This window comes from Oncorhynchus mykiss, chromosome 9, assembly GCF_013265735.2.
Source record: "Oncorhynchus mykiss isolate Arlee chromosome 9, USDA_OmykA_1.1, whole genome shotgun sequence".
Classification (NCBI taxonomy): Eukaryota; Metazoa; Chordata; class Actinopteri; order Salmoniformes; family Salmonidae; genus Oncorhynchus; species Oncorhynchus mykiss.
This window is the reverse complement of record NC_048573.1, coordinates 34,352,584-34,596,231: the sequence shown is the minus strand read 5'-3', so window position 1 is coordinate 34,596,231 and position 243,648 is coordinate 34,352,584. Positions and strand designations below refer to the sequence as shown.

Genomic DNA, 243,648 nt, shown 5'->3' with positions numbered 1-243,648 from the left:
CGAACCAGGGTCTGTAGTGATGCCTTTAGCATTGAGGTGCAGTGCCTTAGACATTACACCACTCGGGAGCTCTGCTCAAAGACAGTGGATGTGTACAGTATATGTTCGATCTCTTCTCATTCAAATGATAATGGCCCAATGCATTGGCCTGTCAGAATGGGAATAACATCTCTATGTGGGTAATATCTGCTCTGCTGTTCCATCTCCACTGTGACATGACAGTAAGCACTTCAGACTAGAGGCAGGGGCTGGAAAGAGTAGACCATGGCACTCCATTACTGCAGTTGTCTGCACTAAGGGACTGTTTGTCTCTAGACAGTGTCTATTCTCTTTTCCCAATCCCTTTTGAAGTGATACTGAAGTGAAAATAAAAATCAGGCTCTGACTGGAATATGGCTTGAAATAGAACATTAATTAAATGAATGAGAACATTTTTCATAACTCTCTCTGATTCATTGTGAGTTTCTGGACATGTTGCCTCAGGGTAGAATATGCAGACGCACCCCTTTCTCTCCTCTCATGGCTGACTGAGTTTGGGGAGACAACATCCATCTGTGTATGTGTGTAGTGGTTCAGAATGAAGCACTGTTTCCCAGGCAGCATCCGTCTGCAACTGCCACTCCTAGTCCATCCGTCTGCCACTGCCATAACCTGTAGGCTATGATGTCAAAAGTAGTGCATTAAGGTATAGGGTGTAATTACAAACGGGTTGGTGCATGCCAAGGAACAATGTGCTGACGTTGGCAATGTATGACCTTCTAGAATCTAGAAGGCAGAATGAGCATTCTATTGTGTTTCCTGCTGAGAGACCATAGACCGTATGAGACAAGCAGGATAAGGCTACTGTGACTTGCCCATGAACCTGTTTCATTATTAGGTGTCACAGTTAAGTGATGTGCTTGGTGGAAGTTTAACTGTTTTCCGCCTTCAAGGGGTGAATTGCTATTACTCCAATGTGAAATTGGTTGTAGGCTAGAGTTGCATAATTAAGTTTAATGCTACATTTGTCCATTAAATTGATGACACAAATTCTTCCTGCTCATATCTAATCTTATCAGATTCCAACCTGGAATGCAAATATGTCTCCCTCTATTTATTATGATATGTTACATTTCATATGGTATGTATTAATTTGTGGATGTCCATTCCACTTTGTTGTGGCTAACATTAGCTACGTGGTCAACTTTAGCTAGGGGTTAGGGGAAGGGTTAGCTAACATGCTAAAGTTGTCTGTGATGTGATTCAAACATGCAACCTTTGGGTTGCCAGACATTCTCATCTGACACCTAGTCATCCTCCTTTCAATTTTTGGGGCTTAAGTTAGAGTTTGTGTGAGGATCGATGCTGGAGACAGGAAGCAGGCACAGGGAAAACATTTAATAGACAATGGACATGAAACAGGACAGGAACAGTGTCTGGACAGAGGACAAGATAACGACATGAATGCAGACACAGGGAACAGGGGAGCAGACAATTATATTCGGGGTGAGTCCAATGAGCGCTGCTGCACGTAATTATGGTGACAGGTGTGCGTAATAAAGGGTAGCCTGGTGCCCTCGAGCTCCAGAGAAGGAGAGCGGGAGCAGGCGTGACAGTTTGAGTTTATTTTTACAGGGACAGTACACATTAATTAACATTTCAGTAAAATGCCGGTTTTAGCAAGCCGGCAAATTTTCAACCGCAGTCCCTGTGCTGGTTATTAAAAATAATTACAATAACTATACAGACAACAATTGAGCACATGCAAAGCAACAAAACAAAATACATAAAAGCCACAAAGTGTTTACACAACTCACAAGCTACAGAAAACAGATCAAATGGAAAGTAACCTTTTGTCTTATGTAACCATACCAAACGTGATATTGTGCTAATTTGGGTGTCACGGATTTACATTTACTATGATACATCTATTCTTTGAGGCCAGGCTGCAGGTACAGATGAAGATGAAGTTTTATTGAATAATTTAGTGTACTGCTGAAGCTAGCCAACAGATGGCACTGTGTGGGTACTTTGGGTAGAGGATTCCTTTCCAACAGTTTGATATTTTGGAAGCTCACATTTTCTACACCACAAGCAAAGCACAATCTTACATGACATTTAGCTGGCCTAAAGACATCTCTGTGCAAAGGTTATACGCTGACAGTAGTTTACAATTTTTCCCATTATATTTCTTATTTATTTATTTTGTTTAACCTTTATTTAACTAGGCAAGTCAGTTAAAGAATACATTCTTAATTTACAATGATGGCCTACCAAAAGGCAAAAGGCCTCCTGCGGGGACGACAAGAGAGACACCACAATACTACATAAAAGAGACCTAAGATATAGATATAGATATAAGACATAGTATAGCAGCAACACATGACAACACAGCATGGTAGCAACACCACATGACAACATGGTAGCAACACAACATGGTAGCAGCACAGCATGGTAGCAGCACAAAACATGGTACAAACATTATTGGGCACAGACAACAGCACAAATGCAAGAAGGTAGAGACAATACATCATGCGAAGCAGCCACAACTGTCAGTAAGACTGTCCATGATTGAGTTTTTGAATGAAGAGATGGAGTGTAAGACTGTATCATCTGCATATAAATGCATGAGAGAGCTTCCTACTGCAAGAGCTATGTTGTTGATGCACATTTTGAAGAGCGTGGGGCCTAGGATCGAGCCTTGGGTTACTCCCTTGGTGACAGGCAGTGGCTGAGACAGCAGATGTTCTGACTTTATACATTGCACCCTTTGAGAGAGGTAGTCAGCAAACCAGGTGAAAGACCCCTCAGAGACACCAATACGGGAATGGTCTACCGTATCAAAAGCTTTGGCCAAGTCAACAAAAATAGCAGAACAACATTGCTTAGAATCAAAGGCAAGGGAGACATCATTTAGGACTTTTAAGGTTGCAGTGACACATCCATAACCTGAGAGGAAACAAGATTGCATACCAGTGAAAATACTATAAACATCAAGAAAGCCAGTAAGTTGATAATTGACAAGTTTTTCCAACACTTTTGATAAACAGGGCAAAATAGAAATTGGCCTAACAGTTAGGATCAACTTGATCTCCCCCTGTAAATATAGGATGCAACGTGGCTGCCTTCCAAGCAATGGGAACCTCCCCAGAGAGGAGAGACAGTGAATGCCTGCAGGGAGAAACTTTGTAGCGGGGCAGGGGAAAAATAGGGAGGAGCATCGGGGCTAGTCGCATTAGAAGGGGTGGGAGATGAGGAAATGTTGGACAGGCAATGAGATATAGCTGATAGGAATCTTAACTCAATTAAGTGGTGATTAAAGAGCTCAGCCACGTGCTCCTTGTCAGTAACAACCACATTATCTACATTAAGGGACATTGGCAGCTGTGAGGAGGAGGGTTTACTATCCAGGTCTTTAAAACGGTTTTACAGAACTTCTTGTGGTTAGACCCACAGAGAGTGAACTCCTCCTTAAAGTAACTAACTTTGGCCTTCCGGATAGCCTGAGTGGACTTATTTCTCAATTGCCTGAACGAGACCCAGTCAGACTGAGTATGCGTGTGCCGAGCCTTTCGCCAAATGGAATTCTTGAGGTGGAGTAATAACTCTGCCAGATCACGGTCGAACAAGGGGCTGAACCTGTTTTAATTCTCATTTTCTTTATGGTGGTGTGTTTATTAACAATACCGCTGAAAATATCAAGAAATACTGTCCACGTGTCTTTGACAGAGGGGATCAAGCTGATTCTATACCAATTTACAGAGGCCAGGTCATGAAGGAAGGCTTGCTCATTAAAGTTTTTTAGCAAGAGTCTATGACAAATCAGGACAGAGAGATTCACTGAGCAGCCGTTACGAACACAGGCTGTAAAACTGTGATCACTAAGGCCATTACAGAAAACACCAGACTGATGCCTATCAGGAATATTTGTGAGGATACATCAAGGAGAGTAGCCTTTTCTGGATGTTTGGAGTCATACCTTGTGAAATTGGTAATAATCTGAGAAAGATTTAGGGAGTCCCAATGCTTTACAACTTGGTCAGGTGGTTTAAGCATGTCCCAGTTTAGGTCAACTAGCAGGAAAAATTCAGACTTAGTGTAAGGGGCCAGGAGAGAGCTTAGGGCAGGTAGGGTACAGGCCGGTGCCCACGGTGGATGATAACACCCAGCAACAATCAACAAAGAGCTATTTGAAAGATTAATGCTTTAAACCAGCAAATCAAATTGTTTGGAGAACGGCTTGGTGGAGACAACCGAGCACTGAAGGTGTTCCTTGGTAAAGATTGCTACTCCACCACCTTTGGAAGATCTATCTTGCAGAAAAATAATACAAACAGAAAGGTTAACATCAGTGTTCAAAACACTCTTTCTTAACCATGTCTCAGTAATGACCAACACATCTGGATTGGAACTGTGAACCTACACTTTCAATTGATACATTTTAGGTAATAAGCTTCTAGTGTTAATGTGCAGATAACCCAGGCTTTTACGAGAGCAGAAATCAGTGAAGCAGATATCAGAGCACAAGTCAGAATTGGAGCTAGCAACTGTAGATGGGCCAGGGTGTACATGCACATATCTAGATATCAGCAGTAATACAATCAGGGCACGGAAGAGGACAGTGTTGATTTTTTATTTCATCAGGTAAAATGAATACAAAGCTGGAGAGAGGTGGTTAGAATAGGATGGGAGGCCAAGAGTGTTAACTTATAGAGAGTCAGATTCCCGAGTGTGGTAAGAAATATAGTCTGTGCAACGTTTGGGTAAACAAGCAAGTTCATAGTCAACAAAGCAGACAGGAGCCATGAGGCAAATAGCATAAAGCACCAGAATAAAAAATATAACGACTTGGGGCTAGCCATTGTAGGTTCAAGGAGTCACCCACCCCAACAAGATTAACTTGATAGAGTGACTCTCTAGGAGTCCAGTAGGCTATAAAAGTATGAGATAAAATAAATAAATAGTAGGCCTATACAGGTTAATTAAAGCGTTTCTGAGTAAGTTCACATAATAAGCTTGGCAAGTTAATTAGTTGTCAAAACGGTGGTTGTAGCTGATGCATGGAAGTCAGGCACAGGAGAGCAGAGATGAGTGGACAAAGCACTTTACTGAGGCGATATAATTAGAACAGAACGCAACCGCGTCACAAAAACAAATGCCCAAAGAACAAGTGAGGCATCACAAAGTACAACAACCCAGTACAAAGTACCGGCTGCCACAAAGCACGGGTACAAAACAAAACCCGGCGCAAACCAGCTGGAAGCGTGCCAACCTTGACAATAAACAATACCCCACACAGACATGGAGGGAACAGAGGGTGAAATACACATAGTAATTATGAGATGTAAACCAGGTGTGCAGGAAATCAAGACAAAACAAATGGAAAATGAAAGGTGGAGCGGCTATGGCTAGAAGACGGTGAACAAATCGCCAGGTGGAATCCAAGCAGATATGACTGAACCCAGGCAGTGAGTGATGGTATTTTGGGCACCAATGGGAACACAATGACAGTAATGACAATACTTCAAGGCTCAATTTATTAGGTAACAGGATCCAGTCCTGGGTTGCTTACCTGCTTGACATTTTGCAACGTACAACAGCATGCCAACCACACTGATTAGAGGTGTATAGAAAAGGATTTCTGCTGTTCATAAAACATGTTGAAAGCAGAGGGAAATTCCTTGGAGGAGGAGTGAACGAAACAGGCATGCCACTGATTGAATAGACATGAAGAGAGTAAGGGTTGGTTGGAATTAGAAAACAACAAAAACATTCTGGCACGTGTGCTGGTTGCTATATTAGAAGAGGAGTCTTGTTTCCAGGGAAACCAGGGTTCCGTGAAGAGGAATTGCTGTGGAGGATTCGACATCTGGGGTCATCTTGTACTTCACCCCCTGAGGGACAGGGAATCCATGATAATGAAAATGATGATAATGCCATTTAAGTACAAGAGCTGATTGAAAAGACAGCCTGAAATATCTGCCTGTTTTGGCCTGCCTGGTGACATCACCAGTTGATAAATTAGTTAATAGACCAACAAGAAAAATGATTTCAAACCTCTCTGCCAATACCATAGTTTTCAGTTTCCCCCTCCCCACTCCGACAGTAATATCAAAATTATTGCTTGAGCTATTTTTGTTTGTTTTTGACCATTTGAAAACAATCACAGTACGGTGCTTCATTGTTACCCATAAAATGATATGATATTGAGATAAAAACGCATTGGACCGTTAAAAATTTCTGTATTTGGCATCTGTTCAATCCCATTCAGTAGATGGTAATGGTGATGATAAAAGGGTACCATTCTGGTGTAACTGTTGAGGATGGTTTTACCTCCCAAACAGTGACGATTTCAGAATGTAAATCTTGGTGGGGCAAAACAATTAAAAGTGGGATGCATGCCAGCAAAGCCACTACACAACCCAACACTAAACAATACATTAATTTCATTATAACAGTGACAAACAGTGCCCACATAAAGCTGTCCCAACAGCAGTCCCAAATTCTTACCATTGCTACACCTGGCTATCAGCGGAGCCATGTCTGGCAGCGAAACAGGTCATTCAGCCTCATTTACTGCCTTTAAAAAAAACAAAGCTGGTATGACTGACTTTCTTAAACAAATGTGGTTTCTAATGACAATTGAGATGTACAAACTAATCAAATCAAATCAAATCAAATTTTATTTGTCACATACACAAGGTTAGCAGATGTTAATGCGAGTGTAGCGAAATGCTTGTGCTTCTAGTTCCGACAATGCAGTAATAACAAGTAATCTAACTAACAATTCCAAAACTACTGTCTTGTACACAGTGTAAGGGGATAAAGAATATGTACATAAGGATATATGAATGAGTGATGGTACAGAGCAGCATAGGCAAGATACAGTAGATGGTATCGAGTACAGTATGTACAAATGAGATGAGTATGTAAACCAAGTGGCATAGTTTAAAGTGGCTAGTGATACATGTATTACATAAGGATACAGTCGATGATATAGAGTACAGTATATACGTATGCATATGAGATGAATAATGTAGGATAAGTAACATTATATAAGGTAGCATTGTTTAACGTGGCTAGTGATATATTTACATCATTTCCCATCAATTCCCATTATTAAAGTGGCTGGAGTTGAGTCAGTGTCAGTGTGTTGGAAGCAGCCACTCAGTGTTAGTGGTGGCTGTTTAACAGTCTGATGGCCTTGAGATAGAAGCTGTTTTTCAGTCTCTCGGTCCCAGCTTTGATGCACCTGTACTGACCTCGCCTTCTGGATGATAGCGGGGTGAACAGGCAGTGGCTCGGGTGGTTGATGTCCTTGATGATCTTTATGGCCTTCCTGTGACATCAGGTGGTGTAGGTGTCCTGGAGGGCAGGTAGTTTGCCCCCGGTGATGCGTTGTGCAGACCTCACTACCCTCTGGAGAGCCTTACGGTTGAGGGCGGTGCAGTTGCCATACCAGGCGGTGATACAGCCCACCAGGATGCTCTCGATTGTGCATCTGTAGAAGTTTGTGAGTGCTTTTGGTGACAAGCCAAATTTCTTCAGCCTCCTGAGGTTGAAGAGGCGCTGCTGCGCCTTCTTCACGATGCTGTCTGTGTGAGTGGACCAATTCAGTTCAATTCACATCTGTGATGTGTATGCCGAGGAACTTAAAACTTGCTACCCTCTCCACTACTGTTCCATCGATGTGGATAGGGGGGTGTTCCCTCTGCTGTTTCCTGAAGTCCACAATCATCTCCTTAGTTTTGTTGACGTTGAGTGTGAGGTTATTTTCCTGACACCACACTCCAAGGGCCCTCACCTCCTCCCTGTAGGCCGTCTCGTCGTTGTTGGTAATCAAGCCTACCACTGTTGTGTCGTCCGCAAACTTGATGATTGAGTTGGAGGCGTGCTTGGCCACGCAGTCGTGGGTGAACAGGGAGTACAGGAGAGGGCTCAGAACGCACCCTTGTGGGGCCCCAGTGTTGAGCATCAGCGGGGAGGAGATGTTGTTGCCTACCCTCACCACCTGGGGGCGGCCCGTCAGGAAGTCCAGTACCCAGTTGCACAGGGCGGGGTCGAGACCCAGGGTCTCGAGCTTGATGACGAGCTTGGAGGGTACTATGGTGTTGAATGCCGAGCTGTAGTCGATGAACAGCATTCTCACATAGGTATTCCTCTTGTCCAGATGGGTAAGGGCAGTGTGCAGTGTGGTTGAGATTGCATCGTCTGTGGACCTATTTGGGCGGTAAGCAAATTGGAGTGGGTCTAGGGTGTCAGGTAGGGTGGAGGTGATATGGTCCTTGACTAGTCTCTCAAAGCACTTCATGATGACGGATGTGAGTGCTACGGGCCGGTAGCCGTTTAGCTCAGTTACCTTAGCTTTCTTGGGAATAGGAACAATGGTGGCCCTCTTGAAGCATGTGGGAACAGCAGACTGGTATAGGGATTGATTGAATATGTCCGTAAACACACCGGCCAGCTGGTCTGCGCATGCTCTGAGGGCGCGGCTGGGGATGCCGTCTGGGCCTGCAGCCTTGCGAGGGTTAACACGTTTAAATGTCTTACTCACCTCGGCTGCAGTGAAGGAGAGACCGCATGTTTTCGTTGCAGGCCGTGTCAGTGGCACTGTAATGTCCTCAAAGCGGGCAAAAAAGTTATTTAGTCTGCCTGGGAGCAAGACATCCTGGTCCGTGACTGGGCTGGATTTCTTCCTGTAGTCCGTGATTGACTGTAGACCCTGCCACATGCCTCTTGTGTCTGAGCCGTTGAATTGAGATTCTACTTTGTCTCTGTACTGGCGCTTAGCTTGTTTGATAGCCTTGCGGAGGGAATAGCTGCACTGTTTGTATTCGGTCATGTTACCAGACACCTTGCCCTGATTAAAAGCAGTGGTTCGCGCTTTCAGTTTCACACGAATGCTGCCATCAATCCACGGTTTCTGGTTAGGGAATATTTTAATCGTTGCTATGGGAACGACATCTTCAACGCACGTTCTAATGAACTTGCACACCGAATCAGCGTATTCGTCAATGCTGTTATCTGACGCAATACGAAACATCTCCCAGTCCACGTGATGGAAGCAGTCTTGGAGTGTGGAGTCAGCTTGGTCGGACCAGCGTTGGACAGACCTCAGCGTGGGAGCCTCTTGTTTTAGTTTCTGTCTGTAGGCAGGGATCAACAAAATGGAGTCGTGGTCAGCTTTTCCGAAAGGGGGGCGGGGCAGGGCTTTATATGCGTTGCGGAAGTTAGAGTAACAATGATCCAAGGTCTTTCCACCCCTGGTTGCGCAATCGATATGCTGATAAAATTTAGGGAGTCTTGTTTTCAGATTAGCCTTGTTAAAATCCCCAGCTACAATGAATGCAGCCTCCGGATAAATCGTTTCCAGTTTGCAGAGAGTTAACCAGTTAGAGCTCTAGGGGCGCTATTTCATTTTTGGATAAAAAACGTTCCCGTTTTAAGCGCGATATTTTGTCACGAAAAGATGCTCGACTATGCATATTCTTGACAGTTTTGGAAAGAAAACACTCTGAAGTTTCAGAATCTGCAAAGATTTTGTCTGTAAGTGCCCCAGAACTCATTCTACAGGCGAAACCAAGATGATGCATCACCCAGGAATTAGCAGAATTTCTGAAGCTCTGTTTTCCATTCTCTCCTTATATGGCTGTGATTGCGCAAGGAATGAGCCTACACTTTCTGTCGTTCGCCCAAGGTCTTAGCAGCATTGTGACGTATTTGTAGGCATATCATTGGAAGATTGGCCATAAGAGACTACATTTTCCAGAGGTCCGCCCGGTGTCCTTTGTCTAAATTTGTGCGTAATCTTCAGGTGCAGGCATTTTCTCCTGGGATTCAGGAGAGAAAGCATGTTTCCAAGAATGATGTATCAATGAAGAGATATGTGAAAAACACCTTGAGGATTGATTCTAAACAACGTTTGCCATGTTTTCAGTCGATATTATGGAGTTAATTTGGAAAAAAGTTTGCGTTTTGAGGACTGAATTTATGGATTTTTTTTGGTAGCCAAATGTGATGTATAAAACGGAGCTATTTCTAATACACAAGGAATCTTTTTGGAAAAACTGAGCATCTGCTATCTAACTGAGAGTATCCTCATTGAAAACATCAGAAGTTCTTCAAAGGTAAATGATTTTATTTGAAGGCTTTTATGTTTTTGTTAATGTTGCGTGCTGGATGCTAACGCTAATGGTAACGCTAAATGCTAACGCGAAATGCTAACTCTAGCTAGCTACTTTTACACAAATGATTGTTTTCCTATGGTTGAGAAGCATATTTTGAAAATCTGAGATGACAGTGTTGTTTACAAAAGGCTAAGCTTGAGAGATGGCATATTTATTTCATTTCATTTGCGATTTTCATAAATAGTTAACGTTGTGTTATGCTAATGAGCTTGCTGATAGATTTACACAATCCTGGATACAGGGGTTTTTTCATAGCTAAACGTGACGCAGAAAACGGAGCGATTTGTCCTAAACAAATAATCTTTCAGGAAAAACTGAACATTTGCTATCTGAGAGTCTCCTCAATGAAAACATCTGAAGTTCTTCAAAGGTAAATGATTTTTTTGAATGCTTTTCTGTTTTTTTGTGTAAATGTTGCCAGCTGAATGCTAATGCTAAATGCTACGTTAGCCATCAATACTGTTACACAAATGATTGTTTTGCAATGGTTGAGAAGCATATTTTGAAAATCTGAGATGACAGTGTTGTTAACAAAAGGCTAAGCTTGAGAGCTAGCATATTTATTTCATTTCATTTGCGATTTTCATGAATAGTTAACGTTGCGTTATGGTAATGAGCTTGAGTCTGTATTCACGAACCCGGATCCGGGATGGGGAGATCAGAAAGGTTAAATAAAGTTCGTTCAGAGCCATCGATGTGTCTGCTTGGGGGGGGATATATATACGGCTGTGATTATAATCGAAGAGAATTCTCTTGGTAGATAATGCGGTCTACATTTGATTGTGAGGAATTCTAAATCAGGTGAACAGAAGGATTTGAGTTCCTGTATGTTTCTTTCATCACACCATGTCACGTTGGCCATGAGGCATACGCCCCCGCCCCTCTTCTTACCAGAAAGATGTTTGTTTCTGTCAGCGCGATGCGTGGAGAAACCCATTGGCTGCACCGCTTCGGATAGAGTCTCTCCAGTGAGCCATGTTTCAGTGAAGCAAAGGACGTTACAGTCTCTGATGTGCCTCTGGAATGCTACCCTTGCTCGGATTTCATCAACCTTGTTGTCAAGAGACTGGACATTGGCAAGAAGAATGCTAGGGAGTGGTGCACGGTGTGCCCGTCTCCGGAGTCTGACCAGAAGACCGCCTCGTTTCCCTCTCTTTCAGAGTTTTTTTGGGTCGCTGCATAGGATCCACTCCGTTGTCCTGTTTGTAAGGCAGAACACAGGATCCGCGTCGCGAAAAACATATTCTTGGTCATACTGATGGTGAGTTGACGCTGATCTTATATTCAGTAGTTCTTCTCGACTATATGTAATGAAACCTAAGATGACCTGGGGTACTAATGTAAGAAATAACACGTAAAAAAACAAAAAACTGCATAGTTTCCTAGGAACGCGAAGCGAGGCGGCCATCTCTGTCGGCGACGGAAGTCCAACATAGTGTTGGACATAATGGGACGACAGGCAGAAAAGCGGAAATCTGTAATTTCGATTAAGACATTAATGAGTGAGCTAGGACGGACATAAGTTAGTCAATATAAATATTTGTTTAGCACTTTGAAATTTACAGCGACAGAATTCAGAAGATGGGCCATTCTTACAGTATACCAAGTCAGAACCGTGGGATAAAAAAAGGGGGCATATAAGCAGACAATGAAAGCTCTGACAATATTCGATGATTACATTTCTCTACAACAGTTTATAGGCCACATGTGCACCACCATAGACCAAATTATTAGGGTGAGACACATGGGTTACTAACATCTAACAACATACATTTAGTATTACTTTCTTAGCTACAGTATACATTTCTCCCTGGCATAGTACATAATTTATGCAGCAGCGTACAATACATTTTGTTGGCTCACCTTTTTGTCCTTCGAGGGCAAATTTTGTCATCAAAGTATGGCATTCTCTGGATTTATGGTGCTTTCAAAACAACTGGGAACTCGAGAAAAAAAAACAAGGTTGAATCATGATGACGTCATTGATCTTCAGGTTTTACCTCTAGAAAGAGGCCGGATTTAAAATTCTGAGTTGGATGACCGATCAAAACTTATTTTCCCAGTCAGAGCTTAATTATTCCCAGACTTCCCAGTTGTATTCAACTCACTGAAGTCAAGTTTTCGCAGATCCGAGTTAACAGTTGTTTTGAGCGCGGCACAAATCATGCTTCATTGACAGCTTGGTCAATGTTGAATGTTTATCATTTTAAACTTGGAAAAGAGCCTTTTAATCCCAGATTTGGGACCACATAGCCACTGTCACTGATTCCTTCCAAACCACTTTTTTTGCGATTTCCAACTTGTTGTGTAATGTTTATGGCCGATGAGCACTGTTAAGTTTTATCTATCAATTCCCTTCATTATTTCACTTCATATGACAAGGATGTAAAAGTATTTGCCAGTAAATTGTCGATTTATTCATGATGAAGAATGATAGCTAAGATTTTGAAAGTATGATGTTGAGATGATCAGTCCAATCAAAGCTACTGTACATAAATGTCAATTTTTCAGGACCCTGGCTTTCAAAGATAATTCGTAAAGATCCAAATAATTTCACAGATCTTCATTGTAAAGGGTTTAAACCTTTCTGATCTCCCCATCCCGGATCCGGGATCGTGAATACAGACTCAAGCTCATTACCATAACGCAATGTTAACTATTCATGAAAATCGCAAATGAAATGAAATAAATATGCCATCTCTCAAGCTTAGCTTTTTGTAAACAACACTGTCATCTCAGATTTTCAAAATATGCTTCTCAACCATAGGAAAACAATCATTTGTGTAAAAGTAGCTAGCTAGCGTAGCATTTAGCATTAGCATTAGCGTTAGCATCCAGCACGCAACATTTCAACAAAAACATAAAAGCCTTGAAATAAAATAATTTACCTTTGAAGAACTTCAGATGTTTTCAATGAGGAGACTCTCAGTTAGATAGCAGATGCTCAGTTTTTCCAAAAAGATTCTTTGTGTATTAGAAATAGCTCCGTTTTTTACATCACATTTGGCTATCAAAAAAAAACGAAAATTCAGTCCTCAAAAGGCGAACTTTTTTCCAAATTAACTCCATAATATCGACTGAAAACATGGCAAACGTTGTTTAGAATCAATCCTCAAGGTGTTTTTCACATATCTCTTCGATGATATATCGTTCGTGGAAGCATGGTTTCCCCTCTCAATCAAATGGAAAAATACTTGCACCTGGCTTTGCGCACCAGTTTCGACGCAGGACACCAGGCGGACACTTGGAAAATGTAGTCTCTTATGGTCAATCTTCCAATGATATGCCTACAAATACGTCACAATGCTGCCGACATCTTGGGGAAAAGGCAGAAGGTCTAAGCTTATTCCTGTCGCATTCACAGCCATATAAGGAGACATTAGAAAACAGAGCTTCAGAAATTCTGCTATTTCCTGTTTGACGTATCATCTTGGTTTCGCCTGTAGAATGAGTTCTGGGGCACTTACAGACAAAATCTTTGCAGATTCTGAAACTTCAGAGTGTTTTCTTTCCAAAACTGTCAAGAATATGCATAGTCGAGCATCTTTTCGTGACAAAATATCGCGCTTAAAACGGGAACGTTTTTTATCCAAAAAGGAAATAGCGCCCCTAGAGATGCAACTGCTACAGATGGTAGGCAATTAAGGTCACTGTTACGAAAACTTAGGACACTAAAGAGGCCTTTCAACTGACTCTGAAAAACACCCAAAGAAAGATGCCATGGTCCCTGCTCCTTTGCGTAAACGTGCCTTAGGCATGCTGCAAGGAGGCATGAGGACTGGAGATGTGGCCAGGGCAATAAATTGCAATGTCCGTACTGTGAGACGCCTAAGACAGTGCTACAGGGAGACAGGATGGACAGCTGATCAACCTCGCAGTGGCAGACCATGTGTAACAACACCTGCAGAGGATCGTTAAATCCTGTTGTTTGTGGGATCTTGATTTTGTATTGTTGCTTTTTAGCCCTACAAGGCTGTACATTTCGTTTGTTACTTTTTCTTGTTTTGTGCCGGTTATCATAAATAAAAATTATTAACCTACCCCACGCTGCATCTTGGTCCGACCATCCTTCCAACAACGATCGTTACACAAAGGTTGCGAAGAAAAAGGTCAAACGCTTCGTTAAAGCCAAGCCCACTCAAAATCTGAAAAGTCAATCGGCTTCCACTTTGAACAGAAATGACACATCATGTCGTTGCGAATGACCACTCCACTTTGTGGGGAATATGTCCACCAATCATGAATCTAAACGCCCATACCTGGAAATGGTCCTGGAGGACTGCTTGACTTGTCATGCGCTAATTGATTCGTGTGCAATATTATCACTCATCTCTCAAACATTGTTTGATGATTTCAAAAGGGCTGTGAAGCCAACTAAACGTTGGTTGAAAGTGGAACGATGCGACACTACACTTCGAGAGGTCACACAGACTACTTCGGCTCTCACATTGAGAGTCATGCTGAAACTACACTTCCAGGATGTATCGCTCGTTCACCCTGTGTATGTTACCAGACTTGAAACTGTACCCCTGCTACTTGGAGCAGACTTGCTCACCAATTCTGACTGACCTCCAGGCATTGACCTGAAAGTTACCTGACTGCGTCAGACTCATTCTGGACAAGTTGTAATCTGCCAGGATACTTGGTTTTCTTCCCTTGACATGTGCGCTTGTGTAAGCATAAACGCACATGCACAACGGAACATCCAATTAGGATTTATGCTGGGATCACTTAAGGGTCCGAGCAAAATACCAGCCTTAGTAAAGTTGAACATTTATTTTGAGGCCTTTGCCTCTACAGCTACAGTACTCACCAGTTTTCTTCCCAGAAGTCCATAGGTCATCCATGTAGACTGCCTCAAAACTAGTGCCTTACAGCTGTAGACTTATCATGTAGGTATCAACTTTGGATAGTACCCTAAGCAACACCCCGCAAATTAGGAAAGCTCTATATATGACATTAGACAAAGCCATGACAAGGTCATTTTGCCAAGACCATGGACGTACAGTGGGGCAAAAAAGTATTTAGTCAGCCACCAATTGTGCAAGTTCTCCCACTTAAAAAGATGAGAGAGTCCTATAATTTTCATCATAGGTACACTTCAACTATGACAGACAAAATTAGAAAAAAATCCAGAAAATCACATTGTAGGATTTTTGATGAATTTCTTTGCAAATTATGGTGGAAAATAAATATTGGTAAATGTAGTTTTGTTTATGCTTTCATTTAATATTGTTTCATTGTCTTCCGCACGTAGAAAGTGATAGAGCCATTAACAACTTCCCCATACAACCATCAGTTAGTGCCACAACGCCGCTCATTTGGGAGGAAATGCAATGGTATATTTCATGAGTGTGTGTGCGTTGTTAACATCTGCCTAAGTTACTGCCCAGATCTTTTCTCTCTCTCTCTCTACTTTATAGAGTTGACTCTTGTAAAGCCTTTGTAACATAGAGATTCTGGTAACATCAAAAGGTGGGAAACTGAACCATATTTCGGTAATCCAACAGGTTGAAAATATGCCTTGGTACTTGATGAATATGATCTAAGATCAGTTGTTGTCTGAGACATTACTACTAATGACAGGATGACATAAACTGTATCTTGGAAAGTCGACACATTCTAGTTATCAGATTCACATTGAATGCTTGTGCAATTTAAATGTTTAAATATGAAACTATTTGTGAAAAGATTAAATGTAATTTTAGCTTCTTAAATGAGAGAACAGTTTGTCATAGGGGGCGGCAGGGTAGCCTAGTGGTTAGAGCGTTGGACTAGTAACCGGAGGGTTGCAAGTTCAAACCCCCAAGCTGACAAGGTACAAATCTGTCATTCTACCACATGCAGTTAACCCACTGTTCTTAGGCCGTCATTGAAAATAAGAATTTGTTCTTAACTGACTTGCCTAGTTAAATAAAGGTTAAAAAAATAGAGAAACTCTGCTAACTCAGAGGCCCTGGCCAAGTGAACAGATATTGGTTGTAAACTATGAAACACGCCCTTCTTTCACCACTATATAAACCTGTTGATGAAAATGTCTCTTTCTGTGAGGGCGACGTTCAAAAGGCTCAGATAATAACCTAACGAAATTAGCATTGTGACGATCGACATGCTGAAAGGATGAATTTTGACTATATTAAGCACGAGCTTAAAAGTATGGCAACTTGGTATGAACTTTGAACTCTTATTCACTACAGAAGTGATACTTCCTAGCCGTTGAGTTAGCAGCAGCCGCTGTAAACGTGGGCTAGGATAGGACGGGTGACGTATCCAGTCTAACACACACAACGATGCTACAACGTATCCAGTTTACCACCAGAGACATTCTTCAGAGGACAAGAGATCCATGCTGGACAACCCGGCCTTCTATCTACGACCAATCTACCGAAGTGCAGCTCAGAGTAAATATTTATTGCATTTTCCTTTTTCAAAAGGGCGGGTATTTAGAATGCATAAGATACTGTATTTATGATAGCATAGCTGCCTACGGCCCGATAGAGACACAAAATCTTTTTGTTCTTCTGTCTTCCCGTGTCACGCCCTGACCTTAGTATTCTTTGTTTTCTTTATTATTTTGGCTAGGTCAGGGTGTGACATGGGTGATGTATGTGTTTTAACCCTGTCTAAGGGTTTTGTATGTCTATGTCTATGGGTGTTCACTAGTCTAGGTGTTATGTATGTCTATGGTTGCCTAGATTGGTTCTCAATTAGAGGCAGGTGTTTATCGTTGCCTCTGATTGGGAACCATATTTAGGCAGCCATATTCCTTGGGTATTTTGTGGGTTATTGTCTATGTGTTAGTTGCCTGAGTCTGCACTTATCATATATAGCTTCACGTTCATCTTGTAAGTTTGTTTAAGTATTCTTCGTGTCATTAAATAATAAGATGTATACATCTCACGCTGCGCCTTGGTCTCATCCATACAACGACGTGACATCCCGCTCTTTCATTCAAAACCCAACCCCCTTTCTTTGTGTAACCAGCCGTCATATCTGTTCCGTCCGCTAGGGACGTTTTCCTTTATGACAAAATTTGTAATCAATGTATGATCCATTCTGTGTAGATGTAATTCTGTGTGATTATTTAGTAAATAAATAATTAAACCAAATGTTGTATTGCTGATTCAACTTGTTAGCCAGGGTTTGTGAAGATAACCAATAATTTACAACTTTCAGATGAGACTGAATAAAGTGATTAAATATTGACTGCTACTCATGTAAAAGATTACTAGGTCTTTAAGAGTTTATTCGGAAGATAACAGCGCTATAAACATTCTTTCGTGGTGCCCCGACTTTCTAGTTAATTAGCTTAATCAGGTAATATTAATTACAGGGAAATTATTTTATAGAATAGCATGTCATATCACTTAATCCGGCATAGCCAAAGACACGACACAAGACATGGCGTTAACATTTCCATGGCTCGTTTGATAGTCCAGATTCTGTTGAATCTATAAGAATATTTTGAATATAAATACACAAAGCAGAGGATGAGAGGCCTAAAAACTAGAGTACTAATGGTCAATAGCGAATTGTAAATAGGAGTTGGGTTTCAGTTCAACATCTGTTAGAATCTGTGGAATGTCACTCCTGTACTCAGCACGATGTGTGCCACGCTTTAATTGGTCTGTACATTGAATCGGGATGCAGGAGACTGGTTATTTGGCCATTGGCCAAGTTCTACTGCAAGGACTTCTGATTGGTCAACCCTAGGCTAGGGTGGAGGGTTATAAATGGCATCCTGTTCCTTTGTTCAGGGGGAGAAAGCTGAGGACAGGGGAGACTGAACATCTGACTACCAGCACAACATCTTGATTTGTCCTCTCTGAATAAACCAATTTTTCTCCCCCTGATTTGCTTTGAAGTTTGTGTCATTGAAGAAAAACCTAAATTGCTAACATATCTGCACACTAACGTTATACACCACTTATTCTGCAATGCATTATTACATAGATGATATGATCTTATGTGGATATGGTGTATTGGTCCCCAGAAAATGATGGGGAATCAGGTTTGGAGCTCTTACCGTGATTAGGTTATAACCTGATCAAAGTGCAGTAGAAGGAGAGGAGTTATATGTGCACTTCTTCGTTGGTAGATTGTTGTACAAGTGAAGCCACAGACACCAGTTGAGCTGCTCTTCCATTACAAGGTGAACTGAGTGGGATCTCATCAAGCAGCTCTCTTGACTAGGACAGGTCTAGGACAGGTATTTTCCTGGCTGTCAAGATAATGCCTTTTCTGGATGGAAGTAAGGCTGGTTTGGGAATACTATATCCATTACAGACAGCATCGATCGTCTTCATCAGTTCATTACACACAGATAAAAAGGTCCCACAGGACCCTGGGTGGAAAGACTGGCACCTGTTAAGTGCAACATGTCACACTGTCATTGACTTCAACACAAGTCCATTACCTTGACCGTCTGCTGCGTTTCTGACGTGGTTGTGTGGTGCCTGGAGCCACAATCAGATAGAGAACTTGGCCATTACGGCTTGGAACAGACCAGCATTTTTATGTTTTAGATGACATTGGATTCCAGGGCAACCTCAATCAGTGGCAGCAACATGGCATCCTTATGTGATTCTGGTTGTGCTAAACTGTTAATAGACATATTATCAATAAACCAGAACAAAAACAAAGAGATCTCACAGATGCAGCAGACTTCCATGACTTTAACCATACCCATGATGACTAATTTTAGGGCCCAAGGTGTTGGGGTAATTAGGTCCCATGAGAGGAGACTTGTTTTGGGATGCTGCCTGGTGTTGGGGCCAGGTCCCTCCTGTTGTGATGGTTGTGTTATTATACTGACTCTATTTGCCCAGGGATGGAGCTCTGGGATACTGCTGGAGATAGCTACAGTACGCTGATGACTGCATTTTTGTTGTTTCACTGAGTTGACCCTGTATCCTGTAGAACTGTCTGTACTGCAAAGTCTGTTTTCCCTTTGATGGAAGGTTACTATTAAAATTGATCTGGTGAAAATAACTACTCGGATTACTATCTGATTGTTTAACCTCTCTCTCTACCTCTCTCTCTACCTCTCTCTCTACCTCTCTCTCTCTACCTCTCTCTCTCTACCTCTCTCTCTCTACCTCTCTCTCTACCTCTCTCTCTACCTCTCTCTCTCTACCTCTCTCTCTACCTCTCTCTCTCTACCTCTCTCTCTACCTCTCTCTCTACCTCTCTCTCTCTCTACCTCTCTCTCTCTCTACCTCTACCTCTCTCTACCTCTACCCCTCTCTACCTCTACCTCTCAAACCCCTACCTCTCTCTACCCCTACCTCTCTGTTTGTTTTATGAGACATGGAGTGAACTCTGGAGGTGCTACTCATTACTGATCCATGAACAGAATACTGCTGTCATGCTGAGAGGATTGGGGATCTAAAATGGATTAAACTGCTTGACATTTTTGATGACGGAGGCAGATCGGATTTTTGACCTCGATCCTGACCTCCTGGGACTGATGTGGTTGAATCAGAGATAGATGATGGGCAGCCGTATGCTGTATAATACAGTACAGCCGTATCTCCAGCCTGGTCTCAGAGCAAAACATATTATATTTTACTACACTTTCTTAACAGAAAAACAAAAGAAGGGTGGTTGGTCGGGGTGGATGGGTGGCCGTATAACGCAAACTTCTAGCTACCCAAAGGTTTTGTGTTTGAACCTCATCAACTTTGCAACTACTTACTACTTTTTAGCTACTTTGCATCTACTTAGCATGTTAGCTAACCCTTCCCTTAACCCTTTAACCTAAACCCTAACCTTAACCACTAACCTAAAAAAAAGTGATAGAGAAAGAGAAAGAGAAAGAGATAGATATGTTTTGTTGTATTTTTTTTCAGTTTCACTTACTTATCTAGAGAATGCAGCTAGTTTAGCCTACACAAACACCCAGCTCAAACAGAGAGGGATCCCATGTTAGCTGGCTATGGTTATCCATAAGTCAAGGTAAGCTTTAGGTTTAATTCATGTATTGTTACCGGGGCCAGCTGGTGTAACTGCTAAACTGCTTGATGACTGTACACTGTAATGCATGATTGTATCGGGTTTACTAAAGTGTTAGTTCTAGTAGCTATGTTGACTATGACGTTAACTAATATGGTGACAATGATGTAGGTTGTGTGTAGCGGTTATGATAGGAATATTTGGTTGGAAAGGTTTTTTCGCCTGGTCAAAGACAGCTAACGTATTGTGCACAGAAGTCCACAAGTGAATGGAAAAGGTGAGAGAAGGAGAATTTGTAGATGCGAGAAGGAATTAACGAGCAAAGTGATCCATCTGTTTTGTTTGGCAGCTATGAAAGTGAACTGTGTTTGCGTGTGATCAGGGGTGTATTCATTCAATTCGGTTGAAAAATGTTTCGCAAACGGAATGAAACGGGGATAACATACCTGAATTTGTCCAATTGAAACTTGTTTGCAACTGTTGAACTTACGTAAACTAGATTAACTATATGCGGGCAAGAGTGTGCAAGGCAGTATTGAAAGTGTCACTGTCTGTTGCCTTGATTATTCAAATGTTTCTCTCGACCTGTGCTCCCAAGTTGTATACTTTCATTCATAGGCGAGGTTGTAGGAACCTCATGATGGGTTTAGGGAAAAGTTAAACATCATGTAGTAACCTAAACCTATCGATGTTACATTGAGCTGGGTGAATGGAATATGAACGACAGTCATCCAATAAACTGTAATAGAAATAAGGCCATGCTCATGAAAAACAAATTGTGCTCGCTCACCTTAAACGACACAGACCGCAAACAATTCTGAAATATATTGAGACAAATTAAAGACAGTAGCCTACAAGTACCAAAATATAACTAAATTTATTGAACATAAAATCTACTACGTGACCAAAAGTATGTGGACACCTGCTTGTCGAACATCTCATTCCAAAATCAAGGGCATTAATATGGAGTTGGTCCCCCCTTGCTATAACAGCATCCACTCTTCTGGGAAGGCTTTCCAATAGATGTTGGAACATTGCTGCAGGGATTTGCTTCCATTCAGCCACAATAACATTAGTGAGGTCGGGCACTGATGTTGGGCGATTAGTCCTGGCTCGCAGTCTGTTTTTCCAATTCATCCCAAAAGTGTTCGATGGGTTTGAGGTGCAGGCCAGTCAAGTTCTTCCACACCAATCTCGACAAACCATTTTTGTATGGACCTCGCTTTGTGCATGGGGGCATTGTCATGCCGAAATAGGAAAGGGCCTTTCCCAAACATATTTTTACATGTTGCAATAAAGTTGACTCTTTTGTTTGTAGGTATTTTCACTTGGTAATGAGTAATAAGTACTGAACAAAAATATAACGCAACATGTAACAATTTCAATGATTTTACGGAGTTACAGTTCATATAAGGAATTTCACATGACTGGGCAGGGGTGCAGCCATGGGTGGGCATGGGAGGGCATAGGCAAACCCACTGGGGCACCAAGCCCACCCACTGGGGAGCCAGGCCCAGCCAATCAGAATGAGCTTTCCCCACTAAATGGCTTTATTACAGACAGAAATACTCTGTGATAAGCTGTCCAGGTGGCTGATCTCAGATGATCCCGCAGTTGAAGAAGCTGGATGTGGAGGTCCTTGGTTGGCGTGGTTACATGTGGTCTGCGGTTGTGAGGTGGTTGGATATACTGCCAAATTCTCTAAAGCAACGTTGGAGGCGGCTTATGGTAGAGACATTAACATTCAATTCTCTGGCAACATTCCTGCAGTCAGCATGCCAATTGTACACTAAAACTTGAGGCATCTGTGGCATTGTATTGTGTGACAAAACTGCACATTTTAGAGTGGTCTTTTATTGTCACTTTCACAAGGTGCACCTGTGTAATGATCATGCTTCTTGATATGCCACACCTGTCAGGTGGATGGATTATCTTGGCATAGGAGAAATGCCAACTAATCGGGATGTAAACAAATTTGTACACTAAATTTGAGAGAAATATGTATTTTGTTCATATGCAACATTTCTGGAATCTTTTATTTCAGCTTAAGAAACATGGGACCAAAACTTTACATGTTGCATTTATATTTTTGTTCAGTAAATATAGAAAGTGCTCATAGGTAAACTATAAGTTACTCTTAACTTGATATAGCTAAATCCTGTGTAAGAACAAGCGACGACCTTGTACTTATGCAGATATTACAGATATGCACTCTGTGGTTTACTGGTGTATTTATCTCTCACTTGATTGGCGCTTTCAGAAGCTGACGATTAGATTGTCAGAATGGGTAACACAATTTGTAGGTACACAATAATTACAAGTACACCTCAAGATACACTTAACTAGCTAAATCCCGTGTAACACCTAGTAATTACATTGTACTTGTGCATATATTTAATGTACTCTGTGTTGTACTAGTGTGTTTATCTTCTCACTTGGATGGTGCATCCGGAAGCCTTAACATAAGGGTCAGGATGGGTAATGTGCTACAGAAGTACATATTAATTACAAGTAAGTACCCATCAAGTTACACTCTGTGGTGTACGTGTGGGTTTATCTTCTCACTTGGATGGCAAGGGGATTCTGGATGTCATAATGGGTAACATACACATTCAATATCATAAAAAAAATACAATCAGGGATGACACCTGTATGGTAGACCCCAGTCAGTGAGGTTGACCAATATCTGATCTGTTTTTGTAAATTCAACGTGTCCCCAAAAAGGCACACCTTTTAGGGACAAGTGCTAGCGACAACATTGAGTGGAGATCTTGAAGATTGCGCATTTTAAGTAATTAGACTCTATAGCCTCCAACCTTCGTAATCTCTGACACCCAGTGTGTCTGTCCACAAAATGTTCCAATCTTGTGACCAGTTATTACCGAATCAGATGCAGCTGAGAAGAAACTAAACACTAAATTGGTGAATTTAGGAGAAACTTTCCCATTTGTATGGTAACAAACATTTGTTGTTACACATCTATAATTACAGACTGCAATTACCACCAGTTACATTTTGTTATTACAGTGTAACTATGAGTTATTACAATTAACTGCAATACTTGTTACAGTGTAAATACACATGTAATAATACTGTAATAAGGACCCCTTAAAATTAAATGTTACCAAAATGAACTATTCACTCTGAAAAATAAATCATGACTCTTGAGTCAGAAAAAAGAGCTGTTCAAAACTAACAAATTGTTTGCGAACTGCACATCAATATTTGGAGACGAACATGAAGCGAGGGACAGCCAACGAGAGCATAAAGGTCGTAGTGGTCGGTAGTATATGGGGCTTTGGTGACAAAACGGATGGCACTGTGATAGACTGCATCCAATTTGCCGAGTAGAGTGTTGGAGGCTATTTTGTAAATTACATCGCCAAAGTCAAGGATCGGTAGGATAGTCAGTTTTACGAGGGTATGTTTGGCAGCATGAGTGAAGGATGCTTTGTTGCAAAATAGGAAGCCGATTCTAGATTTCATTTTGGATTGGAGATGCTTAATGTGAGTCTGGAAGGAGAGTTTACAGTCTAACCAGACACCTAGGTATTTGTAGTTGTCCACATATTCTAAGTCAGAACCGTTCAGAGTAGTGATGCTAGACGGGCGGGCAGGTGCAGATAGCGATCGGTTGAAGAGCATACATTTAGTTTTGCTTGCATTTAAGAGCAGTTGAAGGCCACGAAAGGAGAGTTGTATGGCATTGAAGCTCGTCTGGAGGTTTGTTAAACTAGGGTATGTGGGACGCTAGCGTCCTACCTGGCCAACATCCAGTGAGATTGCAGAGTGCCAAATTCAAATACAGAAAAACTCATAAAAATTCAGAAAACATACAACTATTTCACATAGGTTTAAAGATTAACTTCTTGTGAATCCAACCACGGTGTCAGATTTCAAAACTTATTTACGGCGAAAGCATACATTACGATTATTTGAGAACATCGCCCAGCAGACAAATCATTACAAACAGTAACCAGCCAAGAAGAAGAGTCAGAAATAGAGATACAATTAATCACTTACCTTTGATGATCTTCATATGGTTGCACTCCGAAGACATTCATTTACTCAATAAATGTTCGTTTTGTTCGATAAAGTCTCTCTTTATATCCAAAAACCTTCGTTTTGTTCGCACGTTTTCTTCAGTAATCCACAGGCTCAAACGCAGTCACAACAGGCAGACAAAAAATCCAAATTGTATCCGTAATGTTCATAGAAACATGTTAAACGATGTTTATATTCAATCCTCAGGTTGTTTTTAGAGTAAATAATTGATAATATTTAAACCGGACAATAACGTCGTCAATACAAAAGGTAAACAAGAAATGCACTCTCTCGGTTGCGCGCATGAAAAAGCTCTATGACACGGCTGGGTCCATTCATTCAGACTGCTCTTACTCCCGAATTTTTCAGAATACAAGCCTGAAACAATTTCTAAAGACTGTTGACATCTAGTGGAAGGCAAATGAACTGCAATTTAAGTCCTAAGTGAATGGATACTGTAATGGCATTGAATAGAAAACTACAACAAACAAAAAAATCCTACTTCCTGGATGGATTTTTCTCAGATTTTCGCCTGCCAAATCAGTTCTGTTATACTCACAGACACTATTTGTTTTGGAAACTTTAGAGTGTTTTCTATCCAAATCTACCAATTATATGCATATCCTATCTTCTGGGCCCGAGTAGCAGGCAGTTTAATTTGAGCACGCTTTTCATCCAAAATCCCGAATGCTGCCCCCTACCTTAGAGAAGTTAACACAGTGTCCAAAGAAGGGCCAGAAGTATACAGAATGGTGTTGTCTGCGTAGAGGTGGATCAGAGAATCACCAGCAGCAAGAGCGTCATCATTGATGTATACAGAGAAAAAAGTCGGCCTGAGAATTGAACCCTGTGGCACCCCATAGAGACTGCCAGAGGTTGGGACAACAGGCCCTCCGATTTGACACACTGAACTCTGTCTGAGAAGTAGTTGGTGAACGAGGCGAGGCAGTCTCTATGGGGGTGCCACAGGGTTCAGTTCTCGCGCCGAGAATTAATCACTAACTAGCTGGAAGATTCTATCTATCATGAAAATATGGCTGTGTGGGAACCCTAACCCTATTTAAAAGGTTAGAATGTGCAGCTATGAACAGTTATGTAACAAATTACATTTTGCATGCATTCATCTTGTCAGTTGTATTACCAGTGCTGCTGTTATAAAGTATTTGCTACCCCCCCCCCCTCAAAAGGTGAATCCTGCTGTTTGCCCTGCGTGGAAAAGATGAGGGATCATAAAGTTGTAAGGAGAGTGAGAGGGAGAGAGAGTGTGTGTGTTTGCCTGCGAGCGTGCTGGTGTGTGTGCATGCGGGTGGTTGCTTGCACGCATGGTGCATGAGTGCGTGCACATTCTTGTGGTACAGTGCCTTGCGAAAGTATTCGGCCCCCTTGAACTTTGCGACCTTTTGCCACATTTCAGGCTTCAAACATAAAGATATAAAACTGTATTTTTTTGTGAAGAATCAACAACAAGTGGGACACAATCATGAAGTGGAACGACATCTATTGGATATTTCAAACTTTTTTAACAAATCAAAAACTGAAGAATTGGGCGTGCAAAATTATTCAGCCCCTTTACTTTCAGTGCAGCAAACTCTCTCCAGAAGTTCAGTGAGGATCTCTGAATGATCCAATGTTGACCTAAATGACTAATGATGATAAATACAATCCACCTGTGTATAATCAAGTCTCCGTATAAATGCACCTGCACTGTGATAGTCTCAGAGGTCCGTTAAAAGCGTAGAGAGCATCATGAAGAACAAGGAACACACCAGGCAGGTCCGAGATACTGTTGTGAAGAAGTTTAAAGCCGGATTTGGATACAAAAATATTTCCCAAGCTTTAAACATCCCAAGGAGCACTGTGCAAGCGATAATATTGAAATGGAAGGAGTATCAGACCACTGCAAATCTACCAAGACCTGGCCGTCCCTCTAAACGTTCAGCTCATACAAGGAGAAGACTGATCAGAGATGCAGCCAAGAGGCCCATGATCACTCTGGATGAACTGCAGAGATCTACAGCTGAGGTGGGAGACTCTGTCCATAGGACAACAATCAGTCGTATATTGCACAAATCTGTCCTTTATGGAAGAGTGGCAAGAAGAAAGCCATTTCTTAAAGATATCCATAAAAAGTGTTGTTTAAAGTTTGTCACAAGCCACCTGGGAGACACACCAAACATGTGGAAGAAGGTGCTCTGGTCAGATGAAACCAAAATTGAACTTTTTGGCAACAATGCAAAACGTTATGTTTGGCGTAAAAGAACACACCATCCCCACTGTCAAACATGGTGGTGGCAGCGTCATGGTTTGGGCCTGCTTTTCTTCAGCAGGGACAGGGAAGATGGTTAAAATTGATGGGAAGATGGATGGAGCCAAATACAGGATCATTCTGGAAGAAAACCTGATGGAGTCTGCAAAAGACCTGAGACTGGGACGGAGATTTGTCTTCCAACAAGACAATGATCCAAAACATAAAGCAAAATCTACAATGGAATGGTTCAAAAATAAACATATCCAGGTGTTAGAATGGCCAAGTCAAAGTCCAGACCTGAATCCAATCGAGAATCTATGGAAAGAACTGAAAACTGCTGTTCACAAATGCTCTCCATCCAACCTCACTGAGCTCGAGCTGTTTTTCAAGGAGGAATGGGAAAAAATTTCAGTCTTTCGATGTGCAAAACTGATAGAGACATACCCCAAGCGACTTACAGCTGTAATCGCAGCAAAAGGCGGCGCTACAAAGTATTAACATAAGGGGGCTGAATAATTTTGCACGCCCAATTTTTCAGTTTTTGATTTGTTCAAAAAGTTTGAAATATCCAATAAATGTCGTTCCACTTCATGATTGTGTCCCACTTGTTGTTGATTCTTCACAAAAAAATACAGTTTTATATCTTTATGTTTGAAGCCTGAAATGTGGCAAAAGGTCGCAAAGTTCAAGGGGGCCGAATACTTTCGCAAGGCACTGTAAGTGTGTGTGAGTATATAAAGTCAGTTGCATAATTATTGGCACCCTTGATAAAGATGAGCAAATGAATACTGTATAAAATAATACTGTATATAAATAAATATTGCATGCTAAAAAAAATAGGAAAATTATGTGATTTCATATTAACACAATTGCTCAGAGAATATTATCGGCACCCCTGTTTTCAGTACTCTAGCAGCCTACCCTTACAAGGATAATGACACTGAGCCTTTATCTAAAATGTTTTATGATATGGGAGAACACATTGGGAGGGATCTTAGACCATTCCTCCATACAGAATCTTTCCGGATCCTTGATATCGTTTGTCTGTGCTTATGAACTGCCCTCTTCAATTCAAACCACAGGTTTACAATGGGGTTCAGAAATCCATTCTTATCAATCATGTTTACGACTTCATAAATCTCACTGTCTGAGATTGTACGGCACCACAAACACAAAAAAACGAACATTAACAGCAAATCAAAAGTAATTACATCAAAGTATAATACATTGATTTTGGGTGAAGAGATGAGTGGGTACTTCACACAAAGATTTAGAAACTGAGAAAGTCACACCATTGATATAGAAATCAATATGAGTGGACCGAGATGGGAGCTCTTTTATATTAAAACACGGTTACCAGATTTCCGTGATAAGGCGAAAACACAATTTATCTTGAACAATTTAAACGTAAGGCCGAATATTCCAATAGTATAATATAATATTCAATTTGAGTTTTTCCAGGAAGACGGTTTTGATTGAACAGAGATTGTGTGTGTATCTGACCTAGGTAGCGTGGTCATCAGCAGCGCCCTTGTCGAGAGATTCCCAGTAAGCCTGTCTCCCTCAAACGCCACTGGGCTGTTAATGTGCGTAAGTGGAATGTGGACATAATTGTCATTCTGAATGTCTCTCACAGTCTGTTGCATAATTCATCAGCCGAGACTCCTTCCTACTCCCTTCTCTGGGCTATTTATAGCCCGGCCTCACTCTTAATTCATTTACAGACTTTTCCTACTTTCCATCTAGGCTGTTAAGACAGCACAACAGCACCTTTATATTTTCATCAAAAAGCTCTCTATCACTCTCTCTCTCTCTCTCTCTCTCTCTCTCTGGATTTCATTGTCTTTCCCTGTCTCCCGCTGACTCGCTTTCTCTCCATCTCTCTTGCTTCAAATCACTTTCTCCATCCCTTCTCTCTCTCTCTCTCTCCATCTCACTCATTCTCCATCTTTCTATCCTTCTCCCTCTCTCTTCTGCGTTCAGTCTCTTCCTATCCACTTCCTCTAGGCCTCGGAGGGAAAAAGTGGAAACCCTGGAGTTCCTTGAGAGATGGAGATACTGTATCTCGCTGTCAGATTTCCCTGTGACTATGGCAGAGTGAAGCAGGATTTCACATACAGTATGCATGCAGATTACACTCACTCAGTAGCCACCTATCATGACTGGAAAGGCTTGAAATGTCAGCATTCATAATTCATACTCCAGATTACGAGTGTCTTTAGACCCCTATTAATGCATTAACAATTATGAGCATCCACTCTTCCACAATGAGAAAGTAAAACTTTTTATAATTTGACAAATCTGGTTATCGGCATTTCTTCTCCGAACTGTCCTGGCTGAGAAGTGTGAGGTTAATCTTTAACACTTGACATTCTACAATGACATAGAACGAACAGTGATCTAGATCTGAGAGAATGAACAATGCCATTACATTGCTACACCTATATGGCCCCTCTGACTGCTGCCATGTCTCTGAGGTTTCTGAAATCAAACCCAGAGCCCCTGATTCCTATTCCTCTCTCTGCATCTCTTTCATTATGTGCAGCTCAGCTCATTACCACCCTACAAAAGCTCTGAGGTTTAATCTTACTCACTTTAATGTCATCAGGCTTGTAATATCACACTCGAACAAAATGCCTGCCTACTACATTTTGATTCATCTGATTCCTCCTACCTCTCTCTCTCTCTGTCTCTCTCTCTCTTTACACATCTATTTAATTTGCCCTTAACATGGTGTACTTTGGAAGCATCTCAAGGGCTTATATAAAGGCAGACATCACTTTAAAATGGAAAGGGCTTCAGAGTGGAAGGTAAATAAGTCAAGGTAAAGAGATGTGTTAACTAGAGAGCCAAACTCTTCAGAGATGTTCCTATTCTTCCAAGGCCTGGAGGATGACTCAGTCTGGGGGCTTGGTGCTGTCTCTGCTGTCTCACTACTGCCTTCTTGGAAGGCAGGAACCTAACCCTCCTCTCCTTTCAGCAAGGAGATGAGGGACCTGTAGTATATACAGGCGTTCTAGGTAGTCGTTGGTCGTAGACACAGATCTAGAATCAATTTACCCTTCCGATCTAGCCATTAGGGAGGATACATAAAACTGACCATAGATAAGTAGGGGCAAGTTCATCCAATTCCTAGACATACAGTGCCTTGCGAAAGTATTCGGCCCCCTTGAACTTTGCGACCTTTTGCCACATTTCAGGCTTCAAACATAAAGATATAAAACTGTATTTTTTTGTGAAGAATCAACAACAAGTGGGACACAATCATGAAGTGGAACGACATTTATTGGATATTTCAAACTTTTTTAACAAATCAAAAACTGAAAAATTGGGCGTGCAAAATTATTCAGCCCCTTTACTTTCAGTGCAGCAAACTCTCTCCAGAAGTTCAGTGAGGATCTCTGAATGATCCAATGTTGACCTAAATGACTAATGATGATAAATACAATCCACCTGTGTGTAATCAAGTCTCCGTATAAATGCACCTGCACTGTGATAGTCTCAGAGGTCCGTCAAAAGCGCAGAGAGCATCATGAAGAACAAGGAACACACCAGGCAGGTCCGAGATACTGTTGTGAAGAAGTTTAAAGCCGGATTTGGATACAAAAATATTTCCCAAGCTTTAAACATCCCAAGGAGCACTGTGCAAGCGATAATATTGAAATGGAAGGAGTATCAGACCACTGCAAATCTACCAAGACCTGGCCGTCCCTCTAAACTTTCAGCTCATACAAGGAGAAGACTGATCAGAGATCCAGCCAAGAGGCCCATGATCACTCTGGATGAACTGCAGAGATCTACAGTTGAGGTGGGAGACTCTGTCCATAGGACAACAATCAGTCGTATATTGCACAAATCTGGCCTTTATGGAAGAGTGGCAAGAAGAAAGCCATTTCTTAAAGATATCCATAAAAGTGTTGTTTAAAGTTTGCCACAAGCCACCTGGGACACACCAAACATGTGGAAGAAGGTGCTCTGGTCAGATGAAACCAAAATTGAACTTTTTGGCAACAATGCAAAACGTTATGTTTGGCGTAAAAGCAACACAGCTCATCACCCTGAACACACCATCCCCACTGTCAAACATGGTCGTGGCAGCATCATGGTTTGGGCCTGCTTTTCTTCAGCAGGGACAGGGAAGATGGTTAAAATTGATGGGAAGATTGATGGAGCCAAATACAGGACCATTCTGGAAGAAAACCTGATGGAGTCTGCAAAAGACCTGAGACTGGGACGGAGATTTGTCTTCCAACAAGACAATGATCCAAAACATAAAGCAAAATCTACAATGGAATGGTTCAAAAATAAACATATCCAGGTGTTAGAAGGGCCAAGTCAAAGTCCAGACCTGAATCCAATCGAGAATCTGTGGAAAGAACTGAAAACTGTTGTTCACAAATGCTCTCCATCCAACCTCACTGAGCTCGAGCTGTTTTGCAAGGAGGAATGGGAAAAAATGTCAGTCTCTAGATGTGCAAAACTGATAGAGACATACCCCAAGCGACTTACAGCTGTAATCGCAGCAAAAGGTGGCGCTACAAAGTATTAACTTAAGGGGGCTGAATAATTTTGCACTCCCAATTTTTCAGTTTTTGATTTGTTAAAAAAGTCTGAAATATCCAATAAATGTCGTTCCACTTCATGATTGTGTCCCACTTGTTGTTGATTCTTCACAAAAAATACAGTTTTATATCTTTATGTTTGAAGCCTGAAATGTGGCAAAAGGTCGCAAAGTTCAAGGAGGCCGAATACTTTCGCAAGGCACTGTACAGTCTGAAAATATGTCCTGAGATCACTCCATTTGCTCTTTATTGACTTTCCCATATTTCATCCTCATTGACGGTGGCAATACATTTTTTATCCAAGCATAATTGGAGAAATAATTATTTTTCTGTATGAATCTCCTGGGGCAGACGTTCCATAGGATTTCCATAATAATTATGACTATGTAAATGAAGGAAGTGCATGATTAATGTGTTATCATACATGCTTGATGATTTATCTAGATAATATACCATGATGTTGTGGAAATACTTGTTTGTGATTGGCTTGAAGGGCATTCTAGAGCATGTATTATTACCCTATAATGCACGGTACATTTGCAAGGTAGAATTCAATGGCTATAGTTAGTTACATATTAGTTAGCCTAGAGATATGACCAGGGATAGTCTCCATGGAGATGACATAATTATGATTTTCATGGTTATACATAATTTGAATATAAAAAGTAATATATACAGTATTTTATGGAACCAGGATTTACACATATAGAACATTAATAATTTAACATTATTCAATGCCCTTCCCAAATTGTGTGATGGCCCATAGTATGAGAAACAACAGACATTATGCTCATGGTATGTAGTAATATTAGCAGAGCATGACATTTAGATGATGTTTAGAAATCTGTCCAAAAAGACAAAAAAATACTATTCAAATACTATACATTTTTTATGCATTAATCTTTGCTACTTGACTATTGTGCTGTTTACGTGGGGATTCACTGACAACAGTGTAAACAACATACAGTTGCATCTCGCGGCTATCAACAAACCACGGCTGTTGTAGCTATGCCATCAAACACTGAATTACTAATGAGGATCAAATCCCTTTAAAGAGAGAGTGGACCTTTTGACCAGTCGGATCTCCTCATCGATGGGTGTCCCTCTCTACAGGCAAGGCCAAAGTGGAGGAGAGGTGATTAAGTAATGGATTAAAGATTTCCTTTTCACCTTCATCTATCAGTGTCAATGACCTTATGGAGTCATTCAACAAAGGTTTTAGTGAAGGCACTGATGGCCCAAGTACAGTATGTCTGTAAGAAATTATATATTTTATATTTTTATCCAACAAATGGATAACATTGAATTGACACGTGGGCCCTCCATTTCAATGGGGCTGACTTTTTTTGCATGACAGCCCCTTAGACAAGTAAAAGTATGGACTCAGCTGATATGGAAAAAGGGTAGATGAGTACAGGCCTGCTGTCTGTCTGGTGCAATAAAAGCTTAGTCCTCATGTTGACAGGGGGTACTCGACCCTTTAAAAGAAGTGCCATTGTTAAAAAGCTGCATTGGAATTCTGCAGATTGCTGTTTCCTACTCTGTATTCCACATGTTTCTCATATCTCTTGTTTTATTGTAAAATCTTCATTCAGATGGTAAAAAGTGGGTGGTAGCAATGGGTGTTCCAGATAATTCATTGTATAATTGTAATGGTGTTGCGTATGGCTATTTGACCAAGAAGGAGAGTGATGACGTGCTGCATCAGATGATCTGGCCTCCACAATCCCTCAAACTCAACACAATTGAGATGGTTTGGGAAGAGTTGGACCGCAGAGTGAAGGAAAAGCAGCCAACAATTCCTCAGTAAATGTTGGAACTCCTTCAAGACGGTTGGAAAAGCATTCCAGGTGAATCTGGTTGAGAGAATGCCAATAGTGTGCAAAGCTGTCATCAAAGCAAAGGGTGGCTACTTTGAAGAATCTGAAATATAAAATATGTTTTGATTTTTTTAACACTTTTTTGGTTACTACATGATTCCATGTGTATTATTACATAGTTTTGATGTCTTAACTATTCTTTTACAATGTAGAAAACAGTAAAAATTAAGAAAAACCCTTGAATGAGTAGATGTGTCCAAACTTTTGAATGGTTCTGTATATTTGATGGTTTCCAATTTCATAACATTTTTGTTACATGTAATTTTTGGGTTCAACCATAACGCATAATAAGCATAATCAACGGGGGGAACATATCGGTTGATAAGTTGTAGAAATAATATATTAATTTACAAGACTTGTTCAAAGGAAATATCATTGTTCATAAGAAGGGCCTGAAATCAAAGTCAATATTCAGACACTAGGGTTCAATGTTTTTTTAAACAAGATATCCTGTACGCCTCCCTCTGTAGTAGTAGGATCTCGATGTTACATCCTCTCCTTGGAAGAGCAACATCCTCAATGCCTGTGTATTTGAGGGAGGAGACGGGATGGTTAGTTTCAACAAAGTAAGCTTCTACTGGATAGTCAGTGTTCTCACACCTGATTGAGCTGCGGTGTTCAGCGATGCGTTGTTTTAATTGTCTTTTTGTTTGTCCTACGTAGGCTTTTCCACATGAACAGGTGATGAGATAGATTACTCTCTTGGTCTTGCATGAGATGATATCCCTGACAGAGATTTTTCGACCTGTATGTGGGTGTCGGAAGTAGGATGTTTTTGTAGTGCTTTTTCTTTTGGCTTTGAAAAAAGTCAGTTCACCTCATCAACTCACCGCGTGTTTTATTTTACCCATTTTTTAATGACAAACATACACCATATATGTGCTCCATCAAGCCTAGATAATGTGACTCAACCTCTGTACGGTTGCCACATCACTGTGTATGTGTGTGTCTGTTTGTGTGTGTGCGGTGGGTGGGGGCTGGGGGTGGCTCTCTCAGAAGTTTTATGAGAGCACTACAGCTGGCAGAAATATGGTTTGGAGGTCAGGGCAGCACAGCCCCAGAGCTCATATACCATCACTTCTGCCTTTGGTTGCCCTTGGAAAGCCCTGGGGACAGATTCAGGACAGCTCAATCTCTCACTCCTTTTTCACACTGCTCTCAGAGTCCCATATCAGTCGTAAATCTCAAAACCATATGGACTGCATTTCCAATAATGACAGAGTCGACCACATTGGCTTAAACGAATTTAGCACACCGCACTGTATCAACTTCAGCACTACACTGCTAGCATAAAACAGTTTCTGCTGGTAGAATAGGGAGAAAAAAAAACTTGAGAAACAACAGTATAGCAACTGACACGCTATACACATTTGTGGTATATCAATATATCACACAGAGAAAAATGCATGATATTGAAACCTACATTATATACTGTAAACAATGTTCAGTTAACATGCATTATTGAACAGAAACATAGAAATATGGCTAACAACATCTAACATAAAACGCACCGTGAAGCAACAAGTTGTTTGTGGGGCAGTTTGGAGAGATTTCAACTATACAGTGCTCTTAATAACAAGCCCCATTAAGATCTGACTGGGCCCAAGGTCTTCCCAAGGCAGGCCCCGAGCAGTCAGGGAAGACATGCCATCTGCAAATCAGCATCATCAGCAACTAGCCTAGAGGAAACCTTATGAGTTGGACATGGGTAGGACCTGGTCTGGTCAAGGCATCAGGGAAAACCTCCTGGCGTGAATTTTTTGGGGATTCACGCCCATGGCCAGGCGATATCCTGACCATGTGATCAGACTAGGAAAAACTGATCAGATCACTGGCATGTTAGGGAAGGAGATAAAAATAAAAAACACTATTTAAAAAGAGTGTGCCTGGAAAAGTTAATCAGCCAAACCCAGGGCTCTACGGCCTTAATCTGAGGGATTAGGGCATCAGAAATGCTCCTGTGACTGTGTGCGTGTGCACGTGTAAGTGCGTGTCTGTGTGCATGCATGCATGTGCACATGTGTATACTTGCGAGTGAATCCTTGTGTAAGTATGCTCGCGCGTGTATATGTGTGAGTGTGTGTATGGGCATGCGTATGTGTATACTTGTGCATGCATGTGTGTTTGTGTTTGTGAGATTGTGTTGCATGTGCATCAGACAGGCAGGGATGTGCCCACTGGTTCAAAACTAAAGCCGCTTGGCCCAGATGAATATGACTCTCAGGCTCCCGACCAATCCCACCACAGCCAGCAACCCACTCTCACTGATGGTGAGCTAGGACACACCCACACAGCAATGAATGGCAGACTTAAGCATTCGCTCTCTCAACCACTGTATTCACTTTCTTGCCCGATTGGTTGAATCAGATGTGTTAGTGTCAGGTGCGTGAATGAGGACCCAAAAGCGAATTAACAAAACAGAGTTTCTTTAATGACGAAACACACGTAGGCTCAGATGGACAGGCAGATTCCGACAGGACAGGACAAGGTTAGATGAACATGCAGATTCCGACAGGACAGGACAAGGTTGCAGCAAACACGACGATAGTCTGGTTCAGGCATGAGTAACACAAACGAGAATCCGACAAAGACAGAAGCAGAAACAGAGAGAGATATAGAGACCTAATCAGAGGGAAAAAGGGAACAGGTGGGAAAAGGGGTGAACGAGGTAGTTAGAGAAGACAAGGAACAGCTGGGGGAAAGAGGGGAAGAAAAGGTAACCTAATACGACCAGCAGAGGGAGACAGGGTGAAGAGTAAGAACAGGAACAGGACACAACATGACAATACATGACAGTACCCCCCCACTCACCGAGCGCCTCCTGGCGCACTCGAGGAGGAAACCTGGTGGCAACGGAGGAAATCATCGATCAGCGAACGGTCCAGCACGTCCCGAGAGGGAACCCAACTCCTCTCCTCAGGACCGTACCCCTCCCAATCCACTAGGTACTGATGACCACGGCCCCGAGGACGCATGTCCAAAATCTTACGGACCCTGTAGATAGGTGCGCCCTCGACAAGGATGGGGGGGGGGGGGGGGAGACGAGCGGGGGCGCAAAGAACGGGCTTAACACAGGAGACATGGAAGACCGGGTGGACGCGACGACGATATCGCGGAAGAAGAAGTCGCACTGCGACAGGATTAATGATCTGAGAAATACGGAACGGACCAATGAACCGCGGGGTCAACTTGCGAGAAGCTGTCTTAAGGGGAAGGTTCTGAGTGGAGAGCCAAACTCTCTGACCGCGACAATATCTAGGACTCTTAGTTCTACGCTTATTAGCAGCTCTCACAGTCTGCGCCCTATAACGGCAAAGTGCAGACCTGACCCTCTTCCAGGTGCGCTCGCAACGTTGGACAAAAGCCTGAGCGGAGGGGACGCTGGACTCGGCGAACTGAGATGAGAACAGCGGAGGCTGGTACCCGAGGCTACTCTGAAAAGGAGATAGCCCGGTCGCAGACGAAGGAAGCGAGTTGTGGGCGTATTCTGCCCAGGGGAGCTGTTCTGACCAAGACGCAGGGTTGCGAAAAGAAAGACTGCGTAAGATGCGACCAATAGTCTGATTGGCCCGTTCTGCTTGACCGTTAGACTGGGGGTGAAAGCCGGAAGAGAGACTGACGGAAGCCCCAATCAAACGGCAAAACTCCCTCCAAAATTGAGACGTGAATTGCGGACCTCTGTCCGAAACGACGTCTGACGGAAGGCCATGAATTCTGAAAACATTCTCGATGATGATTTGTGCCGTCTCTTTAGCAGAAGGAAGCTTAGCAAGGGGAATAAAATGAGCCGCCTTAGAGAACCTGTCGACAACCGTAAGAATAACAGTCTTCCCCGCTGACGAAGGCAGTCCGGTGACAAAATCTAAGGCGATGTGAGACCACGGTCGAGAGGGAATGGGAAGCGGCCTGAGACGGCCGGCAGGAGGGGAGTTACCGGACTTAGTCTGCGCGCAGACCGAACAAGCAGCCACGAAGCGACGCGTGTCATGCTCCCGGGTGGGCCACCAAAAACGCTGGCGAATGGAAGCAAGCGTACCCCGAACGCCAGGATGGCCGGCTAACTTGGCAGAGTGAGCCCACTGAAGAACGGCCAGACGAGTAGGAACGGGGACGAAAAGAAGGTTCCTAGGACAAGCGCGCGGCGACGGAGTTTGAGTGAGTGCTTGCTTTACCTGCCTCTCAATTCCCCAGACAGTCAACCCGACAACACGCCCCTCAGGGAGAATCCCCTCGGGGTCAGTGGAGGCTACTGAAGAACTGAAGAGACGAGATAAAGCATCAGGCTTGGTGTTCTTAGAGCCCGGACGATAAGAAATCACGAACTCGAAACGAGCGAAAAACAGCGCCCAGCGCGCCTGACGCGCATTAAGTCGTTTGGCAGAACGGATGTACTCAAGGTTCCTATGGTCAGTCCAAACGACAAAAGGAACGGTCGCCCCCTCCAACCACTGTCGCCATTCGCCTAGGGCTAAGCGGATGGCGAGCAGTTTGCGGTTTCCCACATCATAGTTACGTTCCGACGGCGACAGGCGATGAGAAAAATACGCGCAAGGGTGGACCTTGTCGTCAGAGAGGGAGCGCTGAGAAAGAATGGCTCCCACGCCCACCTCTGACGCGTCAACCTCGACAACGAACTGTCTAGTGACGTCAGGTGTAACAAGGATAGGTGCGGATGTAAAACGATTCTTGAGGAGATCAAAAGCTCCCTGGGCGGAAACGGACCACTTAAAGCACGTCTTGACAGAAGTAAGGGCTGTGAGAGGAGCTGCCACCTGACCGAAATTACGGATGAAACGACGATAGAAGTTCGCGAAGCCGAGAAAGCGCTGCAGCTCGACGCGTGACTTAGGGACGGGCCAATCAATGACAGCTTGGACCTTAGCGGGATCCATCTTAATGCCTTCAGCGGAAATAACAGAACCGAGAAATGTGACGGAGGAGGCATGAAAAGAGCACTTCTCAGCCTTCACAAAAAGACAATTCTCTAAAAGGCGCTGGAGGACACGTCGAACGTGCTGAACATGAATCTGGAGTGACGGTGAAAAAATCAGGATATCGTCAAGGTAAACGAAAACAAAGATGTTCAGCATGTCTCTCAGGACATCATTGACTAATGCCTGAAAGACAGCTGGAGCGTTAGCGAGGCCGAAAGGAAGAACCCGGTATTCAAAGTGCCCTAACGGAGTGTTAAACGCCGTCTTCCACTCGTCCCCCTCCCTGATGCGCACGAGATGGTAAGCGTTACGAAGGTCCAACTTAGTGAAAAACCTGGCTCCCTGCAGGATCTCGAAGGCTGAAGACATAAGAGGAAGCGGATAACGATTCTTCACTGTTATGTCATTCAGCCCTCGATAATCTATGCAGGGGCGCAGGGACCCGTCCTTCTTCTTAACAAAAAAAAACCCCGCTCCGGCGGGAGAGGAGGAGGGGACTATGGTACCGGCGGCAAGAGCTACAGACAAATAATCTTCGAGAGCCTTACGTTCGGGAGCCGACAGAGAGTATAGTCTACCCCGGGGGGGAGTGGTTCCCGGAAGGAGATCAATACTACAATCATACGACCGGTGTGGAGGAAGAGAGGTGGCCCTGGAACGACTGAACACCGTGCGCAGATCGTGATATTCCTCCGGCACCCCTGTCAAATCACCAGGCTCCTCCTGTGAAGAAGAGACAGAGGAAACAGGAGGGATAGCAGACATTAAACATTTCACATGACAAGAGACGTTCCAGGAGAGGATAGAATTACTAGACCAATTAATAGAAGGATTATGACAAACTAGCCAGGGATGGCCCAAAACAACAGGTGTAAAAGGTGAACGAAAAATTAAAAAAGAAATGGTTTCGCTATGATTACCAGAGACAGTGAGGGTTAAAGGTAGCGTCTCACGCTGAATCCTGGGGAGAGGACTACCATCCAAGGCGAACAAGGCCGTGGACTCCCTTAACTGTCTGAGAGGAATGTCATGTTCCCGAGCCCAGGTCTCGTCCATAAAACAGCCCTCCGCCCCAGAGTCTATCAAGGCACTGCAGGAAGCTGACGAACCGGTCCAGCGTAGATGGACCGACAAGGTAGTGCAGGATCTTGAAGGAGAGACAGGAGTAGTAGCGCTCACCAGTAGCCCTCCGCTTACTGATGAGCTCTGGCTTTTACTGGACATGAAGTGACAAAATGACCAGCGGAACCGCAATAGAGACAGAGGCGGTTGGTGATTCTCCGTTCCCTCTCTTTAGTCGAGATGCGGATACCTCCCAGCTGCATAGGCTCAGCACCCGAGCCGGCAGAGGAAGATGGTAGTGATGCGGAGAGGGGGGCAACGGAGAACGCGAGCTCCTTTCCACGAGCTCGGTGACGAAGATCAACCCGTCGCTCAATGCGAATAGCGAGTTCAATCAAGGAATCCACGCTGGAAGGAACCTCCCGGGAGAGAATCTCATCCTTTACCTCTGCGCGGAGACCCTCCAGAAAACGAGCGAGCAAAGCCGGCTCGTTCCAGCCACTGGAGGCAGCAAGAGTGCGAAACTCAATAGAGTAGTCTGTTATGGATCGATTACCTTGACATAGGGAAGACAGGACCCTGGAAGCCTCCTCCCCAAAAACAGATCGATCAAAAACCCGTATCATCTCCTCCTTAAAGTCCTGATACTGGTTAGTACACTCAGCCCTTGCCTCCCAGATTGCCGTGCCCCACTCACGAGCCCGTCCAGTAAGGAGAGATATGACGTAGGCGATACGAGCAGTGCTCCTGGAGTAAGTGTTGGGCTGGAGAGAAAACACAATATCACACTGGGTGAGGAACGAGCGGCATTCAGTGGGCTCCCCAGAGTAACACGGCGGGTTATTGATTCTGGGCTCCGGAGATTCGAAAGCCCTGGAAGTGGCCGGTGGATCGAGGCGGAGATGGTGAACCTGTTCTGTGAGGTTGGAGACTTGGGTGGCCAGGGTCTCAACGGCATGTCGAGCAGCAGACAATTCCTGCTCGTGTCTGCCTAGCATCGCTCCCTGGATCTCGACGGCTGAGTGGAGAGGATCCGAAGTCGCTGGGTCCATTCTTGGTCGGATTCTTCTGTCAGGTGCGTGAATGAGGACCCAAAAGCGAATTAACAAAACAGAGTTTCTTTAATGACGAAACACACGTAGGCTCAGATGGACAGGCAGATTCCGACAGGACAGGACAAGGTTGCAGCAAACACGACGATAGTCTGGTTCAGGCATGAGTAACACAAACGAGAATCCGACAAAGACAGAAGCAGAAACAGAGAGAGATATAGAGACCTAATCAGAGGGAAAAAGGGAACAGGTGGGAAAAGGGGTGAACGAGGTAGTTAGAGAAGACAAGGAACAGCTGGGGGAAAGAGGGGAAGAAAAGGTAACCTAATACGACCAGCAGAGGGAGACAGGGTGAAGAGTAAGAACAGGAACAGGACACAACATGACAATACATGACAGTTAGTGCTGGGCTGGTAGAAAAGCCTGCACACCCTGTGAGTCCCCAGGACCAGAATTGAAGAATACCATTTCAAATGTAATTACATTCAAACTCAACAGGCACTCCCACATCTGAGCTATCTTTTTTTGCAGGTGCTGGTAACGGTTGAATACAATGAAGAAACCCACACACCATTTAAAAAAATATTTAACCTTTATTTAACCAGGTAGGCCAGTTAAGAACAAGTTCTCATTTACAACTGTGACCTGGCCAAGATAAAGCAAAGCAGTGTGACACAAACAACAACACAGAGTTACACATGGAATAAACAAGCGTACAGTCAATAACACAATAGATAAAAGAAAGTCTATATACAGTGTGTGCAAATGGCGTGAGGAGGTAAGGCAATAAATAGGCCATAGTAGTGAAGTAATTACAATTTAGCAAATTAACACTGGAGTGATAGATATGCAGATAATGATGTGCAAGTAGAAATACTGGTGTGCAAAAGAGCAGAAAAGTAAATAAAAATAATATGGGGATGAGGTGGGTAGATTGGATGGGCTATTTACAGATGTGCTATGCACAGCTGCAGCAATCGGTTAGCTGCTCAGATAGTTGATGTTTAAATTTAGTGAGGGAAATATAAGTCTCCAGCTTCAGCAATTTTTGCAATTTGTTCCAGTCATTGGCAGCAGAGAACTGGAAGGAAAGGCGGTCAAAGTAGGTGTTGGCTTTGGGGATGACCAGTGCTCCAGAAGGTATATCTCAATGGTCATCCCCAAAGCCAACACCTACTTTGGCCGCCTTTCCTTCCAGTTCTCTGCTGCCTATGACTGGAACAAATGTCAAAAATTGCTGAAGAGGAGCTTTACCTAGCATAGACTTATAGATGACCTGGAGCCAGTGGGTCTGGCGACGAATAGGTAGCGAGGGCATTCTTGATAGTATCACTGTTCTTTAATAAGCTTTAAGTATCGGCCACACGGCCTTCATCAGAGCTTTTGTACATGTGCTTAAATTTAATCTTGCGAAAGAATTTAAAACAGAATTTATTTTGTATCAAATGGTTTGTCTGTACATGTAGGTACAAAAGAGAGGCCCTTAGATAAGACTGAGACTTGCACGTCAGTGAGCTTTATTTTGGAGAGTTTAGTTACCGAGTCCTGCTGTAGCTCCGTGTCCACACCCTGTGTTCACAGAGCTACGGAGCTACAGCAGAACGTGCAAATCTCAGTCTTTTCTAAGGGCCTCTCTTTGGTACCTACACTACCGTTCAAATGTTTGGGGTCACTTAGAAATGTCCTTGTTTTTTAAATAAAAGCACATTTTTTGTCCATTAAAATAACATCGAATTTATCATAAATACAGTGTAGACATTGTTAATGTGGTAAATGACTATTGTAGCTGGAAAAGGCAGATTTTTTATGGAATATCTATATAGGCGTACAGAGGCCCATTATCAGAAACCACCACTCCTGTGTTCCAGTGGAACGTTGTGTTAGCTAATCCAAGTTTATCATTTTAAAAGGCTAATTGATCATTAGAAAACCCTTTTGCAATTATTTCTAAGTGACCCCAAACTGTTGAACCGTAGTGTACATCAACAGACAAACAATTTAATAGGAAAGTAGATCTGTTTAAATTATTTCACAAGATTAAACTTAAGGACAGCAGGGTAGTTTAGTGGTTACAGCGTTGGACTTGTAAAAGAAAGGTTTCAAGATTGAATCCCCTAGCTGACAAGGTAAAAATGTGTCGTTCTGCCTCTGAACAAGGCAGTTAACCCACTGTTCCTAGGCCGTCATTGAAAATAAGAATTTGTTCTTAACTGACGTGCCTAGTAAAATAAAAAGGACATGTTTTTTCAAAACATTGTTTCAGGCCTAGAAACCCAACAAAGACTGTTACCCATTTTAAGCACAAAAGCTAATTCTGTCCTATAGCTAACATCTCATCGGTTATTACCCATTTGTTGGTTAGTTGAACAAGAAACCATGTCAGTATATAGGATAAAAACAAACCACATTCAGAAGAATCTCACAAGGACAGAACAACAGGCACTTAATGAATTAATGAAAGATTCATCTTTGGTTATTAAACCTGCAGACAATGGGGGTGCTGTGGTTGTTTTACACTATGAAAAATATAAAGAAGAAATTCAGAGACAACTCAGTAATGAAGTGTTTATCCCACACAGGTGTTCCAAAGGGATACAGTATATGCTCTAATCTGGAGCAAGCCCTATTAAATAACCTTATCACAAAACTTGAATATGAATATCTTTGCTGCAAATGTGCCATGTATGGATGCCTGTACATTCTGTTGAAATTACACAAACCTAAAACACAACAAGGCAATTATCCAGGCAGACCAGTGGTTGCAGGAATAGGCTCAATGCTAGTGCCGTTGCCAACCATCGTAGACTATTTTATTAAATGTGCAAAGAAATGTGCAAGCATTGCCATCATATGTAAAAGACTCTATAGACATCATTAACAAGATTTCACCAATAACAGAAGACTGCATTTTGATCACATTAGATGTCGGGAGTCTATATAACAGCCTTCCCCATGTGGGGGGGAAGAACGTTTTGTTAACAATGAAAACTACAATACATTTTTGAATAAAGTCCTGAAGTGGTATCGATATATTGACCAAAAAAATTGCATATGGGAAGGAACGGAAAAAGAGCTGTCAGACTTTATGGCACTACTCAATGACATTGACTCCAATCTCAAATTCACTATGAATGTGACATTCTACGTGTTCATCACATCGATATGTGGTTTTAGAAATCAAATGGAACCCTGTTTACAACTCTGTATAGAAAAGAAACGGACAGAAATACTCTATTACAGGGGGACAGCTTCCATCGTGAGCCATTAAAAAGAGGACTTCCAAGAAGTCCGTTTTTCAGACTGCACTGTATATGGGGCGGCAGGTAGCCTACTGGTTAGAGTCTTGGACTAGTAACCGAAAGGTTGCAAGATCAAATCCCAAGCTGACAAGACAAAAATCTGTTGTTCTGCCCCTGAACAGGGCAGTTAACCCACTGTTCCTACTAAGATTTTGTTCTTAACTGATTTGACTGGTAAAACAAGGACTATCTAGAAAAAGAAGCAGAGATGTGCAATAGGTTTCTAAGAAGAGGTTGTATGGATGAAGCTCTTATTTTGGCATTGGTGAAAACATGAGATGAACTGCTACAAAAAAGACCCATTAGATCTAAAGAACACTCTGTAATGTTCACCTCCACATATACTTTGAACTCACGAAAAGTGGGAGCTGCTGTCAAGAAACACTGGCATGTTTTATCATCAGAGCCAGTTTTGCCATCTGAATTTAAGAATTCACCACTTGTCGCAATTACCGTAATAAATTGGTCCATGCCAACTGCCAGCCACAAAAGAAAATCAGCCAGGCTCTTTCATGCCCTCTTCCAAATGGTAGCTATACATGCAGAGGTTGCACACAGTGCAACAATGTGATGAAGTGTGAATATTTCTGCCACCCACACACATTAAAACGGTTCCAAATAAATGACATTATTATGTGCTCCACCACCAATGTTATGTACATGATTAAATGTCCATGTGGGCTGTGTTATGAAGGTAAAACCTCTCGTTCTCTCAAACAGATAATTTGTGAACATAAAAGTTCAATCAGGAGAAACAACAGGGATTATCCAGTCGCAGTGCATTTTAATGACAGTTCTACCGTTTAGATTTTGTGGCATAGAGAAAGTTAAGATATCAGACAAGGGAGGTGATATAAATAATACTCTGAGCAAAATATAATGTTTTGGGATTTTCACACTCCAGAAATAATTTCCTTGATGTCTTAATGATGAAATGCCTATGTATGTTATGTTGTAAATGTGAACATTAATTATGCCCCCATTCCAAATTTTCTGACTTTTTTCTTGAGCTGATTTATGAAAACTTGCTTTGTAGGTCGATGTCCTCGTTGTGGTTTTACAGACATGTTTAATATATTTTATGTACACACACTATTCAAATATTTATGACATGCACATTGTTATATTTGGTAGCACTTATATGTTTTCCCTTGACTCCAACCCCATTCGTTGCTTGGAATGTGGGTGGGGCTATGTCTACATAAGGGTTCTAATTTTAAAAACTCACAAAAGCTCTGACGAAGGCCACGTGTCCGATACCGAAAGCTTATTAATTAAAGTGATACTATCAAGAGCGGTTTGGGAGTTTCTTATTTTTCTCAAATGCAATTACATTGCAATGTTTTTAAAACCACTTATATATCTTGCCATTTTGCGTTCAGGAATGGTTCACTGAATATGTCAGCGCAATCTTGCATGCTCTGTTACAAATATAGTGTTGTTGTTTCAAAGGCCTGCAATTTGTGCACTGTGACTTTAAGATACACTATATACAGTGCCTTGCGAAAGTATTCGCCCCCCTTGAACTTTGCGACCTTTTGCCACATTTCAGGCTTCAAACATAAAGATATAAAACGGTATTTTTTTGTGAAGAATCAACAACAAGTGGGACACAATCATGAAGTGGAACAACATTTATTGGATATTTCAAACTTTTTTAACAAATCAAAAACTGAAAAATTGGGCGTGCAAAATTATTAACGGAAGCAAGTCCTGAACGGAAGCAAGTCCCTGCAGGAATGTTCCAACATTCAGTGGAAAGCCCTCCCAGAAGAGTGGAGGCTGTTATAGCAGCAAAATGGGGACCAACTCCATATTAATGCCTGTGATTTTGGAATGAGACGTTCGACAAGCAAGTGTCCACATACTTCTGGTCATGTAGTGTATATTGAATTGAGGCAGTCCTGGTAAAGAGTAGATTGTTGTCTTCTTTGGATGAGACAGTGTATCACTGAATTGGTGGTCCTGTTATCTATAGGAGTGTAGAAAGGATGAATAAGCAATAGGAAAAAAAGCCATGATCAATTGTACTGAACAACATCCCGTGGGGTTTGAATTCATCTTCATTTGCTCAGTTTTACAAGAGCAATTTAGCCATATCAGGTTCTGTCATGCTGGATATGATTTAGCATGTCTCAAGTAAGCAAGTAGAAGCCTGAGCTTGGAGTAAGAGAAGGGAGAGTGCCTTCCCTTCCCTGACTCTATCTCTCCTTCCCTTCCCCTATGGGAGAATACATAGGATGGTTTGCTCTCAATCGCAGCTAAAAATAGTCAACATTAAACTCTCAAATGCTTTAAGGAGGAAACATAATTTTCCACTACCATTGCCAGGAAGAAACCCACCGTGACTGTTCGCCATTCATCTTCCACCAGCATTCTCTGAGGACAAATCAAATGCTATATCATCTTCCACCCCCCCCCCCCCCATCTGCACGAAGCTAAGAGTATCCTTATTGAAGTGGTTTTGATATTGGATCCATCTCCCTGACAACATACCTGCTACATAATGTAAACAAACATTTGATTTTGCAGAGGGGCCAATGCAGGGGGTCCCACTTCCACAACGGGTCAAAGGAGACAGAAGCATCTGGAGGATTTTATGATTTATGTTTGAAGCTTAATGGTCAGGAAGTTTCTCTCTGCTTGATTAGTGATGCTTTTAATTAGACTGCCGGTGAGTCTTCTCTAGCTCACAGCACAGCACAGCCATACAAAACACTGTCTGTATGACCCAGATTTCACTACTCCCTCAGAGATCCCAGTGTGCCATATATAGTGTACTGGATAAGTCATTTGCTGCTAAGATGCCAGGGAGTTTAAAGGTTTGAGGATAAAGTATCAAACATAAGAAACACTTAAATTGGAGGGGAGAGGGAGGTAAGGTGAGCCAAAAGGTTAGTTGGGCCACCCCTTGTTGTAACGGCAGATTTCCTCCTCTTCGTCTGAAGAGGAGTAAGGATCGGACCAAGATGCGGCGTGGTAAGTATTAATGACGATTTTAATAAGAAAAGCACTGAACACTATGAAATACAAAAGCAATAAACAAATACGTGAAATAACCAAACCGAAACAGTATCGTGTGGCGACAAACACTCACACGGAAACAAACACCCACAAACCAACAGTGAAACCCAGGCTACCTAAATATGGTTCTCAATCAGGGACAACGATAAACAACTGCCTCTGATTGAGAACCATATCAGGCCAAACATAGAAATGGAAAAACATAGAAAAACACACATAGGCTGCCCACCCCAACTCTGCCCTGACCATACTAAATAAAGACAAAACAAAGGAAATAAAGGTCAGAACGTGACACTTGTTTCTTGGAAACCATACATAAAATGAATCTTTGGAGCAAATATTTAGGAAGAGGTCATCATTTCATGGAGTCTTTGAAGGAAGAAACCACATGGCAAAAGTGGCAAGTTAGGTCCAAAAAATCTTCAACAAAATCGTCTTCTACAGGAACAAAATCATATGCTTCAGGAACAACTCGATTTAGCCAAAACTAAATACGATGATGTCCACGCCAAACTAGATAAATCTGACGAGTTATCTACAATCAGGCGTGCTCAACTTGATAACATGCATGCAGTTTTGTTGAACGTTACTCAAAGTAACATGGTTCTACTCAAAATGCTGCAGACCAAAGACGATCAGTTAATGAACACGATGGCTAAGTTCGATGACAGATCAGCAGAACTCATTGAAGTCGCTGACCAAATGAACGATGAGAGAACTCGGGTGATGAAGATGGAAATATTGATTTCTAACTAAGCGGAGGAAATCTCATCACTGAATCTCTCGCTCTGTACTCAAGACCTCTATCTGCAAACCATGACGTATAAGGTTCATACCGAAAGGAGCAAGTGCGAAACTCACGTGTCCAAAATCAGTACTCTAAGTGCTCAAGTGGACTCTGCAATGCAGCAGAATACCACCCATAGGTACCATCTGGAGGAAGTCCAGAATGGTCACGCTCTACAGCGTGACTACCCATCCAAGCAACCGGAGCCCTGTACTCAAAGGAGTAAAGACAATAGGTTTCAGTCTTTGCCTCCCTCATGTGTCCCTCAGTCTTCTCCTCTTGGCCTTTCGGAACTGAGTAATATGACGCATCTTGGCCAACAAAGCCAAAGCTTGGCTTATCCTCTTGGTCTTTCGGCCCCAGTTTCCCCTATAATTTCACCCAATTTCCCCTGTCTGCCATCCCTGAGAGACCCCAACCTCCCAGTACATTTTATCCTTTTAGTGGTGAGTTGGTACAGCCTACCCCACAAACCCTGCTTACTTCCTCTGGAGCAATATTCTGGAGATCCTGGTACTTGTCTGGGATTTCTTTCTCAGTGCTCGCTTATTTTTGAGCTACATGCTGTCATCTGGAGGAATTCATGGCAGAGGTGAGGAAGGTATTCGAGAGAGGGGCGGCCAGTAAACATCTTGATTTACGCCAAAACTCCCATAATGTGGCAGACTACGTGGTTAATTTTCGCACGTTGGCCGATGAGAGTGCTTGGAATCCGGAGTCTCTCTTCGATACTTTTCTTCATGGATTATCGAGGGGGTGAAGGATTTAGCTAGCTGCTCGAGAATTGCCGTTGGATCTCGACTCCCTCATCGCCATAACCATTCAAATTGATGGACTCTTAAGGGAACGCAGGAGTGAGAGGAAGTCTGGCCTCAGGCACACTCGTTCACCCGTTATGGCTCACTCACCTTCGAAGGAATCCAGAAGTTCATGAAGGCAGTTTTCCAGAGAGGGTCCGAAGCCACCCGAGCTTCCTCGTGAATTATCAATGATGGGTGAATTGGATTCTCCTGAGCCTATGCAATTGGGAAGAGCTAGGTCATCGGTTGGGGAACGCTCACGTAGGCTGAACTCCAACTGTTGTCTGTACTGTGGAGGGACAGGACATTACATAGCTACCTGCCCTGTTAGAAAACACTTGTCTCTGGTGGGTACAAGTACTTTGGTAAGTCAGACTGGGAGTTCCCTAATTCCCATCACCCGCACATCTTTCTTTGTGCTTGTGCTGTGGGGAGATCAATCTAAGTCTCTCTGAGTGCTTATTGACTCTGGGGCGATGTAAGTTTTATGGATGCTACTGTTGCTTCTGAGCTAGGTATTCCCATTCAACCTTTCTCCGTTCCTATGGATGCCAGGGCACTGGCTCAATAGGTAGAGTCGCCCATTGTACTGTGCCCATTCAACCAAAGATTTCCGGTAACCACAGTGAGACCATACAGTTTGTGCTCATTACATCTCCCTATGTTCCTGATGTTTTAGGGTTTTCCTGGCCCCAAAAACGTAACCCTGTTATTGACTGGACCACAAGCTCCATCATGAGTTGGAGCCCATTTTGCCATTCCCACTGTCTTCAAGCAGCACAGCCTTCTCCCAGACGTCTTCCTGAGGATGTCAGCAAGGCTTTGGATGTTTCTGGTCAATCCCACTGAGTACCATGACCTACTTGAAGTTTTCAGTAAGGCACGTGCAACTTCCCTACCCCCGCACCGTCCTTATGATGGTGCTATTGATCTTCTCCCAGGCACAACACCACCTTGGGGTCGGCTATATTCTCTATCCGAGCCGGAGGCCAAGGTTATGGAGGAATACATAGAGGAGTCTCCGGCTACTGAGGCTGTCCGTCAGTCCGTCTGCACAAGGTTTTTCTTTGTGGAGAAGAAGGACAAGACACTGCATCAGTGCATTGACTACCGGTGACTGAATGGCATTACTGTAAAAAATGACCAGTCCTCTCCTCAGCTTTGAAATTCTCCAGGGGGGCCACCATTTTATTCCAAGTTGGACATCCGGAATGACTACCACCTGGTTCGGCTACGTGAAGGGGATGAGTGGAAGACAGCCTTCAACACAGCCAGCGGATATTATGAGTATCAGGTCATGCCGTTTGGACTCACCAACGCCCCTGCTGTCTTCCAGGCTTTGGTAAACAATGTGCTCCAGGACATACTCAACCGTTTGTATTCGTCTACCTTGACAACATCCTGTTTTTTTCCCGGTCTGCCCAATAACATTTTCTTCACCTCAGGCAGGTCCTTCAGTGCCTCCTGGAGAACCAACTGTTCGTGAAAGCCGAGAAGTGTGAGTTCCACCGCTCTAAAATTGCTTTTCTGGGGATATGTCCAGATGGATCCTGGAACAGTGAAAGCTGTGTTGGATTGGCCTCAACCTACGTCCAGGGTGCAGTTGCAACGTTTCCTAGTATATGCAAACTTCTACCGCCGTTTCATTCGGGGTTACAGCACCCTGGCGGCCCACCTCTCGGCACTCACTTCTCCCAAAGTACCGCTCAAATAATCTCCTGCTGTCAACAAAGTCTTTGTGGACCTACAGCATTGGTTCACAACAGCACCCATCTTCATCCATCCGGACCTGTTGCGTCAATTTGTGGTTGAGGTGGATGCATCTGATGTTGGAGTGCGGGCCATCCTGTCCCAGCGATCTGCCCAGGAGCAAAAGCTTCATCCCTGTACCTTCCTGTCCCATCGTTTCAATTTTGCAGAGAGGAACTACGACGAAGGCAACCGAGAACTCCTGGCGGTCAAGATGGCATTGGAAGAGTGGAGGCACTGGCTGGAAGGAGCAGAACAGCCATTCTTGGTCTGGACCTACCATAAAAGTCTGGAATATCTCTGTACAGCCAAGCGCCTTTAACTTCAGGCAGTCCCGGTGGGCTCTGTTGTTTACAATATTTTTTCAACTTCACCATTTCCTACCTCCCAAGGTCCAAAAATGTGAAGTCTGATGCTCTCTATCGCCTACACAGTTCCCCTGCCACACACTCGGTCACCAAAACCATTCTCCCTACCTCATGCCTAGCAGGTTCCTGACGTCTCTGCCTTTGTCACTGCATGCACGGTGTGCGCCCAGAACAAGACTCCACGGCAAGCTCCTTCTGGCCTTCTTCAGCCACTACCGGTCCCTCATCGTCCCTGGTTCCATATCTCTCTGGACTTTGACACTGTCATCCCTCTACCTAAACTACCCTCTGCCAAGGAAACGGCCCAGCTCATGGTGCAGCATGTCTTCCGGATCCATGGTCTCCTGGTGGATATGGTTTCCGACCGGGGTCCTCAATTCTCATCTCAGTTTTGGAAGACGTTCTGCACCCTTATTGGGGCATTGGCCAGCCTCCAGATTCCATCACCAATCAAATGGCGAGCTAATCAAGATCTGGAGACCCCCCTAAGATGCCTGGTCCCAACCAACCCCACTACCTGGAGCCGTCAACTGCTCTGGGTGGAGTATGCCCGGAACACCCTTCCCTGTTCTGCCATGGGACTCTCCCCTTTCGAGTGCTCCAAAGGGTATCAGCCTCCGCTCTTCCCAGAACAAGAGCAGGGGTCAGCGTACCCTCGGCCCAGATGTTTGTCCGCCGCTGTCGACGTACCTGGAGAAGTGCCAGGGCGGCTATTATCAAGACCAACTCCAGGTATCGTTGACAAGCGGAACGTCGCCGGACCCCAGCTTCCTGCTACCGCATTGGGCAGATGGTATGGCTTTCCCCTTCGGGTGGAATCCCGCAAGCTGTCTTTTATTGGTCATTTTCCCGCAAGCTGTCTTTTATTGGTAATTTTCCCATCTCTAGAATCCTTAGGTCCACTGCTGTCTGTCTCTTTTTACCCCGTACCCTCTATTTTCGCCCAAAGTTCCATGTGTCTAGAATTAAGCCCGTGTCTCAGTCTTTTATCTTCCTTCCCCAGGCTCACCCCCCCCCCCCCCTCCCCGTGTCATTGAAGGCCATCCGGCATACACCGTGAAATGTCTCCTGGGTGTTCGACCATGGGGCAGGGGTTTCCAGTACCTGGTTGCCTGGGAGGGTTACGGCCCAGAGGAGAGGTGCCATATGTTCAACAGAAACTATATCCCACCTTCATTACCTACTACAGCCCACGTTGGCTTTCCTATCTTGCAAGCACATCTTAACCTCTCTGGGACATTCGGAACGGTAGCGTCCCACCTCAACAACAGCCAGTAAAAGTGCAGGGCGCCAAATTCAAAACAACAGAAATCCCATACTTAAAATTCCTAAAACATACAAGTATTGCACAGCATTTTAAAGATAAACTTGTTGTAAATCCAACCACAGTGTCCGATTTCAAAAAGGCTTTACGACAAAAGCACACCAAACGATTATGTTTGGTCAGTACCTAGTCACAGAAAAACACAGCCATTTTCCAGCCAAAGAGAGGAGTCACAAAAAGCAGAAATAGAGATACAATTAATCACTAACCTTTGATGATCTTCATGAGATGACACTCATAGGATTTCATGTTACACAATACATGTATGTTTTGTTCGATAAAATTAATATTTATATCCAAAAATCTCAGTTTACATTGGCGCGTTACATTTAGTAGTTCCAAAACATCCGGTGATTTTGCAGAGTGCCACATCAATTTACAGAAATCCTCATAGTAAACATTGCTAAAAGATACAAGTGTTAAGCATAGAATTTTAGATCCACTTCTCCTTAATGCAACCGCTGTGTCAGATTTCAAAAAAGCTTTACCGAAAAAGCACACCATGCAATAATCTGAGTACAGAACTCAGACAACAAAACAAGCCATACAGATATCCTCCATGTTGTGGAGTCAACAGAAGTCAGAAATAGCATTATAAATATTCACTTACCTTTGATGATCTTCATCAGAATGCACTCCCAGGAATCCCAGTTCCACAATAAATGTTTGATTTGTTCGATAAAGTCCATCATTTATGTCCAAATACCTCCTTTTTGTTTGCGCGTTTAGTACACAATCCAAACTTATGATGCGCGGGCAAGTCCAGGTGAAAGTTCAGACGAAAAGTCATATTACAGTTCGTAGAAACATGTCAAACAAAGTATAGAATCAATCTTTCGGATGTTTTTATCATAAATCTTCAATAATGTTCCAACCGGAGAATTCCTTTGTCTGTAGAAATGCGATGGAACGCAGCAACCTCTCACTTGAGCGCGCGTGATCAGCTCATGCCACTCTGGCAGACCTCTGACTCATTCAGCTCCCATTCCCCCCTCCTTTACAGTAGAAGCATCAAACAAGGTTCTAAAGACTGTTGACATCTAGTGGAAGCCTTAGGAAGTGCAATATGACCCCATAGACACTGTATATTCGATAGGCAATGATTTGAAAAACTACAAACCTCAGATTTCCCACTTCCTGTTTCGATTTTTTCTCAGGTTTTTTTCCTGCCATATGAGTTCTGTTATACTCACAGACATCATTCAAACAGTTTTAGAATCTTCAGAGTGTTTTCTATCCAAATATACATATAATATATATATAATATGCATATATTAGCAACTGGGCCTGAGGAGCAGGCAGTTTACTCTGGGCACCTTATTCATCCAAGCTACTCAATACTGCACCCCAGTCCCAAAGAAGTTGAAAAATGCTGCCATCGAAATGACTACCGCTACAAACTACCTGATCGCTACGCTCCTGCACCCAACCCACACAAAGTGTCAGAGCACAAGGGTAACAACGAGTTCAAGGACGATCAAAACATAGACCAATGTTCTCTAGAAGATCTACTACATGGAGAACTAAAGCGATAACAATTTGAGAAAAGGGAAAAAGATAAGTCACTAGGACTAGATGTGGAATTGCCGGACAACAGATCCGCCAGAATTAACACCCTTAACAAGAATGTTAATAATCAAATTACTCCCACTCTCAATCGAGACCCTGTCCAGGGCCCGCTCGATCAAGAAACAAGCCCAGAGGCCTTGTCTATAGACTCAGATACAAAGGTTGCAAAGAAAGGGTCAAAGGTTTGCAAAAGCCGAGCCCACTCAAAACCTGATAAGTCGGTCTGCTTTCACCATGAACAGAAACGACACATCACGTCGCTGTGAACAACCATTCCACTTTATGGGGAATATGTCCAGTACACGCCACTCAAAAAGGCCATATCTGGAAACAGTCCTGGAAGACTGCCTAACCTGTCATGCGCTAATTGTTTCGGGCTTGACATTATCTCTCCAACGTTGTTCAATGATCTCAAAAGGGCTTTGAAGCCAACTAAACGTCGATTGAAAGGCAACGATGCAACACTACACTTCAAAGTTTCACTCAGACTACCTCGCCTCTCACATTGAGACTCATGCTGAAACTACACTTACAGGACCTATTGCTTGTATGTTACTAGCCTCAAATCTGTAAACCTGCTACTCAGAGCAGACTTGATGGATCGTTTACTTCAACTGATTAATTGGAAAACCAACCACGTATGGTCACAGGTCACAGTGCCATCTCCACTGACCACACGGTCTCCTCCTAGCGCTAGCTGCAATGCAGTCATCCATGAGGGGTATCTGTTGACAGCACCCCTTGGGAAAAAGGCGTTTCAAATCCTTGTGATGCAAAATCTGACTCAAGGAGATATTATGATATCTCGTCACATTCAATCAACAAACCTGATTGACCATTATTTTAATGATTATGAGGCAGCAGTCTTTGTGAAGGAGCAGCTTCCCTCCTCCTTGGAGTCATGCAATACTGTATCTGAGATAAACTTTTCCTGTCCTATGGACACTTCCGCAAGCACTGTGGCTGTCTCAGCAATAAAACCATCGACGTGCAGAGTGTAATCTGCTTCCGATGATACATTTAACGCTTTGTGAGAGACTGAAACCCCTTACAATGACACTAACGGCGTCAGTCCCGCAACTGACCCAACTGACCCACACTTTGCGATATCACTGTCACGCCCTGAACTTGGAGATCCTTATTATTCTCTGTTTGGTTAGGTCAGGGTGTGACTCGGGTGGGAAATTCTATATCTTCTGTTTCTTTGTTTTTGGCCGGGTTGGCCGCTGTCTATCGTTGTCTCTGATTGGGGATCATACATAGGCAGCTCTTTTTCCCACCATTAGGTTGTGGGATCTTGTTTTCTGTTTAGTTTCTGTAGCCTGACAGAACTGTGCGCCTTCGTTTTTTTGACTTTGTTATTTTGTTTGGTGTCATCTTGCTTGGTTTCCTTCTACCAACGAGAGCCGTTACAATCACAAGCCGTTACAAAAAGATATCCCCGTCTCAATTCGCAGGTACTGAAGAGGTCTCGACTGCCGCTGATCGTTTTTAAACACCAGAAGATTTGGTAAAAGGTTTCAGCCAATCTAATAACGAACCGGCTGCCGACAACTCGGACAAAGGGTCCGACCTTTCATTTGTGCCTCGGACACCAACACCAACCGCTGGTGGAGGGGTCCTGAGACACAAACGGGGGAATACTAGCCCAGACCCATGATGAGCCTGGGGGGGTCAAGACTACTTGCAACACTGACGAGGCCACCAGACCAGAAAACAAATCTTGTTGTAAACTCCCCCATGAGAACAGTGAGGAGCAGACAGGCCCCTTGAAGGGGATAACCTTAGAACACATCTAAGATATCACTGAGGTGTACCCCACTGGTTGTAAAAGAAGTCCAGTGGACTTTCCTCCTCCAAAACAAATGGCAACAACAACAATTTCACCTTCAATGCAAATAGTAAAACGCTCTAATCATGTGTTCCGGTAGGATAATAAATCGGTAGGATAACTGGTTCCTTTGAGTACCAGTACCAATGCCAGCACAGTCCAGCCACAAGCAGTAAAAAGGTTAGAGACCTAACAAGTTCAATTGCGATTGATAACAGTGACAGAGGAGTTAGTAGTAATTGCAACACGTGTAAGGGAATCTCCAGAACACACTTCTGATGGTTAACACACATGCCAATAATACATAGAACCCTCAATTCAGGAGGAAAGTTATTAGAAGACAAGATCCATGATCACCATGCCTACGACTGGCTCAGTGCCTATGGACTATTTCCGTCGGGAGCTTTGCTCCTCCGTGGAACACCATGTCAACTCCAGTGGTAACTTTAAACCTTAATGCTTTAACCAAGACCGAGTAGACATGAGAGAGAGAAGGAACGCCTTCTAAAAATGAATGACAGAGATGGGGTGAATGTGATAAGGGTGCTCCTGAAAGAGCAAAAAAAGAGCCTTGGAAAAGAGCCTGAGTTTCCAGTGGAAATGTAGCCGACCGGGAGGGTAAAGCCACTCAACACAGAGGGAAAGAGAAGAGGGGAGTGGAGAAAGAGAGTGGAAGAGAGGAGAGAAGGGTAGAGATTGAAGGAAGGGAGAGAGTTGGGAAGAATAGGGGGGAGTGGTAATAAGGGGATGGGGGAATAGAGGAGGGGCTAGAGAGAGGGGTGGAAGTGAAGGGAGAGAGTCAAGGAGAAGGGGAATGTGGGTGAGTATGGGGGAGTGGAAGAGGAAAGCAAAGAGAAGAACAGTACAGTATGGGGAGAAAATGGGAAAGAAAGGGAAACTAGGAGAAGAGGGATGACAGAGGGAGAGTAGTGAACATGCAGCAGCTACTCTTCCTGGGGTGCACCTAAAACGTACAAATACTGTACATGAGACCAGGCACCAGAGAGAGAGTGAGATAGATGGAGAGAAACAATGAGACAATTAGCACTTTAGGGATGAACATGTAGTACACATGCTGTATGTTTGCCATTGTAGCCATAGTGCCATGTGCCTCTGTTAGGATGATTATGTTTCTTGGCAGCCATTCAGGAGTATGTTGTCCTCACAGAAAGCAACAGCGTCAGTGTCCACTCAAAACCACATCTTCACAGCTGGTTTGTTACGATCTACTAGGTGTGGTGGGTGGAATCAGGCGCAGAGAGCAGGGTTCAGTCGTTTCTTCAGATTTATTCCCCAGCGCAACAAAAACAGTCACGCCAACACACAGGGCGTAAATAAGTTGCCAGTCCAAAACAACAACAGGACTAAACAGTCCGGAGAATAAATACAAGAATAAATCACACCATCAAAACACAGAGTAACAAAAACAAGCCCCCACAAATACCCAGCGGGCCTAGTGCCCCTAAATACCCTACAAACAAACCCTAATACAAAACAGGTGTACCCAGTTAACCAATAACCCAAAACAAACGGAAAGGGAATCGATGGCAGCTAATAGGCCGGCGACGACGACCGCCGAGCACCGCCCGAACAGGAAGAGGCACCATCCTCGGCGAGGTTCGTGACATGGTTATTCTAACTGTCAGGGGATGCTTCACCCAACCACTTCAGATCAGTGGCTCAGAGAAATGTAACTAAACATCAAATTATATTACTCTGCCCCTGAGTTAAGTAAAGACAATGTCAGTGTGACATGACAATACAATGAACCGGCAGGAATGTATTTTCTAGAGCCCGTTGAAAAATACACCAACATGGATTATTTTTTACATTGTCCCTCTGTAAAAAAAAAAGAAGAAAAACATTAATTTGTACAAACTGTACAAATAACAGTTAAATTACAGTATTGGCTGTATATTGGCTTTTGAGATCCACACAGCCCCCAGTCAGAGAAATACTATTAGGTGAAATATTGTAACAATGACCCAGCAGTGAGGAGAATTCAATGAGGAGAATGCAATTACTACTTTCTGTATGAGATAGCCAACCCTGTAGGACCTCAGAGTCAGGAGAGAGGAGGGTGGTGGTTACTTTGCTGGTTGCTTTGCTGGTTAGTGGAGGAGGCATAGTGGGCCGTGGTCAGGGAGAAGATAGGGCGATAGATGGGAAGGTGTGGAGTTGGGTGTTAGATATGATAGGGTATATTGGTGAGAGGGCTAAAGTAAGCTAACGGAGAGCGAGTTAGATATAACGCCAGCCCACCCTTACAAAAAAAAAAACTTTAAAAAAATGACGTGAAAATACATGTAGTTTTCGGACACGTTTGAACACGGGCTCCCGAGTGGCGCAGCAGTCTAAGGCACTGCATCTCAATGCTAGAGGCGTCACTACATACCCAGGTTAGATTCCAGGCTGTATCACAACCGGCCGTGATTACAGCCTTGAGTCTTCTTGGGTGTGGAGCTACAAGATTGGCACACCTGTATTTGGGGAGCGTCTCACATTCTTCTCTGCATATCCTCTCAAGCTCTGTCAGGTTGAATGGTGAGTGTTGCTGCACAGAAATGTTCAGGTCTCTACAGAGATGTTTGATCAGGTTTAAATCAGGGCTCTGGCTGGGCCACTCAAGGACATTCAAAGACTTGTCCCGAAGCCTCTGGGGCAGGTTTACATCAAGGATCATTCTGTACCTTGCTCTGATCATCTTTCCCTCGATCCTGACTAGTTTCCCAGTCCCTGCCGCTGAATAACATCCCCACAGCATATGCTGCCACCACCATGCGTCACCGTAGGGATTGTATTGGCCAGGTGATGAGCGGTGCGTGGTTTCCTCCAGATGTGGCGCTTGGCATTCAGGCCAAATAGTTCAACTTGGTTTCATCAGATCAAAGAATATTGTTTCTCAAGGTCCTTTAGGTGCCTTAAGAAATCTCCAAGCGGGTTGTTATGTGCCTTTTTACTGAGGAGTGGCTTCCGTCTGGCCACTCTACCATAAAGGCCTGATTGGTGGAGTGTTGCAGAGCATTGCTGTCCTTCTGGATGGTTCTCCCATCTACACAGAGGAACTCTGGAGCTCTGTCAGAGAGACCATCGGCTTCTTGGTCACCTCTCTGTCCAAAGCCTTTCTCCCACGATTGCTCAGTTTTGTTGGCGGCCAGCTCTAGGAAGAGTCTTGCTGGTTCCAAACTTCTTCTATTTAAGAATGATGGAGGCCACTGTGTTCTTGGGGACCTTCAATGCTGCAGAAATGTTTTGGTACCCTTCCCCAGATCTGTGCCTCGAGCTCTACAGACCATTGCTTATACCTCATGGCTTGGTTTTTGCTCTGACATGCACTGTCAACTGTGGGACCTTATATAGACAGGTGTATGCCTTTCCAAATCATGTCCAATCAATTGAATTTACTACAGGTGGACTCCAATCAAGTTGTAGAAACATCTCAAGGATGATCAATGGAAACAGGATGCACCTGAGCTCAGTTTCGAGTCTCATTACAAAGGGTCTGAATGCTTACGTAAATAAGGTATTTGAGTTTTAGTTTTATATTTTTTGGCAAAAAAATATTTTTGCTTTGTCATTATCGGGTATTGTGTGTAGATTGATGAGGATTTTTTAAAATCCTTTTTAGAATAAGGTTGTAACGTAGCAAAATGTGGAGAAATGGAAGGGGTCTGAATTCTTACCGAATGCACTGTAAATGTTCCAAATGTGAACAAATCACATGTGAAAAATGTCACGTGGGAAAAGCAGACACGTGTGAAGATTCACGTACATTTTTCATATGACTCAGACATGTGGTTTCCCAACATTTCAAGCGATGTTATACGTCTCACGTGTGCTTTTGTAACCCGAGATTAGAACCTGAGTCTCCCACGGGAGAAATCAATGTCTTGACCATTTGGGCCAACAAATTTTGAAGCCAGTTGCACAACATCACGTGACCATTGGTGTGCAACTGACTTCAAAATATGCGCAACCATGACCGACTGATGTCCGCTACACTTTCAAGTGCATTTTCACAATTTAAGGTCAACTACGGGCTGTCAAATGATTCAAAAATGTAACTGAGTTTATCGTAGGATTTGTTGCATGTTATTTATCATGATTAATTGCAAATTCCTAATTTGCTCAAATTGAGCTGTAATTTAAGATTTTTCATATTCATGGTTTGCATGTTTTGTCACAATATTCTTTTGAACTTCCATTTTCGACTGATGCCCAACTGAGTATTCTACTCAATGCATCGTCAATGAGTGCTGATGAAGATTTCATCAAAAGTGCAATTAAAGTGGCCTGGAAATACAATGGCATTCAAAAGGAGGCAAATAATTAGTAGGAAAACCTTTTTGTCATAATTTTGAAGATTTACTTTAGATGCAGTATCATGTTATCTAGTTAGCTTAAGATTGTTGGGAGGACACTGGATTTTAGCTAGCTACTGTTAGCATTGCTAGCTATTTTGGACAAGGTTGTTTCCTACTAAACATTTGACAACGTCAGCGATGTCTTTGTATTTCCAGGCAGTATAGTGCAATTTAGACTAAACAGTCGTTAGCCTCCGTCCAGAATGACTCGGCTTATCATGACTTAAGGGCACCACTATGGTGCCGCCGATAGAGGGCGGCTTGAGAACGTTCATAACAATAGCATGATGCGACCGAGTGGCGGAGGTGCAATCTAGGAATAAAAATAATTTCAAGAATATGGTCATTTTCATTGTGTCCAAAGTAACGGTTAGCAAAATCAAGTAAATTGATAAATCAAAGTCAATTTCTTTTGACATCGCAATATGTTTCTATACTGTTTCCTTTTTACAGAATAGCATTACATAATCTGCAATTCCATATGTGGAATTGTAAACTCATTCATGGAACAGAGGTATGGTATGGGGGTGTGGCGGCAGGTAGCCTAGAAGTTAAGAACGTTTGGCCAGTAACCAAAAGTTTGCTGGTTTAAATCCCTGAACCGGCAAGGTGGAAAAATCTGCCATTCTGCCATTGAGCAAGGCAGTTAACCACCAACAACTGCTCCCTGGGCACCGATGACATGCATGTCGATTAAGGTAGCCCACCACACCTCACTGATACAGAGGGGTTGGGTTAAATGCGTAAGACACACTTCGGTTGAATGCATTCAGTTGTGCAACTTGTAGGTATCCCCTTTCCATGCTACACAACTTAGTTAGTTTCTTCTCCGCAATGAGTCTAGATCTGAGCACCTCCCCTATGATTCACTGAATGCGAACGCATTACGGGCTGTGATTGATCCAGAAACCGATGGGTTGGGCCAGAGCCAGAATATACTTGGGTAATACTCTGATTTGTTAGAGACAATCCAACCGCTGATGATTTTGTTTTGTACAACGCCCCTTGTGTCCCTCGTCAACAAAAACGACTTCAATGATGGCAGACTCAGACTAAAGTATGTAGCGAACAACAGAGCAGCAAAATAATTTAGTTTGAGTTGTCAGGCTAGGGGTGTGGCATATGGTATATCTTAATACATGTACAATTATATCTACATTTAGTTATAGATCTCTCTGTTCAATATCACTTACCCTTCCATTTATTAACCAGTTATCTAAAACAGGGATGTTGTTTCGATGTGCTAATTCATAGGCAAGTTCTCTGCATTGGAGGATACTAAGCCCATGAATCTGGTCTGCTAGATTCTTGATAATGTTTAGCAAGCCTCAGCCTCTGCTACTCTATCAAAGCCTCTCTTTCGCACAGGTACTACATGTTCATTTTCTTTTTTGTCAATGTACCTCCTCAGTGTCGTTCAGCAAATGTTTTCATTCCTTGCTGCTGCTGAAATGGACTTCCCTTCTCTCACCACATCTCTGCTTATTTTACTTTAGAAAACATGGTGTCGTGACCTGACTATCATTAATGTGATGACGGCTATTTTATCAAAACTATGTTTAAATATTTTGTGAATAAATTAATCATGTACCAATTAAGACATTAGCAATCTTGGTGCACCACGGGAAAAGTTTGTTTCATGAGTTACCATTTCCTGAATTAACTCAAGAATATATCAGAATATATCGTTATCATACCAGTCATTCATTCATCGTTATTACCTCATATAAGTCTCATTCTTCATAAATCTGCACGAACCCTAGTCTAAATGATGATTGAGTGATACACAAATTGGCTTAATTATATATTTACTAACTAACTAAATAATCACACAGAAATACATAAACACACACAGTATAGGCTGAATTGATTACTAACATAATGCAATGAAAAGTCCCTAGTGGACAAAACCGATATGACGGCTTGTTATAAAATGAAATGGTTGGGGAAAGAAAGAGCGGGAGAAGGAGAGACAAAGGAATTCAACTACGTGCATACAGTTGAATAATACGCTCACCGTAAATATGGATATTTAGCATCCTAACAACCGCTAATTCGGATTTAGAAATGCAACATCTATTTACACTTAGATGTCTTTGTATGTTGCCTTTCTGTTAAAACCACTCGATCTGTCTGTGACAAATAGTTTGACAGAATGTCTCTGGTTGTGTAAGCCTCTGGTTGTCCACCAGAGGTCACAATGTCCTCAGTTGTAGTAGGCTTCTTTGTATCTGAGTGTTTGTTAGACTGGGTACATCGGAAATGTACCAATGGTAATTTGCTGAAATGTTCCTTGTGTCTTTGGTCAAAGTTCTAGACTAATTTACATTACCCAGTTGCAGACTGAGAATGTTTGGTAAAGTCTTCGCCTTCTTCACTCGTCGAGTTTCAGAGGGTCTTACCATTTTGAAACATTCAGCTGACGCCGTCGGTCACGCTGGTCTGTATTTAAATTGCCACCATTTCAACGTGTAGCCACTGCTCCACGCTTTCTGGTCTGGAAGACTCTAGCCATTTGTGACGTCTGGTTCAACACCATCCACCTGCTTGGTCTAATGTACATTTCGTTAGCAATCCTTTTATGCACTCTGGTAAAAGGGGGTGTTCCATCCTGTTGGCATAATGCCTGTGCTCTTGTGGGCGTGGTTACTGACTGGGTAAAACTTTATTTGACAACTATTATCTCATTTAGAAGGCTAAAATCAGGTTGCTTACTTTTCACAAATAGTTTCATATTTTATCATGTAAGTTTTACAACATTTAGATGTAAATCTGATAACTTGGACAAATATATTTGTAGAGTTTCCGTTATCTTGTTATACCATCTTTAATGACATCACAAAACAACAACTGATTTGACATTATTATTGTTTGGAGCACCACCAACCATTTCCCACATTCTTCATGTTAGAAATATTGTTTCAATGTCCAATCGTTTGATATCAAAGTACAGCAAAGTCTCTTTCTGTTGTAACACTCATTCCATTCTCAATACTGCAAAAGCAAGAGAGAGAAAGTTTATCGACCGGTCATTAAGTCATACAACCGGCCCAACTTACCCCCCTTCATCTCTGGAGGGAGAGGGGGGGAGTGGGCTCTCTTTGATCCTCACCCAGGAGGGAAAGTCATGACAGTCCCCCTGTGGTGGGTTCAATCTTGGGATTATCCTGCACATTGCAACCCAGCATAAAAATGATCACAGGATGTCCTGGTTGTGGATCACTTTGTGGCCCCCTCTGGTGGTTTACTCTGGTAGGCTTCCTGAAAGCTGAAACACACCACATGAATGGCCAAGGGATGTCCTGGTTCGTGATCACCATTGCAGCCCCCCTCTGGTGGTTTACCCTGGTAGGCTTTCTGCCAACAGAGCAGTCCACCACAAGAATGGGCAGCGGCTGTCCGGGTTGGGGATCGGCGTTCTGGACCCGTCGTCTGGTCGCCCAGGCTGGTAGACCTGGGCTGTATATCTGGGCAGATGTTAACAACGCACACACACTCGCAAAATATATAATTACATTTCTTCCCAAATGAGCGGAATTGTGGCACTAACTTATGGTTGTATTGGGAACTTGTTTATGGCTCTATCACTTCCTAAGTATCAAATAAAATGAAACGAAAAGGTATAAAGGCATAAACAAAATATTTACATAATATAGTTACCACACCTTAATCATCTAATTTGACTGTATTCTATATACGTCCAAGGTCTTGGCAAATGACCCTGTCATGGCATTGTCTAATGTCATATCTAGGGTGTTCCTAATTCGCTGTATGTTGCTTCGGGCACTATCCTATATTGATAATTACATGATAAGTCTACAGCTGTTATGCACCAGCTTCGGGCAGTCTAAAGGGATGACTTATGGACCTCTGAGGAGAAACCGGTGAGTACTGTAGCTGTAGAGTCAAAAGACCTAAGAGTAATTTGGCTGAGGCTGGAATTTTGCTCGAACCCCCTCTCTGGGATATGTGGGACGATAGCGTCACACCTGGCCAAAAGCCAGTGAAAATGCAGAGCGCAAAATTCAAATAAATGACTATACAAAAATCTAACTTTCATGAAATCACACATGCAAGATACCAAATTAAAGCTACACTTGTTGTGAATCCAGCCAACATTTCAGATTTCAAAAAGGCTATTCTGCGAAAGCAAACAATGCTATTATCTGAGGATAGCACCATAGTAAACAAACACTGACACGCATATTTCAACTCTCCAGGCGCGACACAAAACGCAGAAATAAAGATATAATTCATGCCTTATCTTTGACAAGCTTCTTTTTTTGGCACTCCAATATGTCCCATAAACATCACAAATGGTCCTTTTGTTCGATTAATTCCATTGAAAATGTCCATTTATTTGGCACGTTTGATCCAGAAAAACACTGGTTCCAACTTGGTCAACGTGACTACAAAATATCTCAAATGTTACCTGTAAACTTTGCCAAAACATTTCAAACTACTTTGTAATACAACTTTAGGTATTTGTTTATGTAAATAATCGATAAAATTGAAGACGGGATGATCTGTGTTCAATACAGGAGGAAAACAAACTGTAGCAAGCTTTCTGGTCACTCGCCTCTATCTAACAGTACACTTCAAGTTACCCTCGTTTTGGATGGTCGTTCGTACTTCTTCATTACACAAAGTAAAAACCTCAACCAATTTCTAATGACTGGTGACATCCAGTGGAAGCGGTAGGAACTGCAAGAAGGTCCCTTAACAAATCTGGATTCCCAATGAAAACCATTGAAAAGAGAGTGACCTCAAAAAAAAACTGAATGGCTTGTCCTCTGGGTTTCGCCTGCTAAATAAGTTCTGTTATACTCACAGACATGATTCAAACAGTTTTAGAAACTTCAGAGTGGTCTCTATCCAAATCTACTAATAATATGCATATCTTATCTTCTGAGGATGAGTAGCAGAAAGTTGAATTTGGGCATGCTTTTCATCCAAAATTCCGAATGCTTCCCACTATCCTAGAGAAGTTAAGTGATCCTAGCATAAATCTTAATTTGCCAAGGGAAAGAAAACCAAGTATCCTGGTAGGCTGCAATCTGTTCAGAATGAGTCTGACGTCATCAGATAATTTCCAGGTCAATGCCTGGAGGTCAGTAAGAATTGATGTCGACCTCAAGACATATGTGAACCACATGTTTTCACATGGGAAATGTCACGTGTGAAGTGTTCCAAAAACCACATGTTTTCATCATGTGATTTTCCTCATGTGAAATCATGTGTTTTTTCTGTAAGGGCTAAGAGTTTCCCTCCATAGGTCATTTAGAATCTCAACTGTACAAAGTCATGACCCTTTGACTGAAGCTGCTGGTGAACCAGTGTAATCTTTCAACTTAACCTTGTCAGGCTATTAGCAGTTAGACCAGTGCATCCACAGCTTGGTGACGGTGAAAGCTTTCAGTTTCAAATGATTAGGTTCAGAGAATGCTATAACTGACAGTAACTATACAGGCATAAAATTAAAGTGCGAAGTAGAAATTTTTTATTAAAAGAGGGATAAATAATCAATAATGAAATTAAATATTGTCTTGCATTTGAAAATAACATAAAAAGAGAGGCTTAATCTCAGAAGGCAGAACTCCTTTTGATGTGCTCTCTCTCTCTCTCTCGTGATGAGATGGTGGATGGTGATGAGTGTGTGTGCGAGAGAATGAGAGAGAGATAATGTGTTTTGAATGCACGAGGAATTTAGTCAACAGCTTAGGCCGACTGGGGGGCGATCGTAGTTGTGCAGTGCACGGAGCGTGCGTGCAAGTGAGAGACCGGCACTCCATCATCAGCTATACCCTACAGCCTGTCTCACTCTCCTTATCCTCCTCCTGAAAAGAGAGAGATCACGCAACACGCCAGGGAAAAGACGACAAGAAGTGTAGGAGAGAAAAAAATCTGCAGAGGCAAAGACTCTCCTCTCTACACTGCTCTTTTTCTGAGCGTGAGAGGGAAGGGAAGAGGGAGAGACAGGAAGGCAGTGAGCCGCAGAAATAAAAAAGGTGCTTCTTGTCATTCGTGCTGCTTTCCCTGCTGTGGCTCCAACCCACAGAGCTCTGGTTGTCAGCCAGCAAAGAGCAGAGCGCTAGCGCAGTAGCAGTGTCTCTCTCTCCACAGAAAGCAGCCTGAGGAAGAGAGGATGCTAAACAACTTGACAGACACCGAGGAGGGAGAGGGGGGACCCAACTGCCAGGGTGAGTGATGAAATCTATCACAGAGATGTGAGGGGGTGTGAGGGGGTGTGTGGGGTGACTGTGTTTGTGTTGGAAGGTGGGAGGGGAGGGAGGATAATAAGTGTGTTTGTGAGGGGGAGTACAAGGTGTTTATGGCAATAGTATTTTGGGGGGGTGTGCTCATGAATGTGTGCATGTGAGTACAATGCGTGTCTGCAAGTTACAGTATACTGTTTGTGGGAGTGAGTGTGTGTCTGTTTTCAGGGATATGTGGGGGTGTGCAAACACTCATGTGAATGTCACTCCACGACAGAGACAGACAGAGAGAGAGAGAGACACAGAGAGAGAGGGAGAGAGAGGGAGAGAGAGAGAGAGACAGAGTGAGAGAGAGTGAGAGAGAGAGAGAGAGACAGAGAGAGAGAGTGAGAGAGAGAGAGAGAGACAGAAAGAGAGAGAGAGAGAGGGAGACAGAAAGAGAGAGAGAGAAAGGGATGGACAGAGGAATGTATCTGTATCTCTGCACTCCTCTTCCTCCACTGGCATTTACAGTTTTCAGCTGTAGCTGTTACTGCAAGGCTGCAGTGACAGGAATAATAATGGTGTTTCAGTGGGAAGAAGAGGAAAGGAGAGGAGCAGCAGATTATTGTATTCCTGTAGCCAGAGGACCAGTCTGCTTCATGGCACTGTCACTTGGCTCCCAGGCAGAGTCATGTTTGGGTGAAGGGACTGCCTGGGGATGCATATGTCAACCACAGTCCGTTTGCCAAGCATTCAGAACATTTCCTTTTTTCCTTGACTATAATCCCTCAGTTTTCTTCTGAAGTTGAGTAAATACATTGGCAGGAAGGACGTTCCTCGACCCCTGCGTCTTTGCGCCAGAGCGGTGCAGTAACGTTTCTGTGTACCTGCAGAGAAACTTGTTTCCTTCAGATGTGGCTTGCAGTGCTTTCAACCTCTGCTTGTAGATTATTGTATTCTTGTCATAGCCATTTTCTCTGCTCTATGATAAGGCTTAGAGTGAGCAGAGCAGAAAGTCAGCCCCTACAGAGCGTCTGGGGAATCCTGTCTTTAGATTCAACTCCAGGGATCTACAGAACTCATTCATGCTGATGGCTCACCCCATCAAAGATATTGTCTCAAGGGGGCATGATGAGAATTACGATAGCCCCTGTTAGTGTGTGTGTGTGTGTGTGTGTGTGTGTACACATTGTGTGTTCACATTGAGCTCACACTTCAGTCATCTTGGATCATATTGAAAAGCCTTTTGATGGAGGTTGACAGTATGCATATGTGGGCAAAAACAGACTTTCCATGACAGGCATCTGTGTATGCATGTGCATGCGTGTGTTTTTGCATGTACACGCACACGTATTTGTGTGTGCTCTACAGCTCACCACTGCTGTAAAGGCAGGATTAATTAAGTGCTGATAAGACAAATTAATTATGAATCACAGGGATTTCCCAAAATGTATTAAGCTGATGTTATTTCTGAACACTTCAATTATGCTTTTGAACTACTTACGTTTAAAAATGTGAAGCAACACTTTCAAAGCCACTGCAGTCTTACCTCCATGGTGCAAGCATTAATCTTGGTATTCACACAGTCGCTGTCCTTGGTTCTGAATACTGTTGTTCTCTGGAACTATGCAATGCTGTTCCAGTCTACTGCATTTGTTAATACAGTGGACTGCACACATTGCTGGGATTAGACTCTGTCCATGGTGCTGAAATGAGGCTGTGCGGAAATCTCTCTCTCTACTCCTGCCCCCAGTCTGCTGCAAATGCTCAAACTCTGCGTCATGTTCAATGCCCAGCTGTATGGGATTTTAGGATCTCACGTTACCAAGGAATAGTCAAATTCCTGCTAAACTATCTTTCCTAGAGTGTGTGCATTTCTGTGCACATTCTTGCATCAATGTGTTTTTGTTTGTGTGTGTGTAGGAGTGTGTGCACATTTTAAACTCATTCTGAATTCTCCTGGGTTTCTCATTGAACTCTTGTGGCCCTGGCTGGTTTTTGGCTTGTCATTGGTCATTGTCTGAAGTTAAATTATTACCCGGTGTTGCATAGAATGGGCAGAGAGCCCGAATGTGTGCTGCACAGGGAATAAAACATTAGGCAATTAAAACTACTGCAGCAACATGCATATATCAGCATATGAGCCTTCTGCATTATAAACGTTGATGTATTTCTAAAGGATTTTTTGTTTTATAATGCATAATGCTATGTGATGCAATATGAATGCTTATAGCAAGTCTTATAATGCACCATGTGTGATAGAGGGAACAATAAATTAATTCATAATGCATTATACAGGTGGGTTATAAAAAAAAGTGTTGCCGTAATCCCTGTCCAACTCATGTATTTTTTAATGGAGGGTTGATCTGGTCTGTAATATTTTGGATTGACTGCCTGACTTGGCATTTGTCACAAGGCCTGCAGTTTGCAAATAGTCTGGGTAGCTATTTGACTAGATGTCCAGGAGTCTTATGGCTTGGGGATAGAAGCTGTTTAGAAGCCTCTAGGACCTAGACTTGGCGCTCTGGTACCGCTTGCTGTGCGGTAGCAGAGAGAACAGTCTATGAATAGGGTGGCTGGAGTCTTTGACAATTTTTAGGGCCTTCCTCTGACACCACCTGGTTTAGAGGTGCTAGATGGCAGGAAGCTTGGCCCCGGTGATGAACTGGGACTTACGCACTACCCTTTGTAGTGCCTTGCGGTCGGAGGCCGAGCAGTTGCCATACAAGGCAGTGATGCAACCCGTCAGGATGATCTCGATGTGCCAGTAGATGAGAGGGCACATGAGACATGGCTTAAGTTCATGTCAGGAGAAAGTTGACGCTGGTAGTAGAGTCGAGTGGTCATCACCTCTTAATCAGGAACAGGAGGGGACTACAAATAGCAGAAACATTCCATTACAGTGGCATCATCATAGGTTAATAACCAGATAAAACATTGGACCCTATAGGGTATGACAGTGATTAATCAGTTGTAAAAAGGTTTTATAACGGCTATGGGACCAGTTTTTCCTAATCAGGTCACATGGTTTAAAAAAAAACTCCTGGCCCTGGGCAGGATGAAAACCCTGTCAAACTGCACCGACCTTAAGTACTTATATTTAGACTAGACTAAAAGGGTGGTTTCCTTTAAACAGACACAACAATTGATTGACAATAGAAATTACAGGGCTGAGATTGCTTTATGCATGTTTGCATCATGTAGGCCTATGCAACTGTAGGCCTAATAAAGAATTCACTCACAGTCTATGTCATCACTATTGTGTTGATGGATTAATTCCAGTTAATCATTTTTTATTGAAAATGTCTAGGCAGCATAGCCAGCCCAATTTGGAATATAAACCAAATTTGATCACATTCGCATTTTCTCCTGATACAAACAAATGGACTACAGTATAAATAATGTTACCAATTAGTTTACCCTGACCAGGTGGACAGGGCGCATAGGCTGAACGCAGCTGCTGTTGTTAGCATCATACAGTTGATCCAAATGTTGTTTTCATCCCATACAGCATGTCAGATTGCTAATGTTTAGTTGTAGCCTAGACTGCTGCAACAGTTATATATTTCAAATTTACATTTGAACCTTTATTTAACTAGTCAAGTCAGTTAAGAACAAATTCGTATTTAAAATGACGGCCTATGGGGGAATAGTTTGTTAACTGTCTTGTTCAGGGGCAGAATGACAGATTTTTAGCTTGTCAGCTCAGGGATTCAATCAAGCAACCTTTCGGTTACCCCCCCCCCCCCCCCCCCCCCCCGAAAATGTTTGCTTGTGTCGGTCATGTAATCGGGTTTGCTAAATAAATATCAGAGGAAAGTGCACTTGAGCACGTGTTGGGCCAAAAAACATGCTGCATCAACCTGTCTTTTAATCTCACTTTTGATGGATGATGCGATGGAAGCTATGAAATCATTCAGAATTGATTTCTACATCCCAGAGAAGACAGTAGAAACGGCCACATGTAGAAACTTGCTGAGTCTCTAGACAGTAGAAACTCGGCAAGTAAAGCATTGTAACATGCAATTACCTCTGCAAGCTCTTTGTAGTTGCCCTTGTTAGCAAAACTTCCCCTCTCATCATGCCCCTAAGTAAAAGCCACTCTTGCATGCCCAAAAATGCAGTAGTGTCGATAAGCTGCTTGAGAAAACATCCCTGTTCCTTCCTAACTTCTCCTTGTGTTGCGCAGTTTGAATACACAGACCTTTGTCCATTACATGAACTATACAGCTTTTTCCCAGAAGCTGGAATCTGAGGTCAATGAATGAAAGGGCTTCTTCAACATAAAATCCACTACATTGTTAGAGTTAGCCATTCTGGCACTCTGGTAGCTATCTATCTACTTGCTACTGAAGTTAGTGTAATTTATTTCAAAATGCTTTGCTAACACAACACAAAAATAAAAACAAGCAAGAAATATATAATCCATCTCCTGTAGATTGAAGAAACTAATTTGAATGTAATAACATCCTAAAAATTATCAACTGTCATTATTCACGATCTCAATTTCAATCTTAATCTATCCAACAATGTCACCAAATCACCAGGCTTCTAAATCATAAATGTGTAGTACTAGGCTCATTTGCTGATCTTTTGATTGGATGGACAACATGTTAGTTCATACTGCAACATCTTTGATTTGTAGGACTTCCTCCAGAAGTCATCATAATTACCATGTACAGTAGGTCCATGGAAAGGGGTGAGGAGCATGACCTCTTAGGTTTTGTGTTGAAATCAATGTAGCCAGAGGAGGATGGAAAATAGCTGTCCTCTGGCTACACCATGGTGCTACCCTAGAAGGTGATGCTGAGGCTACTGTGGACCTTTATTGCATAACAGTTTGTTTTAATCAGGTTTAGTGATTTAGTGATGTGAATGTATTTAGTATAGTTTTATCTAAAAAGGATTTAAAAAATGTATGATTTATTATTTATGGTTCTCCGCATGGTCCTCTGCTTCCTCCTCCTCTGAGGAGTTGCCACTGGCTGTAATGCTGAACTTCCACGATATGGATGGAATAGAGCCCTAAAATTTAAATTGGATTAACAGCGAAGATGTGCTGTCTCTTTATTGACTTGAAACTCAGTGAGCATTGACCCTGCTGCGGTCTCCTGGAGTTGCTGAACACACATACACACCTCTGATGAGTTAAGAGGTTATGGTCAATAGTCTGAGTTATGGGACTGACACAGCATAAGATTAATGTTCCAAGAGAAGGTGCTAATTTGCACCGCTGTGACACAAAGACAGGACGACAAATCAAACTGTTAATAGCCAGCATATATACTAAACACCCACCTCAGTAGAGCAAACATCATATTCAAACAGACTTCAAATAGATCTTCATGGCAAATTTGGCCCATTAACACCTACTGCCATAGGTGTCATGCAATATTATCACCTGTTTGCATGCAATGTTGTTGGAAAGGTTTATTCACAATTGAATGTTGGCACCTGCTATTATCAGAAAATAACAACAGGCATCACAATCATAAAAACTGTGAAAAGAGCAGGTGCAAACTTTGCACTGACGCAAATATTTAATTCAATCTGCCCCATAGTATATTGCCAATAAAAGGTGGAAAATGGAGGGAATATATATAGAAAAACATCTTAATTATACAGCAGGCTCTGCCATCTACTTCATTGTAATTGCTTGGTGACTGTTTAAAAATATAACTAGTCATTACTTCGGTTCCAACCTGTACTTATTCTATTTGACGGAAACGGCTGACGCAAGTCCCTCCCTGGTAAAAGAGTGACATGTATTTGTTTTTATTTAGCAGTGATTAAACATGTTTTTGTAGCTCTGAGCTTAATACTAATGGAAGGTGAGGGACTGTGACTAGAGAGGTCCCGATCCTTGTTTCTGAGGTTTATTTCTCCCAATCAGCTCTGAAATACGTTTCAGAGCGACACAGAGAGAGAGATAGAGAGAGAGGCAAAATCTGATGACACGGGTTTAATTTGACACGTTTGTTAAAATGACTAGGGAGTAAGTGGACAGCCACAGAGGAGTGTAATGGCAAGACAAATGGAAATTGATACACTTGATAAATAAGCCTTGGCCCGCTGTCAGACCAGCAGACAGATTGTTATCTCTGGGGGTAAAGGATTGTTCAGCTGCGTCTCACCAGCTTTCAGGGTCCTGTGGAGAAATACACATGAATCTCATATCAGGAGTGATTTGTGCCACTGTAATATGGTAATGGTAATGTACTTGAGGCCATTGAAGAACATACAGACATAGCTCAGATTGTTCAGTTAGTATTTTATGCATCTTCTCATAGAGATGGAGAGAAACAGGTATAGAATAAGAGGGAGACAGACAGGCAGATGACATAACACAGAAACAGAAATGGGAGATGGGAGGGAGGGAGAGAGAGAGAGAGTAGCCTGAGTCACTCCTTTCTTCACCTACCTTCTCCTCCTGTACTCTGATCTATGCTTTGGTTATATCACAGCCTGACTGCATGTGGCTCCATTTGTCCCCTGCGTGTGATCCCAGATAATTACTTATCTATTATTATTATATCAGCACAAACAGTTCTGGGAAAGACACAGCTAGCTGGCTGATACACAATCTAGAAGGGCAACTGTGAAATTGAAAGTTGAAATACCCCTCAAAGGTCCTCCCCCCACTTGAGGATAGGTCTTCAAGTTTCTGTCTCAACACTTATGTCTCAACATTTAGAGCACAGAATATGCATTTGAATGTACAATGCAGAAGATATATGTGCATCACATCCTACACCCACAATATACAGTGAAACAAAGTCAGTACAGGACATAGTCATTGAATCCACGTTTCACTGCCCATCCAAACCAGAATTGTCCATTGTTTCCTGTGTAGATACGAGACTGGGAAATGCACCAACCTCTAGTTGTTTGGGTGTCAGACACGGCTCACAGGTGGAGCGTGACCTTTTGTTTTCAATCCAACATTTGAGATACATCATTATGCCAAACAGTGGGATAATGAGGCAGTTTGCAGTCTTAACACAAACACACACACACACACAGGAGAGTGATCATTGGCCCCATAGAGGCAGACAGAACGGGAACATAATAATGAAATAGGCCTTGGAACATACTCTGATCCTTTTCAAAGACAAACTACATAAAACAAAAGTCAGAATGTGAAAAAAATGGCCCATTCCAAGGGACACTGAGGCTACAGAGTCCCCAGAGCCTCAGCTCACTGCCTGCCAAGCAGCAATACAAATTGACACGTTGGGGGCTAATCAATAGTCTATCAATGGGACTGGCGCTAAGGTGAGGAGAGGAGAGAGGACGGGAGGCTCTCTTCTGGAATGTGTTCGCACATCAGAAACACTTTAATTCACTCCATTTCTGTATCGACTGCTCTAGTACATGATCTTCCCTCTCCCATCCCACGCAACAGAGTTCTGATGTACCTAATCCCCCAAGCTAGCTGATACGTGCATAATGCAGCAACACTCGTCATTGGCTAATTAAACAGCATTGTGTTACATGTTTGCAAATTTGAATTTATGAGAGTATGCATTACTAAAGAACTCAATAGATTATTTTATACTGGCGCAGTGAACCACATAGCAAAACATCCAATCAGGTTTTTAAGGACCCTATTGCCTATCTCTACAGAATAAATTATGTAAACTCATAAATCCAAGCTAAGTGCATCCATCTGAAGGCCAAGTGTATTTTTTTGTTTATCAATCTCACTTCTTGTAAACTCAGATTTAATTCCCTTAAACATCTTTCGGTCTTGATACACATTGATTTTCACCAATTACAGTCAGATGGAAAGGTCATTATCCTCTCCTCGCTTACTCTCCCTCTTTTTCAAAAAATGTCTCCCTTTTACTCTGATTCAGGATACGGAATGTGAACTATATGTTCTTCACAGTATACATCACCTTTCTGTCTGCAGTGATCTAAATATTACTGCATATGCCCCAGAACACTGTATTCTACCTGGTTAACCTCACCCGCAAACACACACGCACACACACAGGATGTGACTTGGAGTCCCCAGGCAGAGCCCAGTCTGAGGCCCCCATGTCTATTGAAAGAGTGACTGCCCCTAAAAAGCAACTTTTCATTTCTAAAATGGCCCATGTGGCGTCAATATGAGTCAAAGACATTTATTAAATTGACGACAATGTGTAAAAAGATGTGTAAAAATTGCGCCATGATGTCAGTCTCGTCCAAAACTGAGATTTGCGAGATGGTAGGAAAAAAGGGTGTGTGGGTTGGCAGCACCCAGGCAATCATCAGTTCGGAGCTCAGCTGCATGTGACACAATCAACATGCCATGGTGAATTTAGTTTGACATTCGATATCCCTATGGGGCTAGATGGAGACCATCAGTAAATTCTACAAAATACCTGGGGCAATATTTAAAAATATCACTATCTCCAAATGTCACTGACTTAACCTTTCTGATCTCCCCATCCCGGATCCGGGATCGTGAATACAGACTCAAGCTCATTACCATAACGCAACGTTAACTATTCATGAAAATCGCAAATGAAATGAAATAAATATGCTAGCTCTCAAGCTTAGCCTTTTGTTAACAACACTGTCATCTCAGATTTTCAAAATATGCTTCTCAACCATTGCAAAACAAGCATTTGTGTAACAGTATTGATGGCTAACGTAGCATTTAGCATTAGCATTCAGCTGGCAACATTTACACAAAAAAAACAGAAAAGCATTCAAATAAAATCATTTACCTTTGAAGAACTTCAGATGTTTTCAATGAGGAGACTCTCAGATAGCAAATGTTCAGTTTTTCCTGAAAGATTATTTGTTTAGGACAAATCGCTCCGTTTTCTGCGTCACGTTTAGCTATGAAAAAACCCCTGTATCCAGGATTGTGTAAATCTATCAGCAAGCTCATTAGCATAACACAACGTTAACTATTTATGAAAATCGCAAATGAAATGAAATAAATATGCCATCTCTCAAGCTTAGCCTTTTGTAAACAACACTGTCATCTCAGATTTTCAAAATATGCTTCTCAACCATAGGAAAACAATCATTTGTGTAAAAGTAGCTAGCTAGCGTTAGCATTTCGCGTTAGCATTTAGCGTTAGCATTAGCGTTAGCATCCAGCACGCAACATTAACAAAAACATAAAAGCCTTCAAATAAAATCATTTACCTTTGAAGAACTTCTGATGTTTTCAATGAGGATACTCTCAGTTAGATAGCAGATGAATCTTTTTGGAAAAACTGAGCCTTGTGTATTAGAAATAGCTCCGTTTTATACATCACATTTGGCTACCAAAAAAAATCTGAAAATTCAGTCCTCAAAACGCGAACTTTTTTCCAAATTAACTCCATAATATCGACTGAAAACATGGCAAACGTTGTTTAGAATCAATCATCAAGGTGTTTTTCACATATCTCTTCATTGATACATCGTTCTTGGACACATGCTTTCTCCCCTGAATCAAATGGTAAAGTAGAAGCAGCTGGCAATTGCGCACCGAATTCGACGCAGGACACCAGGCGGACACTTGGAAAATGTAGTCTCTTATGGTCAATCTTCCAATGATATGCCTACAAATACGTCACAATGCTGCTAAGACCTTGGGCGAACGACAGAAAGTGTAGGCTCATTCGTTGCGCAATCACAGCCATATAAGGAGAGAATGGAAAACAGAGCTTCAGAAATTCTGCTAATTCCTGGGTGATGCATCATCTTGGTTTTGCCTGTAGAATGAGTTCTGGGGCACTTACAGACAAAATCTTTGCAGATTCTGAAACTTCAGAGTGTTTTCTTTCCAAAACTGTCAATATGCATAGTCGAGCATCTTTTCGTGACAAAATATCGCGCTTAAAACAGGAACGTTTTTTATCCAAAAATGAAATAGCGCCCCTAGAGCTCTAACAGGTTAAAAACCCCAAACCAACTATAAATTGTAGAAATCCAGATACAATACTTAAAGCATTTAAACACCTGCTGCGCCCTGCGCTTGAAACCAGCTCTCTGTCTCCCTCGTGTTCATCACAACATGGACCACTCAAAAAGACAGCCAAAAATGTGTTGAATTTCCAATGTGCTATCACTATGATCTAAAAGAAAATGAGATGGGTGAAGAACATCCAATGTTCTTTTGACGAAGAGAAGTAATAGGAAGGATCGGAGGACCAATGCGCAGCGTGGTAAGTGTCCATTTTAATATGTAAAACTGAACACTACCAAAATAACAACGTGCATGAACAAACGAAAATCGAAACAGTCCCGTGTGGTACAGACACGGGAAACATAATCACCCACAACTCAAAAGTGAAACCAGGCTACCTAAGTATGGTTCTCAATCAGGGACAACGAATGACAGCTGCCTCTGATTGAGAACCATACCAGGCCAAACACAGAAATCCCAAATCATAGAAAAAGGAACATAGACAACCCACCCAACTCACGCCCTGACCATACTAAAAAAAAGACATAACAAAAGAACTAAGGTCAGAACGTGACAATTCTCTAACTTAGATTTTTGGTTGAGTTGGAGACGTGAATCCAACATATTATTTACTCATTTGTAAACAAACTGGAATTAAACCCAGACTAAGTTAGTGGCACAGATGGAACTATCCAATCAGAAGATACCACTCCTTCAAATGTTGATATTTGATTGTGTTGCCACCAAACACAGTTAAATACTGTATCACAAAAGATGATTTGAAATCAACCAGACATTCAAACCCTAGGCCTGTTGTCTATTTATTTGCTGATCTCTGGGTTGAATTGAAACAATGGCAGTTTATGACTTTCCAAATGGTATATAGGCCTAAATAGCAGAATTGATTATGGATTAATTATTATTTTTCCATGTTAAAACTACCATTTGGAATGACTTTGATTGCAACAGTGAATATATTTAGTTTTTAGGTGTAGTTCTCTCAATCATTCTCATGATAGCACAGTGACAAATATCATAGCTACTGTATGCAGGGCTGGGCTTGATTAAACCCTGGATAGTAGACCAAATGGATAGCTGTAGATATATCATCTCTCCAGTAAGAGGTGCTGCCCAGCCTATAGTTTATTTTCTGATAGTGGATTTAACGTTGAAGATCTGACGTTTTAAATTCAACATAGACAAACCTTGTATAAAGTATGTTGACATTTGGTTACCATGGTGACATAATCCTGTGGTTGAAATTTCACCCTCAGAACAACAGTTGATTCTACATCACAATAGGTTAACAAATTACGTTTAACAACGTAACCAGTTTGTTCCCAGTGGGATACGTCCTCCAAAATATACAGTACTATCAATGACAATCCAATTCGCATGCTATTGCACAACCGGGTAAGATGTGTGATACTATACTCAAATTCGCATGATAAGCCATTCATAATGTAACATTTGACAGGGGCATACTAAATGGAGTGTCACACATTGACAACACTGATGCCATGGTCACACTGCCACATTGCTTACGAGGGAGACTCAACATTAGGAGGGTGAATGAATGCTAGCCCATAGCGTGTTGTTATCTACATTCCATGTGACATGGTTCCATGGTTCCAGCCCCTGTTTAATCTGTCAGTTCCAACAGACCCAACAACAGGTGTGTACCACCTGGTGATCATTCTGACCCACTCCACTTAGACAAGGACAGGCAGACAGGAGACTAGTGACACCTGCAACACAACTGTGATAGCATCTGTCTGTCACCAGCTCCCAAAATACAATTTTGAGGGCATTCCATAATTGCAAATATATGAACGTTTGGCATTTAAAATATGTATAAACATGTATACCTACAAATACATGTAAGACCATAAGTAAGGTAGCGAGGCTTGATGTCATCTATTATACATGTTGATAAACTTAGATTAACCTACAGTTGAAGTCAGAAGTTTACATACACCTCAGCCAAATACATTAACTCAGTTTTTCACCATTCCTGTCTTGGGTCAGTTAGAATGACCACTATTTTAAGAATGTGAAATGTCAGAATAATAGAAGAGAGAATGATTTATTTCAGCTTTTATTTCTTTCATCACATTCCCAGTGGGTCAGAAGTTTACATACACTAAATTAGAATTTGATAGCATTGCCATTAAATTGTTAAACTTGGGTCAAACGTTTAGAGTAGCCTTCCACAAGCTTCCCACAATAAGTTGGGTGAATTTTGACCCATTCCTCCTGACAGAGCTGGTGTAACTGAGTCAGGTTTGTAGGCCTCCTTCCTTTCACACGCTTCTTCGGTTCTACCCATACATTTACTATAGGATTGAGGTCAGGGCTTTGTGATGGCCACTCCAATACCTTGACTTTGTTGTCCTTAACCTCTCTAGGGTATGGGGCAGCATTCGGAATTTTGGATGAAAAGCATGCCCAAATTAAATGGCCTGCTACTCGGGCCCAGAAGATATGATATGCATATAACTGGTAGATTTGGATATAAAACACTAACGTTTCCAAAACTGTTAAAATAGTGTCTGTGAGTTTAACAGAACTGATTTGGCAGGCGAAATCCTGAGAAAAATCCATTCAGGAAGTATTTTTGTTTTTGTAATTTTCTATTCAATGCAATTACAGTATCCATTGACTTAGGACTCGATTTGCAGTTCCTATGCCTTCCACTAGACGTCAACAGTCTTTAGAAATTGTTTCAGGCTTGTATTCTTATAAATGAGGGAGTAAGAGCAGTCTGAATGAGTGGACCCTGACGTGTCACAGAGCTTTTTGCAATCCCGAGAGAGTGCATTTCTTGTTTACTTTTTATTTTGACGACGTTATTGTCAGGTTGAAATATTATAGATCATATAGGCTAAAAACAACCTGAGGATTGAATATAAACATTGTTTGACATGTTTCTATGAACTTTACGGATAGAATTAGGATTGGTTTTGTCTGCCTGTTTTGACTGCATTTGAGCCTGTGGATTATTGAAGAAAACACTCGAACAAAACTGAGGTTTTTTGGATATAAAGAGACTTTATTGAACAAAAGGAACATTTGAGTAAATGAAGGTCTTCTGAGTGCCACCATATGAAGATCATCAACGGTAAGGGATTAATTTTCTCTATTTCTGAGTTTTGTAACGCTTCTGCTTGGCTGGTTACTGTTTGTAATAATTTTTCAACTGGGCTATGTTCTCAAATAATCGTAAGGTATGCTTTCGCCATAAAGCATTTTAGAAATCTGACACTGTGGTTGGATTCAGAAGAAGTTCATCTTAAACCTATGTAAAATATGTTTTGTTTTCTTAATTTTTATAAATGAGTATTTCTGTATTTGAATTTGGCACTCTGCAATCTCACTGGATGTTGGCCAGCTAGCGTCTCACATACCCTAGAGGTTAACCTTTCTGATCTCCCCATCCCGGATCCGGGATCGTGAATACAGACTCAAGCTCATTACCATAACGCAACGTTAACTATTCATGAAAATCGCAAATGAAATGAAATAAATATGCTAGCTCTCAAGCTTGGCCTTTTGTTAACAACACTGTCATCTCAGATTTTCAAAATATGCTTCTCAACCATTGCAAAACAAGCATTTGTGTAACAGTATTGATGGCTAACGTAGCATTTAGCGTAGCATTTAGCATTAGCATTCAGCTGGCAACATTTACACAAAAAAACAGAAAAGCATTCAAATAAAATCATTTACCTTTGAAGAACTTCAGATGTTTTCAATGAGGAGACTCTCAGATAGCAAATGTTCAGTTTTTCCTGAAAGATTATTTGTTTAGGACAAATCGCTCCGTTTTCTGCGTCACGTTTAGCTACAAAAAAAACCCTGTATCCAGGATTGTGTAAATCTATCAGCAAGCTCATTAGCATAACACAACGTTAACTATTCATGAAAATGGCTAATGAAATTAAATTAATCTATTTGCTCTCGAGCTTAGCCTTTTGTTAACAACACTGTCATCTCAGATTTTCAAAATATGCTTTTGAACCATAGCTAAACAAGCATTTGTGTAAGAGTATTGATAGCCTAGCATTGCATTAAGCCTAGCATTTAGCATGCAACATTTTCCACAAAAACCATAAAAGCATTCAAATAAAATAATTTACCTTTGAAGAACTTCAGATGTTTTCAATGAGGAGACTCTGTTAGATAGCAAATGTTCCGTTTTTACAAAAAATATTATTTGTGTCTACTAATCACTCCGTTTTGTTCATCACGTTTGGGTAAGAAAAAAAAAAAGTAATTAAAACGAACTTTTTTCCAAATTAACTCCATAATATCGACAGAAACATGGCAAACGATGTTTAGAATCAATCCTCAAGGTGTTTTTCACATATCTATCGACGATAAAATCCATCGTGGCAGTTTACTTTCAATTCTGAATAAATGGAACGCGCATGGACTTACTGATTACGCACACAGGACACTGGGCGGGACACCAGGTAAATGTAGTCTCTTATGGTCAATCTTCCAATGATATGCCTACAAACACGTCACAATGCTGCAGACACCTCGGGGAATATACAGAAAGCGCAGGCTCATTCCTGGCGCATTCACAGCCATATAAGGAGACATTGGAACACAGCGCCTTCAGAATCCGGGGCATTTCCTGTATGAAACATCATCTTGGTTTCGCCTGTTGCATTAGTTCTGGGGCACGCACAGATAATATCTTTGCAGTTTTGGAGACGTCAGAGTTGTGTCTTTCCAAGGCTGTCAATTCCATGCATAGTCGAGCATCTTTTCGTGACAAAATATTGCGCTTAAAACGGGCACGTCTTTTTATCCAATAATGACACAGCGCCCCTATAGGTTCAAGAGGTTAAGCCATTTTGACACAACTTTGGAAGTGTGCTTGGGGTCATTGTCCATTTGGAAGACACATTTGCGACCAAGCTTTAACTTCCTGACTGATGTCTTGAGATGTTGCTTCAATATATCCACATAATTGTCCTACCTCATGATGCCATCTTTTTTTTGTGAAGTGCACCAGTCCCTCCTGCAGCAAAGCACCCCCACAACATGATGCTGCCACCCCCGTGCTTCACGGTTGGGATGGTGTCCTTTGGCTTGCAAGCCTCCCCCTTTTAACCTCCAAACAAAACGACGGTCATTATGGCCAAACAATTCTATTTCTGTTTCATCAGACCAGAAAGGACATTTCTCCAAAAAGTACCATCTTTGTCCCCATGTGCAGTTGCAAACCGTAGTCTGGATTTTTATGGCAGTTTTGGAGCAGTGGCTTCTTCCTTGATGAGTTGCCTTTCAGGTTATGTCGATATAGGTCTTATTTACTGTGGATATATTTACTTTTGTACCTGTTTCCTCCAGCATCTTCACAAGGTCCTTTGCTGTTGTTCTGGGATTGATTTGCATGTTTCACACCAAAGTACGTTCATCTCTAGGAGACAGAACGCGTCTCCTTGATGAGTGGTATGACGGCTGCGTGGTCCCATGGTGTTTATACTTGCATACTATTGTTTGTACAATGAACGTGGCACCTTCAGGCGTTTGGACGATGCTCCCAAGTATGAACCAGACTTGTGAAGGTCTCCACATTTTTTTCTGAGGTCTTGGCTGATTTCTTTTGATTTTCCCATGATGTCAAGCAGAGGCACTGAGTTTGAAGGTAGGCCTTGAAATACATCCACAGGTACACCTCCAATTGACTCAAATTATGTCAATTAGCCTATCAGAAGCTTCTAAAGCCGTGACATAATTTTCTGGAATTTTCCAAGCTGTTTAAAGGCACAGTCAACTTAGTGTATGTAAACTTCTGACCCACTGGAATTGTGATACAGTGAAATAATCTGTCTGTAAACAATTGTTAGAAAAATGACTGTGGCATGCCGACTTGCCAAAACTATAGTTTGTCAACAAAAAAATTAGTGGAGTGGTTGAAAAGGGAGTTTTGATGACTCCAACCTAAGTTTATGTAATCATCCGGCTTCAACTGTATGTTCTGTAACTACTTACTGTTTCTGCAGAGAAGAATGATGCAGCCTTGAACTCAGAACTTGAAAATCACATCTACATTTTCAAGACAACTGGTCTTTCCTGTGTAATCTTCTTTGGATAATAATATTCCGTCTTTATCAACAACAAAAATGCATTGCACAGCGTTTGAAGTAATGTGGTATTCTGCATGCTTAATGTAAAGTACCACAGGAGGAGGCAGGTAGCTGGTTCCAGGGGCAGACAGGTTATACACAGGGGGTCCAAAAGGCAACAGTACTGGTAGGGAAAAGGCTAGTAACGTTGTCCGGGAGATCAGGCAATAGGTGAGTAACAAGATATCTGACAGGCTAAGGTACAGGCAGGGAATAGGCAAAAGGTGTCAATAGTGAGGAAGGCAAAAACTATCATGCACGGGAGGCATAAATCACAGGGAAAACAAAGCTCAGAAGAGAAGTGTGTCAAAAACAAACAATACCTCACAAAGATGGGGTGCCAAGAACGGAACTAAATAGTGTGATAATGACATACAGGTGTGTGAACAGGTGATCAGAATTTGGGTGATTGGGATCTGGAGAGTGCGCTGCGTTCAGGGGATCTATGTGTTTATTTATTTATTTCACCTTTATTTAACCAGGTACGCCAGTTCTCATTTACAACTGCGACCTGGCCAAGATAAAGCAAAGCAGTGCAACAAAAACAACACAGAGTTACACATGAAAAAACATACAGTCAATAACACAAAAGAAAAGAAAAATAGAAAAATATATGCACAGTGTGTGCAAATGTAGAAAAGTAGGGAGGTGAGGCAATAAATAGGCCCTAGAGGTGAAAATAATTACAATTTAGCATTAACACTGAAGTGATAGATGTGCATATGATGAATGTGCAAGCAGAGATACTGGGGTGCAAAAGAGCAAGAGGGTAAGTAATAATATGGGGATGAGGTAGTTGGGTGTGCTGTTTACAGATTGGCTGTACAGGTACCACGATCGGTAGGCTGCTCAGACAGCTGATGCTTAAAGTTAGGGAGGGAGATATAAGACTCCAGCTTCAGAGATTTTTGCAATTCGTTCCAGTCATTGGCAGCAGAAAACTGGAAGGAAAGGCGGCCAAAGGAAGTGTAAGCTTTGGGGATGACCAGTGCAATATACCTGTTGGAGCGCGTGCTACGGGTGGGTGTTGCTATGGTGACCAGTGAGCTAAGGCGGGGCTTTACCTAACAACACTTATAGATGACCTGGATCCAGTGGGTTTGGCAACGGATATGTAGTGAGGGCCAGCAAAAAAGAGCATACAGGTCGCATTGGTGGGTAGTATATGGGGCTTTGGTGATAAAACAGATGGCACTGTGATAGACTGCATCCAATTTGCTGAGTAGAGTGTTGGGGGCTATTTTATAAATGACATCGTCGAAGTCAAGGATCGGTAGGATAGTCAGTTTTACGAGGGTATGTTTGGCAGCATGAGTGACGGAGGCTTTGTTGCGAAATAGGAAGCTAATTCTAGATTTAATTTTGGATTGGAGATGCTTAATGTGAGCCTGGAAGGAGAGTTTACAGTCTAACCAGACACCTAGCTATTTGTAATAGTCCACATATTCTAGGTCAGAATCGTCCAGCGTAGTGATGCTAGTCGGATGGGAGGGTGCGGGCAGCAATCGGTTGAAGAGCATGAACTTAGCTTTACTAGCATTAAGAGCAGTTCCAGGACACGGAAGGAGTGTTGTATGGCGTTGAAGCTCGATTTGGAGGTTTGTTAGCACAGTGTCCAAAGATGGGCCAGATTTATACAGAATGGTATCGTCTGCGTAGAATTGGATCAGAGAATTACCCGCAGCAAGAGCGACATCATTGATATATACACAGAAAAGAGTTGACCTGAGAATTGAACCCTGTGACACCCCCATAGAGACTGCCAGAGGTCCGGACAACAGGCCATCCGATTTGACACACTGAACTCTAGCTGAGAGGTAGTTCGTGAACCAGGTGAGGCAGTCAATTGAGAAACCAAGGCTATTGAGTCTACTGATAAGAGTGAGGTGATTCACAGAGTTGATAGTCTTGGCCAGGTTGATGAAGACGGCTGCACAGTACTGTCTTTTATCGATGGTGGTTATGATATCGTTTACGACCTTGAGCGTGGCTGAGGTGCACCCATGATCAGCTCGGAAACCAGATTGCATAGCGGAGAAGGTACGGTGGGATTCAAAATGGTTGGTGATGTGTTTATTAACTTGGCTTTCTGAGATTTTAGAAAGGCAGGAGAGGATGATATGGGTCTATAACAGTTTGGGTCTAGAGTGTCTCCACTTTGAAGAGGGGGATGACCGCGGCAGCTTTCCAATCTTTGGGGACCTCAGACGATACGAAAGAGAGTTTGAACAGGCTAGTAATAGTGGTTGCCACAATTTTGGCTGACAATTTTAGAAAGAGAGGGTCCAGATGTGTGTGAGAGTGTGAGCTGGAAAGTTAGCTGGAAAGTGAACTGCGTTCAGGGGATCTACATGCATGAAAGTATGAGTTGGAAGCAGACGTTACACATATAAATTGTAATCTCAATGATCAACATCTCAACCAAATATTACCCAATTATCCACATTGAAATTATGGGTTGTGACCAGTGGGATAGTATTGTGCTTCATTATCTGAGACCAAGTTTCTTGTTTTGCCGTAACAACAAAGATAATTTATGTTAATGGTTAATGGTTAGGAGAATTAACCACAAAAGGTTAAGAGAACTAAAACAACAAATGTTGAATTTAGGTAGCAGGTTAGTTGAATTGGGTTAGGTTTAGAATAAGGGTTAGCTAAATGCTACAGTTGACCCCGATGCTACTTGCACGTGCAACCTTTGGATTGCTAGACTGTCATGAATTACACCCACCCATCCTCCCCGAACAACCTAACTACCTTCACTTCTGTCTCAAGTAAGTAGACCATTAGTAGGTATCATTCATCTTAGAGGTGCTCAGAAACACGTAAATTATGTTTTGTATGGCTCTAGGATGTTCAAGCGGATTGCTTTAATGAAATTGCTGAAAAGAGGGTAGCTGCATCACAATATGGCGACCGGCGTATGGGTGAGTGGGTGTGCCAAAAGGAAAGTAGTGGGTGTGTGGAAAGGAGTGGGTGTGACAAAAGGAAAGTAGTGGGTGTGTTGAAAGGAGTGGGTGTGTCAAGTGCTCTGCTATAGGTTCTTCTGTTTCTTACCAGGAAACTACTGCACATTGAGATACCGTAACACGAGAGTTTGGACTTCTGTTTTTAAGCCAGAGAATGAGTCTGAGTTGTTTTTCAAAGTTAGTTTTACACAAATAATTTTCAATTATTAAACTGATTATTGTTTGTGTACTGTTGGCTACGAAGGTAGCTACTTCCCATGGCGTTGCCAGATCGTAGTACTTGTCAAGCTGGAGCGAAGGGTACTGTGTCCCTGTGTTCTTGCCTTTCCTGTCCTCCCCATTGGGTAGTAGACTGTATGTACACTACATATACAGAAGTATGTGGACACACCTTCAAATTAGTGGATTCGGCTATTTCAGCCACACCTGTTGCTGACAGGTGCATAAACTTGAGCATACAGCAATGCAATCACCACAGACAAACATTGGCAGCAGAATGGCCTTACTGAAGAGCTCAGTGACTTTCAACGTGGCGCCGTCATGAGATGCCACCTTTCCAACAATCAGTTCGTCAAGTTTCTGCACTGCTAGAACGGTCAACTGTAAATGCTGTTAAGTGGAAACATCTAGGAGCAACAACTGCTCAGCCACTAAATGGTAGTTCACACAAGCTCACAGAATGGGACCGCTGAGTGCTGAAGTGCGTAGAGTGTTAAAATCGCCTGTCCTCGGTTGGAATACTCACTACCGAGTTCCAAACTGCTTCTGGAAGCAACATCAGCACAAGAACTGTTCGTCGGGAGCTTCATGAAATGGGTTTCCGTGGCCGAGCAGCCGCACACAAGTCTGAGATCACCATGTGCAATGCCAAGCATTGGCTGGAGGGGTGTAAAGCTTGCTGCCATTAGACTCTGGAGCAGTGGAAACGCGTTCTTTGGGGTGATGAATCATGCTTCACCATCTGGCAGTCTGACGGACGAATCTGGGTTTAGCGGATACCAGGAAAATGCTACCTGCTGCATTACATAGTGCCAACTGTTAAGTTTGGTGGAGGAGGAATAATAGTCTGTGGCTGTTTTTTATGGTTCATGCTAGGCACCTTAGTTCCAGTGAAGATAAATATTAATTCTACAGCATACAATTACATTCTAGATGATTCTGTGCTTCCAACTTTGTGGCAACAGTTTGGGGAAGGCCCTTTCCTGTTTCAGCATGACAATGGCCCCGTACACAAAGCGAGGTTCATAAAGAAATGGTTTGTTGAGATCGGTGTGGAAGAACTTGACTGACCTGCACAGAGACCTGACCTCAACTCCATCGAACACCTTTGGGATGAATTGGACTGGGAGCCATGCTTAATCGCCTAACATCAGTGCCCGAACTCATTAATGCTCTTGTGACTGAGTGGAAGAAAGCCTCTGCAGCAATGTTCCAACATCTAGTGGAAAGCCTTCCCAGAAGAATGGAGGGTGTTATAGCAGCAAAGGGGGGACCACCACCATATTTAACCTCCATATTAATGCCCATGATTTTGGAATGAGATGTTCGACGAGCAGGTGTCCACATACTTTTAGTTGACATCCAGTGGACAAATTAGGAACATCTATTGACAGACAATGGGTGACTGGAAAGGTAGATGGAAATGGCAAGCAATTTCTGTCCATACCCATCTAGGTTTTTAATGTACGCTATGTAGTGTATATAGAGGTGACATCTAGATGGTTATCAATGTTAGTATTTTCTTGTGTAGGCTGCTATCCTACATGAATAAAAAGTCTGTGAGATAAAAAAAAAAATCCACATCCGCGCTACCGCTGGTGACACGACTGTGACACCCAGTAAGAAGCAAGTCGGCAGATAGGTCGATACACCAGTGCACTTATCATCTCGTCGTGCAGACCACTTAGCCATGCAAAGTCCAGTCCCCTTATTGGGCTGCAGCAACCCATACCTGAAGTTGCTCCCCAACACGTCATCTCTGCACACTCCAAGGTAAATGATGAACGGTGGCATCATTAGGTATTAGAGTATTAGGTTGAATAATGAAAATAAATGAAACATTTCCATCCCAAGGTTTGTGGGCCTGACCAGAGGCATCATCTGCCTGTCCTTCTCTGTCTCTCAGACTCTCTCCCTGACTCTTTACCTTTGTCCCTGTCTGTCTATCTGTGTCTCTGTCTTTGTTTGTGTCTTTGTCTTTGCCTCTCTCTCTCTCGCTCTCTCTCTCTCTCCCTCTTTCCCCCATCGCTCTCTCTCTGAATTGGCGTAATCTGCTTGCCAGATGTCACCAGCCCATCACAGTGTTTTGGATCTGAATCAATGTGCGTGATTGCCCATACACTAATGCAGAATGACCCCACTGCAATTATAGTAATAGAGAGAGAGAGAGAGAGAGAGAGAGAGAGAGAGAGAGAGAGAGAGAGAGAGAGAGAGAGAGAGAGAGAGAGAGAGAGAGAGAGAGAGAGAGAGAGAGAGAGAGAGAGAGAGAGAGAGAGAGAGAGAGAGAGAGAGAGAGAGAGAGAGAGAGAGAGAGAGAGAGAGAGAGAGAGAGAGAGAGAGAGAGAGAGAGAGAGAGAGAGAGAGAGAGAGAGAGAGAGAGAGAGAGAGAGAGAGAGAGAGAGAGATGGCCGGGTGTCTTCAGACTCATCTGGTCCTGATGTCTTTTACTCTGTCATTCCACTGCAATGCAGGCAGAATTTCATTGTCTATGGCAGCATCTCATTGGCCAACCTGGCAGAGGTCAACTCTGGTCAGGTGCTCTCCCACAGTCACCAGTCAGTTTACCCCATCCCAATCCTCACCTCAACCAGCAGGGAGGCAGAAATTAAACAGATTTCAGGTCTGTGCTTCATGGTGCTGCTTCAACCAATATCATAATGTACAGTGGGTTCCATTACCCACCAGATTCTTCAGGTTCTCACAGTCTGTTCCTTGCCTATTGTTTCCAAGGTGAATATTGTATGGAAATATTGTGTTGGAAAACAAGACATGAAGAGTGGTGATGTGGTTTGCTTGAATAAACAGGTTCACAGTAGATGTGGGAGAACATTATATTTATTCGGTGGAGGGAAGGAACACAGTGCATGCAGTGCAGTAATGTTTGTGAATGTCCTGTCTTCCTTCTTTACAATGTCTACTCATTTAACTATCTATTCAGTAGTGTGTTCATTCATTCACTAATTTGCGTATTTTTCGGCAGGTTTTAGTGAGAGAGCGGAGCAGTCATTATATAATTGTGGAGTGTGTTGGGTATTATGTCATTGCAGTAGAGTGATGCATTATGTAAGGTATTTCTCCTCGTATTACCATATACAGGGTTTTAATATCGCTGCTGCTTCCTGGTAATTCCACTGGTGTCTCAGTTGATTTACGGCTTTTGGAAATTGCCAGCTGTTTCTGGCTGGTTTGGATGATAGGATACTAGACAACTATCTGTATCATAACGATGGTGGTGGTAGTTAAATATCTCAGACCTGCTCCTACATCCCAGCAGGTGAAGGACGGCCAACTGATCTGATCTTGGAAGAACTGGAATATCAATAGGGAGGTTGAGGGTTGCTTAGTTTAGCAGTGCTTGTGCCCAGTCTCATACTTGGGTGTCAGAAGCTGTCATTAATCGATAGCGAGTGAAAAGGTCATATTATCTTGTTCAGATATAAAAAAATGCTTGAACATCTTGTACTCAATAATGTAGATGCAGTGATCAGATTTAAAAAAATGTGATTGATGTAGATCCACTCCAAAACAAACATTGCCTTGCCATCTCCTCTAGTTCTAGTGTTATACTGCATTTAGTATTATTCATTAGTATATTGCAGCATTGTATTACACATAAGTGTCATCAAATAGCACCAGCACTTCAAACGATCACACAATATTGATAGAAAAATCCAGGGAGATCGTTCAAGATTGACTTTGAAATTGGACATCTCCCAATGTCCTGAGTATATTGGGAAATGCCTTCAAAACCGACCCCTAGGGGCAACAGTAAGCACTGTTACCATCAAGTAGGCTTTAGTTTTGCAAGGGCATTGTGGATGGGTCTGGCGGATCTGCATAATCCCATGACCCTAGATTGGAATGTCACACAGTCCCAGTGGTAGACACTTGTTTGACATTTTTGGGGTTTTGACCCTTAACTTAAAAACATTTAGAAATTGGATATTTGGAGAAACGTGGAGAAATGTCAGAATCTATAGTTAAATTGGTAAACCGGGAGATCTTGTTGGAAAGTCACACTTATCTATTGATGCAATCAAGAGGCTTGTTGCCTCTCCTGCTGCTGATTGGAGCTGTATTAAATCCCTGTTCTTTAACTTTGATCGCAGGGATCATCAGAATGCCAGAAGTGCAGTGCTGGAGCTTTAAATGGGCTTCTGTTTTCATCGGTAAGAGAAACCTCTAACAGATATTGCACAACTAGGGCCTGCCTGCCTAAATAATGGGTAGTAGTGCTCTGCCACTTGTCTCGGGTAGAAAGGCATATGGGTGCCATACTCGCAAACTTTTGCTTAGAACCAAGGTTTATACCTGTGTCTAAAATGGCTAGCTGCTAGCTTTTCTCATAGGCCAACCTGGCACAATTAGCCATGATGCTGAGGACGACCAAAGGGTTGCGAGTGAGGCCCCTTAGTCTTTAGTGTTTACTCCTCTGTTTTATTTTGTTTTGACAGCACTTTGCACAGCGCAGAAAAATCGAGGAAGGAGGGAGAGAACGAAAGCGGGGAGGGGGAGAGAAAGGGAGAGAGACACAACACTAATCCTCGAGCTAAAATAATACATCTGAAACTTTATCTCCACCCTGTCTTTTTAGATTGGAGATTATCAAATATCGTTCTCATCTAATCCCCTTCTCCTCCTGTTTGTCTTCCTCGTCATTTCTTCTCTCGCAACCAGCTCACACTGTTCCACATTAGCTGCTTACCAACTCCATCATATACATTTTAATCTGCTTATTGACAATGCTCTCTCTCCACAGGAAATAGCTGCACAATGTATCTAGTTGTAGTTATTCAGCATATTCTGTATATTTTAGCATTTCTAGATCCTTGCGATGGGAAAGAGGATACTGAGATGAAGTTCTTTAGGCATGCACAGTAAGTAGGGAGAAGAAGAGAGAGAGGAATAAACAGGCTCCATAGAATACAGAAGAAATATCTGATCATTATTCACTATTTCATGTTCATTGGCAGGCAGCCCTCCCCATAGCCGACCATAATGTTGTATACAATTGGAATAACTTTGACTATTGTTGCCATGCCATTGATTGAGTAGTTGGCTAAAGTACATAGAGATCTGGTACCAGGCTAAACACTCTGAATTTCCATACTTAAGGTAGCTGGCTAAATATTTACCTGATAGCTGTTACTATTGGCATGTGTCTATCTGTGAGTGAACATGTCAGTCTCACAGCTAGCCCTTAAAGGGGTCCCGGTGAGAAGTGGAACATTAAATAAGTGGAACAATGCTTCAGTCCTGCTGCAGCGTACCGTGGAATTGCCTTACTGTGGCGTTCCGTACCGTATCGGAGCCTTCTTTGCTGATTAGCTGTGCCTGTCAGCAGCGCAGGTTGATGATACGCAGGCAAGGTGTGATCACAGCGGCTGGTTAAATGTTTCCAGTGGGTAATGAAGTTCGGGAGCTGGCTTAGGTTTGATCATAAACATGGAGGGAAGGGAGGGTGACACCAGGCAGCTGTGTCCAGGGGAGACAGTGGGCCCATGTGTAGCGGCCCATGTGAAGTCCCATTACTGGGAGCATACACAGCAGGGTATCTGTCTCCTCCATACATACAATAACATTATGATTTCTAGTAGGATAAACCCTCTACTCAAGCAACACAAATGTGCGAAGGAGTCGTGCTTCGAAATCGGATCCATTTCAAAACAGCTAATAGAAGATTAGATGACAACAGTCTTTTTGAGTAATGAAAATAGTAGTGGATGTTGTCCTTAATTGGATGGATGTGAGTGTACTTCCCTGGGTGATCGGTCAGGGCCAACCCTGGTTGAGTTATTACGTGACTGCACTGAGGCTGGTGTTCTGATTGAGACTAGAGGCCTACTCATTCTCATCTCACTTGTTGTATCTCTCCCTGTTGTTTTTTTTCTTTTGCTCTCATTCTCCTTCTCTCTCTGCATCTATCTCACTCTCACTATTCTCCACCACAGCATTGAAGCAAACACCAGAGGTAATTAGCTTAGAAGTGTTCGGAAGAAGCCAACGTTCCCTTAAGGGAAGTTGCACAACAGAATGCATTCAACAAAACCACTCTGAATCACAGAGGTGTGGGGGGACTTCCATAATCAACATAATCTGCACCCAGGGAGCAGTTGGTTTGAGTTGACTGCCTTGCTCAAGGGCAGTACAATAGATTTTTCCACCTTGCCAGCTCAGGGATTCAAACCAACGACCTTTCAGTTACTGGCCCAACGCTAGGCCGCCTGCATCCTAATACCCACCTTAGAGGCTATGTCACACAACTTTGAAGATATCAAGCAATGGGTGCACCTGAGAAAAGGTTGATGGGCTTTGGAGGGCTGTTTGCATGATAGCGAGTCTGGCCTTGGGGTGCAACTTGTTTTCTTCAAAAAGCCTATCTGATTCATCATCACACAGCCTCGGCTGGTGCTGGGTAGAGGTAGCTTTTTTCAACATTTGTGCAAAACAAATGAAGGCACAGTTATTGTCAGCAGGTTGAATTAAGCACATCTGAGGTCTGCTTGCTATTGTAGACACGTTTCCTCTACAGTGTCTCACTAGCTAGCTCAGCTCCCCCTACTCTCTGATACTTTACACTCTTAGAAAAAGGGTTCCCAAAAGGGTTCTTCGGCTGTCCCCATAGAACCCTCTGTGGAAAGGGTTCTACATGGAACGCAAAAAGGTTTTACCTTGAACCAAAAGGGTGCTTCTCCTATGGGGCCCGCTGAAGAACAATTTTATGTTCTATATGGCATCTTTTCTAAGAGTGTACTGCTCTGGAACACTCTGGAACAGTCAATAAATGGTTTAAGGTTCGGTGTTGAGATTCAATTTTGAAGGCGTATAGTGGCATCCAAATTTGAAAGCAGGCCTCGGGCCTGTAAACAAATACTGAATAACCACTTTCATCTTGAGCTCCAGCCAAAAAATTATAATTAAATATACTATTGTCCTCAATTAGGGGTAAACCATATAGTCAATTTGGTTTGTGCTGAATGCTGCCTCTGCTTGCAAACAGTAAAGATACTCTAAGTCTCTAGCACTAGGCTAGGCTTCCAGTTATTTGATTTTGGAAAAAGCATTTGAAACTGTCTTTATTGTTAACTGGAAGCAAGAACCGGCAAATTTTGAATCCATTATTAGAGTAAACTGGGATTTTTAAGAGGTGTGGTTTGGCCAAGGATTGCATGGATGAAAATCACTCTCAGTTTAACTTTACCTTTACCTTGTACAGAAGCCAAAGCATTGTCTCCCCCCCTCCCCTACTTTTCCCCTGCTAACGATCATCTCTCTTATGCAGGCAGGAACTAGCCTTAGACCCTCATGGGATCCAATCAGTCATTTAAGTCCTGTTGGTGGTTGGTGGCCAATTCCCCCTAGTGGTTCTGTCTCATTCCTCCCTAGTGGAAAATGAAAACTGCCTCTCTCTGCAGAACAGTCTTGTTTTACAGAATTAACAGGCTGCCTCCAAAGTGTTTTTGTTCATTCACAGACAGTGAAAAGTCTCATCCCTGCTTCATGGCGTAGAGTTGAGGTTATATTTCTGTTCAATTTCAGTTGAATTCCATTTCCAGGAAAGCAGGTGGACATTAATATTCTGAAATGGAACTGACCCCCAACCCTGCTTATGGAAATGAAGCTGGGATGCAGAGATGTTACACAATACTATAAAGCAAAGTGCCATGCCAAGTACAACATCTCTGCATTTTTTCTTGGTCAGAATGGTTCTCCTTGTCTCCAGTGTGAGCAGTACCTGCTAACTGCCCAGTAACATGGCTCTGAACCACTGTCATGCTGTCTCACCGCCCTGCCTTCCTGCTGTCCTGCTGTGCTCTTGTTGTTAGGCCTGACTAAGCCCAAACAGGAAGGACACTAATCTTTTTTAACATAGTGCTCTGGGGACTAGAGGGCCGGGATTAGGACTAGCAAACAGAGGATTACTATCAGCACAGCAAAAAAGGTAGCTAGCCTCTCTTTTCAAGGGAAGAGGCCCTTGACATTTTGTTGCACAACAAAAGGATGTTCTTTTGAACATCTCCACCCACAGTCACAGGGCCAATTGTCCTAGCAGGGATTGGAGGAGCCCTGTGTAATTTGGCTGCCGTGAACACGTCCCATAGGGTGAGTTCCGGAATGGCAGTAGGGTTCTGAATGACATCACGGTTGCTTGGTCGCTTGTGTAAACAGCAGGCCCATGTGGCTGCCTTGCGGTTGACTGAGCAATAGCAGAAGGGCTGGACAGCAGTCTTAGACATATGCCAGCCTCAGATCAGGCCTTTCTGTCTCACACAGCTGGGGATGGCACGTGTCATGGTCTGAAGCCCACTATAAGCCAAGTGTCTAGAGGACTCATCTTAGCCTCAGCCCCGGGCACTACCTTACCTCCCTATTCGGTGTGTGTGTGTGTGCGTGTGCGTGTGCGTGCGTGTGCGTGTGTGCGTGTGTGTGTGTGTGTGCGTGTGTGTGTGTGTGTGCGTGTGCGTGTGCGTGTGTGTGTGTGTGTGTGTGTGCGTGTGTGTGTGTGTGCGCTTTTGTGGGTGTATGTGTTCAACTGTATTGACCTGTATCTGTACACTGTATTCCCCTGCAGTGTGAGCTCATTCCGTTGCACAGAGACACAATCTGTAGCAGGGCTGACTGTGCAGCTGCCTGACCCATCGGACTCTCTCTGTCACTGTCTACACTCAACTACTGTATATAGGTCAAACTGCAGGCAGGCAGAGGGAGAGAGATGAAGAGAGAGAAAGAACGTGAGAGAGGGAACAGAGAGCGAGTGAGGGTGACAATGAGAGGCAGAGAAAGAGAGAGGGACTGCTTCCACAGGTCCATGACTGTCATGGTCCCTTCATTCCCTCACCCTCTCCATCGGCTGCTAACGTGCCAACAAACAGCGGAACAGAGTGCGCTCATTTTTGCCTGTGCTCCACAGAAATCCATCTCCCCAGAGTATTGTCACCAGGAGCTCAGCGGCTCACTGCCACCCTCAGGGGACAGTCATGTTGCAAGCTGCAGCACCACAAGCTTATGGAGGTGTTGGGCTTTTTTTGTAAGGTGATTTCATGGATGTAAGAGATTATGCTGAAAAGATGCCTCGGTGGTGAGAACAGTGTTTTTTAGAAGTGAGAAAAGCTGGGATTTGTATTCCTTATTAGTTGGTTTTCTTATACTATACAGCTATGGACATATACTTTGTACTGTTACTATAGATAATATGTACTGTGCTCTTATATAAGGTATTATATGTGCTTCTGAGATCTCAGTTTTTCTTTTCTGTCACAAGCTTGGTTAGGTGAAGAGCTGGTTAATGAGAATCTCTGACTGGTAGCTATGCCCTAGGTGTAATCGTTGACATGCTGGTGATGTGGATTCACCTGTAGACAGTAGGCAGTGATTTTGAACAGTCTCTATCTAGGTCATATCACGTTCCCCTCCGCACACACAAACATGGCCGCTTCTACCCAGGATCCATCTCCGTGCTCTCTTCTCACAGTCTCATTTTGAAGACACTCTGCAGATTTATTTATAACCCCATCCACAGGCAGATACCTGGGCTGCGTGAGAATAAAGAGAAAGTCACAGTTATATAACCATCAACCACAAGAACCACTGCTCTCTCTCTCTCATGGGAAACATATGTTAACATTGCCAAAGCAAGTAAAGTAGATTATTTCTCTACATCTTTATGTCTTCCTCTTTCTCTCCCTATACATCCAGTCCATAACATCATCTCCTACAGTCAGGCCCGTCCGAAGCCTCTTCATGATGTCACTGATATGTACCCATTAGCCAAGGTGCACACACAGAGACAGAGACAGAGAGAGAGCGAGAGAGAGAGAGCGAGAGAGCGAGAGAGAGAGAGAGAGAGAGAGAGAGAGTGGTAGTGAAGGAGAGAGAGAGAGAGAAAGACTGGTAGAGGGAGAGAGAGAAAGACTGGTAGAGAGAGAGAGAGAAAGACTGGTAGAGACAGAGAGAGAGAGAGAGAGAGAGAGAGAAAGACTGGTAGAGAGAGAGATTGGTAGTGAAGTAGAGAGAAAGACTGGTAGAGAGAGATTGGTAGTGAAGTAGAGAGAAAGACTGGTAGAGAGAGAAAGAAATAGAGAGGAAGGGAGAGTGGGGGAGAAAGAGAGAAAAATAGATAGAGAGTGCATGTAATAAGAGAGAGAGGGAGAAAGAGAGGAAGGGAGAGAGAGAGATCCCGTGCCAGGCAGAGCATTAATCTGAATTAAAAGCAGGGCCTGGACAATGGATGACCCCTTTCAGTACCCATCTCAGCCCTGTCAGCCGCAGCCAGCCTGCATACCAAACAGCCTTCTATTTCATTAATATCTGGAACCCTGTAAATAGCTGTAGATGGCAACAGGGATGTAATTTCATTTGGACAGATCGGGCCAACTCAATGCTCTGTAACCCTCTCTCTCTTATCTTATCATCCCCACGCCATCTTATCTCTCTAGCTCACAGCAGCCACCACTGCCTCGCCGAGGGTGACAGAGGAAAGAGGGGGAGGGGAGGAAAGAAAAGTGGGGATTACTAAGGATCTGACGCCTGTGTGTCTTAAGTGCAGTTAAATTGTGGTGTGGACACAGTTAAATAATCTCACTCAACAATCTCACTCTACAATCTCCCTTATTAACATTCTCATGCTGGCTGTTTATGTGGAAGGAGGAGTGGGTTTAATGATGTTATCCACAATGTAGAGCAGCTCAGTTGGCAGTTTTGACTGACAGGTTTACAAGGCACTATACCTGTCGGTAGAAACAATGCACTGCATTTTATTAGAATAACACTGCATGGGGCGTCTTTAATCAGAAACCCAATGATGCATGCTACTTTCATTTACTGACATTTTGCAATATTCACCTGTCTCCCTTGTTACATGAACAAGACAGAGAGTTAACTTTAGTAAAGGGCATCAGGATTCAGGAGTATGCAATAGTTAAGCATCACTGTTACAGAGTGCCAGGTGCCCCAGCTTCTATCAAGGACACATAGCTATGGCACGCCATCAGTTGGCACAATGGGCTGCCTGCCATAAGCAAGTAAGCAATATGATACCCTGTTCAGTTAATTCAACTTGACCATACTGTAATTCACCCCATATTTACCCTGCCTGCCAAGGGCAGATCTCAACTGTGTGACATTGAGTTCCCACCATCCCATAAAATGTCATTCCTCCATTTGTTATTTCCTCCACACTGCTGCCAGGGGTCGTCACTTTTTAACACAGCAACACATCTGTTTTGATGACAAGTGGCAATGAAATGCACAATGAATTGACATTTAAAGTGGATGCGTTGTTGGCAGATTGAGCCACATTTCATAGGGTTGGGGATGTGAGCAGCACTGCAGATGGACCGACAGGTCGGCAGGCAATGCTGTCACTCAGAGACAAAAACACTATCCTAAAACAAAACAGAGATAGGTGTCTTATTAGCAGCAGACCTAGAGCAATGACCTTTACCTTCTCGGATAGATTTGTGCATGTGTGTGTGTGTGTTCTGGTGCGCGTATGTGCGTGTGTGTGACATGTGTGTATGTGTGCCTGCGTCAGATGGACAGAGAGTGACAGAGAGAGATCTCTCTCTCACATGCAGAGGTTCATGTCTTCCCTCCACTGTGGCCTCCAGCAGCTGTTGGATAATCCCCTTGAGCCAGCCTTCTATTAAGCTTTTAAAAGCCGGTATAATCTGTCCATTTTGTAATATCCATGTCACATCAAAGATACAATATGCACCACCTGCAGCTTTTCAACTCCACTGAAGCAGCGGTTGGTAGCAGCCAGAGGCTCCTGCAGTTTCTGTGGCACCGTTTTATGACATCAGCTTACAGACGGTCTCTTACTCTTTATGAGTGTTTGTTAATGCCTGATGATGGCAAACCCATCACTACATCAGGCCTTTTTAATTCTCATGGTTCTATGGGGATGATGTCTGCTGTGTTGTGTGGCTGAATGGTTGGGAAATGCACATGGTCATCAGGAGACGACCAAACAGCGCGGAACACGAATCACATCACTGTTATGAAAAAGTGTCTTTACTGTACGTCACTGTTAACCCATATCTAAGCTGTTCAAAAGAGAGAGAGAGAGTTTGTTCTCTACAAAAAAGGAGGCATGATTCATTTTGCTCATTTTATTTTTTTGACAGATAATTATCTTGACAAGCCTCAGCGTCACTGAGACATGATAATGCTGTTGCCTCCAAATGTGCCACCAGCATGACAAGTACATTTTTTTACATTTGTAAATGGGGCTGCTGTGGCAATTAGGCCTGGTAGAGAATGGCAGCTTATCTGCTTTTCAGCACCCCTCTCTCCTAAATGTCAAGGCTGGACTGGGCCACAGAGGCACAGGGATTTATCCCGTCAGCTAATGAACTCTGAGAGTCGTGCGCACACTACACTCCTGGGGGTTAACAGTGTGCTCTGACAGGCCATGTCCAATTTTAGATTCGGAGTTTAACAACCTTTGTCTGCATTTTTAAGCCCTTAACCTCTAGCCCTGCATATCGAAATACATAAGCCGAGTCATTGAGTCACTGGAGTGTGGTTATTATTCTCCCTCTTTTTGACTGTGGATGATATGCTAGTGCGGACAGAGGTATGTGGAGGCTCACTGTTTTGGCGCTCTGTGCATGCATGCAAGTGCGGGCATGTAGGTCTTTGTGCACTAACTTGTGTGTTTCTTCACTTAAGTCTGTGCTGTAAGCGATAGTGTTTGTATGTGTGTGTACGACACCCATCTTTGACCAGCGTTTCACCATGGGCAGGGCAAAATGGGTCAGACGAAGCTACTCTTCTTCCTCGTGATGTCTGACCTACAAAATGAGGGATAGCAGGGATTACTGTAGCTCTGTGCTCCTACACATGTCCATATTACCCCCACAAACGTGGCAGGCTCAGTCAGCCAATGAAAGCTAATCCCCAGGTGAGACTGGTCTTTCTGCATTGGCTCTGCACTCTAGACCTCCACCTTGGATGAGGACCATTAGTGAATACATTAGGTTGGTTTAGTGCTATGTTATTATTTAATAGATTGTAAAACATATAGAGCAATTACATGATCTAGTTATTATATTACATTCTAGGGAAGGAATTTTTATTTTTTTTCAGAATCCTTGATGATTAAAGCAGAAACTTTCCTCTGCCATGCCTATTAGTGTCGTTATGTTTTATGATTGGCAGTTTGTTTGCTACTTAATTATATGTAACTCTTACCCAGATACAAATACGTTGACTAGTGGCGAGTGCTAGAGAGCATACACTGCATCTTAAAAAAACGAGATCAGTTTTTAAGTGTTTGAACTTTCAATGTTTGAGCTTTCGCAACACACCAGCTAAGATCCTCTTTCTGTGAATGTAACAGCCCAAGCATTGTTTTTACACTAATATAACAAAATCCATTTTCTGTGGTTATTTTACAATTCCTCTCGTGATTTTTGCCTCAAACAGTAACAGGTCTAGTGCCCAGTGAGTCTGCACATCCAGCCATTGCTTGACATACAGTACCAGTTAAAAGCTTGGACACACCTACTCCTACTAAAGTGTTAAACAAATCAAAATATATCTTATATTTGAGATTCTGCAAAGTAGCCACCCTTTGTGCATTGATGACAGCTTTGCACACTCTTGGCATTCTCTCAACCAGCTTCATGAGGAATACATTTCAATTAACAGGTGTGCCTTGTTAAAAGTATATTTGTGGAATTTATTTCCTTCTTAATGAGTTTAAGCCAATCAGTTGGGTTGTGACAAGGTGGGGTTGGTATACAGAAGTGCTCAAATAAGCAAAGAGAAGGAAAGTGCTCAACTGCTCAAATAAGCAAAGAGAAGGAAAGTGCTCAGCTGCTCAAATAAGCAAAGAGAAATGACAGTCCATAAGACATGAAGATCAGTCAATACAAAACAATTGAACTTTGCAACTTTCTTCAGTTGTAGCCGCAAAAAAACATCACCAAACTGGCTCTCCACAGGAAAGGAAGACCTAAAGCTACCTCTGCTGCAGAGGATAAGTTCATTAGAGTTATCAGCCTCAGAAATTGCAGCCCAAATAAATGCTTCACGGAGTTCAAGTAACAGACACATCAACTGTTTAGCGGAGACCTTGTGAATCAGGCCTTCATGCGGAATTGCTGCAAAGAAACCACTACTAAAGGACACCAATAAGAAGAAGAGACTTGCTTGGTCCAAGAAACATGAGAAATGGACATTAGAATGGTGGAAATCTGTCGTTTGGTCTGATGAGTCGAAATTTGAGATTTGTGGTTCCAACTGCCGTGTGACCCCCGCATGTGTGGTTCCCACCGTGAAGCATGGAGGAGGAGGTGTGATGGTGTGGGGGTGCGTTGCTGTTGACGCTGTCAGTGATTTATTTAGAATTCAAGGCACACTTAACCAGCATGGCTACCACAGCATTCTGCAGCGATACGCCATCCCATCTCATTTGCGCTTAGTGGGACTATCATTTGTTTTTCAACAGGACAATGACCCAACACACCTCCGGGCTGTGTATGGGCTATTTGACCAAGAAGGAGAGTGGATTGAGTGCTGCATCAGATGACCTGGCTTCCACAATCACCCGACCTCAAACCAATTGAGATGGTTTGGGATGAGTTGGAAAACATGTTATTTTATAGTTTTTATTTACTGAATCAGTAGGTGTGACCAAACTGTTGACTGGTACTGTATGCCCATGTGAAAACTGGCCCATTCATTCAGACCCCCCCCCCCAAGCCACTGCACTGCTCAACCTTTCACAGCATAGCAGGTACTGGATAATGAGAGGAGAAATGTTTTGAAAGAAAACAGAGGATTACAGAGGAGTGATAAAGTTGACCAAACATTTCTTATCATTAATTATTCAACATTACTTGCACTTTTTATTTACTTGCACTGTCTTGGCACAAGTTCAACCTTGAGGCTTGGATGTATATAATTAGTGTGTAAATGAATAATTCACAGCATTAACCACACAGCCATAAGTAATCAATAAGTCACCATTTGCATTGGCATTGTTCACTCTATAACTAATGGCACTAGGTTAACACAGGAATATCAGATGGTTCTGATTGACAGCATGTCAATGGTGAGATCAATACAGGGTCTGTTTGAACAGACCATAATTTATCCCTAAGGGAGGAAAGGAATTCAACGTGTCACAGGGTAGGGCGAGAGAGAGTGGGTATGGCAGAGAAGAAGAAGAAGAAGGGTCAATTTAGAGATTTCAGTTGCAGGTGAGGGACTGAAGAGGAGAGAGCAACCCCAAAGCTTCACACATCTGATCCCCTCCTCAAACGAGCAGCAGAGCAGCAGGTAGCCTTAACCTCAACCCTCTGGACAGGTAAGCCAACTGAGAGAAAAAACACAGAACAAGTCTAATTGGGTGGAACTCACTGGGAGATGGACAAGTTTGATTGGAGCAGACTCCGAAGCTGACCTTGTGGCACTGAGCAGACTGTTACATTGCTTGTTCTCTCTCTGTTCCTTTCTTGTTGTTCAGGGAGGCTTGCTGCTATTGCAGCCTTTCACGTCATTGCCAGGGCAGTCTAAATGTGAGGCTATATTGTAGCTGTTTGATTTAAAGGTTGTGGGGAAGGAAGGGAATACAAGAGGTAATGGCCCCAATAGCAATAACCCATCTACTGTAGGTATAGACGGGACTGGGCCTATTATAGCAGCTTGGCATGGAGCAAGGGAAATTGTTTGGATGCCTTGTACTTTAACAACAAGCTTTGACGGCTATGGTAGGATTTTACACTAGTATAATAGCTGCACATTTCAGAATCCATGATAGGTGTCGAAAACATTTTACATATTGTAAAAGTTCAGATTTCAATAGAAAATAGTGAGGGAGGAATTCAGAGTGATGTCAGAACAAGATCAATGGTGAGGGTTCATTGGTAAAGCTAATTTGGTAGATTGGAATGAAATACAGGTACAGTATGGAGGGATGTACATGCAGCTAAAACCCTGTGGATTATGGTCAGTGTCACGCCCTGGCCTTATTTTTTTGTGTTTTCTTTATTATTGTGGTTAGGCCAGGGTGTGACATGGGTGATTATGTGTTTGTCTTGTCTAGGGGTTTTGTAGATTGATGGGGTTGTGTTTAGTTAAGTAGTCTAGGAAAGTCTATGGTTGCCTAGAGTGGTTCTCAATCAGAGGCAGGTGTTTATCGTTGTCTCTGATTGGGGACCATATTTAGGCAGCCATATTCTTTGGGTATTTCGTGGGTGATTGTTCCTGTCTCTGTGTTTTGCACCAGTTAGGACTGTTTTCGGTTTTCCACGGTTTCTTGGTTTGTATAAGTATATTGTTCACGTTATCATCTTTATTAAAGATGTTTATAAATAACCACGCTGTGTTTTGGTTCGCCTCTCTTTCACCAAAAGAAAACTGTAACAGTCAGGAAATACTTAATAACCGGTTATGATTCATGATTTCTTAGGTTCTTAGACTTCATCTTTAAACTTCATGAAGGAGAAGAGGCTATGGATGGACCCATCTGACAGTGGGGTTATTGATGATTATCTGATGTTATACTATGCATGAAACCATTGTTATGACATGGCCCTCTCTGGGTGTAGGTCGTGTCTCCCCCTCACTCTCTCTCCTAACCCAGGTTTTATTATCTCAGGTTATACATTCCTGGTCATGCAGAAAGAGAGAGAGAGCCTATGGAGAACAGAGTTTCTCTTTAGAAACTCCTAATCCCCAAAATGGGAGAATTAAACAGTATTTCCACTTTTGAGATTGTGGGAATGGTCCACGGACACTTAAGGGACAGTTATGACAAGTGTGTTTAATTTGGTGATCTCAGGAAGGACAGGAAACACATAACGGTACCTCTTAAAGTGTACATTTCCCAGCTGTCAGGTTTACATCTAAATATTGTGAAACATATGGGATTAAACATGAAACTATTTGTGAAAATATGTAATGTGATGTTAACCTTCTAAATGAGAGTATGGATTTTCAAATAAAGATTACCTATTCAGTGGCCACGCCAACGTGAGCATAGCCATTACGTCGGTGTCAAGGAACCGCCCTTTTCTACTGAAATGTATAAAACCACCCGTGACGAAATGTACATTTCATGCCAAAGAGACCCACGGTAAGCCGGAGATCTCGAGTGGTTAAGACCACGCAAACCACGGTGTAAACTAAGGTTGCAAATAATTCAACTCTGAGACTATCGATCACTACAGATTAAGAGTAAATCTTAGACTATAATTACTAGTCTGCAGCTAGAAATTACCTAAATCTAGAACAAGAATACCGACAACCGCCGAAGAATCTATCCTATGAGAACTTTTCTGAATGGTACTCTGAAGTATCCATTCTAACCACCTACAACCAGGAAAGACATCGTGACTTCAGGGAAAGTGAACCTTAGACTCTGATAAACCCACAGGACGATCGAGGATTTCAACAGAGAAGACAACAACGGGCGTAAATATATAAATTGCAATTATTCTCGAATGAGTGGCCATTCATGTGCAAAGGATTAGAATATAATTATGGACTGTGTGTAGTGAATCCATTTGGTCCTTCCCGCTCTGTCTCAGTCCCAACCCTTTTACTTATGTCTACCAAGCCGCCATATTGGCTTAGCCCACTAGGGACTTTTCTATCATTGTTAGTAACCAATATCTGCTGTTTGTTTGTTATGGATTTCTGTGATTATTTACTTATTTAGTAAATAAATAATTAAGCCAATTTGCATATTGCTGATTCATTATGGAAACTAGGCTTCGTGAAGATAACCAAGAATTTTAGAATGTTTGGAATGAGACTAATGAGGTAACGATTAATAATTAATTAATAGAAGACAGATATTGATCAGATATTAAAATATCTGAAGAGTTATAGTCTGAAAGTCTGAAACTTTCTAATCAACATTTTCCATGGTGCACCTACTTCCTAGTTAATTAAGTTAAGTTAAATTAAGTTAAATTATGTTTACATGATTATTTGAATCACGTAATAATAATTACACAGAAAATTTATTTGATAAATTAACAGTCATTTAATGATAGTCCAGACACGACACCAGTGATATTGCTAGGTAGCCTTTTTTAACATCACACCAATTGTTAGAGAAATAACAACTGCAAACTTTGCACAGATGCGGAAATATAGCAAATGTGGCCTCCAGACATCCCTGCCCAAGAAATATGGCCCATTTTTTCTGTGTTAACTTCATGTTCTGTAATGGAAGATATTTACAGCGGTCCCAGGGTAATACAGTATCTCAGGGCCACAGCAAGGATACATCACTGTTCATTTATTGACGCTGACAGGCCACGTCATTACATGAGAAGTATCAGGTTTAAGGTATGACTCAGATAAAGATAGTGTCGAAGAAACAAAAATGTATTTATAAAACAGGCGCAGGCAGGGGTCCGTAATCCAGAGAGGGTGCAAACGTACCAGAACAGCAGGCAGTCAGTCTCGGGGTCAGGGGAGGCAGGGGTCAATATTCCAGTAAGGTGTAGTAAGGTACAAAACGGCAGGCAGGCTCAGGGTCAGGGCTGGCAGAAGGTCATACAGGAGACAAAGGGCTGTGAGACATCGGTTTAATGAAAGGTAGGATATATACGAAGGGTACGGGGCAATAGAAGATGAACAGCAGAGGGGCTAATGATTTTGGAGATGGGAAACAGGCCGATAAAACGGGGGGGGGGGGGGGGGGGGGGGGGGGGGTAGTTCCCACCGAGAGGGCCAGATCCCGAGTGGACAGCCAAATCTTTTGCCCGAGACGATATCGGGGACCCAGATTCCGGTAGCGATCCACTTGTCGATACCTGGAGGTGGTCTTCAGGAGGGCCGACCGGGCTCTCCTCCAGGTACAACAAAAGAGGCGGGCAAACATGTGGGCAGAAGTTATGCCAACCTCTTCTTCCTGCTCAAGGAAGAGCGGGGGCTGATACCCCAGGGAACACTCAAGGCAGAGCAGGGAAGGGTGTTGCGGGCATATTCACCCCACACAAGCTGCTGGCTCCAGGTGGTTGGGTTGGCGGAGACAAGGCAGTGGAGACAAGGTAGCGCAGAGTAGTCTCTAGGTCATGGTTGGCTCGCTCTAACTGGCCGTTGGACTGGGGGGTGGAACCCGTAGGACTGCCTGGCTGACGACCCAATGAGGCTGCAGAACACCTTCCAGAACCGGGATGAGAATTGAGGACCCCAGTCAGAGACCATGTCTACTGGTAGTCCATGGATCCGGAAGACGTGCTGCACCATGAGCTGGGCCATCTCTTTGGCAGTTTGGGGAGAGGAATGAAGTGGGCGGCTGTGGAAAATCAATCCACCACATTCAGGATGCCGTTGTTGCCATCAGACGGGGGAAGACCCATTACAAAGTCCAGGTAGATGTGAGACCAGGGACGGTGAGGGACAGGCAGAGGTTGGAGGAGACCAGCCGGAGCTTGCAGAGGAGTCTTGTTTTACTCACAAACCATGCAAACAGCGACGAATGCAAAGACGTCACGGACCATGGTAGGCCACCAAAAGCATTGTCGCACAAGAGCCAGGGTCCGACGGGAGCCTGGGTGGCAGGCAAGCCTGGTGGAGTTGGCCCACTCCAGGACCGCAGAGCGGACCTTGTCAGAAACTAACATCCGGTTATCAACCCCCTCTCCCCCGAGGTTCAGCTGGGAACGCCTCACGAACATGCTTCCCTAATCCCCAGATGAGTGCCAATGCCAGGCATGAGGTGGGTAGGATGGTCTCGGGTTCCAGGGTAGTAGCCGTGAGGCTATAGCAGCGTGACAGCGCATCCGGCTTGACATTCTTGGATCCTGGCCGCTATGAGAGGGAGAAGTTGAACCAGGTGAACAGCAGGACCCACCTAGCTTGCCTGGAATTGAGGCGCTTGGCGGTGCTGAGATTTTCCAGGTTCTTGTGATCGGTCCACACAATGAAAGGCTGTTCCGCCCCCTCCAGCCAGTGCCTCCAACACCATCTTCACCGCGAGAAACTCATGATTCACCACATCGTAGTTTCTCTCTGTGGTGTAGTGGAGGTGGGAGAAGAAGACGCAGTGATGTAACGACCGCTGGGACAGGACAGCCTCCACTCCGGCATCCGAGGCATCGGCCTCCCCCCGGATCTGGTGCTGTAGCACCCTTGCTGTAGCACCAGATAAAGTGGCGATAAAAGTTGACGAATCCCAGGAAACGCTGCAGCTATACTGTGGACGTAGGCTGGGGCCAATCCACCACCGCTCTCAGCATCCCGTGATCCATCTGTACGCTCCCTGAAGCGATGATGTAACCCAGAAAGGGGATGGTGGAGCAATGGAATTCACACTTTTCTGCTTTTGCAAAAAGCTGGTTCTCCAAGAGGCATTGGAGAACCTTTTGGACTTGGAGCACATGTTCTTGGGTGGAGCGGGAGAAGACGAGTATGTCATCGAGGTAGACGAAGATGAACCGGTTCAACATGTTGCGGAGAACATCATTAACCAGAACCTGAAACACCAGGGGCTTTGGTGAGGCCAAAAGGCATAACCAGATACTTGTAGTGACCGCTGACCGTGTTGAAGGCAGTTTTCCACTCGTGCCCTTCTGTATCCACACCAGGTGGTAGGCATTCCATAGGTCCAGCTTTGAGAACACAGTGGCCCACTGGTGCGGCTCGAAGGCCGAGGAGATGAGAGGTAGAGGGTAGCGGTTCCTCACCGTGATGTCGTTGAGACCTTGGTAGTTGATGCACGGGCCCAGGGTTTTGTCCTTCTCCACAAAGAAGAGCCCTGTGCCGGCGGGAGAGGCAAAAGGATGGATGAAAACAGCAGCTAGGGAGTCCTCAATGTAGGTCTCCATAGCCTTGGTCTCCGGACCCGACAGGGAGTACCGTCGTACCCGTGGCGGAGTGATGCCTGGGAGAAGATCAATCCCGCAGTCATATGGTCGGTGCGGCAGCAACGAAGTGGCCCGGGCCTTACTGAACACCTCCCGGAGGTCCTGGTACTCTGCCGGGATGGTGGAGAGGTCCAGGGCAGCTTCCGAGCTTCCAGGAAGATGTCCCAAGGGAAGGCTACACTGATTTCAGGCAATGGGCGGGGCAGAGCTGGCCAGGAGAATCCCAATACCACGGGAACCTGAGGAGAATTAATGAGCAGGAACTGGATCGTCTCTATGTGGTTCCCTGACACACGTAGGTTGATGGGGGTGGTATTGTGGGTGACTCGGCCAATAGAGCGCCCATCCAGTGCTCTAACATTCATGGGAATGGAGAGGGGCTGAGTGGGGATATCCAGCTCGGAAACCAGGGTAGTGTCCATAAAGCTCTCATCAGCCCCAGAGTTGATGAGTACCCAGAGAGATTTTGACTGGTTATCCCCACTTTTTTTGACATGGCCTGAAAATGGCATGAAAATGAATGCAAGTAAGGGGTGAGGAAAAGTTATCTGTATGGCCCACCAGAGTACTCACACCTACCGGTGAGCCTGGTCTTTTAGTGGACAGGGGGAAACAAAATGACCAGTAGTCCCGCAATACAGGCAACTCTTAGTGTGAAGCCTGCATAGGCGTTCGGCTGGAGACAGCCTAGCTCTGCCTAGTTGCATTGGCTTGGGAAGAGGTGAATCCGCAGTCTTAGGAGGCCCCCGATCGTAACTCGGGTAGCCTCAGGTTCTCTCAGCAATGGAGCCGTCAGGGACTTCCGGGATACCTTGGCGGCGAAGTGGAATTGACTCTCCTCTCCTTCCTTCTTTCCCGTAGTCGTCCATCGATCAAAATGGTCAAGGTGATAAGCGAGTCGAGATCCATCAGTAGTTCCCAGGCTGCAAGCTCGTCCTTAACTTCCTCCGATACTCCGTGTAGGAACGTGTCAAACAGCGCTTCCGGGTTCCAAGCACTCTCAGCTGCCAACATGCAGAAATCCATCACACAGCCTGCCACTCTACGGGAGTCTTGGCGTAGCTGGAGCAGCTTGCAAGCAGCCCCTCTCCCAGACAACGGAGAATCAAACACGTTCCGAACTTCCTCCATGAACTCCTCCAGGCAGACAACCCGAGGCAGACAACGGATTGTTGCTCCCACACCGCCATGGCCCAGGTGAGTGCCCTCCCGGACATCAGCGTAATGGCTTATGCTATCCTCGAGCGGTCCGAGGGGAACGAAGATGGCTGCGGCTCAAAAATGAGGGAGCCCTGGGAGAGAAAAGGCCGGCAGGTCCCGGAATCTCCATCATAGTGCTCCGGAACACTGGGGTGTCCGGCGAGGTGACACTGCTAATAGTTGAGTTACTCAGGGGCTGGGAGGTTACCGTTGTGGTAGGCTGCCTGACAGACAAGCTACAAAATTGCTCCAGCAATGCGTTTGGAACCCTTCCATAAGACCGAGAAACAACTCCTCGAGCCTTCCAATGGTGGCTCCTTGGGAGAAGATAGCGTTGCGGAGCTGGTCCGAGTCTGTTAGGTCGGTCATGGCCAGTTCTTACTATCACGTTAAGGTATAACCCAGATGCAGACAGTGTCGAGAAACAAACGTTTATTTCTAAAACAGGGGTAGGCAAACAACAGGTCAAAGACAGGCAGAGGTCAGAGAGGATGCAAAGGGACCAGAACGGCAGGCAGTCTTAGGGTTAGGGCAGGCAGGGGTCAATAATCCAGTAAAGTGGGGTAAAGTACAAAACGGCATAAAAGCTCAGGGCAGGCAGAAGGTCAAAACCGGGAAGGGCTAGAAAACAGGAGCAAGAAACAGGCAGGAGCAGGGGAACAAATTCTGGTAGGTTTCACAAACACAATGAACTGGCAACAGACAAACAGAGACACAGGTATAAATACACAGGGGAAGATGGGAGACACCTGGAGGGGGGTGGAGACAATCACATAGACAGGTGAAACAGATCAGGGTGTGACAAGAAGCAATAGTGTCGACATGGTTTAGAGGCATGAGAGGGACACAGAGAGACAGAAAGAGACAAAGAGACAGCGAGAGAGACAGAAAGAGAGAGAGAGAGATACAGCAGTTTTTGACTGGGTGTCCAGTGTTTGAAAAAGTATCGGCGGAGGTTAAATCATCAGCCAGCAGTGGGATGTTGGCCTGCTTGACCTCAGTGCTGGGTAATCTTCATGCCTCTTACCAGCCTACCAAATATTAGACATTTCAGATATATGGCTCTGATGTTGGGTGACTGGGACTCAAAGTAATGCACCAGAGAAGATGAAAAATATACACACACATACACATACATGCACACAAATAAACACGTTTTAGAAAACCTGGAAAAAGTACAAAAAAATCCAAGCAGATTACATTCTAAACCAAAAGCATTATGAAAAGTGATATGTTCATTCGAATATTAACATCTTCATAAAAGCAGTGATTTTGGGACATGTTTTTTGGTCTCATTACATCGATGTAAATGAGAGCACTGCTTTACATTCAGGTATAGCACTGAGATGAGGGAGCATTGAGTTCAGGTATGGATAGGCTAAACAATGCAGCTAAATGCTATAATCCTCTGTACAAGCTCAAACTACATAGCATTACATGTTTGCTTATCAAATTTGACAGGTAATGAGTCTTTAGGGTAATGTTCCAAGTTTCAAAGGATTACTGTGCTGTGTGAGAGCAATTTGGCTGCTATTTGCCTTTTTGTCCTTGCTTTTAAGATTAGAGTATAATACCATTGGAGCCCTCGATACAAAAAAACACAACTGACTGACTATGAGCTATTATGACCAGCCTGTAGCTACCTCTGTGTTTCCTCTGACACATTGGTGTGGCTGGCTTCCGGGTTGGATGCACGCTGTGTTAAGAAGCAGAGGAAGTATCAGACTCTAAAGAGGAAGTGCACATTGTCTCTGAATGTCCCTGCTGAGGGCGCTAACTTGGCTCACAGGAAAGGGTGTTACTGTGCATGTTACTGTTCCAATAAAGCTTTTAAAAGTGTAGTGTCTCTCAGTCCAAATGGTTTCAGAATGCATACAGCACCCTTACCCCAGCCCAACTGTAGCTCATGAATATGGATGAGAAACACTTACCCTCTACACTTAACCTCTTAACCTCTATTCAGTCAGCGCATCATAATATCTGAGAAAAAACTGAAAAAAAGATGTTCCACTTCTGCTGCACATGAATTGCAGCTGCCTGATCACGTCAGTGTTGAGCACAGGTTTGACTGTTAAACAGTGAGGCAGGCTTTGCATGTAAAGAAAGAAGGAAGCCCACTGGCACTGAGCAGGATTTGTAATGCTCCCATTCTAGGTCTATGGTTCTGTTCTAGCTATACAGTTCAAGTAAATTCCTTATGGAGCTAATTTAACTAAGAGTGTTTTAATGCTGGTCTTTTAGTTAGCTGAGGTGTTAACGTATCTCTCCACAGAGACCAACAGATGATTTACAACAGGTTTCCCAGCCCTATCACAGCCCTATCCCCTAGCCACCTCTCTTCTCTCTCCATCCAATCAATTAAAGGGCTTTGTGTCTTCCATCGCCTGGCACTCTCCCCAAGTGTTTTGGCTCATTCACTCAGGTACTGTAGTGTATCAGTGTTTTAAAACGCTACAGGGATTAAGGCCTTGTGTTTGTGTGGTTTTCTGCTTGTCTGTATACTGGTTTGATTATCTGCACCGGAGACATTACACAGATTACAATAAAAGGACAATCGCCTTGATGCGGTGTCATAATCAGTGTTGATGTTTGCATTATGTTCATGTCAGACCTTTTTATTTCACCTTTATTTAACCAGGTAGGCTAGTTGAGAACAAGTTCTCATTTACAACTGTGACCTGGCCAAGATAAAGCATAGCAGTGTGAACAGACAACAACACAGAATTACACATGGAGTAAACAATAAAGTCAATAGCACAGAAGAAAAGAAAAGGCATGAGGAGGTAGGCGAAAAATGACAATTTAGCAGATTAACACTGGAGTGATAAATGATAAATGATCAGATGGTCATGTGCAGGTAGAGATACTGGTGTGCAAAAGAGCAGAAAAGTAAATAAATAAAAACAGTATGGGGATGAGGTATGTAAATTGGGTGGACTATTTACCGATGGACTATGTACAGCTGCAGCGATCGGTTAGCTGCTCAGATAGCAGATGTTTAAAGTTGGTGAGGGAGATAAAAGTCTCCAACATCAACGATTTTTGCAATTCGTTCCAGTCACAGGCAGCAGAGAACTGGAAGGAATGGCGGCCAAATGAGGTGTTGGCTTTAGGGATGATCAGTGAGATAGACCTGCTGGAGCGCGTGCTACGGGTGGGTGTTGCCATTGTGACCAGTGAACTGAGATAAGACAGAGTTTTACCTAGCATGGACTTGTAGATGACCTGGAACCAGTGGGTCTGGCGACGAATATGTAGCGAGGGCCAGCCGACTAGAGCATGCTGGTCGCAGTGGTGGGTGGTAGAAGGTGCTTTAGTAACAAAACGGATGGCACTGTGATAAACTGCATCCAGTTTGCTGAGTAGAGTATTGGAAGCTATTTTGTAGATGACATCGCCGAAGTCGAGGATCGGTAGGATAGTCAGTTTTACTAGGGTAAGTTTGGCGGTGTGAGTGAAGGAGGCTTTGTTGCGAAATAGAAAGCCAACTCTAGATTTGATTTTAGATTGGAGATGTTTGATATGAGTCTGGAATGAGAGTTTACAGTCTAGCCAGACACCTAGGTACTTATAGTTGTCCACATATTCTAGGTCGGAACCATCCAGGGTGGTGATGCTAGTCGGTGATGCGGGTGCAGGCAGCGAACGGTTGAAGAGCATGCATTTGGTGTTCCTAGCGTTTAAGAGCAGTTGGAGGCCACGGAAGGAGTGTTGTATGGCATTGAAGCTCGTCTGGAGGTTAGATAGCACAGTCTCCAAGGAAGGGCCAGAAGTATACAGAATGGTGTCGTCTGCGTAGAGGTGGATCAGGGAATCGCCCGCAGCAAGAGCAACATCATTGATATATACAGAGAAAAGAGTCGGCCCGAGAATTGAACCCTGTGGCACCCCCATAGAGACTGCCAGAGGACCGGACATCATGCCCTCCGATTTAACACACTGAACTCTGTCTGCAAAGTAGTTGGTGAACCAGGCAAGGCAGTCATTAGAAAAACCGAGGCTACTGAGTCTGCCGATAAGAATATGGTGATTGACAGAGTCGAAAGCCTTGGCCAGATCGATGAAGATGGCTGCACAGTACTGTCTTTTATCGATGTTGGTTATGATATCGTTTAGTACCTTGAGCGTGGCTGAGGTGCACCCGTGATCGGCTCGGAAACCAGATTGCACAGCGGAGAAGATAAGGTGGGATTCGAGATTGTCAGTGATCTGTTTGTTGACTTGGCTTTCGATGACCCCAGATAGGCAGGGCAGGATGGATATAGGTCTGTAACAGTTTGGGTCCAGGGTGTCTCCCCCTTTGAAGAGGGGGATGACCGTGGCAGCTTTCCAGTCCTTGGGGATCTCAGACGATGAAAGAGAGGTTGAAGAGAGGTTGAACAGGCTGGTAATAGGGGTTGCGACAATGGCGGCGGATAGTTTCAGAAATAGAGGGTCTGGATTGTCAAGCCCAGCTAATTTGTACGGGTCCAGGTTTTGCAGCTCTTTCAGAACATCTGCTATCTGGATTTGGGTAAAGGAGAAGCTGGGGAGGCTTGGGCGAGTAGCTGCGGGGGGGGGGGGGAGCGGAGCTGTTGGCCGAGGTTGGAGTAGCCCAGATGAAGGCATGGCCAGCTGTTGAGAAATGCTTGTTGAAGTTTTAGCTTATCATGGATTTATTGGAGGTGGTCATGTTACCTAGCCTCAGTGCAGTGGGCAGCTAGGAGGAGGTGCTCTTGTTCTCCATGGACTTTACAGTGTCCCAGAACTTTTTGGAGTTAGAGCTACAGGATGCAAAATTCTGCTTGAAAAAGCTGGCCTTTGCTTTCCTGACTGACTGCGTGTATTGGTTCCTGACTTCCCTGAACAGTTGTATATTGCAGGGACTATTCGATGCTTTTGCAGTCCGCCACAGGATGTTTTTGTGCTGGTCGAGGGCAGTCAGGTCTGGAGTGAACCAGGGGCTATATCTGTTCTTAGTTCTGCATTTTTTTGAACGGAGCATGCTTATCTAAGATAGTGAGGAAGTTACTTTTAAAGAATGGCCAGGCATCCTCAACTGACGGGATGAGGTCAATATCCTTCCAGGATACCCGGGCCAGGTCGATTAGAAAGGCCTGCTCGCAGAAGTGTTTTAGGGAGCATTTGACAGTGATTAGGGGTGGTCGTTTGACTGCGGACCCGTAGCAGATACAGGCAATGAGGCAGTGATCGCTGAGATCCTGATTGAAGACAGCAGAGGTGTATTTGGAGGGCCAGTTGGTCAAGATAACGTCTATGAGGGTGCCCTTGTTTACAGATTTAGGGTTGTACCTGGTGGTTTCCTTGATGATTTGTGTGAGATTGAGGGCATCTAGCTTAGATTGTAGGACTGCCGGGGTGTTAAGCATATCCCAGTTTAGGTCACCTAACAGAACAAACTCTGAAGCTAGATGGGGAGCGATCAATTCACAAATGGTGTCCAGGGCACAGCTGGGAGCTGAGGGGGGTCGGTAGCAGGCGGCAACCAGTATTTCTGGAGAGATTATTTTTTTTAATTAGAAGTTCGAACTGTTTGGGTATGGACCTGGAAAGTATGACATTACTTTGCAGGCTATCTCTGCAGTAGACTGCAACTCCTCCCCCTTTGGCAGTTCTATCTTGATGGAAAATGTTATAGCTGGGTATGGAAATCTCAGAATTTTTGGTCGCCTTCCTAAGCCAGGATTCAGACACGGCAAGGATATCAGGGTTGGCAGAGTGTGCTGAAGCAGTGAGTAAAAGAAACTTAGGGAGGAGGCTTCTGATGTTGACATGCATGAAACCAAGGCTTTTTTGATCACAGAAGTCAACAAATGAGGGTGCCTTGGGACAAGCAGGGCCTGGGTTTACCTCCACATCACCCGCAGAACAGAGGAGGAGTAGAATGAGGGTGCGGCTAAAGGCTATCAAAACTGGTCACCTAGAGCGATGGGGACAAAGAGCAGATTTCTGGGCGTGGTAGAGTATATTCAGGTCATAATGCGCAGACAGGGGTATGGTGGGGTGCGGGTACAGAGGAGGTAAGCCCAGGCACTGGGTGATGATAAGAGTGGTTGTGTCTCTGGACTTGCTGGTTGTAATGGGTGAGGTCACCGCATGTGTTGGAGGTGGGACAAAGGAGGTATCAGAGGTATGAAGAGTGGAACTAGGGGCTCCATTGTAAACTAAAACAATGATAACTAACCTGAATCACAGTATACAAGGCATATTGACATTTGAGAGAGACATACAGCGAGGCATAAAGTAATCGCAGGTGTTGATTGGGAGAGCTAGCTAAAACAACAGGTGAGACAACAACAGCTAATCAGCTAACACAACAACAGCAGGTAAAATGGCGATGACTAGGCAGAGAGGGTCGGATTAACTACACACAGAGTCTGAGTTCGCGGCTGGGGCCGCCAGATAAAAAATAAATAAACAGAATGGAGTACCGTGATTAATGGACAGTCCAGCAGCAGTCCGTCTGCTCCGACGTAGGCCGGTTGAAGGCCCAGCGGATGGAGTATTCATCGGCAGACCAGTCGTGGTGGTGCGGCGGGGCGCTGTGTCGACAGAGAATCCAAGCCAGATGGCAAAAGAGGTATTGTAGAATTTAGTTAGCTAACCGGGAGATGCGCCTGGCTCACGGCTAACTGGTGCTAGCTTCGTGGCAGTGGCATTTGCCACTATAGCCAAACGGTAGCAGCGGTGATCTGGTGTCAAGGTCCAGAGTTTACCGCGAGGATCCGGTGGAGTATTGGGCTCTAGCCGTGTATGAGTGGGGTTCGGGTGAACAGCTGAGTAGGCTGGGAGGTGGGCCTCAGGGATAGCTTTGGTACTGGATGCCACGGTGAGTCCAAGCTAGCTGTGAGCTAGCTAGCTGCAGGCTGTGAGCTAGCTGTGAAGATCAGAAGTAGTGGTCCAGGGATTACGGCAGGAATCCGGCGTTGTTGTGGAGAGACAGTCCGATACTGGTAGACTAGCGAGTATTATCCAGGCTAAGAACAGGGCTGGTATCTGTGTAGAAGGTAAAAGCCGCTAGCAGTGGCTAACAATGACTAAATAGCTTGTAGCTAATTAGCTGGTTAGCTTCTGGAGGTTCTTGAATGTGTTCTAAAATTGAAAATAATAGCGATTCCGTATCACATTGGGTGAGGCAGGTTTCCTGGAATGTATAATCAAATTAAAAATCGAAAAGAGATTGAAAATAAATTAAAATATATATACAAAAAATACGAAAAATACAAAAGTACACGAGAGGAACAAACAAACAAACAAACACGTCTTCACTGCTACGCCATCAGACCTATGGCTCAAGCTGATGATGAATGTCATGGATTTCCTGTTTATTTCATATTGATCAGAAATACAACGTAGACATTGTTAATGTTTTAAATTACTATTGTAGCTGGAAATGAAATATCTACATAGGCGTACAGAGGCCCATTGTCAGCAACCATCACTCCTGTGTTCCAATGGCACGTTGTGTTAGCTAATCCAAGTTTATAATTTTAAAAGGCTAATTGATCATTAGAAAAACCTTTTGCAGTTATGTTAGCACAGCTGAAAAGTGTTGTTCTGATTAAAGAAGCAATAAAACTGTCCTTCTTTAGACTAGTTGAATATCTGGAGTATAAGCATTTATGCGTTCGATTACAGGCTCAAAATGACTAGAAGCAAAGACCTTTCTTCTGAAACTTATCAGTCTATTCTTGTTCTGAGAAATTAAGGCTATTCCATGTGAGAAATTGCCAAGAAACAGAAGTTCTCGTACAACGCTGTCTACTACTCCCTTCACAGAACAGCGCAAACTGTCTCTAACCAGAATAGAAAGAGGAGTGGGAGGCCCCGGTGCACAACTGAGCAAGAAGACAAGTGCATAGTGTCTAGTTTGAGAAACAGATGCCTCACAAGTCCTCAACTGGCAGCTTAATTAAATAGTACCTGCAAAACACCAGTCTCAATGTCAACAGTGAAGAGGTGACTCCGGGATGTTGACCTTCTAGGCAGTACATCGTAGCACTGTAAAAATGCCAACTTAACCAATGACTTAATCATAGTTATTCTGTGAGTTGGGTGGACTTCAGAAAGACAACAAATTGAGCTAAACAAACTTTACACACAGTAGGCTGAATGTATAAAAACGTGTTGTGTCGAATTACAAATTCATGTTTGCCTTTGGAAGGCAACACTGTATGTTGGTTTAGCTATTTGCACAAATGTTGAGCTAACTCAAAATCCTATTGTAGCTTGTTGCCTTACAATGGTACGTTGAATCAACAAACTCTGATCGAAATGAGCTGAATTTGAACAAGCTTATTGAGTAAAAACACAAACGTGACTGAAATGGCTATTCAAGTTTATAGGATTTAAGTACTCTCAATAATCAATCTTCCTTACTCTGGCAGTTATTCTCAATGTAGGTTGCGGGTGATTAAAAGTTCCAGTTGTTGGATATCCTCACTCTGGCTTGATTCCAATAGGATTTACACTGCCCTTTGCAAGCCAGCATAATGTGACTTGCAGGCTTGTCGTGGCCTGAAAACCAGGAATTTCAGATCACTGCGTTAGGGTGTAACTAGGCCCTCAAAGAAAGGCCTTAGGATGTATGTAAAGTATTGTCAGAAAGAGTTACATTGTACGTTGAATCCACTTTTTATCTTTTAACAGTGAGGGACCTGTAGAGGCAGAGGAAAGGAGAGTGGTCTAAATAACATGGAGCCTTATCCTGAGGCATTAAGCAACATTTTCTGTGGCAGCAAGGACTCAGTGGACACGCTGTATGGGGCGACCTTTATCATGAGCGCACACACTGTGGTCTTAATTAAAGAGAATGTATATAGAGCATAGTCACACAAGCACCCACACACAGACACACACATACACACACACACGCTGACACACACACACACCACCACCTACCCTCACTAAATGGCCCCCTTCTCCACATGTCCAGAAATTCAATCAGTTCTGCCTTAATCTGCAATAACCGACAACTGCATAGAAGTTTCATTGTTTTTATTTAGGCGTGTCGCAGGTGTAACGGCATTGGAGCTGTCAAATCAGCAAGCGGCTCCTGGAATTATACCTATTGCGGACATTGCCATTGGATGTGCCGAGTTGGATTAGTAGTAATCCCATGCAGCCTTGTTACAAGTTGGAACACTGGAATGTGTGTTGTAATCTACACCTCGATTAGGCTGATATTAATCACTACTATTTTGTTGAAAGATTTTAAATGTCAGTGCCATTACTTCTGTATAGTCTACACTTTCTCGTTCTGAACTTCTTCTAATGCAAATGGGGTGCGTGTGGCTTCGTGACAATGACCACACGAGCAGCCACTGATTTGACAGCTCTTAACGCAAAACACCAGCTATTGCGGGTCCAGCTACCACTGGTTAACGCGTGACATGATTGAATCTAGGCTTAGATCTGTATTTTCACTTTGTCCCTCTCAATGTTCTAACTATCTCCCTCCAACTGGTATCACTGTGGAGGTAGAGAGTGAGGTATGCGGGACCAAAGCAGTTAAGATGGTGCAGGATAGCTGAGCGGGAGAATCAGTTCACAACTAAAGTGTGTGGACGTCCTTACCTGTCACGATCAATATGGCAGGTAAAGGGCGAAGAGAGCTGTATGTAAATCTAACGGAGGTCAAATCGATCCACACACAAAACACACTCACAGATGGCACAGGCATACAGACGCTCCCTTACAACATCCTCTATTGTTCTCGATTTCTCAACTCGATAACAATCTATTTAGTTTACAATAATTATAATGAATAATCAATTACTACAGTAAGAATATGTTCAGTGAACAACTTGAATTCCAAACAGAGCATGCAGAACATCTTAAAAGCACTTAATTAACATCTTAAAAGCACATCTTAAAAGCACTTTGAGACCTTGTGAGGAAAGTTAGCCCATTTCATGGCCCATTTCTATAAAGCATGCAGATAAAGACTAATTCAATGTTGAAGCACATGCACTTGGATAGGGACATAGAAAAGTATAAAGCAGAATAAACTGCTGTGCACATTGCGAGGCCATGCCTGTTGATTAAAAGAGCCGGGCTATTGTTAATGATATGAGCCACTCCATCTGCTCCCTAATGGGCATCTCAGGAATGAGATCAGGATGATGTTCAGGTTTATATACAGCATATTAAGATGACATGTTATAACTCTAGTAGCATGGTGCTATCCAGATCCATACACTATAGGGGTTCTACCATGCAAGAAGATCATAGTGTGCTGCAAATGCTTTGTTAGAGATTTCCAAGTCTTCCAAGAGTTTGATCTGGTTCCAGATATAACCTTTTTAAGATCCATGTAAAACCCTTCCCACAGAGGGTTCTACATAGAACCCAAAAGAGTTCTACCTGTAATGAAAAAGGGGACAGCCGAAGAATCCTTATGGAACTCTTTTTTTCTAAGAGTGTGTAGACTCACTTTTACTGTGCAGTGATGTGCTGGGTTGACTGTGCAGTGATGTGCTGCGTGTTTTAGTTTTTGTTGGTGTGGTTGGTTGGTTGTTCTGTGCTTCCTGACTGCCTGGCGCTAATGCACTGCAGTGGCTCTTTAGTATTCCTCTCCTGCCGTCTGAGAAGGTTCTCCTCTGGGACTGGCGTGGAGTGGCGGGGAAGAGATGCAGCCGGTGCCCATATCGGCCACCGCTCCCTACCGCCCTCCATACACACTATTAATAAGCCCTGCGCACAGAGTCTGTGGCAGGCAGCAGACAGGGCCATGCAGGGGGCACAGTCAGAGCGCCTGGCCAGGCTGGAGAGGGGACAGGGCAGGCAATCCAAAAAGTATTGATTGGATGACTGGGCCTCTCTGTTTGTCAGAAAGTGATAGGGGCTGCTGACTGTAGGACCCACAGAGGATGAACACAGAGCCAAGAGACTGTTAACTACTCTGTTAGGTGTGTTGTCTAAGGTGTGTGTGTATGTGTGCGAGCGTCAGCATTCCTGCTTGCCTGCATGTATGCGTGTCTACTGCCCCTCTGTGTTCCCCGAAAGTGAAATAACACCTCCTAATATCAAAACCACACTGATTTGTTTTCATTTCTATGAGGTTTTCTGTGTGATATGATACATATTTTCCAAGATAATGAACACACACAATTTGGAATATCTGGTTCCATTTGTCATTGCCAGCACGGACCCTCCCCACACAAAGCCTGTATCGGTCCATCTAAACAGAGCGTTTCCTGGCTCTAGCAACTATGAGTGCTAACATAATTAAATACTGAACAATTAATCATTTCTCCAAGCTAACATCATTTATTTACAAACAACTGTAACGGTTTTCCTCCACTTCCTCTGAAGAGGAGAGGCGAGAAGGATCGGAGGACCAATATGCGGCGTGGTAAGTGTCCATGGTTCTTTTAATAAGAAATACTCAACATGAACACAACTGATTAAAAAAACAATAAACGTGAAACAAACAAAAACCAAAACAGTACCGTGTGGTGAAAAACACAGACACGGAAACAAACACCCACAAACAAACAGTGAAACCCAGGCTACCTAAGTATGATTCTCAATCAGAGACAACTAATTACACCTGCCTCTGATTGAGAACCATACTAGGCCGAAACATAGAAATCCTAAAATCATAGAAAAACAAACATAGACTGCCCACCCCAACTCACGCCCTGGCCATACTAAATAATGACAAAACAAAGGAAATAAAGGTCAGAACGTGACAACAACACATTCATACTCAGCGAAATCCAATCATTTCTCTCCTCCCGTTAAAACAAACTGGGTCTCTCATTTAAAAGTAATTGAGAAAGTACATTTTCAGTGTGGCTAATGTCTGTGTTTTGCAAACATTTATATTCATAGAAAGAAAAAATCTAAAACCCCTCGCCCCCATTTTAATCAACATCTCTCCTTTAATGATTATATTTTGTATAATGTGTGTTTCTCTGTTAACTGTTGTTGTGCTGTCTGTTTGTTGCAGGTGATGGGAACCCCAAGGAGAGCAGTCCCTTCATCAACAGCAGCAGTGCCAGCGACGTGGAGAAGAGCCAGCAGTACAATGGCAAGAATATGGCCCTGTTTGAGGTCTGTAACACAGGGCTCCCTAACTTGCTTCCCTATAATTACACAATAATTAAATACTGTCGTTACTTTGTTCCCTTCGTTTGAAACGACCACCTACAGTTTATACGACACCTTGCTTGCTCAGGCACCAGGTGGTTTGAATTCTTTGAAATAAGTAGTGGTTTCTCAGTTGTCAATACACCTTAGAGGGCTGATATGATGTCTGTCCACCTGTCCCTGTGTACTGCAGGAGGAGATGGACAACAGTCCCATGGTGTCGTCCATACTCAGCAGTCTGGCCAACTACTCCAACCTGCCTCAGGGCAGCAAAGAGCACGAGGAGGCCGAGAACGAGGAGGGGGCGGCTCCGTCCAAAAAAAAACCTGCTGTCAAGGTACTTCATCTAATCTAAAGTGGTCCCTAAACATAAACATTAGCTGGAGTTTGAATTGATCTGATGCGGCAGAGTATGGTCCTTCCAGGTCACCATTGTCCACATGATAAGGTGGAGGATTAAGCTGATTAAGAACAGAAAGGAGGATTACTGATGACGCTGTCAGCCATGTTTAGGCCTGGACAGGACGGGATTGATGGCTGTGTGTGCTGCCCTTTTTCTTCCCTGATGTTACACATCAGTTTGGTAATATATAGGACCTGAGCAGGGCCACATTAGCCCTGTTAGCCCTGTTATGTGCAGTGGAGCATAATCCTGATACATGAAGCTACTCTCTAGGCCTGTCTTGTTACACTGGTCTGAGTCCGGTTACTGTATCATTCACATCCACTCCTTTTCTTGTTATCTACATCCTAATTTGACAGCTCCTTCCAGCCAAGAGGCCACAAGAGGCTGGTATTATGAGAGAATATTATTAGGATGTGGTATTATGAAATAACACATATGGAATGTGTTATGTAGTAACCAATAAGTGTTATATTATGTATTATTTTATATTTGAGATTCTTTAAAGTAGACACCTCTGGCACAGATGACACCTTGTACACTCTTGGCATTCTCTCAACCAGCTTCATGAGGTAGTCTCCTGGAATGCATTCCAATTAACAGGTGTGCCTTGTCAAAAGTTAATTTGCGGAATTTATTTCCTTCTTAATATGTATGAGCCAATCAGTTGTGCTGTGACCATGTAGGGGTGGTGTACAGAAGAAAGCCATATTTGGTAAAAGACCAATATTATGTCAAGAACAGCTCAAATAAGCAAAGAGAAACAACAGTCCGTCATTACTTTAAGACATGAAGGTAAGTCAATACGGAAATGTTCAAGAACTTTGAACGTTTCTTCAATTGCAGTCGCTAAAACCATCAAGCGCTATGATGAAACTGGCTCTCATGCGGACTGCCACTCCTCAGTAAAATGCACATGACAGCCCGCATGGAGTTTTCCAAATGGCACCCAAAGGACTCTCAGACCTTAAGAAACAAGATTCTCTGGTCTGATGAAAATAAGATTGAACTCTTTGGCCTGAATGCCAAGCATCACGTCTGGAGGAAACCTGGCATCATCCCTATGGGGAAACATGTTGGTGGCAGCATCATGCTGTAGGGATGTTTTTCAGCAGAAGGGATTGGGTGACTAGTCAGGATCACGGGAAAGATGAACGGAGCAAAGTACAGAGAGAACCTTGATGAAAACCTGCTCCAGAGCGCTCAAGACCTCAGACTGGGGCAAAGGTTCACCTTCCAACAGGACAACGGCCCTGAGCACACAGCCAAGACAATATAGGAGTGGCTTCGGGACAAGTCTCAGAATGCCCTTGAGTGGCCCAGCCAGAGCCCGGACTTGAACCCAGTCAAACATCTCTGGAGAGACCTTAAAATAGCTGTGCAGCATTGCTCCCCATCCAACCTGACAGAGCTTGAGAGAATCTTCAGAGAAGAATGGTGAAGTGAAGTCCTATGGGAGATCCAATCCCATATAACTCAATAGCTGAAAGCCATGTCTGATCAATTGAAGAGTTTGAGAACTACATTTTCTCCTCTATACATATCTAGACAGACAGGCCCACATTAAGAAAATAATTAGATGGTCCTTCTCCCTAGTAACAGGACAATTGCTAGTCATTAGCTAAATGAGCTGACAGAGATAGAGGATTTGTGCAACCTCAGCCAGTATCCTAGAGCCACCTCCACCTGCGTGAATAGAAGAGTGAAAGTAAGTGTCCACTAATATGATATCATACATCTGGATTATTTTAAATCCATGTAGTGAGACACCGAGGAATCTCTGTTGCCTGAATTTCAGCTTTATGCCTCACAAGCAAAAAAAGCCTTCAACCATGGAGAGACCAAAATAATTAGGAAAAGGAGGAGAAAGTGTTTTCTTTCTGCTGCCATTCAAATAGGTTAATGAGGGAGGAGATGTCCCCCACTCGACTCCTCCACTCAACTCAGATGCCGGAGCCGGTCACTAGAGGAATTTGTTTTGTTCCACTAATGGTGTGGGGTACATTACTGTACTTTTATCAAGTTTGTACTGCCATTCCACAGTTAAACATTTTCATATTTAATCAGTACTGATTTGTGTTTGTTCTCCAGGCACCATCGCTGGGCACTCTGATGGGGGTGTACCTGCCCTGCATCCAGAATATCTTTGGTGTGATCCTGTTCCTGCGGATGACCTGGATGGTGGGCATAGGAGGGGTCTTTGGCTCCTTCATCATCGTCTTCATGTGCTGCTCCACGGTGAGTCACAGCTCTGGACCATATTCTTTTCACTCACTCTCTCTCTCCTGTTCTCCTCCTTTTTCTTCCCCTTAAACTTTCTCTCTCTTTATATCACCCTCCGTGTTTCCCTCTTTTTCTCTTTCTCCCTTCCATCCACTTTGTCTCTCCCCTCCCCTCTATCCTCTCTCCATCATTGTTAGAATGGGCACTCTGCCAGCCAGAGCAGAAAGAGAGGCACGTTTGCAGCACTGATAAGGATATACTCAATGCCACTTCCATTTGAATTATGTTTGGTGTCCCAAAGCTCTCCCAGTTGAGTAAATCCTAGTTTAATCCTGTTTTGACCTGAGGTAGCCCTGAAAGCTTTACAGAATAAATTTCCCTTAACTTACTTACGTAAATATATATATATTTTTTTAAAGTGTTGTATACCCAAGTATATTTTCAGATTCCATCACATTCCGGTTCACAGTCATTTCATAATTTTCTACTGAAAATAAGATTTTAAGCCATAAGAACTGTAACTTAAATTTCATAATGCATGTAGAACGTGTCTGTCATCCCTGCATTAAAGACCAAAAATGGTTAAGAAATTTGTGATAAATAAAAATATATGCCAGTTTCATTTAAGGACCAAAAAATTGACAGAGGTGCCATCTAAATTGGAAAATAGTTGGGAAGAGATGTACCGATTATATGGCACATGGTTTATGAATTGACACACAAAACGACACCGGATTAAAAATTATTATACAAAATTCTTGTTTATCTTTAATTTACAATCTGTAGAAACTATGAGAATAGAAAGGTTCAGTACTTTTGTGAATCATCACAGCACAGTTGAAAAATATATGGCAAATAAAAATCCAAAATGGATAGTGTTAAGCAATAGATGGGAGTGGTTGAATGAAGCTGAAGGGTGAGACTAATAACAACAAGATAACAAATGTAAAACAAACTGGGACTGAAAAATCTGTATAGGATCAGAACTTTTGTGAAATATCACAGTTACAAATAGAAATCAACTGGATGGACATCAGAAATAGAGGAAGGCCAGGACTAACAACAAACAAAATATAATTATTTTAAAATAGATTGTGTCTGTAAAATATGTATAGTATGTATAAACTGAAGGTAGAAGCCTAAGTGTTATTGTTTATTAGTTTACTCAAATTGGGGGAGGGGTGGTAGGGTTTGTGGGGAATAATAAAGGTAAATTCTAAAAACAGTGTGCATGTTGACCCATTTGCGACCAAGCTGTAACTTCCTGACTGATGTTTTGAGATATTGCTTCAATATATCCATATAATTTTCCTGCCTCATGATGCAATCTATTTTGTGAAGTGCACCAGTCCCTCCTGCAGCAAAGTACCCCCACAACATCATGCTACCACCCCATTGCTTCACGGTTGGAATTGTTTTCTTTGGCTTGCAAGACTCCCCCTTTTTCCTCCAAACATAACAATGGTCATTATGGCCAAACAGTTTTATCTTTTTTTCATCAGACCAGAGGACATTTCTACAAATGTACAATCTTTGTCCCCATGTGCAGTTGCAAACCGTAGTCTGGCTTTTTTTGATGGCAGTTTTGGAGCAGTGGCTTCTTCCTTGCTGAGCGGCCTTTCAGGTTATGTCGATATAGGACTCGTTTTACTGTGGATAAAGATACTTTTGTACCTGTTTCCTCCAGCATCTTCACAAGGTCTTTTGCTGTTGTTCTGGGATTGATTTACACTTTTCGCACCAAAGTACGTTCAACTCTAGGAGACAGAACGGGTCTCCTTCTTGTGCGGTATGACGGCTGCGTGGTCCCATTGTGTTTATACTTGCGTACTGTTGTTTGTACAGATGAACGTGGTACCTTCAGGCATTTGGAAATTGCTCCCAAGGATGAACCAGACTTGAGGAGGTTTTTTTCAGAGGTCTTGGCTGATTTCTTTTGATTTTCCCATGATGTCAAGCAAAAAGGCACTGAGGTATGCCTTGAAATACATCTAATAATTTCAACTAATAATTGATCCCATGGTGCAAGAATGTATACAATTAATTGATTATTGAGTGTTATGGACACAGCTTTGTATAGCCTCTGCTCAACAAACTTGAACTTGAGGACGAATTGTTTCGGGTACAAACGATATTGTCACCCTCACGGCAAGAAATGCATTCCGCCAAATGTCATTCGCAATCTAGTCTGGTTGCAGCCACAGTGTTGGAGGGCCAGTAGGAGGCACTCTTTCCTCTGGTCTAAAAAAAATATCCCAGTGATTGGACACTGCCCTGTGTAGGGTGCTGTCTTTCGGATGGGACGTTAAACGGGTGTCCTGACTCTCTGAGGTCATTAAAGATCCTATGGCACTTATCGTAGGGGTGTTAATTAACCCTGGTGTCCTGGCTAAATTCCCAATCTGGACCTCACCTAATAATCTCCAGTTTACAATTGGCTCATTCATCCCCCTCCTATTCCCCAGGTCGTTGCTACAAATGAGAACGTGTTCTCAGTCAACTTACCTGGTAAAATAACGGATAAATAAATAAATCCCACAGCATGATACTGCCAGCACCATGTATCACTGTAGGGATGGTGCCAGGTTTCCTCCAAATGTGATGCTTGGAATTCAGGCCAATCTTGGTTTCATCAGATCAGAGAATCTTGTTAGTCAGCGTCTTTCAGGGATTTTTGGCAAACTCGAAACGGGCTGTCATGGGCCTTTTACTGAGAAGTGGCATCCATCTGGCCACTCGACCATAAAGGCCTGATTGGTGGAGTGCTGTCCTTCTGGAAGGTTCTCCCATCTCCACAGAGGAACTCTGGAACTTTGTCAGACTGACCATCGGGTTCTTGGTCACGTCCCAGACCAAGGCCCTTCTCCCCCGATTGCTCAGTTTTGCCAGGCGGACAGCTCTAGGAACATTCTTGGTGGTTCCAAAGAATGATGGAGGCCACTGTGTTCTTGGGGACCTTCAATGCTTCAGACATTTTTTAGTACCCTTCCTCAGATCTGTGCCTCAACACAATCCTGTTTCAGAGCTCTATGGACAATTCCTTGAACCTCGTGGCTTGGTTTTTGCTTTGACATGCACTGTCAACTGTGTGACCTTATATAGACAGGTGTGTACCTTTTCAAATCATGTCCAATCAATTGAATTTACCACAGGTGGACTCCAATCAAGTTGTAGAAACATCTCAAATTCCAGATGTCTGAATAGTTTCCAAATGCACTGTAGCCTCTTTATTGTTATTTTATTGTGTTACTTTTTATTTTATACTTTAGTTTATTTTGTATATATTATCTTAACTCTATTTCTTCAACTGCATTATTGGTTAAGGGCTTGTAAGTAAGTATTTCACGGTTGTTGGTGCATGTGACAAATAACATTTTATTTGATTTATTGATTGAGCTCAATCATCTCTCTCTATCACATTTGTTATGTCACACTATTTTTTGTCTCTCCGTGACTTCTTCTCTCTCCCTCTGTCCTGAGATCTATTTTCTTCAGTGTCTCTCTGTATCCATCTCTTTCCCTTTCTCCAGATATCTTGTTCTCTTTCCGTTCGACTCTTCCCTGATCTGTTCCGTATTTGTCTCTATCTAGCCGTCTCTCTCTCTCCCCATGACTAGCTCTATCTTTCTTTGGCTAACTACCCCTCTCTCTTTTTAATTTAAATTTTAGGCCTCTCTCTAATACCATCCCTCATGCTCTACCTCCTTTTTCTACTGTCCTTCTCGCCCTCTTCCTGACACCCCACAACTGTCTCTCTCTTCCGTCTTGTTAATTTACTGTCACCTTTCCCCTCTCACAGGCACCCTTCTACTCCTCTCATGCTCTATCTCTCATGATTCCATTCTTACGAGCCTAATTCTCCCTCCTTCTTTTCCCACCTCTCTCCATATCTGTCCCTTTCATTCTCTCTCCACTCTCCATTCTCATTCTGCCCTCTCTGTCTTCCTGCCTCTCCCCCTCTCTCTCTCCTCATTTTCATTCTACCTTGTGGTTTTGTGAAATGCCCTACCTGCACTGAGCTTTAGCAGAGATGGTTGGTCTGCCTGCCCAAACATATAAATGATTAATCCTTTATTTAGCTGATGCCCTTTTCTCCTCTGGGGCTTTGGGACCCAGCTGAAAGGGCAGATAAGCAACACAGATTAGGTATACATAAACCACTGATCCAGAGTCTGCTATTTTTTCACCCATCGGGTATGGTTATTTGGAGGTAGTGTCATCTGATCCTAGATCTGTGATTATTCACACCTTAGATATAAATTCTGAAACTATTGATTACTGTGATCTCTATTTTTTTCCATCAGGGATGTTGATTAGATTGATGAGGCGTCAGTTTAGTTCAAGGTTGCATTGTGTATGTTGTCATGATCGATCATCAGCCAAATAGCTAAGAAACTGTTTGGAACCATCCTCCCAAAGTTCATATTCATACATATTCATCACAAACAATATAGTATTAAGGTCAGGCACCACAGGCTAAAATTACAATTTTGAGATTTTGGGGTATTTTGGTCCATTAACATTAGTATTTTCAAAAAATAGAAGTAAAAATGTCAAAAAGTTGATGAAAGTGTATACTTTTGTTCCTTAATTATACTACTCTCATAAAAATGTATTGAACTGTAAATGGACATACATGCATAACTTCAAAGCTCACTACATTGAATCACACATCATTTCATAGAGAATGTTATAGCAACTTAGTTTGGAGAGATGGGGATTGGGTCTAAATTGGTGTTTGGCATTTGGTAGTCTAAATTTAGTGTACTTATCTTTAACTGCCATTTTCCAAAAGGCAGACTCTTCCCACATGCCAAATCCTTTTTCTCAGCCTCAGAAACATCTGCATTCATCAAAGGTTATGTACAGTGCCTTGCGAAAGTATTCGGCCCCCTTGAACTTTGCGACCTTTTGCCACATTTCAGGCTTCAAACATAAAGATATAAAACTGTATTTTTTTGTGAAGAATCAACGACAAGTGGGACACAATCATGAAGTGGAACGATATTTATTGGATATTTCAAACTTTTTTAACAAATCAAAAACTGAAAAATTGGGCGTGCAAAATTATTCAGCCCCTTTACTTTCAGTGCAGCAAACTCTCTCCAGAAGTTCAGTGAGGATCTCTGAATGATCCAATGTTGACCTAAATGACTAATGATGATAAATACAATCCACCTGTGTGTAATCAAGTCTCCGTATAAATGCACCTGCACTGTGATAGTCTCAGAGGTCCGTCAAAAGCGCAGAGAGCATCATGAAGAACAAGGAACACACCAGGCAGGTCCGAGATACTGTTGTGAAGAAGTTTAAAGCCGGATTTGGATACAAAAAGATTTCCCAAGCTTTAAACATCCCAAGGAGCACTGTGCAAGTGATAATATTGAAATGGAAGGAGTATCAGACCACTGCAAATCTACCAAGACCTGGCCGTCCCTCTAAACTTTCAGCTCATACAAGGAGAAGACTGATCAGAGATGCAGCCAAGAGGCCCATGATCACTCTGGATGAACTGCAGAGATCTACAGCTGAGGTGGGAGACTCTGTCCATAGGACAACAATCAGTCGTATATTGCACAAATCTGGCCTTTATGGAAGAGTGGCAAGAAAGCCATTTCTTAAAGATATCCATAAAAAGTGTTGTTTAAAGTTTGCCACAAGCCACCTGGGAGACACACCAAACATGTGGAAGAAAGTGCTCTGGTCAGATGAAACCAAAATTGAACTTTTTGGCAACAATGCAAAACGTTATGTTTGGCGTAAAAGCAACACAGCTGAACACACCATCCCCACTGTCAAACATGGTGGTGGCAGCATCATGGTTTGGGCCTGCTTTTCTTCAGCAGGGACAGGGAAGATGTTTAAAATTGATGGGAAGATGGATGGAGCCAAATACAGGACCATTCTGGAAGAAAACCTGATGGAGTCTGCAAAAGACCTGAGACTGGGACGGAGATTTGTCTTCCAACAAGACAATGATCCAAAACATAAAGCAAAATCTACAATGGAATGGTTCAAAAATAAACATATCCAGGTGTTAGAATGGCCAAGTCAAAGTCCAGACCTGAATCCAATCGAGAATCTGTGGAAAGAACTGAAAACTGCTGTTCACAAATGCTCTCCATCCAACCTCACTGAGCTCGAGCTGTTTTGCAAGGAGGAATGGGAAAAAATGTCAGTCTCTCAATGTGCAAAATAGATAGAGATAGAGACATACCCCAAGCGACTTACAGCTGTAATCGCAGCAAAAGGTGGTGCTACAAAGTATTAACTTAAGGGGGCTGAATAATTTTGCACGCCCAATTTTTCAGTTTTTGATTTGTTAAAAAAGTTTGAAATATCCAATAAATGTCGTTCCACTTCATGATTGTGTCCCACTTGTTGTTGATTCTTCACAAAAAAATACAGTTTTATATCTTTATGTTTGAAGCCTGAAATGTGGCAAAAGGTCGCAAAGTACTTTCGCAAGGCACTGTATATATCACTAGACATGTTCTCCAGACTTACACTTAGGGAATTGTTGGTATGATGTCAAAGTTTTATTCTAGATTACATTTTCTTTTTTTTTAAAAGCACCCAAAGTGCAATTGAAATGAAGATGAAAAACATAATTATCCACAATCTCCTATGTGTATGTCCTGGAGTGTCTTAACAAAATGAAACCAAAAGGCTGACATCATTCAGGGTGAAGAAAAAAAGCATTATATTTGTGTCCACATTCAACTGGTAAAAGTGGACTGTGATATGATTAAAGGACTATAATTCCTTTGTTCGGGTGTGGTGCCTTGCCTTACACTGTTTCACTAAGAATCAGCACTCTGCAGCTGAGGGCTAAAACAGATGGAACTGCTCCATTTTTAAAATAGTGCTATCTCCCCTCTGCCTCCTCTCAGACCATGCTGACAGCTATCTCCATGAGTGCCATCGCAACAAATGGAGTGGTGCCAGGTGAGTGCGTGTCACAGGCACACCTTGGTGCGTGCATGAATGGACGGTCTGGGTGACGCATGGCAATCTTGTTGTTTTTTCCCCAACCAGTTAGGTTTTCACATCTGATATTTCACTGGTCTGTGATAGGACAGTTAATGCTAGCATGGCTAAACCAGAACCACACTGTACTAGTACCCCTTCTATCATCTGTACAAAGTATGAAAGTGTGAAAGTGTGAAACATCAGAAACCTTTTTATTTCTATTCGGAAACTCAAACTATTCTGTGCCTATCCATAGAGTCATGACACTGTATAGAAAGGCTAGGGCTTTTTTCCTGATAAGCTCTAACATGCCTAAGCAATGTCTATGCAGCACTATATTTCTGTTGACAAACTACTACTTCTGCATGTTCAAACCCGAAGTCTTTAGACTTACTGGTTGTGCAGACCAGGGGTTTATCATTGAAAACAATATTGAGCAAAAGAGGAATGCCAATGGCTGTGTTTGTGTTTGTGTCTTTCAGCCGGAGGCTCCTACTACATGATCTCCCGTTCCCTTGGCCCTGAGTTTGGCGGAGCTGTCGGAATTTGCTTCTACCTAGGAACTACTTTTGCAGGTGCAATGTACATCCTTGGTGCCATCGAACTTCTGCTGGTAAGGAAAGATGATTGCTATTATTTTATTGTTTTGTTTGCTATCTGTTTTCTTTCCCCCTGTGCCGTTTGTCTGGCGTTTTATTTTGGGGGCGAGACCACATGCAACATTGATGAATGCAGGAGGAAGATGTTTGTTCTTCTGCCTACAGATTGTGGTGCAATAGATTATGCCAAAAATTATCCATTAAATACAATCAATTATGTTGATATATTTTCATTTTAGACAAATATGAAAAGCTGTTGCAATTCCTGATAATATCTAAATTATAATTGATTAATCAAGCAAGCTGTCACACTCACAGAAAACTGTTCATTTGTTAGTGCCTTGTCTGTGCCATTATAATGATATAAAAGAAATCCATTATCCATTACATTTATATGATTTTTCCAATGTTTGAGATAATATCTGATATCTATTCCCACACCCTCTCACTCACTCCCTGCTTCCTTTTTTCTCCTCATCCTTTTCTGTCGCTCGCTCCCACTCTCCCTCCATCCTCGTCCCACCATGTCATTTTTAACACACCCTTTCTCTCCCTCCATCCTATTCTTACTCTCTTTTCTCTTCCTCTCTCCTTTTCCCTCCACCTCCCTTTCTCTCTCTTCCTCCATCTTTCCCTTCTCCAGATCTACATCCTCCCCCAGGCAGCCATTTTTAAGATGGAGGGTCTGGAGGGTGCTGATATGGAGGCAGCGATGCTGAACAACATGCGTGTATACGGCACCATTGTGCTCAGTTTCATGGCCACGGTGGTGTTTGTGGGGGTCAAATATGTCAACAAGCTGGCTCTGGTCTTCCTGGCCTGCGTCATTCTGTCCATCCTGGCTGTCTATGCTGGGGTCATCAAGACGGCCTTTGAACCCCCTGTTTTCCCGTAAGTTTGACCTGAGCCTTGTGCTGGTGCATGCTGGTGTCCTTTAAATGCTCTCCCATACACATTGGTGCTTCCAAAACGTTTTCCTGCTGTTGCTCACTTACACCCAAACCAGACAATAACCCTCAACATGGGGGCCCCTCAGGGGTGCGTGCAAAGTCCCCTCCTGCACTCCCTGTTCACTCATGGCCGCACACGACTCCAACACCATCATTAAGTTTGCTGACGACACAACGGTGGTTGAGCTGAACACCAATGACGATGAGACGGCCTATACAGAGAAGGTTAGTGACCTGGCAGTGTGGTGCCAGGACAACAACCTCACCATTAACATCAGCAAGACAAAGGAGCTGCGCATGGACTAAAGGAAATGGAGGGCCGAGCACACCCCCATCCACATTGATGGGCTGTAGTTGAGCATGTTGAGAGCTTCAAGTCCCTCAGAGTCAATATCACTAAGGTCCACACACCCCAACACAGTCATGAAGAAGGCACGACAAAGGCTCTTCCCACTCAGGAGGACTGAAAAAATTCAGCAAGTTATACAGCTGCACCATCAAAGGAAGGTCCTAAAAATTGTCTCCAGCTACCCAAGTCATAGTCTGTTCTTTTTGCTACTGCACGGCAAGTGGTACCGATGCACCAAGTCCGGAATCAACAGGACCCTCAAAAGTTTCCACCCCCAAGCCATAAGACTGTCAAATGGTTATCCAATTAAAGCTACCCAGACTATCTGCATTGACCCTTTTTGCACTAACTCTTTTAACTCATCACATATGCTGCTTCTACTAATGTTTATCATCTACCCTGTTGCCTGGTCGCCATATCCCTACCTATGTGTACATATCTACCTCAAACACCTCGTACTTCTGCACATTGACTCGTTACTCGAACATGAGTATATTGCCAAGTTATCGTTACTCATTGTGTATTTATTCCTCATGTTATTATTGTGCTATTATTTCAAAAAGTTCTCTCTGCGTTGTTGGGAAGGGCCAGTAAGTAAGCATTTCACTGTTAGTCAACACCTGTTGTTTACAAAGCACGAGACAAATACTATTTTATTTGTTTGGATTTCAACAACACGTTGCTTGTGCGAGCGTTCCAAAATAAATTGACATGCACATGTTATTCAATCATTTCATCCACACTCCTTGCGCACGTCTGCAGAGCCGGGCGCTAAAATGTGAATGAAGAGATAGCAGAACAGCGTGGGTAATTGACAAAGAAGACAACAGGGCTTACCAATTTTTTCAAATTATCCTTCATGGAGGTAAGACGTTTTGATTTCATAATGGAAAGAGCAGGTTCTTACAAGGTTTCTAAAACACATATAGTACAAGTCAAAAGTTTGGACACTATAAGAACTCAGAATAAGACCCGGATGCAGACAACTAGAGTAACAGATTTATTGACCCAAACAGGGGGCAGGCAAAAGATAGGTCAAAGGCAGGCAGAGGTCTGTAATCCAGGGTAGACACAATAAGGTAAAGAACAGCAGGCAGGCTCAGGGTAAGGACAGGCAGAAGTTTGTAAACGGGTCAGTCAAGCAGGTAGAGCTCAACAGGCAGGCTCGGGGTCAGGTCAGGCAGAATGGTCAGAACTGGGGAAACTAGGGAACAGAACTTGAGAAAGCAGGGAGCCGGGAAAACAGACTGGTAAGATCTGACAAGACAAGACGAACTGGCAACAGACAAACCGAGAACACAGGTATAAATACACTGGGGATAATGAAGAGCACAAAGACAGGTTAAACAGATCAGGGTGTGACAGACACACCTACTCATTCAAGGATTTTTCTTTTTTTGGTTACTACATGACTCCATTTGTCGTATTTCATAGTTTTGATGTCTTCACTATTATTCTACAATGTAGAAAACAGTAAAAATAGTGTTAAACAAATCAAAATATATTTTATTTTTGAGATTCTTCAAAGTAGCCACCCTGTGCCTTGATGACAGCTTTGCACACTCTTGGCATTATCTCAACCAGCTTCACCTGGAATTAATTTCCAACAGTCTTGAAGGAGTTCCAAAATATGCTCAGCAATTGTTGGCTAGCATTTCCTTCACTCTGCAGTCCAACTCTCACCAAACCATATCAACTGGGTTGAGGTCGGTCGATTGTGGAGGCAAGGTCATCTGATAAAGCACTCCATCACTCCCCTTCTTGTTCAAATATCCCTTACAAAGCCTGGAGGTGTGTTGAGTCATTGTCCTATTGAAAAACAATTGATAATCCCACTAAACGCAAACCAGATGGAATGACGTATCGCTGCAGAATGCTGTGGTAGCCATGCTGGTTAAGTGTGCTGCAATCTCTGAGGCTGGTAATTCTAATGAACTTATCCTCTGCAGCAGAGGATGGGTTGTCCTTTCCTGTGGCAGTCCTCATGAGAGACAGTTTCATCATAGCGCTGAATGGTTTTTGTGACTGCGCTTGAAGAAACGTTAAAATTTCTTGAACTTTTCCATGTTGACTGATCGTCATGTCTTAAAGTAATGATGGACTGTCGTTTCACTTTGCTTGTTTGAGCTGTTCTTGCCATAATATGGACTTGGTATTTTACCAAATAGGGCTGGCTATCTTTTGTATACCACCCCTACCTTGTCACAACACATCTGATTGGCTCAAATGCATTAAGAAGGAAATAAATTCCACAAAATAACTTTTAACAAGGCACACCTGTTAATTGAAATGCATTCCAGCTGACTACCTCATTAAGCTGTTTGAGAGAATGCCAATAGTGTGATAAGCTGTCATCAAGGCAAAGGGTGGCTACTTCGAAGAATCTCAAATATAAAATGTATTTTTATTTGATCAGCACTTTTTTGGTTACTACATGTGTTATTATAGTTTTTATGTATTCACTATTATTCTACAATGTAGAAAATAGTAAACATAAAGAAAAACCCTTGAATGAGTAGGTGTGTCCAAACTTTTGAATGGTACTGTTTATTTGCCAAACAACTCTTAAAAGTAAGGGATGCGCTCTATTTCAAAATATCACTTTTTGTAGAATATTACATCTGTTGTTCCATGCATTCTACAAGTGACAACTTGCAGAAGTATAGCCATAGGCCACTAAAGCAGACTAGTAACATAATACAACTATAATTTTATGTTCTTTTGAAATAAAATGTATTCATTTTTTTTGCTTCTAAAGTCCTCCCTTAACAAAATTAAAATTAATTTCTTTATGATGTTGTATAACATTTGAATTGTGGTGTTTTTTGATTTTTTTTTTACAGTAAAATGACGCATTTATTTTATTGTTTTGACTTTGGCTCAGAACACATTGCTCGATGCCCAGCTTTTCTAGAGTTAATAGTCAGAATAGAGAAACACGAGTGTCAGGGTTTTCGCTGCTGGTCATTCGAGTCAAGTGCAAGAGAGCAGAGATAGGTGATCAGGAGACTTTTCCAAGAGAAATAAAAGACGGGCGCAAACAGCTACAATTCAAGCCAACCGGCAAAAGTGACAAGCACAAAATACCGTCAAGAATACAACCATAAGTTTCACAAAAAGGGTTTCCCCAATAGGGTACAGGCAATGCCCAGGGTGAAAAAAACAGACTGGCTCGATACAATAAACACAAAACAAAAACAATTCCACACAAAGACATGGGGGGAACAGAGGAATTGACACGCAGCTGACTCTGGGACGACCCGGAGGGCGAGGCGCAGGGCGATCAGGCCGGGGACGGTGGAACGCCTGCAGCATTTCAGGGTTTCAGGGCCACCGGAACCCAGCACCTCTCCTCCGGACCGTGCTCCTCCCACTCCACGAGGTACTGAAGGCCCCCCTCCCGACACCTCGTATCCAGGATGGGACGAACGAGAGAGAGAGAGACACATGGAACGAGGGGTTAATATGGTAATCGGGGGGAAGCTGTAACCTGTAACATACCTCGTTCACTCCTCAAGATTTTGAATGGACCCACAAACCGCGGGCCCAGCTTCCGGCAGGTTTCGGGCCTCACTGTGGTGAAGGTCCGCGATTGTTTTTTTGCCACAGCGCAGCCTGCTTGAGGTGAACAGGGGCGGCTTTCCATGTCTCCTCCGCGCGCCTGAACTAGTCGTCCACCGCAGGAGCCTCGGTCTGACTCTGATGCCAAGGTGCCATAACCGGCTGGTACCCCAATACCCACTGAAAGGGGGAGAGGTTGGTGGAGGAGTGGCGGAGCGAGTTCTGCGCCATCTCAGCCCAGGGCACGAACGCCGCCCACTCCCCCGTCCGGTCCTGGCAATAAATAAGACCGCAGAAACCTGCCCACATCCTGGTTCACTCTCTCCACCTGCCCATTACTCTCGGGGTGAAAACCTGAGGTGAGGCTGATCGAGACCCCCAGATGTTCCATGAACGCCCTCCAGACTCTCGAAGTGAACTGGGGATCGCGATCAGACACTATATCTTCAGGCACCCAGTAGTGCCAGAAGACATGTGTAAACAAGGCCTCCACAGTCTGTAGGGCCGTAGGGAGACTGGACAGATGGAGGAAACAACAGGACTCATGTGTTTCCCTGTGAGGGAAGATCGGTCAGAAAATCCACCGACAGGTGTGACCAAGGCCATTGTGGAACGGGTAAGGGAAACACGAGAGAAACACGAGTGTCAGGGTTTTCGCTGCTGGTCATTCGAGTCAAGTGCAAGAGAGCAGCGATAGCTTACCTCTGGGCAGGTGTCTAGGGACCTTACAGTGGGCGCACACCGAGCAGGAGGAAACATAAACTCTCACGTCCTTTGCCAAGGTAGGCCACCAGTACTTCCCACTCAGACAGCGCACCGTCCAACCGATCCCCGGATGACCAGAGGAGGGTGACATGTGGGCTCAATAGAACTGGTCACGGGCAGGAGATAGTGTATATCAGAATGTCATCGATATATACCACTATACCCTGCCCGTGCAGCTCCCTGAAATTTTCATTACAAAGGATTGGAAAACCCGTACGGCATGACGAGGTACTCATAATGCCCTGAGGTGGTACTAAACGTCGTCTTCCACTCGTCTCCCTCCCGGATACGCACCAGGTTGTAAGTGCTCCTGAGATCCAGTTTAGTGAAGAAGTGCATTGACTCAATCGCCGTGTCGATGAGAGGTAGCGGTTAACTGTACCTCACCGTGATTTGATTTAGACCTCGATAGCCAATGCACGGGCGCAGACCTCCCTCCTTCTTCTTCACGAAAAATAAACTCAAGGAGGCGGGTGAAGTGGAGGACCGAATGTACCCCTGACGCAGGGATTCAGAGACATATGTCTCCATAGCCACCGTCTCCACTTGCGACAGGGGATACATGTTACTCCTGGGAAATGTAGCGTCTACCAGGAGTTTTATCGCACAATCCCCCCGTCGATGGGGTGGTAATTAAGTTGCCTTTTTGGAGGAGTTGAGAGCCAAATCGACATATTCTGGGGGAATGAGCACGTTGAGACCTGGTCTGGACTTACCACCGTGGTAGCACCAACGGGAACCCCTACACACCTCCCCGATGATGCACCTCCCCGATGCACCTCCCCGATGATGCACCTCCCCGAGCCCTCTGTTGCCATGGAATGGTGGGGTCATGACGAACCAACCAGGGAAGGCCTAGTACCAGGTGAAATGCAGGAGAGTCAATGAGGAAGAGACTGATTCTCTCCTCGTGACCCCCCTGCGTTACCACGGTCAGGGAGATGGTGGATTCCCTGATTAACCCGGACCCTAATGGTCGACTATCCCAGAGCGTGTACCGGGAAGGGACTAACCACAGGAATAATGTAGATCCCTAAACTAAGGGCGAACGCTCTGTCGACAAAATTCCCAGCCTGAATCGACGAGCGCCTTATATTGATAATGCGGGGAAAATTCAGGACAGCAAACCGGTACAAACAGGTGCACAACAGAGGACTCTGGATGAGAGTGGTGCAGACTCATCTGGGGTGACACCAGAGAGCCCTGCCTGCTGCCGCGACTCCCAGAGGTACCAACCCGGCACTGACCGGCAGTGTGCCCTCTGCGGCCACAGATGGTGCACGTGAAGGCCCCTCCTCCAGCCTCCCTAAGGGCAGCCCCTCCCAGCTCCATTGGCAGTGGTGGTAATGGAGTGGTGGTAATGGAAGCTCGAACCAACAGAGCCATCTCTGGACATCCGCAGGTGACCAGCAGGTTATCCAACCATATGGACAGATCCACCAGTTGGTCAAACGTGATGGTGGCATCCCTGCAGTCCAACTCCCAATGGAAGTCCTCGCGCAAGCGAGTGGTCAAATCAAATCAAATTGTATTTGTCACATACACATGGTTAGCAGATGTTAATGCGAGTGTAGCGAAATGCTTGTGCTTCTAGTTGCGACAATGCAGTAATAGCCAACGACTAATCTAACAAAACAATTTCGCAACAGCTACCTTATACACACAAGTTTAAAGGGATGAAGAATATGTACATAAAGATATATGAATGAGTGATGGTAGAGAACGGCATGGGCAAGATGCAGTAGATGGTATCAAGAACAGTATATACATGAGAGATGAGTAATGTATGGTATGTAAACATAAAAGTGGCACAGTTTAAAGTGGCTAGTGATACATTTTTTACATGGCAGCAGCCACTCAATGTTAGTGGTGGCTGTTTAACAGTCTGATGGCCTTGAGATAGAAGCTGTTTTTCAGTGTCTCGGTCTCTGCTTTGATGCACCTGTACTGACCTCGCCTTTTGGATGATAGCGTGGTGAACAGGCAATGGCTCAGGTGGTTGTTGTCCTTGATGATCTTTATGGCCTTCCTGTGACATCGGGTGGTGTAGGTGTCCTGGAGGGCAGGTAGTTTGCCCTCGGTGATGCGTTGTGCAGACCTCACGACCCTCTGGAGAGCTTTCCGGTTGTGGGCGGAGCAGTTGCCGTACCAGGCGGTGATACAGCCCGACAGGATCCTCTCGATTGTGCATCTGTAAAAGTTTGTCAGCGCTTTTGGTGACAAAAAAAATTATTCAGCCTCCTGAGGTTGAAGAGGCGCTGCTGCGCCTTCTTCACAACGCTGTCTGTGTGGGTGGACCAATTCAGTTTGTCCATGATGTGTACGCCGAGGAACTTAAAACTTACTACCCTCTCCACTACTGTCCCATCGATGTGGATAGGGGGGTGCTCCCTCTGCTGTTTGCTGAAGTCCACAATCGTCTCCTTTGTTTTGTTGACGTTGAGTGTGAGGTTATTTTCCTGACACCACACTCCGAGGGCCTTCACCTCCTCTCTGTAGGCCGTCTCGTCGTTGTTGGTAATCAAGCCTACCACTGTAGTGTCGTCTGAAAACTTGATGATTGAGTTGGAGACGTGCATGGCACACAGTCGTGGGTGAACAGGGAGTACAGGAGAGGGCTCAGAACGCACCCTTGTGGGGCCCCAGTGTTGAGTATCAGCGGGGTGGAGATGTTGTTACCTACCCTCACTGCCTGGGGGCTGCCCATCAGGAAGTCCAGTACGCAGTTGCACAGGGCAGGGTCGAGACCCAGCATCTCGAGCTTGATGATGAGTTTGGAGGGTACTATGGTGTTAAATGCTAAGCTAAGTCGATGAACAGCATTCTCACATAGGTATTCGTCTTGTCCAGATGGGTTAGGGCAGTGTGCAGTGTGGTTGCGATTGCATCGTCTGTGGACCTATTGGGGAGGTAAGTAAATTGGAGTGGGTCTAGGGTGTCAGGTAGGGTGGAGGTGTTATGGTCCTTGACTAGTCTCTCAAAGCACTTCATGATGACGGAAGTGAGTGCTACGGGGCGGTAGTCGTTTAACTCAGCTACCTTAGCTTTCTTGGGAACAGGAACAATGGTGGCCCTCTTGAAGCATGTGGGAACAGCAGACTGGGATAAGGATTGATTGAATATGTCCGTAAACACACCAGCCAGCTGGTCATCGCATGCTCTGAGGACGCGGCTGGGGATGCTCTCTGGGCCTGCAGCCCTGCGAGGGTTAACACGTTTAAATGTTTTAATCATGTCGGCTGCCGTGAAGGAGAATCCAAAGGTCTTGGTAGCGGGACGTGTCATTGGCACTGTATTGTCCTCAAAGCTAGCAAAGAAGTTGTTTAGTCTGTATGGGAGCAAGACATCCTAGTTCGCGACGGGATTGGTTTTCTTTTTGTAATCCGTGATTGTAGACCCTGTAGACCCTGACACATACCTCTTGTGTCTGAGCCCTTGAATTGCGAGTCTAGTTTGTCTCTATACTGACACTTACCTTGTTTAATTGCCTTGCAGAGGCAATGTTTGTATTCGGTCATGTTTCCGGTCACCTTGCCCTGGTTAAAAGCAGTGGTTCGCACTTTCAGTTACGGACGAATGCTGCCATCAATCCGCGGTTTCTAGTTTGGGAATGTTTTAACCTCTCTGGAGTAGAGGGGATGCTTGTGTCCCGCATAGCCAATAGCCAGGGAAAATGCAGAGCGCCAAATTCAAATACATTTCTATAAAAATCTAACTTTCATTAAATTACACATGCAAGATATCAAATTAAAGCTACACTTTAATTTGTCATATTTCAAAAAGGCTTTTCGGCGAAAGCATAAGATGCTATTTTCTGATGATAGCACAACAGTAAACAATGAGAGAGTAGCATATTTCAACTCTGCAGGCACGACACAAAACGCAGAATTAAAATATAAATCATGCCTGCTTCTTTTGTTGGCACTCCTATATGTCCCATAAACATCACAAATTGTCCTTTTGTTCGATTAATTACGTCGATACATATCCAAAATGTCCATTTATTTGCCATGTTTGATCCAGAAAAACACCACTTCCAACTTACGCAACGTCGCTACAAAATATCTCAAAAGTTACCTGTCAACTTTGCCAAAACCTTTTAAACTACTTTTGTCATACAACTTTAGGTATTTCTAAACGTATATAATCGATCAAATTGAAGACGGGATGATCTGTGTTCAATACAGGAGCAAAACAAACTGACGCTACTTTTCTGGTTACGTGCCTCTATCAAAATGTACACATGAAGTGACTCTCGTTCTGAGCTATGGTACTTCTTCATTACACAAAGGAAATTTGTTTCTACAAACTGGTGACATCAAGTGGAAGCGGCAGGAACTGCAGGAAAGTAGATTAGAATTCTGGATTCCCCATGAAAATCTATTGAAAAGACAGTGATTTTTTTTTAATCAAATTTTTTTTAAAATCTGAATTGTCTGTCCTCGGGATTTTGCCTGCTAAATAAGTTCTGTTATACTCAAAGACATGATTCAAACAGTTTTAGAAACTTCAGAGTGTTTTCTATCCAATACTAATAATAATATGCATACATTAGGTTCTGGGACAGAGTAGGAGGCAGTTCAGTTTGGGCATGCTATTTATCCAAAAGTGAAAATGCTGCCTGCTACCCCAAACAGGTAAATTGTTGCTGTGGGTACGACATTGCTGATGCACTTGCTAATAAACTTGCTCACCGAATCAGCATATTCGTCAATGTTGTTGTTTGACGCAGTGCAGAACATATCCCAATCCATGTGATCGAAGCAATCTTGAAGCGTGGGATCAGATTGGTCGGACCAGCGTTGAACGGGAGCTTCCTGTTTTAGTCTTTGTCTATAGGCTGGGAGCAACAAAATGGGGTCGTGATCAGCTTTTCCAAAAAGAGGGTGGGGGAGGGCCTTGTGGAAGTTAGAATATCAATGATCCAGGGTTTTACAAGCCCTGGTAGCACAATCAATATGCTGATAGAATTTAGGGAGTCTGTCGTTCCATCCTGCTCCGGCTGCCAAGGTCCAAAATTCCAGGGCGAACTCCTGGGTGCTCCTCGTCCCCTGCCTCAGGTGGAAGAGCCGTTCCCCTGCCACTCTACCCTAGGGCGGATGGTCGAAGACTGCCCTGAAGCGGCGGGTGAACTTCTCAAGGTGATCCAACGCCGCTTCTCCTTCTCCCCACACGGAGTTTGCAGAGCTCTCCCCGAGAGGCATGAGATGAGGGCGGACAACCTCTCCCTTCCCGAGGGAGCTGGGTGAACGGTGGCCAGGTATAGGTCCAGCTGTAATAGGAACCCCTGGCACCGTGCTGTCGTCCCATCATACTCCCTGGGAAGGGAGAGACGCATCCCACTGGGACTGGATCCAGGAGGGACGGGTAGAGGTAACCCCGGTTGTGCTGGTCGAGGCGCTGGAGAGTCCCTGTCTCTCCCAGCGGTCCATGGACTGGACAACGCAATCCATCGTGGTGCCGAGATGTTGCAGCATCGCCGAGTATTCTCAGACGTGCTCCTCGACTCCTCTGACCGGGCTACCTGCTCCTGCTGACTCCATGGTGGATGTGGAATTCTGTCAGGGTTTTCGCTGCTGATCATTCAAGTCAAGTGCAGGACAACAGAGAATAGGTGATCAGGCCATAGTGGAGTTTGGAGTGTGACTGTTTGAGGTTGTGGACAGGTGTCTTTTATACTGATAACAAGTTCAAACAGGTGCCATTAATACAGGTAATGAGTGGAGGACAGAGGAGCCTCTTAAAGAAGAAGTTACAGGTCTGTGAGAGCCAGAAATCTTGCTTGTTTGTAGGTGACCAAATACTTATTTTCCACCATAATTTGCAAATAAATTCATTAAAAATCCTACAATGTGATTTTCTGGATTTTTTTTCTCATTTTGTCTGTCATAGTAGTGTGCCTATGATGAAAATTACAGGCCTCTCTCATCTTTTTAAGTGGGAGAACTTGCACAATTGGTGGCTGACTAAATACTTTTTTGCCCCACTGTCTATAAAATTGGGGCAGCTTAAATTATTTATGTGTGGTATGATTGCTAGTTAGCCTATTGCAGATCTGGACAAACAATCCACCTACCACTTCTGCCACTATGAATAGTGGATAGAGGACAAGATAGACTATATTGACATGTGGTATAGTTAGCATAGTGCATAAGGGAAGCAGATGAGGAAATTTGCATAAGATGGAATCTATTATATAGTAAAGCCTGCAAAATAGTGAATGTAAACCAGGAGGAAAATGCACTACCCTCCCATGCCGAATAAAAACACACACTAAATCCTCCCAAAAGCTTTAAAAAAAAACTATTTTGGACCACCCTCCACCCTAGTAACTGAATTTAAAAAACATTAAGAACACCTGAGTGTACAAAACATTAAGAACACATTCCTAATATTGAGTTGCACCCTTTTTTGGCCCATGTTGACTCCAATGCTCCCCACAGTTGTGTCAAGTTGGCTGGATGTCCTTTGGTGGTGAACCATTCTTGATACTCATGGGAAAGAGAAAAATCCAGCAGCGTTGCAGTTCTTGATACAAACCGGTGCGTTTTTGCACCTACTACGTACCATACCCCGTTCAAAGGCTCTTAAATCTTTTGTCTTGCTCAACCACCCACTGAATAGCACACAGACACAATCAATCTCTCAATTATCTCAAGGTTTAAACATCCTTCTTTATCATGCCTCCTCCACCTTCGTCTGTGCTGATTGAAATGAATTTAACAAGTGACGTCAATAAGGGATAATAGCGTTCACCTGGATTCACCTGGTCAGTCTACGTGATGGAAAGAGCAGATTCATAATGTTTTGTACACTCAGTATAGATGACTGGGTTGTAGAGGGCAGCACTCTTGGCAAAGAAGGTTGGGATGGTCATCATGACAGGGCTGAAGTTGGTTCCTTGATTGGTAAAGATGTAACAGGCCACTGTGGCATAGGGCATCCAGCATGCCAAAAACGAGATGACCATGACGTTCACTTACTTCTCTGACCTCTGAGTGGTCTCTGACTCCCTCCTCCCCCAGTCATTTTCAAACTGTCCCTTAAAGATTAAATACGCGTTAGGGGAAACAGTGCCACTGTTCACCCCAGTGTATTTGTTATTATTTTTGTTTTGTTTATGAAAACGGAAGAGAAGAGCATTCGGCAGCGTGGTCAAATAAATTGCAGTGCATATTCTGCTGTCCTAGTGCAATGATGTCTGAGGGGGAAAAAACAATATTTGTTGTTTGCAGTAACTTCTTTGTTGTTGTAATATCTCAAACGGACATAGCAATTTCACCAGTTAAGGGTTCCAGCTTTAAAGCTTTCGGAGCTTTACAAACCAAACAAACAAAACCATGATGACCTTGTCTCTAGCCATAAACTCAAAGCAACCAGCGGATTTTGATTTGTTTGTTTAATGTTTACTTCATTCACTCAATCAAGCCATGTGCCTTGCATATTTATGTTGATTTATGTTGTGCTTTCCCCAACCTCTAAATAAATAAGGAGCTAATGATTATGTAATGTCTGTCCTACCCCCTACAGCGTGTGTATCCTGGGGAACCGTACTCTGATCTCCAAGGGATTTGACGTTTGTGCCAAGGTCATTGAGCGGGACAACGGCACAGTCACCACCAAACTGTGGAAGATTTTCTGTGACTCCGAGTTCCTCAATGCTACCTGTGACGAATACTTTGCAAACAACAATGTCTCTGAGATCCAGGGTATCCCAGGGGTCAGCAGTGGTATACTGGCTGGTAAGAGGTGCCCACTCAGAATGTATTGTAATCAAATGTAGTCTGTAGTAGAGCGATGTACTGGTACTCCACAAAAGGTATGTAAATTGTTATGATGTGCATTTCTCTCTCTCTCTCTCTCTCTCTCTCTCTCTCTCTCTCTCTCTCTCTCTCTACTCTCTCTCTACTCTCTCTCTCTCTACTCTCTCTCTACTCTCTCTCTACTCTCTCTCTACACAGAGAATCTGTTTGGTTACTATCTGGAGAAGGGAGACTTCTTGGAGAAGCGGGGGATCTCTGCCATGCAGGACCCTGAAGCTGTCATCACCAACTCCAACCGTTACGTCCTGGCTGACATCACCAGCTTCTTCACCCTACTGGTGGGGATCTACTTCCCCTCCGTCACAGGTTAGTCACTGCTGGGTAACAGGTCAGTCACTGGGTCAAGGGTCAGGGGTCACTGCTGGGGACCGACTAGGTCAAGCTTATCCCAAAAGGACAGTATAGGTACAGGCTTTTGTTTCAGCCAAGCAGTAACCTGATTTATCTAATAACCTATATTACGTTATTATAATTACATTTAAAGATCTTACCTTATGAATTCAAAGTAAATACCAGATCAAAAGCACCATTCCTAGACCCAAGGAAACCAGCGAGAAACATTATTCCTGTTGTAATATCCACTTCATGGTGACAAATAGTGCCGTGAGAGTCTCTCCACAGGCCCAAATGCAGAGAGAGAGAGAGAGAGAGAAATACATTCCACAACTGATGACACAAAAGGAGCTGAATAGGGCGAAATGAGAGGAAGTAGAATTGCTGCCAAAAACCACATCAGCAGAAATTCTGGGGAATACATGAGTCACATTCCCACTATCATCCCAATGGCATAACAGCTGAAGAAAATGCCCATTGTGTATGAACATTTGCTCTGTGACATACAGTATAGTATTATCAGTACTCATGTTTTGTGAGAGATGCTCCTGGTTTGTTGAACACAGCACCCGTTTGCTGGATCATTTTTAAAAACACAGTTGCTACAAGTAAAGAATAAGTTTTGTTAAGGTCTTTTATCGAAAATTCGATTCGTTTTTTTGTTGTGCCTACACTTTTTCACTTCTGAAAATGTGCACCACATAATTCCAAAAAAGCACTTCCTAGCACAGTGTAATGAAAAAAGTTAAACGTGTAAAACAGAGGACAAGCCATTTCACATCAAGTGTGAAGGATGGGAATTGGTCCTGTTTAATCCTGTTTGTATCTGTTCCTCTGCCTCCCAGGCATCATGGCTGGCTCTAACCGCTCTGGAGACCTGCGTGATGCCCAGAAGTCCATCCCCATAGGCACCATAGCAGCCATCACCACGACTTCTATAGTGTGTATCCTTTGCTTAAGCCATAATGCGTGAGGGGGTGTGGTAGATGGTCACGCCTTTCAGCCAATCAGCATTCAGGGCTCAAACCACCCGGTTTATAATTAAGCAATAAAGCCCGAGGGGATGTAGTATACATACCACGGCTAAAGGTTGTTCTTACGCACAACGCAATGCAGAGTGCCTGGACCCAGCCCTTAGCCTATGGTATATTGGCCATATATCACAAACCCCCGAGGTGCCGTATTGCTATCATAAACTGTTTACCAACATAATTAGAGCAGTAAAAATAAGTGTTTTGTCATACCTGTGGTATACGGTCTGATATACCACTGCTGTCAACCAATCAGCATTCAGGGCGTGAACCACCCGGTTTATAACACAGTATATACAGTGCATTCGGAAAGTATTCAGACACCTTGACTTTTTCCACATTTTGTTGCACGACATCCTTATTCTAAAATTGATTAAATCGTTTTTTCCCCTCAATCTACACACAATACCCAGTAATGACAAAGCAAAAACAGGTCTTTAGACAATTTTGCAAGTTTATTACAAATAAAAAACATAAATATTACATTTACATAAGTATTCAGACCCTTTACTCAGTACTTTGATAAAGAACCTTTGGCAGCGATTACAGCCTCGCGTCTTCTTGGGTATGACGCTACAAGCTTGGCACACCTGTATTTGGGGAGTTTCTCCCATTCTTCTCTGAAGATCCTCTCAAAACCTGTCAGGTTGGTTGGGGAGCGTCGCTGCACAGTAATTTTCAGGTCTCTCCAGAGACGTTCGATCGGCTTCAAGTCCGGGCTCTGGCTGGGCCATTCAAGGACATTCAGAGACTTGTCCCGAAGCCACTCCTGCATTGTCTTGACTGTGTGTTTAGGATCATTATCCTATTGGAACGTGAACCTTCGCCCCATTCTGAGGTCCTGAGCGCTCTGGAGCAGATTTTTATCAAGGATCTCTCTTTACTTTGCTCCATTCATCTTTCCCACAATCCTGCATAGTCTCCCAGTCCCTACCGCTGAAAAATATCCCAACAGCATGATACTGCAAGCACCATGCTTCACCGTAGGGATGGTGCCAGGTTTCCTCCAGATGTGACGCTTGTCGTTTAGGCCAAAGAGTTAAATCTTGGTTTCATCCAACCAGAGAATCTTGTTTCTTATAGTCTGAGAGTCCTTTTGGCAAACTCCAAGCAGCCTGTAATGTGCCTTTTACTGAGAAGTGGCTTCTGTCTGGCCACTCTACAATAAACACCTGATTGGTGGAGTGCTGCAGGTTGTCTTTCTGGAAGGTTATCCCATCTCCACAGAGGGACACTGGAGGTCTGTCAGAGTGACCATCAGGTTCTTGGTCACCTCCCTGACCAAAGCCCTTCTCCCCCGATTGCTCAGTTTTGATTGTCAGCGGACAGCTATTGGAAGAGTCTTGGTGGTTCCAAACTTCTTCCATTAAAGAATGATGAAGGCCAATGTGTTCTTGGGGACCTTGAATGTTGCCTACATTTTTTGGTACCCTTCCCCAGATCTTTTCCTCAAGACAATCCTGTCTCGGAGCTCTATGATCAATGGAAACAGGATGCACATGAGCTCAATTTTGGGTCTCATAGCAAAGGGTCTGAATGTTATGTTAATTTTGTTTTTTATTTGTAATACATTTGCAAAAATGTCAAAAAACCTGTTTCCACTTTGTCATTATGGGGCATTGTGTGTAGCTTGATGAGGAAACATTTTTATTTAATCTATTTTAGAATAAGGCGGTAACGTAACAAAATGTGGAAAAAGTCAAGGGGTCTGATTACTTTGTGAATGGAATGCACTGTACTACCCCTGGCAGTTCTACTGGAAGCGGAGCTGTCCATGGTTCTGAAACATGGTCCACTGCCAGTATTACTGAAGCGGTGCTGTCCATTGTGCTGAAATTTGATTTGTACTTTCTCAGGGACTGCTGACAATAATACGCTGGAATATTAACTATACTTTATTTGAATGTTTGAATAAACCATATGAAGCATTTGATCCTTTATTTAGGTGTATATGTCTTTGAGCTTTTGTAAACGCTCAGCTAACTTTGTTTGGGAGACAGTCTGCAGGTGTATTCCTTCACTGCTTCTCTCAGACATGTCTGCAGTGGTCCTGTTTGGGGCCTGTATTGAAGGGGTGGTCCTGAGGGACAAGTGAGTCATTACTATTCTCCTATACATCCACTGCCTTCATTATTACTATACAGTGCCTAGTGAAAGTCTACAACCTCTTGCACAGTCTTCCCATTTTTCTGCCTTAAATTAAAACTTAAAAGGGAATACATTTTTTTTTTTTTTTACAGATCTACACAACCTACTCCACATTTTCAAAGTGACATTTTTTCTCCAAACTATTAATAATAAAGATAATAATAGATGTCTTGATTGCATATGTTTTCACACCGTAGAGTACATACTTGATTGAAGCAGCTTTGGCAGCCATTACAGATGTGAATACTTTTGAATAAGATTTTACCAACCTTGCACAACTCTAAGGGCAATGTATCCATTGTTTTTTTTTAAATTGATCAAGCTCAGTAAATTTGGTTGTGAATCATTGATGGACAGCAATATTCAAACCTTGTCTCTGATTTTCAAGTAGATTAAAGTGAGGACTGAGACTGGACCATTCAGGAAACCTCACCACCTCTTGGAAAGCCATTCTGGTGTGACATTGGCATTAAAATGTGTATAATTGTCTTGCTGAAAAATAAAACTCTGTCCCAGGGTTAGGTAAGTTATTACCTGGGCTTTGCTCCATATTAACTCTGGGGCATGAAGACATACGCAATCAACACATCAATCCCTTTTTCAGATGTAATTTTAAGGCAGCAAAATGTGAAGACTGTGGCAAGGGGTGTGTAGACTTTCACTAGCGACTGTAACTAGCATACTCCCACTAATTGTCTATGTAATCAGATACAAAACATAGAATAACAAATAACTGTTACGGTGCGTGAATGAGGACCCAAAAGCGAATCAACTTAAACAGAGCTTCTTTAATTACCAAACATAGGTAGGCTCAGATGGACCGGCAGATTCCGACAGGACAGGACAAGGTTACAGCAAACATGACGACAGTCTGGTTCAGGCATGAATGACACAAACAAACAAGAATCCGACAAGGACAGGAGCAGAAACAGAGAGAGATATTGGGACCTAATCAGAGGGAAAAAAGGGAACAGGTGGGGAACGGGGTGAATGGGTAGTTAGAGGAGACAAGGGACAGCTGGGGGAAAGCGGGGGAGAAAAGGTAACCTAACACGACCAGCAGAGGGAGACAGGGTGAAGGGAAAGGACAGAGACAAGACAACATGACAGTACATGACAGTACCCCCCCACTCACCGAGCGCCTCCTGGCGCACTCGAGGAGGAAACCTGGCGGCAACGGAGGAAATCATCAATCAGCGCACGGTCCAGCACGTCCCGAGAGGGAACCCAACTCCTCTCCTCAGGACCGTACCCCTCCCAGTCAACTAGGTACTGATGACCACGGCCCCGAGGACGCATGTCCAAGATTTTACGGACCCTGTAGATAGGTGCGCCCTCGACAAGGATGGGGGGGGGGGGGGGGAAGACGAGCGGGGGCGCGAAGAACGGGCTTAACACAGGAGACATGGAAGACCGGGTGGACGCGACGAAGATATCGCGGAAGAAGAAGTCGCACTGCGACAGGATTAATGACCTGAGAGATACGGAATGGACCAATGAACCGCGGGGTCAACTTGCGAGAAGCCGTCTTAAGGGGAAGGTTCTGAGTGGAGAGCCAAACTCTCTGACCGCGACAATATCTAGGGCTCTTAGTTCTACGCTTATTAGCAGCTCTCACAGTCTGCGCCCTATAACGGCAAAGTGCAGACCTGACCCTCTTCCAGGTGCGCTCGCAACGTTGGACAAAAGCCTGAGCGGAGGGGACGCTGGACTCGGCGAACTGAGATGAGAACAACGGAGGCTGGTACCCGAGGCTACTCTGAAAAGGAGATAGCCCGGTCGCAGACGAAGGAAGCGAGTTGTGGGCGTATTCTGCCCAGGGGAGCTGTTCTGACCAAGACGCAGGGTTGCGAAAAGAAAGACTGCGTAAGATGCGACCAATAGTCTGATTGGCCCGTTCTGCTTGACCGTTAGACTGGGGGTGAAAGCCGGAAGAGAGACTGACGGAAGCCCCAATCAAACGGCAAAACTCCCTCCAAAATTGAGACGTGAATTGCGGACCTCTGTCCGAAACGACGTCTGACGGAAGGCCATGAATTCTGAAAACATTCTCGATGATGATTTGTGCCGTCTCTTTAGCAGAAGGAAGCTTAGCAAGGGGAATGAAATGAGCCGCCTTAGAGAACCTATCGACAACCGTAAGAATAACAGTCTTCCCCGCTGACGAAGGCAGTCCGGTGACAAAATCTAAGGCGATGTGAGACCACGGTCGAGAGGGAATAGGAAGCGGCCTGAGACGGCCGGCAGGAGGAGAGTTACCGGACTTAGTCTGCGCGCAGACCGAACAAGCAGCCACGAAACGACGCGTGTCATGCTCCCGGGTGGGCCACCAGAAACGCTGGCGAATGGAAGCAAGCGTACCCCGAACGCCAGGGTGGCCGGCTAACTTGGCAGAGTGAGCCCACTGAAGAACGGCCAGACGAGTAGGAACGGGAACGAAAAGAAGGTTCCTAGGACAAGCGCGCGGCGACGGAGTTTGAGTGAGTGCTTGCTTTACCTGCCTCTCAATTCCCCAGACAGTCAACCCGACAACACGCCCCTCAGGGAGAATCCCCTCGGGGTCAGTGGAGGCTACTGAAGAACTGAAGAGACGAGACAAAGCATCAGGCTTGGTGTTCTTAGAGCCCGGACGATAAGAAATCACGAACTCGAAACGAGCGAAAAACAGCGCCCAACGCGCCTGACGCGCATTAAGTCGTTTGGCAGAACGGATGTACTCAAGGTTCCTATGGTCAGTCCAAACGACAAAAGGAACGGTCGCCCCCTCCAACCACTGTCGCCATTCGCCTAGGGCTAACCGGATGGCGAGCAGTTCGCGGTTACCCACATCATAGTTACGTTCCGACGGCGACAGGCGATGAGAAAAATACGCGCATGGGTGGACCTTGTCGTCAGAGAGGGAGCGCTGAGAAAGGATGGCTCCCACTCCCACCTCTGACGCATCAACCTCGACAACGAACTGTCTAGAGACGTCAGGTGTAACAAGGATAGGAGCGGATGTAAAACGATTCTTGAGGAGATCAAAAGCTCCCTGGGCGGAAACGGACCACTTAAAGCACGTCTTGACAGAAGTAAGGGCTGTGAGAGGAGCTGCCACCTGACCGAAATTACGGATGAAACGACGATAGAAGTTCGCGAAGCCGAGAAAGCGCTGCAGCTCGACGCGTGACTTAGGGACGGGCCAATCAATGACAGCTTGGACCTTAGCGGGATCCATCTTAATGCCTTCAGCGGAAATAACAGAACCGAGAAATGTGACGGAGGAGGCATGAAAAGTGCACTTCTCAGCCTTCACAAAAAGACAATTCTCTAAAAGGCGCTGGAGGACACGTCGAACGTGCTGAACATGAATCTGGAGTGACGGTGAAAAAATCAGGATATCGTCAAGGTAAACGAAAACAAAGATGTTCAGCATGTCTCTCAGGACATCATTGACTAATGCCTGAAAGACAGCTGGAGCGTTAGCGAGGCCGAAAGGAAGAACCCGGTATTCAAAGTGCCCTAACGGAGTGTTAAACGCCGTCTTCCACTCGTCCCCCTCCCTGATGCGCACGAGATGGTAAGCGTTACGAAGGTCCAACTTAGTGAAAAACCTGGCTCCCTGCAGGATCTCGAAGGCTGAAGACATAAGAGGAAGCGGATAACGATTCTTCACTGTTATGTCATTCAGCCCTCGATAATCTATGCAGGGGCGCAGAGACCCGTCCTTCTTCTTGACAAAAAAAAACCCCGCTCCGGCGGGAGAGGAGGAGGGGACTATGGTACCGGCGTCAAGAGCTACAGACAAATAATCTTCGAGAGCCTTACGTTCGGGAGCCGACAGAGAGTATAGTCTACCCCGGGGGGGGGTGGTTCCCGGAAGGAGATCAATACTACAATCATACGACCGGTGTGGAGGAAGAGAGGTGGCCCTGGACCGACTGAACACCGTGCGCAGATCGTGATATTCCTCCGGCACCCCTGTCAAATCACCAGGCTCCTCCTGTGAAGAAGAGACAGAGGAAACAGGAGGGATAGCAGACATTAAACATTTCACATGACAAGAGACGTTCCAGGAGAGGATAGAATTACTAGACCAATTAATGGAAGGATTATGACAAACTAGCCAGGGATGGCCCAAAACAACAGGTGTAAAAGGTGAACGAAAAATTAAAAAAGAAATGGTTTCACTATGATTACCAGAAACAGTGAGGGTTAAAGGTAGCGTCTCACGCTGAATCCTGGGGAGAGGACTACCATCCAGGGCGAACAAGGCCGTGGGCTCCTTTAACTGTCTGAGAGGAATGTCATGTTCCCGAGCCCAGGTCTCGTCCATAAAACAGCCCTCCGCCCCAGAGTCTATTAAGGCACTGCAGGAAGCTGACGAACCGGTCCAGCGTAGATGGACCGACAAGGTAGTGCAGGATCTTGAAGGAGAGACAGGAGTAGTAGCGCTCACCAGTAGCCCTCCGCTTACTGACGAGCTCTGGCCTTTTACTGGACATGAAGTGACAAAATGACCAGCGGAACCGCAATAGAGACAGAGGCGGTTGGTGATTCTCCGTTCCCTCTCCTCAGTCGAGATGCGGATACCTCCCAGCTGCATGGGCTCAGCACCCGAGCCGGCAGAGGAAGATGGTAGTGATGCGGAGAGGGAGGCGACGGAGAGCGCGAGCTCCTTTCCACGAGCTCGGTGACGAAGATCAACCCGTCGCTCAATGCGAATAGCGAGTTCAATCAAGGAATCCACGCTGGAAGGAACCTCCCGGGAGAGAATCTCATCCTTTACCTCTGCGCGGAAACCCTCCAGAAGACGAGCGAGCAAGGCCGGCTCGTTCCAGCCACTGGAGACAGCAAGAGTGCGAAACTCAATAGAGTAGTCTGTTATGGATCGATTGCCTTGACATAGGGAAGACAGGGCCCTGGAAGCCTCCTCCCCAAAAACAGATCGATCAAAAACCCGTATCATCTCCTCCTTAAAGTCTTGATACTGGTTAGTACACTCAGCCCTTGCCTCCCAGATTGCCGTGCCCCACTCACGAGCCCGTCCAATAAGGAGAGATATGACGTAGGCGACACGAGCAGTGCTCCTGGAGTAAGTGTTGGGCTGGAGAGAAAACACAATATCACACTGGGTGAGGAACGAGCGGCATTCAGTGGGCTCCCCAGAGTAACACGGCGGGTTCTTGATTCTGGGCTCCGGAGATTCGAAAGCCCTGGAAGTGGCCGGTGGATCGAGGCGGAGATGGTGAACCTGTTCTGTGAGGTTGGAGACTTGGGTGGCCAGGGTCTCAACGGCATGTCGAGCAGCAGACAATTCCTGCTTGTGTCTGCCTAGCATCGCTCCCTGGATCTCGACGGCTGAGTGGAGAGGATCCGAAGTCGCTGGGTCCATTCTTGGTCGGATTCTTCTGTTACGGTGCGTGAATGAGGACCCAAAAGCGAATCAACTTAAACAGAGCTTCTTTAATTACCAAACATAGGTAGGCTCAGATGGACCGGCAGATTCCGACAGGACAGGACAAGGTTACAGCAAACATGACGACAGTCTGGTTCAGGCATGAATGACACAAACAAACAAGAATCCGACAAGGACAGGAGCAGAAACAGAGAGAGATATTGGGACCTAATCAGAGGGAAAAAAGGGAACAGGTGGGGAACGGGGTGAATGGGTAGTTAGAGGAGACAAGGGACAGCTGGGGGAAAGCGGGGGAGAAAAGGTAACCTAACACGACCAGCAGAGGGAGACAGGGTGAAGGGAAAGGACAGAGACAAGACAACATGACAGTACATGACAATAACTTTCCAAACACTGAGAATCCAAAAAACAGTTGTGTATACTGAATGTATTATGCAATGGAAGAAGCCAGTTGTTATAGCAAAAACATTCATTGAAAAAGACAACTTAGAAATGTATCACTCTGACCTCAGGTTTGGTGAGGGGGTGGACGGTAACCTTGTGATTGGTACGTTGGCTTGGCCGTCACCATGGGTCATCGTGATTGGATCCTTCTTCTCCACCTGTGGGGCTGGGCTTCAGAGTTTGACTGGAGCGCCACGCCTCCTGCAGGCCATTTCTCGCGATAGCGTCATCCCTTTTCTTAAAGTGAGTACACACACACATATAAAGGCAAATAAAACACACTTTCACAACCACGCTAGCACAGCTATTTCTTGGAGTGGTCAATCAGCGAACAAGCACACACAACATTGGTAATGATCTGTATAGTAAATTTACTGTATACTATTACCAGAACCACAGCTACTACTGTTTTAATACCACGTAGAGAATGTATCTGTTTGTTCTGAGCAATTTAAGTCCACTCTATTCAAATACCTCTCAAGTGTGTAGGAGCTAGCAGTGATTACTTATGCATGGCCCTACTATAGTCCAGGTTCAGGTTGACTTGCTGTGATGGAAGCTGTCTTTACCCCCCCCTGCCAAACCCACCGTCTGCAGCTTGTGGGTAGATAGTGATTAATCACCCTGCAGCAGGGAACAGTGTGACCTGAATGAGAGAAAAGGAGACACTGAAACTCCTACAGTCCACTCAATTTTTTACTACAATGTGCTGTGATGCATGTGTGTTTTTTTACATTTTATTTAACCTTTATTTAGCTAGGAAAGTCAGTAAAGAACAAATTCTTATTTACAATGACAGCCTACCCCGGCCAAACACTGACCCAATCACAGCCGGTTGTGAAACAGCCTGGAATCAAACCAGGTTCTGTAGTGACATCTCTAGCACTGAGATGCAGTGCCTTAGACCGCTGCGCCACTCGGAATAGTTAATAGTATCTCACTGTTTTGTATTGTCTGTAGGTGTTTGGGCATGGCAAGGCCAACGGAGAGCCTACCTGGGCCCTGCTTCTCACAGCTAGTATCTGTGAGATCGGCATCATCATCGCATCTCTGGACGCTGTTGCCCCCATCCTCTCCATGTAAGATAATCCCACATCTAATATTCATTTTGCTTCACCTTAAACACACTATGGAGATGGTTATGTCTTGGTAGCAAGTACAGCTGTTCTGACTGAGTTCTTATTTCTGTGTAGGTTCTTCTTGATGTGCTACATGTTTGTCAACCTGGCCTGTGCCCTGCAGACTCTGCTGAGAACCCCCAACTGGAGGCCGCGCTTCAAGTTCTACCACTGGTGAGTTGAACAACTCAACATCATTGGTCTCTCTCTTAGCTGTGGGATCATCACCAAAGAGTGCTAATATTCTCAAGTGTGAAACAGTCTACTATAGCATTTATGTCTGGCACCGAATATCTGGCCAGGCCAAGTAGGTTTCTGTTAGGAAGCTGTTATTTACCTGAGTAGTCTGCCAGAGACACTGTGGGAATCTGGAGCTTGTCTTAGCCTATATTAATCCTCTATTGGCAAGACCACAACAAAAGCAGACAGAGAGACAAGATGTCCTGTCTCCAATCTCTGGCCATTATTATGATCAGAGCTGTGGTGTGACTCTAGCAGCAACAAACATCAGACTGAGGACGTGACTTCCTGTTCTTCTGCCCCACAGGGCTCTCTCCTTCCTGGGCATGAGCTTGTGTCTGTCACTCATGTTCATCTGTTCCTGGTACTACGCCATTGTTGCCATGGTGATCGCTACCTGCATCTACAAATACATTGAGTTCGCTGGGTGAGTGAGCTTCCAGTCCTTGGACTACAAAGCAGAGAAAAATTGCAACTAAGAAATAATTTATCCTTTCACATGGGTTTTTCCCAGAGCCAAGACCCATAACAGACTTGGCTGAGTCTAGAGAGAAAAGTTGTCTTTCTCCGTTTTCTTAGCAATTTATCCTGATTCTGTTCAGAGGGTTATCAAGTTGTATTAACTGAGTCACACTGATTAATGTGGCTGCTTTGAGAAATCAGGGAGTCTATATTGATGTACCAGCACTTATGTTATTCTCACACATGGGCCATCCAAAAATAAATTTGAATGAAATATAAATCAAACCGGAGATTTTCAAATACAATGGTTAAACACTGTTGGGATGTTCTTATATTCATTAGTAACTGACACTCACAGGTTACTAAACCCAAACACTTAGTACCAGTGAACATTTCAGTTAATTAATGGTTGATTGACTCGAACTCTCTGCTTGGTGGTGTGTGACAGGGCGGAGAAGGAATGGGGAGATGGTATACGTGGCATCTCGCTCAGCGCTGCTCGCTTTGCCCTCATGAGGCTGGAGGAGGGACCGCCTCACACCAAGAACTGGAGGTCAGTGACTCACAGAGAGGCTAAATGCCTCTACTCACATCTATAAAATAGACTTATAATATTGCACAAGCTTTATTCATCATCTGTACCATACTGAACTCAAGGGAAATGTACAGTTCCAGTCAAAGGTTTGGACACACCTATTCATTCAAGGGTTTTTATTTATTTTTTACTATTTTCTACATTGTAGAATAATAGTGCAGACATCAAAACTATGAAATGACACATATGGAATCATGTAGCAACCAAAAATGTGTTAAACAAATCTAAATATATTTTATATTTGAGATTCTTCTAAGTAGCCACCCTTTGCCTTGATGCCAGCTTTGCACACTCTTGGCATTCTCTCAACCAGCTTCACCTGGAATGCTTTTCCAACAGTCTTGCCGGAGTTCTCACATATGCTGAGCACTTGTTGGCTGCTTTTCCTTCACTCTGTTGTCCAACTCATCCCAAAACATCTCAATTGGGTTGAGGTTGGGTAATTGTGGAGGCACAGTTATAAAACTGTACGTAGGATTCAAATCCTTCACGTCAAAAGAAACACAGAAAGTGCTTACGCACAAAAATATTCTGATTTATAACACAGTGCGCGCACACATCCCCGCGCCGGATTCCCTTAATAAATCACAATCAACACGAAATTTGGTGCACGTGAGCGAGCGTCTTGTCCCACCCTTTTAACGCCCATAGTTGCCTTATGAATAGTCAGTGAAACGCCCCTAATTAATATTCCTCCATACTGACTGCATGACAACAATGACATCTAAAAAAAAAGACATTTCACCCAGTGTGAAATGGAAGTTCTTGTCGGGGAGGTTGAAGCAAGAACAAATATATTGTTTGGTGGACACAGTGTGGGCATTACAAACGACAAAAAGGCGTTAGATTGGCACTATGTGTCGGACGCTGTGAATGCTGCTAGCTCAGAAGGTCGGACCATCTCAGAAATAAAAAAGACGTGGTCCTGACATAAAAGTGGAGGCCAAAAAGAGGCACCGTTGACGCTATTAACGAGGTTGCCAAGGAGTTGAAGTGGGACAGGCAAAGCTTGGTTTCTGTGGATGCTTCTCTGTAAAGCTGGGCCCACTACAGCACAGAGATCCAAGAGAACAGCTCTTGGTAATCGGAAACGGATCATAAGCCACTCATCATCATTGGTCTCTCTCCAAATTCTTCCATTCGCCAAATCTTCCAACAGTGCCAAAGCAGCCATTGTGCATCATTACACATTGTAATTGCATGCCTTTTTATAGCCACCCATTTGATTGTCAAAGCTACCCAATTGCGTAACATCTTCAGGTGTGGTAATTACCTTGATTGTAACTGACCATGACAGGGCCATTATCACATTGACAGTTCTGCGCAACGATATGCAGTTTGAAATCGGAAGTTTACATACACCAAATACATTTAAACTCAGTTTTTCACAATTCCTAACATTTAATCCTAGTAAATATTCCCTGTCTTAGGTCAGTTAGGATCACCACTTTATTTTAAGAATGTGAAATGTCAGAATAATAGTAGAGAGAATTATTAATTTCTACTTTTATTTCTTTCATCACATTCCCAGTGGGTCAGAAGTTTACATACACTCAATTAGTATTTTGTAGCATTGCCTTTAAATTGTTTAACTTGAGTCAAACATTTTGGCTAGCCTTCCACAAGCTTCCCACAATAAGTTGAGTGAATTTTGGCCCATTCCTCCTGACAGAGATGGTGTAACTGAGTCAGGTTTGTAGGCCTCCTTGCTCGCACATGCTTTTTCAGTTCTGCCCACAAATGTTCTATAGGATTGAGGTCAGGACTTTGTGATGGCCACTCCAATACCTTGACTTTGTTGTCCTTAAGCCATTTTCCCACAACTTTGGAAGTATGCTTGGGGTTATTGTCCATTTGGAAGACCCATTTGCGATGTCTTGAGATGTTGCTTCAATATATCCACATAGTTTTCCTCCCTCATGATGCCATCTATTTTGTTAAGTGCCCCAGTCCCTCCTGCAGAAAAGCATCCCCACAACAAGGGGATGCTGCCACCCCTGTTCTTCACGGTTGGGATGGTTTTCTTTGGCTTGCTAGCCTCCCCCTTTTCCCTCCAAACATAACAATGGTCATTATGGCCAAACAGTTCTATTTTTGTTTCATCATACCAGAGGACATTTCTCCAAAAAGTATGATCTTTGTCCACACATGCAGATGCAAACTGTAGTCTAGATTTTTTATGGCGGTTTTGGAGCAGTGGCTTCTTCCTTGCTGAGCGGCCTTTCAGGTTATGTTGATATAGAACTCGTTTTACTGTGGATATAGATACTTTTGTACCTGTTTCCTCCAGCATCTTCCCAAGGTCCTTTGCTGTTGTTCTGGGATTGATTTGCACTTTTCGCACCAAATTACATTCATCTCTAGGAGACAGAACGCGTCTCCTTCCTGAGCGGAATGATGGCTGCGTGGTCCCACGGTGTTTATAGTTGCGTACTATTGTTTGTACAGATGAACGTGGTACCTTCAGGCATTTGGAAATTGCTCCCAAGGATGAACCAGACTTGTGGAGGTCTACAATTTATTTTTCTGAGGTCTTGGCTGATTTATTTTGATTTTCCCATAATGTCAAGCAAATCATGTCAATTAGCCTATCAGAAGCTTCTAAAGCCATGACATCATTTTCTGGAATCTTCCAAGCTGTTTAAAGGCACAGTCAATTTAGTGTATGTAAACTTCTCACCCACTGGAATTGTGATACTGTGAGTTATAAGTGAAATAATCTGTCTGTAGGTAACTGTTGGAAAAATGACATGTGTCATGCACAAAGTAGATGTCCTAACCGACTTGCCAAAACTATAGTTTGTTAACAAGAAATTTGTGGAGTGGTTGAAAAACTAGTTTTAATGAGTCCAACATAAGTGTATGTAAACTTCCAACTTCAACTGTATGAAACGGTGAACAGTAAGACAAATTACGTTTAAACTGTTTCGTTTCGATACCTCAATCGGGCAGATACAAGTGCACATCATTATTAATGAGAATACATTTCATAACATGCAAGTGATTTTTAATAATTACAGATCCAATTAAATATGATTCCCGATTAAACTGTACAACGTATTTGAGGGGTTCTTTTGCAAAAACAGATATCTCCGTTTGTATTTATTATCCTAAATGTTTTTTATTTTGTGTGCACTCCAGGGAACTCTTCATATATAATATGTGAGAGGTAATATTTCAATTTATTTTTACACAATGGTGTCAATTTCAAAGCGTTTCTCAAGTTTCATCCTTCTGCCATCGGAGTCGCAGTTTCTCATTTCTCCAGGTTATGTGTGTATGTATGGGTCAAAGTGTCCGTGGAGGAACGCACATTCTTCCTTCAAGTTAGTTTTTTAAAAGAAATCACAACGTTTGCTTCGAAAGTGGCGTGCGTCTTCTTTTGTGCCCACGCATCATTTATAAAATGAGGCCCCAGGTCATCTGATGCAACATGAAGGCCTGATTCACGCAGTCTCCTCCGAACAGTTGATGTTGAGATGTGTCTGTTACTTGAACTCTGTTAAGCATTTATTTGGGATGCAATCTGAGGCTGGTAACTGTAATGAACTTATCCTCTGCAGCAGAGGTAGCTTTGGGTCATCCTTTCCTGTGGCGGTTCTAATGAGAGACAGTTTCATCATAGCGCTTGATGGTTTTTGCGACTGTACTTGAAGAAACTTTAAAAGTTCTTGAAATTTTCCATAGTGACTGACCATGTTTTATTTATTTATGTATTGCTTAATTGAGCTGTTCTTGCCATAATATGGACTTGGTCTTTTGCCAAATAGGGCTATATTCTGTATACCAACCCCACCTTGTCACAAAACAACTGATTGGCTCTAACTCATTAAGAAGGAAAGAAATGCCACATATTAACTTTTAGCAAAGAACCCCAGGTAATTACCTCATGAAGCTGGTAGAGAGAATGTCAAGAATGTGGAAAGCTGTCATCAAGGCTAAGGGTGGCTACTTTGAAGAATCTCAAATATAAAATATATTTTGATTCGTTCAACACTTTTTTGCTTACTAGATGATTCCATATGTGTTATAACATAGTTTTTATGTCTTCACTATTATTCTAAATGGTATAAAATAGTACAAATAAACAAAAACCCTTGAATGAGTAGGTGTCCAAACTTTCGATTGGTACTGTATTTGTTTGTAGGTAACACATGCATATTCAAGTATGTTCAAAAACAGACATTACATCAACAGTCCATGTCTATCCCATGTTTTCTGTCGGTTTCCAGCTTTAGTTACTTTCTCTGTAAATCTGAATGTGACTGAATTTGATATTCCTCTTGGTTAGGCCTCAGATCATGGTCCTGGTGAGCGTGGATGCAGAACATAATGTAGAGCAGCCCCGTCTGCTGTCCCTGACCAATCAGCTGAAAGCAGGAAAAGGCCTGACCATTGTGGGCACCTCGGTGGTGGGCACATACCTGAACAACCATGCAGAGGCCCAGCAGGCAGACCAGGTCAGTATTGTCTGAGACAAACACACAGACACATACACTGATGAATGATTGATTAATCATTTATAACACCCTGGTCTCTGCCCCTGCCCCTCTCCCACTGTGTGCTCCAGTCTCTGAGGAAGTTGATGGAGACAGAGAAGGTGAAGGGCTTCTCCCAGGTGGTGATCTCCTCCAACCTGAGGGATGGAACCTCCCACCTGATCCAGGTCGGGGGGCTGGGAGGCCTGAAGCACAACACTGTGCTGGTCAGCTGGCCACGCACCTGGAAACAAGCTGAGGACAACCTGCGCTTCAGAAACTTCATTGGTGAGTTAGAGAAGTCATTTTTCCATAGGCTAACTAGGCTTTGGATGGTTTTGTGTGTTATCATCATTATGTGCAAACTCCTGTTCAATCTATTTGTAGAGGTGGTTAGGGAGACGACTGCAGCCAGCATGGCCCTGCTGGTCCCTAAGAACATTGCTGCCTACCCGTCCAATGGAGAGCGCTTCACTGAAGGCCATATTGATGTGTGGTGGATTGTCCATGATGGAGGCATGCTGATGCTGTTGCCCTTCCTTCTGCGCCAGCACAAGGTGGGAACCAACGGCCCTATTTGGACCCCATTTGGGCATTTGGAGAGATAGCACATGCCACTGGGCACAGACAATTCAATGTCTATTCCACGTTGTTTCAACTGAATTTCATTGCAATAACGTGGAAACAATGTTGATTCAACCAGTGTGTGCCCATTGGGATGCTTTTGGGTGTTGGTTATTGAGATATCAGTCATAGACTTCCATGTGTTGACAGGTGTGGAGGAAGTGTAAGATGCGCATCTTCACCGTGGCCCAGATGGATGACAACAGCATCCAAATGAAGAAAGACCTGATCACCTTCCTGTATCACCTGCGTATCGATGCCGAGGTCGAGGTGGTGGAAATGGTGAGAGACAAAAACGAAAAACTATTATATGCTCTATAAATTGATTTATTGGTGAGAGTAATAGCAGTTCAGTCGAATACTGTGCATTGATATATGTTTTAACACCCATGTCCCTTTTTAGCATGACAGTGACATCTCAGCCTATACATATGAGAAGACTTTAGTGATGGAGCAGCGCTCCCAGATCCTCAAACAGATGCACCTCACCAAAAACGAGATGGAGAGAGAGGTAAGCCCTGACACATCCCATGTAATATGTACAGTATAATTCATACGTAGGTAACTGAATTAGATTTTATATTATCAGTGTAGTTGTTAGCGATCACCAAACAAAAACCATTGTGTCCAAAAAAAAGCTCCTAAGCAGTTTCTCTAACACTTGTCATTACCAGCCATCATCACTCACTCAAATTGAAATGCCAGCAACAGGGCAAGCTGCGTGTGAATGATTAGAATTACTGAGCTGGTTTTAAAATGTCATCTCTGTGTTTGCACTTGCCCAGTGTCACATTCGTCGTACGGAGGAGACCAAGGCGCAGCGTGATGTGAATACATACTTTTAATGAAGACGGAGAACCCTTAACAAACTATACAAAACCGTGACGCTAAATAATACTAGTACAGGCAAATAGACATAAACAATAACCCACGAAATACCCAAAGAAGATGGCTGCCTAAATATGGTTCCCAATCAGAGACAACGATAAACACCTGCCTCTAATTGAGAACCCATCTAGGCAACCATAGACATATATAAACACCTAGATGATGTCCAACCCCATAAACCTACAAAACCCCTAGACAGTACAAAAACACATACATCATCCATGTCACACCCTGACATAACCAAAACAATAAAGAAAACAAAGAATACTAAGGTCAGGGCGTGACACCCAGTTTGATCTGTCTCATTAATCAAGAAAGCAGACTAAGCAACAATAAAATATCAGGGAATCTAAGATACCCCGTGAGGATTTACAGAACAACCTGTGTGATCTTACAAAGAAGTCTTCATTCTATAATGGCATGCATTTCTAAACATCTACTGAAAAACACATGCTATAGATTTATATGCATCAAATCTGCTTTGTGTTGAGCAAATTATAATATTTCAAGTGTTGACACATTTCTTTTATGTGATTTTCTGAAGTGTTGTAACAGACACCCTCATATCTCGACTCAAACTCTCATGTTTGAACTCATTTTATCTGTTAAAAGTTCAAATACCTTGTTGCTTTGACTGTCACAGATCCAGAGCATCACTGATTCATCCCGTGGTTCTATCCGTCGTAAGAACCCGTCTAACCTGCGGTCTCAGCAGAGCAGTGGGGAGCCGGCTGGAGTCAGCGTGGAAGAGAAACCGGAGGAGGAGGTACAGCAGTGTCATTTTACCTAACTCACTGACAGTGGAGGTCGGTGCCGTTTAAGATTAGAGAATATTATACTTTTTTCATGAGCATGCCCTTGTTTCTATTGCAGCTAATTGGATGACCGTCATTCATATTCCATTCTCCCAGCTCAATGTAACAGTGTATCAACGGTTTAGGCTACTACATGATACTCAAATTTTCCCTATCATAAGGTTGCCACAACCAAACCTATGAATGAAAGTTTGTAACTTAGGTGCACACAGGTCAAGAGAAAAATGTGCCTGCATTTAGCTGATCTAGGGTGTAATCATTAGTCCAACAGTTGCAAACGAGAGTTTCTATTGGACAAATTCAGGCATGTTTATCCCCGTTTCGTTCTGTTTGCTTCCATTTAAGAAACGTTTTTTAACAAAATCGGTGGAATGAATACACGCGTAAACACGTTCACTTTCATATTCACTTCTCGCATCTATGCACTCTCCTCCTCTCACCTTTTCCCTTTGCTTGTTGACTTCAATGCACAACACATCAGCTGTATGTGACCAGGTGAACAACCATTCCAAGCCAAACCATATCCGCTGCACACAGCCGAGATCATTGTCACCATATTAGCTAAAGTAACGTTATAGTCAACATAGCTAATAGAACTAATGCATTAGTAAACCCGCTACAATCATGCAGTAACGTTACAGTGTACAGTCAGTAAGCAGTTTAGCACTTACACCGGCAGGCCCCGGTGGTAATAAATTAGTAAAACCAAAAGCTTACCTTGATTTGGAAGAGTTCCAGTGTTGTGTTGGATAGTCATAGCCAGCTAGCTAACATAACATCCCTCTCTTTGAGCGGAGTGTTTGAGTAGGCTAAACTAGCTAGTTTCATTTTGCTAGCTCGTTCAGCTATCATTTTGGAAGAAATGAATTCGTTCCTAACTGTTCAACTATTGTCTTTCTCTATCTTTGATGCACTGCACTGCTAGCTAGCTGTAGCTTATGCTTTCTGTTCTAGATTCATTCTCTGATCCTTTGATTGGGTGGATTGGGTCAGTTCATGCTGCAAGAGCTCTGACAGGTTGGAGGACGTCCTACGGAAGTTGACATAATTACTGTTTAAGTCTATGGTAGGGGTTGAGAACCAATGTACCCAGAGCAGGACGGAAACTAGCTGTCCTCCAGCTACATCATGGTGCTACCCTACAGAGTGCTGTTGAGGCTAATGTAGACCTTCATTGCAAAACAGTGTGTTTTAATCAATAATATGGTGATGTGAATATATTTAGTATAGTTTTATCTAAAAAGGAATTTAAAAAATAAAGTTTTCCCATTTTTATTTGTATTAAATTCACTGAGGGGGATGGCCCTCCCCTTTCTCCTGTGAGGAGCCTCCACTGCTCTTTGATAACCCTTTGTAGTATAATAATATAACATAATAATATATGTCATTTGCAGGCACTTTTATCCAAATCGACTTACATCCATGCGTGGATACATTTTACGTATGGGTGGTCCTGGGAATCAAACCTGCTATCCTGGGGTTGTAAGTGCCATGCTCAGCCAACTGAGGAGCAGAAGATTACTCTATCAGTCCTTCTTCATTCTGCTGTTTAAACGTTCTTCTTATTTCTCACCATCTTTCACATCCACTGTATTTTTCTTTGTTCTACTGTCTATCCTCTTTCTCATCTCTAGGCCTACTGCATTACCTAATCCTCTGTCCTCTGTCAAAATGCCAATTCTCTCGCTTTGACATTGTCCTCTGGCTTGTAGCATTTTAAGGGGATCTTTTCCTATGCAGCATAAAGAAGGGATATGACAGAGCAGCGTCTTACATACTTGCTTTGCTAAAATGACCCAATTGTGCTTTCAACTCACTGCCTAGTGGTGGTCTGGTGTTTTTGATGTGTCACCCCAACCGACAGATGTCTCTTTCTTTCCTTCACCCTCCCACGTTGTCGTGCGGTGCCCTTCTCTTAGTCTGTGGCTGTCTCCCGCCCCAAACAGGTGCAGCTGATCCACAATAAGAACGCAACCCCCACCAGCCCAACGTCCCCCATCACGCCTGCAGGGGGAGTTGCCACCCCCGGGTCGGAGGTGCAGATGACCTGGACAGACAAGGCTGAGCACCAGGCCGCAGCAGCCCACCCAGAGCAGGGCGGGGTCAAAGACATCTTCAACATGAAGCCGTGAGTCTGCTTTCACTTTCACTTCCAATCACATTGTGTCCAAAGGCTTCTGCGGACATCAGCTACTTCTAAAGTAAACAGAGGATAAGGAGAAAGTATTTATAGGTTGTTGCTGTTGGGGAGTGGCAGTGGTTTAAAAACTAGTTTCAGGAGTAATGGCCCAAAAGTTTGAAAGGCTTTTAGTGTCATTCGCACAGCACAACTTCTCAATGTATCTTCAGTATTGTAAAGAGTCATCTTTGCATTGTCATTCTCTTCTTACCATGCTGCAGGGAGTGGGAGAGCCTGTAAGTATTATATTGTCATGAGGTTTAAATTTCTTTCATGCAAAAATAGCAGTAATGACACAACATCCACCCTGTACTGTATTCCCTCTTCACCTGTCTGTCCCATTAGGAACCAGTCCAACGTGAGGCGCATGCACACAGCTCTGAGGCTCAACGAGGTCATCATGAAGAAGTCCAAGGATGCCAAACTGGTTCTGCTGAACATGCCCGGACCACCCAAGAACCACATGGGAGAGGAAAATTGTATCCTATCACTTCTTTGGCATGATGCATCATATTATAGCCTAGCGTATTATATGATATTATATTATAACATTATGTGGCTTATACTGCCATTTAAGTAAGTGAAACCAAAGGGAAATACAAGATAGCAAATAGCTAGCATGAATAGACTATGAACGCCAGTTGTGAAAACTTGCATATTCCTTAACTCTAATCTTCTGTCAGATATGGAGTTCCTCGAGGTCCTCACCGAGGGTCTCAACCGGGTCCTCCTAGTACGTGGGGGTGGACGTGAGGTCATCACCATCTACTCCTGAGAAAACAACCTCAAATCAAAACATCAACCCCCCCACCACCCACTCACCTAGCATCTTAATGGTTTATGGCCCCTGCTTCTATTCCCCCTACACTTTTACATTTTTCCATTCCCCCTACACATCCCTCACATCCCACTAACCCCTCCCCAGACACACACACACACACACTCATAACATATCAGCTCACTTTGCACCACGTAGTTAGTACCCCCCCCCCCCGAGCCCCCTAAAGGCACTGGCTGAATTCTCTTTTACTATCAGTCACTCCTCCCATCATCTAGAAAGCTGTGGCATCAACCTGTTATTTTATGGCTATCAGATCACTAGATGCCAAATGGCACATGAGTTTCTCCTTATACTGAGGAGTGGACATATCCCAAAGACAAATTATTCCCCAAACTAAAAGTAATTTCTGTTTGGCAGCGCCAATGTCTTTTTTCTGTTTGTCCTTGTGTTTTTTTCTACCTGTCTGTCAATATTGTTGCTTTTCTTCTTCTTTTTGTAGGGATGTGGGTTACTTGCAAGAGAGGGATTGATATCTTCTCATTGCTGGTCTATTTTATTTCTTACTTTTATTTATTAATCTGTTCCAGTGTTTAGAGGATACACTTCATATCTTTTTCTCTTTTTGTTGTTGTGCGTTAGTTGTTTTAATGTAATGTACGATATGATGTGTTGAGGGAAGGGGATGGGTTGAGAATTCATCAATCATCATCAGCATGTCTTCCTATCGATTTTCACCTTGGGGACAAGGTCAGTTGACGAATCCTGGGCAGCAGCACAGTCTATATCAATTTGAAGGAAGGAAGGATAACTGCATGCATAGGCACAGCACACAGTGACGTGTGGAGGAGACAGGCAAACTGCTACTAGGATGCTGTTGTCAGGATTGAGGTCAACTTCATACCAGTCAGTTCACAGATGGGAGTTGAAATGTAATCAATGAATTGAATGGATTACATTTCTCATTGAACTCACTGAATTCTGATGGTTGGTGTTGATTACTGTAAATAGTGTGCTTTGTCCTATCATTTAATACATACTATTACCAGCTGCACCTGATGCTCCTCCTGATCAGTGACTAGTGCTGACAAGACTTTTAGGTGGCATAAACTATTGTTATTACAGTTATACAACTGTAAGGAGAAACCCTGAAATGTATTGATATAAAGTAGATATGGATGTCAAGAAACTACTGTGTTATAATCTAAAACAAAAGTCCATGTGTTTGAAACTATATTATCAAACGGCAACAATTTTAATATATTACCATGTAGTCTACATTAGAACATGTAAATTGCTAATTTAGAGACACTCATAAACATATAATGTTTGTGATACACTGATATATTTTAGTAAATACCTCTGTTTTACTTTGTCATCATTTGGTTTACACTAATTCCAGTCTAGAAATGTGAATTCTACAATTCTTGCCAAATACAAATATACAAATTGTGCCATAGGACAATAAATAACTTTTTGATACAAACCTATTTTTAGTACAAAGGCAAAACTGTGTAGTGAATGAACAAACTATGCTTTAGATGGAAATTAGCAGTGAAATTACAACTGGTTTGAATGGATATTTTTGAAGCCAGCGCAAATATTCACAACCTTGGACTAGAATGGGAAGAAACGATTTATTGTCAGTGTGGCACAGCTATTTATTTGCGAAATATAATATGACTGTGAATCCCTATGTTCTGCATATTTACAAGGGTATGTCTAAAGAATCTACCCTGGAATAATACATGAATCATATTCATTATTTTTGTAAGCAAATATTATACAGATATATGTACATACAGGTCGACCTCATATTTGCAAGTATTTAACATGTTAGTTTCTGTGCACTGGATGGCACTGTTGAACACGTGATAGAAATATAGGGTATATGATATACATTTGTATGATATTGTTTTCGGAAGAAAATGATTTAATTCAATTTACTGAATAGTTTACGTAAAAACAATATATTTTGTGTGTGATGAACACTGTATTCTGTGAAGGATATTCTTAATCTAACATATTAGGACATATTATAGATGTTCTAAAAACAATTAAAGCTGCTATTCTGATTCATGTGTAAATATTGAACCAAAAATAAAAATTTAAGAAGTCTATTAATCAGATTGGGTACTAGGAAGGGTATACAGGGTTTGAGTTACTTGGGTAGCAAGGCAGGGATGTTTGACACTAGTCAGTGGTTTTCAACACTGTCCTTGAGGTTCAACAGTCAGCTACAGTTTGCTCCAACAAATCACATAGTTCATGAAGTTATTGACCTGGACATGACGCTGTTTTCTTTGTGAAAAGATCTGAAAAAAAATCATAGCTGACATTAGTCAATCAACATCTCCACTGAGCATTGTTTAGTTGGAGAAAATGTAGCCACAAAACAACATTTTGAACTTGTTATTGAAAGGCAGGTCTAAGGGCAGATGAAAATATATACATACAATCCTTCATGGAGTTTATTTGAGATATTATTAAATATTCGGTTGTTACCCAAATATATTTTAAAATATGCTGAAATCAGTAAGAGGACAGACCTACTTAGGTGTTTGACTGGTCCCATAGATACCAGTAAGACACTCCGTGTTTGTTGACAGCTCTAAGCTGAGTGAGAGGTGATGAGGTTTGGGGTTAGATAGTGGTAGATAGTTATCCTCAGTCAGCACACTTTTTACGTGGCACACAAATACTACAGAAAAACAAAATAATATAATCTTGGAAATATTTAACTATACAATCTATAATAGTATTGAAGTAAAATAAAAAATACTATAACATATATACAGTAACTGGACATATGAATATGATATGACTTGTTTAAAAGTTGATGGTTGAAAACAATGTATTTTTTTATATTCCTGTTGGCATGGTGTTTGTAACAGTAGTTGCATATATCCTTTTAGACAGGAGTTGGTTAGTTGTCATTGAGGACAAGACACGTAGCTCACAGTTGTGTCACTTTTCTTCTCACTTTTTTGTTGATAAATTAATGGGTGAAGAAAATTGTCCAAAGTTTATCTTTTGAGTTCAAAATAGGTAGTTGATATGTCTCAGATATCCCAGACCTAGGGCAAGAGCTGGAACATTGTTTACATTGTGGGAGGCAACCTGTTTGCCTAGGGAAACTAGTAATTGAGTCAATATGTTCGGCCTCAGTCATCATTTAACTACAGAAAACATGAAAAGATATGGAGATTTGGAGCTGTGGATTATGATTTGAGTGTTAAAACTCTGGTATATATGCAATACAAACCTACTGTAAACCTAAAACATACTGCTGTTCAAAAGTTTGGGGTCACTAAGAAATGTCTTTGTTTTTGAAAGAAATTCACATTTTTTTGTCCATTAAAATAACATAAAATTGATCTAAATACAGTGTAGACATTGTTAATGTTGTAAATGACTATTGTAGCTGGAAACGGCTGATTTTTTATGGAGTATCTACATAGGCATACAGCGGCCCATTATCAGCAACCATCATTCCAGACACTCTAATGTACTTGTCCTCTTGCTCAGTTGTGCACCGGAGCCTCCCACTCCTCTTTCTATTCTGGTTAGAGCCCGTTTGCTCTATTCTGTGAAGATAGTAGTACACAGCACTGTACGAGAACTTCTGTTTCTTGGCAATTTCTCACATGGAATAGCATTCATTTCTCAGAAGAAGAATAGACTGACAAGTTTCAGAAGAAAGTTACTTGTTTCTGGCCACTTTGATTCTGTAATCGAACCCACAAATGCTGATGCTCCAGATTCTAAACTAGTCTAAAGAAGGACCGTTTTATTGCTTCTTTAGTCAGGACAACAGTTTTGCGCTGTGCTAACATAATTACAAAAGGGTTTTATTAAAATGATAAATTTGGATTAGCTAACACTATGTGCCATTGAAACACAGGAGTGATGGTTGCTGATAATGGGCCTCTGTACACCTCTGTACACCTATGTAGATATTCAATAAAAAAAATATTCTGTTTCCAGCTACAATAGTAATTTGCAACATTAACCATGTCTACACTGTATTTCTGACAAAAATGTGGCTTTTCTTTCAAAAACAAGGACATTTCTAAGTGACCCCAAATGTTTGAACGTTTGTGTATATACAGTGGGGCAAAAAAGTATTTAGTCAGCCACCAATTGTGCAAGTTCTCCCACTTAAAAAGATGAGAGAGGCCTGTAATTTTCATCATAGGTATACTTCAACTATGACAGACAAAATGAGAAGAAAAAAATCCAGAATATCACACTGTAGGATTTTTTATGAATTTATTTGCAAATTATGGTGGAAAATAAGTATTTGGTGGCAATGACAGAGGCCAAACGTTTTCTGTAAGTCTTCACAAGGTTTTCACACACTGTTGCTGGTATTTTGGCCCATTCCTCCATGCAGATCTCCTCTAGAGCAGTGATGTTTTGGGGCTGTTGCAGGGCAACGTGGACTTTCAACTCCCTCCAAAGATTTTCTATGGGGTTGAGATCTGGAGACTGGCTAGGCCACTCCAGGACCTTGAAACTGTCTTACGAAGCCACTGTCCTTGTCATGCTGAAAGACCCAGCCACGTTTCATCTTCAATGCCCTTGCTGATGGAAGGAGGTTTTCACTCAAAATCTCACAATACATGGCTCCATTCATTCTTTCCTTTAAACGGATCAGTTGTCCTGGTCCCTTTGCAGAAAAACAGCCTCAAAGCATGATGTTTCCACCCCCATGCTTCACAGTAGGTATGGTGTTCTTTGGATGCAACTCATCATTCTTTGTCCTCCAAACACGACGAGTTGAGTTTTTACCAAAAAGTTATATTTTGGTTTCATCTGACCATATGACATTCTCCCAATCTTCTTCTGGATCATCCAAATGCTCTCTAGCAAACTTCAGACGGGCCTGGACATGTACTAGCTTAAGCAGGAGGACACGTCTGGCACTGCATGATTTGAGTCCCTGGCGGCGTAGTGTGTTACTGATGGTAGGCTTTGTTACTTTGGACCAAGCTCTCTGCAGGTCATTCACTAGTTCCCCCCATGTGGTTCTGGGATTTTTGCTCACCGTTCTTGTGATAATTTTGACCCCACGGGGTGAGATCTTGCGTGGAGCCCCAGATCGAGGGAGATTATCAGTGGTCTTGTATGTCTTCCATTTCCTAATAATTGCTCCCACAGTTGATTTCTTCAAACCAAGCTGCATACCTATTGCAGATTCAGTCTTAGCCTGGTGCAGGTTTACAATTTTGTTTCTGGTGTCCTTTGACAGCTCTTTGGTCTTGGCCATAGTCGAGTTTGGAGTGTGACTGTTTGAGGTTGTGGACAGGTGTCTTTTATACTGATAACAAGTTCAAACAGGTGCCATTAATACGGGTAATGAGTGGAGGACAGAGGAGCCTCTTAAAGAAGAAGTTACAGGTCTGTGAAATTTGCCAGAAATCTTGCTTGTTTGTAGGTGACCAAATACTTATTTTCCACCATAATTTGCAAATAAATTCATTAAAAATCCTACAATGTGATTTTCTGGATTTTGTTTTTCTCATTTCGTCTGTCATAGTTGAAGTGTACCTATGATGAAATTTACAGACCTCTCTCATCTTTTTAAGTGGGAGAACTTGCACAATTGGTGGCTGACTAAATACTTTTTTGCCCCACTGTATTTATTGGAAATTGATATTTTGTCAGAATAGGAGTTCAGCTGTGTCCATCCCCATATCAACAGTTTGACATGGACGAAAAATGTTGTCCGGCCTTGCGAGTACACTCATGAGCCTACTGTTATTGCATGAGGACGATGTTTAAATTACTGCATTCTTCTGAATCAAGTAGATCCGTCCATTTTTTGTGCGTGGGGTTATTGGGTACATGAGATGGCAAGTGCTGGAGCCATAGAACTATAGAGCTTAAATATCTATGGTTGGAAAATGACTGTGCGTTGGTACATGGATGTATGTTGTGCAGATAATGTGTATGTTTGGCTACAGCATGGCTCTTAGATATGTGGTTTCTAAAGACACATAAGATTTCCCCTATAACCTACCAATCTACTGATCCACCAGCAGTGTGACTGTGGTAGTTAATAATATTATCAAAGACAACCACCTTTGGCAGCGGTCAGAGAGACCTTTACAGAATGGTATCACATTCCCATGTTTGATGACTCGATCTCTAGAAGTGAGAGGGATTTCAGTGACAGAATTGTTGCAGTAAAGCTGCCATCCTTCAGGTGTTTCCAAAGTATCATGTCCCAATATACATTAGATGCAAAAAAAAGATGTCAGATAATTTACATCCATTTTTTAACAGGGTGTGAAAAGGGCTCTCGAATCCATGTATTCTTACCATGTTACATTGGACCTTGCCTTGCCGACTACATTGAAACTATGAGATATGAAAGTGTTATTCAGGAATGCACTTCTGTTTACAACCCTGTAAAATAACTTGACCAATTTAATTAGACAACCGCTTAATTAATGTAGAATCCAACATGTTATATTGCTGCGAGGCTATTTGTGTCAGTCCAAAGCAGATACAGGCATTGCACTGTGATAGTTTTAGCGCATGTGTGCACAAATGTGAATAACTGTGATTTGTTCAATGCATGCAAGTAATGTGCACTGAGTGTACAAAACATGAAGAATATTCGGCAGGGCATAGATTCTACAAGGTGTCGAAAGTGTTCCAAAAAGGATGCTGGCTCACATTGACACCAATGCTTCCCACAGTTATGTCAAGTTAGCTGGATGTCCTTTTGGTGGTGGACCATTTTTGAAAGACACAGGAAACTGTTTAGCTTGATAAACCCAGCAGCATTGCAGTTCTTGACACAAAACGGTGTGCCTGGTACCTTCTACCATACCCTGTTCAAAGGCACTTAAATATTTTGTCTTGTCCATTCACCCACTGAGTGGCACACATACACAATCCATGTCTCAATTGTCCTAAGGCTTAAAAATCATACTTTAGCCTGTGTCCTCTCCTTCATCTACACTGATTGAAGTGAAATCACCAAGGGATCATAGCTTTCACCTGGATTCACCTGGTCAGTCTATGTCATGGAAAGAGCAGGTGTTCTTAATATTTTGTTCACTCAGTGAATACTACAGTTTGTTTCTGCAATGTAATATTCATTTATTTATTTTACAATTTCGATAAAGAATTTGGCCACAAGTATTTCATTAACTGTGTGAAACTAATCACAGGGTCAAATAAATGCAATGGTCCTACTGAGCATATTTTATACATGTTGATTTAGATTGAAAATGTATTATTATGCAATTATTTAACTACAACACATTTGCCCCCCCCCCCCAAAACAATGATGTTAAGTTGCATACATCAGCTGCTTCCAGTGTAGTGTAATCATTAAAGTCACAAGGGAAATAAAACTTAAATCAATCATAACATTTGAAGGGCTATTCAGTCCAAGGAAATTTAGACACATAATTATTTTTAGAGAACGTTCCTCCATATCTGTGTCTCAAATGACACCCTTTATTTGCAATTATGTGCATATTTGGACTTGTTCAAAATGTGTGCACTATATTTGTAATGGGGTGTCATTGGAAATATACCCCATGCTCCCATTTTATGTACTAATTCCAACTGCTGTTCTGCACAACCACCCCATACTCTTCTAAAATAGCAATTGTTTTCCATACAGACCGATTCTTGATTAAGCAAGGAACTTTTTAGTTGTTTTCACTGAGGATGATACATAGTGTGAGTGGGATTTGGTAGCTTTTACTGAGAATGCACTACTGTGTGTTCAGTATTCTGGTTCCCTCAGACTTTAGAACCTAGTATATGCATGTAGGTGTGTCGTTTTCATGACAGTAAAGTAAACCTCAACACATTGTATTAATGTTGAATAAGCCTCCTTTTTTAGAAGGTAGAATTTTTGTGCAACCCTCATGATTCCTTCATCATCTCGAGAAGTGTGTGCACTTAATGCGAGCAAGAAAAACAAAACAAGAACTAGTGTTTCTAAATCTTCACTTATGATACTGTATTTATACTTGGTCCATAGGAGCATTGTAACACATTTTTAAAGGTACAACTTGATGTAGATCTAAAGATAACTATATTGATTAGTAGGTGTTTTGTGTTCACAATTTTATGTTCACTCTCCTAGCAACAAAAGTGATGATGTAGTGTAAAAATGTAGTGGTGTGTGTGTGTGTGTGTGTGTGTGTGTGTGTGTGTGTGTGTGTGTGTGTGTGTGTGTGTGTGTGTTAGAGATGACGGTGTATGTACCTGTAAGGAAGGGATAAAGACATATCATCTGTAAATACATCAATAACTATCAAAGTAGAACTTAGATGTTTAATTTGTGTGTCAATGCAAGTTGAATATTTTACAGATATAGACATATGTATTATCTATTGTGTTCAATAAGGATATATAAACAGTTGTTTTACCATGTTGTTTTACCATGTCAAAGGCTTATACATCAACAATGGTTAATGGTTTCCTCAAACCATTTTATAGATTTGTCTGTACAAAATGCAATAAACGAAAGTAATTTTATTACAACTTTGCTTGCAGGTATATTCTTTGTTTATTATCAAACTATTGAGGGTCTCACTAAACACAAAAAAATGCTCATCTTTAGTCCAGTGACATTTCGTAGACAGAGAAATACTTTGACTTGTGCTATGTGCAGTATCGGTGATCTATATCTGTCTATATTAGTTACTATGCTTTTAATAAGCAGTAATGTATTACAAACGTGTTATGTTACAACACCTAATAGGAAGTGCACATGCGCACTATTGGGCTGGGGGCCGTATTTTTTTTTTATTTTGTAATTTGTTTAAAAAAAAATGTTATAATACAAAATGATCAACAACTTACATCGCTACATCAAACATGTCTAACAAAACCAAAAACACAGGTATGAACAAGAAAATATTAAATACATACAAAAAATAAAATATACAGTATATAGATAGATTCTAAAATATTTTTTTTATCTACACACAATCGCCAAAATGACAAAGCGAAAACATATATATATATTTTTTTTGCAAATGTATTAAAAACAAAAAACAGAAATACCTTATTTACATACAGTGCCTTGCGAAAGTATTCGGCCCCCTTGAACTTTGCGACCTTTTGCCACATTTCAGGCTTCAAACATAAAGATATAAAACTGTATTTTTTTGTGAAGAATCAACAACAAGTGGGACACAATCATGAAGTGGAACGACATTTATTGGATATTTCAAACTTTTTTATCAAATCAAAAACTGAAAAATTGGGCGTGCAAAATTATTCAGCCCCTTTACTTTCAGTGCAGCAAACTCTCTCCAGAAGTTCAGTGAGGATCTCTGAATGATCCAATGTTGACCTCAATGACTAATGATGATAAATACAATCCACCTGTGTGTAATCAAGTCTCCGTATAAATGCACCTGCACTGTGATAGTCTCAGAGGTCCGTCAAAAGCGCAGAGAGCATCATGAAGAACAAGGAACACACCAGGCAGGTCCGAGATACTGTTGTGAAGAAGTTTAAAGCCGGATTTGGATACAAAAAGATTTCCCAAGCTTTAAATATCCCAAGGAGCACTGTGCAAGCGATAATATTGAAATGGAAGGAGTATCAGACCACTGCAAATCTACCAAGACCTGGCCGTCCCTCTAAGCTTTCAGCTCATACAAGGAGAAGACTGATCAGAGATGCAGCCAAGAGGCCCATGATCACAGCTGAGGTGGGAGACTCTGTCCATAAGACAACAATCAGTCGTATATTGCACAAATCTGGCCTTTATGGAAGAGTGGCAAGAAGAAAGCCATTTCTTAAAGATATCCATAAAAAGTGTTGTTTAAAGTTTGCCACAAGCCACCTGGGAGACACACCAAACATGTGGAAGAAGGTGCTCTGGTCAGATGAAACCAAAATTGAACTTTTTGGCAACAATGCAAAACGTTATGTTTGGCGTAAAAGCAACACAGCTCATCACCCTGAACACACCATCCCCACTGTCAAACATGGTGGTGGCGGCATCATGGTTTGGGCCTGCTTTTCTTCAGCAGGGACAGGGAAGATGGTTAAAATTGATGGGAAGATGGATGGAGCCAAATACAGGACCATTCTGGAAGAAAACCTGATGGAATCTGCAAAAGACCTGAGACTGGGACGGAGATTTTTCTTCCAACAAGACAATGATCCAAAACATAAAGCAAAATCTACAATGGAATGGTTCAAAAATAAACATATCCAGGTGTTAGAATGGCCAAGTCAAAGTCCAGACCTGAATCCAATCGAGAATCTGTGGAAAGAACTGAAAACTGCTGTTCACAAATGCTCTCCATCCAACCTTACTGAGCTCGAGCTGTTTTGCAAGGAGGAATGGGAAAACATTTCAGTCTCTCGATGTGCAAAACTGATAGAGACATACCCCAAGCGACTTACAGCTGTAATCGCAGCAAAAGGTGGTGCTACAAAGTATTAACTTAAGGGGGCTGAATAATTTTGCACGCCCAATTTTTCAGTTTTTTGATTTGTTAAAAAAGTTAGAAATATCCAATAAATGTCGTTCCACTTCATGATTGTGTCCCACTTGTTGTTGATTCTTCACAAAAAAATACAGTTTTATATCTTTATGTTTGAAGCCTGAAATGTGGCAAAAGGTCGCAAAGTTCAAGGGGGCCGAATACTTTCGCAAGGCACTGTAAGTCTACATATATCCACTAATTCCAATATATCCATGACATTCATGATTTCCTTAAGTGCCTGAGGGTGATAGTTTGTGGTGTGATTTCCTTTCCGGTCCATAGAGGTATTTAAGACCGTATTAAAATCTCCCACCATAATAATAGAGTCTAGTGTTGCTTGTAGAGTTGATAGAAAGAAGCTTGGATCATCATTATTCGGACTGCATAGGTTAATAAATCATATCAGTTTATTGTCCAATAACATATTTAAAATAATCCATCTACCTTGAGGATCTGTTTGGACAATTTGCACATTTGGATCAAAATTATTGTTAATTAAAACCATCATGGGTTTCCTGTAAACAATATATTATATTCCTTCCTTTAGCCAGGTAAATACTGATTGTCTTTTCTTATTATCTGCTAGGCCATTACAATTGTAACTGGCTATACTTATTTCACCACCTATCATAATGAGACACCACTTTCAATTATTTTTATCAAAATATATGTTTGTAAACGTACCATTAAAAAGTAACATGATGATTGAGTGTCTATATAGCTGTACCATGATCTTTGCCTTTCTACTAAGTAAACCTCCAATTGGTCCCTACTATTCCACCCGCTAAAAGCCCTCCTCATCCCGAGTTGATTTGTCATCCCAATGCCCGGCAGACCACCCTCGACCCCCTGTATCCCATAACCCATAACCGACTGGGATCCATCCTTTGAAAAGAGCACACAGTGCCATTTACCAAATTGAAGTGGATTAACTGCCAAATGCATTTCCATTGCCCTCACCTCAATTTGTATTATATATAGCTGTGGATCATCCTCTATTGTCCCTAACATCTTTTACTTCTTCGCAACAGTTGTGGGATACACACATACACACTCAACCCATACCCCCACACAACCATAAGCTGATGGAGGTCAGATGTACACCTTTTCCCTGAAACACCCACAATACGGTCACCCGTATTGACCATATTCCCAAGCATCTCCATGCAGTCCAAATTTGATTCTGTGCCACTAGGGTCACAATAATATACCCCCTCTCTGAATGTCCGAGTGTGACCCCCTCCCCATGGGTTACTGCAGCTAGTGTTGCCAGCACTGCCACTGCCTGGGTGGGGGCACCCCACCGGAATCCCCACCGGCTAGGTACAAGGTCATCAAGGTTCTCATTAGCAGCTTTGAGAATTTCCTTGTGTAGTATGCTCTCCCTTTAGGGGGCTTTGGCTTTGCAGGACCAACCTTGCCAAGCAGGCTCAGAATCTTGAGGGGGCAGTGCTGCTCTTGGTCTCTGACCATCATTTGGCTGCATACAGACCGCTTACAGCATGCACATAAAACAGTTAGGGACTTCTCCTGAGTCTCTGGGTCATTCAGTTGGGTGTCTGGGTATAGGGTCATGGACCGTACCATTAAAATAGGATCATAAATAAATAATTAGATATCATTTGTTTTAAAATGCAGTTCCCCATTATAGGACAATAACAAATCAAATGTATAATCTATTTTAAAACTGTTCCACCATGATAGGACAATAAATAAATAAGACGTATAATTCATTATAAAAGTATATCCATCATCTGAACAACATTGAAAGCCCTCTCATACCCTGGCCCACAGCAATACATTGGCTTTGGGATATGCAACCATTTCATTACTCACTCACTCAACTTACAAACATATCTAATAAAAATAAACGTACACCACACCATCCACACATACTGTGCTTTCTTTTACTTCGTTTTTATCTTCACTATGTTGAATTAGTGCTTGTGTGTTCAATTAGTTATATGTGAAGATATATATAAAATCTATATTTTTTTATTGTATTGTTACAATCCATAACCGGTATAGAATTGTGTTTATTTTCCTCATCTATGAGAACTGCAATTTTTAAAATAACCATGGAGTAGTCTTTGTGTCTCTGAACAACTGGTTATTAATATATAGTTCATCAACGACGAGAGCTACTCGTTTCGCTTTTAATCTATTTTCTTTTAAAATTGGATACAGAACTTTGCGCCGTTCTGCAATTTCCTTCGGAAACTGATCATTCATGCCAATTTTGGCCCCAGCAAGTCTTTTACCCAGGCTTTTAACCATTATTTTATCTTTAAATGAAGCAAATTTGGCAACGATTGGGCGGTCATACCTTTGGCCTCTCTGTCCGAAGCGGTGTACACGTTCAAGATGGATTTTGTCGATAACTTCGCGTGGGATCTGAATCACTGTAAGGAGGAACTCTCTAACTACAGATTCAGGAACTTCCCCTTCTTTCTCCTGGATACCTGTAAGTACCAGATTCTCCCTCATTGACCTAGTTTGTATGTCCAGTAAGGCTTCCTTCAGAACGGTGTTCTCCTTTTTAATTTCGTTCATTTCGGTTTCAATCTTATTGACTGTCCCTTTTAGCTTGTGTGTTTCCTCATCTCGAGGCTTGCCTCTTTTATATCCTTACTAACTTATTCAAGTATACCCAGTTTGTAATTTATTGATTTTAACAGATCGGTTTCGACCTTTACCAATCCCGGTGGTGAAATTATTAAATTGTCTGTGTCTGTAGAAGAGTCAAGTTTCCGTTTTGAAATCGGTTTCTCTCTTGCTTCTCCTTCATTTAGGAAGAAAATAATTTGTTCAAAACTGTTGAACTATTTTATTTCTCTCTCTTTGAGCCAACTACTCACTACATTTTATGCACTGCAGCGCTAGCTAGCTGTAGATAATGCTTTCAGTACTAGATGAATTCGCTGATCCTTTGATTGGGTGGACAACATGTCAATTCATGCTGCAAGAGCTCTGATAGGTTGGAGGACGTCCTCCGGAATTTGTCATAATTACTTTGTAAGTCTATGGAAGGGGGTGAGAACCATGAGCCGTTGAAACGTTTGACCCAAGTTAAGCAATTTAAAGGCAATGCTACCCAATACTAATTGACTGTATGTAAACTTCTGACACACTGGGAATGTGATGAAAGAAATAAAAGCTGTAAATCATTCTCTCTACTATTATTCTGACATTTCACATTCTTAAAACAAAGTGGTGAGCCTAACTGACCTAAGACAGGAATTTTTTATTGGATTAAATGTCTTGTGATGTGAAAAACTGAGTTTAAATGTATTTGGCTAAAGTGTAAACTTCAGGACTTCAACCGTATATACACTGCCGGTCAAAAGTTTTAGAATACCTACTATTAAAGGGTTTTCTTTATTTTAAAATGTTTCTACATTGTAGAATAATAGTGAAGAAATCAAAACTATGAAATAACACTTTTGGAATCATGTAGTAACCAAAGAAAAGTGTTTAAAGGACTTAGAAAAAATGCAATTGGCTCAGAACAGGGCAGCACAGCTGGCCTTTGGATGTACACAGAGAGCTAATATTAATAATATGCATGTCAATCTCTCCTGGCTGAAAGTGGAGGAGAGACTGACTTCATCACTACTTTTATTTATGAGAGTTATTAACAAGTTGAATCCCCCGAGCTGTCTGTCTAAACTACTGGCACACAGCTTGTACACCCATGTATACTAGAGGTCGACCGATTAATCGGAATGGCCGATTAATTAGGGCAGATTTCAAGTTTTCATAACAATCTGAAATCGGTATTTTTGGGAACCGATTTGGCTGATTTGAATTATTATTATTTTTTACACCTTTATTTATTTTTTATTTATCTAGGCAAATCAGTTAAGAACACATTCTTATTTTCAATGACGGCCTAGGAACGGTGGGTTAACTGCCTTGTTCAGGTGCAGAATGACAGATTTTTACCTTGTCAGCTCCGTGATTCAATCTTGCAACCTTACAGTTAACTAGTCCAACGCTCTAACCACCTGATTACATTGCACTCCACGATGACACTGACTGTTACACAAATGCAGTAAGAAGCCAAGGTAAGTTGCTAGCTAGCATTAAACTTATCTTATAAAAAACAATCAATCAATCATAATCACTAGTTAACTACACATGGTTGATGATATTACTAGTTTATCTAGCGTGTTCTGCGTTGCTTATAATCGATGCGGTGCGTATTCGCGAAAAAGAGTATGAAATGTCGGACCAATGTGCAGCGTAGTATATGTTCATGATGTTTATTTTAATGAACACTGAAAATACAAAATAACAACGTGAAATAAACGAAAACCGAAACAGTCCTGAAAGGTGCAGAAAACACTAAACAGAAAATAATCAACGACAAAACACAGGTGGGAAAAGGCTAAAAGTATGATTCTCAATCAGAGACAACGAACGACACCTGCCTCTGATTGAGAACCATACCAGGCCAAATACAAAACCACAATATAGAAAAAAGAACATAGACTACCCACACCATGTGGACCCCACTCCAGCATAGTCTTTGCCCGCTTCTTTACCTGCCTCCGTGGCGCCTTTAGAGCGGTGACCCTCGCCGCCGACCTCGTAGTGGGGACCCTAGCAGCAGAACCCGAATGTACGGGAGATTCCGGCAGCACCGGACTGACGGGCAGCTCTGGCAGCTCCTGACAGACGGGCGGCTCTGGCAAGTCAGGACAGATGGGTGGCTCTGGCAGCTCAGGACAGACGGGCGGCTCTGGCAGCTAAGGACAGACGGGCGGCTCTGGCAGCTCAGGACAGACGGGCAGCTCTAGCAGCTCAGGACAGACGGGCGGCTCTGGCAGCTCTGGACAGGAGGGAGACTCTGGCAGCGCTGGACAGGAGGGAGACTCTGGCAGCGCTGGACAGGAGGGAGACTCTGGCAGCTCTGGACAGACGGGCGGATCTGGCAGATCAGGACAGACGGGCGGCTCTGGCAGCTCTGGACAGGAGGGAGACTCTGGCAGTGCTGGACAGGAGGGAGCACCTGGAGGGAGGAGACAGAGAGACAGCCTGGTGCGTGGGGCTGCCACCAGAGGCCTGGTGCGTGGAAGAGGCATCGAATGGACCGGACCGTGGAGGCGCACTGGAGGTCTCGAGCACCAAGCCTGCACAACCCGTCCTGGCTGGATACTCAACGTAGACCGGCCAGTGCGGCGGGGTGGAACAGACCCCCCCCCCTCCAAAGGTGCGGACTCCGGCCGCAAAACCTAAACCTATAGGGGAGGGTCTGGGTGGGTGTCTGTCCGCGGTGGCGGCACTGGCGCGGGACGTGGACCCCACCATAGTCTTTGTTCGCCTCCTCAACCGCCTCCGTGGCCTATTTTGAGCGGCGACCCTCGCCGCCGACCTCAGACTGGGGACCCTAGCAATGGGTCCCGAATGGATGGGATATTCCGGCAGCACCGGACAGGCGGGAGACTCTGGCAGTGCCGGGCAGGAGGAAGGCTCTGGCAGCGCCGGACAGGCGGGAGTCTCTGGCAGCGCTGGGCAGGAGGAAGGCTCTGGCAGCGCTGGACAGGCGGGAGCACCTGTAGGGAGTAGACATAGAAACAGCCTGGTGCGGGGGGCAGCTACCGGAGGGCTGGTGCGTGGAGGTGGCACCGGATAGACAGGATCGTGAAGGCGCACTGGAGCACTTGACCACCGAGCCTGCCCAACCTTACCTGGTTGAATGCTCCCTGTAGCCAGGCCAGTGCAGCGAGGTGGAATAGCCCTCCCTGGGCTGTGCTGGCGAACCGGGAACACCATGCATAAGGCTGGTGCCATGTACACCGGCCTGAGGAGACGCACTGGAGACCAGATGCGCTGAGCCGGCTTCATGGCACCTGTCTCGATGCCCACTCTAGCCCGGCCGATACGAGGCGCTGCAATGTACCGCACTGGGCTAAGCGCGCGTACTGGGGACACCATGCGCTCCACCCCATAACACGGTGCCTGCCCGGTCCCTCTCGCTCTCCGGTAAGCACGGGAAGTTGGCGCAGGTCTCCTACCTGACTTCGCCACACTCCCCGTGTGCCTCCCCCAATACATTTTTGGGGCTGCCTCTCGGGCTTCCAGCCGCGCTGCCGTGCTGCCTCCTCATAACGCCGCCTCTCGACTTTCGCTGCCTCTAGCTCTGCCTTGGGGCGGCGATATTCTCCCGACTGTGCCCATGGTCCCTTGCCGTCCAGAATCTCCTCCCAAGTCCAGTTCTCCAAATATCGCTGCCTCTCGTCACCACGCTGCTTGGTCCTTTGGTGGTGGGTGTTTCTGTAAGGGATCTCGTCCTCCTCTTCTGAGAAGCGAGAAGGATCGGAGGACCAATGCATAGCGTGGAAAGTGTTCATAATGTTTAATCAAACACAACAGAACACTGGAACAAAACAATAAACGTGAATAAATGAAACAGTCCCGTGTGGTAACAAACACTGACACGGAAGACAAACACCCACAACTCAAAAGTGAAACCAGGCTACCTAGGTATGATTCTCAATCAGGGACAACGATTGACAACTGCCTCTGATTGAGAACCATAGTAGGCCGAACACAGAAACACAAATTATAGAAAAACGAATATAGACAACCCATCCCTGACCATACTAAAACAAAGACATAACAAAGGAACTAAGGTCAGAACGTGACAAACGTCTTGTTTTCGAGATGATAGTTTCCGGATTCAACCATATGAATGACCTAAGGCTCGTATTTCTGTGTGGCATTATGTTAGAACTAAGTCTATGATTTGATAGAGCAGTCTGACTGAGCGGTGGTAGGCACCAGCAGGCTCGTAAGCATTCATTCAAACAGCACTTTTGTGCGTTTTGCCAGCAGCTCGTCGCTGTGCTTCAAGCATTTCAACTCCTGAGATTAGGCTGGTGTAACTGATGTGAAATGGCTAGATAGTTAGCGGGGTGCGCGCTAATAGCGTTTCAAATGTCACTAGCTTTGAGACTTGGAGTGGTTGTTCCCCTTGCTCTGCAAGGGCCGCGGCTTTTGTGGAGCGATGGGTAACGCTGCTTCGAGGGTGGCTGTTGTCGATGTGTTCCTGGCTATACGGTTACACTGGCAATACTAAAGCGCCTATAAGAACATCCAATTGTCAAAAGTATTTGAAATACAAATCGTATAGAGAGAAATTGTCCTATAATTCCTATAATAACTACAACCCAAAACTTCTTACCTGGGAATATTGAAGACTGTTAAAAGGAACCACCAGCTGGCATATGTTCTCATGTTCTGAGCAAGGAACTTAAACGTTAGCTTTTTTACATGGCACATATTGCACTTTTACTTTCTTCTCCAACACTTTGTTTTTGCATTATTTAAACCAAATTGAACATGTTTCATTTTATTTGAGGCTAAATTGATTTTATTGATGCATTATATTAAGTTAAAAATAAGTGTTCGTTCAGTATTGTTGTAATTGTCATTATTACATTTTTTTTTTTAAAGAAATCGGCCGATTAATCGGTATCGGCTTTTTTTGGTCCTCCAATAACACACACACACACACACACACACACACACACACACAAACACACAATAACATACGCAATATACATACACATGGATTTAGTACTGTAGATATGTGGTGGTGGTGGAGTCGGGGCCTGAGGGCACATGGTGTGTTGTGAAATCTGTGAATATATTGTAATGTTTTAAAATTGTATAAACCGCCTTAATTTTGCTGGACCCCAGGAAGAGTAGCTGCTGCTTTGGCAGCAGGTAATGGGGATCCATAATAAATACAATTACAAAAATATAATCCTGTCTCGGAGCTCTACGGAGAAATCCTTTGACCTCATGGCTTGGTTTTTGCTCTGACATGCACCGTCAACTCTGGGACCTTACATCAAATCAAAATCAAATCAAATTTATTTATATAGCCCTTCGTACATCAGCTGATATCTCAAAGTGCTGTACAGAAACTCAGCCTAAAACCCCAAACAGCAAGCAATGCAGGTGTAGAAGCACGGTGGCTAGGAAAAACTGCCTAGAAAGGCCAAAACCTAGGAAGAAACCTAGAGAGGAACCAGGCTATGTGGGGTGGCCAGTCCTCTTCTGGCTGTGCCGGGTGGAGATTATAACAGAACATGGCCAAGATGTTCAAATGTTCATAAATGACCAGCATGATCAAATAATAATAAGGCAGAACAGTTGAAACTGGAGCAGCAGCACGGCCAGGTGGACTGGGGACAGCAAGGAGTCATCATGTCAGGTAGTCCTGGGGCATGGTCCTAGGGCTCAGGTCCTCCGAGAGAGAGAAAGAGAGAAGGAGAGAATTAGAGAACGCACACTTAGATTCACACAGGACACCGAATAGGACAGGAGAAGTACTCCAGATATAACAAACTGACCCTAGCCCCCCAACACATAAACTACTGCCGCATAAATACTGGAGGCTGAGACAGGAGGGGTCAGGAGACACTGTGGCCCCATCCGAGGACACCCCCGGACAGGGCCAAACAGGAAGGATATAACCCCACCCACTTTGTCAAAGCACAGCCCCCACACCACTAGAGGGATATCTTCAACCACCAACTTACCATCCTGAGACAAGGCTGAGTATAGCCCACAAAGACCTCCGCCACGGCACAACCCAAGGGGGGGGGGGGGGGGGGGGGCAACCCAGACAGGATGACCACATCAGTGAATCAACCCACTCAGGTGACGCACCCCCTCCAGGGACGGCATGAGAGAGCCCCAGTAAGCCAGTGACTCAGCCCCTGTAATAGGGTTAGAGGCAGAGAATCCCAGTGGAAAGAGGGGAACCGCCAGTTGCTCCAGAGCCTTTCCGTTCACCCTCCCGCTCCTGGGCCAGACTACACTCAATCATATGACCCACTGAAGAGATGAGTCTTCAGTAGAGACTTAAAGGTTGAGACCGAGTTTGCGTCTCTGACATGGGTAGGCAGACCGTTCCATAAAAATGGAGCTCTATAGGAGAAAGCCCTGCCTCCAGCTGTTTGCTTAGAAATTCTAGGGACAATTAGAAGGCCTGCGTCTTGTGACCGTAGCGTACGTGTAGGTTTGTACGGCAGGACCAAATCAGAGAGATAGGTAGGAGCAAGCCCATGTAATGCTTTGTAGGTTAGCAGTAAAACCTTGAAATCAGCCATTGCTTTGACAGGAAGCCAGTGTAGAGAGGCTAGCACTGGAGTAATATGATAAAAATGTTTGGTTCTAGTCAGGATTCTAGCAGCCGTATTTAGCACTAACTGAAGTTTATTTAGTGCTTTATCCGGGTAGCCAGAAAGTAGAGCATTACAGTAGTCTAACCTAGAAGTGACAAAAGCATGGATTAATTTTTCTGCATCATTTTTGGACAGAAAGCTTCTGATTTTTGCAATGTTACGTAGATGGAAAAAAGCGGTCCTTGAAATCGTCTTGATATGTTCTTCAAAAGAGAGATCAGGGTCCAGAGTAACGCCGAGGTCCTTCACAGTTTTATTTGAGACGACTGTACAACCATTAAGATTAATTGTCAGATTCAACAGAAGATCTCTTTGTTTCTTGGGACCTAGAACAAGCATCTCTGTTTTGTCCGAGTTTAAAAGTAGAAAGTTTGCAGCCATCCACTTCCTTATGTCTGAAACACATTCTTCTAGCAAGGGCAATTTTGGGGCTTCACCATGTTTCATTGAAATCTACAGCTGTGTGTCATCCGCATAGCAGTGAAAGTTAACATTATGTTTTTGAATAACATCCCCAAGAGGTAAAATGTATAGTGAAAACAATAGGGGTCCTAAAACGGAACCTTGAGGAACACCGAAATTTACAGTTGATTTGTCAGAGGACAATCCATTCACAGAGACAAACTGATATCTTTCCGACAGATAAGATCTAAACCAGGCCAAAACTTGTCCGTGTAGACCAATTTGGGTTTCCAATCTCTCCAAAAGAATGTGGTGATCGATGGTATCAAAAGCAGCACTAAGGTCAAGGAGCACGAGGACAGATGCAGAGCCTCGGTCCGATGCCATTAAAATGTCATTTACCATCTTCACAAGTGCCGTCTCAGTGCTATGATGGGGTCTAAAACCAGACTGAAGCATTTCGTATACATTGTTTGTCTTCAGGGAGGCAGTGAGTTGTTGCGCAACAGCCTTTTCTAAAAATGTTGAGAGGAATGGAAGATTCGATATAGGCCGATAGTTTTTTATATTTTCTGGGTCAAGGTTTGGCTTTTTCAAGAGAGGCTTTATTACTGCCACTTTTAGTGAGTTTGGTACACATCCGGTGGATAGAGAGCCGTTTATTATGTTCAACATAGGAGGGCCAAGCACAGGAAGCAGCTCTTTCAGTAGTTTAGTTGGAATAGGGTCCAGTATGCAGCTTGAAGGTTTAGAGGCCATGATTATTTTCATCATTGTGTCAAGAGATATAGTACTAAAACACTTGAGCGTCTCTCTTGATCCTAGGTCCTGGCAGAGTTGTGCAGACTCAGGACAACTGAGCTGTGAAGGAATATGCAGATTTAAGGAGGAGTCCGAAATTTGCTTTCTAATAATCATAATCTTTTCCTCAAAGAAGTTCATGAATTTATCACTGCTAAAGTGAAAGTCATCCTCTCTTGGGGAATGCTGCTTTTTAGTTAGCTTTGAGACAGTATCAAAAAGGAATTTCGGATTGTTCTTATTTTCCTCAATTAAGTTAGAAAAATAGGATGATCGAGCAGCAGTAAGGGCTCTTCGGTACTGCACAGTACTGTCTTTCCAAGCTAGTCGGAAGACTTCCAGTTTGATGTGGCATCATTTCCTTTCCAATTTTCTGGAAGCTTGCTTCAGAGCTCGGGTATTTTCTGTGTACCAGGGAGCTAGTTTCTTATGAGAAATGTTTTTAGTTTTTAGGGGTGCAACTGCATCTAGGGTATTGCGCAAGGTTAAATTGCGTTCCTCAGTTAGGTGGTTAACTGATTTTTGTCCTCTGGCGTCCTTGGGTAGACAGAGGGGATCTGGAAGGACATCAAGGAATCTTTGTGTTGTCTGTGAATTTATAGCACGACTTTTGATGTCCCTTGGTTGGGGTCTGAGCAGATTATTTGTTGCAATTGCAAACGTAATAAAATGGTGGTCCGATAGTCCAGGATTATGAGGAAAAACATTAAGATCCACAACATTTATTCCATGGGACAAAACTAGGTCCAGCGTATGACTGTGACAGTGAGTGGGTCCATAGACATGTTGGACAAAACCCACTGAGTCGATGATGGCTCCGAAAGCATTTTGGAGTGGGTCTGTGGACTTTTCCATGTGAATATTAAAGTCACCAAAGATTAGAATATTATCCGCTATGACTACAAGGTCCGATAGGAATTCAGGGAACTCAGTGAGGAACGCTGTATATGTCCCAGGAGGCCTGTAAACAGTAGCTATAAAAAGTGATTGAGTAGGCTGCATAGATTTCATGACTAGAAGCTCAAAAGACGAAAACGTCATTTTTTTTTTTTGTAAATTGAAATTTGCTATCGTAAATGTTAGCAACACCTCCGCCTTTGCGGGATGCACGGGGGATATGGTCACTAGTGTAGCCAGGAGGTGAGGCCTCATTTAACACAGTAAATTCATCTGGCTTAAGCCATGTTTCAGTCAGGCCAATCACATCAAGATTATGATCAGTGATTAGTTCATTGACTATAATTGCCTTTGAAGTAAGGGATCTAACATTAAGTAGCCCTATTTTGAGATGTGAGGTATCATGATCTCTTTCAATAATGACAGGAATGGAGGTGGTCTTTATCCTAGTGAGATTGCTACGGCGAACACCGCCATGTTTAGTTTTGCCCAACCTAGGTCGAGGCACAGACACGGTCTCAATGGTGATAGCTGAGCTGACTACACTGACTGTGCTAGTGGCAGACTCCACTATGCTGGCAGGCTGGCTAACAGCCTGCTGCCTGGCCTGCACCCTATTTCATTGTGGAGCTAGAGGAGTTAGAGCCCTGTCTATGTTGGTAGATAAAATGAGAGCACCCCTCCAGCTAGGATGGAGTCCATCACTCCTCAGCAGGTCAGGCTTGGTCCTGTTTGTGGGTGAGTCCCAGAAAGAGGGCCAATTATCTACAAATTCTATCTTTTGGGAGGGTCAGAAAACAGTTTTCAACCAGCGATTGAGTTGTGAGACTGCTGTAGAGCTCATCACTCCCCCTAACTGGGAGGGGGCCAGAGACAATTACTCGATGCCGACACATCTTTCTAGCTGATTTACACGCAGAAGCTATGTTGCGCTTGGTGATCTCTGACTGTTTCATCCTAACATCGTTGGTGCCGACGTGGATAACAATATCTCTATACTCTCTACACTCGCCAGTTTTAGCTTTAGCCAGCATCATCTTCAGATTAGCCTTAACGTCGGTAGCCCTGCCCCCCGGTAAACAGTGTATGATCGCTGGATGATTCGTTTTAAGTCTAATATTGCGGGTAATGGAGTCGCCAATGACTAGAGTTTTCAATTTGTCAGAGCTAATGGTGGGAAGCTTCGGCGTCTCAGACCCCGTAACGGGAGGAGTAGAGACCAGAGAAGACTTGGCCTCTGACTCCGACCCGCTGCTTAATGGGGAAAACCGGTTGAAAGTTTCTGTCGGCTGAATGAGCGACACTGGTTGAGCGTTCCTACAGCATTTCCTTCCAGAAACCGTGAGAAAGTTGTCCGGCTGCGGGGACTGTGCCAGGGGATTTATACTACTATCTGTACTTACTGGTGGCACAGACGCTGTTTCATCCTTTCCTACACTGAAATTACCCTTGCCTAGCGATTGCGTCTGAAGCTGGGCTTGTAGCACAGCTATCCTCGCCGTAAGGCGAGTACAGCGACTGCAATTAGAAGGCATCATGTTAATGTTACTACTTAGCTTCGGCTGTTGGAGGTCCTGACGAATCGTGTCCAGATAAAGCGTCCGGAGTGAAAAAGTTGCGAGGATGATCAGCTGTCCGTCCTGTCTCCCTGTAGTGCTGTCTTAAGCGTCTCACAGTACGGACATTGCAATTTATTGCCCTGACCACATCTGCAGTCCTCATGCCTCCTTGCAGCATGCCTAAGGCATGTTCACGCAGATGAGCAGGGACCATGGGCATCTTTCTTTTGGTGTTTTTCAGAGTCGGCAGAAAGGCCTCTTTAGTGTCCTAAGTTTTCATAACTGTGTCCTTAATTGCCTACTGTCTGTAAGCTGTTAGTGTCTTAGCACCGTTCCACAGGTGCATGTTCATTAATTGTTTATGGTTCTTTGAACAAGCACGGGAAACAGTGTTAACACCCTTTACAATGAAGATCTGGGAGGTTATTTGGACTTTTAGGAATTATCTTTGAAAGACAGGGTCCTGAAAAAGGGAAGTTTCTTTTTTTGCTGAATTGATATTAGCTAGCATTCAGAACGCGCACTGGACCCTCTGGCAGAGGAGTAGGATAGATTTGAGCGTTCTGACCCCACAACGGCAGTGAAGCACCCAAGCTAACGGTTAAAGTTGGCTAGCTTACTAGTTACTTCCAGACACAAATGAGAGAACACATCACTCTGATCATTTTGCTGACTCTAGCAGAGCTAGTTAAGATGTTTTCATGTTATCTAGAGCTATGGTGACTAACTGTGCAGCTGGCAACAATTTAATTCATTTTTTAGCTGACAGGTCATATACGGTGTTGCATGTTCGTAAAATCATAAATTATTCTGCGCTCTGGCACACAGACGAGAGTGCTCTGAAATCGGAATAGATAGCCAGAGTGAATTTACAAACGCACCCATAATTTGAGGCTCAAGATTTCAAGAAATGGCATTTACTCCAGCTTCCCCCCTCCCCATGCTTTACATCAGCACCACTTTGTCAGAAATTAATGGGGAGAACCCTGCATGTTCTGAAACACCTTGCCAGAGACTGGGAGCACTACTGGGAAAGGTTAAAACGCTCTTATGGTCGTCTAAAATAGTGCTACTCTCTAAAACAGTAGCCCTTAAAAAACTTCAGCCCAGGGCTCAATGCTATCAAATAGTCATCCATTATTTTGTCTGTCAGGGAAATTTGTATTTTTGTGTTGGGACATTTGTGTTGTTCTAATTGAATCACAGTACATTAGCGTTAGATAACATGGTTGCGTTGACAGTTCTAATGGAATTTGTCTGTGATCCTTGTCTTGCATGTATGGTTTTCTGCAGAGACAGAGAAATAGCATACCAAGCAATGATGATAAACATGAAATACGTAAATAACATAGATGAATAACTACTTTATACATGTTAGCTCTGCTATAACTTGTATAGCCTTAAACATTTTGATTGTAACAGCATACTATCACAATGTGCCAGGCAACTGTAGTTGCCCAGTGACCAATGACCCTAACATATAGTGCCCCCTAGTGTATAAACAAGCTAATATATATAAATAATTAGTTTTTCCTCAATCGCTTTGGCTCAATTTTTTAAACAGGCTTAACATTCTCTAAACTGTAAGTGCAATTGTCACAACTGTTTTATGGGACATCACAACTCTACTGCATGTCTGCAAAATGTAGTCACTCACCCAATTTTTTCTATTTGTGCTTCAAAGCCTAGTTATTGTGTCAGTAAATTGAACAACGGCACCAAAATAAAATGTTTTTTTTGTCATCGTGTGAGCCGTACTGGTCAAAATGTTTAGATGTTTTTTCACCATGGCAGTCAACCCTGGAAATGTTTGTTAAATACACATTTCAGTTTTGTTCTACTTTTTTGTGGACACTGACTGCTAACTGAACTATACCAGAACACCAGTTTTGTCTACCTGAATGCTATTGTGTATCACACTGAGCTTTTTAGATACCGACTTCAACAGTAGGTCAAAGTTTACTGGGAAAATTCAATACTGAACAATACTGTAGTACACAGAAAAAGGATATGCACATGTGTATGTATACAGAACATTTATAGCAATGTGTTACAGAACATTCACATTTGCATGTCCATTTTTACATATTTCTTAGATGTAAAGTCATATATATTGAACAGAAAATTTGCCACAAAATGACATCTATGCAAAAAATACCTGCGACAGTTCTGTAAAAAACAATAAATAGTACCTCCGCACACTACGTAACACTACAAGTTCCCATCTTCTTGGTGGACACCCTGTTGCTCTTGTTGGTCTGGCCAGAGATTTTAGTCAGAATCACATCTGATGTTTTCCCTTGCGATGCAATCTCTTTCATGTTCTGGTATTAGGTCTCTGTACAGTGTATTTAGGAAGGACAGGAGAAGTTGGGTGTTATAGGACCCAATGTGTGGAATATGTTTGCTCACAACATTCTCAGAAATGGCAGCACACATTGTAATATTGCCCCCACGTTGGCCTGGTGTGACAATTGTGGCTCGTGGCCAATGAGATTGCTTCCACGTCTCTGCCTTCGGCCAGATTGAACCTAGCCTCTTCCACAAAAACAAGAATGTGGGTCATTGCATGTCCTTCCAGCTCCATTATTATCTATATAGTAACACAGAAACAAAACATGAAGTTAGTTTAACATAGCTTTTTCTGGAATCAGACAGTTTAGTCAAGTAGAAATGTATTTATGGGTATCAAAAACTTCAGGAAATATATACAGGCATCACTGAAGTACAGTAAAACTCCCTTTACAATATACCATGTGCACACAAATGGTTAACCTGGACATACTGTTACCACAGCTCCTACCTGGACATACTGGTACCACAGCTCCTACCTGGACATCCTGGTACCACAGTTCCTACCTGGATATACTAGTACCTGGACATCCTGCACAGTACTGCAGCTCCTTCACTCAGTCACTATTCCTCTCAAGTGGCACCTTGTAGAGTTGTTTCATAGTCATTTGATTATTTTTCTAAACTCCATCTAGAGTGGAAATGCTGACAGAAGTGATATTTGCAATGTTGTCATTTATGATTGCACTTTGGATCCCTCTTAGCCTGATGGAATTGTTTGCTGTATCCACATTGCAAATGTCTTGTGCTTGATGACACAGTCCACAATTGTGGCTCTGATTTCATCAGGGACTTATTCTTTGCCTTCTCCCTCCTCTATTAAACACTCAAAGCACCATCACTGTATAATGAAACCATGCAAAGTAATGTACTTAAGATGAGATCTGGTGTTTGGAGGCTGTAAAGCCAATTTAAGTGTTCTGAAACACACAATGTGTTTTCAAACAGAATAGAAGTTCTCTGAAATATGTGGTTCTTCATATTGGTGTTTAAAACACTTTTTCGGGTTTCTGTGCATGTAAAAGGTAACAAAGAACAGTGTCTCTCATACATTCAAATAGACATGCAAAATGGTGTAGGAGCTGTTTTGGCATTCTTTTGTATGATTTTTTGTGTTGTGTATGTTACAGGTTCTCTCAATAGCTTTGGCTCAATTCTCGAATGATAATTCTTTTTTTCAAAACAATTACTTCAAATCTCTGAACAATTCGTTTCTTGTTCACACCAGGTGTGTATTTCTTATTAATTTAAGCAAATTCAAATCCAATCAAATCAAAGTTTATTTGTCACATGCGCCGAATACAACAGGTGTTGTAAGTAAGTAAAAAGCTTACTTACAGGCTCTAACCAATAATGCAAAAAGGTATTAGGTGAACAATAGGTAAGTAAAGAAATAATAGTAAAGTAAAAAGACAGGCTCTATTCAGTAGCGAGGCTATAAAAGTAGCGAGGCTACATACAGACACCGGTTAGTCAGGCTGATTGACGTAGTATGTACAAGTAGATATGGTTAAAGTGACTATGCATATGATGAACAGAGAGTAGCAGTAGTGTAGAAAAAAGGTTGGCGGGTGGTTGGTGGCGGGACACAATGCAGATAGCCCGGTTAGCCAATGTGCGGGAGCACAGGTTGGTCGGCCCAATTGAGGTATTATGGACATTAATGAATAGTTAAAGTGACTATGCATATATGATAAACAGAGAGTAGCAGCAGCGTAAAAAGAAGAATGCAAATAGTCCAGGTAGCCACTTGATTACCTGTTCAGGAGTCTTATGGCTTGGGGGTAAAAACTGTTGAGAAGCCTTTTTGTCCTAGACATGGCACTCTGGTACTCATAGAACAGTCTATGACCGGGGTGGCTGTTGTCTTTGACAATTTTTAGGGCCTTCCTCTGACACCGCCTAGTGTAGAGGTCCTGGATGGCAGGCAGCTTAGCCCTAACACTACCCTCTGTAAGTGCCTTGCGGTCGGATGCCGAGCAATTGCCGTACCGGGCAGAGATGCAACCAGTCAGAATGCTCTCGATGTTGCAGCTGTAGAACCTTTTGAGGATCTCAGCACCCATGCCAAATCTTTTTCGTTTCCTGAGGGGGAATAGGCTTTGTCGTGCCCTCTTCACGACTGTCTTGGTGTGTTTGGACCATTCTAGTTTGTTGTTGATGTGGACACCATGGAACCTGCTCCACTACAGCCCCATCAATGAGAATGGGGGCTTGCTCGGTCCTCCTTTTCCTGTAGTCCACAATCATCTCCTTAGTTTTGGTTACGTTGAGGGATAGGTTGTTATTCTGGCCCCATCCGGTCAGGGCTCTGACCTCCTCCCTATAGGCTGTCTCGTCGTTGTCAGTGATCAGGCTGTTGTGTCGTCTGCGAACTTAATGATGGTGTTGGAGTCGTGCCTGGCCATGCAGTCGTGGGTGAACAGGGAGTACAGGAGGGGACTGAGCACGCACCCCTGGGGAGCTCCAGTGTTGAGGATCAGCGTGGCAGATGTGTTGCTACTGACCCTCACCACCTGGGGGCGTCCCATCAGGAAGTCCAGGATCCAGTTGAAGAGGGAGATGTTTAGTCCCAGGATCCTTAGCTTAGTGATGAGCTATGAGGGTACTATGGTGTTGAACGCTGAGCTGTAGTCAATGTGAGCGGACCAAGTAATTGGGCGTCACTAAAGTGGAAAGGTGGAATAAACGAGTCAGGAGTAGGTTTTCTTGATTGAACACAGTTCTCTATTGAGGGCATTTGGTCAACACAAACACTCCAACATAATCAATGAAACTGGAACTGTTTGGGCGGTATGCAAATTGGAGTGGGTCTAGGGTTTCTGGGATAATGGTGTTGATGTGAGCCATTACCAACCTTTCAAACGGATGTGAGTGCTACGGGTCTGTAGTCATTTAGGCAGGTTGCACGTGTGCAAGAGTAACAAACACCAGATCTCATCATTGCATGGTTTCATTACACAGTGATGATGTTTTGAGTGTTTTTATTGTAAGTGCATTGGATTGAACCCCCCCCCCCCCCCACACCCACAACAAGAACCTCAAACACACAAATGTGTTCACAGTTTGTGTGTTGAGGACCATTTATATGTTACTTTTGAGCAGTTTTTTTTCACTTTGTGTCATCTCAGGTCTGCACTGTGTATAAGAATACTGTATGTAAAGCAGGAAGTACCAGTGACTCGCTCAATACGGAAGTGGTCAGATGACACAGATGCTAAACTACAGGACAGTTTTTCTAACAGACTGGAATATGTTCTTGGATTCTTCCAATGGCATTGAAGAGTAAACCACATCAGTCACTGGCTTCATCAATAAGTGCATCGATGACTTCATCCCCACAGTGACTGTACTTACATAGCCCAACCAGAAGCCATGGATTACAGGCAACATCCACAATGAGCTAAAGGGTAGAGTTGCCACTTTCAGGGAGCGGGACTCTAACCAAGAAATACCACTATGCCTTCAGACGAACCATCAAACAGGGAAAGCCTCAATACAGGACTAAGATCGAATCGTACTACACCGGCTCCAACACTCGTCGGATGTGACAGGACGTGCAAACTACTATGGACTACAAAGGGAAGCACAGCCGCAAGCTGCCCAGTGATACGTGCCTACCACACTTCTATGACTTCTATGCTCACTTCGAGACAAGCAACACCGAAGCTGTTCCGGGTGACTGTGTGATCATGCTCTCCTTAGCCAATGTGAGTAAGACCTTTAAACAGGTCAACATTCACAAGGCCGCAGGACCAGATGGATTACCGGGACGTGTGCTCCAAGCATGCGCTGACCAACTGGAAAGTGTCTTCACTGACATTTTCAACCTGTCCCTGACCGAGTTTGTAATACAAACATGTTTAAAGCAGAACACCATAGTCCCTGTGCCCAAGAACACCAAGGTAACCTGCCTAAATGACTACCAACCCGTAGCACTCTCGTCTGTAGCCATGAAGTGCTTTGAAAGCCTGGTCATCGCTCACATCAACACCTTTATCCCAGAAACCCCAGACCCACTCCAATTTGCATACCGCCCCTACAGATCCACAGATGATGCAGTCTCCCTATTGTACTCCACACTGCCCTTTCCCACCTGGACAAAAGGAACACCTACGTGAGAATGCTATTCATTGAATACAGTTCAGCATTCTATACCATAGTGGCCTCAAAGCTCATCACTAAGCTAAGGACCCTGGAACCAAACACCTCCCTCTGCAACTGGATCCTGGACTTCATGACGGGCCGCCCCCAGGTAGTAAGGGTAGGTAACAACACATCTGCCATGCTGATCCTCAACACGGGGGCCCCTCAGGGGTGCATGCTCAGTCCCCTCCTGTTCTCCCTGTTGCTCAGTCCCCTCCTGTACTCCCTGTTCACCCATGACTGCATGGCAGTGATCACACATGGATTCTATCAACCTTATCCATGTACTGTTAAAGCTCCCATCGCAGATTGTATGACAATGCTTCCAACATACAAGAAAGATATGTGTTGATACTGATAGGATCGAAAGAAATCCAGCACTGCTCTCTGAAAAGTTCTCCATTCAAATCTTACCTTAACATTATAATTATTTCACAATACTGACGACAGATCAGCCCCTAAAGATACATTACACCTATGGCTGCAAATAGTGAGGCAGCTTATTCTAAATGCTTAGGGCGAAAATGTAGTACAATAGAAAATAGAACTTGATTAAACATGAAATTGATTTCAATATGCTTTAAATATATAGGCCCATGTTGCTTAATTATCTTGCTATGCAGTCATTTCAGTTTACATTTTAAGTATATTTGTATCCTTTGATTGTTTGTAACAATTCCAAAGACATTGGCAACTTTGTATTTGTAGTCAACTTTGTTCTGAAGCTAACAGTGGTCACAGAGAGACAGAAAAACATATTGATTCCGTGTATAGCAGATATCTTGTGTATAATAATGCCCTTAGCTGTCCTACGAGTGGTCTGAGGCAGTCGGTAAATAAAGAGCATTTTCAAGTGCAACATTAGTAACGATGGTTTTCGGAAATAGCTTGGAAACAGCTTGGAGATTTAACGATGCCATCCTACAAAGGTTCTAACAAAGAACTTAACCTTAACAATGGAAATACATGTCCTTAAACTTTAAGAAAATATGGAAGGCACGTGAAAGAAGGTGAATGTAGAGTCACATTTTCAATGTTGCAAGTCACATTAATAAAAATACAGTACTTGAGAAGTATAAAATACATGTTTCAGGTTAAACTAAACCTAAAATAAAAGGTTAAAATACCATGAATTAATTGAATCTGTGGTGCCAGGAAGTGAGCTGTTTGCTGGGCGGCTGTGTACAGTCCATCTGAGAATGGTGTTGAGGGTTTGTTATTGTCTTGAGGGTTTGCACATACAGTATACAAGTAGACAAAATGCAAGCAGTGCAGTTCCACACTTAAAAGTTTGAAATAAAGTCATTATCCACTGTGACCTTGTCTACTTGTATCAGTACATTCGTAAAACTTAAACATCAAATAAGCCTCACCTCATATAGTAAATGAGCAATTACATTTTTTTGCTGACCAAATTCAATACTCTCTCATTGACCTCCATACAAAAACTCCTCAATTGGTTGCATTTAGTCACTCTCTTCTCTGTCCTGGAACAAGACGAGTGTGTTGTCAGTCTCTGGCTGATGGTGCCCGCTTTCCTCCACCTCCAGGACCCACTGCGCCTGATCATGGACAATCAAAAAAAATAAGTGTGCATTTCCATTATTTCATGATCATTTGATTACTTTCAGAATTGTATCCAATGTCAAGGTGAATCCCTTTTGGTGAGTTCATAGTGAAGATCTTTTAGTTATATGTGATCACTGGTGAGGTGTCTCAATGTTTATGAAGAATATGTTCAAATAAGCTCATTAAAAATTCATCAGGCTTTGGGCAAGCTAAACCCCAAACCGTGACACGCGTATGCACAAAATCATGTTCTGATTCCACTGCAATGTTGAAACTAGAAGCACAAGCATTTCGCTACACTTGCATTAACATCTGCTAACCATGTGTATGTGACCAATAAAATTAGATATGATTTGAAAGATAACTTTGATCAGTGACCACTACCATGGCACTGTGGCATACGGTTTTTGTGTTCTCACCAAATGTTTGTGCCACTAGTGGCAGTGGAACATCTTCCATTCGTCAAGATCTCATATGTGGTAGGGCAGCAACCGTGTTTGTGTCAGTGTGTGTTAGTCTCCACAGCAGGCATCTTGAGAGTTCAGAGAGTTCTGAGAGTTACTTGGCAGTGGCATGTCTTCCTTCATCTAATAGCGGCCTCTCCTCTCCAGAGAGTTACAACCTTGCATCTTCAGAGGTCAGGTCTGTCAGGCCCATGTTTGTGCCACTAGTGGCAATGGAACAACTTCCATTCGTCAAGATCTCAGCTAGGTCAGCCACCATGTTTGTTTGTGTTTGTGTCAGTGTGTTAGTCTCCACAGCAGGCATCTTCAGATGTAGTACTGCAATAAAAATGGTATTTTGTCCTCTCTCCACTCGTATGGCCCTCTGCCAGATATCTGTGGTTGGTATTCATTTTACAACAGTGTTTCTCCTGTGGTATTTGAACATACCAATCAGGGATGAGCTGCATGACTCCAAGAACAGAGGTTCCGGTTGGTGGTACAGTTTTCAAAGCCCCTTTCCCTCTTTCCCAACCACCACCACAAGCTCACAGCTCTCTCCATCTTGCAACAGGTTTGGTCTGGTCCTTGCTCTTTTTTGTGGTTTGGCTTTTTGGCTGTTCAATTGGCCTGGTCAGACTCTCCTCCAGTCTGTTGACTATTTGAGCTAGGGGACTCTTCACAGATCGCATCTTCTTGATTGTCTGCAGGTGGTTTTCAAACATGAAAATGCCCCCTTCAGCATAGGTTTCCCCATGTACAGGAGAAACTAACATAACTCTCTTGCCTTCCATCTGTCAAGCTCATCAAGGCCTCTGGGGGTGCGAGGAAAGATGGAGGGGATTGACGACCTCAAATGTAGGAATCTGCTGATTGATGGAGCGCTGTAGAGAAGGTTCTCCCATCTACACAGAGGAACTCTAGAGCTCTGTCAGACTGACCATCTAGTTCTTGGTCACCTCCCTGACCAAGGCCCTTCTCCCCCGATTGCTCAGTTTGCCTGTTGACCAGCTCTAGGAAGAGTCTTGGTGGTTCCAAACGTCTTCCATTTAAGAATTATGGAGGCCACTATGTTATTGGGGACATTTTTTGTACCCTTCCCCAGATCTGTGCTTCGACACAATCTTGTCTTGGAGCTCTACAGACAATTCCTTCGACCTCATGGCTTGGTTTTTGCTCTGACATGCACTGTCAACTATGAGACCTTATATAGACAGGCGTGTGCCTTTCCAAATCGTGTCCAATCAATTTAATTTACCACAGGTGGACTCCAGTCAAGTTGTAGAACCATCTCAAGGATGATAAATGGAAACAGGATGCACCTGAGCTCAATTTTGAGTGTCATAGTAAAGGGTCTGAATACTTATGGAAATAAAGTATTTCTGTTTTAAAAATGGTATTATTAATATGAAAAACAAACAATAAATGTAACAATGTCTACACTGTATTTCTGATCAATTTGATGTTATTTTAATGGACAAAAAATGTGCTTTTCTTTCAAAAACAAGGACATTTAAGTTTAACAAATATTTAACGTTTCAATGTTTTACAACAGGTATGTGGGGTGTGTGTGACACCTAGTTGCATGGGTGTTGTCAGGTTACAATCTGTGGGGTTACAAGCAGAGTTTGTGTATTTCTCCTGTCTCATCCGATGTCCTGTGCAAATTTAAGTATGCTCCCTCTAATTCTCTCTCTCTCTTTTCTTTCTCTAGGAGGACCTGAGCCATAGGACCATGCCTAGCTGTCCAGCTTCTCTCATAGTCCTCCCATGTATGAGCACATGATGAACTAGGGTGGCACGGATTTCATCTGAGAAACTACAATGTTGTTGATCCAGCCTCAGTTTTCTCCTTTCACAGCCATTCAACTCTGTAACTGTTTTAAAGTCACCATTGGCCTCATGGTGAAATCCCTGAGCTGTTTCCTTCCTCTCCGACAACTGAGTTAGGAAGCATGCCTGTATCTTTGTAGTGACTGGGTATATTGATACACCATCCAACGTGTAATTAATAGCTTTGCTATGCTCAAAGGGATATTCAATGCCTGCTTTATAGATAGATCAAATCAAATTTTATTTGTCACATGCGCCGAATACAACAGAATATATATACAGTATACAGTGAAACTCTTACTTACAAGCCCTTAACCAACACTGCAGTTTTAAGAAAAATAAGTGTTAAGTCATTTTTTAAAAATAAAAGTAACAAATAATTAAAGAGCAGCAGAAAAATAACAATAGCTAGACTATATACAGGGGGTACTGGTACAGAGTCAATGTGCGGTGGCACCAGTTAGTAGAGGTAATTGAGGTAATATGTACATGTGGGTAGAGTGAAAGTGACTACGCATAGATAATAACAGAGAGTAGCAGCAGCGTAAGGGGGGGGGACAATGCAAATAGTCAGGGTAGCCACTTGATTAGCAGTTCAGAAGGCTTATGGCTTGGGGGTAATCAATTCAAATGTTATTTGTCACATGCGCCGAATACAACACCTTACAGTGAAATGATTACTTACAGGCCCTTAACCAACAATGCAGTTTTAAGAAAATCCCCCCCAAAAAAGTAAGAGATAAGAATAACAAATAATTAAAGAGCAGCAGTAAATAACAACAGCGGGGCTATATACAGGGAGTACCAGTACAGAGTCAATGTGTCAATATGTGGGGGCACCGGTGTCAAAGTAATTGACATAATTATTTACATGTAGATAGTTATTAAAGTGGCTATGCATAGATAATAACAGAAAGTAGCAGCAGCGTAGGGGGGTGCAAAACAGTCCTGTAGCTTAGCATCCGCTTCATCTGACCACTTTTTTATTGATAGATCAAATATAATAAATGCAACATGTAAAGTGTTGGTCCCATGTTTCATGAGCTGAAAACAAATATCCCCCAAAACACATTGAAATAGGTGGGTAAACATTGGCAAGACATTCATTTTCACAGTGTTTATGCATCCAGATAGTGAAAGGTGGAGAAGAGACCAACGCTCAAAGTCAAGTTTAATATTTTCTAGTAGCTTTGTAAAGTTTGCCTTTAGGAAGTCTTTCAAAATGGAGAGTAACTGAAACATCTGGATATGTGAATTTGCTTGTGACCCTTTTGAATGGAAGTGTAGCCAAACTGGTGGATCCATCATGCGGGAGAATAGGAAACATTTCACATTTATGCAGATATAGTTTATACCCAGATATTTCCCCAAAGGTTTCAAGAGTATTCAAAACCATTGGTGCAGATAACATTGGATCAGAGATAAATAAAAGTATATAATCAGCATAAAGTGAACAGCCCTGCCTAGTGGAATGTTGTAAAGGAAAGTATTCTGAAAGGATGGCATTACTTCAAACAGAAGCCAGTGGAAATTTGTATATTATTTTACCCCATTAAATAAATGCATCTCCAAAACCAAAGCCCTTTAAAGCTTGGAATAAATAATTCCATTCTAATATGGTCAAATGTTTTTTCTGCATCCATCAAAATAACTATTTCTGAGTTTGCAGAGGGTGGAGTATATATATATATATATATATATAATATATATAATATTAAATGGGCATCTCAACAAAAAAAAAGTGTCTGTTTTTAAATAAACCCTGTCTGATCGGGGTTGATTATAGAAGGTAAGGCAGTCTCAAGGAAAAGTGATAGGGTTTTATACAATATGTTATAGCTTAATAGGACTGTAGGAGGCACACTCAATGGGATCCTTATCTTTCTTTAGAATTATTGATATAGAGGCTTGGTAAAAAGTATGGGGTAGAGATTTGGTATCAAACAGGTGGGAGAAGGCTGAGGCTAAAAGCGGTACGAGTTGTTAAGCAAATGTCTTTAAAAAACTCAGCTGAGAACCTGTCTGGTCCCGGTGCTTTGCCATTCTTTAAGGACTTTATGGCTTGTAAAATTTCTGAAGAGGTAAGTGGTTTATCAAGATCCATTCTCACTTTGTCGTTTAGCTTCGGTATTGGTAAACTTGAGGGGATAGTGTCTGTCAACTGGGAATCTCCAGTGTTATATAAGTCAAAGTAAAAGTTTTAAACTGATTATTGAGCACATCATTTGAAATCAGACCTTATTTTTTACCAATCTACCAATTGGTGCCCTTCTTTGCGAGGAATTGGAAAACCTCCCTGGTCTTTGTGGTTGAATCTGTGTTTGAAATTTTGACTGAGACCTTACAGATAATTGTAGCTGTGGGGTACAGCGGTAGTCACAGTGGCAAATCGTGACTATAGGACCTAGGCCTTTAGTAGGGACCAAAAATCTTCCAATACATTGTATCAAACTAAAAAATCTAGAAAATCTCCTCCATAGGAGGTAGGTAGCTGGGTCCAGGGGCAGGCAGGTCATACACGGTAGGTCCAAAAATGGCAACAGTACAGGCAGGGAATAGGCAAAAGGCGTCATGAGTGAGGCAGGCAGGCAAAAACTATCATACATGGGAGGAGAGACAGGCGGTGAAAACCCAGTGCTCCGAAAAAGTCTCTCTCAAAACAAACAATACCTCACAGTGATGGGGTGCAAGGAACTGAACTAAATAGTGTGGGATGATGACATGCAGGTCTGTGAACAGGTGATTAGAATTCCTGTGATTGGGATCTGGAAAGTGGGCTGCCACACTTTACACAGAGTACAATCTAGAAAAAGGATACACATCATCATGGCAAGCACATAAAGTTTGCGCCTTTTGTAGCGGCTAGAACTGTTCACTTGTTTGTCACTGATAAGTAACGTGACCAGATGGACCAATACAATTCAATTTCACGCTTCGCGCCAAAATGGCCCAATCATAGCTGTGTATGCAGACGAAGTGATGATCGGTAGCAGGATTTTCTAACAGTACAAAAAAAGGTAGCTACATGCCATGAAAAAAAAGGTTTCCTAATCAACTTGAAAAATAAATGGAGCCTAACGAGATTAAGCAGGTTCAGGAGACAATACAGACACAGAACCAGTGGACGGATCTTCTGAAAACCACGAGGAAGGAAATCCCTGGCCGCATCGCAAAGAACACTTCAACTTCAAGCAGAGAAGAGAAGACAGTGTAACTATGGAATGTAAGCTCTGCTTACCAAAGATGGTGGCGGTGGCTGACTACAAAAACTCTGCATCAAACTTGAGGAAACATGTAGTGGTACAAAAGTTATAAATATATTTTATCGTGTTGTGTAGGCTATGTAATGTAGCTAACAAAGTGTTGCTACTAGCCAGCTGCATTCAATCTGTAGCATAATGCTAACGTTAGCTAGCTAATCCTGTTGCTAGCTAGTGAGAAGCTAACCCTGACCAACGTCTTTATACAGCTGAAGAACTATAAGCTGTAGTGCGTGCTACTACCGCATTGACATTATGGTGGCTAGTAGCTAGCCATCCCCATAATGTAAGTTGTTGGGGATAGCTAATAGTGAAAGTAATGAATTTGTGAATATAAAATAAATAAATAATTTTGATACCTGGGCTTTTTAGGTTTGTACAGTATGTATTTTTTTGCTTGCTTATTACCTAGCTATATCTGTTTGGATCATTGAGTTTCGAATAATAGCCCAAAATCTTTTTTGGTAAAACTATAGTTCTTCTAACTGGGGAAAAGAAAGAACAATATTCCCCAATACCCGTATGTATTTGGACAGTGACAATATTCAAAACATGCTGTAATTTCTAAATGGTTAATTTGATATGAATAAAAACACCTGCACTTTAACCCCATCGTCATTATTTTAAAATCCAATGTGCTGGACTACAGAACCAAAACGAAAATGTTGTCATTGCCCAAATACTTACAGATTGCACTTTGTGCTGGTTTAAGTTCATTTGTATAAAACCAAACTGGTCAGGCTCTATACATTTTGCCTAGATTGATGCAATAATTTTGTCTACAGAGGAAACATCCATTAAAGATGACAAAACTACAATATGCTCACCTCTGCAACCACAAACAAACGAACCAAGGAACTATCAAACACCTCTTCAACTTGCAAGAAAACAAAGATGTCTGAAATGATGGCAGTGGGAGGAGCCAGGTGCATCTCACAGGCAACCGTTGACAAGCTTGTCAATTTGATCTGAGGGCTATTCTCTGGTCAAACAACCAGCTTTTAAATAGTTGGTAACCACCCTGCATCCTCAATGCAAAGTGATCTACTGTTCATTCAAGAATACATGAAGCAATAACATGAAGAAGAGAGTTATGGCAGACCTTGGCAGGGTAAATTATGTTGCCACCACCACTGATTGTTGGACAGCTCAAAGGAGTTACATGGATAGATTAAGAAACTCTGGTAAGATGTTCTGCTGCACTCGCATGCAAGAGATTGAGAGGTTCCCACACATTTGATGTGCTTGCAGGTGCCCTCGATGACATCCATTGTGCATAGAGGATCAGGGGGAAAGTGGTAAGAACCACAACAGAGAGTGCAAAGCATTCAATGTTTTTGGTGAGTGTAACGGATGTGAAACGGCTAGCTTAGTTAGCAGTGTGCGCTAAATAGCGTTTCAATCGGTGACGTCACTTGCTCTGAGACCTTGCTCTGCAAGGGACGCGGCTTTTGTGGAGCGATGGGTAACGATGCTTCGTGGGTGTCAGTTGTTGATGTGTGCAGAAGGTCCCTGGTTCGCGCCCGGGTATGGGCGAGGGGACGGTCTAAACATATACTGTTACATGAGCAGAGCCAGGCAGTTGAGTCAGCAGACCGAGACTCAGATGCTGAAGAGCCAGCAGAGCAGGTTGAATACCAAGACACCTATTCCATCCTAGAAAATTACAGTGGCCTAGAATATCAACTCCCTCAGCATCAACGGTGTGCATGTCACCTGCTGAACCTCATTGCAACAAGCTGAAGTTGTAGAGAATGAGTGCAAACTGCAGTTGATCCGTCCAAATCAGACACGTTTGAACTCAACTTACCTGGCTGTGGAGAGGATCACGCGTATCATACAAGAGAAGGGGGAGGATGCCATAAGAAATGTGTGTGAAGAATTAAAAGTGAAAATGTGACTGGCAATTCTTTGAATCATTGTAATGTTTTCCTATTACAGTAATATTTATTGTCCATGAGATGTTAGAATTCTAAGAGGTATTACATTTACCTTGTCTTTCAGGCTGAGCCCAGCCGAAACGTCCTTCTTGAATGAGTACTGCAAAGTGATGAAGCCTTGAACATTCTACAATCTGAGACCAGTGATTTCTTTCTAAAAACAAAACTTCAAAGGCCGGAAGCATCTTCGAAATGTGCCTACCACTTATCAGAGCCATTCAGAACGGTCTCCAAAAGTTCTTTGGAGAAATGATGGAGGAGCCACAGCTTTTTGCTGCTGCAATCCTTCTGCCAAAGTTCAAGACGTCTTGGACTGACAAAGCTGATGTCATCACAGTCGGTATGATTTCTTTACTCCAAAAGGTTTGAACCTCATTGTCCATATGATATCTTTTGGTCTTTCAGTCTTTAATAGTTGTTTGTTTTTCTTTAAGTTTCATTACAGGTGCTGGACAATAACCTTTGCATATAACTATGTTTGGGTACAGCCAGACATGGACTCAACATTAGAGAATTTGTTAGGTCTGAATGCATTTGAACAACTCAAATCAATCTCAGTATCTGAGAATAACAAGTGTGGAAGTCTGTGTTAGAGCTATTGCAATGCCAATAATATGATTGTGTTGCCAGCCACACAACAGTTTTCTGAAGCACTGGACATGTGAATGTTGTGTTGTTTCCAAGGTACAAGTTTGGCTTACCTGAAGAATCCTTTTGACACAGTTACACGGGACGAGACTGAGCATCTAAGGCAGCATTCATCGGATGAAGAGGATTTCTTCTCATCACTGACAACCAAAGGGTCAGATGATACAGGGGAGCTGGATGGATATCTTGCTAGTCCATCGGACAAAATGGTTTTCCGTACATAAAGAAGTTGTCCCTCAAACTCAACACAGGCCTGCCTTCGAGCGTCTTCTTAGCTGTGCTGGACTACTCTTCACTGCAAAGCGAGCCAGGATAGACTCAATTAAGTTAGAAAATTTGCTCCTACTGAAACTGAATGGCAAATTCAGAGGGAAGTGAAGTGAGTTAAGTGTTCGATAGGTAGTTCCGCAAAAAAAAAATATGCCTTTTGAACATGTGAAGTTGAAGATTTAATATTAAAAATTGATTTGATCTTGTTGGTTATTTTCTGGAACATTTAGCCTGTCAAGCATTACATGTAAACAATATCACATATTGTGGCAGACCAAGGGGTTGGGTCAAAACGTTTACACAGATCAGACACGGACAGAGTAGGATTAGCTCAGTTTCAAAAGGTTGTTATTAAAATAAAAGTCCAAAAGAAAAGGTCTCCCCCAAGAGACCCTCTCCGGGATACCGTCTTCTGGGCTCCGGATCTTGCTGTATCCTGTGGGAATCAAAAACTGAACTTCCTCCGGTACCGTCCCCAACTATACTGGAGTCCTTTCACACCCCAGTCTCTCCCCTGTGTGCTGCCCTTCTGGCAGCTTTCTGGGACTTGTACAGCTGGTGAGCAATCAGCCCTTGATTACTCACCAATCAGCCACAATTAGTCCTGGCAGGAAAGCCTGTCGAGACCTGGCACGTCCAGCAGATAAAGCCATCGCCTCGTGATGTGTAATCCGTCTGTCACCAGGCCTCAACGAGTCTCCCTCTGGTGGCTGACCTGCTGTACGCCACAATATACATTAGTATATAGAAAAGTAAATGTTTTTGATATTCATTTGTTTGTGAAGCTTGGATTCAAATGTCCATTATTGTAAAAGGAGAATGAAAATAATCAAAATTGAAATAGCTAATTATTTTAGAAGTAACATAGAACTACTTTTTAAAATGTGCTACTTTTTACTTGAGTAGTTTTCAACACAAGTACTTCATTAAAAGTAACAGTACTTCTACTTGAGTAGGATTTTACAGTACTCTTTCCACCACTGAAAATAACAATAGCAAGACTATATACAGCTGGATAACGGTACAGAGTCAACGTGCGGGGGCACTGGTTAGCTGCAACAACAAAAAAATTATATATAAAAGTCCCACTCACCAGACAAGGCCTAGCCCAGGGCTCTACAACCCTGTTCCTGGAGCGTTACCCTCCTGTAGGTTTTCACTACAGCCCCAGTTGTAACTAACCTGATTTAGCTTATCAACCTGCTAATTTTTATGGTTGGAGCGAAAACATAAACAAACTACGCTGAACCGAACTACAGCGAAATTTGCAATGTGTCCAACCGGCCTCACAACCGCAGACCACCTGTATGGTGTCGTGTGGGCAAGTGGTTTGCTGATGTCAACGTTGTGACAGAGTGCCCCATTTTGGCAGGGGAGGTTATGGTATGGGTAGGCATAAGCTACAGACAATGAACATAATTGCATTTTATCAATGGCAATGAGGACCATTGTCGTGCCAGTCATACATCGCCATCACCTCATGTTTTAGTCTAATAATGCGTGGCCCCATGTCACCAGGATCTGTACACAATTCCTGAAAGCTGAAAATATCCCAGTTCTTTCATGGCCTGCATACCAGACATGTCACCCCTTGAGCACATCTGGGATGCTCTGGATCAATGTGTATGACAGCATGTTTCAGTTCCTGCCAATATCCAGCAACTTTGCAGAGCCATTGAAGAGGAGTGGGACAACATTCCACAGGCCACAAATAACACCCTGATCAAGTCGATGCGAAGGAGATCTGCATGAGGCAAATGGTGGTCACACCAGATACCGACTGGTTCTGACCCACACCCTTAACTTTTTTTAAAGGTATCTGACCAACAGATGCATATCTGTTGTTCCAGTCCTGTGAAATCTGTAGAGTAGGGCCTAATGAATTTATTTAAATTTGACTTATATAAACTGTAAATCTTTGAAATTGTTTCATGTTGCGTTTACATTTTGGTTCAGTATATATATTTATTTTCAAGGTAGCTTTACTGTAGCTCAACTTCTTCCAATGTGAAGTAATTGGTAGCTATATTTTATAGAGTAGCTTCTCCAACACTGACCCTGCGATAGCTTATTGTAAAAGCCAAAGTACAAGTAGCAGTATTTCTATGCTTTTCTTATCTAGGGAGAGATAATACAATGGCAAGAAAAAGTAATGCTGGTCATATTTGTGAAACAGCTGTCAGGTGAAGAAGCATTTCACAATTCTGAGGGTGAGAATGCCTGTCATGGAGGTGCTCTTCCTAGCACTGCAGAACAATGAGACCAAACCAGTGGACAATGCACTTTACAGATATTACCCATTCTTTGCTGGCATTCAGGTGATGATATTAATCGGTTTGAGGTGCCTTCTGGTCTTCTTTTGCCTCTACGGCTTCAGTGGGACGGTCTTCAACCTTCTGACGGCCACCTTCGCCATCCAGTGGGCCATTCTGGTGCAGGGCTACTTCCAGTTCAGCCATGATGGGAATATCCACCAGGGGGTTATCAACCTGATCAATGTAGAGTTTGCCTGTGCCGTGGTGCTAATCTCCTTTGGGGCCGTCCTGGGGAAGACCAGCCTAGTGCAGCTCTTAGTCAAAGCCCTGCTGGAGATCCCAGTGTTTTCAGTCAATGAATGTGCTGTGCTCAAGTACCTGAAGATCAACGACGCAGGGGGATCCATCCTCATCCACCTATTAGCCTGCTATTTCGGCCTGGGTGTAACGTTTGTCCTGTAAAGTCCACATCTGAACAAGGGCCACGGCAAGGAGAACACCAGTTACCAGTCAGACATCCTGTCAGTTATGGACACCTTATTTCTCTGGGTGTTCTGGTCCTCTAAGTTTGCTCTAACCCTGAAGGGAGATGACCAGCACAGGGCATGTGCTGGGTGTGATGGGATACAAGCATCTCAGCCCCTTTCTGGCCCACCACTTCCAGATCCAATGTGGTGTCCATAACATGCATGGCCTCACAGGACTCTTATTTTATTTAACCAGGAAGGGCTCATTGAGATTTGAAATTTATTTTTGAAGAGCGTCCTGGCCAAGATAGGCAGCACCAAGTCATTACACAATTACAGACAGACAACATGAACAACTAAAGGTAACCTAGGAAAAAAAACAGAATTCACAAGAGTATTTCAAAATCATTAAACAGCAAATTAAAAATATTGACAGGTCAGGGAATCAGTCTCAAAATCCTTCATCAATGTTTAAAAAAAAGTTATTCCAATTTAAAAGTATTTTGTAAGAAGTTCCAAGCCGATGGCGCAGAGTACATAAAAGCCCATTTACCAAACTAAATTCCAATATATTTACGAGGTTACAGTCTCAATCTCATTGCCCTGAGAGGTAGTAATAGGTGAAAGGTTCAGAGGGATCCTAGATTTGAGCCAATGTCATAAGTAGTTGTGGACGTGTTATTACTCCAACATCGTGAAAGTGACATACTGACACGTTTTAATTTGTCAAACAATTTTATATCGAAAGACTAGTTAGTTTAGGTGTCAGTATTGAGGATAAGCTTCAATTGACACAAGGTATGTTGAACAATATAAAATGCAGTTTGCAAGTTCTGGAAAGCTTTTGTGAGAGATGAGGCACAACAATAAATAACAACATTATCAGCATAAAAGTGAAGTTGTGCATTTTGCACATTTGACTAAATAATTTAAAAAAATAGTGAATAAGAGGGGACCAAGTACAGAGCCCTGGGGCACACCATTAGACAGACAATTTAACAGACATGAGCCCATCAAATTGAGTGCACCGAGTTCTTCTATCAGACACATAGTTAGCAAACCATGCAGCTGCATGCGCCGAAAGACCGACACTCGACAATCTCAGCCTCAGTATAGCATGATCAACGGTATCAAAAGCCTTCGAGAGATCAATAAAAAGTGAGACAGTGCTGTTTTTTGTCAAGGGCTTCAGTGAAATCATTTAAAACCTTAACGGCTGCTGTAATTGTGTTAAGCTTCTTTCTGAAGCCCGATTGGTACATTGATAAAATAGAGTTAGTGAACAGATAAAAGTTTTTATAGACAAGGGATTCAAGTATTTTCGCCAGGGGTGACAGCTTTGAGATTGGCCTATAATTATTTAAAAGAGTTGGATCTCCCCCTTTTAAAAGTGGTAGGACAAATGCTGATTTCCAGATCTTTGGAATTTCATTAAATTCCAGGGTTAGATTGAACACATATGTAATTGGTTCAGCTATGAAATCAGCTGCCAGTTGTAAAAAGCAGGGATCAAGAAGATCAGGACCTGCAGGCTTTCTCTGATCTAAGGATTTTATGTACCTTCTGCACTGAGAATTGCAAAAAGCGCTGAGGGGTTATGTGTCATTGTGACAGCCACTGAGGTGTATGGACCCAGTATGTATGAGATCTCTAGCCACAGGGCACCTATGGAAGGAGACCCTAAGCTTCTGGAGCTCCAGGAGTTGATCCCTAGTCTTCAGCCAGGTCTGGGGCGCAGTGCCAGGGGACAGGCCCTCTACCAGCTGGCATCTGTGTTCTCCACTATCGGAGTGGCAGCACTAGGTGTATTGAGAGACTTTGTGTTGAAGCTGCCATATCTTGCATCACCCTCAGATGACCTCTGCTTTGATGATGAGCTATTTTCAATGTTCCGCCCGACTATGATTGTCCGATGGGTCTAAATGGTCAAATCAGAACTGATTCGACAGCACAATAGAGTGATAGCTATGCATTTAAATTGTATAAATACATTTAATTTGATTCAAATTGATTAGAAAATAATTGTATATTTGTTCAGTTTAATAGAAGAAACCCTCAGTCATGGATAATGTACTCTGTGGTCCATTTCTCTTTCTTGCACTTCTGTATTTACAATCACACACAATAAAAGTGTTACACACACACAATGATTTAACTAAATTAACCATTTAATTTGCTTTTGTACTTATTTTCAAATGTTATAGTCTGCAAGTCTGTCTCACTGGCTGATGAAATCCATGTAAATTTTTTGTTGTTTATAAACGTAAACTTATGTGCAGGTGGTAATGCAGTCCTATGGGGCATTTGTTTTTCACATTGATTTTGTGTGAATTGATCTGATCTTCCAGTAGACGCGGTAAAGTACCATAGTGAGGCGGTGGAGTACCCTTTTTAACCAGCTCTTTTGCTATCTGGATTCTTGGGACGTCCCTACCCAATTGAAGTTGACATGTCCTGTTGTTTTTTAAATAAAGAGCAAGTACTTATGCATGTGAAGCTTGGTTTTGTAAGATACGACGTAAGAGCTTTCGTCTCCAAACCACTGCAGTGTAAGAATTGGGCCATGTTTCAAGTGTATGCAGACAAAAAGATTATTCTGAAGAAAGGTATGTAGAAGGACAACGGTGTTGCAATTGTGGTTGATATCATGATGCTGAGTTCCTTGGAGTGCCCTGTAAGGGTGAAGGAAATTGAAGTGTCAAAAGTTAGAGCAGTCAATCAAATCTCATATGCAGAGGCGATTAAAAGGTTTGCAAAAACAAGTAATGCTAGTGGATACCCCACAGCCTGTAGTAAATGTTTGCTGACAGACAAAAAGGTACCCTGTGCCTCAAAAAGGGGGATTTTGTGTTCATTGCCACAGTTATAAACTGTACACCAGAAGTCGAAGAAACTAGACATTATTGTGGCTGCAGCAGAAAAGTGTTCTGGACGCAAGAACTTAACATTGGAAGAGTTGCAAGGGGTACTGGTGCCGGAAGACCCCGCCCTCCCAGGTTCCCCTTGAGCCTGTGTAGGGATCAGATATGTTTTATTTATTTTTTGGTAGTTCAGTTTAAGGGAATCCTGTTTCCATCCCGCAAAGTAGGTGGCGGGATGCATATTACAGTGTGTGATCGCCAATATACCATAGAATAAGTAGTAGGGGGTTAAGGTAGGGAAGTCCAAAGGATCCCGGATTGCACTAATCCCTTTTTAGATAGGATCAGTGTTGCCAATTTAACGACTTTGTCGCTATATTTAGCGAGTATTCAGACCCCTCAAGCGACACATTTTCAAAATAGCGACTTTTTCTGGTGTTATTGGAGACTTAAGTGAAAGCACATAGCGTTCTTACTCTTCTCAACGAGCGCTGCCGTGGGCCCCACCCCCGTCTCAAAGCACTCACAGGCGGCCCAGTCCTCACACAGCAGAACCTCCCAGCTGCAGTCAGAGCAGGAGAGGTTCACCCCGCCGAGACTGCAAATGAATCGCGCATGCAGGAAGCCGACCCTAGCTGATCCCGCCCTGGCATACATAAAAAATGAACATGAATTAGGGCCAGACTAGTCACCATAATTCTCGCACATTGCCATTGAGAGTTTTTTCTATTGTCTCTTTTTGGTCCATTTAGATTGTATTAAAAAAAAAATGTTTAAAAAAGGGTTAAAAATGTTCATGTTTTACTGAGACTTGTTGTAGGCTCCTACCTAAGTGGACCATAAGGTTAAAAACCAAACTAAGAAAAGTAAACACATTTTTTTTTTTTTATAATAAAAAACTAAGCAACTCCGCCAGTGTCTCTTTTGGGTCACTTTTGTCAGTCCCAAGCCCGGATAAAGGAGGAGGGTTGGAATTGTGACATAAAAAAAAACAAGAAACGACAGAAGAAAGTTCATCTGTAGTTCTTAACATATTTAGGGTGTTTTTTTTAACTCACTTTTTGTCTCCCCCACGACGTTGTTCCTCTCTCCTACAGCTTCCATCACAATTACATGCACAAGGCCATTTATGCAAATGAGGTGATGACGTAATTTAGCGACTTCTAGGACAGCCAATAGCTGCTTTCCTTACTGATAGCTGCTTTCATTACGGAGTTGGCAACACTCAATAGGACCACGTTCATAGCAAGTCGCGTGTTGATAAAACGAGAGAACGCCATTTTAGAGACGCTAATGAACTTCAAACGCAAAACAAGTTATAGCTAGTTAATATAAGGCTGAATTAACAGGCTGCTGTTAATAATTTCGTTTGCTAGCTAGCTACTGTACAGTAGCAGCAGTAGTAGTAGTAGTAGTGTTGTTGGGAAGAACAGCAGCAGGCGAATCCGAGGTCATATTTGGCCAATTTTATCCTGAAGACGTAGTTGGCTAACGTTAGTTCACTGGCTCGTTTTATAAGTTTGCTAGCTAACTTAATTGTTTCTGGTCACAGAAGAAGCAGACGTTGGGACAAATCCTTGCGGTAAGTTAGCTAACGTTACCATTACAAATCGTCACAGGCACATCTTCCTCACAGATTTTGGCTAACGTTGTTTAGCTAGCTAGCGTTACTAGAAAACATATTGGTAGTAAGCCATGTAGCTAGTTAAGTTCCACATGGTTCTTGCTGGTCTAAAAAAGGGACAGTAATGTGCTAGCTAGCAGATTGTAAAGGGCTGATGTAATGTGAGGCTCCGTACTGTCAGGAGTTTCTAAACCTAGAGGCGAGACATCCGGGAACGCTTGCGACACAGACCGGGGATGAGAAGGCAATGAGATTATTCCTTCTCGAAATCTTAAAATGCACAACCTAGATTTGAGCCAATGTCATAAGTAGTTGTGGACGTGTTATTACTCCAACATCGTGAAAGTGACATACTGACACGTTTTAATTTGTCAAACAATTTTATATCGAAAGACTGACAGAGTTAACGGCTTGCACATGACGACTGTTAGACCCGGTGACGTTTACTAAATATGAGTTTAGCTTCGCAATGGATTCGCCTACAAGTGTGATCGGGGATTTCTATTGGACAAGCAGTTTTGGCCTATCTTCATACTGTACTGTTTTTGGTACTGCTCGGTATAATTTTAATCAGAATAGATTCTGACCCTATGCTTGTTTACAGCTGTTCTAGGGTCGGACAGGCTTCCTAGGGTGTTGGGGGACAAAATTCAACTTTGGTTCTGGTGTTATACTATATATTCCATGTTATGGTAACACAGAACAGTTCATTCCATGAGAATAGGTTTTACCATTGCTGAGATCTTATTTAAGTTATCAGAGAAAGTCAAAAAGGTTTCAGACAGGCCAATGTTAATCCCTAGTCAATAATGGCACCAAATCACTTGTCTGGGTTAAAAAAATCAACATGTTTTGTCCAATATCTCAAGATATCGTGGTCATATTGTTTTGCCATTTTCAGAGCTGATGTAGAACACAATTGATTCAAATAAAATAAAATGCTATATTATACAAATTAGGCAGTATGGAATACACAACTAGAGTAATTTAAGCCCAATTTAAGGTAGGGTGGTCATATTAACAAATCACAATGATTTATGCAAAACTGAGTTTGTAACAATTTATGAAATTAGAATACAACTTTTTATACTACTTTATGCAAATCAGATACTTAATGTGGTAATTCGTCTACGGAATAAAAAACTACAGCATGTTACGGCCATTCATATAAAGTAAGGTGGCCATATTATTTACATATTTATGCAGAACTGGGAGTTTACACTGACGAGTAAGGTGCCACTTGTCTCATTATACCAGTCGAATAAGACATGGGAGAGATTATGAATTTTGGCAAATATTTATTTATAGACTAATAAACTTTTTAAACAAATAGCCAAACAAACTGAAAACTTCAGACATTACTAGTGCCTCCCTCGCGATCAATCCGCCATAAAAAAAAGTGAAAGGCAGCCTAACGTGCTCATTGACATCTGCCTCCGAAGGACACAAATAAAAAATGCTTTCTGCTTCTAAGATCAGTGTGTACGCGTTCACGCGAAGGGTGGGGGGGATTTTCGGCACAACACCGGCACAGTGGTGTCTTAATTTAAACAGGAAACCTGTCCAACTCAGTGCAGCTGTAAGCAAGCAGGGTCTGAATCTATTCTGACTAGTATATTATTCAAATTAGACCAACTAGCTAGGCAAGCTATCGGCTTGGCTAGATTGACAACATCTCAACAATATTTTGTCTCCAATGTTTATTGAAAACGTAAATACATTTTCACAATGAGCACTTGTCTCTCATACATCGTTGATTGGTTAGCTAGCCAATGAATTTTAGCAATATTAACAGACGTGACACCAGTCAAAACAAGACATGGTATCAAGAACAAGCTGAAACGAGCCACCTACGATTCCCCACATGGCAGGTTCTTGTCATTGTTGCTAGCTATCTGGCCATCCAGAATCACAACAATACGGACTTCTGCCCCAATTAAGTGTGCACATCGTTTTCGTGACGTTGTCAGCTAACCCCTATTTTCTGTGCCAGTTGTAGTATCTAGCTATCTAGATAAAAACAGAAATATGTATATCTCATGACTGATGTTCTGACTTGATTGTATCGGGTTTTCTCTTTCAGGAGACCATGGCAGACGACTTTGATGTTGAGGCTATGCTAGAGGCTCCATACAAAAAGGTGGGTAGCTAGAATTGCCAGGCTTGTAGCTATGTTTTTTTGCGCATTCACTATTTGCTGGTCTTGTATCATCTTGCTGCTCAGAGATATGTTGCTATTATTTATGGTTAAATGGTTGTTTGTGCCTCTCAATGTTTGAATGAGGTGTGTGATGCATTGACATAATCCAAAAAGTCTGAATAAATGCCCATCTCTCTCTCTTTGTAGACTTGCCTAACGATATCTCCCCTCCTCTCACCTTTTGATTCGAGTGAGGACTGTGTGTTGGGGGGAGAGTGTAAGGTAGTAATTTAGCAATGATGCACTGTGATCCCCTAGGACAAAAAGAGCTTCATCTTAGAACATCCTAGCTATCACCTGTTTGGTTGCAACAAGGTGAATGCAAATGGATGATAATCAGCACATTTTACCCCACATGCAAAGGAGACAATATTCACATTTTCTGTTGACATGGTAGCTAAAGGCATTTTCACAATGTTTACACCTAATGTTACAGTTGGATTGACCCATAGAAATATAATTACTGTGGTACCAGTAGTTCTGGCACATATTCTATTTATATAAGGGACCTTTTGTTATGCATCAGTGTCAATCAAGTAAGTCTGACCTAAAATAGGCCTTACATGCATAAGTACCTATTTTACCCTTACATTTGGCTATAGTAGATTAGTCTTCTCTATAGTATATCACTTAACAGATCAGGCTTAAATGAGTAGTCATGATTTTGCCAAGGTCAACAAAACAAGCTATTGATTATTTTAAAATATGAATACTGTCTCCCTGCCCAAGTCTATTGTGATGGTTTCTGATTTTGTAAATCAGCATCTTGACTTTGCATGCCCTTTAACACCAGTAATATTTTACGTTTATTTTCTTACTACAATTTATTTGTAAGATTTATTTCAAGGTTTCATTTATATTATACATTTAGTTAATGATTTCACCAGTATGAGTATTTTTCCCCTAATAAAATTCAAGCCATTCAAATACAAACATCTCCATTCAGCTGGCACAAAAAAATTTATAGGACATTTAACATGAGGCTAACCTAGTAGATTTTTTTTCTTCAGTTTTACTTGGGAGTCCATATTACTAAGCAGTGTGAATCCCTGTTTGCTTCAGGGCGAGATGTGACAGAGGTGGCATCGAACTCTTACAGTCCAAGAAGGAAAATGGGTGAAGATCACTGGACTGACATCAACCACAGGATCTTTTAGCGGCTGTGGGCCAAGCGTGGTCTCAGTGGGCTTAGGAACAGATAGTGGTACTGGTACGACAAAGGAGGGGTGGGGGTTGAGATGACCAAACTGTTCCCATAACTTCCTGTATCATGCCAAAATAGTATATATTTTTCCCATATACTTTGACTTTTGGTTGGATTGAGTACTGTATGATTATGTAGTTATAACAGCAGGGGGAGTAATTGGAATGGAACTCTACAGGGGCTGTAGAAGGACCCCCCTTACATACTTGTCCAAACATATTAATGTTAACAGTATTTTAACCTAATGGTTATGTTCTGTATTTTCTTGTTCCCTCCCTCACCCCTGACGACTTGCAATGTTTCCTCTACATCCTCATGATGTTCTTCTATCAACCCTGCTTAGGATGAAATAAAGTCCTCTAGTGCTAATGGAAATGAAGAGCGCAGTAGTAAGAAGTAAGTACTGATTTTTAAACTCTTTGCTAAACCATCTCTACACAGACTGTTCTCTCTGCTACCGCACCGCACAGCAAGCGGTACGGGAGCGCTAAAGTCTAGGTCAGAGGCTTCTAAACAGCTTTTACCCCCAAGCCAGAAGACTCCTGAACATTTAATCAAATGGCTACCCAGACTATTTGCATTGACCCCCCCCCCCCCCCCTTCAGCTGCTGTTACTCTGTTATTATCTCTGCATAGTCACTTTAATAACTCTACATACATGTACATATTACCTTGACCGTTGCCCCAGCACATTGACTCCGTACCGGTAACAAATGTGTATATAGCCTCGCTATTGTTATATTACGCATGCTCTTTAATTATTTGTTACTTTTATTTATTTTTGTTTATTTTTCTTTACTGCGTTGTTGGTTAGGGGCTTGTAAGTAAGCATTTCACCTGTTGTATTTGGTGCATGTGACAAATAAAATTAGTTTTGATTTATCTTGTCAGTTGCTACAAGTCATGTTTCAATCATGTAACCTTTTGGAAACGGCATCAGTGATGGCTAGATGTCTGAAGTATCCATTTCCAATTGTGTTGTGTGACTGCACCCTGAATGTCATCCTGTGTTCCAGGAAAAAGAGGAGCCATCGTAGGAGTAGTCGCAGCCCGAGCTCTGACAAGTGCTACAGCAAAGATGGGAAGAAGAGTCCGGAGAAGAAACGCAGCCGCAGTAACGAACGCCGGCGCAGTGGTTCCCGTAGCAGGGAACATGCTGGACGCTACAGAGGACGCCGGGGCCCCTTGTACGTATTGCAGTCTTTTCCAAACTGTGCACATCATTTTTTTCCCCAAGCACTACACAGCTGATTCAAATAATCAACTGATCATCAAGCTTGGATCATTTTAGTCAGCTGTTTAGGGTAAAAACCAAAACTTCACCTCTTTGGTTCCTGGGGACTGAGTTTGGGAAACGCTTATGTATTTATTTTTTTCCTGTGTCACAATTTTTGGGCTTCCTTATGTCTTGTGTTGTCTACAGACAAAAATGGGTTGGAATAATCTCCTCCTTGGACATAATTTGTGTTTTCCACTGTGAAAGGTGTTGTCTATAAACTTAGTGTTAATGATGAAATGAAACCTGGTTTTGTATTTAAAAGTGGCATAGTTTGTTGCCTTTCTAATCAAATTGTATTGGTCACATATGTGATTAGCAGATGTTATTGCGGTTGTAGCAAAATGAATTAAGACTATATACATATGGACAAGCGATGTCAGTGGAACGGACTAAGATACAGTAGAATTTTATTTCACCTTTATTTAACCTAGTAGGCCAGTTGAGAACAAGTTCTCATTTACAACTGCGACCTGGCCAAGATAAAGCAGAACAGTGCGACAAAAACAAGAGTTACCCATAAACAATCGCTAACCGATTGCTGCAGCTGTACATAGTCTATCGGTAAATAGCCCACCCAATTTACCTACCTCATCCCCATACTGTTTATATTTATTTACTTTTCTGCTCTTTTGCACACCAGTATCTCTACCTGTACTTGACCATCTGATCATTTATCACTCCAGTGTTAATCTGCAAAATTGTAATTATTCGCCTACCTCCTCATGCCTTTTGCACACAATGTATATAGACTCTTTTTTTCTACTGTGTTATTGACTTAATTGTTTACTCCATGTGTAACTCTGTGTTGTCTGTTCACACTGCTATGCTTTATCTTGGCCAGGTCGCAGTTGTAAATGAGAACTTGTTCTCAACTAGCCTACCTGGTTAAATAAAGGTGAAGTAATTTTTTTTAAACAAACACAGTCAATAACACAATAGAAAAAAATAGAAAATCTATATACATTGTGTGCAAATGTAGAAGAGTATGGAGTGAAGAGGTGAAATAATTACAATTTAGCATTAACACTGGAGTGATAGCTGTGCAGATGATGATGTGCAAGTAGAGATACTGGGATGTAAAAGAGCAAGAGGGTAAGTAATAATATGGGGATGAGGTAGTTGGGTGTGCTATTTACAGATTGGCCATGAACAGGTACAGTGCTCTGACAGCTGATGTTTAAAGTTAGAGAGCGAGATATGACTCCAGCTTCAGTGATTTAAAAAAATAATAATTTGCAATTCATTCCAGTCATTGGTAGCAGAGAACTGGAAGGAAAGGTGGCCAACGGCAGTATTGGATTTGGGGATGACCAGTGAAATATACCTGTTGGAGCTCATTCTACGGGTGGGTGCTGCAATGGTGACCAGTGAACTGAGATAAGGTGGGGCTTTACCTAGCAAAGGCTTTTATAGATGACCTGGAGCCGGTGGGTTTGGTGACGAATATGTAGTGAGGGCCAGCCAGCGAGAGCATACAGGTCACAGTGGTGGGTAGTGTATGGGGCTGTGGTGACACCGGATGGCACTGTGATAGACTACATCCAGTTTGCTGAGTAGAGTGTTGGGGGCTATTTTGTAAATGACATCGCCGAAGTCAAGGATCGGTAGGATGGTATGTTTGGCAACATGAGTGAAGGAGGCTTTGTTGCGAAATAGGAAGCCGTTTTTAGATTTAATTTTGGATTGGAGATGCTTAATGTGAGTTTGGAAGGAGAGTTTAGTCTAACCAGACACCTAGGTATTTGAAGTTGACCACATATTCTAGGTCAGAAAAATACAGCTTAGTGATGCTAGTCGGGCGGGAGAGTGTGTGCAGCAATAGTTGGTGAACCAGGCGAGGCAGTCATTTGAGAAGTGAAGGCTATTGAATCTGTCGATAAGAATGCAGTGATTGGCAGTCGAAAGCCTTGGCCAGGTCGAAAAAGGCGGCTGCACAGTACTGTCTTTTATCGACGGCGGTTATATGACCAGCTCGGAAACCAGATTGCATAGTGGAGAAGGTATGGTGAGATTTTAAATGGTCGGTGATCTTTTTGTTAACTTGGCTATCGAAGATTTTAGAAAGGCAGGGCAGGATGGATATAGGTCTAACAGTTTGGGTCTAGAGTGTCTCCCCCTTTGAAGAGGGGGGTTGACCGCGGCAGTTTTCCAATCTTTGGGGATCTCAGACGATGCGAAAGAGGTTGAATAGGATAGTAATAGGGGCTGCAATTATTTAGGTGGATAATTTTAGAGCGGGTCCAGATTGTCTTGCCCAGCTAATTTGTAGGGATCCAGATTTTGCAGCTCTTTCAGAACATCAGCTGTCTGGATTTGGGTAAAGGAGAAGTGTGTGTGGGGGGGGGGGTCTTGGGCAAGTTGCTGCAGGGGGTGCTGAGTTGTTGGACGGGGTAGGGTCTGTGAGAGCCAGAAATCTTGCTTGTTTGTAGGTGGCCAAATACTTATTTTCCACTATAATTTGCAAATAAATTCATAAAAAATCCTACAATGTGATTTTCTGGATTTTTTTTCTCATTTTGTCTGTCATAGTTGAAGTGTACCTATGATGAAAATTACAGGCCTCATCTTTTTAAGTGGGAGAACTTGCCCAATTGGTGGCTGACTAAATACTTTTTTGCCCCACTGTACATATGAGCTGAGTAATGCAAGATATGTAAACATTATTAAAGTGACTAGTGTTCCATTCCTTAAAGTGGCCAGTGATTTCTAGTCTATGCCTATAGGCAGCAGTCTCCTAATGTGCTAGTGGTGGCTGTTTAACAGTCTGATGGCCTTGAGATAGAATCTGTTTTTCAGTCTCTCGGTCTCAGCTTTGATGCACCTGTACTGACCTCGGCTTCTGGATGATAGCAGGGTGAACAGGCAGTGGCTCGGGTGGTTGATGCCCTTGATGATCTTTTTGGCCTTCCTGTGACATTGGGTGCTGTAGGTGTCCTGTAGGGTGGGTAGTTTTCCCCCCTGTAGTGATTTGGGCAGACCGCACTACCCTCTGGAGATCCTTGCAGTTGCGGGCGGTGCAGTTGCCGTAGCAGGCAGTGATACAGCCCGACAGGATGCTTTCAATTGTGCATCTGTAAAAGCTTGAGGGTTTTAGGTGACAAGCCAAATTTCTTTAGCCTCCTGAGGTTGAAGAGACTCTGTTGTGGCTTCTTCACCATACTGTCTGTGTGGATGGTCCATTTCAGTTTCAGTGATGTGTACGCCAAGGAACTTGAAGTTTTCCAGCTTCTCCACTGCGGTCCCGTCGATGTAGATAGGGGAGTGCACCCTCTGCTGTTTCCTGAAGTCCGTGATCATTTCCTTTTGTTTTGTTGACGTTGTTTTCCAGGCACCACACTCCGAGCCCTCCCCTCCTCCCTGTAGGCTGTCTAGTCATTGTTGGTAATCAAGCCTACTACTGTTGTCATCTGAACTTGAAGCCATAGCCCTGGTTTTGTGTCTTCAGGTCAATCCCCTCCCTGTTTGTGACCGGGCTGATGTGTTTCAAGTGAAGTACAAAAAGTAGGCCCAAATGAGGGAAGGAAAGTAAGTTGAATAGAATAATACTTATGTATTGAACTATACAGTTTGGCATTGTAGGCGTACATACTGAGCTGAACCTTGTTTTACATCCTAGTTTGGAGCTGAAATTTTGTGGTGTTCCGGGAGGGAAGGTTGGTCCACCACATGCCAACAAAGTTTTTTTTATTTTTATAATTCTTTGTAATGTGTTACTGTTTGCCTGTTGGATGTCTTGTCGATAAAGTATGTATGTAAAGTCTGGGTAAGAACTAAACGTTGTGATTGTTCCTTTTTTCAGTTGGAAACGCTCAAGAAGTTGTAGCCCCTTCAAGAAAGACAAGAGTCCATTAAGGTGAGATACACAGCCGGATTATCTTAGAAGCCACAGTGGGGTGGGTCAAAAGCTTCAAGTTCCTTAGCATGCACATCACAGAGGATTTAAAATGGTTCCTGCACACCGACAGCGGGGTGAAGAAGGTGCAACAGCGCCGCTTCAACCTCTGGAGGCTGAAGAAATTTGGCTTTGCCCCAAAGACCCTCACAAACTTCAACAGATGCACCATCGAGAGCATTCTGTCGGACTGTCTCAACGACTGGTATGGCAACTTCATCGGCCGCAACCATAGGGTTGCGCTGACCGCGCATTATGTGAGTGCATTATGGGGGGCACACTGCCTGTCCTCCAGGACATCTACAGCACCTGGTGTCACAGGAAGGCAAGAATGATCATTAAGAAGGTGGAGACAGTACAGGTGCATCAAAGCTGGGACTGAGAGACTGATAAACAGCCTTCGCTAGCCAGCTGGTACCCTGCCCTGAACCTTAGACTGCTGCCCTATGTACATAGTCATTGAACACGGGTCACTTTTTAACAATGCTTACATACTGTTTTAACCCACTTAAAATATATATATATTTTTAAATGTTTTTATTTAACCTTCATTTAACTTCTTTGGGGTAGGGGGCAGTATTGGATGAAAAACGTGCCCAAATTAAGCTGCCTGCTACTCAGCCGTAAAAGCTAGAATATGCATATAATTAGTAAATTTGGATAGAAAACACTCTGAAATTTTAAAAACCGTTTGAATGATGTCTGTGAGTATATAACAGAACTCGTATGGCAGGCAAGAACCTGAAAAAAAAATCCAGCCAGGAAGTGGGAAATCTGAGGTTTGTAGATTTTCAACTCAGCCCCCATTGAAGATACAGGGTGATATTAGTTGTTTCACTTCCCAAGGTTTCCACTAGATGTCAACAGTATTTAGAACCTGTTTTGAGGACTCTACTCTAAAGGAGGGGTTCATAAGGGCTCTTTGAGTGAGTGGTCTGCCAGAGTGCCACAGCCTCGGTCTGGCGCGCTCACGTGAAAGGTAGCTACGTTCCACTTCATTTGTACAGACAAAGGAATTGTCTGGTTGGAACATTAATGAAGTTTTATGTTAAACATCCTAAAGATTGATTCCATACTTAGTTTGGCATGTTTCTACGGGCTGTAACGGAACTTTTTGAACTTTTCATCCGATTTGGATTTGTTTACCAAACGCCCAAACAGAAGATATTTGGACATAACTGATGGACATTATCGAACAAATCAAACATTTATGGTGGACCTGGGATTCCTGGGAGTGCATTCTGATGAAGATCATCAAAGGTAAGTAAATATTTAAAATGCTATTTCTGAGTAATGTTGACTACCCAATATGGCGGGTATCTTTTTGGCTGCTTTGTTGTCTAAAGGCTGTTCTCAGATTATTGCATGGTTTGCTTTCTCCGTAAAGTTTTTTTGAAATCTGACACAGCGGTTGCATTAAGGAGAAGTTTATCTAAAGTTCCATGTATAATAGTGGTATCTTTATCGATGTTTATTATGAGTATTTCTGTAAATTGATGTGGCTCTCTGCAATATCACCGCATGTTTTAGAACTACTGAACGTAACGCGCCAATGTAAACTCAGATTTTTTTTAATATAAATATTAACTTTATCAAACAAAACATACATGTATTGTGCAACATGAAGTCCTATGAGTGTCATCTGATGAAGATCATCAAAGGTTAGTGATTAATTTTCTCTCTTTCTGCTTTTTGTGACTCCTCTCTGGCTGGAAAAATTGATGTGTTTTTCTGTGAGTTGGTGGTGACCTAACATAATCGTTTGTGGTGCTTTCGCTGTAAAGCCTATTTGAAATCAGACACTGGTGGGATTTATGTTTGAGGAATTTGAATTATGAGATTTCTGTTTTGAATTTGGTGCCCTACACTTTTACTGGCTGTTGTCATATCGATCCCGTTAACGGGATTGGAGCCCTAAGAAGTTAAGAAACTTTTTACAATGACGGCCTAGGAACACAGCCTTTTTTTTTTAAACCTTTTATTTAACTAGGCAAGTCAGTTAAGAACAAATTCTTATTTTCAATGACGGCCTAGGAACAGTGGGTTAACTGCCTGTTCAGGGGCAGAACAACAGATTTGTACCTTGTCAGCTCAGGGATTTGATCTAGCAACCTTTCGGTTACTGGCCCAACTCTCTAACTGTGTGTGTGTGTGTGTGTGTGTGTGTGTGTGTGAAATCAAAGTTAATTTGTCACGTGCGCCGAATACAAAATGCTTACTTACAGGCTCTAACCGAAAAAAGCAAAAAAGGTATTAGGTGATCAATGGGTAGGTAAAGAAATAAAAAGACAGGCTGTATACAGTAGTGATGCTACATACAGACACCGGTTAGTCAGGCTGATTGAGGTAGTATGTAGATATGGTTAAAGTGACTATGCATATATGATGAACAGAGAGTAATGTAAAAGAGGGGGTGGAGGGTGGGACACAATGCAGATAGCCCGGTTAGCCAATGTGCGGGAGCACTGGTTGGTCGGCCCAATTTAGGTAGTCTGTACATGAATGTATAGGTAAAGTGACAATGCATATATGATAAACAGAGAGTAGCAGCAGCGTAAAAAGAGTGGTTTTGGGGGGGTTCACAATGCAAATAGTCCGGGTAGCCACTTGATTACCTGTTCAGGAGTCTTATGGCTTTGGGGTAAAAACTGTTGAAGCCTTTTTGTCCTAGACTTTGGACTCTGGTACTGCTTGCCATGTGGTAGTAAAGAACAGTCTATGACTGGGGTGGCTGGGGTCTTAGACCATTTTTAGGGCCTTTCTCTGACACCGCCTGGTATAGAGGTCCTGGATGGCAGGCAGCTTAGCCCCAGTGATGTACTGGGCAGTACGCACTACCCTTTGTAGTGGCCTTGTGGTCAGAGGCCAAGCAATTGCCGTACCAGGCAGTGATGCTCTTGATGTTGCAGCTGTAGAACCTTTTGAGGATCTCAGGACCCATGCCAAATCTTTTTAGTTTCCCGGAGAGGGAATAGGCTTTGTCGTGCCCTCTTCACGACTGTCTTGGTGTGTTTGGACCGTTCTAGTTTGTTGTTTATGTGGACAACTAGGAACTTGAAGCTCTCAACCTGCTCCACTACAGCCCTGTCGATGAGAATGGGGGCGTGCTCGGTCCTCCTTTTCCTGTAGTCCACAATCATCTCCTTAGTCTTGGTTACGTTGAGGGATAGGTTGTTGTTCTGGCACCACCCGGACAGGTGTATGTGTATATACATACATGCATGCATACCTACCACACACAGTCGTGGCCAAAAGTTTTGAATTACACAAATATATTAATTTTCACAAAGTCTGCTGCCTCAGTGTCTAGATATTTTTGTCAGATGTTACTATGTGATACTGAAGTATAATTACAAGTGTCAAAGGCTTTTATTGACAATTACATGAATTTGATGCAAAGAGTCAATATTTACAGTGTTGACCCTTTTTCAAGACTTCTACAATATGCCCTGGCATGCTGTCAATTAACTTCTGGGCCACATCCTGACTGATGGCAGCCCATTCTTGCATAATCAATGCTTGGAGGTTGTCAGATTTTGTGGGTTTTTTGTTTGTCCACCTGCCTCTTGAGGATTGACCACAAGTTCTCAATGGGATTAAGGTCTGGGGAGTTTCCTGGACATGGACCCAAAATATCAATGTTTTGTTCCCCAAGCCACTTAGTTATCACTTTTGCCTTATGGCAAGGTGCTCCATCATGCTGGAAAAGGCATTGTTCGTCACCAAACTGTTCCTGGATGGTTGGGAGAAGTTGCTCTCCGATAATGTGTTGGTATCATTCTTTATTCATGTTCTGTGTTCTTAGGCAAAATTGTGAGTGAGCCCACTCCCTTGGCTGAGGAGCAACCCCACACATGAATGGTCTGCTTTACCGTTGGCATGACACAGGACTGATGCTAGCGCTCACCTTGTCTTCTCCGAATAAGCTTTTTTCCGGATGCCCCAAACAATCGGAAAGGGGATTCATCCGAGAAAATGACTTTACCCCAGTCCTCAGCAGTCCAATCCCTGTATCTTTTGCAGAATATCAGTCTGTCCCTGATGTTTTTCCTGGAGAGAAGTGGCTTCTTTGCTCCCCTTCTTGACACCAGGCCATCCTCCCAAAAGTCTTCACCTCACTGTGCGTGCAGATGCACTCACACCTGCCTGCTGCCATCCCTGAGCAAGCTCTGTTCTGGTGGTGCCCCGATCCCGCAGCTGAATCAACTTTAGGAGACGGTCCTGGCGCTTGCTGGACTTTCTTGGACGCCCTGATGCCGCCTTCACAACAATTTGAAACGATCTCCTTGAAGTTCTTGATGATCCGATAAATAAATTGTTGATTTAGGTGCAATCTTACTAGCAATATCCTTGCCTGTGAAGTCATTTTTGTTTAAAGCAATTATGATGGCACGTGTTTCCTTGCAGGTAACCATGGTTGACAGAGGAATAACAATGATTCCAAGCACCGCCCTCCTTTTGAAGCTTCCAGTCTGTTATTTGAACTCAATCAGCATGACAGAGTGATCTCCAGCCTTGTCCTCGTCAACACTCACACCTGTGTTAACGAGAGAATCGCTGACATGTCAGCTGGTCCTTTTGTGGTAGGGCTGAAATGCAATGGAAATGTTTTTTGGGATTCAGTTCATTTGCATGGCAAAGAGGGACTTTGCAGCTAATTGCAATTCATCTAATCACTTCATAACATTCTGGAGTATATGCAAATTGCCATCAACAAACTGAGGCAGCAGACGTTGTGAAAATTAATATTTGTGCAATTCTCAACTTTTGGCCACGACTATGTGTGTGTATATGTGTGACTATGTATAATATTCTAGTCATGGCTTATCCTAAATAACTACTGCTGTAATCACCTTTTCTATTCATATACTGTATATACATATTTAAATTGTGGACATTGATCGTTCAGATACTGCTCGTTGTTATTTCTACTTGTGTGTTGTATTGCTACATTGTTGGAGCTGGACATAAGTATTTTGCTGCACCTAGGATAACTTTTGCAAATCTGTGTATGTGACCAATAAACTTTGATTTATAAGCTCTATCATGTTTTCATTTTTTATTTTTTTTGCTCACCATCCATGAAAATGATATGTGTTAAACTCTGTTTGTGCTTTTTTTCAAGGAAACCAATTGACAACCTGACCCCAGAGGAGAGGGATGCCCACACTGTTTTTTGTATGCAGCTGGCAGCCAGAATCAAACCACGAGACCTAGAGGACTTCTTCTCAGCCGTGGGGAAAGTCAGTATTCACAGTTTACAGTTCACAAACTTAAAAGTAGATTGCATTATCTTTGCCGCATGAAATAATTCAACAGACTTTATTTTGACAGAATTTAGCTAATGGTCATTAGGAAGGTGCTCACTCTTGACACACTATTACTATTGTATCCCCTGTAGGTGAGAGACGTGAGGATGATCTCTGACAGAAACTCCAGGAGGTCAAAGGGCATTGCCTACATTGAGTTTCTGGACGTGAATTCAGTCCCGCTGGCTATTGGCTTAACTGGTCAGAGACTTCTGGGAGTGCCCATCATCGTACAGGCCCCTCAGGTAGTGGATTTAACCTCTTACAGCTTCCCCCCTACTTTGTGCAATTTCCACCTGAAGACATACCCAAATCTAACAGCCTGTAGCTCAGGCACAGAACCAAGGATATGCATATTCTTGGTACCATTTGAAAGAAAACACTCTGAAGTTTGTGTACATGTAAATTGAATGTAGGAGAATATAACACAATAGATCTGGTTTAGATAAAACAATGAAGAAAACCATACGTTTTTTATTTTTGTATCGTCATCTTTAAAATGAACAAGATATAACAAACATTCAGATAGGATGATGGGGACAATTTCAGTGAAAAATATAAGAGGGCAACAGTACTTGTTCAAAGTTTCAGAATGATCCACACAAGTACCCCAAATGTACCAAAGTGGCCAAATTGGTGAAGGTATACATTTTGAAACAAAAAACTATATACAAAATACCAAAATGGTCTTCTAACACACACCCCCCCCCTCCCCGCCCCCAAAGAATTGAGAAAAATAAATGAAAAAAAAATATTATTATTGATTAAAAAATATATATATATAACACACACACACACACTTACAAAATAACATGGGTAACTATTTACACACTTTCAATATTTGGAAGACCCTCAGTCCTCTATCAAATCAATTTATATAGCCCCAGCCTAAAACCCCAAACAGCAAGCAATGCAGGTGTAGAAGCACGGTGGCTAGGAAAAACTGCCTAGAAAGGCAAAAACCTAGGAAGAAACCTAGAGAGGAACCAGGCTACGAGGGGTGGCCAGTCCTCTTCTGGCTGTGCCGGGTGGCGATCACAGTGGTTGTAGAGGGTGCAATAGGACAGCACATTGAGTAAAAATGAACAGTTTAGGGTTCCATAGCCGCAGGCAGAACAGATGAAACTGGAACAGCGGCAAGGCCAGGTGGACTGGGGACAGCAAGGAGTCAGACCAGCTGTATCTACTGTCTCCATTTCACTTTGGCCGTTGATGTGGTCCTGCCCTCTCCTCAACAGCCTCAAATTGTCTATTTCATGTGGGTTGGGGTGGGGCGGCAGACACGTGCATCTCACATTTCATGACATTACATGTTTATATATTGCTTCTAAAATTAAAAAAAAATCACAAATAAATAATATTTTTAATTTCAAAGGCATTAGCATGATAAGAACTTACCAGTCCAAAATGATGTCCTCTCCCGTTCAAAAAATATTCCTCCACAATCGCTAAATGAATCGTTCTACAACAATCTGTCTCACCTTCCCAATCAATTTATTCTAAAATTGTGTGTACATCTGTATATCTAGACTTAGTTTTAGCTTTCCCTGACTTAGTCGCCATAATGATTGATATATAAACAGCTGAATCTGCGCGTTCACCAAACAATGCAATGCGTAATGTGTTTCTCCTTCTGGTATGAAAATGCAATAGCACATGACTCTCTTTACACTGGAGCTTACTACATGGGTTGGTCTTGCAACACATAAACATGGCGTATTGCCGTTTAGCTCAGCTCATTGGCTATCTACCCAGCTAGATTTCAAGACGATCAGTGGTCATTGGGTTAAAAGACAGTCAGTCAACAAAACAGCGGGAAAATCATTGGTGCACAATGTCATGATTTGTTGTCTTCAAATCGGTTTCTTTCAGTCAATACGTCCCGCGAAATGGCCCATCAGGTTTGATTGTGTTACAAACAAACCAGTTGATCGCAGTGAAACCAAACATGACTGCAAAAGTCACGTTCTGTGTGGGTTATTTACCTGGAATGTGTTGTCGAAAATGGAATGAGACAGAATTCACCACACAAGCGGTTCACAAAATGTTTCGTGTTAGGCTATAAAAACCGATTTTATCAAACAAAAGATCATTCATTGTGTAACAATGAGCATTGGAATTGCAAACAGACGAAGATCGTCAAAGGTAAATATTTATTTTAATGCAGTTTGTGATTATGTTACGCCTGTGCTGGTTAAATTTGTTTTTATTTTTATGGGGCTCTATGCTCAGATAATCGCATCGTATTCTTTTTTTTTTTAATCCTTTTTTAAATCTGACAACGCAGTTGGATTAGCAAGAATCTAGGCTTTCGATACGTGAGACACTTGTATTTTCATGAATGTTTAATATGACTATTTATGTAGTGATCACTGTATGTTGTGGAATTTCAGCCCACTTGCGGGTTCCGTGCGCAGAGAGGTAAACTATAATATTTAGCATTGATGGAATTATTAAATGTGATGTCACCTTTCACCGCTTACTTGGCAGATGGCATAGACTCAACATTTTGTGTGTGTGCAGGCTGAGAAGAACAGAGCTGCAGCAATGGCCAACAACCTTCAGAAGGGTAATGCTGGCCCTATGCGGCTGTATGTGGGCTCTCTACACTTCAACATCACAGAGGACATGCTGCGAGGTGTCTTCGAGCCTTTCGGAAGAGTAAGGAGGAAACACCATTACTGATCAATTACATTTAACCTCCTTTTACACTAACTCTTGTATCTAACTGTTTTCCTTAACAGATTGAGAGCATACAACTGATGAATGACAGTGAAACTGGACGATCCAAAGGATATGGTTTCATCTCAGTAAGTTCCTGATTTTAGACTTGCAATAGATTAGGGTGTGTGCCATTTTAGTTAGCTGATTCATGCTGTATTATTGTAGTTTGCAGATGCAGAGTGCGCTAAGAAGGCCCTGGAGCAGCTGAATGGCTTTGAGCTGGCCGGGCGGCCCATGAAAGTTGGTCACGTGACGGAACGCACCGACCCCTCCACCGCCAGCTCCTTCCTGGACAACGACGAGCTGGAGAGGACAGGCATTGACCTGGGCACCACCGGGCGCCTGCAGCTCATGGCCCGGCTGGCAGAGGGTGCGATATTAACTGCTGTTTTTGAGTGGATGTAGTTTGGTCTTTTTGGTGCTCAAAATTGCCATTTAGGTTTGTCAGCAGTAAGTGAAAGTTGAGCTTAGTATTCGATATGTCTACTTTTGTGCTGAAATCTAAAACTGATTTGGTCAACCAAGGTGTTACTCCAGTTGACTTCTATAATCGCTCCAGTGTGTGCTCAAGGTGTTTTGAATAGCTTTGAACAGACTTGATGCTAATGAATAGTTTGTTTCCCTCAGGTACTGGTCTTCAGATCCCCCCGGCTGCACAGCAGGCTCTACAGATGAGTGGTTCCATCCACTCGACTCCAATCCACTTCGTCAACATGGCAGCTGGTACAGGTAGGCTCATTATCCATGTGGAATGAACTACTCATTGGCCTCATCTAAGAGCACTGCAGACTCCTCAAAGGAGAGGCATTTGAAGTTTGAGCTTTTTGATACCTAATGCAAATGTGAAATTCACCACTAAATTTGCTTTGGCTATTGATCATGAATCTCATTCTAAAGGTAGGTAGCAAAGGAAAGCTGTCACACCTGCTTTGGCAGGATGATTTCCAGTTACCTTTTTGCTCCTCCCTTAATTTGGTTTGTGACGTGTCAGAAAACAGTGCAAAGAGGGCTAACATTATCTGGAGATTAAGTGTGTTAACATTATCTGCATCCATGACCACCAATATATGATAATCTCAAATGAACTGCTGTAAGACTTCTCTTTTCTCACTATCATTTCTCCTTTTTATGATCTCTTCCACATGTATCCAATAGATCTACATGTAAACACTAAAGGCCAATCTGGCATTGCCACCAACACTCATTATGAGGTATGTTAATCACTTCAACATCCTGCCAGTCTCTGATGAGAGTCGGTCTCTGAGAAAGCTGTTTTTTCACTCACTATGGCCCTGCTTGAAAAGAGCACATTGAATATCATGGGAAACTTGTACGAAACCCAGAAATGAGTTAACATCATTCAAGTCAACCTGTGTGTTTTGACTTGCCAAAGCCAGCAGTTTGTCTTGCTAAGTGAAGGGACTCTTCAAACTTATGTAACACACTACAATATCACAGTACCATGTTAGATGTGAATGCTGATATTGAACTAGCATGCAGATAAGCATTGCTTCTCTCATATTGTGTGCCTAATGCTATGGCTGTCCCCCTCTAGCACATAGGCTTAATGTGCACTGCAGTGTAGTAAGTCAATGGTCTTCATCCATTGTGCATCGTTCCATCCTCACAACCTTTTCTAACTGAAGTGCGTCTTTAATTTCTCTTCTTCTAATCTTTTAGACATACAAGCCAGCCTGAACCCACCCCCTGAAGGTGAATGTGAAAGAAAGTGTACAGCTTCTCAAATCTGCACATTATTTAATGCTCATCTAAAATAAATCATTTTGTTTCAAGTTCTCATGTTTCAAACTGGAGAGAGCTCTCCAATGGTCCTTTTTTCTTGTATTGGTTTGAAATCATTGCTGTCATGCATACCCACATTTTATTTTTGTTTCAGCCGAATGATAAAATTCTCAAGCTGTCCGTTTTCATCTTCTCTGGTTTTCTTGTGTGTAACTACATTGTCCAAATGTGCATTGAAACGACACAGGAAAAACTAGTCCTGTACTTTGAGATGTATTCATTGGGAGGGAGGGAATGGAAATTATTGTCAATCTGATGTTCTCAGTTGGAAGCAGGGTTGGGGTCAATTAATGCCATTGAAATTCCAGTCAGTCCAGGAACTGATGTTCAATTCAACAGACAGGAATTAATCTGCACTTGACAGCAGCTCTGGTAAGAAGGACCTCTGTTAATGATACTGTCATCTCCTTTTACAGCTCCTGCCACCCTTTCACTGAATCTTGCTCCAAGCATGAACCAGGCCATGACCCTCTCAACGCAGCCACTGGCTACACACTGCCTACAGCTATCCAACATGTTCAACCCTCAGTTGTGAGACACTACTTTTAACCTTATCATTTCTTGATGAAAGGAAGCATTGTTTTAGATCTTTAATTTAATTCACTGAACTAAATTCATAAATGCATTCCCAAATATAAGATTAGGATAGAAATGGGAAAATACTGAATGATTGTAAAGTAATTAATATGGCATGTTTCTGGGAGCCCAAAAGTATTTACTTTAATGTTAATGTAACTGATCATTTCCTGAAGCAGGGTTAGGTCAGATGCGTTTGTGATGAATGGCTTGAAATTACCTGCCTCTTTTCCAGGGAAAAGGAACCTGGCTGGGATGTCGAGATTCAAGATGACGTCATTGAGGAGTGCAACAAACACGGTGGAATTGTCCACATATACCTTGACAAGAACTCCCCTCAGGTAATCCACTTTTGAAATGCACTTTGTTGTGTCTCTGACTGATTAAATTATGACAGGCTACTTTATCAAATCGATTACCTAATGTTTGATTGATTACATGATTGAATTAAACCATGCAACAATTAACCTGTTAACCTCTTGAATCTAGGGGGCACTATTTTCATTTTTGGAAAAATAACTTTCCCAAAGTTAATGGCTATTTTGTCAAGACAAGATGTTAGAATATGCACATAATTGACAGCTTAGGATAGAAAACACTCTAAAGTTTCCAAAACTGTAAAAAAAAATATTGTCTGAGTATAACAGAACTGATATTGCAGGCGAAAGCCTGAGAAAAATCCAATCAGGAAGGGACTCTTGTTTAGAAAGCTCTGTGTTCCTATGTGTCCCTATTGAGCAGTGAATGAGATATCAACCAGATTCCTTTTTCTATGGCTTCCCTAATGTGTCTAGTGTCACAATACATAGTTTCAGGCTTTTATTTTGAAAAATGAGACTGAACGTCAACGGCCAGCTGAAGTCTCTGTGTTTTGTGCGTAATGGACAAATGCGGCTATTGTTTCTCTCTCCTACTAAGAATCCACCAGTCCCGGTTCATATATTATCGAATAGATATTTGAAAAACACCTTGAGGATTGATTATAAACAACGTTTGCCATGTTTGTGTCGATATTATGGAGTTAATTTTGAATATATTTCGCCATTGTAGTGACTTTCCGGTTGATTTCTCAGCCAAACGTGAAAAACAAACGGAGCTATTTCGCCTACAAAAATAATATTTTGGGAAAAAAGGAACATTTGCTATCTAACTGGGAGTCTCGTGAGTGAAAACATCTGAAGCGCATCAAAGGTAAATGATTTAATTTGAAATATTGCTTGTTTGTAGGTGACCAAATACTTATTTTCCACCATCATTTGCAAATAAATTCATTAAATCCTACAATGTGATTTTCTGGATTTTTTTTCTCATTTTGTCTGTCATAGTGAAGTGTACCTATGATGAAAATTACAGGCCTCATCTTTTTAAGTGGGAGAACTTGCACAATTGGTGGCTGACTAAATACTTTTTTGCCCCACTGTAAATAATCACACAGAATTACATATACACAGGATGGAGCATCGATTACAAATCATGTCATAAAAGAAAGTCCCTGGCGGACTAAACCGATATGACAGCTGATTAAACAAAGAAAGGGGGTTGGGTTTAAATGAGAGGGAAGACTGAGGAACAAAAGGATTGGGTCCTTGAGAAGCTATGCTGCCATAAATACAGAATCTTATGAATTCTAATAACTGCCCATTCGGATAAGGAAAATGCAAGATATATATTTACACTGAGCTGTGCTTCGATAGATGGAAGACTGGTTTGCCCAGCAGAGATCGCCCTTGTCCTTTGAAGAATATTTCTTGTTGTAGGTCGGATATGTTGGACCCTGTCGTTCTTTTTAGGAGATTCTGTCCCTTCCTAGGCCACGTACGGTTACAGCTGCAGCTGATACATCCTAAAAGTCGAGCTATCATTTCTTTAGTGAATGAGTTCAAAGTTAATTTTGCCATAATCAGCTCGCACTGAATTCTGGCTTGTCTAGTAGAAATTCCTCCTTCCAGCGTGGTGATCGTGACGATCACCACGTTGAAATTAGCCGTTTTAAACGTATGGACACCAGTCCTCACGTCATCGAAGAACTTAAGTTGACTTCCATCAACAGACTTTTGTATTGGGGGAGAGGGGGGTGTGTTTCATAGTTCTCAACCAATGTCTGTTCACTTGGGCGTGGCCACTGAGTGAGTATAATTTACTTTATGAAAACAATTCTCTCATTTAGAATCTAAAATTACGTTTCATATTTAGACATTTTAAATTGCACAACAATTCCATGTGAATCTGATAACTAGAATGTGTAGCCTTTCCAAGATACAATGTCTCATACACCAACTGATCTGACGACATATTCTTTAAGTACCAACGGACACTTTCAACTGGTTGGATTACAGAAATATTGTACCTTTCCCCAACCTTTTTAATGTTAACAACGGGCTTTCCAAGAGTCCATTCCAAGAGTCCATAAACCTACAACAGGACAACTTCATGACAACTTTATAGAAGTGGATAGGTCTAAGGTGGTCCATCAAATTGCGCACTTTGCAAATAAATGATAAATGCAGTTACCATTTCTTTGTTTTCTATTATGGTTTAATGTAGAAATGTATGCTTCTACTTTTTTACCCATCAAATGGTCTGTTGCAGATTGATAGTTTACCCTTACCTTCTTCCTTTCCTTTTTAGGGCAACGTGTACATGAAATGCCCGACAATCCCAACAGCAATGGCTGTAGTGAATGCGCTACATGGGCGGTGGTTTGCTGGTGTGTATCCTTGTACCAATGGATTATGTATGGTCGTTATTTTATATTTATACCTTGCATTTAAATCAGTTACGTTTGTGGCTAGGGATGGTGGGAATTAACCAAAATGAAATAGTACCATGTTTAGGGAATTTGTGCTGTTGATTTGTAATCTGTAGCTAGATTGTGTTCTTTTGAACTCTCAGGTTTCTACATTTAATACATGACTAATGCATATGTATTTGACAAGTATTGATGGAATGTTTTTTTTTTTCTCTCTCTCTGTAGGTAAAATGATAACTGCAGCGTACGTACCTTTTCCGACCTACCATAACCTTTTTCCTGATTCGGTAACTGCAGCCCAGTTATTGATGCCTGTGCGGCAATGATTCTGCCATGCATGGGGTAGATGTCACAATGCCTGTTGGCTTTGAGAATGTACATCATTTTTGCCAATATTTTGGGATCTTATTGAACACAGTAGCAAATTACTGTACCAATCCACCCTATCTTCATCACGCAATGTTTTCTTGTTCAGTCTGACAACTATTAGAGGCTAAGCTTGAGTGCTTCTGTAGTCACACATTTCTGTAGCTGCATTTGAGCAAATTACGTTGTTTCAACCTGCATTGTGAAAATACTACCTTTTGGGGTTTTGGTGAGGGGAGGGAGGGAGGGGCACATAGGGTACGGAGTTGTTTTACAGTGGGAAGTCTGCGTATATTTCTGTTGAAACCGACCCCAGAAGAACAACCCATTTTTGGACAGCCCAACCAAATTAACCTGTGACTCTAATTGCAGTTTGCTGTATGTTGTCATCCCATTAGGGCATTTATATTGGACATTTAGTAATTCAGTTGTGCTTTAGAAATGTTAATTTGCCATGTACGTTTTTATCAGTTAATGTGTTAAGTTAAAAAACGATGCCTACAAATGTCTTTTTTACAAGCACGATATTAATTGTTTACTACTTTACGTTAACATTTTGTAATCAACTTGATTCGGGTGGGCCAATGTGATGCTTTTTGTCATCTTAATGACTTTGCCCTCCATTCCAGATGACACAATCCAAAGTCCTATGTATTTGTCATAACCTGGTTTACAACAGCTGGTCTTATTCTCTAAGTTGGTGTTTACGCAACCCCATCTCCTGCTTTATAATTATACTGTTTAAATATAGAGTAAACCTGCATCTGTAGAAATTGTATTCCTACACAGTTACACCATGGGTATGGTACTGATTTGATAAATCAATACATTTAGCAGTACAGAACTGGTCAATAGATTTAGAAGTTTTGTGCTTCAGATAGTCTTGACTTTTCTCAACTCACAATTTAATCCCTTAGGACAGCACTAACTCCCATGAATGCCAATTATGAAACCCGCATCAAATCATTCCTAACTTTTGTCAACAGCATCTTATGAGAATTGCTTGACAGTGATGCATTCTGGTAATAACCATTTTAAGGAGTCGCTTGGGATTGACTCTGAGGAGAATGTGAAATGTCACTGGGTCCCCTAAGCCCCCACGATAAGATGTTTATCTGTAGAACTCTACAGGTCCCAAGTCAGCAGTGATCTGTTGAGAGCCTGCAGACTTCACCAATAAACATGAACTCATACCCCAATGTTGGTCCCTTCACTTACCTTGGTTCTTGACATTTAGGCTGGGACCCTTGAGTACATCATCCTATGTATGCATCTTATGTTCTATCACCAGTGGGTGACTTGTTTTCTACACCAGTGACTATAAGAAACCCTTCTAGCCCCCTTCAAAGAGGGGTAAGACATTTCTCATCCATTCAACAGAACAGATATTCAGTACTGTATGTATCCATTTTCAAGGAACCACAATGGTTAACAGTAGCCATGTGTTCTTTATCATTATCTTTTTCTTGATTCATTTCATAGCACATCTGTACTTAATGCATCTTCCTTTATCGTGTTTTGGAGACAACGCTACTATAGTGTCTGCTCTTCACACACCTTAGAGGTAGCAGTGAGAGATAGGTAACAGGTTCATCGTTGGTGTTTGGCTCTGCACCAGAGGCCACAGGGATGACTAGCAACTTCTCCTCCCCCAGCGGGCGAAGAGACTTCTTTGAGGAGGCTTTGTTCAAGAACCTCGCAGTGGTTCTGTTTGGCCTTGTTATTAACTATATCAATGGGACCCTGTTGTACACCTTCTTCACCAACGAGTCCTTCCACAGCGACTCCAGGTACATCCTGTACATGCAGCTGATCATCAATGACAGCATCAAGATGTCTTTCATTGTGCTCTTGCTTGTCATGTCATATGTCTGCCCTTTCCTAAATGTGTCCGTGTGTATAATTCTGATTCTAATAGGAAGCAACACTCATAAGAACGCTCCTCTGAACTTGGCAATCATGTCTATTGAACGCTTTGTAGCCATCTGTCATCCTTTACAGCACCCTCTGATCTGCACAGTGAGTAGGACCTATGCGCTCATCGCCTGTATTTGGGTTGTAGGGGCCATCCCTGGGTTCATAGATGTCATTATCGCCTTTGTCTTAAAGCCTTTGTCATTTTTCTCTACCGGTAGGATGTGCTATCATCAGAATGTCTTTGACTCAGTTCACAATTATAACAACAACTATGCCACCAATATCCTTTACATGTGCTTTGTGTGGATCACATTGATCTACACTTACTTTAGAGTGATGCTTTCGGCCAAAGCTGCAACCTCGGATCCAGTTTCAGCCAGAAAAGCCCAGATTACTATACTACTGCATGGGGTGCAGCTGCTACTCTGTATGCTGTCCTACATCACTCCTGTCATGGACACTACCCTCATCATCCTATTCCCCAACTTCCGCTCCATCATACTGTTCTGCAATAACATCCTAACTAACATGTTACCCCAGCTGCTCAGCCCTCTCATCTACGGTCTACGAGATCAGAAGTTTAAGAAGCACATGAAGGGTTCTCTTCTTTGTATGAAAACCAATCCGGTGGTGAAACCTAACTGAAACCTAAAGCACTCAGGGATTATTCAGTGGGGTAAACCAGTGCAACATGTAGAACATTGCTACTAGACATTTCTACTGCACTTACATGAATGTTGTCATGTGCAGTGCTCCACTTGTTGCATGAGCCAATGGTGAAATAATGTAGTCTGAGTTTAAACGTGTGCAATTATTGCTATACTGCACACCTAAGTAATAAACCATCTGCTCTATAATCTGGTATTGCCCTTTATCAAGCACAGCAGGTAATGCTTACATACAGAACATTTCATTAAATTGTGTTACTGACCATTGTGTTACTTTTAAATGCAGCATGAGCCAAGGTGTTTCAATTGGTACCTGTACGTAATCGGTTCGTTTGAATGTCTCCATGATATTATTGGAACATTCAGAAACTATTCCCATCTCAATATGATCCCCTCTTGCCTCTAGTTTGTTTTCACCTTTGAAAGATCCCATTGGGGTATTAGGCTATTATCAACATTAACTACTTCTCCAAGGAATTACGGTCACATCACAATCCTTACCACAATTTCACACTTCAATATTCTATTGTTTTGAACTAATTATTGATCTATAACAGAAAAATTGAAGGGGATTTCATTCCACAGATCCACAAATGAGACGTGATACACAGGTTTAAAGCACAAAATATGACTTCCTTAAATTTTAACACTGGTAGAATAAACAACCCACTGCAAACAGCATGATTTTATTTTCACATATGCACAACTGTTCAAAAGTTTGGGGTCACTTAGAAATGTCCTGGTTTTTGAAAGAAAAGCACAAAAAAATTTGGTCCATTAAAATAACAAAATGGATCAGAAATACAGAGTAGACATTGTTAATATTATAAATGACTATTGTAGCTGGAAACAGATTGTTTTGAATGGAATATCTACATAGGTGTACAGGGGCCTATTATCAGCATCCATCACTCCTGTGTTCCAATGGCATTAATTGATCATTAGAAAACACTTTTGCAATTATGTTAGCACAGATAAACTGTTGTGCTAATTAAATCAGCAATAAAACTGGCCTTTAGACTAGTTGAGTATCTGGAGCATCAGCATTTGTGGGTTCGATTACAGGCTCAAAATGGCTAGAAACAAAGCACTTTCTTCTGAAACTCGTCAGTCTATTCTTGTTCTGAGAAATTGCCAAGAAACTGAAGAACTCGTACAACGCTGTGTACTACTCAAATCAAAACACATTTATTTATATAGCCCTTCGTACATCAGCTGATATCTCAAAGTGCTGTACAGAAACCCAGCCTAAAACCCCAAACAGCAAGCAATGCAGGTGTAGAAGCACGGTGGCTAGGAAAAACTCCCTAGAAAGGCCAAAACCTAGGAAGAAACCTAGAGAGGAACCAGGCTATGTGGGGTGGCCAGTCCTCTTCTGGCTGTGCCGGGTGGAGATTATAACAGAACATGGCCAAGATGTTCAAATGTTCATAAATTACCAGCATGGTCGAATAATAATAAGGCAGAACAGTTGAAACTGGAGCAGCAGCACAGTCAGGTGGACTACTCCCTTCACAGAACAGTGCAAACTGGCTCTAATCAGACTAGAAAGAGGAGTGGGAGGCCCCGGTGCACAACTGAGTAAGAGGACAAGTACATTAGAGTGTCTAGTTTGAGAAACAGACACCTCAACAAGTCCTCAACTGGCAGCTTCATTAAATAGTACCCACAAAACACCAGCCTCAACGTCAACAGTGAAGAGGTGACTCCAAGATGCTGGCCTTCTAGGCAGAGTTCCTCTGTCCACTGTCTGTGTTCTTTTGCCCATCTTAATCTTTTTTTTTATTGGCCAGATCTGGCTTTATCTTTGCAACTCTGCCGCGAAGACCAGCATCCCGGAGTCGCCTCTTCCAGGCCAGTCCTAAGATAGCTCACATGTTTGCTAATTTTGTCTGTTATCTAGTGATTACCTCCTCCCTCCAACTGTACTACGAACCTGAGGCACAGCAGATATGTAGTAGCCTGCCAGCTGGTAGGAGTCGATAACTGGGCTGGGCATGGTCCCGATTGGTGCCCAGCCTCTTCATGTACTTGTTACTCCCCTCCTTGCACTGGGCTAGAGCCACGTACAGCGGCTTGGTGGCCATGATGGGGCTGTTCATCTCGGTCACCTTTGTGATACATCATTGGATGGTTACTTATGATAAAGTATGGGTATTACTACCTTGGCACCTGTGATGGTGACGTAAGGGGCAAACTCCTTCCTGAGTTTCTCAAGTTCTTGACGTACAAATTGACCCACTGAATCAACACAAACCGCTTCTTCCAATTAATTTAGGTTAAAGACATTTTTCTTCATGACACAGGTGTGTGCATTTCCCCATAGTACCTGATAGTGGTGGAAGCATTCCTGTTTCATCAGCTTAAACTTCCGTTTCAGCTCCCCCTGTCGCGCAATCCTCTTCTGAGCACGGCTCGCGTACAAAACTAGACCAGGAACGAGTTCTTTCCCATTCATCTCCTCAACTGCCTAAAAGCATTCAAAGTCGACTCAAAAAGCCCAATTTTAAATGTCATGTTCCCAATTTTCACATTATAATGACATCATGCTGGTTGATGAAGAGATGACACATAAGGGAGCAACTTCAGGGTAGTATTGGTTTCCATAGTTTACAAATCCAAGAGACCGGCCCCTTTCTTACATCATCAACCACACACTGAGGGTCCTGCCTGGGATACCAAGAACAGAAAGAAGCCTATACAGTGCCTTCGAAAAGTGTTCAGACCCCTTGATGTTTTCCACATTTTGTTACGTTACAGCCTTATTCTAAAATTGATTAAATAAAACAAAATCACCAGCAAACTACACACAATATTCAATAATGTCAAAGCGAAAACAGGTTGACATTTTTGCAAATGTATTAAAAATAAAAACATACCTTATTTACATAAGTATTCAGACCCATTGCAATGAGATTCGAAATTGAGTTCAGGTGCATCCTGTTTCCATTGATCATCCTTGAGATGTAGCTACAACTTGATTGGAGTCCACCTGCGGTAAATTCAATTGATTTGATATGATTTGGAAAGGCACACACCTGTGTATGTAAGGTCCCAGAGTTGACAGTGCATGTCAGAGCAAAAATCAAGCCATGAGGTCGAAGGAATTGTCTGTAGAGCTCAGAAACGGGATTGTGTCGAGGCACAGCTCTGGGGAATGGTACCAAAAAAGGTTCACCTTCCAACAGGACAACAACCCTAAGCACACAGCCAAGACAACACAGGAGTGACTTCGGGACATGTCTCTGAATGTCCTAGAGTGACCCAGCCAGAACCAGGACTTGAACCCGATCGAACATCTCTGGAGAGACCTGAAAATAGCTGTGCAGTAACACTCCCCATCCAACCTGACAGAGCTTGAGAGGATCTGCAGAGAAGAATTGGAGAAACTCCCCAAATACAGGTGTGCCAAGCTTGTAGTGTCATACCTAAGAACAATCAATGCTGTAATCGCTGCCAAAGGTGCTTCAACAAAGTACTGAGTAAAGGGTCTGAATACTTTTGTAAATGTGATAAAAGTATTTAGTCAGCCACTAATTGTGCAAGTTCTCCCACTTAAAAATATGAGAGGCCTGTAATGTTCATCATGGGTACACTTCAACTATGACAGACAAAATGAGAAAAAAATCCAGAAAATCACATTGTAGGATTTTTTATGTAATTTATTTGCAAATTATGGTGGATAATAAGTATCTGTATTTTCAATAACAAAAGTTTCTCCATACTTTTATATACCCTTTGTTGGCAATGACAGAGGTCAAACGTCTTCACAAGGTTTTCACACACTGTTGCTGGTATTTTGGCCCATTCCTCCATGCAGATCTCCTCTAGAGCAGTGATGTTTGGGGGTGTGTTGCTGGGCAACACCGACTTTCAACTCTCTCCAAAGATTTTCTATGGGGTTGAGATCTGGAGACTGGCTAGGCCACTCCAGGACCTTGAAATGCTTCTTACGAAGCCACTCCTTCGTTGCCCATTCTCCCAATCTTCTTCTGGATCATCCAAATGCTCTCTAGCAAACTTCAGACGGGCCTGGACATGTACTGGCTTAAGCAGGGGGACACGTCTGGCACTGCAGGATTTGAGTCCCTGGCTGCGTAGTGTGTTACTGATGGTAGGCTTTGTTACTTTGGTCCCAGCTCTCTGCAGGTCATTCACTAGGTCCCCCCATGTGGTTCTGGGATTTTTGCTCACCGTTCTTGTGATCATTTTGACCCCACGGGGTGAGATCTTGCGTGGAGCCCCAGATCGAGGGAGATTATCAGTGGTCTTGTATGTCTTCCATTTCCTAATTATTGCTCCCACAGTTGATTTCTTCAAACCAAGCTGCTTACCTATTGCAGATTCAGTCTTCCCAGCCTGGTGCAGGTCTACAATTTTGTTTCTGGTGTCCTTTGACAGCTCTTTGGTCTTGGCCTTGGCCATAGTGGAGTTTGGAGTGTGACTGATAACAAGTTCAAACAGGTGCCATTAATACAGGTAACGAGTGGAGAACAGAGGAGCCTCCTAAAGAAGAAGTTACAGGTCTGTGAGAGCCAGAAATCTTGCTTGTTTGTAGGTGACCAAATACTTATTTTCCACCATAATTTGCAAATAAATTCAAAAAGAAATCCTACAATGTGATTTTCTGGATTTTTTCCCCCTCATTTTGTCTGTCATAGTTGAAGTGTACCTATGATGAACATTACAGGCCTCTCATCTTTTTAAGTGGGAGAACTTGCACAATTGGTGGCTGACTAAATACTTTTTTGCCCCACTGTTGTCAGTGGGGCATGTCCATGTCCATGTTCTTGATAAAAATGTTTCCAGCTCCAGACTTCCGTAGCCCTGGTAGGTCGACCCTTGAGGACCTCATAGTTCATCGTATCCAGAGCACATTCCGCAGAATTTTTTTTTTGAGTACACATCCACTGCATCAAACATCAGCTCAACACAGAAATGTCCATGAATAAACTAATATATTTAATTGCTTTAATCATTGGAATATTAATCAATTAGCAGGATTAATCTTGCCATCCAGCTGATCAAAGCAAATATCAAAGTCTACTTCAATGTAGTTGACCTTTGGAGTGGCTCTAGTTAGAGACAGACAAAGCTCTCATATGGTGTCAGTTACCATCAGCTTATGTCTATTTGTCCATGATTGATACGTAGTAAAAATCTGAATAGAAAAATATTACCATCAGTGGGCTGCTGGAAGTTGATGTAGGCTTATCCTAGGGACCTGCGAGTGATGACATCACGACAGACAAAGATGGACATGATGGGTCCAGCAGGAGAGAACTTCTGGTAGAGTATGGCCTCTGTGACATCAGGGTGCAGTTCCCCTATGTACTGGGAGGACAACGGGTATGATTAACCAGTGCTGTTCATCCTGCAAACACGGAGAGAGTGAAGAAGATAGAGACTGAAAATGGCAGACAACATAATACAAACTGACGTTGAGTTGGAGACTGTTTTGCACTATTTCATTGACTGCTATCTTATATGATGTTACCAAGTCTCTTACAGATTTAGGATAGTTAGTTTATCTGACCTGGAACTTGAGACACATGGTCTGTCTCTTGGGTGGGGGTGGAAGGGGAGGTGTCACCTGTGGCACATAACGGAATTGACGAGCTGAGGATCAGAATGGCCTTTAAGGTTGCAGTGACACATCCGTAACCTGAGCGGAAACCAGATTGCATACCAGAGAGAAAACTATAGACATCAAGAAAGCCAGTCAGTTGATTATTGACAACTTTTTCCACCATGTTTGATAAACAGGGCAAAATAGAAATAGGCCTATAACAGATAGGATACCTTGATCTCCCCCTTTAATAAATAAAGGACTAACCGTGGCTGCCTTCCAAGCAATGGGAATCTCCCCAGAGAGAAGACAGGTTAAAAAGGTCAGGGATAGGCTTAGCGATGATAGGGACAGCAACCTTAAAGAAGGGTCTAAACCATCTGACCCATATGTTTTTTGGGGGTCAAGTTCAAGGAGCTCCTTTAGCACCTTGGACTCAGTGACCGCCTTTGTAGAAACTTTGTAGCGGGGCAGGGGAAAAAGAGGGAGCTGTCACCTTTGGCACCAGTTGTGAAACTGGGCTGCACTGGTTTTCCATCAACCCAGCTCGAATTTCAGAATTCCATTTGAGCCAGCTCAAACTTGGCCCTAATTTTAAATGCCAATGGAAACAAGGCTTTGGAGTCACACTATGGCATGTTGTGTGGTCCTCCCACTACAACTCTTCAGAAAAACGAGCTGTTTATTAGGCTACAGATAAATAAGGGCTAATAAATTATGAACTTCCCAGGGTGCTGAAAGTGCAAGGGAATTTGCTTGATGCTCCTTTCCAATAAAAATCAAAGATCTTATTCTGGTGACATGATCATCGATGCTTGGTACGCAGTGAGTTAAATTAACTACAACGTTCGTAGTTGAAACAGATTGCAGATTTCTAGCAGGTAGCATTCAAACGATTCTGTCATTTGTTTGAAATACAACTTGTTTGCTTAGCTACATGGCTTGCTAGCTATTTAGCAACTTACATAGATAGCTAGTTAGCTAACGTTAGTCTAATGTCAGCTAGCTAGGTACGGTCACTAGCCAAGTTGGCGGACTGGTGATTGCCATCAATTCCAGCATCACTAATGAAATCAAAATAAATTCCAGAAAATAGCATTTATAAATCTATATTATTAGAGAATGACTGACTGTTAGAGGAATTTTGATTCCTATATGTTCATTAACCAATTCAATTAAAAATTCTAAGAATTTGTAAGATCCTTATTTGCATAAAATGGACAGAGACCAGCCTTAAAAGTAATCAGTAGCATTTATTTCCGAGAGCTCTGCTCTTAATCACATGTTCATTAGGTTTTATATCACACATAGCGTCATAGCTTTTAATATGTGTCACGTTCTGACCATCGTTCGTGTGTGTTTTCATTGTTTTAGTGTTGGTCAGGACGTGAGCTGGGTGGGCATTCTATGTTGGATGTCTTGTTTGTCTATTGCTATGTCTGGCCTGATATGGTTCTCAATCAGAGGCAGGTGTTAGTCATTGTCTCTGATTGGGAACCATATTTAGGTAGCCTGGGTTTCACTGTGTGTTTGTGGGTGATTGTTCCTGTCTCTGTGTTTTGCACCAGATAGGGCTGTTTTTGGTTTTCCACATTTATTGTTTTGTAGTGTTCGTGTTTTTTCGTTTTGTCATTAAACATGAATCAAAGAAACCACGCTGCATTTTGGTCCGCCTCTACTTCACCCAAAGGAAACCGTTACAATATGTCCCTCCTCTTCTTGGACATTGTCTCTCTTCCTCTTGGACAATGACTTAGCTACTTTTCAATGCAATTCCAACACACACATATTGTTTCTTATGTTACCACATGTTACACAATCTATTGCAAGTCCTACGGTTTTTCCCCTCCCTGGATGGGGACCAGACATTTCTCCTGTTGTTATTATAATTATGTTATAATTGTTATAATTATGTTAATTAATGTTAGTTATAATTCCACATAAAATGTATACACTATTTAGTCATTATTGATAAAAATCCTCCAACACTGACCTTATTCAAATGCCCAAGGTGGAAACAGAGCGCAGTCAGATTACTTAATTTACAAAGTGCTGACCTATAAAAGTAGTTTTTTTTGGTCATTAAACTACAGTAGGGAACGCTGTTTGGGTCTTTGCGTGTCAAAAAGATACACGTCATAGAACACTATTTGACGCTTCAAATAAGCTTTTAAATTTGACACATCAAGTGTTAAGGGTTGTGTCATTCGAATCTCGTGTCAGGATAAATATGACAATGAGTCACCGATTGTATACTAGGTACTTTTTATTAGCTAAGCAATAAGTGGTAAATGCAATATATACGGGCTCTCTGTCACACCTCGCAGGGCAAACAGAGAACTGACTTGTTTCTGACAAAATTATAATATACTCTTTGACAGAAGAGGTTCCTGCTTCCGAGCCGGCCTGTCAGAGTAGAGACTGGGCGTGGTTTAAACTCACTCAGCCTATCGTTGATTGTTGGCGCCCGAGCTGGTCCCACCCGCCTAGGCGCTTCAGCGGTCAGTCGTTGTAGTTGTGTAGAATATCTATGCGCCCATGCTCGATACAGTTATCAGGCACCTGGCTCCTGCTATCTAACAAAATACCGTTTGTTCCCTACACTGCGTTCTGTATGTTATTC

General features: G+C 42.8%; 3 protein-coding genes and 1 long non-coding RNA gene across 17 annotated transcripts; 3 read left to right on the top strand and 1 right to left on the bottom strand.

Annotated features, from left to right (window-relative positions):
- Positions 1-64,803: 64,803 nt before the first annotated feature.
- Positions 64,804-167,164, top strand: LOC110531958 (solute carrier family 12 member 5). The gene is made up of 26 exons (XM_036987843.1): positions 64,804-65,217; positions 118,437-118,540; positions 118,770-118,913; positions 121,071-121,217; positions 128,096-128,150; positions 128,657-128,787; positions 129,417-129,664; positions 141,929-142,140; positions 142,360-142,527; positions 143,400-143,498; positions 145,619-145,676; positions 151,644-151,818; positions 152,536-152,654; positions 152,769-152,867; positions 153,241-153,360; positions 153,844-153,948; positions 158,282-158,450; positions 158,561-158,756; positions 158,856-159,025; positions 159,243-159,374; positions 159,496-159,603; positions 160,624-160,746; positions 162,742-162,923; positions 163,196-163,210; positions 163,320-163,453; positions 163,658-167,164. Exons 1-26 carry the CDS (start codon positions 65,163-65,165, stop codon positions 163,747-163,749), a joined length of 3,360 nt encoding a protein of 1,119 aa, XP_036843738.1. The 5' UTR covers positions 64,804-65,162; the 3' UTR covers positions 163,750-167,164.
- Positions 167,165-203,269: 36,105 nt separating this feature from the next.
- LOC118966029 lies at positions 203,270-210,348 on the bottom strand. The gene is made up of 3 exons (XR_005053228.1): positions 210,204-210,348; positions 209,622-209,791; positions 203,270-204,280 (listed from the first exon to the last, which is right to left on the bottom strand). It is a non-coding gene; the product is annotated as an uncharacterized LOC118966029 (long non-coding RNA).
- A 10-nt stretch (positions 210,349-210,358) lies between these two features.
- On the top strand, positions 210,359-234,062 carry LOC110531957 (RNA-binding protein 39). Of its 14 annotated transcripts, XM_036987851.1 has the most exons (19): positions 210,361-210,727; positions 212,853-212,909; positions 213,117-213,284; positions 214,032-214,179; positions 214,517-214,569; positions 215,190-215,360; positions 218,898-218,977; positions 219,252-219,305; positions 224,470-224,587; positions 224,746-224,898; positions 227,177-227,314; positions 227,398-227,463; positions 227,543-227,747; positions 228,005-228,106; positions 229,058-229,090; positions 229,597-229,711; positions 229,992-230,097; positions 232,385-232,463; positions 232,731-234,062. In XM_036987851.1, exons 7-19 carry the CDS (start codon positions 218,964-218,966, stop codon positions 232,829-232,831), a joined length of 1,284 nt encoding a protein of 427 aa, XP_036843746.1. In that variant the 5' UTR covers positions 210,361-210,727; positions 212,853-212,909; positions 213,117-213,284; positions 214,032-214,179; positions 214,517-214,569; positions 215,190-215,360; positions 218,898-218,963; the 3' UTR covers positions 232,832-234,062. The 14 variants fall into 14 exon arrangements, with proteins under 14 accessions (XP_036843745.1, XP_036843740.1, XP_036843743.1 ...); XM_036987852.1 differs by having other exon boundaries at positions 210,369-210,727; positions 213,117-213,191; positions 214,032-214,569; XM_036987845.1 differs by lacking the exons at positions 214,032-214,179; positions 218,898-218,977 and having other exon boundaries at positions 210,360-210,727; positions 213,117-213,191.
- A 406-nt stretch (positions 234,063-234,468) lies between these two features.
- Positions 234,469-236,254, top strand: LOC110531153 (odorant receptor 131-2). The gene has a single exon (XM_021614394.2). The coding sequence runs from the start codon at positions 234,501-234,503 to the stop codon at positions 235,431-235,433; it is 933 nt and encodes a 310-aa protein (XP_021470069.1). The 5' UTR covers positions 234,469-234,500; the 3' UTR covers positions 235,434-236,254.
- The last annotated feature ends 7,394 nt before the right edge of the window (positions 236,255-243,648 follow it).

Coding starts and splice junctions, on each gene's coding strand:
- LOC110531958 (XM_036987843.1), top strand. CDS start 65,163: ATGCTAAACAACTTGACAGACACCGAGGAGGGAGAGGGGGGACCCAAC. Junction 118,541..118,769: donor AGAATATGGCCCTGTTTGAG/GTCTGTAACACA, acceptor TGTGTACTGCAG/GAGGAGATGGACAACAGTCC. Junction 128,151..128,656: donor AACAAATGGAGTGGTGCCAG/GTGAGTGCGTGT, acceptor TGTGTCTTTCAG/CCGGAGGCTCCTACTACATG.
- LOC110531957 (XM_036987845.1), top strand. CDS start 212,859: ATGGCAGACGACTTTGATGTTGAGGCTATGCTAGAGGCTCCATACAAA. Junction 214,570..215,189: donor GAAGAGCGCAGTAGTAAGAA/GTAAGTACTGAT, acceptor CCTGTGTTCCAG/GAAAAAGAGGAGCCATCGTA. Junction 229,091..229,596: donor CCTGAACCCACCCCCTGAAG/GTGAATGTGAAA, acceptor CTCCTTTTACAG/CTCCTGCCACCCTTTCACTG.
- LOC110531153 (XM_021614394.2), top strand. CDS start 234,501: ATGACTAGCAACTTCTCCTCCCCCAGCGGGCGAAGAGACTTCTTTGAG.